The sequence below is a fragment of the Lactuca virosa genome, chromosome 4 (assembly GCF_052849685.1).
Source record: "Lactuca virosa cultivar CGN04683 chromosome 4, Lactuca_virosa_CGN04683_v6, whole genome shotgun sequence".
NCBI classification, from domain to species: Eukaryota; Viridiplantae; Streptophyta; class Magnoliopsida; order Asterales; family Asteraceae; genus Lactuca; species Lactuca virosa.
In genome coordinates, this window is record NC_136429.1 from 212,688,197 (window position 1) to 212,976,554 (window position 288,358).

At 39.1% G+C, this 288,358-nt stretch overlaps 1 protein-coding gene and 1 non-coding gene across 2 annotated transcripts; both read left to right on the forward strand.

The window, feature by feature from the left end:
• The first annotated feature begins 5,125 nt into the window (after positions 1 to 5,125).
• LOC145110512 (small nucleolar RNA R71) lies at positions 5,126 to 5,232 on the forward strand. The gene has a single exon (XR_013709890.1). It is a non-coding gene; the product is annotated as a small nucleolar RNA R71 (small nucleolar RNA).
• Positions 5,233 to 279,544: 274,312 nt separating this feature from the next.
• On the forward strand, positions 279,545 to 279,871 carry LOC145105571 (uncharacterized). The gene has a single exon (XM_079042654.1). The coding sequence runs from the start codon at positions 279,545 to 279,547 to the stop codon at positions 279,869 to 279,871; it is 327 nt and encodes a 108-aa protein (XP_078898780.1).
• The last annotated feature ends 8,487 nt before the right edge of the window (positions 279,872 to 288,358 follow it).

Below are 288,358 nucleotides of genomic sequence, written 5' to 3' on the forward strand. Positions count from 1 at the left end.
AACTAAAACTGTAAGCCCGAGAGCTTAGTGAGTTCCCCCAAAATACCGATACACATACAGTCCATATAAACATATCATAACAAACTGAAAAACATGTAATGGGTCCCCAGCCTTATAGACTGGATTACCCCTGAGCCCACAGTACGAGTCTCCCTTTAGCCCGTAACTGGAATGCTCCCGAGCCCACAATATGAGCCTCCCTTTAGCCTGTAACTGGAATGCTCCTAAGGTCTGTTGGCTACCGCACGGAGCAATACAACCTCAACCCATCCCACATAACATATAACATACCACATAACCACTGAGCATGCAATAATCATATAACATCGCAGGTAGTCCTACAGGTCTACCTAACTGACATAACTACTAGCATGCAACACTAACTTATACTCAACATCTAACACTGCTAGAATAACATATCCAATGGGCCGGCCTTGGTGCCTTAGACCCCTTAGTATAGTGAGGATAACTCACCTTGCAACTGTCGTCTGAAACTAGAAAGCTCAACTCCCGGATCACCAACACGAACTCCGCCTCCTATAGTTACCATAAAACCCTTTTTCATAAATATCCAAATTACCAGAATACCCTCAGAAGTCAACTGGTCAACTCTTGGTCAAAGTCAAAGTCCACAGTCAAAGTCAACAGTCCATGTTGACTCGACTCGTCGAGTGCAGTTCACCGACTCGTCGAGTCCTTCCTGAACTCGAGAAGTCGTGAAATCCTTGATTGGCTCTTCGAGTTCCCCTTTAACTCGCCAAGTTCATACGTGTCCAAGAATTAGGAAAAACCCTAGCCGACTCGCCGAGTCTTCGAACGATTCGCCGAGTTCAAGGCAATCTTCAACGGACTCGCCGAGTTTGTTCATCAACTCGACGAGTTCACGACCATCTTCATATGACTCGCCGAGTTGACTATGCAACTCACCGATTCCTTGCAGACCTTCATCCATGCAGACACTTTTTAAGCCATGCCAAGGTTCCAGATTACAGATCCAAGCTTCTAAGGCATGTTTAACATGTAAAGTTGCAAACTTTACACACATGCAAGGCCCTAAAGGCTCTAAATGACCAATCTGAGCTTCTAATGGAGCTTTACACCATAGGAGAGTCTCATCCTTGCAAAAGCTGGAAACTTTATGGACTTAGGACTCAAAAGAGGTTCAGATCTGAAGTTTCAACTTCAGATCTAGCTCTCATACCAAAATCCCTTCATGAATAACTAAAGAAAGCCCTAGTTTTCACATATGAATGATTCTAGAAGAAAAAGAGGTTAAGGTAACAGTTGGTTACCTCCAAAACGTGCCCAAACTGAAGTAGACTCTGGATCCACACGGAAATCTTGATGCTAGCCCCTTGATCTATAAGTTTCCTTCACAAAAGTCACTCCCCAAAGCTCCAAAACACTCTCCAAGCTCTCACTCACAACAATTAGGGTTTCTGGGTCTCAAGAGGGTGATAGAGGACAGTGGGAGGCGCTAATGGTCCAATATATAGGGTACAAAAACCCTGAAAATTAGGGTTTCCATTGCCAGCTCCTACTCGTCGAGTCCCATGCCGACTCGACGAGTCACTCATTAATTGACGTGTCTTGGCCCGCTGCTACTCGACGAGTCATAGCGCCAACTCGTCGAGTAGACCTTTAACGTGAAGTCTAAAAGGAAAAATATTAATAATACCTGACGGTTGGGATGTTACAAAATTCTTTGATTTCTATAATAGATTGATGTGCCTCGTTCTAACGACCTCTCGTCGTATTTTGCAACACTTAGACTCAGGTCTCTTATAGTCAAATTCCAGAATAGACTATACCTTCCTTCATGATCTAATGTGATTTAATCACATCCTAGCACGTAGCACTTCTAAATACAAGTTTCTTACTTTAACAAGGATCACAATCGCTTTGACTATCTATTACTTCAATCTTCTGGCTTAAGTCGGATGCTACATCAAACTTGGTTCTCTGAACCACGTAACATACTCATCTTAGTCAGACTCGATATGATATGACCTCTCAGGTCAGAATAATAATCATCTTCTCAATCATTACCGAAACAATGGTAACGACATACTCGAATAAAACAAAGTCAATTACTAGCTCCTTGGTAACCTTGTGACTTTCCCTGAACCAAGCGTGAGTCATGTGCTTCCGGTAGTATAGGCCTCTACTACCATTCACACTTACTCATACTCGTCCCAAGTATTGTCTCGCAGTTTCCCCAAGTCACCACACAAGTAAATCACACAACAGCTTAACACATCAGATAACAAAACAAAGGTTTTATATTATTTCCTGAAACGATTACATAGGTGTTCAAGTTCAACCTATACTATGCCTCTAATAGGCTACTGCATAACCCGATCTTTGGATGAGAAATCCTCACTAGTGATTTATATCTCCTTAATTTCTTAGTGTAATGTGACTTCATATCAACACCTGTGATGTAATTAAACTGAGTGGGTCAGGTTGGGAAACCTGGTGAGTACATAGGGTTTTCAACCCACAATAATATAATTATTAAGTTTAAACATCAAACAATCAACCCATTTACCCATCCCCATTATCTTCTTTACTCTTAAGGATCTACCCTAAGAATTCGCTATTCCTCGTTCATTCATTCCTAAGGATCATCCTAAGGAATGGGCACGAAATCCATCGTTGTCAGGGTTTTCTCTATAGGCACTAAGTCGCATAGTCGCCAGGATATAGGAACTAAGTCTCACAGTCGCCAGGGTTTAGGCACTAAGTCTCATAGTCGCTAGGGTTATCTCGTTTATCGACACTATCGTTTCCGAGAATCCACTCGCAATACGTGTCAATGGGTTTTTAGAGTACAACTGTTGAATACACAGTTCAAATACACCTACATGTTGCGAGCCTGCTAGTGTTCCACTGGACTGTCTAGAATAGTCCGTGGTTGTCATCCATACTCTGCTCAATGACGGGGCGAACACATGAGTAAAAGGCTTCTCTCATGGTTTACCTCTCACCCTTATCTCATGGTCTATATCACCTCTCATCATTTTGTTTTTGTCACACAACAACTATTTCATCTACCCGTGTTTTACCCAACACATTTGTAGATATAAAATACATATACAGTTTAAATCATTTAAAACATGTATAAAAATCTTTCACCCAGCATAGACGACAAGTATACAGACAATATGCACACATAGCATGTAATTTATATTAAATACTTCATATCTATGTGTAAGATGAAAGTAACTATGCACTCACCTGAAAGGTGGTGACTCTGCACTCGAACAACGCTTCGTTATCTCAAAATAATTTTCTCTCGACAAAACCTAGTATCAATACCACTAGGGTTTAGTCTAACGTTAATCGCGACTAATTAATAGTCTAGGTATTATTATTATTATATAAGCGTTAAACAACACTCTATATAACTCATAATAATACCCCAAAAAATTATTTTAAGGTCCTAATAATGTTACTATAATTAATTAGAAGCTATATTTAAAAATTGCATAGGCTTAGCTCACTTATAGCGGGTTTTATAGAAAATCGGGCTTCGCTTGGAACAGCGTTTCCGAACCGAAATACCCTTTTTCTCGGGACTCCGGGAGCCTCCGGGCTTCCTTTGGGTGCTAGGGGTTTTACCTAGGGTTTAGGGGGGGTTAGAACCCTTAGAGAGAGAAAGAAATTAGAGAGAGAAAAGATTTTTGGTGTGAGAAGTCGGAACACCTCGCAACCTATTTATAGGCGCCCGATCTCGGACTTACACTAGGCGTCGGACTCAGCTACGCTGGGCGTAGCTCGGATAAGGTTGCCAGCTTCGCACCAACTGGCTCGCACATTGGATGGATAGGACCGAAGTACGCTGGGCGTACTCGGCCTCGGACGCGGGGCGTAATTGCGAAGCTACGTGGCGTGATCCGAAGCGAGGACTGATCAGTGATGGATGGTCCAGATGTTGCCACGTCATCACCGTTTCGCAAATTCAAGTGCAATCTTTAAAAATTCGTAACTCTCGCGTACGAGCTCTGTTTTTGATGTTCTTTATATCCACACGTAGGCGGAAACGCACTCTACAACTTTCGTTTCGACTTCGTCGGCTAATTTCGACTTTATTTTAAATTTATATTTTTAACAGGCCGGGACAAGATTGGTCCGTTAAAAATTCATAACTTCTTCATCCGACGTCCGTTTTCGTCTGTCTTTTTATCGTTACGCTACTATTAACGAGATATTCGATTCTCGTTTAGCTTGTGTCGGCTAAAAATTGCTCGATCTAATATTCGAACTTCGGGTTGTACACCGCTAAGCCGAAACTTCGAAATATCATAACTTCCTCATACGAAGTTAGATTTGGGCGTTCTTTTTATGGACGCTCTCGGTTTAACATTTTCTACGGCTTTCGTTTAGATCATTAAGGCTAAAATTCGCTCTATCGTAAATTCACTATTTACGCTTCCCGGTGCCGTGCCGGTTTTGCAGTAAAACTTCGACGGGTCATAACTTCTTCGTGATAACTCGGATTTCGGCGTTCTTTATATGTACGGAACCCTTGAGACATATTATACAACTTGGTTAAGATTATTTATTCTAAATAATCTTTTGTCGAAAAGTCGTTTTCGACCCCTATTATCTCTAAACTGACTAGCCCGGATCTACGGGCGTTACACTAGATTCCATGGATCTAAACAAAATTGACTTTAGAGCGGTTATCTTTTCAGATTGGACTTGTTCTGTTTGGTAGAATGCATGCTTTAGTTGTTGATATTCCATTGTATCTCCACTTGTATAACATACTCGACCCCTCTGGTATTCACAATCCCTTGTATAATAGGGTCCCCCACAAGATTTGCATCTATCTTGTACCATATTAATTGATTCACCCATTTTTGTGATCTTATTTTTCATGGCGTTGAGTTTCGCCATTACCACCGTTAAGACTTTAGAAGCTCCATCTCCATTCGCTCTTCTTCTCGTGATATCTTCCCTTGGGTTGTAAAACTCCCTTCAATGCTTGGCGAATTCTTCAATTAAATCTTTGTTAGTGGCCATATCCTTCTTTTTCATGGGCCCTTGGGAATCTAAAAGTTGGCGGGTGCACACGTTGATTCCATCATAGAAAATTGAAATTTCTTGTTACACAATGAAATCATGTTGAGGGCAATTTCGTAACAATCTCTTGTAGCTCCCCCAAGCTTCGTATAGCGACTCCCCTTCCAATTGTTCGAAATTTTGGATATTTCTCTTAAGTTTTGCTACTTTAGAAGGAGGGTATATAGGTTAATGAATTCAGTCCTAAAATCTGCCCATGTCGTGATTGCTCCAAAGGGAAGTGACTTAAACCATTCTTCAGCTTCACCCTTCAGTGTGACCGGTAAAATTCATAGCATCACTGCATCTTTGCTCACGTTTGGAGCATTAAAATAATTTGGAATTTCCACCACCTCTTTTATGTGCTCGTAGGCGTCCTCACGGTCCTTCCCAAAGAATGGTAGATCTTTTAGCATACTAAGAATGTGTCCCGGAAGCTCAAACTTTGTCGTGGTTGGAATTTTTGGTGGAAGAAGAACCGACCCATTATCGTTTCTCATATGCCGATTATACTCTTCCATTGTCATGGTCATGATGTCCCCCATATTTCCTGCGAAAACAAAACTAGAAAAACACGCGTAAAAGGAACAAAAACTAAATAAACGAAAAACTGAAAAACATAATTCTCACGTCGTGACAATGAGACCGTCACGTCGTGAATTCTGCAAAAATAGAAAAATAAAAATAAGCATAAAATTAATGTTTTTGCAAGTTTTACCCCACAAAAAGAAACGATTAACCTAAAACAATTAAATTATAACTAACATAAGTTGTTCCCCAACAATGGCGCCAAAAACTTGATGTGCAGTTTGTAACGTCCCAAAAATAATGACATAAAAATTTCGTTCTTAAATTAATAAATCGTTAATACATATCATTTCCATAAAACCAAGGTAATCGAGATTTAGAAAAACATCCTCAAATCAGAGTAAATCATAGAATGCGGAAACATGTGGTGTGTGCCTTGCAACCATCCCGAGCTCTTCCATTTGAAAACTGAAGCACCTGAAACATAAACGGAAAACCGTAAGCACAAAACTTAGTGATTTCCCCAAGATAACTCATACCAAACATACATAAATCACATACTGGCCCCCTGCCCTCCATCGGGCCTCGCCCGGTCTCGAGTCCCACCCGGCATCGAGCCATGCTCGGTTTACAGATCTGTCAATCACTAGGCCCCACCTGCCATTGGGCCCCGCCTGATACACACATAATCATATAACCATATAATCATATAAACATATAAACTTACTAGCACATGAAATAATCACAAAGACTATAACACACCATAGGGTCATCGAGCCTCGTCCGGCATCAGGCCTCGCCTGGTAAGCATCAAAACAGTTACTAACAACCATCATGCAATATACTCATCAGGCCCCGCCTGACATCAGGCCTTTCTCGGTAAGCATATCATCTCATAATGCATGCAAGAGTTACGCAGACATCTAGGATTCTAATATGAAAACCATGGGCCAGCATTGGTGCCTTCGACCCTCTAAACCCAGTGAGGAGGCTCACCTCGCACTGCCAAATCACATAGACGATCCCTGGCTACTGGCTGATAGATCCTCGAACTATCAATATCAAAACAACATCTAATTAAAAATTGGGTTCCAATCCATAACCAAAAATCCATAATCGGGGTAAAAAGACCATTTTACCCCTAACCTAGCTTGGTCCAAGACCAAGGCCCAAACTTACCATCTGAAAATCCCCAAAGAAAAATAATCAACCAAGGCCCAATTATGGCCTAATTTTCCAAATTGGGCCCAAACCCCTTAAATGGGCCTTACCCTAAAGCCCAACCAATTTCTTAGTCCAAAACACTTGTACTCATATGGCCCAATAAGAACCCAAACACCCAAGCCCAAAAAGGAAGCCCAACCACGAAGCCCAAAAGCGAAAACCCTCCTGAATGAGTACGCGGGGCATACCCAGCTGTACCCTAAGCGTACATGCAATTTGGCTTGTAAGTTGCGCGTACGGACTTGTACGCCCAATGTACTCATCCATTATGCCAATTTTGACATTAAGCTCTTAATGCCTAAGTCCAGAAGTCCAAACTACAGATTTGAGTGCACACAAGTGTCTAGAACCATACAGTCACTGACTTGCTGACTTTGCATATGCCAAAAGAACCAATCATCAAGATAAAACATCATACTTTCACCAAATGGACACCAATTCATGCATGGGGGATTCAAAACCCTAAAGGAGACAACTTTATGCATCTAGAACCTTATAGAAACCAAGAGTGGCAACTCATAGCTCCTAAAGTGGTACCAAACCACTAGATCTCATTGTTGGGGCCAAAAAGAGACCAAAACTTACACAACATAGACCTAATCCAAAAATGAACAAGATCAAAGCTTTTTACCTCAAACAAGCTGGAAATGAAGCACATAATCCAGATCCACAAGCTCTTCCTTGATCCACAACCTTGCACAAAGCTCCATCTTCTTGGAAATGACCCAAAAACACCAAAATACACACCATAAGCTCAGAGTCACAACCATGGAGGCTAAAGGACGTTTTCTAGGGTTTTGGGGACTTGGAGGCTGGTAAAGAGGCCAGCCCTAAAGACTTAATGAGCTTATATAGGATATACATCCGAGAATTAGGGTTTTCCCTTTCCCCCTCGTACTCCTCGTACGCCCAACGTACTAGGTCTCGCAACCCTGATCTGAACCTTGCAGTACGCTAAGCGTACTCAACATTACGCGCAGTGTAATGCCCTTTGCATGAGTACGCCCCGCATACTCCGTAGGTACGCCCCACATGTTAGGGTTTCCCCATAAACCCTAACATATTCCGAAGACCATAACTTCTTCGTTACAATTCCTATTCTGACGATCCTTATATCCATAAAAAGTTAACGAGAAGCTCTACACTTCCATCAACTCGTACTTGCCTTACTAAATCCCGAGCAAAAATCCATTTTCCATAGAAGCTCGAGCTGACTAATTACCAAAATACCTTTTAACTCCCAAAACACAAACGAGCCCAAAACTCAATTCTTCAAGGGTCTTAAGCCTCCTAACACACAATCCCTGATCACCACCCCAAAATGGGAAATGATTCGAAACAGGGCGTTACAACTCACCCATACTTAAGTTAGATTTCGTCCTCGAAATGATTCCTTACCATTCCCGACATGCCAAACAACCTAAGCAACACGACCACAATCTCAAGCATACCCCAGCCTTCCCCAAGGCAATCGAAACCAACCCTCGCAGGTCTTTCCAACTCGAATATAAACAGATACTTTCTCCAACTGAAAGTAATCCCTTGCAACATAACTACATCTACTCAATCTGAAATCTGAAGCCTCGACATGGTTTGTCTCCCTGACAGACCGCCCACACTGAACCATTACTGAAATCATTTCACTTATCACCCAACTGACTACCCAACTTCTAATAACTTGAGGTTCCCGTTACAAAACATAATCACATACCAATTATCCGTGCAGAACACTTATACTTGACAGAAGGCTCAAATAAGCCTTCGAGTAAGAGACTCATCCCTACAACGGTTAGACTCAGACGAGAGGTGCGCAATAGGATCAAATTATTTACTATGAGATTATCCAACCCGGAAATCCCAACTGCAAGTGACCTAACATCTCCTCCGAATTGTCACACCCCAAAACCGGAATGGCGGAAACGTTCTGGGGTGGAGGACGTTATGTACAGTATTACAACAAAGCATAATAGTAAACAAGCAACAACATCCATTGCATTAATAGAATAATTTTAATACAAGCGTGTTCTCTATAGTAAGTAAGACACCAAAATGAATAACCAAAATAAAAGATGAGTCTTGTATGTGCTCCATCTTCTCAAAAGCTTCATCGGTACCTGTCTATTGATGACCTGAGAATACAAGTTAATTTGAAAAGAGTTTATCAGCATAAAGCTGGTGAGTTCATAAGTATTTAGTGACATTGCTTGTATGAAAATGTTTGTACCAACGTAGTGGAAATGTTCATAGCTTTTTGTAAATGTTTGTAAATACTTATGCTCCCTAGAAAATCCTATATTTTCTAGTGAAATGTAGTCTTCTACCAAGACCCGACTGTTTGTGTATTTGTTCCTTATGTAGTGTAAGAGTTTTTCCCCAGTGAAACTATCATTATGAAAATATAGTTTACTTAAAAGTGTATGTGACAGAATCACAAAGTAATGAAATACAGACTCCAGGTAGTACTAAATGTACAATACACCTCGGGGAGTCTAAAGTAGTAAAATGTAGACTCCAGGTGGTATTAAATGAACAATACGCCTCAAAAAGTCTGTTTTGCCTTTAATTCTTAATTGGTTAATTAAAGGTTTGAATGTGAACTCGTATGTAACCATGCTGATCGACGGCTGAATAACTGATGACCCTCCGGTGTCATATGTAGTGAGGTAACATTCTGTCACCCCTTGGCCTAGACGGCTGGGACTGTAGCTAGCAGTCGGGGTGTGGGGGTGTCTGTCCCGTATAGATCTATACACACAATGCCCGCTCTCCCTCCAGGAGACTCTGGTTACAAAGTGATACCACAATGAAGTGTCGTATCGAGAAGTAGTATGTCACATTCTATTTATAGTATTCAAAAGTTTTGTATAGTATGTCATAGTATAGTAATGTTTTCTCTGTACTAGTATATAGCATACTCTTTTGTGTAGTGTATAGTATGTTCCCTTGTATAGTGTATAGTATGTATTGTTTCTCAATGTAGTACTTATGTAGTGATTCGTAAATGTACTGACTCTTGTATGTATGGCTGCAGTAGTAATAGTGAATAGTAAACCCTTAGCTATACCTATTATAGTTAACTAGTAATGTTGGTTGTATGCCTTCGTTACACAAAGGTACTGAACTGAAGTGAAAGTTTTTATATCCAACATATATATATATATATATATATATATATATATATATATATATATATATATATATATATATATATATATATATATATATATATATATATATATATATATATATATATATCAGGATACCCTAAGTCCACAACCAAACAAGGATACCCTAAGTCCACAACCAAACAAGGAACCCTAAGTCCACAACCAAACAAGGAACAGGAAATAAGGTGAGCTATCACTCCTAAGTCCTTCAAGTCTTACTTATATAAGTATATTAGTGTAGATATGAGTTTGAAAATAATGTAAGTTTAAGAAGGTTTGAAAACAGTTTTTAGCATCTAAAATAATTTGAAAAAAAGGGTTTTGAAGTACCTGAAATCCATAAGTTTGATAGTAATTTGAAAGTAATAGAAAATCCTTTTGTTTGTTCTAAACATTTATCATATGCGATTAGAGCAATATCTAGAATGTTTCAACTTGCATCCCCCCCCCCATAAAAGCATTTAAAATCATTTAAAAGGTTGATTACGGGGTATGAACTCACCTGAAATGAGTGATGCGAAGGTAAGTCGGAAAAAGGATGCTAAGTGTTAAGTGAAGACTTGAGCACACACAGATCCTATTTAGCTTATAAAGGCACATATATGAATATAATTAGTGTTTACTCAACTAATCAGGTAAAGAATAACACTTTAAGGACTAAGAAATCCTTAAATGGAAGTGTTACAATCACTTAGGATTGCATAAAAGGGTTGTATAGCCACTTAAAGGAAGTTTTCGGTCCATGAAGGGTTTTCGGTCCATGAAGGTGACCGAAAACTCAAGATGGTTGGTGCATGTGGTGATTTTCAAGGGCTTTCAAACATGCATAGGGGTTCTAAGCTTTATCCAAAGCCTTAAGTGAGTTTTAAGGTCTTAAAGGCACCTTTCTTTAGGGTTTTCGGTCAAAGGAGATGCACTATTCCGAAAACTCCTTTTGTTCTTGGAAAATGACGATTTCCAGGCCTTAAACAAGAGTTTCAACTAGATAATATGTGCAAGAATGTAATACTTACGATATGGGAGAAAAGGAGGGTGTTTTCGGCCCAAAAACACTAGTGTGTGTTCTTGGTGTTCTTGGTGTTCTTGAAGAACATTTGAAGATCTAAGAAAAAGAGAAGATTTCATGGATGAAATCATGTATAACTACTAGATGAAGTATTGTATCAACAAATCAAGAGAAGAAGCACTTACATTTTTGGAAGATTTGGAAGAAGCTCTTATGATACTTGAGAGAGAAAGTGGGTGTTCTTGAGTTTGGAAGTAAGAAATGAGGAACGGAAGGCGTAAACTCATGCCTTAAGCATGAGTTCTCGGTCAAAGGGGTTTTCGGTCGAACCCCTCATGTTTGGCCGTAACACCTTATCAAGGTGTTATTTGGTTTATTTTGATCCCCAATAATTCTAAAAAAATACTTCCTTTCGTTTATTCTCTCAAAGAATAAATATTTAAAAATACCCAAACGGAGTTTAAACCGAGCTAAAATTAGCAGAAATGAATTTGACTTTTAATTTACGCATTTGACTGTAGAGTTCGTACAAATGAAAATTTCAGGTTGTCACATCATCCCCCCGTTAGAGGGAATTTCGTCCCGAAATTTGAGTTCAAGCAACTAAGTTATTACAAATAACTAAGTAAAAGGATGAGGATATTTAAGTTTCATTTGATCCTCGTGCTCCCAAGTGAACTCCGGTCCTCGCTTGGCGTTCCAGCGAACCTTCACGATTCGGATGCGGCTTTGTTTCGTTCGTTTGACCTCTCGGTCCATGATCTCTACAGGTTCTTCCACGAATTTGAGGCTCTCGTTGATCTTGATCTCATCGAGCGGGATTACAAGAGTCTCGTCGGATAGGCACTTTTTCAAGTTCGAGACGTGAAAGGTAGGATGTACGTTACTAAGCTCGTAGGGTAGATTGAGTTTGTAAGCTACGGGGCCGATTCTAGCGAGAATCTCGAAAGGCCCTATGTATCTTGGATTCAGCTTTCCACGCTTTTCGAAGCGTATCAAGCCCTTCCAGGGTAAGACTTTCAAGAGGACTCGGTCTCCCACCTGGAATTCCAAAGGTTTCCTCCGTTTGTCTGCGTAGCTTTTCTGTCGGTCTCTAGAGGCTTTCAATCGTTCACGAATTTGAACGATCTTCTCTGTCGTTTCCCGAATGATCTCCGGACCCGTGAGAGTGCTGTCAGGAACTCGTCCTTTAGCTAACTGGGTGTCACCCACCTCAACCCAGCACAAAGGGGATCTGCACTTCCGGCCATAGAGGGCTTAAAATGGAGCAGCCTTGATGCTCGTGTGATAACTGTTGTTGTAGGAAAATTCGACAAGGGGTAAGTGAGTATCCCATGTCTTCCCAAAGTCGATTAAACAGGCTCGCAACATATCTTCCAGGGTTTGGATAGTCCTCTCACTCTGTCCATCGGTCTGTGCATGGTAGGCTGTACTCACGTCCAGCCTCGTTCCTAGGGATCTTTGTAGTGACTGCCAGAACCTCGAAGTGAATCTACTATCCCTATCGGAGATAATAGATATAGGAACACCATGCAGTCGTATGATCTCCCTAATGTATGTTCTTGTGAGCTTCTCCATTTTGTCGGTCTCTTTGATGGGTAGGAAGTGCGCGGACTTAGTCAATCTGTCGACGATGACCCAAATGGTATCAAGCCCACCCGTTGTCTTGGGTAGCTTGGTTATGAAGTCCATAGTGATCAGCTCCCACTTCCATTTAGGTATCTCTGGTTGCTGAAGTAAACCTGATGGCTTCTGGTATTCGACCTTAACCTTTGCGCAAGTAAGGCATTTACTTACGAAGGTAGCAATTTTTGCTTTCATGTTAGGCCACCAGTATAGCTTTTTAAGATCCAGATACATCTTATCTGAACCCGGGTGGACGGAATATCGAGTGTTGTGCGCTTCCTTCATGACTAAGTCTCTGAAGCCACCGTGTCTTGGTGTCCAGATCCGATCCATGAGATATAAGGCTCCGTCACCCTTGACTTCCAAGTTCTTATCCATTCCTTGCAGGGATTCTCCCGCTACTTACTCAGGTTTTAAGGCTTCGAACTGAGCCTCCTTAATTTGTGCGGATAGATGCGAATGGATAGTCATAGTTAATCACTTGACTCTTCGTCCGGAATATTCTTTTCGACTTAGGGCGTCTGCTACCACGTTGGCTTTACCTGGATGATAACGAATTTCGCACTTGTAGTCATTGAGTAGCTCGACCCACCGTCGTTGTCTCATATTGAGCTCCTTCTGGTTGAATATGTGTTGTAGGCTTTTGTGGTCTGTAAAGATAGTGCTCTTCGTACCATACAGGTAGTGTCTCCAGATCTTCAGAGCAAACACAACTGCTCCTAATTCGAGGTCGTGAGTGGTGTAGTTGACCTCGTGTATCTTCAGCTGTCTTGAGGCGTAGGCGATGATCGTACCTCGTTGCATCAGAACACAGTCGAGCCCCTGGTTGGATGCATCGCAGTACACCACGAAGTCGTCTATCCCTTCCGGGAGGGATAGTATCGGTGCGGTGCATAAGGCTCGCTTCAGTGTTTGGAACGCCTTCTCTTGTTTCTCTTCCCAGTCGAAGGCCACGCCTTTCTGGGTCAATGTCGTAAGGGGTTTCGCAATTTGAGAGAAGTTCTGTATGAACCTGCGGTAGTAGCCAGCGAGGCCTAGAAATTGACGAATTTTCGTAGGCGTCTTTAGTGCTGACCAGTTCTCAATAGCTTTAATTTTGGATGGATCCACGTGGATTCCTTCTTCGCTAACCGCGTGTCCTAAGAATTCGACTCTTCGAATCCAAAATTCACATTTAGAGAACTTCGCATAGAGCTTCTCTGATCGTAAGGTTCCTAGGACTTGTCGTAAATGATCGCTATGCTCCTCCTTACTTCGAGAGTAGATAAGTATGTCATCGATGAAAACGATAACGAACTGATCCAAGTAAGGACGACATACCCTATTCATTAAGTCCATGAATACTGCGGGCGCATTGGTCAATCCGAATGGCATCACCCCGAACTCGTAGTATCCGTAACGAGTTTGGAAGGCTGTCTTCGGAACGTCCTCCTCAAGCACTCGTAACTGGTGATACCCGGATCTCAGGTCAATCTTGGAGAAGTAACTCGCCCCTTGCAGCTGGTCGAATAAATCGTCTATACGATGAAGTGGGTAACGATTTTTGATTGTAAGTTTGTTGAGTTCCCTGTAATCGATGCACATACGGAACGATCCGTCTTTCTTCTTCACAAACAAGACTGGTGCTCCCCAGGGTGAGAAGCTTGGTCTTATAAAGCCCTTGCTGAGTAGTTCCTTAAGTTGACCGAACAGTTCTTGCATCTCAGCAGGTGCTACACGATAGGGCGCTTTGGCTATGGGGGTAGCTCCTGGAACTAGGTCGATTCGGAACTCGACTTGACGTTGCGGGGGTAACCCTGGTAGTTCTTCCGGAAAGACGTCGGGGAAGTCGCGTACAACGGGGAGGTCTTTTAGGTCTTTGGTTTTCTGGTTCGCATCGACTACGTGTGCAAGGAATGAACGATATTCCTTACGCAAGTACTTCTGGGCTTGAATACTAGAGATGATACGAAGACTTGTACTGGGTTTGTCTCCATAGACTAACAAGGTTTCGTTATTCGGTAGGTTTAGGCGGATTGCCTTCTCGAAGCATAGAATATCAGTACGATGGAGACTCAACCAGTCCATGCCCACAATGACATCGAAGCTCTTGATTGATACTGGTATGAGGTTGATTGGAAATGAATGATTATCTAGCGTGAGGGTATAACCTATGTAAATCTCGTTAGAACTATCTGTCTTTCCGTTAGCCATTTCTACGACGAAGGTTTCTTTTAGTGCTTGCAGTGCTTGATTAAGTAAGTGTTTAAATTTTTGGTTTACGAAGCTCTTCTCTGCCCCACTCTCAAATAGGATACATGCATATGAGTTATCGAGAAGGAACGTACCCATGACTACTGTGGGGTCTGCCACGGCTTCATTGTGGCCAATAGCAAGTAGTCTTCTTGCTCCTCCGGCATTCCCAGCTTTCGGACAGTTTCTTTTGAAGTGCCCTGTCTCGCCGCACCCGTAGCAGGCTTGGCTCACTCCTACACCGGGAACCTGGGTGATGGGTTTGGGTGGTGTTCTGCAAAACCGGGCGGTATGGCCCTTCCTGTCGCAATTAGTGCAGTGCATTTCTCGGCAGGGGCCGTTATGATGGAAAGAGCACTTGGTGCACTTGGGTAGGGTCCCTGCATATGGTTTGGCTGGTACAGGGGCAGCAGGAGTAGTGGCAGCATGAACAGCCACCGTCTGTTGGTTCTTGGAAGAGGGTTGAGCTGATTTGCCCTTCTTTCGGTCCCAACGTTTCCTCTTGTTGTCAGCTGTTTTGGTTGGTGCGGGGGCAGTCATTGTAGTTGTTGTTGGAGTAGAAGGAACCTCATGATCGATGAGCCTTTGGGCCAATTCCTTGGCACTATCAAAGGTCGCAGGGTGTGATTCTAGAACGTTCCCTCGATATGGGGGTACCAGACCCCAGATGTATCTTTCAATTTTCTTGCTTTCGGTGGGGACCATGTTGGGACATAGAGTCACCAGGTCGCAGAACCTGGTTGTATAAGTCACTATGTCGGAACCCTTCATCTTGAGGTTCCACAGTTCCTCCTCGAGCTTCTGAATTTCGCCCCTCGTGCAGTACTCCCTTGTCATTAGGTCCTTCAGTGTATCCCAGCCCATGGCGTGAGCTGCTACCAGGGAGAGTGATTTGACATGGCCATTCCACCACGTTAGGGCCCTTTCGGTGAAGGTACAAGCAGCGAACTTTATCTTTCTTCCTTCAGGGCATGAGCACATCTCGAAGATTGCTTCTGTTCTTTCGATCCATTGGGACAGTGCAATGATCCCTCCGGTTCCGTTAAAGTACATTGGTTTGCAGCTGATGAAATCTTTATAGGTACACTCCCGTTTACGTGGGTGGATTTCACCATGGCTAGAGTTGGTGCCTGTTTCCAGCTCCACTTGCACCACCAGAGTTTATTTAGGCCATGGCTACGGTCACAGCTGCGGTCACAGCTGCTTGAAACATCACCGCATCGAACTGCGGAGAAGGTGGAGGTGGTGGAGTTTGATTCCCAGGCGTGTTTCGGGTCAGACGCTTTCGAGGCGGCATCCTTTACTGAAAGTTTATGAAGATGATGAAAATAGTAAGAATCAATTGCAAGAATGATGAGAGTGTTTCATGGACTAAATCGCATAGTCCAACTATTAGATAGAGACATATCAGTAGAGTAGGGAAACACAAGAGTAAGGACTTTCCAATAGATTAGATAACTACGAATATTACTGGTATTAGTGATGTAAAATGAGTTCGGGAAAAATGACCTAACAGTAGGTCTTACATCAAACCATAAGGGAAAATGTTGGCAGTATTAGAAGTCTAGTTAGAGTACTTTAAAAGTTTGGAAGGTTTTACAGACAAGTGCTCCATAGAGCACAGAAAAGAAAGGCTATTCCTTAACCAAAAGAGAAAGATGAGTCGACATCTTCTACCGGTGATGGGTATCCCTCGGGCGAATCCTCAGGTCTGCCAGTTGGCGTACAACTTCCTGAAGATGTCGCTCATGCGCCCTCTGACGCACTCGGAGTTCCATGACTTCGGCTCGGGATGCAGTTAGCTGTTGCTGCAGAGCCTCGTTGGTCCTCCTAGTTCTTTCCATAGCCTCTTCGAGTTGGCGAATGCGGACTGTGTTAAGGCCAGAGTTGGTGTCAACTTCCATTACTCGGTCGATGGCTACATGACCTTGCTCGACGTTCCGAGCAATCCTACGGACCATGATGGGTAGCACACGGTCAGCTGAGCCTCCCTTGCTTAGATTGTAAAAACTCCGGTCTCCATTGTAAGGTAAGGGCTGACCCTGCTCATCGCTCCAACGATTCAAGGTTGTTGCCAACACGGGAGTGGGACCTTGAAATGTCGGACGGGGGTTGAGGTTTGGGACTTGGCCTTCTTGGGGTAGGTTGTTCTGTATAGTAAGTAAGACACCAAAATGAATAACCAAAATAAAAGATGAGTCTTGTATGTGCTCCATCTTCTCAAAAGCTTCATCGGTACGTGTCTACTGATGACCTGAGAATACAAGTTAATTTGAAAAGAGTTTATCAGTATAAAGCTGGTGAGTTGATAAGTATTTAGTGTCATTGCTTGTTTGAAAATGTTTGTAACAATGTAGTGTAAATGTTCATAGCTGTTTGTAAATGTTTGTAAATACTTATGCTCCCTAGAAAATCCTATATTTTCTAGTGAAATGTAGTCTTCTACCAAGACCCGACTGTTTGTGTATTTGTTCCTTATGTAGTGTAAGAGTTTTTCCCCAGTGAAACTATAATTATGAAAATATAGTTTACTTAAACATGTATGTGACAGAATCACAAAGTAATGAAATACAGACTCCAGGTAGTACTAAATGTACAGTACACCTCGGGGAGTCTAAAGTAGTAAAATGTAGACTCCAGGTGGTATTAAATGAAAAATACGCCTCGAAAAGTCTGTTTTGCCTTTAATTCTTAATTGGTTAATTAAAGGTTTGAATGTGAACTCGTATGTAACCATGCTGATCGACGGCTGAATAACTGATGACCCTCCGGTGTCATATGTAGTGAGGTAACATTATGTCACCCCTCGGCCTAGACGGCTGCGACTGTAGCTAGCAGTCGGGGTGTGGGAGTGTCTATCCCGTATAGATCTATACACACAATGCCCACTCTCCCTCCAGGAGACTCTGGTTACAAAGTGATACCACAATGAAGTGTCGTATCGAGAAGTGGTATGTCACATTCTATTTATAGTATTCAAAAGTTTTGCATAGTATGTCATAGTATAGTAATGTTTTCTCTGTACTAGTGTATAGCATACTCTTTTGTGTAATGTATAGTATGTTACCTTGTATAGTGTATAGTATTGTATAGTGTATAGTATGTATTGTTTCTCAATATAGTACTTATGTACTGATTCTTGTATGTATCGCTGCAGTAGTAATAGTGAATAGTAAACCCTTAACTATACCTATTATAGTTAAATAGTAATGTTGTTTGTATGCCTTCATTACACAAAGGTACTAAACTGAAGTGAAAGTTTTCATATCCAACACACACACACACATATATATATATATATATATATATATATATATATATATATATATATATATATATATATGTATATATATATATATATATGTATATATATATATATATATATATATATATATATATATATATATATATATATATGATATATAACTAAGAGTCCAACGACATTCGGACAAATAACAGGATACCCTAAGTCCACAACCAAACAAGGAACAAGAAATAAGGTGAGCTATCAGTCCTAAGTCCTTCAAGTCTTACTTATATAAGTATATTAGTGTAGATATGAGTTTGAAAATAATGTAAGTTTAAGAAGGTTTGAAAACAATTTTTAGCATCTAAAATAATTTGAAAAAAAAGGGTTTTGAAGTACTTGAAATCCATAAGTTTGATAGTAATTTGAAAGTAATAGAAAATCCTTCTGTTTGTTCTAGACATTTATCATATGCGATTAGAGCAATATCTAGAATGTTTCAACTTGTATCCCCCCCCCTCCCCCCATAAAAGCATTTAAAATCATTTAAAAGGTTGATTACGGGGTATTAACTCACCTGAAATGAGTGATGCGAATGTAAGTCGGAAAAAGGATGCTAAGTGTCAAGTGAAGACTTGAGCACACACGGATCCTATTTAGCATATAAAGGCACATATATGAATATAATTAGTGTTTACTCAACTAATCAGGTAAAGAATAACACTTTAAGGACTAAGAAATCCTTAAATGGAAGTGTTACAATCACTTAGGATTGCATAAAAGGGTTGTATAGCCACTTAAAGGAAGTTTTCGGTCCATGAAGGGTTTTCGGTCCATGAAGGGTTTTCGGTCCATGAAGATGACCGAAAACTCAAGATGTTTGGTGTATGTGGTGCTTTTCAAGGGCTTTCAAACATGCATAGGGGTTCTAAGCTTTATCCAAAGCCTTAAGTGAGTTTTAAGGTCTTAAAGGCACCTTTCTTTAGGGTTTTCGGTCAAAGGAGATGCACTATACCGAAAACTCCTTTTGTTCTTGGAAAATGACGACTTCCGGGCCTTAAACAAGAGTTTCAACTAGATAATAAGTGCAGGAAAGTAATACTTACGATATGGGAGCAAAGGAGGGTGTTTTCGGCCCAAAAACACTAGTGTGTGTTCTTGGTGTTCTTGGTGTTCTTGAAGAACACTTGAAGATCTAAGAAAAAGAGAAGATTTCATGGATGAAATCATGTATAACTACTAGATGAAGTGTTGTATCAACAAATCAAGAGAAGAAACACTTACATTTTTGGAAGATTTGGAAGAAGCTCTTATGATACTTGAGAGAGAAAGTTGGTGTTCTTGAGTTTGGAAGTAAGAAATGAGGAAAGGAAGGTGTAAACTCATGCCTTAAGCATGAGTTCTCGGTCAAAGGGGTTTTCGGCCCAACCCCTCATGTTTGGCCGTAACACCTTATCAAGGTGTTATTTGTTTTATTTTGATCCCAAATAATTCTAAAAAAATACTTCCTTTCGTTTATTCTCTCAAAGAATAAATATTTAAAAATACCCAAACGGACTTTAAACCGAGCTAAAATTAGCAGAAATGAATTTGACTTTTAATTTACGCGTTTGACTGTAGAGTTCGTACAAATGAAAATTTTGGGTTGTCACACGAATACAAGCTACTCCACACACGTGTTCCAAATTAATTATTTTGTCTGGACTTATCTTGATGCCCTTCACAAATAGAACCAATCCAAGACACAATAACAAGATCTTGATCTATCATCAAAACTGAATCCATTCATTACCCTTGAACCCTTCGATTGATGCCCTCGGCATATAGATTCCCCAATCCTTATCCCTCTGAAAAGAAAATCCTACACAAGAGACTCGCGATTCCCAAATCGATATCTCACCCAAAAACCAACCCGATACTTAACTCATAACCCGAGATCCACATATTTGCTCTTGCATTACATCCAAAACCTTTTGGTTCACGACAACCCCTCACTAGACCGAAATAATAAGGTTCCCAAACCTTCGCCGAGACTACCAGTATCGCACCTGGTCCAACCACCAGGTTCCCAAGAGTCCAAATAACAAGGCTACCCAACCTATAAACCCCTCTGCGTCACACACTGAACATCCGCTAAATCTTGCCACTTAAGATCCAAAACTTTGACCCAACGGTCTCTACCAGGTCCCACCTGTATTGCCATAATCACACGGGCCTCACCCATCGGTCCCACCCAAACTATACCACGGAGCGGCCTCGCCTATGGGTCCCACCCATCTAGAGTTGCATAGGCCCTACTCCGCCTCGGACCCCAATGGTCCTTCACATAAAACAGAGAAATACTCCTCGACAAAATTCTTACCAGCGTGCCCAATGCACAAACTGATTCCCCCTTTACGCTCATGACCACCTCCAATGATAATCTACCTAGACCTGGTGAATGCTATGATCCCATCGCAGTCTTACAACACTTCAAACCAACAATGATTACCACTCATGGCCCTACAACACCCAAACCATCACGACCCCACTCAACCTGAGCCGGAACCTGCATCTGAATGCATCCAATCAGGTGTTCGGGTCATACTTTGAATTCAAAAGCCCTCAAATTGGACTCAACCACAAGCCTCCTATGCATAACAAAGGAGACAACGACCAACGGTTGGAAGTTTCCTAAACTCCCACTTACACATCCTCAGTCTCAATGGCCACTTGGGTTGTCTCTCCTCCTGGCCAGGATGTGAAACTTGCCCTACTTCACACCCTTCCTGCCTCCCAGACAACATGATCGATTCTCCCCAGTTGTATCCGATGACGCTCTCTCATCCCTTAAATCCTATGGGTCCCTCAACCCATCAACCTCATATAGCATGAACTGCCTACGACCTGCACTAATCAGTACTAACATTCCATTATTAGCCAAACTCAAAGATTGCCCAATTCCTGAAATCCTAAAGAATATTCTTGAATTCTTAACCAATCTGATAATCCAAATCACTTCCCATGATACCATACCAGCTCCTTGAGTTCTTATGCTAGCGACTAAAAACCACAACCCTTGTCATGCAATGACGAACATCCACTCCAATTTCCATTCTCAAAGAGTCACTAAACTCTAACCGACTACAATCCATGCGAAAAATACAATCCCCCTGACACATCCAAAGATCAAACAACTCACACAACTGACATCGCCATCTTCCTGCTACCGCTCCTCTCAAAACAACAGTAGGGTTTGAACCAAAAAGTTCTTCCGTAGACTACCGCCGATCATACCAGAATAGATGATAAAACAACTGAACCCTGACCAAAGATCTTCCAAACAACACCCCTGAATTGATCCCGAGAAAGACCCGGATTAACAATTAAACACGCTAAAACTCACTCAACAAGATACTGTTGGGTTTTATGTACTCTAACATTCCTATGTTGCACATACAACCCTAATGCTTTGGATCTAAGTTTTCTCTAATTATACATGCAATAAACATTTTCCAAAGCATGAAGCCTAAACTAGCATGCAAGGTGATATTTGAATCGTAAAAACTAGTTAGAATATTACCTTGTGTAGTAGCTTGAATAACTTAATTAGCCTCAAGAAAGCTTAGCACCAATAGTGTGATGCCTCAAATGGAATCATAAAACACCAAGAACAATTTAGGATGAATATGGAGAGGTTATGGAGACTAGAAATCAGATTCTACTCTTGGAATAACAAGTGGTAACCGATTTTAGCTTATCAATATATATATATATATATATATATATATATATATATATATATATGTAGAATATCAAAGGTCATGTGTAACCCTAATCCATACCCATTAGCCCATGACCCATCCATTTGATTTGGATAAATACTTCATGGATTAACCATAAGCCCATCACAAATCAAACCATGGATCTTTAAGCCCAACTCATATGTATCATTTTAATTAGTCTCTTTTGATCACTAAATTAATCCTTAAATTAACTCTTGATCAATAGTAATTAAATAATATGATTCCTCAATTAATATATCATACTTATAATATATTAATAAATCATAAATAACCTCTTACTCAAATATCCTTCCTAACATATTGCTTTGATGAATGCAACCCAAATGGACCATGCTACTATCGGGTTAAGTACATACCAATTATAGTTATGGGCTTACACACCTTTTCCAATAGTCTCCCACTTGGATAAGTCTAATAACTGTAATTGCCAATGTAACTTAAAATCCGATTAGCAATCGTAGCTCTCAAAAAGCCGCTTCTGAACTCTGACGCGTCCATTAGATAAGTGATCATATAATCTTCTGTTCTACAAGATATCGTGTGGAGAAAGACATGGAATTAAATTCATACTCATTGTCAAAAATTTTGTTTCCCAATTTCTGATTTGTTTGACATAGAAGTTAATTGAACACATCAATAGAGTTCCGACCGGGCCCGACACATAAGTCAAAACAAAATCATCGAGGAGCCCAAGATATCGCTTTTAATCCTCGTAGGATAAAAGGAACATATACACTTCGATTTATATGCTTGTACTAACTATTCATTGAATCATACATAAAAACACGTTTTATAACATCGAGTTACTGATACGGTTTCACACTATTAATGTACAATCAACAAATAATCGCCAACTCATATATCTTGGTTTGAAGATTATACAATATTATCGTCTCATAATCACCCGCGATAAATTCCATGAAGTGATATGTGAGCGTGGGTTTAGTCCAATACTCAAATCTTATTTCAAGAGCACTCATGAATGTTTGTAGCAATCGTTTTCTATGTTTAACTCCTTAGACAATCATACAAAAACCCATTAATGACAGTATTCTTTCATGACCTACTTCCAAAGTTTGATCGAATGTGGATAGTTTGAATAATCTTATTATTCTGGAAATCAAAACATGCAAAATGAAACAATAGTAAATAATTGACACAAGACAGTAACACTACTTATAAATAAAAACACCTTTTATTCAATCATCAAATGTCATATACATTTTGACTATTACAAGTTTCTAAAATTCTATCTAATCACTAATACTAATATCCTCCTTCAGCCCGACACTACTAGCGTGCTGCAAGTGCTTAACCCTACTCAGTCCTTTTGTAAGGGGATCTACGGAATTCTCTTCTGACGATACCCTCTTAACCACGAGGAATCCCTCTTCTACTTGATGTCTTATGAAGTGATATTTTATGTTGATGTGTCTTGATCTGCTATGATCTCTTGGTTCCTTGGATAAGGAAACTGCACTATCGCTATCACAGAAAATCTCAATGGGCTCCTTTATAGCTGGTACAACTCCAAGGTCTCTGATGAAGTTCTTCAGCCATATCACCTCCTTCGATGCTCCACTTGCTGCTATATACTCTGATTCGCACATTGAATCAGCCACAGTCTCCTATTTGGAACTTTTCCAAGGTATTGCTCCTCCATTTAGGGTAAATATCCAGCCCGACTAAGAGCAGAAATTATCTTTGTCAGTCTGAAAGCTGGCATCACTATACCCTACCACTCTTAAGTCATCACTACCACCAAGGGTAAGGATCCAGTCTGGCATTGCTTTGAATAGGTAATTCTCCTCTCTTGGAATCCTGCATGTTGAAACGTTTTAGTACTTTGTCCAAATAGGAACTTTGACTAAGTCCTATTAGTCTTTTACTCCTGTTTCTCAATATCCTTATCCCTAGAATGTAAGGAGCTTCTCTGAGGTCCTTCATAGCGAAACACTTCCCAAGTCAGGACTTAACCTCCTGCAAGGTTGGAATGTCGTTTCCTATGAGCAGTATGTCATCCACATACAACAAGAGAAAGCTAACTATATTCCCACTAGCTTTGACATACACACATGACTCATCCTCACTTCTCGAAAAGCCAAACTCTTTGAATTTCTCATCGAAACAAAGATTCCATCTGCGAGATGCTTGTTTTAATCCATAAATGGATTTCTCAAGCTTACACACTCTATTAGGATACTTTGTATCGACAAAACCCTCTGGCCGATTCATGTAAACATCCTCAGCCAACTTCCCATTAGTGAAAGCGGTTTAGACATCCATTTGCCATATTTCATAATCATGAAATGCAGCTATGGCTAGCATAACCCTTATAGATTTAATCTTAGCCACTGGTGAGAAGGTCTCATCATAGTCAACTCTAGGAGTTTGAGTAAAGCCCTTCGCAACTAACCGCGCCTTATAAGTGTGTACTTTCCCATCCATGTCGGTCTTCTTCTTCAAGATCCATTTGCACCCGACTGTCTTACGGCCTGGTACATTGTCAACCAAGTTCCACACTTGATTGTCACACATGGACTGAATCTCGTTGTCCTATGCCTCTTTCCATTTAGCAGACTCGGGGCCTGCCATGGCTTCCTTGTAGTTGTTAGGTTCATCCAAATTTACCAGTGTACTATCACTGATAAATGTATCACCCTCAGAAGTAATATGGAAACCATAAAACACAGGTGCCTGTCTAACTCTACCGGAACGTCTCAGAGGTAAGGACTCGTCAATCGGTTCAACTGGAGTTTCCTCCTCAGGTTGAGCGCTAGTGTTTGAGGTTCCTTCATCGCTTAACTCTTGAAGCTCTTCAAGGTCAATTTGCCTCCCACTGTCCCCTTGGCATCTGAGTTCTCTCTCGTGAAAGACTATTCTCCTCGCAACAAAGACAATATTGTCACTCGGTCTATAGCAGAGATATCCAAAGGATTTCAGTGGGTAGCCGATGAAAATACATCGCTCGCTACGAGGTTCGAGCTTGTCGTGAGTCTCTCGTCTTACGAAAGCATCACAACCCCAAACCTTGATGTGGTCTAACGAGGGAACCTTACTTGTCCACATCTCGTGAGGTGTTTTGGAAACCTTGTTAGTTTGGACTAGATTAAGGATATGGGCGGAAGTCTCTAAGGCATACCCCCAGAATGAAATAGGTAACGAAGCTCGACTCATCATAGAACAAACCATGTCTAGCAAGGTTCGATTGCGCCTCTCAGCCACACCATTAAGTTGTGGTGTTCTAGGTGGTGTCAATTGTGAAACAATTCCACATTCCTTAAGATAGTCATGTGTCACACCCCAAAACCGGAACGGCGGAATAGTTCGGGGGTGGAGGACGTCATGTTTAGAATCACGAGATATGTATATGGTAAGCAAGTAATGAACAACCATTTCATTTCGAAAGAAAATGTTTACAATGTGTGTGTTCACAAAACATAGAATTCATACACAAATAACAAAACAAGACTTGAAGCTATAATGCTTCATCTTCTGAATCCCCAGCACGAGCACCTGTCTAATAGTCTCCTGAGAATACAAGTTATTTGAAAGAGTTGGTCAGCAATTAAGCTGGTGAGTTCATAAGAGTTTAGTGATGTAAGTAAGTTGTAAAGTGTTGATGAAAATGTAGATGTAAAATGGTGTTGAAAATGTAGTTGTAACATGCAGTTGTAAAATGTCGTAAGTTGTAAGTTCTGTTTTGGAAAAGTTCGCCTATTCCTCTAGAAAATCATATACTTCCTACTTTGATGGAAGTTAAGTAAAATGATACTACAACCCATTCTATGGGTACTAAGTGGGTACAAGTTATATAAGACTCAGAGTAAACAAACAATCGATTGTGCGCATCTGCCCTAAGCTCACAACCGAACAAGGAACAAGAATTAAGGCGGATAGCACACATTCCATTGGTTGTTAGATCATCGTCATATATAACCCTGGTGTAATCACTTGTTACTCATGGAGTTAATTGTAATGTTTCCTTTATATCTAATGAAGAAGTTCTTTAAGAAAACCCTTATTTCTTATAATAAAATAGTGACCATAGTGACTAATTTTATAATAGCTTAGTTTATACTGCTATATATAATCTAATATCGGATAGAAAGTTAATTGAGCGAATCTTCCCTAATTCCACAACCAAACGAGGAACAGGAAGTAAGGCGGAAAGCACACATCCAACTACCTATTGGGTATTAGTTTTATACATAAACATGGTGTATAAACTAAGGTAGTATAGAGTTACTCATATAAGGTCTTTAAAATTATGCCGGTTTTAATAAAATGGATTAAACCCTTTACTGGGAAGTTTCTAGTTTTTGAATACAAAAGTACTGAAAGTATGTTTTGTACTAGAAAAACCGTGCTTTGACTCTGTATCCTATAGCCTGACCAATACCTGGTACCCTTATGATGACTCAATGTATACTAAACATACATATATATAGAATCGGGAAGAAAATAGATTGGGTGAATTCGTTCCATGCCCACAACCAAACAAGGAGCATGAAATGAAGCGGAGAGCACACATCCTATTACCTGTCGGACCCTATTGGTATATATATATCCTGTTATATATACATTAAGGAATCATAAGACTAGCATTATGGTCCTATCTTTTACTCGTCTCCTTCTACCAAGGCATCTTCTGTTATGTGCTAGACTCGACTGTTCCGTTTGTCGTTTGTAAGAATGTATTTTTTTCCCTAGTTTATAACTATCTTGACTCGAAAATAGTTTGGGTTGGACATTCAAGTGGTACCGTCACTTTATGAAAGAAAGGGAAGTGTAAGTACACAGTTGTCGTTTATAATGACATGCGGATGTACTAATAACCTAAAAACATATTTGTTTTATTACGGTTATAATGTGAAGGCTAGAACTCTTACTATACGCTCTCCCTGTCAGGAGATTAGGGAAACTAAACACGACCTCTGCAAATTCTTGCAAGCCATGTAATTCACATTAAAGTATATGATCATGTATACCCAATATAACTATCACCTTTTGTTTAAAACAATGAGTTAGTGATTCATTGGTATAATTAGATCTTGTATGTGTGTTCTCATGCTATAGCAACCTAACTTGTTTGTTTTGTACTGTATCTTGTACGTTCTGTTTGTTTCTAGTAATTGTGTGTTCTCTCTATATGGTATTGTTTGATTCTCTTCACTATCTGTTCTGTATGGTATTGACTCTTTGTGTGCTTCATTGTACTAGAAGTAATGAATAGCATTCTCCTAAACTATACCTATTATAGCTTACTAATGTTCTACTTGGACTGTTATTGGAAAGACTCGTTTATCTACTAAGTTATGTTTGTACTTTAAAAACAAAGTGTTGTATAACTAGAAAGTAACATAACTTTAAAAGAGTTTTGAAATGTTTTGACGACTTATAAATGACATAAGTAACATTTTGAAAGATGTTTATAACAAACATTTACACAATTATCATTGTGTTCAACTTGTATTCCCCCCCCCCCTTAAAACAGTTAAAAGATTCATTACGGGGTATGAACTCACCTGTAGTGAGTGGTTTGGATGAACGGATGGTATAGGATGCTAAGTGTCAATTGAAGACTTGAACACACACAAGGATCCTAGTTAACATATAATAACACATATATGTATCCAATTTGTCATTTAACAACTAATTAACCAAGTTAAGACATCCTAGGACATCAAAAACACTTGATTTAAGTGCTATAAGTACTAAGGATTGCATCTAAGGGTTGTAGGGCTTGGCTTTTAAGTTTAGGGTCCAAGGGTAAACTCTTTATGAGTTTACGGTTTTGGGACCAACTCCCTTGGAGTTTATGGTCGTAAACCCATGAGTTTACGGCCGTAAAATCATGGTACTTCTACCATTTTGTGTTTTGAAGTCCTAAAAGTCATAATGAAGCATCCTTACTTCAAGGCTAAGCCTTAGGAAGTGATTGTGGCAACATTTCACCCCTTTGTAGAGTTTACGGCCCATGGACCATTTCTCCATGCGTTTACGGCCGTAAACTCTAATGGTCCTTGATGTTTTCGATGTTAAAGGTCCTATACACTTCAAGGAGGTTCTCGGTCACTTGCCTTGCATCCTATAGGGTTTATGGCCCTAATGGACACCAAAAAGGGGTTTACGGTCTTGGGAGTTTACGGCCGTAAACTCCCTTTGATCTTGTGTTCTTGATGTTTCCAAGTCTCTAAGCATGGATAGTAACTAGATATGAAGTATAGGGAAGTGTACTTACGATCTAGAAGCTTGAAATGGTTGATATTGGCCAAGAACACTAGTGTGTGTTCTTGGTGAAACTTGAAGATCTAAGAAAACATGATTTTTATGGATGAATCATGAGGATGAAGCTAGTTAAGAAGGATTATCAACAAAGTAGAGAAAGAACACTTACGATTTTTGAAGATCAAGTATGAAGATCGGGATGATACTTGAGAGAAAACTCATGTGTTCTTGAAGGGAAAGTGAAAGAATGAAGAAAAGTGAAGGAAATGAACTTATATGGAGGATTTTACGGCCTACGTGAGTTTACGGCCGTAAACTCCATGTTTACGGTCGTAAACTCCATTTGATGGAGTTTAGGGCTTGATTCTTGTACTATGGCCTTTAGCAGATAAATTCCAACACTTATTCCTTAAGTGTACTAGGCTAAAACTCCTTAGAAAGTCCTTTAACCGGGCTAGAACTCAGAACTAATGAGTTTGACACTCATTTGAGTTGATTGACTGGGCTTTAAAAATCAAAATTTTTCCGGGTTGTCACATCATCCCCCGTTAGATGGATTTTCGTCCCGAAATTAGCTTTCTTAGCATTACTACTGGGGTTGCGCTCCTCTGATTGGCAGAATACCCACTCGTAGACTTGGCAACTTTGCCCTTCTATTTATGATAGGATTTGTACTTTGTCCATCTATCATTACCTCGTGTATACAAGTCGTATATAATTAGGGTTAGTAAGACGGTCGGATGTGCGACTCTGCCCCAGGTCCACAACCAAACAAGGAACAGGAGATAGGGCGGAAACACACATACTAAATCTGCGTAATCATAATCATATACTACCCTCGCGTATACACGGAATAGTAATAGGTGGGCTGTATTCGTCCTTAGCCTCTGTGCTCGAACTTGGTCTGCTGGACGAGTGGTGTTTCGTGACGGTCTGCAGACATCTGACGATAAGGCTTCGGAGGACAAAGTACTCTTCGCATGAGTACTTCGGGGGTTTAGAATACGAAAAATAAAACTGAGGTTTAGGTCGGACCTTCGATACGAATGACGAAAGTTTCGAGAACTTGCCGATCGAGGCGATAGAAACATATGAACTCAATATGGTGAGGACCACGCCAACTCATGACGAATGAAAGCAACGAACTCTTTACTGAACAAAGTTTTGGTCAAATGAAAGAAACGTCTGATATACGACAATGTATCCCTTATATGCTCGATACTGTACTCCTAGTATGTTCGACAATGTACTCTTTGTAAATGTTCCCGTGTTTCCTGTTTTCTTTTTGAAGTTAACACTCCTACGTATCGTACCTACTATGTGCGCATACATACAAACAAAAGTGCTCTATTAACTGGTGGAGATACTTTATATCAAATCCTCTTTGGTATCACTACAATCGCCTACCATATACAAGTTATGAATATTTAAGATGAACAAGGCAGTCGACTGAGTAACTCTACCTCAAATCCTCAACCAATTAAGGAATGGGGACCTAAGTGGAGTCACTCACTCTAAGTTTGCAACATCTTAGTTGTGCACAACCCTGATGTATATGGTAAGCCATAATAGCTTCTCTAAGGGATCTTTTAGTTCTCTTGAATACTGTGACCTATTTCAACATGTGAGTTGTTATAGTTACTTTTAAGAGTTATCCCCAAATTTTAATCTTATTATGAATATAAAATTAATTTTAAAAGTAATTACTATTTCGAAAACGTACCGCTACTCGTCGACGACTCCGGGGTAGATTCTCCTGCGGTGATCATCAGAATGCGTCCATCCGCGCCTGAGTTCCTTTTTATTGGGCAGTCCCTCTGAAAATGTCCAGCCTCACCACAGCCATAACAGGCTTGGTTTTCTTCAGTTCCGGGGACTTGGGAGATCGGTTGAGCCGGTGCCCTGCAGAAACGGACTGTGTGTCCCTTTCTGCGGCAGTTCAGACACTGCATTTCCCAGCATACTCCAGTGTGGTGAAAGTTGCACTTTCCACACTTCGGAAGGTTTCCAGCATATCGATTGGCAGGTGCAGAAGCAGTAGGCATCGTAGCGGCATACATAGTACTCACTCGTTGCTCTTGCGGGGTGTCTTGTGTTGTTCGCTTCTTCTTTCTCTTGTTCCCCGACTTCTGATTACAGCCCTCTTCCCTCGATGGCTCGGGAATAGGGACTTTTACACCATGGCGGACTGCATGGTCGATGAGTCGCTGAGCCAGGCGTTTAGCACTATCGAACGTGGCTGGGTTAGAAGACAACACATTTCCTTGGGTCGGAGCAGTCAGACCCCAAATGTATCTTTCTATCTTCTTGCTCTCCGAGGTAATCATCCCGGGGCATAGAGCTGCTAGCTCGCTTAACCGGTCGGTGTAGGTCACTATGTCAGAGCCGACCATAGTAAGACCCCACAGCTCTTGTTCTAGTTTTTGAATTTCGCCTAACGGGCAGTATTCCTCCCGCATTAACTCTTTTAGGTTTTCCCAACCTATTGAGTTAGCCACTGATAGAGTCAGTGATTTAACGTGGCTGTTCCACCATGTTAGGGCCTTGCCAGAGAAGGTGCAGGCAGCAAACTTCACTTTGCTTCCTTCTGGGCATAAACAGATTTCGAAGATCGACTCTGTTTTCTCGAACCATTGCATGAGGGTGATGACTCCTTCAGTCCCATTAAAGGACAATGGCTGGCATTTGGTGAAGTCCTTGTAGGAGAACTCTCTCGAGCGCCCGAGGACCTCACCTCGAGTAGAATCAGTAGGCGTTCCACCTCCATTGGTACTGATGGAGTGATATTGAGCCATGGCTGTTGCCACAGCCGCAGCCACTGTAGCGTTTATTGCTGCCATATCGATTTGCGAAGGAGGCGGTATTGGAGTTATCGGAGTAGTGCATCTGTTAGATCTGCGAGGAGGCATCTTTGCTAAAAGAATACAAAGATGAGACGGAATAAGTCTAAAGCAATGGACACAAGCCGAAAGCTGAAAAGACAAGGTTATCCTAGTTCTGGATGTCTCGGGTCCTGACTTCCACAGGGTTCTAGAAACAATTCATAAAAGAGTCTATACCTAATAAACTCTATGAATTTGAAATAACTATCCTCGAATGAATATATGTTTCCTGAATAACTGTTACCAGTTGCATGTAAGAAAATAATCTTAACATATAATGTGAGCAGTGTTTCCACTCGCTCATTAAATTAACCAGATTATTATTTATTAGTGTGACGTGTAAGACGTTTTGGTTACTTCGGCTGATCCTTCTTTGCAAACTTCTCATGAACTTGTTCTTGTTCCTCCTGGACTCTTCTGTTGTCTACTATGAGGAAGTGGTTACATCTATCTGGGCTTGTCGTGCGAGAATGAAAGTGACTAAAGAATCTATGAGCTTTAAGGTAACTTTATGGCGTGATCCTTACGGGGTCCTCCTATAATTGTACAATGTATACAAGTCTGTATATAATTGAAGATTAAATAGACTTTCGAATGAGTGATACTACTCCAAAACTACACCCTTAAGAGGAATGGATAGCGAAGCGTAGACCACAGATTCTAAGTCTATAAGATCTTGATTATATATATAACTTTAGGAATATACCTTGCAAGATTATAGACCTATCCGTAAGGGTCTTTTCAGTTATCACATGGTTATTTATATGGACTAAAATACTCCTATAGTATTCTAACGTAATGTACTTGTTTTGGTGCTCAGGTAAGTTTTAACACTGTTGCAAAACCACATCATTCCAAACACATGTCGGTCACATCTCGAACGAATATAGTTGATCAGGCTATATTGATCCTAGCTATGATTACATAACTGTTCAGGTTGACGACAGTGCCCAACCTTTAAATACTTTTAGTTTTGTTCTCCTCGTGACACTAGTTCTATTATGTACATGTATAAGCAAGTAGGTATATTTTTATAACCTATAGTTATATTCTAAAAAAATATCATTATCGAGAGCACTTAAGCCCCAATGTATTTATAGTTGTATATCTTTTATCGGTTGATATACTTAGTTCACTATAAACAATGCTCTGATACCAATCTGTCACACCCCAAAACCGGAACGGCGGAATCGTTCGGGGGTGGATGACGTCATGTTTAGTATCACGAGATATGTATATGGTAAGCAAGTAATGAACAACCATTTCATTTCGAAAGAAAGTGTTTACAATGTGTGTGTTCATAAAACATAGAATTCATACACAAATAACAAAACAAGACTTGAAGCTATAATGCTTCATCTTCTGAATCCCCAGCACGAGCACCTGTCTAATAGTCTCCTGAGAATACAAGTTATTTGAAAGAGTTGGTCAGCAATTAAGCTGGTGAGTTCGTAAGAGTTTAGTGATGTAAGTAAGTTGTAAAGTGTTGTTGAAAATGTAGATGTAAAATGTTGTTGAAAATGTAGTTGTAACATGCAGTTGTAAAATGTCGTAAGTTGTAAGTTCTGTTTTGGAAAAGTTCGCCTGTTCCTCTAGAAAATCATATATTTCCTACTTTGATGGAAGTTAAGTAAAATGACACTACAACCCATTCTATGGGTACTAAGTGGGTACAAGTTATATAAGACTCAGAGTAAACAAACAATCGATTGTGCGCATCTGCCCTAAGCTCACAACCGAACAAGGAACAGGAATTAAGGCGGATAGCACACATTCCATTGGTTGTTAGATCATCGTCATATATAACCCTGGTGTAATCACTTGTTACTCATGGAGTTAATTGTAATGTTTCCTTTATATCTAATGAAGAAGTTCTTTAAGAAAACCCTTATTTCTTATAATAAAATAGTGACCATATTGACTACTTTTATAATAGCTTAGTTTATACTGCTATATATAATCTAATATCGGATAGAAAGTTAATTGAGCGAATCTTCCCTAATTCCACAACCAAACGAGGAACAGGAAGTAAGGCGGAAAGCACACATCCAACTACCTATTGGGTATTAGTTTTATACATAAACATGGTGTATAAACTAAGGTATTATAGAGTTACTCATATAAGGTCTTTTAAATTATACCGGTTTAATAAAATGGATTAAACCCTTTACTGGGAAGTTTCTAGTTTTGAATACAAAAGTACTGAAAGTATGTTTTGTACTAGAAAAACCGTGCTTTGACTCCGTGTCCTATAACCTGACCCATACCTGGTACCCTTATGATGACTCAATGTATACTAAGCATACATATATATAGAATCGGGTAGAAAATAGATTGGGTGAATTCGTTCCATGCCCACAACCAAACAAGGAACAGGAAATGAAGCGGAGAGCACACATCCTATTACCTGTCGGACCCTATTGGTATATATATATATATCCTGTTATGTATACATTAAGGAATCATAAGACTAGCATTATGGTCCTATCTTTTACTCGTATCCTTCTACCAAGGGATCTTCTGTTATGTGCTAGACTCGACTGTTCCGTTTGTCGTTTGTAAGAATGTATATTTTTCCCTAGTTTATAACTATCTTGACTCGAAAATAGTTTGGGTTGGACTTTCAAGTGGTATCGTCACTTTATGAAAGAAAGGGAAGTGTAAGTACACAGTTGTTGTTTATAATGACATGCGGATGTACTAATAACCTAAACACATATTTGTTTTATTACGGTTATAATGTGAAGGCTAGAACCCTTACTATACGCTCTCCCTGTCAGGAGATTAGGGGAACTAAACACGACCTCTGCAAATTCTTGCAAGCCATGTAATTCACATTAAAGTATATGATCATGTATACCCAATATAACTATCACCTTTTGTTTAAAACAATGAGTTAGTGATTCATTGGTATAATTAGATCCCGTATGTGTGTTCTCATGCTATAGCAACCTAACTTGTTTGTTTTGTACTGTATCTTGTACGTTCTATTTGTTTGTAGTAATTGTGTGTTCTCTCTGTATGGTATTGTTTGATTCTCTTCACTATCTGTTCTGTATGGCATTGACTCTTTGTGTGCTTCATTGTACTAGAAGTAATGAATAGCATTCTCCTAAACTATACCTATTATAGCTTACTAATGTTCTACTTGGACTGTTACTGGAAAGACTCGTTTATCTACTAAGTTATGTTTGTACTTTAAAAACAAAGTGTTGTATAACTCGAAAGTAACATAACTTTAAAAGAGTTTTGAAATGTTTTGACGACTTATAAATGACATAAGTAACATTTTGAAAGATGTTTATAACAAACATTTACACAATTATCATTATGTTCAACTTGTATTCCCCCCCCCCCCTTAAAACAGTTAAAAGATTCATTACGGGGTATGAACTCGCCTGTAGTGAGTGGTTTTGATGAACGGACGGTATAGGATGCTAAGTCTCAAGTGAAGACTTGAACACACACAAGGGTCCTAGTTAACATATAATAACACATATATGTATCCAATTAGTCATTTAACAATTAATTAACCAAGTTAAGACATCCTAGGACATGAAAAACACTTGATTTAAGTGCTATAAGTACTAAGGATTGCATCTAAAAGTTGTAGGGCTTGGCTTTTGAGTTTAGGGTCCAAGGGTAAACTCTTTATGAGTTTACGGTTTTGGGACCAACTCCCTTGGAGTTTACGGTCGTAAACCCATGAGTTTACGGCCGTAAACTCATGGTACTTCTACCATTTTGTGTTTTGAAGTCCTAAAAGTCATAATGAAGCATCCTTACTTCAAGTCTAAGCCTTAGGAAGTGATTGTGGCAACATTTCACCCCTTTGTAGAGTTTACGGCCCATGGACCATTTCTCCATGAGTTTACGGCCATAAACTCTAATGGTCCTTGATGTTTTCGATGTTTAAGGTCCTATACACTTCAAGGAACGGTTTTGTATCACTTGCCTTGCATCCTATAGGGTTTATGGCCTTAATGGCCACCAAAAAGGGGTTTACGGTCTTAGGAGTTTACGGCCGTAAACTCCCTTTGATCTTATGTTCTTGATGTTTCCAAGTCTCTAAGCATGGATACTAACTAGATATGAAGTATAGGGAAGTGTACTTACGATCTAGAAGCTTGAAATGGTTGATATTGGCCAAGAACACTAGTGTGTGTTCTTGGTGTTCTTGGTGAAACTCGAAGATCTAAGAAAACATGATTTTTATGGATGAATCATGAGGATGAAGCTAGTTAAGAAGGATTATCAACAAAGTAGAGAAAGAACACTTACGATTTTTGAAGATCGAGCATGAAGATCGGGATGATACTTGAGAGAAAACTCATGTGTTCTTGAAGGGAAAGTGAAAGAATGAAGAAAAGTGAAGGAAATGAACTTATATGGAGGATTTTACGGCCTACATGAGTTTACGGCCGTAAACTCCATGTTTACGGTCGTAAACTCCATTTGATGGAGTTTAGGGCTTGATTATTGTATTGTGGCCTTTAGCAGATAAATTCCAACACTTATTCCTTAAGTGTACTTGGCTAAAACTCCTTAGAAAGACCTTTAACCGGGCTAGAACTCAGAACTAATGAGTTTGACACTCATTTGAGTTGATTGACTGGGCTTTAAAAATCAAAATTTTTCCGGGTTGTCACATCATGGAACTCGATACTAAGATACTATCCTCCTCGATCGGATCGAAGAATCTTTATCTTCCTGTCCAATGGATTCTACAATTCTTGCTTAAACTCTTTGAAATTTTCAAAAGATTATTACTTATTCTTGATTAAGTAGATATAGCCATATCTGCTGTAATCATCAGTAAAAGTCACATAGAAGCAGTTAACATCCCTTGTGGGGGTTCTGAAGGGTCCAGACACATCTGTGTGTACGAGATCCAACAGACCCTCACCTCTTGCACAAGTTCCAGTGAAGGGTGACTTGGTCATCTTTCCAAGCAAACAAGATTCACAAGTGTCATCCGAATTTAAGTCAAATGACTCCAAGACTCCATCTATTTGGAGTTGGGCTATGCGCTTCTTGTTAACATGTCCAAGACGACAATGCCATAAGCACGCTTTCTCCAAATCATTGGATGAATCGATATACAACACATTATTTCCTAAGTTATCTACAACCATCACAATTTAATATATGTCATTGCAAGGTAATGCTTCAAAATAAAATACACCATTGTAATAAGCATTAATACTACCAATTTCATTATTAAAAGAAAAGGTAAAACCTTGTTCATACAAACTGTGAAAAGAAATAATATTCCTCGCCATATTAGATGAGTAGCAACAATTATTCAAATCTAATTTTAAACCATTACTAAGCAATAAAGAAAAAACTCCAATCTTGGTGACAGGCGACTTTCCCCTATTCCCCATGATTAAGTTCATCTTCCCATTCTCCACATCCCTACTACTTTTTAGACCCTGCAAATCAGAACAAATGTGTAAGCCACATCCTGTATCAAGGACCCAAGAATTAGCATGTGATGAGTTATTAGATAGAATAGTGTAAATACCTGCAAAAGAGTTTTTGATCTTCCCATCCTTTATGTCCTGCAAGTATTTGGGGCAGCTTTGCTTCTAGTGCCCTTTATCATGACAATGGAAGCACTCGACTTCCTTTGGATTGGAAGAGGGTGTGACAGAACCAACTTTGGTTCCACTGGAAGAGGATCCAACATGGGACTTTCCCTTATGACTCTTGGAAGGAGTCTTCCTCTTCTTTCCCTTCCCATTTCCAATTTCCAAGACAGGGGCAGTTGCAGTAGGAGTAGGTACAACAGATTTGCCTTTCAAACTGCTTTCAGCAGTTCTCAAGAGACCTTGAAGCTTGCTTAGAGTCACCTCCTCTTTGTTCATATGATAAGTCATACAAAACTGATCATAACAAGGAGGTAAGGAGTGAAGGATAATGTCAATTGCCAATTCTTCATCGAAATTGACATTCAGCTTTAGTAAGCGGTCCACAAACCTTTGCAACTTTTGCAAGTGGGCCGTGATGGACTTTCCATCCTTCATTTTGGTCGTGATCATGGAGGCAATGATCTCATACCTATCCCGCTGAGCACTTTGATGGTACCTTTCCGTCAAGTCCTGGTGCATTTTATAAGACCAAAAGTCCTCATATGACTTTTGGAGCTCAGCAGTCATGGTAGCGATCAATATACACGACACTTTGGTCGTGTCCTTCTCATGAGTTTTGTACTCAGCAATCTGTTTGGGAGTAGCAGTAGTTTCATCAATCTCTTTAAGCTCTTTAGCAAGGACATATTCTTTGTCCTCATAACTAATTGCCATTCTGATGTTTCGAATCCAATCATTGAAGTTCGATCCATCGAAGATGACCCTCCCACATAAGTTCATTAGGGAGAAAGAGCCAAAAGGGATTGGGTTGGAAGCATTGTTTGAAGTAGACATCTGAAAAGAAAGACAAAGTTTAGATTACATAAGGATCCTTAATATAACACCCAAAATGGAATATTAAGGCTAGGACCAAACACAATATTTTACAATTCGGAAGAGGGATTCCGTAATCCAATTGCAAGATATTTGAAGGTAGGTAAATGACGATTTACCAATTTCCACCATGAAAAACGAAATTGAAGATTAGGTTTTAAATGAATTGAAATTCCTAGATTCTTTTGAGATTCATTGAACTTTTCAATGGCATGTTTAAATCTTGATTATGGCCTTCAAGTTTGTGACTAGGATACCAAGGATCACAAACAAGGTGTGAATAACTATGCAAATTAGCTTGGTACCCTCGATGTCACAAATCACCTAATCAATTTGCCGATTAACCACAAACGCTCCATTGATCCATGATTAACATCAATCTACCCTTTGCCACACATTGTCAGTCCTAAATTAGTGTGCCAGTTAACCACACACGCTCCACTAACGACTTAACAAGGTGCAAAGTGCAATTTCATGGAATAGCACCATTTTCACATTTTTCCTAAAGTAACTAAGATTGGGAATTTATAAAAGTTTAGTTACTTTAATAATTTTGGTTATACTTATTAATGAGAATTAATGTCCTATCCTACCCGTTCGGCTAACGACCCTCCACCAGTCAAGGAAGCGGTGGGTGAGAGTGGACACCCATTAAACCACCATTTTATAGGCAGTAACCTTATACCCCCTTATAGACCGGCTTCGTGAATGAGGCCTACTAACGGTAAGACTGACTTGTCTTATACACATATATAAGTATTTAAACTTTAATATTATAATAGTATAAGGGTTGAATTTTAAACTTTTAAAACTCTAGGGTTTGGAATTAAAGTTTCATTAATGTAACTTTTCAAGTTCCAAAACTTGAGGGCAAGTTTTGTAACTTGTCAAGACTTTTGAAATTCATAACTTATGAACTTTTATGTTCCATGAATGAGACCTTTCTAATTCCAAACTTGTGTACAAGTTATGAAACCTTCCAAGACTCTTAGAATTCTATAACTTACATTAGTTAATGGTTTCATAAATAAGGACTTTTCATATTCCATAACTTGAGGACAAGTTATGGAACTTTTTCAAGAACACATATGGATCAAATTAACTAGTCCAATTATGATATGATGATAATTTACCAATTTAACCTAATTTGATTCATATTCAAGATAGTTTCAAGTTTTACAAATAACTAGTATTTCACAAAAATCAAGTAGTTATCTTAGAATTTGACAAATATCATGTTATTGGATGGGGATTAACATTACCATATCATTAAAATCGAATTTTGTAAACCAAAACAGTTTGTGGTAATGTTCCTAATCCAAATCAGGCCAAAAACTCGAAGATTCTGCTCACAGACAGTTCAACTCGTCGAGTGCACTTATGAACTCGACAAGTTCAACATCATAAGGCACCTACTCGTCGAGTTCCTATATGGACTCGTCGAGTAGGCCGTGTCAGAATCCAGTTTTGCAGTTTTTTCAGCTTTGAAAATTACACAGTTGCATCAATACAATAGAAAACATCTTAGGCTCTGATACCACTGTTGGGTTTTATGTACTCTAACATTCCTATGGTGCACATACAACCCTAATGCTTTGGACCTAAGTTTTCTCTAATTATACATGCAATAAACATTTTCCAAAGCATGAAGCCTAAACTAGCATGCAAGGTAATATTTGAATCGTAAAAACTAGTTAGAATATTACCTTGTGTAGTAGCTTGAATAACGTGGCCTCAAGAAAGCTTGGCACCAATAGTGTGATTCCTTAAATAGAATCACAAAACACCAAGAACAATTTAGCATGAATATGGAGAGGTTATGGAGACTAGAAATCGGATTCTACTCTTGGAATAGCAAGTGGTAACTGATGTTAGCTTATCAATACATACATACATATACATACATACATATATATATATATATATATATATATATATATATATATATATATATATATATATATATGTAGAATATCAAAGGTCACGTGTAACCCTAATCCATACCCATTAGCCCATGACCCATCCATTTGGTTTGGATAAATACTTCATGGATTAACCATAAGCCCATCTGTTAGATGCCATTTTATGCATCTTATAGTGTAGTTTTCATTAGCATTTAGGATCATATTTTGTACATTTGCATGTAATTTATTTAAATAATGTTCAGCTCATGTATTTCGTTAGAATTCCCGTACTGCTCATGTTTTTATGTCAATTTCAGATAGTTCGAGTGGAGCATTGCTTTGGGAGCAGTTGGATGTGCGTTTGGAGCTTAAAATGGAGCTTGGAACTTATGGAGTATGTTGCGGAATGATTGGAAGATGCTTTGGTCAAGAAACATCCAATCGAATTGATCACACGAAGATAGAATTTGCAATCTAAAGTTAAAGGATGTTGCTGGCATCTTTGAGTCCCTGTCAGTATTTTGACCATATCTCGAGAACCGTAACTCCGATTGAGGCGATTCAAAATGATCTGAAAAGTAGACCAAATTTCGGACGTCTTAGGCACAACATGCGATCGCAGGTTTCCTTTATGCGATCACATGGGGCCTTTATGCGATCGCAGGTTAGGTCGCAACTTGGATTCGAGGTTTTTTAGTGCTAAAAATTCATCCGGAAGTGAAAAATGAAAACCTGCAATCGCAGGTTGTGTACATGCGATCGTAGGTTGGCCAAAAAGTGCCAAAATAGCATCCTACTTCATTAAAAAGGCCCGTGATGCGTTTTCTTCAAAACCTGCGATCGTAGGTTGTCTATATGCGATCACATGCACGTCGTTTTTGCTGTTGGACGTATAAATAAACCCTGGTAGCATTCCAGTAACCTAAGTTGGCGTTTCCAGAGGTACCAGACGACGAAAATACGATTTTGGAGGCGTTTCTTCTCTGATTTCAACGATTTCTGAAGATCTAAAGACTGTGGATCATCTCCTTCAAGTAGATTAGTAAGATTAGTTCTTTGATGTCTCTTTTTATTTGTTTTTATTAGATTTTAGTCATGTCTGGCTAAAACCTTAGTTTTCAGTTCTGCAAAGACAAGTACTTTTCATGTGATTGATCATCAGATCTGATTTTTGATTTGTGTTTCTATCTAGATTCTTCAGTTTTGTTCTTAATGAATGTTTGATTTTGATTCTTGTTATTCTGATCACCTAATCAGGGTTTAATCATCCCTGTTAATCAGTTATAGAATCCGTAATTGTTCTTATCAACTGGTAATAAGTAACAAGTAATATATCGGTTCCGTGTTTGGGATTTGATTTTATTATAAACTGTAAAAACCATATCTTTAAGCTTCTGAGCTTGTGAGAAGTATTGGGTATTGCTGGGAATTTTACAAAGAACTTAATGCAAATTTTCTGATCTTAATTAAGAGCTTGTTTGATTAGACAGTAAAACGTTAGGGTTAATTGAAGAGCTTGTTTTGATTAACTAGTTTAGGTAAAAGAGAAATTACTAGAGCTTGTTAGTTTTTTTCAGTACCAGCTTAGATAGAATGCATCTCAAATAATCAGGTATGGATCAGTTACATGATTAGGAAAGTCACAGCAGAACTGAAACCGTTTTTATTATTGATTTTCATTTAGTTTAATATCACTACATTTTTAGTTTTTAGTTTACAAATAAAACCCCCCTTTTATAATTTCTGTTTTGACTAGATGTGCCTGATGCAAAAAGGCATTGACTTTTAGGTTGTGTCCCTGAGGATTCGACCCTGCTTCCCTGTGCTTTATTTTTAGTGCAACCAGCAGTTATAATTTAGTTGTTTAATACGCGCGCGACAGCGTGTTAACAAAACAAATCAAACCATGGATCTTTAAGCCCAACTCATATGTATCATTTATTTAGTCTCTTTTGATCACTAAATTAATCCTTAAATTAATTCTTGATCAATACTAAATAAATAATACGATTCCTCAATTAATATATCATACTTATAATATATTAATAAATCATAAATAACCTCTTACTCAAATATCCTTCCTAACATATTGCTTTGATGAATGCAACCCAAATGGACCATGCTACTATCGGGTTAAGTACATACCAATTATAGTTATGGGCTTAGACACCTTTTCCAACAGATACGACCCTCTAAGGATACCTCGAAGACACCCGGCATGCAGAATGGCATATCACAATCCTTGATAATATAATCCAAACAATAGCAGAAAACCAACCCGAGATATGACTTACCCATCCCAAGCAAAATTTCAACGCGATACAGATTCCTGATAACAACCCAGAAGAAAACAGAAGATGACATTCCCGCAAAGGCACCTGAAGGAATCCTGACCTCCTCCTATTGAGTTACCCCGACCATCCTGAGGATATGGTGCACAACTCACCTCCAATAGCAAATGACGAGAACTAACAATAGGATCCTTCTTCATGAAGGGTTCTAGAGATTCACAAGCTTTTGGGCTCCAGATGAGCCGCCAACTGATCTACCACAATCCTGACCTAAAAGGCCCCAAGATGACCATCAAAGAGCTGCAAGATCCCTTCCATGGATGAACCAAAGAGCACCAAGGTCCAATCCGAAACACCGCGAGTAATCTCCGATGAGATGAACTCTCGTGACCGCACATCGACCGACTTAGTACCTGCTACTGAGCCGGAACCAGAATCTGAATCCCATTCCTGAGTGCTCAACACCATACCAAAAACAGCACGTAAAAGATCCGAATATACCCAAGAATTATCATCCCACATGCTTCTTATATTCTCCAAGACTCCCCCCGACTCGTGTATGGATCATGTGCTTTCAGTAGTACGGGCCTAATACTACCTTCCACATCTATCCATACTTTCCTCAAGAATCCTCTCGAATCCTCTAACTCACCTTCTCAAATCCATACACCAAACACTCGCTACCCAGCGCAACAAAACCCACCAAAGGAATCCCTAGGCTTTCCTAGGTTCCCGACCTTACCCTGCTCTCAGCTGCTGAAGAACTCCTCATAATATCAGTCACCCACCTCATGAATACAATCACATGCAACAAATCTTAGATAATCCTTCGAGTAACAGACTCATCCCTACAACGGTTGGACTCAGACAAGAGCTATGCAATAGGGTCAAATTCATCAATTTTAGATTATTCAACCCTTGTCACATGTGACTTGGCATATTCACTTAGTAGTTAACTCCCATCACCTAAGAGTTCCACAAAGCACAAATCAAGAAGCATTCGAGCAGTAGCACTCGGATTCTGCATACTACAACTCATACTAGGAGCTCCCACTCCCGCTACTAAATGCCTTACACATCCAAATCATACCCAAAACAGCATCCCATGCTTCCTAGGCTAACATGCATCACATATCAGGCCAACTTATCTCCGGCTAATCAAAACTAGCATGCAAGTCTACAAGCTTATACATTAGGAATACAAAGGCATCTCTCCTAGCATTCTATCATGCAAAAACTTAGCAGATCCTTAGCCCTAACTAGCATGCGATTCACATATTCATAAATCAAATAATACCAGATTACATGTATGGGTATTTTGGGAGAAACTTACTTGAGCTCGGTCAATTGCATGCAGCACACCCTTTCTTATTTTAGAAAATTCCTTTTCTAAAAATATATTTCTTTTTGACAAAATTTACCAAATCCTCAGTTTGACTTCAAACTGCTAGATTAGTGTCTAAGTCCATAACTATATTTGTATGTACTTGACCCGGTTGTGCATGGTCCTTTTGGGTTGCCTTCACCAAAGCAACTGGACATGATGATTTATGGAGAGGGAGAGGATATTATGATTTATTAATATATTATAAGAATAATATATTAAAAGAGAAATCATATTGTTCAATTAATATTGGTCAAGAATTAATTAAGAAATTAATTATGTTGCAAAAAGAGATTAATTAAATAAAGGGGACTGGAATTGCCAATTATAAGATAATTGATTTTGGGCTGTGAATCCTTATTGACATAAGGGAGGACGAAATTAGGGTGGAAGCCCACCTTGAAATCGTCCAAGCCTTCTTCCAGAAGGTTACTTGGACTGCTTAAGGCCTAAGCTATCCAATTAGGGTTTTGGCTGAAACCCTAGCAGCTCAAGTATATAAGGACCCCTAAGGCTTTAGTTTTCGGCTACCAGAAGAAACCCTAGAGTTCCTATAGCCGAAATTAAGCCTCCCTTCCCTCTCTTCTCAATCATCTTCTTGCATTGGTGTTTGTAAGCCATTAGAGGTATTACATTTGTGATACTAAGCTCTTGAAGTTGAATATTGTTGAAGATTCTTGCTACTATCAAAAGGGAATCATCTAACTTTGTATTAGATGTAGATTTCGATTTTTATAGTATGCTATATTAGGATTTACAAGCTTTGGATAATTTGCATGTACAATAGAGAAACCTAGATCCAAAGCTTTAAGGTTTTGCATGTACACATAGGATGTTCTTTTGCTCAAAACCCATCAGTGGTATCAGAGCCTTGCTTGGTTTCTATTGTATTTGATGCATTATGTGTTTGTTCTTTACTTGAAATCGATTTTCTGGCTTTCTTCCTGACAGACTTGTCAAGTCCCAAAGAGGACTTGCCGAGTCAGATGAACTCGACGAGTCCAAAAGGGGACTCGGCGAGTCGGGATGTGAAATAGAGGGAATTTCGGGATTTTTGCTTATTTTGACTTGGGATAATTACCATAAGTGTTTCTAATTAATAAAATCCGAATTTTATTTATTCTATATGATTATCTTTGTCAAAATAAAAGATTTTTGTCATTTATTTAGATAATTATTACCTTATTTGACAAATATTAATTATTTGAATTATTTGATCAATTATCTTGCATTCAATTGGATAAGGTCAAAATTAGATAATCACCAAATTAATTGTTTAAATTGTTTATTTGAATTTTGATCTAGATAGTTTTGAAATGTTTCAAAACTTGCCCTCAAGGTTTGAAATTTAAAGTTTTTGATAAAAGGTTAATTTTGAAATAATTAAATTCCAAACCCTAGAATTTTACAAGTTTAAAATTCAACCCAATACTATTATAATATTATAAGAATAACTATTATATATGTATAAGTTAAATGCTAGTCTTACCGTTAGTAGGCCTCATTCACGAAGTCGATCTATAAGGGGCGGGGGGGGTATAAGGTTATGGCCTATAAAATGGTCGTTTAATGGGTGTCCACTCTTACCCACCGCTTCCTTGATTGGTGGAGGGTCGTTAGCCGAACGGGTAGGATAGGGCAACCTAATTCCTCATTAAAAGTATAATGATTAATAAAGTAACTAAATGTTTTTATAAAATTCCCAATCTTAGTTACTTTAGGAAAAATGTGAATTTGATGTTATTCCATAGAATTACACTTTGTACCCTTGCTAAGACGTTAGTGGAGCGTGTGTGGTTAACCGGCACACTAATTTGGCTCTAAGTAAAGGTGACAAAGGGTGAATCGTTGTTTGTCATAGATCAATGGAGCGTGTGTGGCTAACCAGCACATTGATTAGGTGACTGTAACATCGAGGGCACCAAGTACATTCGCATGGTTATTCACACCCTGTTTGTGATCCTCGGTATCCCAGTCACAAACTTGAAGGGCATATCGAAATTTAAACATGTCATTGAAAAGTTCAATGAATCTCAAAAGATCTAGGAGTTTCAATACATTTAAAACTTAATCCTTTTGTTTTTCATGGTGGAAATTAGTGAATCGTCATTCACTTACCTTGAAATTATTTGCAATTTTAATTACGACATCCCTCTTTTAAGTTGTGAATAATGTTGTTGAATCCTAGCCCTAATTTCTCATTTGGGTGTTTAATTGGGGACTCTTATCTAATCAAACTTTGTCTCTTTTCTTTTTCAGATGTCAAACTCAAACAACGCTCAAGGCTCGAACTCTTCTGGCTCATTCTCACTCATGAATTTGTGTGGGAGGGTGATCTTCGATGGAAACAATTTTAATGATTGGATACGCAACATACGAATGGTTACCCGCTACGAGGACAAGGAGTATGTCCTCGACAAGGAGCTGAAGGAGGTGAACATTGAGACTGCTACTCCCGAGGAGATTGCTGCTTTTGAGGCCCATGAGCGAGATGCCACGAAAGTCCATTGCATCGTGCTCGCTACCATGACAACAGAACTCCAAAAGTCCTACGAGGACTTCTACCCCTACGAGATGCATCAAGATTTAATGGATACGTACCATCAAAGTGCGAGGCAGGAGAGGTACGAGATCATCACTTCGATGATCACGAACAAGATGAGAGAAGGAGAGTCTGTCACTGGTCATCTCCAAAAGATCTAAAGATATGTTGACCGCCTGCAGAAGTTAAATGTGGACTTCAGTAAGGAGCTGGCGATTGACATAATTCTTCACTCCTTACCTCCTTGCTACAACTAGTTCCGCATGACCTACCACATAAACAAAGAGGAGGTCACGTTGAGCAAGCTTCAAGGGTTGTTGAGGACTGCTGAGAGCAACCTCAAGGATAAATCTGTTGCATCAACTCCTACTGCTGCCCCCGTCTTGTCTATTGGGCATGGGAAGGGTAAGAAGAGGAAGGCTCCTTCCAAGAGCCACCATAAGGGAAAGTCCCATGATGACTCCTCTTCTAGTGGAACCAAGGTTGGTCCTGCTGCACCCACCTCCAACCCGAAGGATGCAAAGTGCTACTACTTCCATGAGAAGGGGCATTCGAAACGAAGCTGCCCAAAGTACTTGCAAGATATCAAGGATGGTAAGATCAAGCTGTCCTTCGTGGGTATTTACACTATTCAATCTAATAACTCATCGCATGCTATTTCTTGGGTACTTGATACATGATGTGGTTTTTGCATTTGTTTTGATTTGCAGGGCCTAAGAAGAAATAGGGATGTGGAGAATGGGAAGATAAACTTGATCATGGGAAACAGAAGATCGTCGCCTGTCACCAATATTGGAGTTTACTCTTGAGTGCTAAGTAGTGAGTTAGGACTAGAGTTGAATAATTGTTGTTATTCGCCAGAAATGGCAAGAAACATCATTTCTTTTCATGGTTTATATAAACAAGGATTTAGATTTTAGTTTGATAATGAAAAAGGTTCTATTAATGTTGTTCTTAATGGTGTTTTCTATTTTGAAGCATTGCCTTGTAATGGAATATATGAAATAGTGATGGTTGTAGACAATTTAGGAAATGATGTGTTGTGTATCGATTCTTCCAATAATTTGGATAAAGCATGCTTGTGGCATTGTCGTATTGGACATGTCAACAAGAAACACATAGTCCAACTCTAAAAGGATGGAGTCTTGGAGTCATTTGACCTTAGGGACGATGACGTGTACGAGTCTTGTTTACTTGGAAAGATGACCAAGTCACCCTTCGCTGGTACTTGTGAAAGGGGTGAGGGTTTATTGGATCTCAAACACACCGATGTGTGTGGGCCCTTTATATCCACCACAAGGGATACAAGCCGCTTCTATGTGACTTTCACCACTGATTATAGCAGATATGGGTATATCTACTTAAACAAACACAAGTTAGAAACCTTTGAAAAGTTCAAAGAGTTCAAGCAAGAAGTGGAGAATCAATTGGGAAGGAAAATCAAGATGCTTAAATCCGATCGAGGTGAAGAGTACATTAGTCTTGAATTCCACGACTATCTCAAGGAATGCGAAATCGTTTCGCAATTAACTCCACCTAGGACACCTCAGTTGAATGGTGTAGCTGAGAGGCGTAATCGAACCTTGCTCGACATGGTTCGTTCCATGATGAGTCGTGCTTTGTTACCTATCTCATTCTGGGGGTATGACTTAGAGATTGCCGCCCATATCCTTAACTTAGTCCCTACAAAGAAGGTTACCAAAACACCTCACGAGATGTGGAGAAGGAAAGCTCCCTCATTGGCACATATCAAGGTTTGGGGTTGCGAGGCTTTCGTAAGACGAGAGACTCACGACAAGCTCGAACCTCGTAGTGAGCAGTGTATTTTCATTGGCTACCCCCAGAAGTCCTTTGGTTATGTCTTTTATAGACCGAGTGACGATGTTGTCTTCGTTGCGAGAATAGGGGTTTTCCAAGAGCGAGAACTCATAAGCCAAGGAGATAGTGGGAGGCAAATAGATCTTAAAGAGCTTCAAGAATCGAACGATGAAGGAACCTCAAACACTGGCTCTCAAGTTGAGGAGGAAACTCCTGTTGAACCGATTGACGAGTCGTTACCTCTTAGACGATCTGAAAGAGTTAGCGTTCCACCCCAGTTTTATGGTTTCCATATTACTACTGAAGGGGATACGTTTATTAGTGATAGTACACTAGTAAATTTGGACGAACCTAACAGCTATAAGGAAGCCATGGCAGGCCCAGAGTCTGCAAAATGGAAAGAGGCTATGGACAGCGAGATTCAGTCCATGTATGACAACCAAGTTTGGAATTTGGATGACAATGTGTCAGGTCGTAAGACGGTCGGGTGCAAGTGGATCTTCAAGAAGAAGACCGACATGGATGGGAAAGTACACAGTTATAAGGCGCGATTTGTTGTGAAGGGCTTTATTCAAAATCCTGGAGTTGAATATGATGAGACCTTCTCACCGGTTGCGAAGATAAATTCTATTAGGGTGATGCTAGCTATTGCTGCATTTCATGACTATGAAATATGGAAAATGGATGTCAAAACTGCTTTCCTTAATGGGAAGTTGGCTGAGGATGTTTACATGAGTCATCCAGAGGGTTTTGTTGATTTGAAGCATCCTAATAAAGTGTGTAAGCTTGAGAAGTCCATTTATGGATTGAAACAAGCATCTCGTAGATGGAATCTTTGTCTCGACGAGAAAGTAAAACAGTTTGACTTCCTGCGAAGCGAGGATGAGTCATGTGTATATGTCAAAGCCAGTGGGAGTATAGTCAGCTCCCTCGTATTGTATGTCGATGACATACTACTCATAGGAAACGACATCCCAACCCTGCAGGAGGTTAAGTCCTAGCTTGGGAAGTGCTTCGCTATGAAGGACCTCGGAGAGGCTGCCTATATTTTGGGAATAAGGATAGTGAGAAACAGGAGTACAAGACTAATATGACTTAGTCAGAATACTTACTTGGACAAGGTACTAAATCGTTTTATTATGGAGAATTCTAAGAAAAGGGAGTTACTGGTCCAAAGCAATACCAAATTGAGTAAGACTCAAAGTCCGAATACCGAGGCCGAGATAGCAGAAATGAGTCGAGTACCTTACGCTTCCGCAGTTGGCTCGATCATGTATGTTATGACTTGTACTCGCCCTGATGTGGCCTTCGCTTTGAGCATGGTCAGCAGATATCAAGGGAACCCTGGTAGAGCACATTGGACCGCAGTCAAGAATATTCTTAAGTACCTTCGGAGGGCCAAGGAATGCTTTCTAGTCCTCGATGGGAGTGATGACTTAAGGGTGAGAGCGTATAGTGACGCCAGTTTTCAGACAGACCGATATAATTATCGATCTCAGTCAGGCTGGGTCTTTACGCTAAATGGAGGAGCAGTAACTTGGAAAAGTTCCAAGCAGGAGACCGTAGCTGATTCAACGTGTGAATCAGAGTACATAGCAGCGAGCGAAGCGTCAAAGGAGGTGATATGGTTGAAGAACTTCATCGGAGACCTTGGAGTTGTTCCAGCCATAAAGGAGCCTATGGAAATTTTCTGTTATAACGAAGGCGCGGTTGCCTTGACCAAGGAAACGAGGGATCATGACAGATCCCGACATATCGACAGGAAATATCATTTTATTAGACATCGGGTGGAAGAAGGACTCCTCTTAGTGAAGAGGGTATCGTCATAGGATAACCCAGCAGATCCCCTTACGAAGGGACTGAGTAGGGTTAAGCACTTACAACACTCTAGGAGTATTGGGCTGAAGGATGATATTAGTTTAGATTAGATAGTTTCGAAACGTGTAATAGATAAATTGTAATTAATATTTGATGAATAAATAAAGGAGTATTATTTATAAGTAAAGTTACTGTCTTGTGTTAATTATTTACCTATTGTTTCAATTTGTATGTTTTGACTTCCTGAATAATAAGATTGTTCGAACAGTCCACAGTCGCTTATACTTTGGAAGTAGGTATAAAAGAAGACTGTCATGAATTGGTTTGTAGACAGTCTAAAGTGTATTAGACATATCAAATGTTTGCTGCAACGTTCATGAGTGCTTATGAATAAGATTTGAGCTTTGGATTAGACCCACGCTTGCTGGCATCACTTCATGGAATTTATCACGAGTGATCGCAAGATGATAATATCTTATAGTCTTTGAACCTAGATATATGGTTTATTGTTTGCAAGTTGGTTGTGCATTGATAATGCGTAAACGCATCAGTAACTTGATGTTATAAAACTCATCGTTGTGCATGATTCGATGAGTGAATAGTAAATGCATATAAGTCGAAGTTTATCTGTTCCTTTTATTCTAAGAGGGTAAAAGCGATATCTGGGCCCCTCGATGATTTGGTTTGACTTATGTGTCGGCCCCGGTCAGGACTGAATTGATGTGTTCAATAAAGTTCTATGTCAGACAAATCAGAGATAGAGAAACTAACTGTTGGATAATAAGTATGACTATGTTCCATGTAATTGTCCGCACGATATCTAGAACAGGGGACTGTACGATCCCTTATCTAAAGGACAGGTTATTGATAAGATCAGAGTTTGACAGCGGCTTTCGAGAGCTACGATTTCTAATCGGATCCTGAAGTCATACTTCCATTTATATTTATTAGACTTATCCAAGTGGGAGACTGTTGGATTAGTGTCTAAGTCCATAACTATATTTGGTATGTACTTGACCCGGTTGTGCATGGTCCTTTTGGGTTGCCTTCACCAAAGCAACTGGACAAGATGATTTATGGAGAGAGAGGATATTATGATTTATTAATATATTATAAGAATAATATATTAAAAGAGAAATCACATTGTTTAATTAGTATTGGTCAAGAATTAATTAAGAAATTAATTTTGTGGCTAAAAGAGATTAATTAAATAAAGGGGACTTGAATTGCCAATTATAAGATAATTGATTTTGGCTGTGAATCGTTATGGACATAAGGGAGGACGAAATTAGGGTGGAAGCCCACCTTGAAATCGTCCAAGCCTTATTCCAGAAGGTTCCTTGGGCTGCTTAAGGCCTAAGCTATCCAATTAGGGTTTTGGCTGAAAGCCTAGCAGCTCAAGTATATAAGGACCCCTAAGGCTTCAGTTTTCGGCTACCAGAAGAAACCCTAAAGTTCCTATAGCCGATTTTAAGCCTCCCTTCCCTCTCTTCTCAATCATCTTCTTACCTTGGTGTTTGTAAGCCATTAGAGGTATTACATTTGTGATACTAAGCTCTTGAAGTTGAAGATTGTTGAAGATTCTTGCTACTATCAAAAGGTAATCATCTACCCTTGTATTAGATGTAGATTTCGATTTTTATAGTATGCTAGATTAGGGTTTACAAGCTTTGGATAATTTGCATGTACAATAGAGAAACATAGATCCAAAGCTTTAGGGTTTTGCATGTGCACATAGGATGTTCTTTTGCTCAAAACCCATCACAAGCACATTCGAGAGCGTGCTCGAATCCCTCAAACCAAGGCTCTGATACCAACGTGTAGTGTCCCAAAAATAATGACATAAAATTTTTGTTTCTAAATTAATAAATCGTTAATACATATCATTTCCATAAAACCAAGGTAATAGAGATTTAGCAAAACATCCTCAAATCAAAGTAAATCATAGAATGCAGAAACATGTGGTGTGTGCCCTGCAACCATCCCGAGCTCTTCCATTTGAAACCGAAGCACCTGAAACATAATCTGAAACCGTAAGCACAAAGCTTAGTGAGTTCCGCAACATACCTCATACCAAACATACATAGATCACATACTGGGCCCCCACCCTCCCTCGGGCCTCGCCCGGTCTTGAGTCCCACCTGGGCTCGGACTCCACCCGGCACCGGGCCCCGCCGAACATCGATCCTCACTCGGTTTACAGATCTGTCAATCACCAGGCCCCGACTGATACACACATAATCATATAACCATATAATCATATAAACATATAACCTTAATAGCACATGCAATAATCACAAAGACTATAGCATACCATAGGGGCATCGAGCCTTGCCCGGTAAGCATAAAAACAGGTACTAACAACCATCATGCAATATACTCTTCAGGCCTCACCTGGCATCGTGCCTTGCCCAGTAAGCATACCATCTCATAACGCATGCAAGAGTTACGCAGACATACAACATTCTAATATGAAAACCATGGGCCAGCATTGGTGCCTTTGACCCTCTAAACCTGGTGAGGAGACTCACCTCGCACTGTCGAATCACATAGACGATCCGTGGCTGTTGGCTGAGAGATCCTCGAACTGTCAATATTAAAACAACACCCAATTAACAATTGGTTTCCAATCCATAACCATAAATCCATACTCGGGGTAAAAAGACCATTTTACCCCTAACCTAGCTTGGTCCAAGACCAAGGCCCAAACTCACCATCTGAAAAGCCCAAAAGACAAATAATCAACCAAGGCCCAATTATAGCCTAATTTTCCAATTGGGCCCAAACCCATTACATAGGCCTTACCCTAAAGCCCAACCAATTTCCTAGTCCAAAACACTTATACTTAGATGGCCCAATAAGAACCCAAACACCTAAGCCCAAAAAGGAAGCCCAACCACGAAGCCCAAAAGAGAAAAACCTCCTGACTAAGTACATGAGGCGTACCCAGCTGTACGCTAAGCGAACATGAAATTTGGCTTGTACGTTGTGTGTACCGACTTGTACACCCAGCGTACTCATCCATTAAGCCAATTTCGACATTAAGCTCTTAATGCCTAAGTCCAGAAGTCCAAAACACAGATCTGAGTGCACACAAGTGTCTAGAACCATAAAGTCACTGACTTAGTGACTTTGCATGCACCAAAAGAACCAATCTTCAAGATAAAGCATCATACTTTCACCAAATGGACACCAATTCATGCATGGGGGATTCCAAACCCTAAAGGAGACAACTTTATGCATCTAGAACCTTAGAAACACCAAGAGTGGGAACTCATAGCTCCTAAAGTGGTACCAAACCACTAGATCTTATTCTTGGGGCCAAAAGGGACCAAAACTTACACAACATAGATCTAAGCCAACAATGAACAAGATCAAAGATTTTTACCTCAAACAAGCTGGAAATGAAGTATATAATCCAGATCCACAAGCCCTTCCTTGATCCACAACCTTGCACTAAGCTCCATCTTCTTGGAAATGACCCAAAAACACCAAAATGCACACCATTAGCTCAAAATCACAACCATAGAGGCTAAAGGATGTTTCCTAGGGTTTTGGGGACTTAGAGGCTGGTAAAGCAGCCAACCCTAAAGACTTAATGAGCTTATATAGGATACACATCCGATAATTAGGGTTTTCCCTTTCCCCCTCGTACGCGCAGCATACGAGGTCTTGCAACCCCGATCTGACCCTCACAGTACGCTAAGCGTACTCAACATTATGCGCAACGTAATGCCCTTCACATGATTACTCCCCGCGTACTCCCTATGTATGCCCCGCGTACTAGGGTTTCCCCACAAACCCTAACATATTCCGAAGACCATAAAGTCTTCGTTACAATTCCAATTCCGACGATACTTATATCCATAAAAAGGTAACGAGAAGCTCTATACCATCAACTCGTACCTACCTTCCCAAATCCCGAACAAACATCCATTTTCCATAGAAGCCAGAGTTGACAAATTACCGAAATACCCTTTGACTACCAAAACACAAACCGAATACCCGAATCATTCAAAATACATCATCCACCTCGAAATGAGCCTGAAACTCAATTCTTCAAGGGTCCTAAGCTTTCTAAAACAATCCCTGATCACCACCCTAAAATGGGAATTGATTTGAAACAGGGCGTTACAACAATTTATATACTACCCGTTTTAAATTTGTAAACCTACCCTACATAACTAACTGATTGAACTTAGGCAGTGTACCTGGTCAATTTATAGAATAGTTTAGGTAAGTCGAGTGTCGAACTCAGGGAACAGTATTTAGCTAATAATATAACTACTGGAAATTATTCTAAAACAAGAACTAAAATGGGGGGTTTTTCTCTGATTTTTCAAGTTCGGATTAACTTAATTACTTAATCACTTACTAAAGTAAACAACTAGAAATATGATTTTAAATCAAGAAGAATAAATACTTTCGTTTAGCTTCGAATCCCTCCTTTTCCTATGATTAATTTCAAGACAATGAACTAATTCCATTAGTTACCAAATAAAAGTCACTAGTCATCATGGTCAGACTAAATAGCGTAAGTCGATTCAATAACTTTAACCCCAATGATCATGAAAGGTAAGAAAACTAAATTGATTTTAAAGATAATTTGGACTCTAAATGATAAAATCTATGGACTACTATTCTATGGTCAAGTCTAGTAATTAAGAACATATTATGGTTAAATACTGCTCTCTAACACAATTAAGCAACTACTTATCACCTATACTAGGATATGGTCAATCTCTAGCTCTAGCAATTTAATGGTCATAAACAACTAGGTAAACCAAGTTCATGCAATAAACTGCAGTTTAACTACACAAAGCTTGAGGCAAGGCGAATAAGATAGAAACTTTAACAAGCTAGGTTTAGATTTATCAAACAATATTTAAAGCAAAAACCAACTTCATAGATCCATTAATTATGAAATCAGCACATAGTATTTGGGAGCTCGCATAATCTAAATGAAAATAAGGATTATTAGCCCATGATTAAATCAGAAAAACGCATAAACACAAGGAAAACTAAGCTAAACATGATTAAAACTAAATCAAACCAAATGATCTATGCGAATTCTTGCTCCAAACTCGTAATTTCTTAATCTCCAATCTTCTCATGCCTTTTAAGGGTTTTTGGAGGGTTTTTTTTTGTAAATAGTCGTACCATTTGGCCTCTCTTTTCTTCTTTTGACCTAATGATTAGAATATATATACTTTCCAAACTCTAGTTGCAACGGCGTGGGAAATAGGCGTCACGTTGTGGAGGTGGGATTCGTTGTCGCAAACGAACTCGTAGACCGACACGGGGAGTTTTCAGAGATTTTTTATTCGTCACGTCGTGACAATTCCCTTGTTACAACGTGCACATTTGGCACAAAAACGAAAAATGTCCGAAATTTTGTCTAGTTTCCAGAATTTTTTGATTCTCGACAATCGAAGTTATGAGTAATGAGATATGGCCAAAATACTCATGAGGGGTCAAGTTCTCCAACAACATCATTTTTGTATCTTTTTTAGCTCCAACCCTTCCAGTATCCAACTTTTGTCGTTTTCAGTTCTTTTCTTTAAGAATGTCCGTTTTTGGCTGCAAAATACAATTTAAACATCATAAGTACCAAATATTTGTGCAATTTACCAAAATATAGCTTTAATGTATTAAACTAATGCCTAGAAATATGTATAAATATGAAAATATCAACTTTTCAGCCGACGTGGCTAGAAAACTTTCTAATGCAGCCATCTTGCCATTCAGGCTCTATATTCCCTTTATAGTTCTTGGGGATTGGGTTTTCATAATGGCTTTGATTTTGTCCAGATTGGGCCTGACCCCAATTAGTGTGATGACATACCACAAGAACTTCCCTTATTCGGCTCCAAAGATACATTTATTTTGGTTCGACTTCATGTTTGTTTCTTTTAGTCTATCTAATGTTTCTTGGACATTGTTAATGAATGTTTGGTCATCTTTTCTTTTTATAACTAGATCATCAACATAGACTTCTATGTTCCCCCTATTTGATATTTGAATATATTGTCTATCAGTCTTTGATAAGCGACTTCATAATTTCTCAAACTGAAAGGCATTTTGGAGTAACAGATGATACCTTTTTCAGTGTGTAACGTTGTCTTATCCTTGTCTTCTTTGGCAATCTTGATTTTGTGGTACGCCTTGTATGCATCCAGGAACGACTTCCATCTGAACCCTTCCAGTGATTCCACATTTTCTTCTATCTTGGGTAACATATAGTTGTCCTTTGGACAAGCTTCATTGAGGTATGTGAAGTCTACGTATATTTGTAATGTCCCATCCCTCTTCTTTACCATGAATAGGTTTGCCATCCATGTAGGGAACGTTGTCTTTCTAAGTACTCTGACATTCACCAGTTCATCTACTTCTTTATTAACTACTGCATTTATTTTCGGGCCATCAACCTTTTCTTTTGGGTGATTAGTGTTCTTCCTTCTGCTATTCTCATCCTATGCTCTATTAACACTCTAGGGACCATCCATGTTTTCTGGCTTGCAGAAAAATACTCCTATCTTTTCCTTTGATAATCCTATTAATTTTTATTTCAGATGAGATGGGAGTCTTTCCCATTCTTATAGGTTGTGTTGGGTACTATTCGTGTGTAACCACTTTTATATGTTCTTTTTGACTTTTTCATCAGACTCTTTTTTCTCTCTCCATTACAATGCAACGCTGCATTGGTGTAGGGTGGCTTATGATTGTAATTATTCGTCCTTCATATGTCATTTTGAGAACTTTGTGAACTGTGGACGTCACTCCTTGTAGCTGCCATATACATGTTCTTCCTAAGATTATGTTGTATGTGGAGCGAGAACTTATTATCAGGATCTTGGCTAATATTGTTTTCTGTAGAGGGATGAAAGCATCTTCAAAGGATATAGGTAAAGAAAAGATTCATATTGGCCATACCGCCTGACCTTTGAACCAATAGACGGTCAATTTCGGGGGTCAGATATGCTCTTTTAATGTTTCTGGCAATTTATCAAAGCATTCTTCATACAAAATGTTAGCCGAACTACTAGTATCGACGAACACCCTGTGAATTAGGGTACCCATATCCTTCCGCAAATAATTAGTGGTTGTCCCCTCGGTACAACTTTATGAAGGGGCCACCATCCATGAATTCTACATTGTTTCGCCTTGTTTTTTAGTGAATTCTTCTTGTTGGTTCGTCGTATATACCCCTTATCAAGAGTATATCCGGCCATTGGTTTCTTTTTTGTTTTGACTCTTTTCAGCTAGATTATTCGTGCCGTTCTTTGTCTTTTTTGAATCGTTCATAATTGTCAGTCGAGTGTCCCTAACACTTGTGAAATTCGTAGTACTATTTTGGATCTTTGGGGTACCTTCGTTTGGCCCATTCTTTGGTGGGGCTACTTTTCATCTTTTCATTTGCCGTGTATATCTCTGAACTATGTTTTGGGGTTCTTTTGAAATGTTTTCTGCTCAACCAAGATTTAAATGAGTTTTGAGGTGAATTGAAGATTCTTTTTTCTTCACTGTGGGGCCCTTGGCTGTGTCTTCTTTGGTCTAGTAGGGTTTTTTTTCAAAACCTACGATTTATATCCGGATGAATCGATTCACCTTTTTAGTAGTTCTTCTGTGTTTTTGAATTCTCTGCCATGTAGTTATAAAAATAGCGGCCCGTTTCAAAGTCCTTATGTGAATTTCGTATTAATCATGGGGTCGTCTCTGCTCGGACCTCGTGTACATATTTCAGTGAACCTTTCCAGGTATGCACCGTTGGATTCTCCTTCGCGTTGTCAACATGAAAATATGGGTTATGCCTCTTTTTGGAAGTTTCTCTTTCGTATGAAGCTAGTTGTGAACTTCTTACATAAATCTTCATAATTGGAGATGGTCTTGGGAGGGAGGCTTTCTAACTAATACCTTGCTGACCCTTCCAAAGTTCCAGTGAAGAATATGCACTAAAGGTTTTGGTTCATGGGGATAGTCCGAATTGCCCATGTGAAGCTGGATACGTGATCGTCGAGATCTGTTGCTCCATTGTATCTACTTACAATCCGCCTCTTCACTCTATTTGGTATACGTGTTTTCTTGATTTCATCGAAGAACGACGACTTAAAGTTTAGAGACTTGAATTATTTATGATAATTTGGGAACTCTTCGTCTGATGAGTCGACTTGAACTTGTTTCTTCTTCTGCATTGCATGCTTTTTTTACGGGTGATACCTCTGTCTCTCTATCAAATTTTCTTTCTTTTGGTTCGAGCACTCTTTTTCTCTTTCTTCAGAAGTGTCAGAGTCGTTGGTGTGTATGGATATTTGTTCTTCGTCTTCTTCCAACGATGCACTCTTCTCAGCCTTTATTTGGAGATACTTATCGATGTTGGTTTCAATGTTCTTGGGAATCGGTTGTACACTCCCAGCCACTAAGGTTTGCTTTTATCTGATGGGGATGTTTTCGGTGGGGGTGAGTATGGATCCATCCATCACTTTAAGTAAGAGGTCCAGCGGATGGCAACAAATGTTGCACCCGAGCTTCTCAGGCTGACGATGATCTTCAGAGCACAAAACGGCTACTCTAATCCCAATACTTTGGCTGCAATACAAAAAGGGTTAGAGTGACCTCGGATAAGCGTCCAAGACCTCTCTGATGGTAAAATGAGTAGGTTGTTTGTGATTAAGAACTAAGTTGTGAGTTTAGAATGAATGGGGATTAATTTAGAGTGACCTCCACTACGCATAATATTCCTTTGGTTTCTCTTTATAGTGGGTGCTTAGGAAATAGTATAGTGATATGTTCGATGGACTACATCGAGCCGTCAACTGTACTTCCCGCTCATCCCTTCTGCCTACAACCAATTAAGTCTGGGCTTACACCTAGGGGTCGACGTCAGGTAATAAGCCATATCCAGACGTATTCCGACTCCAAGCTCTGTATTGGGACTGGACTCTCTCTTTGATCCGATTTTTCGGGACATAGGTCATATATATATATATATATATATATATATATATATATATATATATATATATATATATATATATATATATATATATATATATATATATATATTAAGAACTCAAAGATTTGTGAAAACCCGATTATTATATATATATATATATATATATATATATATATATATATATATATATATATATATATATATATATATATATATAATAATCGGGTTTTCACAAATCTTTGAGTTCTTAATATATATATATATATATATATATATATATATATATATATATATATATATATATATTAAGAACTCAAAGATTTGTGAAAACCCGATTATTTTTTTTTCAAAAATTAATTTGCAGTAACTTGGGACATCTTTTTTCAAAAAAAAAAACAATTTTTTTTATGAATTATTAAGTTGCTCATTAATCCCTTAAAACGCTGAAAATATCTAAAAAAAATGGATTTTGAAATGTGCATATAAGCATATTTTCATGTCTTTATCATATTATTTATACTAGTTGTGAGATCCATATATTAAATGAGTTAATTAAAATATTTTTTTAATATAAAGGTAAAAATATTTTAGAACTTTGAATTTATAAGAAAATAAGAAAAATAATGAATTATTATAATAGAAGTGTTTTTATCTTTTAAATTTAAACAAATAATTTAAATAAACAAAAAAAACTAATGAGATTTAGTTTTCGAAAATTTGAAATTAAAAAGTAAATTCATTAAGGAAATTGATATCCAATTATTACTATATTTATTACAATTATTATATTAAAGTATAATGTGGAATTTAATAAAACAGAAAAACTAATAAAATGACATGTGGAAAAAAATAATTCAAATTAACCACAAAATGACATTTGACAAATTGAATAAGAGTGTGACAAGTGGCAAAAAAAACCTCCATTTATTAAAAATTAGTTGTGAGACCCATGTATTATATGTGTTAATTTTAAAAAAAAAACTAAATATAAATATCAAAATAGTTAAGAACTTTGAATTTATAAGAAAATAAGAAAAATAATGAATTATTATAATGGAAATGTTTTTTATCTTTTAAATTTAAACAAATAATTTAAATAAATAAAAAAACTAATGAGCTTTAATTTTGGAAAATTTGAAATTAAAAGGTAAGTTTATTAATGATATTGATATCAATTTATTACTATATTTATTACAATTATTACATTAAAATATTATGTGAAATTTAATAATATAGAAAAACTAATAAAATGACATGTGGAAAAAAAAAAATTTTCAAAATAACATTTGACAAATTGAATGAAAGTAAGACAAATGACAAAAAGAATCTTCATTTGTTAGAGAACATGATTTTGTTATATTCTATCAAAAGAGTATTTCCAATTAATTAACTAAATTAATTGATATTCATGTCAAATTCAAGTAATCAAATTGTTTTATATGTTAGATAATAAGCTTTTTCTATGTACTTTCCTTTTAACTTCAAATGATCTTTTATTGAATATCATAATCTTTTTATTAAATAATTACTATTTTAGTTCATATTCAAAAATTAACATCGACTCTTGTAAGGGTAAAAACAATAAAATTAAATAGCTTCTATTTAGATAATTGAAAAACTATAAATTTGTCAACTACGTCGATCGGTTAAGTTCGACTACTACAAATGTTTTTAGCACTACTGACAACGACATATTACTTTCTTGACCTTTTTTTTTTCTTTTTTATTAATTATATATTTCACAAAAGAAATTACTTCCTCGTCAAAATTTAATCCACAAAAATAAAACATGATATGTTTATTTTAATGTAGATTCAAATAACCACATATACTACGTCCATGGGTATACAAATTTTTTTTAGCTTCAAACATTAATATGGATACTATAGACTGTAACATGATGACAGTATTAAATAGTTTCTATCCAATATTTGGATAGTAGAAAACCATAAATTTGGCTAATACATCGATTGGTAAAATCATTTCTACTTCAAATGTATTTAACAACGGTGACAAAATTATGTTCGTATAAAATATCGTTCGTATCTTAAAACCATTTTACATATTAATTTGAATTAACCATTATAAATTTATTGAAAAACATATAAGTTTATAAAATAACGAATGTTTGCAAATATATGATTAATGATTACGTTCTTTAAGTATAAATATTGTTTAGTTTGTTAACCGTGGATTCCACGGTTTATCAACTAGTTGTTTATATATAACATATTATATATATATATATATATATATATATATATATATATATATATATATATATATATATATTTGCATGTATACATGTATACGCCTATTAAAAACGGAAAATTAAACCAAATATTGCACCAAAGACGAAATGTGTCAAAATTAGCAACGGATCAATATAGCACACAAGGTTGAGAACAATTTTTAATTTATTCGCTCTTTAACTAGTTTCTTGAATATAATTGTTTGTCACTCATAGTCATTTTTTTTGGATTACCGCGCTTTTGTAAAATAAGAGCATTTATGTGGTTCAGTGAAGAAGTTAGCTACGTCCATATCGTACTGCCAAGTCAATCATTTTGATCTCGGATTATGGTTTTACAGATGAACGGAGATACATTTATCTTTGATTATCTTCACATTCCACTTATTACCATGTTATTTCATAATCCCCATAAACCCTTGTTTCTTTTATTACTTTCACATTTCTTATCAGAAACTATAATGGATTTGTGGATAAACATACATGAAGTATGGTAACCTTTGAAAGAAAAAAATAAATTCTAATATTAAATACCAAACAAAATAAGACTACATATCTTGCATCAAACACGTTGGATCTAGACAAGGAAATGAAGGTAACATCGATCGATCTTATCATTCTTTACTTTTTGCTATTTTAAAGCAATTTACTTTAGTTTCACACTGCTTTTTAAAGGGAGCTAAATGGCAAACACATATATTCTATTAAAAGAAAAAGTAGAAAAGAACGGCATAAAGGTTTTTAATTCCACCCAATTACCATTTCCCTCACGAGTCTCTTCAATCAACTGCAATTTTATTACATGTAAATCCGTATTTGATTCAAACAAAATCTGTAGTAAAATTTCAACTTTGATCGTAGGCATATTCAATGGTAAATAGATACCATGTCCCAAAAATATTATTATCTTATCATTCAATTAACACTTTCTTGACAAAATTCTGTGGTATGCATTTTTTTTTTTGGAGTTTTTAGTCAAAACTACAATTTTTTTTGAATTGGTGGTATTTTTGAGGTAGTTTGCTTGTGATTTTGGTCATTCAGTAAACTGAAAAGACTAAATTGCCCTTATTATATTTATTTTCCATTTTCTTTTTTTCCAATAAGTTTTTATATATAAAAAAATAAAAATAAGGGCCCACATACCTCTCTCTCTCTCTCTCACTAAAACCAAAAATAGTTTGTAAAAAAGCAGAATATTGAATTTGAATCGATATCAAACCAAAACTGAATCTGAAATCAAGTTATCTGAAATCAATTTTTCCAAATCGAGGCTCAAATTAGTCGACATCAAGAACACTTTCAAACAAACCCAGTAACAACAATCGAGATCAACCACGATCTCAGTCAATGAAATCTCAACCATAGAATGTTGGACACTGATATGAATTAGAGCAGATTAACTCTCTCTCTTGTCGACTTTCACCTCCCAGCCAAAAGCTTAACACCAAATTTTCCTTAAAGATTTTAGTTCGAGGGTCTGAAAATCATATCAAATATAGCCACAAACAGGAAATACATTAACCAAATCGAATCACCCATCTGAAATACATTAAAAGAACTGGGTTAACAAAGATCAGAGACATAAAGATGAGCAAATTAACATAGATGAAAGAGGGAAGGACATGGAGCCTTCGGTGGTGTTAGATCGGTTGTAAAACCAGATCCATGGAAATCAATGGAAATCAGAACCTTCATCATCTTCTTCTCCGTTTCTCAACTGTTGATCTGAACCTGGCAAGTATCGATGAGTGGTGGTGAAGGCCGGTGAATGGGAATGTGGAACGGTTTCTGCTCCGATTTTCTTCTAAGGATAAAAGATGAATACGGTGGTGGTGACTCCTATGAACTTCATCTCCCCATATAGATCCAGAAATCCAGAAATCAAACGGTTTTTGCTCCGATTTTCTCTAGATTTTTCTTTCCCTTTCATTATTGATGATTTAGATTTTGGGTGAAGAATAGAACCAAGCATGAACGATGATGTGTTTCCAGATTTGTTAAAGTGTGTTTCTTGGTTTTGATAGAGTAGTTTTTTTTATTTGATTTCATTATCCGAGAAAGAGAGAGAGAGAGAGAGAGAGAGAGAGAGAGAGAATGGGTTGTGGGCCCCATTATATTATTAATATAAATTAAATAAAAAACATTAAACAATAAATCAAGATGGCTGTTGAAGCAAAGTTCAATTAGGATTGATAGATTCTATGCAGACAAACAATTAAGAACGTAATTATGAACACAAGAATGGATTTGAATGTGTCGTATGATTAATGCTTTAACACCTCAAAAGAGCTCGATTAAGAACTTCGACTGTAGAGGTGTTTAGGGTTACAAAACAATAACGATAATAATCACCAACGTTAACCTTTTAATGCATACATGCATGCATTATTTATAGTCTAACCCTACTAGCTAATCACGGATGGATAGGCCCAATCCGGATACAAAACACAAGCCCATGACGCAACACAATTAGACCCAACAATCTCCCCCTTTGCGTCAATGGAGCCGAAAGCTCACTTAGGTTGAGCTGCAGAAGACTTCTTTATTGTTTTGAACACCTTCGGTATGATGGCCAATAGATGATGACGAAACATTATGTACCACTGAAGCATGTCTGTGAAGTTCTTCTTGTCTGTTTCTGAGTTCTACTTGCACCGATGAATAATGTTGATAATGTGCTCCAAGCAGTCTGTTGAAAACAGATGTTTATCAACAAGAGCGAATAAAAATCTGTGTGCTTCGCCTTTTGTAAACATCACAGTAAGATGTGTAGAATCAATTAGGCCCATCTTCATCTTATTCACATCTCCGGGTTTCGGTGTTGGCTTGATAGTCGGTTTCTTGTTCATTACTTTCGCTATCTCCTGATCCATAGCAGCAACCTCATGGATGTAAGAAGCCAACATCCTCTTCAAGTGATCCAGTATCGGCTCATATTCCTTCGGATTGGTGAGCAGAATGTTAAACAATAGGATCGAGTCATGAGGATTTAGATTTGGAAGGTCTGCCAGGGAAATAATCGACACCGAGTTTGCTGATCCTCGTGTGATTTTAAAATTAACATTTATGAACTTCCCAGCAGGCGTAGCTTTTAGTACCTTGACAGTAACTATCTTCTGTGCGCTCCATGTCAAGTACTGCGGTTAACCATACTTCAAATAAAAGTCAATAAGCTCACGATCAACTTTCGGATGAGGAAAAGGAACTTCAGCAGTCGAATCAAAAGAATGAAACGTGAATGCCTTTCGTGTTATCGGCATGTCGAACTGTGAGTCCTTAGAATTGTCACAATCAAACGAAGCGACAGGTTCCAACCAGTAAACACTTTGAAACTCTATAGCTTGATTGATAAGTGCCTCTTTTGTCTACAGGGGAAACAAGGCTTTCTTGCAGTTTAAGGCTTCTTCTTCTTCCTTGTTCCTCCTTTCCCTCTCCTCTGCTTCCTTTGCAATCCTCAAGGTTTCATCCAACTCTTTATCCCTCTTCTTTCGTTTAAGGGCCTCAGCAATAGTCTCATCAGATTCGTCATTACTGTCATCATCAACCTCCTTCTGCTTGGCTTGAGAACCAGAACCCGAAGCTTCATTACCCTTCGGTTCGGTTGTAACTTTGACTTTCGGTTGAGCAGATTCGGTTTCAGTTTTCACAGGAACCTTCAGTTGAGCACCTTCTCCCCCTTATTTTGGAGGTATGAATCTCTCCGAAACACCCTTCATTTCATGTAACAACCCAAGGGCAGGAAGAAGTTTTGTAGTTAGATGATTCCTTATGGTCAAAGTAAGGATAGGATCATGAGCACTAAGAATGTTGGTCAGCATACCCTTGACATCCCCTGCACAGCTTCGAAAAACAGCTCTCTCCGTCTTCAACAAAGTAATTTCCTTTTCAGCTTGAGCGAGCTGAACCTTCTGAAGTTCAATTGTGGATGCTTGTCGGGCAAGATCTTCCTTCAGAGCACTTTCTTTTGCTAAATCAGCGTGAAGAGATTCCAGCCGAGAAGACACAGAGCTGATAAGTGAAGTGTTCTCTGCTTGGATGGAAGAACGAACATCCTCAAACTTTGTGTGCTCCTCTTGAAGGGACTTGGAAAATGAATCCACAGATGCTTGCACCTTGGCTGCAGTTGTATCAGTATGCCCTTTAAGTGACTCGAGAAAGATCTGAGTAGTATGAACAATATCAGCAACATCATCAGTGGCCTTTTTGCAAGAAGAAGTAGAGTCATTAACAGCCTTAGTGGATTTGTCAATGGAGTCAGTGTATTGCTCAAGAGCTGTGTCCAAAAAGGCTTTGAGCACAACACCACTGTAGGACTTGTTTTCATCAAGCAATTTATCCAGTTTCTCATTAATGCTCTGCAAGTGTTGGCGTGTGACTGGAGCATCATCATCCTCATCGGTAGGAATCCGATAGGGACTGTAGTATGTAGAATCAAACTCATCATTAGCACCACCGAGAGTGGCACCGGAATCGGTTGAAGGTGAGGGTGAAAGTGGTGTGGAAGTAAATGGAGGTTCTATTTCAGTAGTCGCCCCCGTATCAGATACGTTGACTCTTACTGTCGGTTCAGGGATTGTAGTGGAAGTTGATTGGGAAATAATAGGAGGTGGTAAGGGAGTTGTAGAAATAGGAATAAAATGAACTGGTGGTGGTGTTGATAGAGAAGGTGTTGTTGGAGATGTGGTAGGTGGTGGAATAGGAGCAACCGAAACTGGAACTGTCTGTTTTGGTGATGGAGGTGGTGTTGGAAGTTTGTTATGAAGAGATTCGGTTTGAGTAGGAGATCGGGGAGGAGTGTTACCTCTCAGTGATTCATGATGAATTTCCTCTTCTTCATCCTCCTCATCATGTTCTGAACTGGGAGGAGTGGGACTCTTGGACCTCTTCGCCATCTTCTTAATCTTCTTTGGTTTAGAAGAATCCCCTTTCGCAGACTTTCGCTTCTTGGACTTGGCAGACTTAGATTTATCATCCTCTGTTGTCTCTTTCTTGGTAGTAGCCCGTTTCCCTCAGTTCCCAGGCTTGTCCACATCATCCAAGGCATCCTGCTGTTCGGGAGATAAGACTCTCGGTTACTTGGGAGGAAGTTTGCAATAATCAGCCATGAGTTTACTCTCGGCTGTGACACATCTGTACATTGTCTCTGGTATAGAGCCATTGTGAGGGAACTTTTTAGGATCGGAAATTATGATTTTCTTGGTGTGAAACGTAGCAATAGACGCGACTAGGGCATCCTTCATTACCGGAATATCCAAAGAATTAATCGCCCTTCGTGTAATGAGAGTCCATAATCGACCACACGAAATTTCCGAATTCCTCGTAGAAGTGTTGAGGCTTTGCACCACTTGGGACCAGATAATCGACCCATAGTCGAGATTGATACCATTGTAAAGACCGTATAGAAGGGTTAGAAAACCCTTGCTGGTGCCATCAGATCCACCACTCCTCTCCGCCAAACTCTTGATGAGGAGAGTTAGCAACCCATTCCATTGGGGTGGTAAGCAAGACTTCTTAACCTTCGTAACCGTGGTAAGCACGTCAGTATAGCCCATCTCGTAAAGCATCGAGAACAGTTGGGTAGTGGTGATGAAGTCTGGCGAGATTACAGACGAATCTACAACAAGTTGCAACTGGGAACATAATTTCACTTTTGAAATAGAAGCCTTATGAGAATGGATTTGGAAGTAGATTCTCTCCTTGTTCTTGTCATATGAGGCAGTAGAGTAAACCTGTGATAGGAGTGACATAGGGACGGCTTCCACCTGTGTTAGAGCTAGAACCAGTGGTCAATACTTCAAACACTCAACCACCTGTAGCATATATGAATCGTACAGAAAAGGATTGAGTTCAATAATCATGTTCTGATTTGGCTTGATCGAAAGCAATGTGGACGAAGCAGTTTAATCATGAGCCGATGAAGAAGTCGCCATTATTGATTGAAGGAAGAAGATGAACAGTTTCAAATTGCCTTGTAATTTGAGAGAATTTGTTGCTGGTAAAAGACAAATAAGATTAGAAACCCTTTATATACCGTTGCCAAGAGAGAGAAAGAATCGTCATCATAATAATGAGATCACTGAAACATCTCCTTTAAAAGCGCGATGTGACAGGTTGGTTTCTCCCAGGTATACGTCAGCACGCGTGGTTTTAGTAACCGTTCAAATTCACGCGCTTAAAATCTTATCCTCAATTCGTCCTTTGAAATTCAGCTTCGCTCCAAGATTTAGGATAACCCCTGTTGCTCCAAAAGATAAACAAAAATCGAACCAACAGCAACCAGAATGTTGGAAAATAAAAATTTTCGTGCAATAGTGTGACAAAAGAAAAAGAAATAAAGAAAAATGTGTATTGGATGTGAGTGATGTCTATTAGAAGACAGAAAGCAGGTGATTCCGGGCAAGAATCGCTTCCTTCAAAGTCAGGAGAGACTTGAAGTGCTTGTGTGGTATCCCGAGAAAATACGATCAACTGCTTGTAGAGAAACATTGCAAGGCTTCCTTTTAATTTATAGGCTTAGGGTGGCTTATCTTCAACCGAACATCGATTCTTAACATAAGACCGAACGTCGGAAAAAGTACTTGTGAGACCGATGTGGTCTGTTGAACAAGTAGGTTGGATATAAGATTTAGTGACTATACAAGTGATGGAAATCTCAAAAACAAAAATAAAGTGGATCTTTTTGGGAAGAAAAGCCTTGGTGTTAGACAATTTCATAAAAGATCACTCAAAAATAAAAATGAGATTTCATTAGGTAACCAGTAAGATCTTGAATATAATAATTCACCGTCAATTCATTGTGGGTGTTGTATTGTGGGTTTCACTCAGCACGTGGTGTACGTATCTAAGATCACAAACACAGATTTTATGCAACCATAAACCTCAGTGGTAAAGACCGAGAGTGTCAAGGATTACAGTGGTGAACCGAAAGTTGATGGAGAATATAAGGAGGGTGGCTAAAGAACCGAAAGTACCTTCTGCTATAAAGACATGACTAAGCAGAAAAACTCTTAACTCAATTGAGAAGAGTAAGGTAGCTCTTGACTTGAGTTGATTTAACAGCCTGATTGGGAAGAAACGATAGGTATAGATCGAATCATTAAGGCCTTACTCTAAGTCGTAGAGTTTTTGGTCAACATACAGCAGCATGCTTCTAGGGACCCTTAACTAGTTCAGATGGAAATGATCATACCTGCCTTAGCTCCAAATTCTGTTGTACTGGTATACTTGTGACCTAATTAAAAGAACAAGCAAACAAACACACCACACAAACAAAGCAAACAAACAAACCAAACAAAGAAAAAAAATATTTTTGAAGTTTTGAGATTTTCTGAAAAATAATAAAAACAGAAAAAGAAAATATTTTTGGATTTTTGAAGTTTTCTGAAAAATAATAAAAACAGAAAGAGAAAAATAAAGTAGCACAAAACACTCTTAAAAGAAAAAAATTAAAATAATAAACAAAATGTACAACCGAAACCTTATCTTAAAGAAATGAAGCGAAATAAGCCGAACGTTCGGTTCATTTCGGTTCCTTAAAATTCTAGAGCCGAAATAGACCGAGCGTTCGGTTCATTTCGGTTCCCGAAAATTATGGAGCCGAAATAGACCGAGCGTTCGGTTCATTTCGGTTCCTTAAAATTCCAGAGCCGAAATAGACCGAGCGTTCGCTCTATTTCGCTTGTCTAATTTTTAGTAAGATATTTGAGAATTCGGTACCGACTCTGCTTCCATCATTCCCAATCCTTGTAAAATTTTATTGAAACTCGCTTCAGGTAAGGTTTTAGTGAATATGTCAGCCAGTTGATCAGAGGACCGAACGAAATGTACTTCCACGTTCCCATCTTCTACGTGGTCCTTGATGAAATGATATCTAAGTGCAATATGCTTAGTCTTAGAGTGTTGCACTGGATTGTGACAAATCCTTATTGCACTTTCTGAGTCACAATAGAGAGGAATCTTTTTCATACTTAGCCCATAATCTCTTAGTTGACTTTGAATCCATATTACTTGAGAGGTACAAGATGCTGCAGCTATATACTCAGCTTCGGCTGTTGAAAGTGACACGCAGGTTTGCTTCTTGGACTGCCAGCTAACAAGTTTACCGTCAAGAAATTGGCATCCACCTGTAGTGCTCTTTCGGTCGAGACCACATCCTCCAAGATCAGCATCAGAAAAATCTTGAATGAAGAATCCAGATCTAGCAGGGTACCAGAGACCGAGAGATGAGGTTCGCTTCTGGTAACTGAAAATATTTTTCACCGCCACCATGTGAGGTTCTCTTGGATTAGCTTGAAACCTGGCACAATAACAAACAGAAAACATAATGTCCGGTCTACTAGCTGTTAGATACATAAGGGACCCTATCATTTGTCGATATAGTGTTATGTCAACAACAGGTTTTTCCAGAGAAGGTGTTAACTTAGTGCCAAACGCCATAGGAACCTTCACTTTTGAATCTCCCGTCATACCAAATTTTGTCAGCAAGTTCTTTGTGTATGCCTCCTGGTTGATAAAGATACCTTCTAGTCCCTGTCTAATATTTAAACCAAGGAAAAAATTAATCGGACCCATTGCGCTCATTTCAAATTTAGTCTCCATCAACTTCCTGAATTCAACCGTTAAGTTAGGATTCGTGGAGCCGAAGATGATGTCATCGACATAAATTTGAACTATCATTAGATGTTCGCCTTCTTTCTTTCGGAAGAAGGTTGGGTCAACCGAACCTTGCTTAAATTTCGACATTTTCAGAAAGCGAGTTAAAGTTTCATACCAGGCCCTCGATGCTTGCTTCAAACCATATACAGCTTTCTCCAGCACATAGCAATGATCAGGGAATTTCTCATTCACGAACCTGGGAGGTTGCTCAACATACACTGTTTCTTCTAGTTCTCCATTCAAGAAAGCGCATTTTACATCCATTTGGAAAACTTCGAAGTTTTTATGAGCAACATATGCCAGGAAGATTCTAACTGATTCCAAGCTAGCTACTGGAGCAAAGGTTTCCTCATAATCTATCCCTTCCTCTTGGCAATATCCTTTAACTACCAACTGAGCCTTGTTTCTAATAACGTTCCCTTCTTTGTCCAATTTATTCCTAAAGACCCATTTCAAGCCAACCACTGAAGCATCCTTTGGTGTGGGAATCAGCCTCCAAACTCGATTTCGTTCGAACTCATGAAGCTCATCTTGCATTGCTTGAACCCAATCAGAATGATCAAGTGCAACATTAACTGTTTTTTGTTCGACTTTGGAGACAAACGGATTAAACATACATAATTCAACTTTAGAGAATAATGCAGTTTGTTTCGCTTTCAATTGAGAACGAGTGAGAACTTTCTCAGATGATTCACCAATGATTTGTGCTTTGGGATGATCCTTGGTCCATTTCACTAATGGAGGATAATTTGGGTCAGAGGTTGGATCCAACTCTGCATTTACTTCCTCTTCAAGTTCTGATTGATCACCTTCGTCAGTTGTATTCTCTTTCTCCCCCTTGACTGGCGAAGTGTAACCTGTGTCAGGGCCAGAGTTCTCATCCTTTGTGGACGTCGGATTCTCCCCCTCGATTGGACTATTATTGGGTGGGTTTGGAGCTGTATGCTCCCCCTCGCCTGGACCTTTATGAGTTGGGGATGGATTAGGATTCTCCCCCTCGAAAGACATTTCGGTTGTCTTTGGTGCTGATGAACTCTCCCCCTTGAACATTGAGCCGTTGTTTGGAGTGTCAGTTGAGGGTTGACCACCTGTCGGTTTAGGAGGTTCACTTTCCATTTCTTTGGCAGCTTCATATATGATCTTTTTGAGATTGTCAATTTTGTTGTCTGCTGCTTTCGCCTCTGAGTGTGCTGCTTTCTCTGGTCCATCAAATAACCGAATGTACTCATCAAACAAGTTGGATGTTGGAACCGAGACTTGTCCTGATTCAGGAAATATTTCACCTAAGGCACTTTCACTCCTTTGAACTTTCTTCATGTAATTATCGTCAAAGGTTACATAATATGTTTCTTCAATTCGTTTGGAGCGTTTGTTCAAAACTCTGTGTGCTTTTGAAGTGAGTGAATAACCAAGAAAAATTCCCTCATCAGCTTTGACGTCAAACTTGTTTCGGTTCTCCTTTGAATTAAAGATGAAACATCTTGAACCGAACACGTGAAAAAATTTGACGTTGGGCTTTCGATTGTTTAAGATCTCATATGGAGTGATTGAGAATCTTTTGTTGAGCAGAGATCGGTTCTGAGTGTAGCACGCGGTTGCAACTGCATCAGCCCAAAAGTATAGTGGAAGAGAGGCGAAGCTGAGCATAGTTCTGGCTGCTTCACATAAAGAACGGTTTCGTCTTTCAACAATCCCATTCTGTTGTGGAGTATAAGGGGCTGAAAAGTTGTGAGATATCCCCTTGTCTGCCAGAAAATCCTCAAAATCTTTATTCTTGAATTCCAACCCATTGTCGCTTCTGATATTCCTCACTGTCTTTCGCAACTGTACTTCCACTTGCTTGATGAACGTCTTCAGCTTGGGAGTTGCATCTGATTTCTGTTTAAGAAAGAAAACCCAGGTGAAGCGAGAAAAATCATCTACTATGACAAGAATGAACTTACTACCACCGAAGCTTTCGATAGCCGAAGGTCCACATAAGTCAACGTGCAGAAGTTCAAGAGCTTCAACAATCTTTGTATTGATGGCTCTTTCTGCTTTGTTTGCCCATCTCACACGCTGCACACAGATGTTCCTTGTCAAACTTGAGAAGAGGAAGGCCTCGAACGTGATCACCAAGCACCAACTTATTAATGTCTTTGAAGTTCAGGTGCGATAGACGTCGATGCCACAACCAGCTTTCATCAGTGTTTGCCTTTGATAGTAGACATATTGCTAGTTTTCCTCGAATTGGGTTGTGATTTAAAGGATACATCTCTCCCTTGCGTTCAGACTTCAACATAACCTTTTTGGATTGCTTCTCAATTATTTCAGAGCCCTCATCATCAAATAAAACCTTCAAACCTGTTCCCACAACTAATTGTGACACACTGATGAGGTTATGCTGCAATCCTTCCACATACGCAACTTTTCGAATCGAGAAGTCTCCGTTGGTTATCATACCATATCCTTTGATTGTTCCATACGAGTTATTGCCATACTTCACACATCCACCATCCTTTAGGGACCGAAACTCCCTCAGCTCTTCCTTCCTTCCTGTCATGTGACGCGAGCAGCCACTGTCTATATACCATTCATCATCGAACTGCTCGTCACTGATCACCTGCAAATTCAAGCAGATTTAGGAACCAAAAGTGTCTTGGGTCCTGGTGAGTTTTTCACAGAAAAAGGAATTGCGGTAGAAACATCAACCAAATATGTTCGTTTTACTAGAGTGGTTTGATATTTTCTTTTGATGGTATACACCTTGATTTTAGTTTTATCTTGTTTAAACTTTGGTGTATTAGATGGTGTGTTGTTAGATGGTTTTGATGTTTTCTTTTGAATCCTAGGGTTAGCTGACTTTTTCTTATTATTGAACTCAGAATTAAGCTTTCCCTTGCCTTTGATATCCTTTATTGAATTTAATTTGCTTTGTGAGTTGGAAGGACCGAAACTAGACTTAGGACCGAAACTTGTCTTAGGACCGAAACTTGACTTTCGGTTCTGAGTGCCGTTGTTGGGACCGAAAGTAGATGTTCGGTTGTTAGCCTTGACGTTTGGACCGAAACTAGACGTTCGGTTCTGCGCGCTAGTTTTGGAACCGAAAGTAGATGTTCGGTTCTGAGATTTGGAATAGTAGGAATTTGGACTGAAATTTTCTTTTCCTTTCGGTTTTTCCTTTCCTTTATCAATTGATTCTTTCTTTGGAGGAACGTAGTTGGGATTTTGAGATTGCCAATGACGTTTTCGCTCATTCAGATTCTTCATGTATCTTTGATTTCTTAAGCGTTTCTGTTCAGCTAACTCCTTCTGCGATTTGTGGATATTGAAGCTAGCCTTTGGCTTCTCTTTTTGAGTTTCGGTTGTCTTAGTTGGAACATCCGGTTCTTTCATTGGTTCTTCAGGGATTTCTTTAGTTCCACTTGTGCTTGGTTTGTCGAAACTCGAGGGTTTGTTGATGGGTTCAGCAACGTATCTTCCTTTAACCCTCCATGAAGTTTGCTCAGATAAGCCTACGGTTTCGCGCGTTGTCAATAGGGGCTGACCAGAAGTAATCGTCACACCCTTCAGCGTTGTCTTTGTCGACCAGGATTTTTAACTCTGCCGTTTGTTTTGTAGTGACCCCAATAACTGCATAGACCTGATTCGGCACTGTTTGAACTTTTTGATAGACCGTAGCTTTTTCTTTGAGTTTCTGTGGCTTTTCTTTTGACAGGCGAGCGAATTCAACCGAATTTTCAGATATGAGGGGTTTCTCATTTTCGGTTTCGCTCTTCATAAACTCAGAGCAATCAACTACGTCTTCCACTGAGATTTCGCTCATCTCACTTTCCTCATCAAATTCAGACGTATTATCTAAGTTCATTTTATTTTCAGAAATTAATTTGGCGTTTGAAGAGTCAAAAGATTGAATAGTTTCAGACTTAATTTTTAACCTATCATTTTCATCCAAAAGATTTTTAAGCATACATTTATGTTCCTTAGAGTCAATGAAGGTCTCTATCTTGTCCAGTCCAATTTTGTAAGACATGGATGTCTCTTCTGAGGACACTATTGATTCACACTCAGCGATGACCTCATCCTCCTTAAATTCAAGGAAGGGCAAGATCATCTTGTGAATCTTCTTCCCTATCTCACAACTTAAATGCAATTGAGCAATATTAGTATATAAGCGCTTAGCAATCAAACAAAAAATATTACTTTGTTTTAAAAACTTTAGATTGTCTCTTTGCAAATAAATGCTTTCATCCCTAGCTCTATTTAATTCCGCCTCCTTCAGCTCAATCCACATCCTTCTCTCCTCACTTTTTGAAGACACCCTGCTGAGTTGGTCAGTTAGGTTAGAATTCGCTAAGCGAGTTTGCATGAGACTACCACTTAAGTTAGAAAATTTAAATTTTAATTCTTTTAATTCTTCCTCATAATTTATTACTAGAACTTTAAGTGATTCAAGGATGGATTGTACCTTTTTGATCAGCCGATCGCAGTCGTTGATTTTCTCACTCACGGGCTTGGCTGCAAAACATTTGTCCTCAATCAGGTTCGGTTCCTCACTTGCACTTTCGGTTGATGCACCAGCTGTGACCATCAAACATCTTCCAGCCGAACCTACATCCTTTGCCACATAAGCTCTTCCATGAGTGGGCTTTCTCACCTCTTCATCTTCAGAATCGGTTGACCAAACTTCAACGCCACCGAACTCATCTTCATCTGCATTCTCCTGCACAAACAAGGCATTCATAGAACTGTTAGTCATCTTCTTTTTCTTGATCTCTTCCAACTTGCGCATGTAGTACGCCTCATCATCTTCACCATCTCTTTTCTCAGCCATTTTCCTCAGCATGCAATCTTTGGCAAAGTGGTTCTTGCCGTGACAGTAATTGCAGTCGAACCCAGAGTCTCCTGCAAGCTTGCTCTCCTTCTTTTCTTCATCCTTTTGAGAAGAATTTTTTGCTTCATCCTTCACCTTCTCAGAACTGTAACTTCCCTGCCAGTTTCGGTTCTTATTGACAGGAAATTTTCTTCGTGCAAACTTCTTTGGATTGGTGATCATCATAGCATATTCCTCGTTTGTAAGGTCACACTCAGACATATCAGACTCTTCTTCTTCTTTTGCAATGCATTTTCCTTTTGAGACAAGGGCCAGCGATCCCACACCAGAAACTACCTTCGCTTCTTTGGTTACTACACTCTCATGGGACTTAAGTATTCCCACAAGTTTCGCTAGTGAGTAAGATTTAAACTGTTCATGTGCTTTCACGGTTGAAACCACAGCCATCCATTCTGGTCTCAGACCGTTCATGAAGGTCACATTCTGCTCGATCAACTTTCTTTCTATTCCATGCTTGATCGTCTTACTTAGGAGATGATTGAACCGATCGAAAGTTTGTATGAGTTTTTCTTCTGGTCTCTGTTCGAAAACTCCAAATTCTGACAGCAGCAAGGTTTGAATGGAGTGTTCTAGATCTTCATCGGTTGAGTAAAGTTCTTTCAACCTATCCCAGATTTCTTTGGCCGTCGTGCATGAACCAACCAACCGAAAAGTGTCAGATTGCAAGGCGAATCTGATCATTCTCATGGCCTTCACATTACACAGCAACTTGTCGTTCTCATCCTGTGGCATCTTCTCTACATCCGCCACCAGTTTGTTATATTCCTTTTGGGACTTAACTGTTGTGTTCCTTCCTGAGTGAACAAACGGCCCAAGCGTGATGGCTTCCCAGATGAGATAGCCATTGTCTTCAGATCCAACCACGTAATCTTCAAAGTGATGCGCCCATACTTCATAGTCTTGAGTGTAAAGAATGGGAATCCTGGTAGTGGATCCAATGCTGTTTGAGATGTTGATGGGATTTGTTTGCGAATCTTCGTGAGACATGGTGAGCTGCTAGAATTAGACCTGTAAACTTGAGATAGGGTTTTATCAGAAACAGAGTTGTCGTCGATATGAAGAAGACGGCTTCTATTTATACGATAAAAACGGAAACCCTAAAGAATTCTGAATACAGAAGGAATGTGTATTGATCACACAGTCTCCTGCTCTGATACCAATTGTTGAAGCAAAGTTCAATTAGGATCGATAGATTCTATGCAGACAAACAATTAAGAACGTAATTATGAACACAAGAATGGCTTTGAATATGTCGTATGATTAATGCTTTAACACCTCAGAAGAGCTCGATTAAGAACTTCGACTGTAGAGGTGTTTAGGGTTACAAAACAATAACGATAATAATCACCAACGTTAACCTTTTAATGCATACATGCATGCATTATTTATAGTCTAACCCTACTAGCTAATCGTTGATGGACAAGCCCAATCCGGATACAAAACACAAGCCCATGACGCAATACAATCAGACCCAACAATGGCAGTTTAGTCATTTCAATTTTCGGAGGGACCATTTTCACATACAAACTAGTCCAAAAGGACCACGAAGCCAAAAAGTATTGATTTGGACTAAAACCCTAAAAAAATGCATACTAGAGGAACCATTTTTGCAATTTTGGCTTCAATTAATTTTAACCTCTAATTAAATGACCGCTTCTATCTGGAGATGAGTATCGGTCCAGACCAGAACTAAACCAGACCAAGAACCGAAGAACCGGGAACCGATTTAGTGGGAAATGGAGATATGGAAACTGGACCAAATACCTCGGTTCCGGTTCCGGTTTTGGTTATGTTAGGAATAATATCCTAGATGATCGATTAGATTCGAGAACAGGTAAAAGAAGAACACAATAAAGATTCAAGAATGTCGAATGATTAAACGTCACGCCTCAGAAGAAATCTATGAATAATTGCTACTGTAGAGGCGTGATTAGGGTTACAAAGTAAAAGATAAGAGTTGACTAAAATACGATGCATGCATGCACCTTAAATACTCTAACCCTAGAATTAATAACGAGTGGACAAACCTAAATCGATAATACAAAAGACTAACTCAGAAGGCCCAATGACGCAACATCTAATACCTAAAAATCTCCCCTTTGCGTCAATTGAGGCACGAAACCATTAACTTTGGATTCGCTTCTGCACTTCATACACCTTTGGAATGATAGCCAAAATTGCTTGGCGAATATCAATGTATCATAGAACCATATCAGAGAAGCACTTGAGGTCGTCTTTGCTGTTGCCTTTGAACTTGCCCACCTCGTCCAAAATTTACTCAAGGAAGGATGTGGTATAAAGATGCTTATCAGAAAGAAAAAAGCATCCTTTGCGAAAGTCTGCTCCAGTTCGTTCCCTAGCAGAGTAAACCACGAACCATTCTCCAGTATAAATCTTCCCCTGCTTCATCTTTTCAAAATCCTTAGGAGTTTCCTTGCGAACAGCAGAAGGCTTCTTTCGCAGGACAGCAGCCACTTCAACATCCATCTCCCCAATCTCCTGAACATAGGACTTTATCATTTGCTTGAGATGAGACATGACAGGTTCGTATTTTTCTTTGTCCTTCAGCAACATGTTGTAAAGAACGAACCAGTCGTAGGGGTTAAGGCATGGTAGATCTGCAAGAGTAAACTCGTAGCATTGGTTGGTTGAACCTCTTTCCACTTTGAACTCTGCATTTGGAAAGCTATCAGTCTCTATCGGACCTGTAACTTTCACAGCGGTAATTTTGCTCAACGACCAGGTTTCGTATTGTGGCTTCATATGCTTCAGATAAAACGAGAATAACATATGATCAGCCCCACTGTCTGAGAATGGAGCGTTTGCCACTTTAACAAAAGAACGGAACCTGAAGGCTTTTGGAGTAATTGGCAAATCCAGTTGCGAGTCTCGTGTATTCCAAAGATCAAACGAAATTACTGGCTCTAACCAATATTGGCTTGGAAGATCAACATCATCACGCTGGATTCGCTTTAAGGTCCATTTGGGGGACAAGAGCTTTTTGCTCTGAAGAGTAGCCTGTGCCTCTTTCTCAACCCTTTCTTTTTCTTCAGCCTCACAGATAATTCGTTGGTGCTCATCCAGTTCAGCTTCACGAACTTTTCGCCTTTTAAGTTATTCTTCATCAGGCACTTCTTCTTCTTCATTATCAAGAATTGGGTCATCACAGAACAATTTTTCCTTGCCCTTGGGTTCTTTCTTGGCAACGGGCTTGACAACGGGGTTGACAGAAGCTTTGGGTTCTTCTTTTCGTGATCCATTAGCCACACCTTCTCCCTCTTGTTTCGGATGAAAGGATTGATCAGAAACACCTTCAAGGCGGTGAAGCATTGCAAAGACTGGCCTTAACTTTTCTGCCAGATGCTTACACATTGTGATGATGATCATGGAGTCCCTGGTCTCAATGATATATGAGAGCATGCCAGTAACATCAGTTATACAGCTTCGCATGACTGCCCTCTCAGATAACAGATCATTGACCTGCTTCTCCGAAGCTTCCAGTTTAGTACTTAACACCTTGGCTTCTTCTGACTTGAGTGCGAGGGAGTGCTTGAGGTTACTCTCCTTTATCAATTCGTCTTTAAGCTATGAAAGCTGAGACGAGATAGTGGCTTGAAATGATTCATGGTCAGTTTTCAGACCAATGCGAATCTCTTGCAGCTTCGTCTTCTCAGTTTTAAAGAGAGAGTCCAGACTCTTCATTGCTTCATTTGCTGAGGTGGATTTGGAGTTGAAAGTAGTTTGAAAATTTTCCATGAAAGCATTAGTTTCTTCAATTAGTTTATCGACTTTTTCGGTTGTGGACTTGCAAACTTCAGCAGAATCAGCGACAACCTTGTTCATCTTGTCGGCATTGGCTGTATGCTCCTTTGAAATTCCTTCAAAGAGTGAATCTACTATTGCTTTAGCATATGCATCAGAAGAGGAAGCCTTGGTAGAGAGAAGTAATTTATCGATCTTTTCATGAAGGGACTGAAGTTGCCCTTTCGAAACCTGCACCTCACCTTCACTTTCAGTCCGGATTTGGAAGGGACTGTAAGTAAAACCCCCAAGATCTTCGTCTTCTTCATCACCAAAAACCATGTCTGGGTCATCACGTTTAATAAGGGAAATAGGAGGTGAAATATGGGTGGAGAAACCTGAAGTTTGAGCCCCCGTATCAGATACGTTGACTGAAACAAAAGGTGCGGTTGAGGTAGTAGGAGGTACTGTTGAATCAGTGAATAGTAGGATGGAGAGAGGAATGCTGGTTTGTTGTTTAGAAGAAACAGGTGGAGGGCATGGGGGAATGATTATTGGGATAGAAGTGGTTTTAGGTGAAGGAGGAGGAGAAGGAACAGAATCAGTGAAAGGTTGAGTTACCACTGGATTGGATGTGTCTTTTGTGTTCTGAACGAGTTCCTATTCGTTATGAGCTGTGTCATCCTCCTCGTTGCAAACTTGATTCTCCTCCTTGGTGCGAGTATCAGACTGTGTATCAGACCCTGAACCTTCACTGCCACTTGGTGTTGGGGTCTTTCGCTTGCGAGCAAGCTGCTTTCGCTTCTGGGGATTTGCTCTAGAAGGAGCAGCTTTCACATTTCGCTTCTTTGGAGTGACAGCCGGATCAGATGGACCCTCTTTCGCTTGCTTTTGCTTACCTCTCTTTTTTACTTTGTCAGCTTCATCAATAGACAAATGCATCTCAGGAGTAATGGTGCGAGCTCCTGAAGATGGAAGCTTTTTGTATTCCTCCAATATCTTGTTGGCAGTTGGAACACAACGAAACATGGTCTTCGGAATTGAACCAACAAAGGGAAACTTCGAGATGTTAGTGATGATGATCTTGGTGGTGTGAAAAGTAGCAATCGAGGTCATCAGGGAATCTTTCATGAGGGGAACTTGGTGTTTTTCTATTGCCCTTTGAACAAAAATGGTCCAAAAACGAGCACAGGAAATCTCACTGTGTCGTGTCGTGGAGTGAGAACTTTGCACCAGTTGAGATCATAGAACTATGCCATAATCAAGGTTGATTCCGTGGTAAAGACAATACATCATAGTCATGAACTGCTTACTTGCACAGTTTGAACCTGTGACTCTTTCAGAAAAGGCTTTGAAGAGAACAGTGAACAAACTATTCCATTGAGGAGGCAGGTTGGGTTTTCTGAACTTGGAGATCGAAGGAATGAGATCTTTATACCCCATCTCATAGAACATCTCGAAAATAGCTGTAACAGAGATCGAATCTGGATTCACCATGGAGTCATCGTAGGCAAGCCTTAGCAAAGAACAAAACCTGGACTTGGTGATAGAGGTTTTCTTGTCAGACATCTCGAAGGTGATGCGTTCTTCTTCCTTGATGTACAATGCTGAGGAATAACCCTTCGAGAGTAGAGACATTGGGACGTACTCAACCTTAGTTAAGGCAATGACCAGAGGGGAATACTTCAGGCATTCAATGATGGGTAACATGAAAGAATCGTACTTGAATGACGTCAAGTCAAGAATCAGGTTTTGATTCTGTTTGATTGCAAGCAATGATGAGTGAGTAGTCTGATCTTGAACGGATGAAGAAATAGCCATTGTTGCAGGTTGATGAAGAAGAAGAACAGTAGAGAGAAATCGCCCTTAGGGTTCTTGAGAGAATTTGATAGTGGTAAATGTAATTCTGTGAATGAAAAACCCTTTTATACGATTACGCAGGAGAGAGAATTTGAATCGTCGATTGAGTGATTTCCATTGAAACGACGCCTGAAAAAGCGGGATTTGACAACTATAACACCTAAAAAGGTGTCAGGCGGCGTGATAAGTGGAAGCGTTTCAAATTCCACGTGCCTAAATTTCAAATGTTTATCCACCAACAGCCGCGTCATCATTATCTTGTTTTCATCCTTTCAAACTGCATTCGTTGCAATAAATATCCATACAACCGTTCACATTTTAGATACAGAGCAACTTGTGTGTATATCATTGAATCTGCGAAACTGAAAATGCCATAAGTACCACAAGTAAGACTGTAGGAATATCAAAGAGATCTTCGTGCGAGAGCGTCCCAAAGAAAAAGAAATAAAGCAAGATTTATCTGTGGGATTTTAGTGATGTCTTAAAAGACACGAAACTATAGATCCCGGGCAACGATCTCTTCCTTCAAAATCAAGAGAGACTAAGAAGTGTTTGTGTGGTTTCCCATTGAAATACAATCAAATGTTTGACAAGAAACATTGAAAGGCATCTTTTAAATAGGCTTATTGGGTGGCTAAGTCTCCAACCAAACAACGAACTTGACATAAGAACGAATGTTGGATGAAGTACTCGTGTGACCAGTGTAGTCAGTTGAACGAGTAGGTGAGGAATTTTTTTAGTGACAAGATTAAGTTTTTGAAATCCCAAAAAAATTAAAACTGGATCTTATGGGAAGAAGTATCTTGGAACCAGAACACTTCATAAAGATTTCGCAAAAGAAAAAGAGATTCCTTGATCATTAACACAGATATTGTGCAAATATTGTGCAACCATAAACCTCAGTGGTATAGCTGAGAGTCTCAAGGGTTACATTGATGAGGATGAAGGCAATGGAGAAATGTGAAGAGGGTTCCAGAGAAGTAAATGTACCTCTGCTAACCGAAAGTGACTAATCAGATAACTCTTAACTCAAAGCGAGAAGAGTAAGGTAGCTAATGACTAATGTAAATTTATCAGCCTGTTTGGGAAGAAACAAATGGTAGATTCGATTCATTAGGGCTTCACATCGAGTAAATCGAGGCTTTGGACAACATACATCAGCATGCTTCTAGGGACACTTAGCTAATACATAGATAAAGAAAGTGATACCCGCCCTTTCGCACGAGTCTGTGCCTCCATGATCTTCTTAAGATATTTTTGGTGTTTTTGAAATTTGTGAAAATAAAAGAAATAAAAATAAACACAAATAATATATTTTTTGTATTTTGAGATTTTCTGAAAAAGAAATAAAAACAGGACAAAAAGTTTTTGAATTCTGAATACAATAGAATATTGTACAAAGAAAATAAATTAACATCAAACAAAACAAAAAAAGTAAATTTTTTTTTGATGATGCGAATTAGGGCGAACGTTCGTGCCAATTCGTGTCCCGAAAAAAATCGGAAATGATTTAGGATGAGCGTTCGTGCCAATTCGCGTGACAAAAATAGAATTGAAAGCAAGCAAAAATTATTTGAGGCGAATTAATGTGAACGTTCGTGCCAATTCGATTCCCGAAAAAATCAGAAAAAATTAAAGCGAGCGCTCGTGCCAATTCGCGTCATAGGAACAGAAACGAAAGGATAACATATATTTTTGGATTTTTCAAACAAAAGATTTTTGAAGCTTTGAAATATTATACATAAAGTACAAAAAGGATATTGGTTAAACCGAACCATGAATGAAAAGTGGACAACAAGTCTCTGCAAACATTTGCATCGATTCAGGTCAACAACTTTACTAAAGCGAAGGTGGTTTCGGTACAGATTCAGCTTCCATCATTCCTAAGCCTTGAATAATTATGTTGAAGGTTGTTTCAGGTAAGGCCTTGGTAAATATGTCAGCCAACTGCGAATAGCACTTTCAGTGCTATGTTGCTGTCTTCTACATGATCCTTGATGAAATGATACATGTATGTGTTTTGTCTTTGAGTGTTGCACTGGGTTGTGACATATGTGAATAGCACTTTCAGAGTTACAATAAAGTGGGATTTGTTTCATGCTTAAGCCATAGTCACGAAGCTGACTTTGAATCCAGATGACTTGAGATGTACATGAAGCAGCAACTATATATTCAACTTCAACTGTTGATAAGGAGACACACGTTTGCTTCTTGGACTGCCAACTGACAAGTTTGCCATCGAGAAATTGACATCCTCCAGTTGTGCTTTTTCTATCTAATCCACATCCTCCAAGATCAGCATCCGAAAAAGCTTGAACGAAGAAGCCAAATCTCGCAGGATACTATATGCCAAGAGATGAAGTTCATTTCAAGTATTTGAAGAAATTATTGACAGTCACCATATGAGGTTCGCGGGGATTTGCTTGGAACCTAGCACAATAACAAACGGAAAACATAATATCTGGTCTACTAGCAGTTAGATACATTAATGATCCTATCAATTGACGATAAAGGGTCATATCAGCATCTGGTTTCTCCAGAGATGGTGTCAGTTTCGTTCCGAATGCCATTGGAACCTTCGCTTTGGAGTCTCCCTCCATGCCAAACTTAGGCAGTAAGGTCTTCGTGTATGCTTCCTGATTTATGAAAATGCCTTCTGGTCCCTGTCTTATATTCAATCCAAGGAAAAAGTTAATTGGACCCATGGAACTCATCTCAAATTTAGTTTCCATCAACTTTCAGAATTCAGCTGTTAAGCTAGGATTCGTAGAACCGAAGATGATGTCATCAACATAAATTTGGATGATCATTAAGTGGTCACCCTCTTTCTTGCGAAAGAATGTTGGGTCAACTGAACCCTGTTTAAATTTAGACATTTTAAGAAAGCGAGTGAGAGTTTCATACCAGGCTCTCGGAGCTTGCTTCAGACCATAGACTACCTTATCCAAGATATAGTAGTGATTAGGATACTTCTCATTAACGAACCCAGGTGGTTGTTCCACATATACTGTCTCTTCTAATTATGCGTTTAAGAACGCACACTTAACATCCATCTGAAACACCTCAAAGTTCTTGTGTGCTACGTATGCCAGGAAGATGCGAACAGATTCCAATCTTGCTACAGGTGCGAAAGTTTCTTCTTAGTCGATGCCTTCTTCCTGACAATATCCCTTAACGACGAGTCTCACCTTGTTTCTTATGACATTCCCTTCTTTATCCATTTTGTTGCGAAATACCCATTTTAAACCAACAACTGATGCATCTGGTGGAGTTGGAATTAGCCTCCAAACTTTATTTCGTTCAAACTCATTGAGTTTGTCTTGCATTGCTTGCACCCAATCAGAATGATCAAGAGCATTGTTGACAGTTTTAGGTTCTACCTTGGAAACAAATGAGTTAAACATACAATATTCTACTTGAGAAAATAATGCAGTTTGTTTCGCTTTTTTCTGAGATCTCGTAAGGACTAGTGCAGAAGATTCACCGATTACTTGGGTTTTGGGGTGATCTCTGGTCCATTTGGCTAGTGGAGGATAGTTTGGATCATAAGAGGGATCCAATTCAGCATTCACTTCTTTGAATTCGGATTGAACATCTGAATCGTCATTTGCATCCTTATTCTCCCCCTCGAATGACGAGTGGTCCTCTTCTTCAGGATTTGAATTATCTCCTGTGAATGGAGGTTCATTAGACACTGTGGGAAGTGAGTCATTCGAATCAGAGGGTGGATCTAGAGAAAGAGACGAAGTATAACCCTCCCCCTGTGATGGAATGTTTGTTTCTTGTGGAGTTGGTTGCTCCCCCTGAGGATGTGCATTGGAGTCAGAATTCTCCCCCTGGAATGTAGTGCTCGTGTCTTGAGGCATATTCATAGTTGATGGCTGATTGTGCATATCTTTAGCAGCGTCATTAATTATCTTCTTCAGTTCGTCCCCTTTGTTGTTAGCTGCTTTAGCTTCAGATGTGACATCATTTTCTGGGTCATCAAAAAGTACCATGAATTCATCATATAGATTGGAGATTTGTATAGTGGTTGGACTTGGCTTAGGAAAGATTTCCTCCGATTGATTCTCTTGAATCCTCTTCAAGTAGTTGTCATCGAACGTGACATAGTAGGTTTCTTCCATCTTCTTTGAGCGTTTATTGAGAACCCTATATGCCTTGGGTGTCAGCGAATATCCTAAAAATATAACCTCATCACCTTTCACGTCGAATTTGTTTCGTTGTTCCTTGGAATTGAAGATGAAACACCTGGAACCAAATACATGGAAAAACTTGATATTAGGTTTGCGATTTTTTAATATTTCATAGGGAGTAACAGAAAATCGCTTATTCAGAATGGATTTGTTTTGAGTGAAACAAGCAGTCGCAATTGCATCCGCCCAGAAGTATAGAGGCAGACATGCGAACGTGAGCATGGTTCGTGCAGCTTCGCACAAAGAGTGGTTTCGTCTTTCAACTACACCATTCTGTTGTGGAGTGTATGAAGCAGAGAAGTTATGTGAGACTCCCTTCTCAGCAAGAAATTCTTCAAAAGCTTGGTTCTTGAAGTCTATCCCATTGTTGCTGCGAACATTGCGAACCAGCTTTCGTAGTTGAAGCTCTATTTGCTTTATAAAAGTCGTGAGCTTCAGAGTTGCTTCAGATTTCTATTTAAGAAAAAACACCCAAGTGAAACGAGAAAAATCATCAACAATAACAAGAATATACTTACTACCACCAACACTTTCGATTGCAAAAGGTCCACAAAGATCGATGTGTAGAAGTTCCAAAGGTTCTATGATTTTCGTGTTTACTAGTGTTTGATGACTTTTTCTGCTTTGCTTCCCCATTTCTCATGCATCACACAAATGATCCTTATCAAACTTTAAGAGAGGAAGCCCTCGTACATGATCACCAAGAATAAGGTTGTTGATATCTTTGAAGTTGAGGTGCGAAAGTCTTCTATGCCATATCCAGCTGTCATCAGAGTGAGCTTTTGTGAGCAGGCATATGGCAGGCTTCCCTCGTATCGGTTTCAGATTCAGAGGATACATTTCTCCTTTTCGCTCCGACTTTAAGAGAACTGCTTTCGTTTTCTTTTCAACTATTTCAGATCCTTCATCATCAAAAGATACTTTCAAACCTATCCCTACAACTAATTGTGAAACACCAATTAGGTTGTGTTGTAAGACTTCTACGTATGCCACCTTACGAATCAAAAAATCTTCGTTCATTATCATCCCATAGCCTTTTATCTTTCCAAATGAATTGTTCCCATACTTTACATTTCCACCATCTTTGAGAGATCGAAAATCTCGCAGTTCCTCCTTCCTCCTAGTCATCTGACGCGAGCAGCCACTGTCAATGTACCATTCGGTGTCAAACTGCTCGTCACGAATAACCTGCAAAATTAACCAGATTTAGGAACCCAAAGTTGCTTGGGTCCTTGTGAGCCTTTTACAAAATGAGGAAAAGTAATTGCAAGATCAACCATATAAGTTCGTTTGATTAAAGTGGTTTCATCTTTATTACTTATTGTGAAAACTTTTACTCTATTTTCTTTAATTTTAGTTTCTTTTGCATCAGATTGTTTTCGTTTGTTTTTGGTTTGGTTCTTGACGAATTCTTTCTCAACTATCTTTGAATTAGAAGTCGATTTCTTGGTTTGAACATAAGAATCCGAAACTAACTTTCCTTTTCCCTTGACGTCTTTGAGAGAAGCCTTCGAGGGTTGAGAAGGGTAAGATTTTGATTTCCCATAGGGCTTCTTTGTTGAAGAGGATTTTGGTGCAAAGTTCCTAGATGGTTTCTGTGGATTGCAGGAATGACAGTGCGAACATTGACTAGGATTCGCATGCGAACGTGCTTTCGCATTCTGATTGGAAGATTTTTCTCTGCGAACGTAGTTGGAATTTTGGGATTGCCAAAATTTCTTCCTTTCATTAAGATTCCTATGATATCTCCGATTTCTTTGTCGTTTTTGTTTTGCAAGTTGCTCAGTGGATTTGTGAACATTCACCTTGGGTTTTGTTTTTCTTGCATGAGTTTCGTTCTTCACTGACTGAGATTCATTTGGACTTTCTTTTGTTCCATTTGAAATTCCTTTCTCATAACCTAAAAGATTGTTTAGCGGTTCAACCATATATCTTCCTTTCACTCTCAATGAGGTTCGTTCAGACAAACCCTTTGTTTCGTATGCATTGTCGATAGGAGCGGACCAGAAGAACTCGTCACAGCCATCTTTGTTGTCTTCATTGACAATGGACGTTAGTTCAACATTTTGGTTTTTATCAAGTCCTTTGGTAGAAAACACTTGATTTGGGACAGTTTGTACCTTGGGAAAAACCGTTCCTTTGGCTTTTAAATCTTTAGGTATGTTTTGAGAGATACGTGCGAACTGAACTGAATTTTCAGAAATCAAAGGTTTCGCACTTTCGTTTTCATTTTCCTGCACAATCAAAGCACTGTCCTCATCGAATTCAGATGTACTTTTGACATTTATCTTATTTTCTGAACTTAATTTGGTACTCAATGAATCGAATTTCTGTATAGTATCAGATTTGATTTGATTTTTATCATTTTCATCCAAAAGCTGTTTTAACATATATTTGTGGTCTCTAGACTTAATATATGATTCAATTCGTTCAAGTCCCACTCTGTAAGCATCAGAAGTCTCATCAGACGAGACAATGAATTCGCATTTATAGCAGTCGGCGCCTATTTCATCTTCGTTTAATTCGAGGAATGGTAAGATCGTCTTGTGGATTTTCTTACCAATCTCACAATCAAGTTGCAACTGAGTAATGTTAAAGTAAAGCCTTTTAGCAATTAAACAAATTGTGTCGTTGCAAATAAATTAACTGATGCCTAGACCTAGATAGATCCGACTCAATCTTCTCAATCCACATTCGCCTCTCATCGCTTTTCGATGAAACCCTGCTGATTTGATCAGTTAGGTTAGAGTTTGTCAAACGAGTCCTTTTTAAACTATCGCTAATGTTTGAAAAGGTGAATTTTAGATCATTTAATTCAGTTTCGTATCTAGACACATGTATTTTGAGTGATTCGAGAATTAGGTTTACCTTGTTAATCAGCTGTTCACATTCGTTGATTGGTTCACCCACTGGTTTCGCAGTGAAAATGCTATCCTCCCTTCTCTCACTTCAAACACCTTCCTGCGAACCTCGAAGTTTCCTATTTTGCAACGAATGCCCTGCCATGTGTGGGCTTGCAAACCTCTTCATCTTCCGATTCAGTCGACCAGACTTCAACTCCTCCAAACTCATTCTCAGCCACATTTTCCTGCACAATCAAAGCAGGCATAGAGTTATCATTACCCTTTTTCTTCTTAATCTTCTCCAGCTTTCGCATGTGGTAGGACTCATCATCTTCTCCTTATCTCTTCTCATTTAGCCTTCTTAGCATGCAATCCTTGGCTAGATGATTTTTTCCATGACAATAGTTGCAGTCATAGCCAGAGTCTCCCATAACCTTTTTCTCCTTCTTTTCTTCCTCCTTTTGAGAAGCGCTTTTGTTCTCATCTCTCACCTTTTCATAGCTGTAGCTGGCCTGCCAGTTTCGGTTCTTGTTTGATGGAAATTTCTTTCTTGTGAACTGCTTGGGATTAGAGCACATTAAAGCATACTCCTCACTTGTGAGATCACATTCAGATTGATCAGAATCAGGCTCTTCCTCTGCAACAGTCTTGCCCTTCGCGACAAGAGCTAGAGACCCCATACTGGAAACAACCTTCGCTTCTTTCGACACTTCACTTTCATGTGCCTTAAGAACCCCAATGAGCTTGGCTAAAGTGTAGTTTTTGAACTTTTCATGTGCTTTGATGGTAGAAACCACTGCCATCCACTCATATCTAAGTCCATTCATGAAAGTGACCTTTTGTTCGATCAACTCTCGTCCAATACCATGCTTCGTCATCTTGCTAAGAAGATGATTGTAGCGATTGAATGTTTGGCTCAGATTTTCTTCTAGCTTCTGAGCAAAAGCACCAAACTCCGAAAGCAGGAGTGTTTGTGTAGAGTGCTCAAGATCTGCGTCAGTGGAGTAAAGATATTTGAGCCTATCCCAGATTTCTTTCACAGTGACACACGAACTAACTAGACGAAAACTATCGGCCTGCAAAGCAAATCTTATGATTCTCATTTCCTTGATATTGCTAATCAGTTTATCTCTCTCGTCTTGAGGAACCTCTTTCACGTCAAGAAGCAGTTGGTTGTATTCCTTCTGAGTTCTGATGATCCTTATGGTTTCTGTGTGAGCAAATGGACCTATAGAGCTTCCCATATCAAATAGCCATTGTCGTCTGAACCGAGAACATAATCTTCGAAATGGAGCACCCAAACTTCATATTCATGAGGGAAGAGAATTGGGATCCTTTTTGTTGATCCAATACTACTCGAGATATTGATGGAGTTGATGTTGGAATCATCTTGTTGCATGATGAAGTTTTCTTTAATAACTGTAAAAAATTCAGACGTGTAAACCTGGATTGTTTGCAGGGTAATATCAAGATCCCTTTAAGCCGTCAATGTGACAATGAAGACGACTGAACTAGATCATGTATTAACGGAAACCATAAAACTCTGTAAACAGAAGAGATGCGTATAGACTACATAATCTCCTGCTTTGATACAAATTGTTAGGAATAATATCCTAGATGATTGATTAGATTCAAGAACAGGTAAAAGAAGAACACAATAAAGATTCAAGAATGTCGAATGATTAAACGTCATGCCTCAGAAGAACTCTATGAAGAATTGCTACTATAGATGCGTGATTAGGGTTACAAAGTAAAAGATAAGAGTTGACTAAAATACGATGCATGCATGCACCTTAAATACTCTAACCCTAGAATTAATAACGAGTGGACAAGCCCAGCTCGATAATACAAAAGACTAACTTAGAAGGCCCAATGACGCAACATCTAATACCCAATAGGTTCTACAAGTAAGTGTGCTCTTTAGGATGTGTTCTATTTCGGATCCTATCCGATTCGGACCGAGAACCAAAGAATTGAGAACCGATTTAATGGGGAATGAAGAACTGAGAACCGGACCGAATACTCAGGTTTCAGTTCGGGGGTTTTTTGGTCATGTTCCACTAGGTCAAATGCTAATCCTTACAATGGTAATAAAGAATATATCAACTTTAAGTACACAGACCATTACCCCTTAAATTGTATGATACCCGAGCGTCCTCTATACGGAATCCACTTTTGGATAATGAGCGTACTCTATACGACATCCGGTTACGGATATTGTTGAAGGACATCAAGAAAAAACAAACTAATGTTATGTCCCGTATATCTCTATTTTAGGGACATAGGATATTACCATATTAAAATTACTTGTGACTAATATTCCAGGAAGTAATACTCTAAGTTGGGGTTACTCCAATATTTAATCTCTATCAAGTACATGTGGATGTTATTTGCATCTCTATGCCATATCAATCACCATGAATAATCTATTAATATCCCACATCAATCTTAATTCATTGCTTTCTTTCTTAAAGTATAACCGGTTGTGGAAATTCTAAATTTTCATTCAAGGAGTATAAACATGCTAATTAGAAAACATAGATGAATCAATGATAACAATTTCTGAGTAACATATATATTAAGATCACCACTTAATAATGCTTACACCATTTGTTATTTCATATTGCATCATTTTAAAACAACAAATCAACTAATAATTTAAACTAGGCTACTTACATGGCTAATTCCTATAGCCCTAGAGTGAGAGTCATGCTTCATGACAGACAACGACTTGGTGAATGGATCAACCATCTTCTCATCTGAATATACTTTTGTAAATAATGCTAAGTCAATGTAACAGCTCGATCCAGGTATTTTCCATTTATTCCATTAATATGAAATTTGTTTGCAAAATTGGTCCCTTGGCTCTCAAAGTAAAAACGCGTGGGTGGTTAAATATGTTGGGCATACGCTTTTGTACGCAGGGCGTATGTGGCAAAAAAAACCCAAACCCTAATTTTTAGGGTTTGGTGCCTATTTAAGGACCATTAACTCATTGAGACCCCTTCATTCAACAACCTCCATCCCTCTTTTCTTCCCAATCAAACTCTAATCTTTTTTTGTTGTGTTTTGAGCTCATTTTGGTGTTTGGTGTCCACTTTGGAAGGAAGGAAGCCACTGGAAAGAAAGGAAGGAGCTCTAAGCTTTATAGATATGAGTTTTACACTTCTTGAGCAACCCATAGGAGGTATAAAGTTATGAACTTGACGATTATCCCTCTAGATTTTGCTAGTTTTAGAAGTAATGTGCTTTTAGTCCCATATTCTTGGTCCATGTGAGTATGGACTATTCTAGACCAAATGAGTTGTCCTTCTGGACGTTTTGGAGTGTTTAGAGTTATAAAAATGGGATCTTGGTCCTTCTTTTCCTTCCATGCAAAGATTATGATGTTTTAATGGATTAATAAGTTAGGATTTTAAGATTTGGACACTTTTTAGCCATGTAAAGTCATAAAGTTGGAAAATTTATGACTTAGGATGTTATTTGGGACTAGAACTGAGTTTTAGATGAAAGAAATTTAGGGATTAAGCACTTAACAAGAAAGATTGAATCTTGGCCGAGTACGCTGGGCGTACTTCTAAGTATGCAACGCGTACTCCTTTGAGGCCTCGTTTTTGGATAATGAGTACGCCATGCGTATAAGCTGAGCACGTAGAACATACTTAGTATGGAGTTGACTTTTTTACTTTTGACCAAGTTTGACATAGGGGTATTTTGGGTATTTTGAGCAGCAGTCTGAGATTTGGCCGCTTTTTGATGTATAGGTGACCTATAGAGTTGGTATTTGGAGCAACATGTTGTTCAACTATTTAGTCAGACTGTGAGGTGAGTTTTCCTTACTATACTTGTGGCTCGAAGACACCAATGTATTTCCACTAGGTTATGTATCTTGGTATATAGGATGTTGTGATGACGTAGTGATCTGTTAGATTTGTATCTGATGGGTTTTATACAAACAATCCTATGTGTGCATGCAACTCTATATTGGATCTATGTTTTCTCTATTAGACATACAAGCATTGAACACAAAATAGAAAACCCTAATGTGCATCTAATATTTGAAATCTAGATAAGAGAGATTAGAAGATATACCTTTTGTTGCTATATAGTAATAACAACCAATTCTTGAAGATCCTTTGCTTTTAAGAACAAGTACCACAAGTATAGTACCTCTAATGGCTCACAAACACACTAGGGCAAGATGATGAATATGAGAGAGAGGAGAGAGGAGTGACTTTCTAAAAAATTCAGCTCTTCTATGGTTTTCAAAGGGGTGGTCGAATTCAAGAGCCAAGGGGCTCTATTTATACTTGAGGCTAGCTAGGGTTTTAAGGTGGAAACCCTAATTCCTTAGCTTAGGGCCTAAGCAAGTCCATAGACCTCTTCCTTAGGGCTTGGACGAGAATCTCTAGAACCTTCTAGCGATTTTCGGCCCTCCCTAATAAGGGTGATCCAATGGCCCAAAACCTCAACTATTAAATATTTACAAAACAGCCCCTGTACTTTCAATCCGTTCCTTTAATCCCAAAATTAATTCCAAATTAATTTCTGATTAAATAGGTATTGACAATATGATTTCTAATTAATATATTATTCTTATAATATATTAATAAATCATATTTATGCACCAATTTATTATTCTAGATAATAAAATTAGCCTCTCTGTGCAATAGTCATCCTGTCTAGTTGCCAGTGTGAAGGTAACCCAAAAGGACCATGCTACTATCAAATCAAGTTCATACAAATTATAGTTATGGGCTTATACACCTAATCCAACAGTCTCCCACTTGGATAAGTCTAATAACTATAACTGCAAGTATGACTTCAGAATCTGATTAGCAATCGTAGCTCTCAAAAGTCGTTGTCGAACTCTGACCTAGTCAATGACATGTCCTTTAGATAATGGATCATATAATCCTCCGTCCTGCAAGATATTATGTGGATAAAGACATGGAACAGAATAATTATCAGTTCAGTCCTGACTGGGCCCGACACATAAGTCAACACAAAATCATTGAGGGCCCAAGATATCGCTTTTCCCATTCGGGAAAAAGGAACAGATAAACTTTGACTTATATACTTGTGCTATTACTCATCAAATCATACACAACAACACATTTTATAACATCAAGTTACTGATGCGTTTACGTATTATCAATGCACAACCAACTGGTAAACAAGAACTCATATATCTCGGTTTAAAGATTATACGATATTATCGTCTCATAATTACTCGTGATAAATTCCATGAAGTAATTCAAATGAGCGTAGGTTTAATCGAATACTCAAATCCTATTTCAGAAGTACTCATGAACGTTGCAGCAAACATTTGCTACATCTAAGCACTTAGACAATCTACAAGCCAATTCATGACAGTCTTACCTCATTACTCACTTCCAAAGTATGATCGCCTGTGGTTAATTTTAATAATCCAATTATTCAGGAAGTAAAACATGCAAAAGTGAAACACAAAATAAACAATTGACAAAAGATATTAAACTTTACTCATAAGTAAATCTTCCATTACTTAATCATCAAATGTCAAATACATTTATAATGTTACAAGTTTCTAAAATATCTATCTAATCACTAAAACTAATATCGTCCTTCAGGGCAATGCTCCTCACATGCTGAACGTGCTTGATCCTACTCAGACCCTTTGTGAGGGGATCTGTAGGATTCTCTTCTGACAATACCCTCTTGACGACGAGGAGTCCTTCTTCTACCCGATTCCTAATGAAGTGGTATTTTCTGTCGATGTGTCTGGATTTACCATGATCCCTTGGTTGCTTGGTTAAAGCAACCGCTCCTTCATTATCGCAGAAAATCTCCATTGGCTCCTTTATGGATGGTACAACTCCAAGGTCTCCAATGAATTCTTCAACCATATAGCCTCCTTCGACGCTTCGCTCGCAGCTATGTACTCTCATTCGCACGTTGAATCAGCCACGGTCTCCTGCTTGGAACTTTTTGAAGTATTGCTCTGGATAGGTAGCTCCCCTTTCTTGGTATTCTCCATGCTAAAAAGTTTTAGCACCTTGTCCAAGTAAGAACTTTGACTAAGTCCAATTAGTCTTCTACTCCTATTTCTCATGATCCTTATCCCCAGAATATAAGAAGCCTCTCCTATATCCTTCATAGCGAAACACTTTCCAAGCCAGGACTTAACCTCCTGTAAGGTTGGAACGTCGTTTCCTATGAGCAGTATGTCATCGACATACAATACTAGAAAGCTAACTATACTCCCGCTAGCTTTGACATATACATAGGACTCATCCTCACTCCTAGAGAAACCAAACTCTTTGACTTTCTCATCGAAGCAAAGATTCCATATACGAGATGCTTGCTTCGATCCATAAATGGATTTCTCAAGCTTGCACACTCTATTGGGGTATTTACCATCCACAAAACCTTCTGGCTGACACATGTAAACATCTTTAGCCAGCTTTCCATTAAGGAAAGCGGTTTTGACATCCATCTGCCAGATTTCATAATCATGAAATGCAGCGATGACTATCATAACGCTAATAGACTTGATCTTGGCCACTGGTGAGAACGTCTCATCATAGTCAACCCCCGGGGTTTGAGTAAAGCCCTTCGCAACCAGCCGTGCCCTTAACGTGCGTACCTTTCCATCCACGTGTTGGGTTATGAGCATTCTAACACTCCTAAGTGTACATGCAACCCTAAATACCTTGGATCTATGTTTTCTATATTATACATACAATTATGAACATCCAAGGTATTATCCTAATCTAGCATACAAAATAATAAATATAACAAGATAGAATACATACCTCTTTGATGTAGAATGTCTTCATGAAGCTTGAGTGCCTAGTGCCCCAAGTGTGACACCTCAAATGGTTCACACAACACCAAATACACTTGGAATAACTTGAGAGAAACTTGAACACTCCTTGAAATCGTCTAGCCCTCACACTCACACATTAGTGCAGATTTCTTGAGCCATGGGATTCTTTTATATGGTGGCTATTAGGGTTACACCATGTAACTCATAACTTTACCCATTCCTTATGCTCCATGGATTTTAACCTCCATGGAGTATCCATGGGTCACCCCATGGACTTAGTCCAACATAAGGAATCTTGGATCACAAGCCCACATATATAAGAATGAATGATTTACACAATCAACCCATATATTTAATTAGTCTCCTTTTGATCACTTAATTAATTCCAAATTAATTCTTGATCAATACTAATTAAATAACCTTATTAATATATTAGAACTTATAATATATTAACCAACCTTAAGTGTTATTTCTCTCATTATAGTCTATCCAAATGCATGATGCCATGCAACCCAAATGGACCATGCCGGGTCGGGTCAAGTCTTACCAATTATAGTTATGGACTTAGACATTAATCCAACAGTCTCCCACTTGGATAAGTCTAAAACTATTATTGCGTATGACTTCAGGAACCGATCAGCAATCGTAGCTCTCATAAGCTTCTGTCGAACTCTGACCTTGTCGATGAACTCTGACCTTTGTCAATGACTTGTCCATTAGATAAGGGATCATATATTCCTCCATTCTAGATATCATATGGACTGAGACATGGTATTCTCTCTGTCCATTTGTTGTTTCCCGATTTCCGATTCATGATGACTGACTGATTGAACAAATCAAATCAGTCCTGGCTTGGCCAAGCACTCACATGTATCATCTTTAAATCATCGAGGGGCCCACATATATCGCTTTTATCCCGAAGGTAAAAGGAATGGATAAACTTCGACTCATATGGCTTGTTCTACTACTTGTTGAATCATACACAAAGGCACGTTTTATAACATCGAGTTACCAATGCGTTTTCATGCAATCAATGTATAACCAACTCATAGTAACAACTCATATCTCTAGGTTTGAAGAATATAAGATATTATCGTCTCATGATCACTCGTGATAAAATCCATGAAGTGATTCAAATGAGCGCGGGTTGAATCCAATACTCAGAACTTATGAGCACTCATGAGTGTTGTAGCACCACTTTGTCCACCAACTTGGACCTCTACAAACCAACCCATGACAGTCTTGATTCATATCTACTTCCAACATATGACCGACTGTGGATGGTTTGAATAACTTAATCATTCAGGAAGAGCGACTTAGTTATTCTAGAAGTCAAAACATGCAAAGTGAAACACAAGAATAAATGAATCAAATATGGTATCAAAACCTATGAATATAAATAAACACTTTTATTTATCACCATACTGATTACTCATTATTCATTGTTTCGGTTTTATCAACTTTATACTTGAATTTAAAACAATAGTTGTCCCATGCTCCAAGCATGTACACTATGTTTTCTAAACACTAGTCATGCCATACACCAAGTATGCATACTATGTTTGTCTATGATCTTTACTTTGTAAAATAGATCAATTGAACATCACTCCAATGATCCTCTTTTCACAGTCCCAAATCCTTACTGCAAATGCAAGAATTCCAAATTCATGCCATTTACTGAAATCTGTTAGATTCTAAACTTATATGCATTGATCCTCTTAATGATTATGCACAAAGTCAGAAAGACTTGACAATAATCATTACAGAGCATTCCAAAGGAGATCAGCTCCTTGGAAACATCCTTCTTTCATTAAGTTTCCTAATCTTACACAGATTGAATAATTTCTAACTTTGAAACATTTCCATATTCCATTTTGACTATCACTTCTGAACAAGAGTTGCCTCCTTACAGATTATGTCAATATGGTCCTTCCAGAATTAACATTATACTTCCAACTGTCCTTGAGCAACCAGTATTTGGTAAACCTTAGATTGTCCTCGACAATTGCTTAATCATTTTAGTCATATCCAATTCTAGACCTTTTCCCTTCATAATGCCCCAGACATTTGGAAAATTTTAGAAAGGATGAATATAGCACATGTAATCGATCCTATATCCGAAGCATATGGGACACGATTCATGATGTCTCACATAAAGACTAAACCAGTCTTTTGCTATAATATTTCCATTTCAATTTGCCAAGTTCTCAAAATTCAGATTATGAAAAGGGATGCCGTAATCATAATCGAATTTTAGAACGCAAATAATGGACCCATATATAGAATTTCCTTATGTTGAGCCATTCCAACATGAAATTCATATATATATCCTTCATTAAATACGATTAAAATCTCAATCTAAGCTTTTAGAATTGAAATGAAGTATAATTTCCTCTCCCTTAATTATAGCAAAACAACTTTTTCAACCCCTACAACCTCACGAATTGAAACTTTTGTTTTCTATAATTAACATTGCTAACTTGCAACCTTTGTCATAATTATCATGCTCCCACTAACATGATTATTATTAGCATAACACTTATGCTCCCACTAGCTTTGACATGTACTCAGAAATCAGCTGACTTTCTTACCAAAGTTCAGATTTCTGATACTAGATTGTTTTGATAAAACTTTATCAAAATCATACACCTCTCTTAGATAGCTCACATGTGTGTCTAAACAATTTTAGAACTATGAAAAGGGATGTCGTAATCATAGACTCAATTGTTTAGACCTTTGCCACTTCTCACAAGTCCATGTTAGAGTGCCGGTAAACCACACACGCTCCACTAACGACTTTGAGAATGCAAATATCACAATTGCTATCTAGCTAAAATCTACTTAGTGAAAGTGTTTCCTCACCATCATTTTCATGAATCGGAGAGAAACCTTATGACACTTAGATTTAATAGTGTATGTGTTCTTATCCATGTGAATTTGTCAAAACCATAATCACAAGACAAGGTTAGTGACAAATCCAAACTCATATTGATTAAACTTGTGCAATCTTAAATTCTTGCCATTTGGCAGCTCAGGTGCCTGCCATTGCTTCCAAGTAGTTATGCAACCAATGGAGAACTCTCAGAACTCCTATGCAAAGCCAACTTGAATAGGCACAAAAATTTCAACACGATAGGTTATAAACCTCAAGTCGTGTGCTAGTGAAGGACTTTAGGTGTTATTCTTGATTAAGTCTTGAAACTTTCAAGAGCTTTAAGACTCCCACTGTCCTCTTGACATATAAGACTCCCTTGTCGAATATTCAAGAGATAGTGCGGATTCTTTATCAAGACTAACACTTTACACAATTGGCCTAAGTTGGTCTCTGTTTTATCCAAAACATCACAACTTACCAATTTCAAATGTACAAGAGTAGATAACCTTTTACTCTTACATTTGACTAGTGTTAACAAACCCTCTTTAAGATATGTCACTCAAGTTACAATCTTGGAGTATGACTCTAAGAATTGTTTTGGAACGAAGTATGACTCATCTTTTTGATTTAACCATTTCAACAATTCATGACTCCTCTTCTTGACTTTAGAGGACCAATTGTGATATGGTATCTTAATCATTAAGATGATCATAAACATGATACTAAAGTACTCTCCCATCTTTTCAGATTTGAGAAACTTTTATCTTTCTGGCATACTTTGATTCTTCTTATTCGTTCTGTCTCACATTGAAACTTCTCCAATGCTACAGACTTATACTTAAACTTATAAGTATAACCATATTTACTGAACTTAAGAAAATCATGACGAATAGTCTTCTTGATCTTTTGTGGTGGACTTGACCAGTGCACAAGAATGTGTACTCGATCCCTTAGTTCTTTCCTTATTCACATAAGGAATTAGTCTTAATTTTCCAAGCTGAAAGTTCTCATTCATCATACTATACAACTTGCATGATTCCAAGTTTCGGTCCAATTGAACCTTGGGTGATGAGAATCTTTCCTTATTTGGTAATATTAGACACTACCACAACCGAAAGAATCAAATCCATTTTTCCAATATTTCTATCACTGGAATCTTATAAGCAACAACTTTTCAAAAATGCCATTGTAAGGATACTTAAAATAAATAAAATCAAAACTTTTTTTCTTTTATTTTAAAACTTTGCGGAAAAACTTATCCTTACAATCCATATGAAAACCTTGTTGTTATCTATTCCTAAGCAATATAAATATCATAACTCTTAAGTAATAGCCCAAAATTCTGATCACCGAACCATGCGATTGAAATCCATCTTCGCGATCAGAATCAGCATGTACTTAATAGAGTTAGACAATGGACTTTACCTGAAGTAGAGCCAAACTTATTGACTTTAACATCCTTAGGTAAATTTGGCAGCTTCGTAACCAATGCCCCTTCCTTTGGCAATAGTTACCTATGGATCCTTGATAATGGGACTATCTCAGACTTCACCTCTCTCTTTACCATTGGGTCAACAGAGTTGACTATGGCCGATCCCTTTCCATTGGGAAGAGAGAGCTTTACTGGATATCCAATGGCATCATTGTCAATGTCCATAGCGTTTTAGGAAGTTGATCTTAGCAAATAGATAAGATCATTAATGGTATTGTCTTAGTCTGTTTCATAGGATTCCCAAAAGAACTCACTATGTGACTTAGAAGGTAGTTGAGCCACCAACTTTCTCAAGACTTTGACACCCAACTCTCCCGGCTTGTCAATATGTGACTACATCTCCAAGATGTGATCACACCTAGACCTTGCCTTGCCAATAGGGCTTGAGTGACCTTAAACTTTTTAGGAACTTGTGGGTTAGGGAGAATAATTGGAGGAGGTGAAAGAAGTATGATATCCATGGGACATCATCTTCATTTAGGAAAGCTTGTTTCAAGAGATTTGGGAAGATCATAAATGTCTAGACCAGACATCTTTTTGGGAGATATTCAAGATAGTTGATTTAAAGTCCTTAATATGACACCCAATATGAAATATTAAGGCTAGGACCCAACAAACTATTTTATAACTTAGAAGGGGGATGCCGTAATCCAAGATATAAAATATTTGAAGGTAGGTGAATGACGATTCACCAATTTCCACCATGAAAAACGAAATAATTTATTAGGTTTTAATTGGATTTGAAAGTCCTAGATCTTTGAGATTCATTGAACTGTTCAAAGGCATGTTTCAATCTCGAGTGTGCCCTTCAGGTTTCGTGACTGGGATGCCGAGGATCACAAAACAAGGTGTGAATAACCATGCAAATATACTTGGTACCCTTAATATTTACCCCTTAATCAGTGTGCCGGTTAACCACACACGCTCCACCGATACTATGATAAATATTAAGTTACCCTTTGCCTACCTTGTTAGGTCTAGGTTAGTGTGCCGGTTAACCACACACGCTCCACTAACGACTTAAGCAAAGTGCAAAGTGTAATTTCATGGGTTAGCACCAAATTCACATTTTCCTAAGTAACTAAGATTGGGTATTAATAAGAGTTTAGTTACTTAGTATTTATCATTAATACTTTTAATGAAAGGAGAATTATAGTCCTTGTCCTACCCGTTTGGCTAACGACACTCCACCAGTCAAGGAAGCGGTGGGTGAGAGTGGACACCCATTAAACTGCCATTTTATAGGCAGTAACCTTATACCCCCCTTATAGACCGGCTTCTTGAATGAGGCCTACTAACGGTAAGACTGACTTTACTCTTATACATATATATAAATATTATTAACTTATAATATTAAAAATATAAGGGTTGAATTTTAACTTTTAAAATTCTAAGGGCTAACTTGGAATTAAAGTATTCATAAGTGAAAACTTTTCAAGTTCCATAACTTATGAGTTTAAAGTAGTTTTAATTAAAAAAAAAACTTTTCAAGTTCCATAACTTGAGGACAAGTTATGGAAGACTTTAAACTAATTAATAAAAAAAATAACCTTTTTTTTATTGTAACTTATGGAACTAATTAAGGTTACACTTTTTTTTTAATTTAATGAAGAGACTCTTGAACCTCCATAACTTGAGGACAAGTTATGGAGTCATAAAACCATTTAATTAGAACTAGACTCTTCATTTTGTAACCTTTGCCAACTTTTATGAGTTTTATGATTCTTAAATGTGACTTTTCATATAACTTGAGGACAAGTTACGAAAACACACTTTGGAATCAACTCTTAGATTAAAATGGATTGAAAACAACTATTTCACATAACTTTTCTATTAATCTAAGAACCTCATAAGAACAAGATAATTCAAATCATCAATCTTCAAGAAATTAGCATGAACATACAAACTAATACAAATCTTGAAATTATGACAATTATCTTAGAAATTGGATTAGCATGAACATTACCACATCAAAAACAAGTTTATAAGTCCAAAAACATCTTAGGTTAATGTTCCTAGTCCAATTCCAACGAAAACAATCGAATATCTGCATCCAACTCGATTTTTCAGCTACTTTTGCAAGTATAACAAGAAAACAAGCATATGCTCTGATACCACTGTTGGGTTATGAGCATTCTAACACTCCTAAGTGTACATGCAACCCTAAATACCTTGGATCTATGTTTTCTCTATTATACATACAATTATGAACATCCAAGGTATTATCCTAATCTAGCATACAAAATAATAAATATAACAAGATAGAATACATACCTCTTTGATGTAGAATGTCTTCATGAAGCTTGAGTGCCTAGTGCCCCAAGTGTGACACCTCAAATGGTTCACACAACACCAAATACACTTGGAATAACTTGAGAGAAACTTGAACACTCCTTGAAATCGTCTAGCCCTCACACTCACACATTAGTGCACGATTTCTTGAGCCATGGGATTCTTTTATATGGTGGCTATTAGGGTTACACCATGTAACTTATAACTTTACCCATTCCTTATGCTCCATGGATTTTAACCTCCATGGAGTATCCATGGGTCACCCCATGGACTTAGTCCAACATAAGGAATCTTGGATCACAAGCCCACATATATAAGAATGAATGATTTACACAATCGACCCATATATTTAATTAGTCTCCTTTTGATCACTTAATTAATTCCAAATTAATTCTTGATCAATACTAATTAAATAACCTTATTAATATATTAGAACTTATAATATATTAACCAACCTTAAGTGTTATTTCTCTCATTATAGTCTATCCAAATGCATGATGCCATGCAACCCAAATGGACCATGCCGGGTCGGGTCAAGTCTTACCAATTATAGTTATGGACTTAGACATTAATCCAACACCACGTCGGTCTTCTTCTTGAAGATCCATTTGCACCCAACTGTCTTTCGACTTAGTACATTGTCAACCAAGTTCCAAACTTGATTGTCATACATGGACTGGATCTTGCTGTCTATTGCCTCTTTCAACTTGGTAGGCTCAGGGCCCGCCATGGCTTCCTTGTAGTTAGAAGGTTCATCCAAATTTACCAGTGTACTATCACTGATAAACGTATCACCATCCATAGTAATATGAAAACCATAAAACTCTGGTGCCAATCTAACTCGAGTGGAACGTCTAAGAGGCAACGACTCGTCAATTGGTTCAACATGAATCTCTTCCTCAGGTTGAGTGCTAGTGTTTGAGGTTCCTTCACCGCTAGATTCTTGAATTTCTTCAAGATCAATTGTACTCCCACTGTCCTCTTGGCATATGAGTTCCCTCTCGCGGAAAACTCCTCTTCTTGCTACGAAGACCACGTTATCACTAGGTCTGTAGAATAGATATCCAAAGGATTTCTGTGGGTAGCCGATGAAAATACATCGCTTACTTTGAGGTTCAAGCTTTTCGTGAGTCTCTCGTCTTACGAAAGCTTCACGACCCCAAACCTTCATATGTGCCAACAAGGGAACCTTCCCTGTCCACATCTCGTGAGGTATTTTGGCAACCTTCTTTGTTGGGACTAGATTAAGGATATGGGCGGCAGTCTCTAAGGCATACCCCCATAATGAGATTGGTAGTGATGCTCGACTCATCATGGAACGAACCATGTCCAACAAGGTTCGATTGTGCCTCTCCGCCACACCATTAAGTTGTGGTGTCCAGGGAGGTGTTAATTGTGAAGCAATTCCACATTCCTAAAGATATTTGTGGAACTCGATACTAAGATACTCACCACCTCTATTAGATCTGAGCATCTTTATCTTCCCGCCCAATTGATTCTCCACTTCTTGTTTAAACTCTTTAAACTTTTCAAAGGTTTCTGACTTATGCTTGATTAAGTAGATATATCCATATCTGCTATAATCATCAGTAAAAGTCACATACAAGCGATTTGCATCCCTTGTGGTGGATCTTAAGGGCCCACACACATCTGTGTGTATGAGATCTAACAATCCCTCACCTCTTTCACAAGTACCAGTGAAAGCTGATTTAGTCATCTTCCCAAGTAAACAAGACTCGAACGTGTTATCTGACCTAAGGTTAAATGACTCCAACGCTCCATCCTTTTGGATTAGGGCAATGCGCACCTTGTTGACATGCCCAAGACGATAATGCCACAAGCATGCATTATCTAATTCATTAGATGAATCAATATGCAACACATTATTTCCTAAGTTCTCTACAACCATCACAGTTTCATATACACCATTACATGTCAATGCTTCAAAATAAAAAATACCATTATAATAAGCATTAATAGAACCACTTTCATTATTAAATGAATATCTAAAACCTTGTCTGTACAAACCATGGAAAGAAATAATATTCCTCGTCATCTCTGACGAGTAGCAACAATCATTTAAATATAAACCTAACCCACTACTAAGCACTAAAGAGTAAACTTTGATCTTGGTAACAGGATACGACTTCCTATTGCCCATTATCAGGTTCATCTTCCCATGCTCCACATCCCTACTTCTTCTTAGCCACTGCAAATCAGAACAAATGTGAAAACCACATCCTGTATCAAGGACCCAAGAACTAGCATGTGATGAGGTTTTATATAGAAATAGTATAATTACCTGCAAAGGTGGGCTTTATCTTCCCATCCTTGATGTCCACCAAGTACTTTGGGCGGCTTCTCTTCCAATGCCCCTTGTCTTGGCAATAGAAGCACGTTGCTTCTTTTGGATCAGAAGAAGGAAGGGCAAAACCGGTTTTTCCTTTGGATCCACTTGAAGAAGATCCATCATGGGACTTTCCCTTCTACTTCTTAGAGGGAGCATTCCTCTTTTTCCCTTTGCCTTGTCTAATAGCCAGGACTGGGGCAGCAGCAGTAGGAGTGGATACAACAACGTTTCCTTTTAATCCACTTTCAGCAGTTCTTAACAAATCTTGAAGTTTGATCAAGGTGACTTCCTCCTTGCTAAGATGACAAGTCATGTTAAACTGATCATAGCATGGAGGTAAAGAGTGTAGGATTATGTCTATAGCCAGCTCTTCATCAAAGTTGACATTCAACTTGAGCAAACGATCTACATACCTCTACATTCTTTGGAGGTGGGTCGTGATGGACTCTCCATCTTTTATTTTGGTTGTTATGAATTGCTTGACTATTTCGTACCTTTCTTGATGTGCTCTTTGATGGTACTTTTCCATCAAGTCTTGGCACATCTCATAGGGCCAATAGTCTCCATAGAACCGCTGAAGCTCAGGAGTCATAGTGGCCACCATAATGCACGACACATTGGTCGCTTCTTTGCATTTGGCCCTTTACTCTTCCATTTCTTTGGGAGTAGCAATAGTTTCATTTATCTCGGCGAGTTCCTTGTCGAGAATATGTTCCTTATCCTCATAACGTAGGGCTATTATGATGTTCCTGATCCAATCATTGAAACTGGATCCATCAAAAGTGATCCTCCCACAAATGTTCAGGAACGAGAGTGGGTTCGAGGAGTTGTTGTTGGAGGTGGAGCCAGAAGCGTTGTTTGGGCCAGACATCTGAAAGGTAAGAAAGACAAGTTTTTGATTAGATAGGAAATCCTTAATATAACACCCGAATGAAATATTAAGGCTAGGACCCAACACAATAATTCACATTTCAGAAAAGGGATGCCGTAATCCAATTGTAAATTATTTTGTAACGCACGTGTTTCTGGGTAAGCATTAAAGACGATGCAATAGTCTAGTTCAACTATTGGAACGTGTTTTGAAGTAATAAGAATGAATTATGTGAATTTATGTGCCTTATATTTAGTTATGATAATATAATAAATTAAGGATAAAAATAAGCGTCGAAAGTAAAATGTTAGATAAAGCCGATATCTATGAAGAAAGTTGTAGTGTCGAAACAAGGATTTCGGAGATATAAAGAATACCGAAATCCGAGTTATAACGAAGAAGTTATGACCTGTCGAAGTTTCGCGACAGAACCGACAAAACGTTGTGTGACGTAAAAAGTGAATTTAGAATAAAGTGCTTTTTAGCCTTAGCGATCTAAATGAAAGTCGTGGTATACGTTAAACCGAGAGCGTGCATAAAAAGAATTCCAAATCTGACTTCGTATGAGGAAGTTATGAATTTTCTAAGATTTTGTATAACAATATGTAGCCCGAAATTCGAATTATAGATCGAGCGATTTTTAGCCGACACAACCTAAACGAGAATTGAAGATCTCGTCGATAGTAGTTTAACGGTAAAAAGACAGACGAAAACAGACGTCAAATGAAGACATTATGAATTTTTAACAGACTTTTCCTGTCCCGGCCTGTTAAAAATATAACTTAAAAATAAAGTCAAAATTAGCCGACGAAGTCTAAACGAAAGTTGTAGAGTATAATTTCACCTACGCGTGGATATAAAGAACGTCAAAAACGGAGCAAGTATGTGAAATATATGAATTTTGAAGTTTCAGGCACAAACTTCGAGACTGGAAGTACGCCCAGCGTACTTATGTGTACACGGTCCGTAATTGGCCACGTCACCCTTACCCTTGCATGCAACACGTATCTCGCACACTTGACACATCCGGAGCCACATATCACGGTACGCCCAACGTACGAGTGTACGTCCATCGTAGAAGCTTGCAAGGCAGTACCCCCCGCGTACCAGGAAGTTACACCCAGCGTAATGCCAGGCTTCGGCCACTATAAATAGCATGCGAGACCATCCGATTTTTGTTTACAAATTTTATACCTTTTCACCTTATACTTTCTTTTAAGATGCAATAAATAACCCAATCCTAGAATACCATCCTAGCATCATTAGAAAGCCCCGGAGAGCCCGAGGACCCCGAGAAAAAGAGTTTTCGAGTCGAAACTCTGCCCGCGTGAAGCCCGGTTTTTGAGAAAACTTCCCGGTTTCATCGAAAAAGATTGTTTTAAGAGACGAAGTGCTGTCCAATCATCGTTAAATCAGGTGAGTGTATAGTCACTTTCATCTTACACATAGATATGAAGTATTTTATATAAAATACGTTCTATGTGTATATATGTTGTTTGTTTATTTGAGATGGATGTTGAATGAATGTTTTATACATATTTAGAATGATTTAAACTGTATATATGTTATTTTTTTATCTACAAATATGTTGGGTGTAACATGGGTAGATGAAATAGTTGATGTATGATGAAATAAAATGATGAGAGGTCTCGATGTTGACGATGTTCCAGTCATCTAGCAGAATATAGATGTTGACCACAGACTTTTCTAGACAGTCTAGTGGAACATTAACATGCTCGTAACCTTTAGGTGTTTTTGAACTATGTATTCATTAGGTGTTTTTGAACTATGTGTTCATCAGGTATTTTTGAACTATGTGTTCATTAGGTATTTTTGAACTATGTGTTCATTAGGAATTTTTGAACTGAGTGTTCACTAGGTTTTTTTGAACTAGGTGTTCATTAAGTATTTTTGAACGGAGTGTTCACCAGGTATTTTGATTTAAGTGTTCACCAGTTGTAATCTAAATATCCTGGGAGCTGCGCCTAATGGATAATATTGGCAGTTGTGCCTAATAGATACAACATAATCATGGCAACCGCGCCTAAAGGATAATATCGACAATTGCGCCTAATAGAGAACGTCACAATCCCGACAGCTGCGCCTAGATGATAATATTGGCAGCCGCGCCTAAAAGATAACATTGGCAGCTGCACCTAATAGATAATATTGGCAGCTGCGCCTGGTTGAGAACAACACAATCCTGGCAGCTGCGCCTAAAGGATAACATTGGTAGTTGTGCCTAATAGAGAACATTGGCAGCTGTGCTATTGGCAACGATGGACTTTGTGCCTATTCCTTAGGATAATCCTTTGGAATGCATGAGTGAATGATAAAGGATTCTTAGGGTGGAACCTTAGAAACTACAGAAGTATCCCTTAAGCAGTGTTGTTAGCCCGATGATGATCCTTAAGCTAGGTCCCTTTTATTAGATGTTTAGGGACATAAAGTGAGGATAACGGGAACGGGTAATCAGGGTTATTGTTGATTGATGAAATTAATAAATTTATTGTTAGTTGATGAAATTAATAACTTTATTGTTGGTTGATGAAAATTAATAAATTTATTTATTGTGGGTTGAAAACCCTATATGCTCACCAGGCTCCCAAGCCTGACCCACTCAGCTTTTTATATTACAGGTAGTGGAATAAGAGCATAGTTCGATGATGACGAGGGATTTTGGATTGTAGGCCAGTAGATGTAAATAATTGTTGTAAGGCCTATATCGTACTGTTTACGCTTTTGGTCTGTACAGGAACATGACATCCCGAGGTTTTGTAATATAATGAAAATACATTTCTTTAAGAAATGCTTTGATAAATTTTTATCATATTTTGTTTTGGGGACAAATTCTGCAACACCTTTTGAAAGACGAAATTTAAAGCATAAACAAAATCGGTCTTTTCTGGCCGTGAAAATGGGGATGTCACATATTTAAAGGTAGGTAAATGCCGATTTACCAATTCCACCACGAAAAACGAAATTTAAATAAACTAGGTTTTATTAAAATGAAATTCCTAGATCTTTTGAGATTCATTGAACTTTTCAGTGGCATGTTTAATCTCGATTATGCCCTTCAAGTTTTTGACTGGGATACCGAGGATCACAAACAAGGTGTGAATAACCATGCAAATTAGCTTGGTACTCTCGATGTCATTTACCACCTAATCAATGTGCTGGTTAACCATACACGCTCCATTGATTTATGATAATTTACGAGTTACCCATTCCCACATTTTCTTAGTCCAAATTAGTGTGCCGGTTAACCACACATGTTCCACTAATGACTTGACAAAGTGCAATGTGCAATTTCATGGATTAGCATCAAATTCACATTTTCCTAAAGTAACTAAGATTGGGAATTTATAAAAACATTTAGTTACTTTATATTTATTATTATACTTATTAATGAGAGAATTAATGTCCTATCCTACCCGTTCGGCTAACGACCCTCCACTAGTCAAGAGCGCGATGGGTAAGAGTGTATACCGAATGGCGGTAATTTTGTAGGCCGCTTTCTTAAACATCCCTTATAGACCAACTTCGTGAATGAGGCCTACTAACGGTAAGACTGACTTTGTTTTATACATATATAATATTATACTTTTAGTTATATATATATATATATATATATATATATATATATATATATATATATATATATATATATATATATATATATATATATATGTATATATATATTGTAAGTCCCGAATTCTAAGATCCAAATCAGTGATCAAATGATATTGCAATCAATCAGAGTGTAGAAGGAGTAGAAGACAAATTAACCCAAGCATGCCCACATTTATATCATATAAACGTCAAATACACCTTGGAAAACACACACATACATCACCCTAATACAGACACATACACCTACTATTTATAGCACACCGAGTAGTACACGAGTGTACAGCCGCATACGCGTGTACGGCCGTACACAGGGTGTACGGCCGTACACACATGTCCGGACGTACACAGGCATAAAAAGGTTACAATCACCAAACCAAAGCCCAATACCCTATCAAGACTTATATAGATGGATGCCAAGCCCAAACCACAATATTAGGACCTATCAATCTCCCCCTTGGTTTGTGGATAACATAAGCTCAGTCTTTCTCAATGATTAGTACATCAGATCCCTCCATGGCCCCATACCACATCTGCTCCTTAATGATCTCCGCAACCATTCTAGTGAAATCCTTCGCGACAGGTTCAAAGATCTCCTCGGCAACCCGGATTTGATGAAGAGCCAATTGATGAATATCCCACTTTCCAAATTGAAGAAGATCCTTCTTGTCAAACAAACGAAAACAGCCATCTGGGAATTTGATGACAGCAGAAGCTGTGGCTTCATCAAATACCCAGTAGAGCATGTTCTTTAAAGAACCATCATAGAATTTTTGGAAGATAGGGATCTGTTTCACTTGATTAGTGGCTGGCCACATCACTGTTTGGATAGGTTTACCAGTCAATGGTTTAAGAACGTCAGGGTGGCTCTTGAGCAAAGATTCAACAGTGTTCATACTTGGAAATCCCCTTTTTACTTGATCTTCCAGGAAATGCTTGAATTTAGTCGCTTGAGGAACATTTCATGGATTGAGAAAGGGAGCATCAACAAGTTCAGACAAGTCAACTCTCATAAAAGAGTTGAAATCATGAATGCTCTTGTAATACTCCACATTGGCACTTTTCCGCTTCACAAGCCATAATTTTAATTCATCATGATATCCCCATGACACAATTCCAGATCTATCTCCATATGTGCCAGTGATTTGGGGTCGGCCTCCACGAACATTTTGATTTGAGTTCCTCTTGAATAAATACTTTTGCTTATTAGAGGATGACACAACTTTGGCAAGTTTTAAAGTAACGATGTGAGGAGCTTGAGCTGGTTCTTTCTCAAATCGATCAACCACTCTTGTGGTTCTGGGAGAAGGCTGAACAACCGGATTTTCATGAGGAGAAGACTCGTCTTGAGCACTGGGAGGATCTTCAATACCGTGAGGCTGTTGAAATAAAGATTGGAAATTATCACCAAAAGCTTCAAATAACTTGTTCTTCAAGCTGAAATAAAAAGCAGTCACAGATCCAAGATTGGTTTTCAACTCAGAAATCTGTTTAGACTTCAGTGCATTGTCGGCTTCTAGCTAAGCGATCCTGATATCATGCTTTCCAAGTAAAATGTCCTTCTCAATATTTTGCTGTTTTAGAATGCCACTTTCTTCTTTAGACATGACACACCAGAATGATCATCCTTTGAACGACCTTCCTCGATAGATATACCTTTTCCACGAGAGGAAGGTCCTGGACTAAGTTGAGCCAAGTGCCTTGCTAGCCTGATGGAGGCTTCATCAAGCGAAGGCCTTGTGGGGGAGTATTCTGGAGCAGCTGAAGAACCTCCAGTTTCATTTAAAGAGATTGGGTCTTGAAGGGTTGGTTAAGGTGGTGCAGTAACTGTTGTGGTGGTGATTGTGGATGAAACTAGGGGTGCTTGATCTTGAATGAACGTACCCTGCCTCGGATCTAGACGTCTTCTTTTTACAGGAGGCAGAGAGGTCTGTGTCTATGGAGAATTACTAGAAGATGGCACAAATGAAGGAATAGCTGTATCAGAGGGAGGAATCTCTGAAACAACATCCTTATGGCTTGAAGTTTCTACCATCGAACTTGAAGCAGGAGGCATTGTTTCAAGAATGTTTTCAGCAACCCTAGTCTCTGTTGTTGTTTGAGCAACTTCATTGACATTGAAAAAGAACCTATCAAGGAATTCTGAACTTGGACCTAGGCCGTCATGATCAAGATCAAGATTTAGTGGGATTTCGTCATTGTCAAAGCTAGAGAAATCCATGTGTTGGAGAAAATCATCATCACCATCATTTTCTTCATCATCACCCTCTTCATTAAAATTGTTCTGAAGCTCCATATTTCGCAGTTGGTCATGTTCTTCTGCCATGATTGTGACAGGGGAAACACGACCTTCCTCGTTTTCATGTTCAGAAGCCGAGATAACAATCTCCTCGGTTTCCGTGGGGCTAGAAAGAGCATCGGATTCAGATTGTTCACTCTCTTCAGCAAAAATTCCAAACTTGATCAGTGGATATTTCCCTTCAAAATTAACCTTTCCTGGTCGATTTTGCTTCATCAGACCAAAAGCACTTGAGACAATAGACTTGAGATCCAGAGTCTCTCCTTCTCTTTCGATATTAGCGTGCATGACATTGAAGATCAGTTGGAGGAATATTAGGTACATGAAGAACTTATCCCTCTTGTTTCCTTCAATGTTCAAAATAATCTCATGCAGAATAAACTTTGAGAAACTGAACTCAAATCCATAAGCTAAGGCAGCAATTGCACCGGTGTTAACCAGAGATATTTCATTAGCTCCTGATTTCCGGCCAGAGATACAACTCACAAACACATGAGCTAAATATTTCCAGCACGGAGGCAATAGCTTCTTGAGAGTGGGGGGGGGGGGAAAGTTCCTTCATAACCCATTTGGTTCAGAATCTCTTGAGCCCTGTCTATATCAATCTCCTTTGGGAATTCAGGCTTATCACCGGTCTGCCAAGTTTCTCGAATAATTTGCTCGGTAACCAAAATTTTCTTTCCACGCACAGAAGCCTCCAGATATTTTGTACCCTCATTATCCTTCATTACAACTGCGTTGCTCCAGAATGCCTTAATCAATTTTTGATAAATTACCGGACAGGTGGTGAGAGCAGAGAACAGACAACATCTTCTTAGGCCATCTACTATGAATTGAAACTCAGAGTGAGCCTCTGGAGGATCAGTAAGGTAAATAGCCAAGTTGTGAACTTTAGCGAAATCAAGATCTGCCATGTTGACCTGAGAAAAACACACAAGAAAAAAAAATTCATCAATAAACATAAAGTGCTTTTCCCAATAAACCATTAAATCAAGTTGCTCACTGGTTAAATTTCAATATTTTAAAGGGAAAATTGGAGTGTGCAACCATACACAAAAGTCCAGCCGTACACAGGATGTGAGGTCGTACACGGAGTGTAAGGCCGTACACGGGTGTGCAACCGTACACGGAGTGTGAGGCCGTACACGGGTGTGCGACCATACACCGAGTGTGAGGCCGTATACGGGTGTGTGGCCGTACACGCTCCAATATTGCCGAAAATCGATTTTCTTTCAATAAACCGTGGATTCTCAGTCGCTTTAGCTTAAGAACACCATTACAAGGATCGATTAGATGAAACTTACACAAACCAACAGTCAATTTCAAGGAAAATCGAGTTTTTGAAGATTCAAGAGAGAGAGAGAGAGAGAGAGTTTCGGGTGTGCGACCATACTCAAAAACTGAAGAGTGGAAGTGAGTTCGACCACCCCCACTTTATATACTCCCCCTGGAAAATGGGCTGCAACCCAAATGAACTCAAGCCCAACACCCCAATAGACTTTAAAAATGATGCATTTCAAGGACTTAAAAAAAATAAAATAAGATAAAATAAAATAAAATAAAATTTAAAAATTTTAAACTAAACTAAACTATATTTTTTCTAATTTTCTGATTTTCTTAGCAAAATAAAATAATAAAAAATAAAATAAACTTTAAAATTAAAATTGAAATTGAAATGAATCAACACTAATTTCTCATTTACCAATGCTGATAATATTTTTGTGATATTGGGATCAAAGTTGTTAGACAGCCTTAATCCGCTTATCGGTATTTCTACCTTCATGTCCATGTGTGGTCGATCGCCGGTATTGTGGTCCACTTAAGCACGAAAAATTATGACAAATTTTTTGGACATGCTATAAGTGACAAAACATTTTGATCTTGTGATCCTAGATAAACTTCCTAAGGACCATTCAGCTGACAACGACCAAGGATATTGTTGTTCAACTAAACTGAGTAGCGAGATCTACAAACAACCTATAAATGTTCAATTTTAGTTGTACTAGAACGTGTTTCCCGCTTCCTGACATACCCCAACAATCAAGGACTTCCAGAATACTCCTTACTTCAGATGAGCAGATAATTATTAAGGAAGGAGTCAGATTTGGATTGCATATGTTGTGCACTCAGGTCGGATCTCTTCCAATCACGCAGAGAGTGAAAAATATGACTAACTAGAGTTTAGAGGGATTTATAAGTAGAAGGTTACATATGCTGTGTACCAGGTCGGATTGCCAATCACGCAAAGGAGACATCATATGGCTAACAGGTAGTAAGAATAGCATAGAAGAAGATGCAGAGAGACAGAGTTGCATATGTTGTGGTCCAGGTCGGATCTTTCGTTCACACAGAGGAGGTAACATATGACTGCCAGTAAGAAAGAAAGAAAATAACTTTCTACAGACCTAATTTATCTGAATTCCCCAGTTGCCCCATCAATACCGGAATTAAGGATAAAATCCGCACATCGAGGAAAAGTTAATCCACAAATCTAGATATAGATCATTTAATGTATCCGCAGATTCCCATGTATATCTCTCTGCTCAACCTACCCAAGCGTTGTATTGTCAACCTAAATGGAACTATCTAGGTCAAGATTTGTCAGGTCTCTAAATTCCTTAAATTCATCTGATCTTAGTCAAGTCCATTTTAAAACTTTCGTGCCTACCAGCGCATCGAACACAGAGCTTAGACAATTCCACTTTGGTACCTTACACAGATTCAGATTGGCTGTTATCGCATGATTATTTCACTTCCCTACACATCACCTACAAACAAAAACTATTAGCAACATGATTTTTTTTGATTTTTTGATTTTCTAATGTTTTTGGTTTTTTTTTTTTGAAATTTCAAATTTTTGTTTGGTTTTTGTTTATTTCTCCCCCTAAATTTGTGCATGGGTGAGAATGAAATTAAAATGCACAAATTTAAACTAACCGAAAGCAAAAATTAGTCCTCAAAACGTATCATTTTCAAAAAACTCACAAGCACATCGAATCGAGCTTTGTTGAACGGCTTTGTGAACAGATCCGCCACATTATTAGCAGTGGGAACCTGTTCCAGCCGAATGAGCGAACGCTCATAGCAATCTCTGATGAAATGAATTTTGATGTCAATGTGCTTGGTTTTTGAATGCTGGACTAGATTTTTAGCAATCTGAATTGCAGCCTCATTATCACAAAAGATAGGGGTTTCTAGATAGTTCAAACCGTAATCCAACAACTGATGTTGGATCCATATAACTTGAGAACAACAAGCAAAGGCAGGAACATATTCCGCTTCTGCTGTTGAGGTTGAGACGGTGTGCTGTTTCTTGCACTGCCACGACACCAGACGATCACCGAGAAATTGACACTCTCCTGAAGTTGATTTCCTGTCAAGCTCACAGCCTCCATAATTACTGTCAGCAAAAGCATATAAATCAAATTTAGAATTTTTCGGATACCAAAGACCCAATTTAGGGTTTCCTTTGAGATACCGAAAGATCCTTTTGACAATAGTAAGATGTGAAAGTTTAGGATTGGCCTGATATCGAGCACATTGACAAACTACAAACATGATGTCTGGTTTGCTCGCAGTTAGATACATCAACGATCCGATCATCGATCTGTAGTCGGTCTGATCTACGGGTTTGCCATCAGTATCTAGAGTCAGCAAGGGTCTTTCAGCCATCGATGTCATTGCAGGTTTAGGGTCTCGGAACCCGAACTTCTCCAGCATATCGTCCACATACTTGGCTTAATGGGGCAGGATTCCGGTTGACTTCTTTTGGACCTGAAGCCCCAAGAACATTGTCATTTCATCCAACGAACTCATCTCAAACCTCTTTTTCATGACGCCTTCAAACTTTTTGCATAGCTGCGGACTTGTAGACCCGAAGATAGTGTCGTCAACATAGATCTGAACTAGAATCTGATAATTAGCCACATGCTTGATGAACAAGGTTTGATTGATAGTGCCACGAGAATATCCATGCTCGAGCAAGTGCTTTGTGAGAGTTGCATACCACGCTCGAGGAGCTTGATGTAACCCATACAACACCTTTTCCAACTTGTAGACATGATTGGGAAACTTCGAGTTAACAAACCCAGGGGGTTGATTAACGTAGATTTCTTCCTTCACCTTACCATACAAGAAGGCTGTCTTGACATCCATCTGGTAAACAGTGAAGTTCATGTAGGAAGCGTATGCAAGGAAAATACAGATAACCTCCAAGCGAGCCACCGGAGCATAAACCTCAGTGTAGTCAAGACCCTCGATCTGTCTAAACCCACAGACCACCAATCTTGCCTTATTGCGCACTATGTCTCCGGAATCATCCTGCTTATTGCGATATACCCAACGTGTGTCAAGAGACTTTTTGCCCTTAGGCAGTTCAACCAGCTTCCAAACCCCGAGATTTTCAAATTGATTTAACTCTTCGTGCATAGCATCTACCCAGTTGGGCTCATTCACAGCCATTTCAACATTCTTTGGCTCAATTCGAGAGATAAAGCAAGAATAGAGACATGTATTAACATCTCCATTCTGACTACTTGTTCTAACACCATCACCCAGCTGGCCAATGACATTTTCGATCGGATGATCGCGTTGAATACGAGAAGGTAGTTCGTGGTTGATGTCATTGAGTGAAACGGGAAGATTTTGAATGTTGATAACTCCATCATTTGCCGAATGATCCACTTCAGATGAACCTGTCTCGTTAGAAGGATCTGCCACAAACTCATTAGAAATTTTCTCAGGAAAGAGAAGTTCCATAAAAGTTTGAGTAACAACGGAAGCATCTCTGGACATGAACTCTCTTTCAACAGGAGTAAAAGGTGTGGCATCAGCATCTGGAGCATGATGTTGACTTGGAGATTCTGGACAAGTAATTGGAACATATGACTCCACTGAAGGAATCGCAGAAGACACTATCGGCGGTCTGTAAACAACTTCTTCGTCTTCGTCTTCAGGTACAGTCTTCGAACCAGAAGTAGAACCAGATAAACTATTTGAACACACATTGAATGATTTGAACAAAGTTGTGTAATCAAACAGCGAGTCAGGACCGACTCTAGCATCCGTTTCATTCTCTTGCAACCAGCGCACATCGAAGGATTCTACGATTTGCTTTGTTCTTTTGTTGTAGACCTTGTACACAGTGCGAGCAGTATACCCCACAAAATAGCAATCATCAGCTTTGGCATTGAACTTCGGGTTGGACTCCAGGTGAAGAAGGGTACAAGGATAGCCAAATACGTGGAAGTGGCTGACAGATGGCTTGTGACCATATAGAATTTCGTACGGAGTTTTCATCTGAGCTTTGTTGATCAGACCACGATTTTGAACATAACATGCTGTGTTGATCGCCTCAGCCAAGAAGAAAACTGGCAACTTTGAGTCACACAGCATCGTCCTTGCAGCGTCTTGCAATGTTCGATTCCTCCGCTCAGCAACACCGTTTTGTTGAGGCGTGCGAACGGAACTATATTGACGCACAATTCCCTTTTCTGCGCAAAAGTGATCAAAAACAGCATTCTTGAATTCTGTTCCATTATCAATTCGAAGCACCTTCACCCGGTTATTTGTTTGGTTCTCTATCATTACGATGAATTTCTTGATCAGATCAGATACCCCAGCTTTGTTGGATAAGAAGAAAACCCACGTGAAACACGAGAAGTCATCAATCACAACTAGACAGTATGAATTTCTATTGATGCTTAGGACATTGACCGGACCAAATAAATCCATGTGCAATAATTGGAGCACCTGGCTGATTGAATTGACCTGTTTTGGCAGGTGTGGTTTCCTGTGATGCTTTCCCTGGGCACATGACACACACTTTTCAAATGTTATGAAGTCTCTGACAGGTAGGCCTCGCACCATTTCATTTTTAGCAAGACGATTCAGATTCTTAGCGTTCGCATGACCGAGTCGTCGGTGCCACAGCATAGCATTTTGTTCTGAGACTTTTGAAAAGAGGCAAGTGACTTGTTCATGAATGTTTCTATTCATGTCGATGATGTATGCATTTCCATCTCGCTTTGATTTAACAGGAATCTACTCATCCGGGATGACAATTCCTGGCTTCAGAATCAGACATTCATTATCAGTGAAGTGAGTTGAATAACCCTTGTCAAAAATCTGTGAGACGCTCAACAGGCTATGCTTTAACTCGGGAGCATAATTTACGTTCTCGAAACTCAGCACTCTATTTGACACAGTTCCTTTTTGAGTAATTTTTCCGCCTTCTCCGCCCGCAAAGGAAACGAATCCCCCATTACAAGTCTGAATGTCGTTCAACTGGGAGATGTCTCTTGTCATATGCCGGGAACAGCCGTTGTCGACATACCAAGGTCTGACGACATTCCTCCGCAACTGTCCCTGCAAAATGAGCGGGATCATTTAGATTTGGGGACCCATGTCATTACTTTCCTGGGTTGACCCTCTACAATCACAGATTTATCTTTTGAACCTTTTGATTTTGAATCATCGTTGGAAACACTTTCAGGGGATGACGATGATTGGTTGGAAGTTAATTTAGGCACCCACTAGTATTTAGGTTTTTAAAAAATCACGGGTGTTTTTGAAACATTTTTCCTTCCAGTTTGCTTTGGGCATTCGAATTTTCTACCAAAAGTGGTTGAAGATCCAGAGCTGGTCTTTGACGAAACCGACCTCGGCTTAGCCTTGTTCGATTTTGGCAAACTATTTGTGACTTTATTATTGAAAACCTGTTTGTTCTTTTGAAAAACTGCCCTTTCCTTGTTTTGATTAGCCTTCCAATCATCATCTCGAGGGCGAGATCTCAAGGACTTTCTAGTTAAAGACCTTCCTCGAGACTCGTTCTCTCCTCTTTGAGACGAAAAATGCACAAATGCCCTATTAGGACAGTTTCGAGCGATATGACCGACAATACCACAATTGAAAGAAATTTGCTTATTTTCACTAAATTTGGTGCTTCCGTTTTCAGATTTCATGCTCTTATGGACCTTTCTAACCTTTACACATGTGCAATTAGAATGTGTGACAGATGTAGAGGGTGTGGATGTGTTAGCACCAGATTCAGTGGATTTTACAAAAACAACACTAGAAACATCAGAAACATTTAAGTTTGACATCACTTTTTCACAAGTAAAAACATCAGGTTTAACATCAGACACAAACTCATCACAAATGGGTACACCAAACTTAGACACTAAGTTATTAGACTCAAACTTCTCATCCCCTTGCTTTCCTTGGTTTACTGACACATCTGCATTTGAAGTAGAAATGTTAGTATCCAAAACCCTAGCACTAGGTCCTGTAGCCTGTTCAACAACAGGTTTGCCAAAAACCATATAAGGTTCTCTGTCGATCTCTTATTTTGTTAAAGGAGTAACATAATATGAATGATTAAAAGGAGGAGGGACACTCTCATATCCTATACCTACTTGTTTTTGGTCTCTCCACTTTATTTGAAGTTCAACTATTTTAGCAACTCTGTCACTTGACACATCAAATTTTTTGAAATTAAAATCAGCATTTGCAAAACGAGTTCTCAATGTGTCAAGTTCAGCAGTTACAGTGTCAAAATCTTTCTTAAGATATTTATAATGGATACATTTATCACTATACTCTGCTTGTAATTTTTTATAGTCTTTTGTCTTGGCCTCTAATTGATCTTTTAAGGGTTTCTGGACTTTCCTAAGTTGATATCCGTCATATTTTAATTTTTCTATCTCTCTACACATTGAATCGACCTGTGCACGTAAAAAATTAATTGTTTCGATGCAAGATTGAGAGCAAGTGATTTCACTGACCTCCGACTTTGTAGACTCTGGCGTTGTTTGAGCCATGAATGCAAACTGCAATTCCATCATTTCTGCTTCTGGGTCTGTTTCAACTTCTTCTTCAGCAACATCATTGATCTGGGCGAAATGACCATTTTCAGGTCCTGAGATGTTCATGGCCTGAATTTGATCCTCCCAGTCAAATGACTGAGCCACTACAGCTAGATTTGCAGTCTGGTTGTTGATGGTACCTCCTCTGCTGCTAATCACTGGCAGCATAGTTCTTTCATTGTTTTCCCTTCTGTCAGGCTTTGGACAATCTCTGGCGAAATGACCTGGTTCATGGCAATTGAAGCAACGAAGTATGCCTTTATTGAATCCAGCCTTCTTCTCAGCATTCATTCCCCAATTATTCTTGCCCGTCTTTTTGGAGAACTGTTTGGCTCTGAACACTGCCATGGCAATTTGCCAAGTAATATCCATCTCCTCAAGATCTTTAGGATGAATTTGGTCCAAGTCGGCAAAAGATAGTTGAGGAGGCAATTCGCCTACCAAGAGAGCATTGTAGTAGTTAACAAGAACAGTAGCAAGAGCTAGATTCTCATCATTTTCTTTGGAAGACGTAACTTGAGTAGGTGCCTTTGAGGATGAAGCAACTTGTGGATAAGAAACTGGAGATTGAACGTTTTGCATGGTTGGATTGACATATGTTGAAGGTTGGGAAGCAATAAAGGGCTGAACTTGAGGAGTGGCGAAGGATGAAAAAGCATTGTTGGATTGAATTCCGAGATTAACAGTTGAATATGAATTGACATGATTGATCTCTCTCTGCTTGTCATCCATATCACAAGCCTTCATAATTGCCATTGTCTCGGCTAGGCTCAAAGGATTGAGATCTTTAGTTTTCTTAATCACGGACACATTCATGTCCCATGATTTTGGCAAGGAATTCAGCAACTTTTTGTTGATTTCAGATCTAGTAACTAGGATACCTGCAGAGCTCATCTTAGTAGTAAGAGTGATGAACCTCTGCAATTGAGTTTCAAGAAATTCTCCCAAGACGTAACTGAACATGTTGAAGTTCTGCCTTAGCATGTCTTACCGGCTTTGTTTCATATCTTCATTCCCTTCATAAACTTTAATTAAAGCTTCCCATAAGGCTTTAGCAGAAGTGTACTCTCGAAAACCCTGAGCAATTTCCGGAGACAAGGCCATGGTAAGGGTAGCAAGTGCCTTTTCTTGCTGTTCAAGCTTCTCAAATTCCTCATCAGTATAATCCTCAATATCCTTTTCAACAATTGAGCCATTTGGAAGTGTTGTAGTGAGATTGACAGGTCCTTTTAAGATGCACCTCCAAATCATGAAGCCCTTCATTTTTATATATTTTTCCATACGGTATTTCCATTCAGGAAAACCTTCAGCAGACAATAAACGTGGAATGCGAGTGGTTGTACCCATTACTGAGTCAAGTTCATGATGTGTTGCAAAGTTTTGTGAGTCCATTTTGTTTTATGTTTTTGGCTTTTCAGAAATGAACAGATACACCTTCAACTATATACTCACAAAAATCCAAATTGACACTGATTTGGCTCTGATACCAATTGTAAGTCCCGAATTCTAAGATCCAAATCAGTGCTCAAATGATATTGCAATCAATCAGAGCGTAGAAGGAATAGAAGAAGAATTAACCCAAGCATACACACATTTATGTCATATAAACGTCAAATACACCTTGGAAAACACACACATACGTCACCCTAATACAGACACAGACACCTACTATTTATAGCACACCCAGCAGTACACGAGTGTACAGCCGCACACGCGTGTACGGCGTACACACATGTCCGGCCATACACAGGCATACAAAGGTTAGAAACCCCAAACCAAACCCCAATACCCTATCAAGACTTATACAGATGGATGCCTAGCCCAAACCACAATATTAGGACCTATCATATATATATATATATATATATATATATATATATATATATATATATATATATATATATATATATATATATAGTATGAGGGTGTATTTTAAAATTGTCAAAATACTAGGGTTTTTAATCAAATTTAAAATTTTCGAAATTAATACATTTTAATTTAAAATCTTAAATATTAAAAACCTTGATTTAATAATTATCCAAAATTAAAAAATTAATTTAAATTATTAAATCTCATAGGATTATCCATTAAATTAAATAAATAATTTAACCTAATCCCTTTATCCCCTAGATTTCGAAATTTTGGGAAGGGATATTTCAAAATCAACAATTATCCATTTAAACAATTAAAAGATAATACTTACCCAAAACCCTAGATATTCGAAATCTAATCTTGGGGAAGGCATTTTTCAAAAATTCTTGGGTCCGGAAACCCTAAAAATCAAGAAAATGGAGGCGAAAGGAACGGGTTCAAAAACCCTAATCAATTTTCGAAACTAGGGTTTAGAAACCCTAATTTTTTTTAAAAAAATCCAAGCCCTAGGGTTTAATTGCCATACTCCCTAATTTGTCAAGTTCAATCTATTATATCAAATATAATTGGAAACAAAACCAAAAGCTCTGATACCACTGATGGGTTTTATACAAACAATCATATGTGTGAATGCAACACTAGATTGGATCTATGTTTTCTCTATTAGACATACAAGCATTGATCACAAAATAGAAAACCCTAATGTGCATCTAATATTCGAAATCTACATAAAATAGATTAGAACACATACCTTTTGTTGCTATAGAGTAATAACAACCAATTCTTGAAGATCATTTGCTTTTGAGAACAAGTACCACAAGTGTAGTACCTCTAATGACTCACAAACACACTAGGGCAAGAGGATGAATATGAGAGAGAGGAGAGAGGAGTGACTTGCTCAAAAATTCAACTCTTCTAGGGTTTTCAAAGGGGTAGTCGAATTCAAGAGCCAAGGGGCTCTATTTATACTTGAGGCTAGCTAGGGCTTTAAGGTGGAAACCCTAATTCCTTAGCTTAGGGCGTAAACAAGTCCATTGACCCCTTCCTTAGGGCTTGGACGAAAATTTCTAGAACCTTATATGGATTTTCGCTCCTCCCTAATAAGGGTGATCGAATGGCCCAAAACCTCAACTATCAAATATTTATAAAACAGCCCCTGCACTTTCAGTCTGTTCCTTTAATCCCAAATTTAATTCCAAATTAATTTCTGATTAAATACTTATTAACAATATGATTTCTAATTAATATATTATTCTTATAATATATTAATAAATCATATTTATGTGCCAACTTATTATTCTAGATAATAAAATCAGCCTCTCTCTCCAATAGTCATCCTGTCTAGTTGCGAGTGTGAATGCAACCCAAAAGGACCATGCTACTATCAAATCAAGTACATACCAATTATAGTTATGGGCTTAGACACCTAATCCAATAGTATTGTGATATATAGGACATTGTTATGTTGTAGTGACCTGTTAGATCTGTATCCTGGTATATAGGAGGTTTCTATGTGGTAGTGATCTGTTGATCTGACCGTTATTTGTTGTCTGGTTATATATTTATCTGTTGCATATGTCGACATAATATAATTTTGGGTTGTGGCTTTATTGCTATGTGTATGATCCAACAAACCAGGTTAATCCAGCCTGATGGCTGTGGACCCGAGGGTATTCCAGTCCGATGACTGATTTGTTGGATTAGTGTCTAAGCCCATAACTATTTTGGTATGTACTTGACCCGATGGTGCATGGTCCTTTTGGGTTGCCTTCCCCAAAGCAACTTGATAGGATGAATTAGGGAGAGAGAGGATTAATTATGATTTATTAATATATTATATGAATAATATATTAAAGGAGAAATCATATTGTTTAATTAATATTGGTCAATAATTAATTAAGAATTAATTTTGTGGCTAAAAGAGATTAATTAAACTTAAGGGACTAGAACTGTCAGTTGTGTGATAGTTGAATATTGGGCTATTGGACTCCTTATTAGAGGAGTTGATGAATTCTATGGGGAAACCCATTAGAAATCGTCCAAGGCTTCTAAAGGAGGAGTCCATGGGTTGCTTAGGGCCTAAGCAGTCAAATTAGGGTTTCCTTGTTAGATAACCCTAATAGCCTCACTATTTAAGCACCCCTAGGGCACCAAAAACGTGGCTATCTTATTCCTTAGGGTTTCTAGATGTTTTTGAGTGCCTCTCCTCTTCTCCTTCTTCATCCTCTTGCTCTTGGTGTTTGTGAGCCATTAGAGGAGTGACATTTGTGACTCTAAGCTTTTCAGAAGCCAATTACAACAAGGAATAGATTGTTATTGCTACATAACAATCAAGGTAAGATCTAAACCCTATTCTTATGTTTATATTGATTATCGCATGGTAGATCTAGGGTTTATGGCTTTGGATGATTATTGCATGTTCATAAGACAAACTATATCCAAAGCTTTAGGGTTTGCATGTACACCATAGGAATGTTGTAGTGCTCAAAACCCATCAGTGGTATTAGAGCCTAGGGCTGTTTGTTAATGAATTTGATGCTATTTTGATCGTTTATTGCTTAAAAAATCGAAATTTTTTTGGTTCTGACTGCATGACTCGCCGAGTCACTTGGTGAACTCGCCGAGTCGGCTGTACTCGACGAGTCCAGGCCTGACTCGACGAGCCAAAGGGTCTGACAGCTTATTTTCACGATTTTCTTGCTGTTTCGGCTTGGGATACTTACCATAAACGTTTTTAATTAGTAAAATCCGATTTTTATTGATTTTGGGCGAATATGCTTGCCAAAATAGTAGATAATTACCAATTAATCAATTATTTGTTGCCTTATAAGATAATGTTAAATTATTTTAGTTATTTGGTGAATTATCTTGCAAATAATTGGACTAGGTCGAAATTAGATAACCAAATTAATTGTTAATTGCCTTATTTGAATTGTTGATCTAGAATGTTCTTGATAAAGTTTGGAAAAGTTTCAATTTTCTCCCTTTAGGTTTCATAGTTTTTAATTTCAACTTTAAAAGTTTTAGTTTTGAAATTTAAATAGTTAAACCTTAATATTTTGAAAGGTTTCAAAACTTGCCCTCAAGTTTTGGAATTAAAATTTTTTGATTAAAAGTTTAATTTTTTAAATTTTAAATTCTAAAACCCTAGTTTTGAAAAAGTTCAAATTACACCCTTATGGTTTTATTAAGTTAATTAATAGTATAATTAAAAGAGAGTTAATAAATCCATAATGATATGGTTTATATTTATTTAAATTAAAAGTGTAATTTATAAAATTAAACCACATAGTATTTTAAAAGTGTAAAATACACCCTATACTATATATAACATCAAAAGTCTAATATTATATATGTATAACTTAAACTGCTAGTATTACCGTTAGTAGGCCTCATTCACGAAGCTGGTCTATAAGGGGTGTTTAAGGAAATTGCCTATAAAATGGCGATTGAATGGGTATCCACTCTTACCCACCGCACTCTTGACTAGTGGAGGGTCGTTAGCCGAATGGGTAGGATAGGGCAAACCCCTCTCCTCATTAAAAGTAGAATGAATAAAGTAACTAAATGTTTTACTAAAATCCCAAATCTTAGTTACTTTAGGAAAAAGTGAAATCGATGCAATTCCATGGAATTACACTTTGTACCCTTGTCGAGACAATTAGTGGAGCGTGTGTGGTTGACCGACACACTAAGTTGGGTTTGGCATTGGTAGCGAAGGATGACTCGATGTTTGTCATAGATCGATGGAGCGTGTGTGGTTAACCGACACGTCGATTAGGTGATTGTAACATTGAGGGCACCATGTACATTCGCATGGTTATTCACACCTTATTTGTGATCCTAGGGATCCCAGTCACAAATGAAGGGCATAATCGAGATTAAACATGACATTGAAAAGTTCAATGAATCTCAAAAGATCTAGGAGTTTCAATTCATTTGAAACATAACCTTCTTTTCGTTTTTCATGGTGGAAATTGGTAAATCGTCATTTACCTACCTTCAAATGTTCTGTGAGTTGTATTACGGCATCCCTCTTCCAATTTGTAGGATATTGTGTTGGCTCCTAGCCTTAATGTCTCATTTGGGTGTTTTATTAAGGACTCAACCAACTAAACTTGAATTTTCTCCCGTTTTATAGATGTCAAAGTCTGACAACTATGGTCTTCCTAAATCCATTGGAAAAAAGTTTTCCATGTGAAGATGATGTTCCACGATTGTATTATGGATATGGAAATCATGCTTCATTTCCTCCACCTCCTCCAATAATTCTCCCTGACCCACGTGTTCGAAGACTTGAAAAGTTCAAGGTCATTCAAGCCCTATTGGCAAAAGACATGAAAATGGATAGTCTATATGTGCTCATGTCTTAGATAAAAGATTACATAGTGATAGATTGGGATTGTTAGGTGTCGATGTTTAAAGTAAGTTGGCTGTTGACTTGGTTCTTAAGTCACTTCCAGAATGATATGGTAAGAGAGTACTATATGATGGACCGCGACATGACCCTTATTGATTTGACTTATTTGCTTATTGCTGCTAAATCAGAAATGATTTGGCGCATCAGTCAGCAAATTTTTCTGGTAAATCAATATCCCAACCTTCTATAGGCAATGGCAACATTGGATGTCCAGAAAAGTTTTCTCTACGCAACAAAAAAAACTGAGTCTGAGATAGTCTCGTGTACCATTCCATAAGAATCCATGTGTTTCTACTGCCAAAAGAAGGGGCATTGGTTACGAAGCTGCCCTGACTACCTGAGAGATCTAAGAGATGGGAGAGCCAAGATGTATGACTCTGCATCAGGTAGAATCCACTATCTAACTCGATTAAGTTGCTGTTTGGAGATTCTTAATACATGATGTGATAAGATTACATTTCGATGTTTTTGAAGGATCAAAGAAAGGAAAGGAAGATTAAAAGGAAAGAAGTGAGCTAAATCTGATCATGAAGAAGTGGATCTTGATCGCATGATTCAAAGATCAGATTATTTTAGCTACTACTTTAGAGTTAGGATAGATTGCTAAATAATATTTGCGTAGTTTCTCATTTGTAATCGTGTTGTAAGGACAATATTTTTCCGCAATAAAATAAATTTTGATTTATCTTATTTATGTTTCCTTGCAATGGATTTTATCAAAATTTGTGTTTGAATGGTTCTATTGTTAGCAATATTGTGAATGGATTTGATTATTAGTTATGTTATTTGTGGAAATGTCATAAATTTACCAAATGAGGAAAGTTTCTTATCACCCAAGTTTCAATTGGACAGAAACTTGGAATCATGCAACTGGTATTGTGTGATGAATGAAAACCTTCGTATTTGGGAAATTGAAACTAATTCTTTGTTCACATAAGTATGTGAGTCAAGTGAAGGACTAGGAGATCTGGTACACAATGTTGTGCACTGGTCAAGTCCACCACAAAGAACGATAAGTTTATTCGTCATGATTTACTAAAAGTCTAGTAACCTGATTATGCTTACAAGATTAAGTGTAATTCTGAATCATTGAAAAGTTTCAATGAATAGCAGAACGAATAAGAAGAATCAATTAGGCAGAAAGATAAAAGTTTCTCCAATCTATGAAGAAGGGAGAGTAATTTTGTATCGTGTTTTATGATCGTCGTGGTTATTGTAGGAACCATATTACAATTCATCCTCTAAGGATACCTTAGTGCACTAGTTTGGCTAAGAAGAGGAATGGTAAATTGTAGAAATGGTTAAGTCAATAAGATGTATCGTACTTCGTTCCAATATCAAGTCTTAGAGGCATACTCCAAGACTGTGAATTGATTGACATAATCTTAAGTAGAAATGTTCTACATGTGCACATTTTGGTAAGTTGTGATGTCTTGGATAAGACAAAGACCAGCTAATACCAAATTGTGTGTAGGTTTGTCTTGATAAAGACATACATTGACTCTTGAATATTTGTTTTGTCAAGAAATGTTTCTCGACAAGAGAATCTTATATGTCAAGAGGTCAGTGGGAGTCTAAAGATCTTGGAAAGTTTCAAGAACAAATCAAGAAGTAAACCTCTTAAACACTAGCACATGACTTGAGGATTGTAACCTATCGTGTTGACAAAATTTTATTTCTGTGCCAATCCAGTTGAGTGATTATGCATATGAGTTCTACGAGTTCTCAATTGAATGCATAAGGGCAAACACCTTTATCAATGAAAGTACATTGACTGGCATAGGTGAGCTGCTAAACAACTTGGAAGCAATGGTGGGACCCTTGATGGCACGAAATTAAGAATGAACAAGTTCTATCCATAAGAGGTTGAATTTGTCACAAACATTATCTTGCGATTATGCTTATGACAAATTTGCATGGATAGGAACACATGCACCATAAAATCTAAGTGTCATAAGGTTTCTCTCCTTCATGAAAATGATTGTGAGGAAACGCTTTCACTAAGAGATATTTTAAGGAGATAGCGATTATGTAAATTGCATTCTCAAATTCGATTATGATTACGGCATCCCTTTTCATAGTTCGAATTGTGAGATTTGACAATTAGTTTGAACAATCGAGACTTATTGCTATAAGTTCTGGAATTGTTTAGACACACATGTGAGCTGTCTAAAGTATGGTGTATGAGTTTGAGATGCTTAGATAAAAGCTTATCAAAGCATATCGTATTAGAAACAATGAACTTTGGAAGTCAATAAGTATTGTTTTCTAGAAGTTTAGCTGGTTTCTGAATACGTGTCAAAGCTAGTGGGAGCATAATTGTTATGCTAGTATGGATATAATCATCATGTTAGTGGGAGCATGATTATTATTGCAAGTTAGCAATATTAATTATAGAAAACAAATGTTTCACTTCGCAAAGTTGCATAGGTTGAAAAGTTGTTTTGCTATAATTAAGGGAGAGAATGTTATACTTCGTTTCAAATCTAAAGGTTTAGATCGAGAAATTTTACTCAAATTTAGTCAAAAAGATATATGGATGTTATGTTGAAAGGATTCAACGTAACAGAATTCTATATATGGAAATATTTGTTGCGTTATCACACTCGATTATGATTACGACATCCCTTTTCATAGTTCGAATCGTGAGAACATGGAAAATAGAAATATTATAGCAAAAGACTGGTAAGTATCATGTCATTGTAATATTCGACTGTTCTAAATCTTTCCGAATGCCTAGGGCATTAAGAGGGAAAGAGGACTAGAATCGGATTTGACTGAATTAGTTAAACAATTGTCAAGGATAATATAAAGTTCGTCAAGGATTGGTCGCTTGTGAACAGTTGGAAGTATAGTAATGGAAGGACCATATTGACATTATTATTATTAGATATATAATAAGTTATCATATGGAAAATATGGAAATGTTTCCTTATTGGGAGTTGGACGTTAAGAGTTTATGTGTAGATTAGAAAAACTTTTATGCAAGAAGGATGTTCAAAGGAATGTACTTTGAATGTGAGACTTCATGTCTATGGAATTGTCTTGTAACAATCTCCAATAGAGCATTTTGTAATTTCATTGGCCGAGTCTTGGTAACTTTTATGCCATGACATTACGAAAGGACTGTTGCATAAAGTGTTAGAATCTAACATATTCTATAAGTGGCAAGAATTTGGTATTCTTACACTTGTGGTAAAGATTGGGAATTGTAAAATGAGTGTGATTGAAAATGTTATTCAATTATACTATTTCACAGAGCAAGGACCATAAGTAAACATAGTGTGCATGCTAAGAGCATGGGACAATTGTCGTTATAATTCAAGTAAGAAGTTGATTACCCGAAACAACAAATAATGAGTAATCAATATGGTGATTAAATAAAAATGTTTTATTTATACTCAAAAGTTTCGGGCCATATAAAATTAGTATTATTCTTGTGTTTCAATTTGCATGTTTTGACTTCCTAAATAATTGAGTTATTTGAGAACAATCGAATTATTTGAACGTTCCACAGTCGCTCATACTTTCGGAGTAGATATGAAAGAAGATTGTCATGAATTGGTGTGTAGATTGTCTAAAGTGTATTAGACATAGAAAAAGTTTGCTACAACGTTCATGAGTGCTTACGAATATGACTTGAGCATTGGATTAAACCCACGCTCACTTGGATCGCTTCATGGATTTTATCACGAGTGATTAGTAAGACGATAATATCTTATATTCTTGAAACCGAGATGTGTGAGTTGTATCTTGCGAATCGGTTACACATTGATAATATGTAAACACACCAGTAACTTGGTGTTATAAAACGTATTGTTGTGTGTGATTCGGTGAGTGAGTACAAGCAATCATTGAGTCGAAGTTTATCCGTTCCTTTTACCCAAAGTAGGATAAAAGCGATATATGTGGGCCCCTCGATGATTTAGTGATGACAAAGGAAAATGCTCGGCCTGGCCAGGACTGATTTGATTTGTTCAATTAGTCAGTTGTCATAAATCAGAAATCGGGAAACAACACATAGACTGAGAGAATGATTTCAATCCATGTCTCACGTCTATACGATATCTAGAATGGTGGAATATATGATTCCTTTTCTAAAGGACGCGTATCTGATAAGATCAGAGTTGACAGCGGCTTTTGAAAGCTACAATTACGGATCAGGATCTGAAGTCATATGCAGAATAGTTAGTAGACTTATCCAAGTGGGAGACTGTTGGATTAGTGTCTAAGCCCATAACTATTTTGGTATGTACTTGACCCGATGGTGCATGGTCCTTTTGGGTTGCCTTCACCAAAGCAACTTGATAGGATGAATTGTGGAGAGAGAGGATTATTATGATTTATTAATATATTATATGAATAATATATTAAAGGAGAAATCATATTTTTTAATTAATATTGGTCAATAATTAATTAAGAATTAATTTTGTGGCTAAAAGAGATGAATTAAACTTAAGGGACTAGAACTATCAATTGTGTGATAGTTGAATATTGGGCTATTGGACTCCTTATTAGAGGAGTGGACGAATTCTATGGGGAAACCCATTAGAAATCATCCAAGGCTTCTAAAGGAGGAGTCCATGGGTTGCTTAGGGCCTAAGCAGTCAAATTAGGGTTTCCTTGTTAGATAACCCTAATAGCCTCACTATTTAAGCACCCCTAGGGCACCAAAAACGTGGCTATCTTATTCCTTAGGGTTTCTAGATGTTTTTGAGTGCCTCTCCTCTTCTCTTTCTTCTTCCTCTTCCTCTTGGTTTTTGTGAGCCATTAGAGGAGTGACATTTGTGACTCTAAGCTTTTCAGAAGCCAATTACAACAAGGAATAGATTGTTATTGCTACATAACAATCAAGGTAAGATCTAAACCCTATTCTAATGTTTATATTGATTATCACATGCTAGATCTAGGGTTTATGGCTTTGGATGATTATTGCATGTTCATAAGACAAACTAGATCCAAAGCTTTAGGGTTTGCATGTACACCATAGGAATGTTGTAGTGCTCAAAACCCATCATGATTGGACCCGTTTCAAATTGGCATTCCAGTTTGATAACTGATTGGGCTAAGGCATTATAGTTTAACTAATTGGGTCGGGGGTAATCCAACTCGATGGTTGTGGACCCGAGGGTATTCCACTTCGATGACTGATTGGACCCAACATGCATGATTGTATATGTTCTGTTGTGTGCGGTACATTAGGGGAACCCACTAAGATTTGGCTTACCGTTTAACTTTTATGTTTCAAGCACTTCAGATTATTGGGGGAAAGCTAAGGCGTGATCATGCACATCCTACTTATTTTATAATATTTAATTTTGGGATACTCTGATTCACGATTATTACTTTTGGGAACTATGTGTCACACTCTCTGTCTGGTGGCAGAAACACCGAGTGACTCGACTTTTGGAACTATTGGCTTTACGGAAGAGACCTTCATGTTGAGTTTTCCATCTCCTTTGATAGTCTGATAGTTGTTTATACTCTATGATTAGTCTTTTAGGTCTGTAGGTTGACCTAGGAATACATGTGATTTTGAGTAGGGGTGGCAAATCGGGTCATCGTGTCGTGTTTTTGTCCGATACGACACGACATGACTGTTGGATAAGGTGTCTAAGTCCATAACTATTTCTGGTATGTACTTGACCTGGTCTGGCATGGTCCATTTGGGTTGCATGGCATCATGCATTTGGATAGACTAAAATGAGAGAAATAACACTTAAGGTTTGTTAATATATTATAAGTTCTAATATATTAAAAATATTATTTAATTAGTATTGATCAAGAATTAATTTGGAATTAATTAAGTGATCAAAAGGAGACTAATTAAATATATGGGTTGATTGTGTAAATCATCCATACTTATATAGTGGGCTAATGCTTCATGGATTATCAAGTTGGGCTAAAACCCATGGGATGCTCCATGGTGTTTATTGAAACCATGGGTCATGGAAGTGAAAAGTTATGAAAGCTAGGGTTTACATGGTGTAACCCTAATTGTAACACACTATATAAGCTTCATGTTCTTCACCAAAATCGGCCACTAAGATATACAAGTGAGGGCTAGCCGATTTCTAAGTGTTCTTCATTTCTCTCTAAGTTATTCCAAGTGCATTTGGTGTTGTGTGAGACATTTGAGGCATCACACTTGAGGTGCTAGGATCACAAGGTTTTTCAAGGAATCCAAACTACTACAAGGTATGTTTTCTTGCTTAATTTTATGTTGAAAAGTTCCCCATGTATGCTAGATAGGATATAAACCTTGGAAATCAAATTTGCACGTATCATAGTAAAACATAGATCCAAGGTTTCTAGGGTTGCATGTACACCTTAGGAGTGTTAGAATGCTCAAAACCTTACAGTGGTATCAGAGACTAGGCATGTTTGCTTGATATTTGATGCAAAATTGTGAAAAAAGCTGAAAATCTTGCTGTCTGGACAGTGGACTCGCCGAGTCCATGGGGGGACTCGACAATTCCAAGCACGAATTCAGCCTACTCGTCGAGTAGGTTCATGCACTCGACGAGTAGGAGCCTCTGATTGCAGATTTTCGACTTTTGCTGCTGGAAATAGACTAGAAACATTACCCTAAACTGTTTTGGTGTTATAAAATTTGTTTTAGATGGTGTAATGGTCATGCTAATCCATTTTCAATGGTTATTATCAAAATTTCAAGTTTTATATGGTTTATTTATGATTCTTGAAATTGTTGATATGAACATTCATGAACTTATGAGTTTAGAAGATCATAGGAATTATTTGTAACTTGCTTGTTAGTTTAATTCTTGATCATTATGTGTTTTAATGGAATCCATAATTTGTCCTCAAGTTATGGATTACCAAAAGTCATTCCTTTAAAGTCCATTATTAAACACATAGGTTACATAAAATGAAAAGTCTCTCATTTTATTAATCCATTAACTCATCAGTTATGAAAGATGAAAAGCTTTGAAAGTTACAAAACTTGCCCTCAAGTTTTGGAACATGTAAAGTCTCTTTAAAAACATTAGTTCCAACCCCTAGAATTTTAAAAGTTAAAATTCAACCCTTATACTTTATGTTATTATAAGTTTAATAATAATTATATATGTATAAGAACAAGTCGTTTTACCATTAGTAGGCCTCATTCATGAAGCCGATCTATTAGGGGGGTATAAGGTTGTTGCCAATAAAATGGCAGCTTAAGGGTGTCCACTCTCACCCACCGCTTCCTAGACTGGTGGAGGGTTGTTAGCCGAATGGGTAGGACAAGGACCTCTAAATCTTCATTAAAAGTATGATGAAAAATAAAGTAACTAAATGTTTTTATAAATTCCTAATCTTAGTTACTTTAGGAAAATGTGAATAAGGCGCTAACCCATGAAATTACATTTTACACTTTGATTAAGTCGTTAGTGGAGCGTGTGCGGTTAACCGGCACACTAACCTGCACTTAACAAGGTAGGCAAAGGGTAACTTAATATTTATCATAGTATCGATGGAGCACGTGTGGTTAACCAGCACATCGATTGAGGGGCAAATATTGAGGGTACCAAGTAATTTGCATGGTTACTTCACACCTTGTTTTGTGATCCTCGGCATCCCAGTCACAATATCTGAAGGGCGCACTCGAGATTGAAACATGCCATTGAAAAGTTCAATGAATCTCAAAGAATCTAGGAGTTTCAAAAACCAATTAAAACCTAATAATTTATTTCGTTTTTCATGGTGGAAATTGGTGAATCGTCATTCACCTACCTTCAAATATTTTATAGCTTGGATTACAGCATCCCTCTTGTAAGTTATAAAATATTGTGTTGGGTCCTAGCCTTAATATTACATTTGGGTGTTTTATTAAGGACTATCTTTATATCTAATCTAAACTTGTCTTTCTTCTTTTCAGATGTCTTCCAACAATGCTGCTTCTGGCTCAAACCCTACTGACTCCTTCTCTCTCATGAACCTTTGTGGGAGAGTCATATTTGATGGATCCAACTTTATGGATTGGATCAAGAACATCAGAATGGTCACTCGGTATGAGGACAAGGAATATGTCCTCGACAAGGAGCTTAAAGAACTCGAGCCGTCTGCTACTCCTGAGGAGGTCGCTGAATATTAGGCCCATGAAAGTGATGCTACTAAAGTAGCATGCATCATGTTGGCTACTATGACAGCCGAGCTCCAAAAGTCCTATGAGGACTAATATCCTTTTGAGATGCACCAGCATTTGACGGACTGCTACTATCAGAGTGCTAGTCAAGAGCGATATGAGATCATCTCCTCCATGATAACAACCAGGATGAAGGATGGTGAACCCATCATGGGCCACATGCAGAAAATGCAAAGGTATGTGGACCGTTTGCTGAAACTGAATGTGAACTTCCCAGAGGAGTTGGCAATTGATATCATTTTGCACTCTCTACCTTCGTGTTATGATTAATTTCGCATGGTATAACACATGAACAAGGAGGAAGTTACACTCAGCAAACTTCAAGGACTTCTGAAGACCGCTAAAAGTGGTCTTAAAGGTAAGTCGGTTGTTACTAATCCTACTCCTACCGCGGCCCCTGTGTTGGCAATCGGGCAAGGAAAAGGAAAGAAGAGGAAGAGCCCTTCGAAGGGTACCAAGGGAAAGTCCCTTGATGGCTCCTATTCAAGTGGAACCAAGAAAGGTTTCGTCACTCCTTCTTCTAACCCTAAAGAGGCTGAATGCTTCTATTGTCATGAAAAGTCGCACTGGAAGCGAAACTGCCCAAAGTACCAGCAAGATGTTAAGGATGGGAAAGTAAAACCCAACCATGCAAGTATTTACACTATATTGTCTAATAACTCACCCTATTCTAATTCTTGGGTCCTTGATACAGGTTGTGGTATTTACATATGTTGTGATTTGCAGGGACTAAGAAGAAGTGAGAATGTGGAGCATGGGAAGATAAACTTGATAATGGGAAATAGGAACGTTACACCTGTCACCAAGATTGGAGTTTATTTTTTATTGCTAAGTAGTGGGTTAACATTAGATTTGAATAAATGTTGTTATTCGCCTGAAATGAAAAGAAATATTATTTCCTTTGATGGTTTGTACAAACAAGGTTTTACCTTTTCATTTGATTATGATAGTGGTGGTATTAATGCTTTCTTTAATAATGTTCTTTATTTTAAAGCATTACCTTGTGATGGTGTGTATGAAACTGTGTCGGTTGTAGATAACCTAGGAAATAATGTATTGTGTATCGATTCTTCCACTAGTTTGGATAAAGCATCATTATGGCATTTTTGTCTTGGACATGTAAGCAAGAAACGCATAGGCCAACTCCAAAAAGATGGAGTCTTGGAGTCATTTGACCTAAAATCAGATGATAGTTTTGAATCTTGTTTGCTTGGGAAAATGACAAAGTCACCCTTCATTGGTACTTATGGAAGTGGTGAGGGTTTGTTGGACCTCATACATACTGATGTGTGTGGAGCTTTGAGAACCGCCACAAGAGATTCTAACCGCTTCTATGTTACTTTTACTGATGATTTTAGTAGATATGGATATGTCTACTTAATCAATCATAAGTCAGAGACCTTTGAAAGATTCAAAGAGTTCAAACAGGAAGTGGAGAATCAGTTGGGCAGGAACATTAGGATGCTTCGATCCAATCGAGGTGGTAAGTATCTTAGTACATAGTTCCTTGACAATCTTAAGGAATGTGGGATTATCTCACAATTGACACATCCCAGGACACCGCAGTTGAATGGTGTGGCTGAGAAGCGCAATCGAACCTTGTTGGATATGGTTCGTTCCATGATGAGTCGAGCTGCGCTACCAATCTCATTCTGGCGGTATGCCTTAGAGACTGCCGCCCATATCCTTAATCTAGTCCCTACAAAGAAGGTTGCCAAAACACCTCATGAAATGTGGACCAGAAAAGTCCCAATCTGGACCACATCAAGATTTGGGGTTGCGAGGCTTTTGTGAGGCGTGACTATCACGATAAGCTCGAACCTCGAAGTGAGAGGTGTATTTTCATCGGCTACCCACAGAGATCTTTTGGTTACCTATTCTACAGACCTAGTGATAATGTGGTCTTTGTAGCAAGGAGAGGAGTATTTCGAGAGAGATAATTCATAAGTCACGGAAACAGTGGGAGGCAAATTGACCTTGAAGAGGAACCTCAAAACCTAGCAATCAACCTGAGGAGGAAACTCCTGTTGATCCGACAGAAGAGTCTGTACCTCTAAGGCGTTCCACAAGAGTTAGTAATGCACCTGAGCATTGCTATGGTTTCCATATTACTGCAGAAGGTGATACACTTATCAGTGATAGCACACTGGTAAGTCTGGATGAACCTAACAGCTACATGGAAGCCATGGCAGGCCCTGAGGCTGCAAAATGGAAAGAGGCTATGGACAGCGAGATACAATCCATGTATGACAATCAAGTTTGGAACTTGGTTGACAATGTACCAGGTCGTAAGACAGTTGGGTGCAAGTGGATCTTCAAGAAGAAGACCGACATAGATGGTAATGTACACACTTATAAGGCGCGACTGGTTTCAAAGGGCTTTTCTCAAACTCCGGGAGTTGATTATGATGAGACCTTTTCACGAGTAGCAAAGATTAAGTCTATTAGGGTTATGCTAGCCATTAGTGCATTTCATTACTATGAAATATGGCAAATGGATGTCAAAACCGCTTTCCTTAATGGAAAGTTGGCTGAGGATGTTTACATGAGTCAGTCAGAGGGTTTTGTCAGTGCAGAGTACCCTAATAGAGTGTGTAAGCTTGAGAAATCCATCTATGGATTGAAACAAGCACCTCGCAGATGGAATCTTTGTTTCGATGAGAAATTCAAAGAGTTTGGCTTTTCGAGGAGTGAAGATGAGTCCTGTGTATATGTCAAGGCTAGTGGGAGTATAGTTCGCTTTTTGGTATTGTATGTGGATGACATACTACTCATAGGAAATGACATCCCAACTCTGCAGGAAGTTAAGTCCTGGCTTGGGAAGTGTTTCGCTAAGAAGGACCTTGGAGAAGCTGCCAATATCCTAGGGATAAGGATTCTGAGAGACAGGAGTAAAAGACAAATTGGACTTAGTCAGTGTACCTACTTGGATAAGGTGCTGAATAGGTTCAGCATGCAGAATTACAAGAAAGGAGAGTTACCAATCCAGAGTAACGCCAGACTTAGTAAGACTCAGAGCCCGAGTACAGAGGCTGAGATAGCTGAGATGAGTCGAGTACCTTATGCTTACGTTGTAGGCTCGATCATGTATGCGATGACTTGTACTCGTCCTGATGTGGCCTTTGCATTGAGCATGGTCAGCAGATATCAGGGGAACCCTAGCCAGGCTCACTGGACTGCGGTAAAGAACATTCTCAAGTACATGTGGAGGACTAAGGACTGGGTTCTTATCCTCGGTGGGAGTTATGACTTGAGAGTATTGGGGTATAGTGATGTGAGCTTTCATACTGATAGGGATAATTTCCGCTCTCAGTCAGGCATGGTCTTTACCTTAAACGGAGGAGCAATTTCTTGGAAAAGTTCCAAATAGGAGACAGTGGCTGATTCAACTAGCGAATCAGAGTATATAGCGGCAAGCGAGGCAGCAAAGGAGGCTATATGGATAAAGAACTTCATTGGAGACCTTGGGGTTGTACCAGCTATAAAGGAGCCTATGGAGATTTTCTGTGATAGTGAAAGTGCAGTTTCCTTAGCCAAGGAACCAAGGGATCACGGGAGATCCAGACACATTGACAGAAAATACCATTTCATCAGACATCGAATAGAAGGACTCCTCGTGGAAAAGAGGGTATCATCGGATGAGAACCTGGAAGATCCCCTCACGAAGGGACTGAGCAGGGTTAAGCATCTCCAGCATGCGAGGTGCATAGGGCTGAAGGATGATATTAGTTTTAATAGTTAGATAGCTTTGAAATGTCTAAAGTGTAATTGGCATTTGATAATGAATAAAAGTTGTGTTTATTTATGAGTAAAGTGTTGCTATCTTTTGTCAATCGTTTACTATCGTTTCATTTTGCATGTTTTGACTTCCAGAATAATTATGTTGTTGTATTTCATATTATTCAAATTCTCCACAGTCGGTCATATGTTGGAAGTAGATATGAATCAAGACTGTCATGGGTTGGCTTGTAGATGTCCAAGGTACTGGACGTAGCAAAGTGTTGCTACAACACTCATGAATGCTCATAAGTTCTGAGTATTGGATTCAACCCACGCTCGCTGGTATCACTTCTTGGAATCTATTTCGAGTGATCGCGAGACAGTAATGTCATATAAGTCTTCAAACCTAGAGATATGACTTGTTGCCTATGAGTTGGTTATGCATTGATTGTACGAAAACGCATTGGTAACTCGATGTTATAAAACATGCCTTTGTGTATGATTCAGCAAGTAGTAGAACAAGCATATGAGTCGAAGTTTATATGTTCCTTCTTGGATTAGAAGCGATATCTGCGCCCCTCGATGACTTTGTGTTGAACCATGTACCGGGCCCGGTCAGAACTAAATTGATTTGTTCGATTAAGTTCATTGTCAAACAAATCGGAAATCGGGAAACAAACTGCTGGACAATAAGTAAGACATTGTTCCATGTATTTGTCCGGCTGATATCTAGAGCAGAGGATTATATGATCACTTATCTTAAATGGCGTATCATCATTATCTCAGTTCTGAGAGACCTTGAAAGAGCTACGATTGCTAATCGGTTCCTGAAGTCATACTTGCAGTTATAGTTATTAGACTCATCCAAGTGGGAGACTGTTGGATAAGGTGTCTAAGTCCATAACTATTTATGGTATGTACTTGACCCGATTTGGCATGGTCCATTTGGGTTGCATGGAATCATGCATTTGGATAGACTAAAATGAGAGAAATAAAACTTAAGGTTGATTAATATATTATACGTTCTAATATATTAATAATATTATTTAATTAGTATTGATGAAGAATTAATTTGGAATTAATTAAGTGATCAAAAGGAGACTAATTAAGTATATGGGTTGATTGTGTAAATCATCCATACTTATATAGTGGGCTAATGCTTCATGGATTATCAAGTTGGGCTAACACCCATGGGATGCTCCATGGTGTTTATTGAACCCATGGGTCATGGAAATGAAAAGTCATGACAATTAGGGTTTACATGGTGTAACCCTAATTGTAACACACTATATAAGCTTCATGCTCTTCACCAAAATTGGCCACTAAGATATACAAGTGAGGGATAGCCGATTTCTAAGTGTTCTTCATTTCTCTCTAAGTTATTCCAAGTGCATTTGGTGTTGTGTGAGACATTTGAGGCATCACACTTGAGGTGCTAGGCTCACAAGGTTTTTCAAGGAATCCAAACTACTACAAGGTATGTTTTCTTGCTTACTTTTATGTTGAAAAGTTTCCCATGTATGCTAGATAGGATATAAACCTTGGAAATCAAATTGACATGTAGCATAGTAAAACATAGATCCAAGGTTTCTAGGGTTGCATGTACACCTTAGGAGTGTTAGAATGCTCAAAACCCTACAATCACAAGGTTTTATGTAACACAAACACGACACGACATGATCTCAGGTTTTTTTTAACTAACACGAAAATGAAACGATTAAAAAATGACAAACACGACATGACACGAAAAAGATAACATGAAATAAGAATTAATGTATTTAATTAATATTTATTCATACAGAACACGAAAAACACGACAGAAAATTGTTAAATCATGTCAATTTCGTGCCAAATTTTGAACACGAACACAAAATGACACGACTTCGTGTGTTTTACACTTGACACGAACACGACACAAACATAAATTCGAATTTCAGTGTCGCCTCAATTTCGTTTCGTGTTGTGTATTTTTGTCTTGTTGTGTCATCAATTGCCACCCCTAATTTTGAGAGGGTCAACATAATGTTGGTGAGTTCACAGGTTTGGTAAGTGTGAAAATACTTTGTTGATGTTCTTAAGTTAGCACTCGTTATACCCTCAACCTAGGTTAGTATGTTAGCGTACTTTCTAGTGTTCTGGTAGTAGGATTCAGATAGTTTAGTGACTAGATTTCAATCATGATTTGGGTAGAAAATGTATATTTTACTTGTTACCTTATCTCAAGGTTAATGTGTTTTGATAATATTCTCCTAATATTTTCTTTATATTGTGTTGTAGGCACTGCTTCTCAAGGCGCTCCTCGAGAATAATGGATGTTGTATTCGAACTCGTTTCCTCGAGTTTATGTGAACTATCACAACATATGATAGTTTAGTTTTAGTTTGATCTAAACTCGCTGTAACGCCTTGTTTCGAATCGTTTCACATTGCGGGGTGGTGAGCAATGAGTGGGTATTAGCAGAATTAGGACCCTTGAAAAATTTATATTTGGGCTCATGTGGAGGTGGATGATGTAATTTGGATGATTCGGGTGTTCATTTGTGTTTTGGAGCCAAAGGGTATTTTGGTAATATGTCAGCTCCGGCTTTTATGGAAATTGGATGTTGTTCATGAAATTTTAAGGCAAGTATGAGTTGATTAAAGTGTAGAGCTTCACGTTACCTTTTCATGGATATATGGATCGTCATAATTGGATTTATAACGAATAAGTTATGGCCTTCGGAATATGTTCGGGTTTGAGGGGAAACCCTAGTCTGTGGGGCGTACCTAGGGAGTACGCGGGGTGTACTGATGCGAAGGGCAGTATATGGGGCATAATGTGGTGTACGCTTAGCGTACATCGAAGATTGGATTAGGGTGCGAGCCCTCGTACGCCGGGCGTACTAGGAGTACATGGGGCGTATGAGGGGGTAGGTGAAAACCCTAATTTAGGGTGAGGCAACCTATATAAGCACATTAAGTCTTTAGGGTTAGCCTCTTTACCAGATTCCAAGTCCCCAAAACCCTAGAAATCGTCCCTTAGCATCCATGGTGGTGTTTTTGAGCTCGTTGTGTGCATCTCCGTGTGTTTTGGTTCATATTAAAGAAGATGGAGTTTGGTGCAAGGTTGTGGATCAAGGAAGAGCTTGTAGATCTTGACTCTCTACTTCATTTCCAGCTTGTTTGTAGTAAAAATATATGAACTTGTTCATTAATGGCTTAGATCTATTATGTATGAGTTTTGGTTCCTTTTTGGCCCCAAGAATGAGATCTAGTGGTTTGGTACCACTCCCGGAGCTATAAGTTGCCACTCTTGGTGTTTCTAAGGTTCTAGATTCATAAAGTTGTCTCCTTTAGGGTGTTGAATCCCCCATGTATGAGATTGTGTCCATCTGGTGAAAGTATAATCCTATATCTTGAAGTTGGGTTCTTTTGGGGCATGCAAAGTCCCCAAGTGAGTGACTTTATAGTTCTAGACACTTGTTTGGACTCAAATCTGTGGTTTGGACTTCTGGACTTAAACATTAAGATCTTAATGAAGAGTTGGGATTAATGGATGAGTACGTTGGGCGTACAAGTCTGTACGCGCAACGTACAAGAGAAATAGCGTGTACGGTTAGCGTACAGCTGAGTACGACCGACGTACTCAGTCAGGTGGGATTTTGCAAGACCGAAACGGCGGAAACGTTCGGGGGTGGAGGAGGTCATGTTTAGTATCACAAGATATGTATATAATAAGCAAGTAATGAACAACCATTTCATTTAGAAAGAAAGTGTTTACAATGTGTGTGTTCACAAAACATAGAATTCATAAGAAAATAACAAAACAAGACTTGAAGCTATAATGCTCCATCTTCTGAATTCCCAGCACGAGTACCTGTCTATTAGTCTCCTGAGAATACAAGTTATTTGAAAGAGTTGATCAGCAATTAAGCTGATGAGTTCATAAGATTTTAGTGATGTAAGTACGTTGTAGAAAGTTATTGAAAAATGTAGTAAGTTGTAGTAAGTTCTGTTTAGAAAGGTTTGCCTGTTCCTCCAGAAAATCCTATATTTCCTGCTTTGATGAAAGATAAGTAAAAATGACTCTACAGTCCTTTCTATGAGTATTAAATGGATACAAGTTATATAAAGCCCAGAGTAAACAAACAATGGGTTGTATGTATCTGCCTTAAGCCCACAACCAAAAAAGGAACATGGAATGAGGCGGAAGGCACACAGTCCATTGGTTGTTTGATCATCGTTGTATATAACCCTGGCGTATTAACTTGGTACTCACGGAGTTAATTGTAATAGTTCCTTTATATTTAATGAAAAGATTCTTTAAGAAAATCCTTACTTCTTATAATAAACAGGAAGTAAGGCGGAAAGCACACATCCAACTATCTGTTGGGTATTAATGATATATAACCATGATGTATAAACTAAGGTATTATAGAGTTAATCACCTAAAGTCCTTTATGTTTATACTGGTTTAATAAAATGGATTAAACCCTTTACTGGGAAGTTTCTAGTTTTGTTTACCAAAAGTTCTGATTTGGAAAGTATGTTTTGTACTAGAAAACTGTACATTGACTTTGTGTCCTATGACTTGACCCATACCTAGTACTCTTATGATGACTTAATGTATACTGAACATATATATATCTAAAATCGGATAGATAATAGATTGGGTGAATCTGTTCCAAGCCCACAACCAAACAAGGAACAGGAAGTGAAGTGGAGAGCACACATCCTATTATCTGTCGGATGCTATTGTTATATATATATATATATATATATATATATATATATATATATATATATATATATATATATATATATATATCCTTTGATGTATACATTAAGGAATCATAAGGTTAGCATTATGGTCCCTTTCTACTGAATGTACTAGACTCGACTGTTCTGTTGTCGTTTGTAAAATGTAAGTTTTCCCGAGTTTATAACTATCTTAACTCGAAAATAGTTTGCATTTGACTTTCAAGTGGAACTGTCACTTTATGAAAGTAATGGGAATTAAGGTCATAATGTGAAGGCTAGTAACCCTATTATACGCTCTCCCTGTCTGGAGATTAAGGGAACCAAACGCGACTGTTTAGCAAACCAGTTGCTACGCTGTGTAATTCACATTAAAGTTTTATGATCATGTATACCCAATATAACTATCACCTTTTGTTTAGAACAATGAGTTAGTGATTCATTGGTATAATTAGATCCTATAGTAGTTCCATGCTATAGCAACTTAATTTGTTTGTTCTGTATGGTATTGTTTGTTTCTCATCATAGTATGTTTGTTCTGTTATCATGTATTGTATCTAGTATGAACTGAATCTCTAAACTATACCCATTATATTTTACTAATGTTTTACTTGAACTGTTGTTGAAAAGACTCATTGATCTACTAAGTTATGCTTGTACTTTGAAAACGGAGTTTGATTAAACTATAAAGTAACATGACTTTAAAAGAGTTTTTGAAATGTTTTGATCACTTATAAAAGACATAAGCAACATTTTGAAAGATGTTTATAACAAACAATTACACAATTATCATTGTGTTCAACTTGTATTCCCCCCCTTAAAAGCATTTAAAACAGTTAAAAGATTCATTACGGGGTATGAACTCACCTGATGTGGGTGATTCAAACCGGTATGCGTGTAAGGATGAGAAGTTCCACAAATGAAGTCCCGAGACACAATAAGTCGATATAGAGGCTTGAAAGGGTTGATTTTGGCCAAGAACACTAGTGTGTGTTCTTGGTGTTCGTGGTGTTTCTTGAAGATACTTTTGAAGATCTAAGATGAAAAGTTGGATGGTACTTGAGAGAGAAATGGGGTGTTCTTGAGGTGGAAGTGAGATAATGAAGGAAGTTGCAGAATATGAGTCTATAAGGGGGAGTTTACGGCCCACCTTGAGTTTATGGCCGTAAACTCAAGTGTTGTGGCCGTGAACTCTCAATAAGAAGGTTAAGGCTTGATTTCTTGGACAGTGTCACTAGCAGGTACATTCTAACACTCATTCCTTAAGTGTTCTAGGCTTAAAACTCCTTAGAATGACCTTTAATCGGGATAGAACTCATTACCAATGAGTCTGACACTCAGTTGAGTTGAATGACTGGGCTTTAAAATTAGCTTTTTTAGCAGTACTACTGGGGTTGCGCTCCTCTGATTGGCAGAATACCTACTCGTAGACCTGACAACTTTGCCCTGGTGTTCATGATAGGATTCGTACTTGGTCTATCTATCATTACCTCGTGTATACAAGTCGTATGTAATTAGGATTAGTAAGACGGTCGGATCTGCGACTCTGCCCCAGGTCCACAACCAAACAAGGAACATGAGATAGGGCGGAAACACACATACTAAATCTGCGTAATCATAATCATATACCACCCTCGCGTATACACTGAATAGTGATAGGTGGGCTGTATTCGTCCATAGCCTCTCTTGCTCGAACTTTGCCTGTTGGCCGAGTGGTATTTCGTGATGGTCTGCGGACATATGACGATAAGGCTTCGGAGGACAAAGTACTCTTCGCACGAGTACTTCAGGGTTTAGAATACGAAACATAAAACTGAGGTTTTGGTCGGACTGTCGATACGAATGACGAAAGTTTCGAGAACTTGACGATCGAGGCGATAGAAACATAAGAACTTAGTATGGTGAGGACCATGCCCATTCATGACGAATGATAGTAACGGACTCTTTACTGAACAAAGTTTTGGCCAATTTTGAAAGAAACGTCTGTTATACGATGATGTATCCCAATTGTGTTCGATAATGTACTCCTAGTGTGTTCGACAATGTACTCTTTGTAAATGATTCAGGGCTTTCTGTTTTCCCTTTGATGTTAACACTCCTACGTATCGTACCGCTATGTGCGCATACATACAAATGAAAGTGATTTGATAACTGGTGATGATACTTTATATCATGATCCTCCTTGGTACCACTACGATCGCCTGTCATATACAAGTTATGAATATTTAAGATGAATAAGACAGTCAACTGAGTAACTCTGCCTCAAATCCACAACCAAACAAGGAACAGGAATTAAGGCGGAGTCACTCACTCTATGTCTGCAATATCTTAGTTATGCACAACCCTGATGTATATGCAAAGCAATCATAGCTTCTCTAAACAGATCTTTTAGTTCTCTTGGATACTGTGATCTATTTCAATTTGTGAGTTATTATAATTACTTTTTAAGTGTTTTCCCCCCAGTTTTAATCTTATATGAATATAAATTAATTTTTCAACGTAATTCCTATTTCGAAAACGTACCGTTGCTCGTCGACGACTTCGGGGTAGATTCTCCTGCGGTGATCATCAGAATGCGTCCATCCGCTCCTGAGTTCTTTGTTATCGGGCAGTCCCTTTGATAGTGTCCAGTCTCACCACATCCATAACAGGCTTGGTTTTCTTCAGCCTTGGGGACTTGGGAGATCGGTTGAGCCGGTGCCCTGTAGAAACGGACTGTGTGTCCTTTTCTGTGGCAGTTCAGACACTGCATTTCCCGGCATACTCCAGTGTGGTGATTGTTGCACTTTCCACACTTTGGGAGTGTTCCAGCATATCGACTGGCAGGTGCTGTAGCAGCAGGTGTTGTAGCAACGTACATAGTACTCGCTTGTTGCTCTTGCGGGGTGTCCTGTGTTGTTTTCTTCTTCTTCCTCTTGTTTCCCAACTTTTGATTATAGTCGTTTCCCTTTGATAGCTCGGGAACAAGGACTTCTACACCATGGCGGACTCCATGGTCAATGAGTCGCTGGGCCAGGCGTTTGGCGCTACCAAATGTGGCACGATTAGAAGACAACACATCTCATTGGGTCAGCGCAGTCAGACCCCAGATGTATCATTCTATCTTCTTGCTCTCCGGGGTAACCATCCCGGGGCATAATGCTGCGAGGTCACAAAACCTGTCAGTGTAGGCCACTATGTCTGAGCTGACCATCTTGAGCTCCCATAGTTCTTGTTCTACCTTTTGTACTTCGCCTCTCGGGCAGTACTCTTCTAGCATTAACTCTTTTAGGTTTTCCCAACCTATTGAGTTAGCCAATCATAGGGTCAGTGACTTAACATGGCTGTTCCACCATGTTAGGGCCTTGTTGGAGAAGGTGCAGGCAGCAAACTTCACTTTGCTCCCTTCTGGGCACGAACAAATTTCGAAGACCGAATCTGTTTTCTCGAACCATCGCATCAGAGCGATGACTCCACCTTTTCCATTAAAGGAAAGGGGTTTGCAGTTGGTGAAGTCCTTGCAGGAGCACTCTCTCGAGCGCATAGGGACCTCACTTTGAGTAGAATGAACAGGTGTTCCACCTCCGCTGGAACTGGTAGGGTGATATTGAGCCATGGTTGTTGCCACAACCGCAGCTACTGCAACATTTATAGTTGCCGCATCGATTTGTGGAGAAGGTATTGGAGTTATCGGAGTAGTGCGTCTGTTTGATCTGCGAGGAGACATCTTTGCTAAAAGAATACAAAGATGAGACATAATAAGTCTAAAGCAATGGACACAAGCCGAAAGCTGAAAAGACAAGGTTATCCTAGTTCTGGGTGTATCGGATCCTAACTTCCACAGGGTTCTAGAAACAATTCATAAAAGAGTCTATACCTAATAAACTCTATGAATTTGAAATGGCTATCCTCGAATGAATATCTGTTACCTGAATAACTGTTACCGGCTGCATGTAAGAAAATAATCCTAACACATAATATGAGCAGTGTTTCCACTCGCTCATTAAGTTAACAAGATTATTACTTATTTGTGTGACGGGTAAGACGTTTTAGTTATTTCTGTTGATCCCTCTTTGAAAGCTCCTCATGAACTTGCTCTTGTTTCCTCCTGACTCTTCTGTTGTCTACTATGAGGAAGTGCTTACATCTATCTGGGCTTGTCATGCGAGAATGGAAGTGACTAAAGAATTTATGAGGTTTAGGGTAACTTTATGGGGTGATCCTTACAGAGTCCTTCTATAATTGTACAATGTATACAAGTTGTATATAATTCAAGATTAAATAGACCTTCGAATAAGTGATCCTACGCCAAAACCACAACCAAACAAGGAACAGGTAGTGAAGCGTAGATCACAAATTCTAAGTCTATAAAATCTCAATTATATATAACCTTGGGAGTATACATTGCAAGGTTATAGACCTATCCGTAAGGGTCTTTTAAGTTATCACATAAGTTGTTTAGATGGTCTAAAATAGTCCTATAGTATTTTAACGTAATGAACTTGGTATGTTTTAAACTTGTTATCGCGTTATGGTGTCATAGAATACTTCTATAGTATTCTAACTCTAATGTACTTGATCTAGTTTTCTCTTGACTGGTGTTTAGGTAAGTTTTAAGACCGTTGCAACACCACATCACTCCCAAACTCATGTCGGTCGGATCTCGAATGAATATAGTTGATCAGGCTATATTGATTCTAGCTATGATTACATAATTGTTCAGGTTTGACGATAGTGTTCAACCTTTAAATACTTTAGTTCTGTTCTTCTTGTGATACTTGGTCTACATGTATAAGCAAGTAGGTATATTTTTATAACTTATCGTTATACTCTTAAAATATATCAATATCTAGAGCACTTAAGCCCCATTGTATTTATAGTTGTATATCTTTTATCGGTTGATATACTTAGTTCACTATAAACAATGCTCTGATACCAATCTGTCACACCCCAAAACCGGAACGGCGGAAACGTTCGGGGGTGGAGGACGTCATGTTTAATATCACAAGATATGTATATAATAAGCAAGTAATGAACAACCATTTCATTTAGAATGAAAGTGTTTACAATGTGTGTGTTCTCAAAACATAGAATTCATAAGCAAATAACAAAACAAGACTTGAAGCTATAATGCTCCATCTTCTGAATTCCCAGCACGAGTACCTGTCTATTAGTCTCCTGAGAATACAAGTTATTTGAAAGAGTTGATCAGCAATTAAGCTGGTGAGTTCATAAGATTTTAGTAATGTAAGTACGTTGTAGAAAGTTGTTGAAAATGTAGTAAGTTGTAGTAAGTTCTGTTTAGAAAGGTTTGCCTGTTCCTCCAGAAAATCTTATATTTCCTGCTTTGATGAAAGATAAGTAAAAATGACTCTACAGTCCTTTCTATGAGTATTAAATGGATACAAGTTATATAAAACCCAGAGTAAACAAACAATGGGTTGTATGTATCTGCCTAACCAAACAAGGAACAGGGAATGAGGCGGAAGGCACACAATCCATTTGTTGTTTGATCATCGTTGTATATAACCCTGGCGTATTCACTTGGTACTCACGGAGTTAACTGTAATAGTTCCTTTATATTTAATGAAAACATTCTTTAAGAAAACCCTTATTTCTTATAATAAAATGGTGACCACAGTGATTACTTCTATAATAATGTAGTTATACTGGCTATATATGATCTAATATCGAATAGATAGTTTATTGGGTGAATCTGCTCTAAGCCCACAACCAAACAAGGAACAGGAAGTAAGGCGGAAAGCACACATCCAACTATCTGTTGGGTATTAATGATATATAACCATGATGTATAAACTAAGGTATTATAGAGTTAATCACCTAAAGTCCTTTAAGTTTATACTGGTTTAATAAAATGGATTAAACCCTTTACTGGGAAGTTTCTAGTTTTGTTTACGAAAAGTTCTGATTTGGAAAGTATGTTTAGTACTAGAAAACTGTGCATTGACTTTGTGTCCTATGACTTGACCCGTACCTGGTACTCTTATGATGACTTAATGTATACTGAACATATATATATATATATATATATATATATATATCTAAAATCGGATAGATAATAGATTGGGTGAATCTGTTCCAAGCCCACAACCAAACAAGGAACAGGAAGTGAAGCGGAGAGCACACATCCTATTATCTGTCGGATCCTATTGTTATATATATATCCTTTGATGTATACATTAAGGAATCATAAGGTTAGCATTATGGTCCCTTTCTACTGAATGTACTAGACTCGACTGTTCTGTTGTCGTTTATAAAATGTAAGTTTTCCCTAGTTTATAACTATCTTAGCTCGAAAATAGTTTGCAATTGACTTTCAAGTGGAACTGTCACTTTATGAAAGTAATGGGAATTAAGGTCATAATGTGAAGGCTAGTACCCCTACTATACGCTCTCCCTGTCTGGAGATTAAGGGAACGAAACGCGACTGTTTAGCAAACCAGTTGCTACGCTGTGTAATTCACATTAAAGTTTTATGATCATGTATACCCAATATAACTATCACCTTTTGTTTAGAATAATGAGTTAGTGATTCATTGGTATAATTAGATCCTGTAGTAGTTCCATGCTATACCAACTTAATTTGTTTGTTCTGTATGGTATTGTTTGTTTCTCATCATAGTATGTTCGTTTTGTTATCATGTATTGTATCTAGTATGAACTGAATCTCTAAACTATACCCATTATAGTTTACTAATGTTTTACTTGAACTGTTGTTGAAAAGACTCATTTATCTACTAAGTGATGCTTGTACTTTGAAAATGGAGTTTGATTAAACTATAAAGTAACATGACTTTAAAAGAGTTTTTGAAATGTTTTGATCACTTATAAAAGACATAAGCAACATTTTGAAAGATGTTTATAACAAACAATTACACAATTATCATTGTGTTCAACTTGTATTCCCCCCTTAAAAGCATTTAAAACAGTTAAAAGATTCATTACGGGGTAGGAACTCACCTGATGTGGGTGATTCAAACGGGTATGCATGTAAGGATGAGAAGTTCCACGAATGAAGTCCCGAGACATAATAAGTCGATATGGAGGCTTGAAAGGGTTGATTTTGGCCAAGAACACTAGTGCGCGTTCTTGGTGTTTCTTGAAGATACTTTTGAAGATGTAAGATGAAAAGTTGGATGATACTTGAGAGAGAAATGGGTGTTCTTGAGGTGGAAGTGAGATAATGAAGGAAGTAGAAGAATATGAGCCTATAAGGGGGGAGTTTACGGCCGTAAACTCAAGTGTTGTGGCCGTGAACTCTCAATAAGAAGCTTAAGGCTTGATTTCTTGGACAGTGTCTCTAGCAGGTACATTCTAACACTCATTCCTTAAGTGTTCTAGGCTTAAAACTCCTTAGAATGACCTTTAACCGGGCTAGAACTCATTACCAATGAGTCTGACACTCAGTTGAGTTGATTGACTGGGCTTTAAAAGTAAAAAAAATAAATTCCGGGTTGTCACATCTTTGGGAACTCACTAAGCTTTGTGCTTACGGTTTTCAGTTTATGTTTCAGGTACTTCGGTTTTCAAATGGAAGAGCTCGAGATGCTTGTAGAGCACACACCACATGTTTCTGCATTCTGTGATTTACTCTGATTTGATGATGTTTTGCTAAATCTTCATTACCTTGGTTTAATGGAAATGATATGCATTAACAATTTATTAATCTAAAAACGAAAATTTTATGTCATTATTTTTGGGACGTTACAAGTTGGTAATAGAGCCTTGGTTTGAGGGATTCAGACATACTCTTGGGTGTGTCCGAACTCAAATTGAGGATTTGGTAAAGTTTTTCAAAAATGAAAGAAAAATGATTTATAAAGGAAAAAAAAGTTTTCTAATAAAAAAACGGTGTGGTGCATGCAATCGACCGAGCTCAAGTAAGTTTCTACCAAAATACCCATACATGTTATCTGGTATAATTTGATTTTTGAATCTGTGAATCGATAGTTAGGGATAAGGATCTGATCAGTTTTTGCATGATAGAATGCTAGGAGAGATGCCTTGTATGCTTATTGATTGAGCTTGTAGACTTGCATGCTAGTTTTAATTAGCCAGTGATAGGTTGGCCTGATATGTAATGTCTTATAGCCTAGGAAGCATGGGATGCTAAATTGGGTATAATTTGTATGCGTAAGGCAATCAGTAGCAGGATTGGGAGTTCCTAGTATGAGTTGTAGTATGTGGGATTTGATGCTCGTGATTATTCTATGGATTGGAGTGCTACTGGACGAATGCTGCTTGATTTGTGCTTTGTGGAACTCTTAGGTGATGAGAGTTAGCTACTAAGTGAATATGTCAAGTAACATGTGACAAGGTTTGAATAATCTCAGAGTGATGGATTTGAGCCTATTGCCCAGCTCTTGTTCGAGTCCAACCGTTGAAGGGATGCGTCTGTTACCCGATGGATTATCTAAGCTTTGTTGCATGTGATTGTATTCATGAGGTGGGTGAGTGGCATTATGGGGAGTTCTTTAGCAGCTGATGGTAGGGTGAGGTTGGGAACCTCGGAAAGGCTAGGGATTGCTTAAGTGGGTTTTGTTGTTCTGGTTAGCGAGTTTTGGTGTATGGATTTGAGAAGGTGACTTAGAGGATTCAGGAGGATTCTTGAGGTAAATATGGATAGGTGTGGAAGGTAGTGTTGGGCCCATACTGCTGAAAGCACAGGATCCATACTCAAATTGGGGAGAGTCTTAGAGAATCTAGGAAGTTGTGGGATGAGGATTCTTGGGTATATTCGGATCTTCTGCATGTTGTTTTTGGTATGGTGTTGAGCACTCAGGAATGGGGTTCAGATTCTGGTTCCGGCACAGGAGCAGGTACTGAGCCTATCGATGCGCGGACGCTGGAGTTCATCTCATCAGAGATTACTCGTGGTATTTTGGAATGGAACTCGATAGTATTTGGTTCAGTCAAGGAAGGGATTTTGGAGCTCTTGGATGGTCATCTCGGGGCCTTTCGGGCCGAGGTTGTAGTAGGGCAGTTGGCGGCTCATATGGAGCCCAAAGATTGTGGATCCCTAGAATCCTTCGGGAAGGAGGATCCTATTGTTATTTCTTGTCATTTGGGATCAGAGGGGAGTTTTGCATCACGTCCTCAGGATTGTCGGGGTAACTCGGGAGGAGGAGGTCAGGATTCCTTCAGATGCTTTTATGGGTATGTTATCTTCTGTTTTCTTCTGGATTGTTACCAGGAATTTGTATTGCGTTGGAATTTTGCTTGGGTTTGGGTAAGTTATTGTTGGATTAGATGTCTAAGCCCATAACTATTATTGGTATGTACTCGACACGAGAGTAGCATGGTCCATTTGGGTTGCACTTCACCAGAACAATTTGTATGGATAGTCTTTTGAGAATAGTATGTCTATGGTTTATTAATATATTATAAGTTATAATAAATTGATATGAAATCATATTATTTAATTAGTATTGGTCAAGAATTAATTTGGAATTAATTATGTGATCAAAAGGAGACTAATTAAATATGGACTCTTATATATATATATATATATATATATATATATATATATATATATATATATATATATATATATATATATATATATATATATATATATATATATATATAGAATGGGCCAATAATTATTTAGGATGGGCTAAGCTTGCATGGATAGTCCATGGAGCTTTTAACCCATGGATCCTATGTAAATGAAAGGTCATGGGTATTAGGGTTTACATGGATGTAACCCTAATCCACCATACTATATAAAGAGGTCCTTCGCACTTGAAATTGGCACTAGAGTCTGAAGAAAGAGGGCATAGCCGATTTTGAACAATTGTATACTATTGTCTCAAGCTTTCCAAGTTGTTTTGGTGATTTCTGATTCCATTTGAGGCTTCCATATTATTGGGTAAGCTCTTAAAGGTTCAAGACTTCAAGCTCCATCAAAAGGTATGTCATCTAACTAGACTCTTGTAGTATAGTTGCTCCATAATATGCTAGTTAGGATGATGCTTTGGAATTTTTTATATTTGCATGTATAATAGTGAAACCATAGATCAAAGGCACATTGGGTTGCATGCACACCATAGGAGTGTTAGATTGCTTAAAATCCATCAGTGGTATCAGAGCCTAGGCTTGGTTTTCAGTTATACTTGATGCAATTGCTGAAAAAATCGAAAATCTGGCTTTCTAGACAGTGGACTCGTCGAGTCCAAGAGGAAATTCATTCTACTCATCGAGTAGGTTCATACAATCGACGAGTAGGAGGCCCCGAGTGCAGATTTTCAACTTTTAAGGCTGGAATTGGACTAGAATCATTATCCTAAGCTGTTTTTGAACTTATAAACCTGTTTTTGATGTGGTAATGATCATTCTAATCCAATTCAAAATATAATTATCAAAAGTTTCATGGTTTGTATTAGTTTAATGGTTAGATTAATTACATGAAAATTGTTTCATTTGAATTGTCTTGTTCATATGAGTTTAATCTAGATCATAGTTTTTCTTGACATGTTTATTTTTTTATTAGATGATCTAAATGGCATTTAATGGATTCCATAACTTGTCCTCAAGTTATGGAAAACCAAAAGTCTTTCTTGTTAATGAGTCTTTAAAAGTCATGAGTTATGGTTTTGAAGAGTTTTTTTTCCCATAAATTGTTTTATGACTTCCATAACTTGTCCTCAAGTTATGGATTTCCAAGAGTCTTGCCATTAAAAGCCATATTAAACTCATATGTTATAGATCCCAAAAGTTTTTTTTGAATTGTTCAAAACTTGCCCTTAAGTTTTGGAATTTGTAAAGTTACACTTTTGAATACTTTAGTTCCATACCCTAGAATTTTAAATAATTTAAAGTTCAACCCTTATACTATTATAATATTATAGGTTTAATATTATATGTATAAGAGTAAAAGTCAATCTTACCATTACTAGGCCTCATTCACGAAGTCGGTCTATAAGGGGGGTATAAGGTTACTGCTTATAAGATGGCAGTTTAATGGGTGTCCACTCTCACCCACCGCTTCCTTGACTGGTAGAGGGTCGTTAGCCGAACGGGTAGGACAGGATTCTAATTCTCCCTTCATTAAAAGTATAATGATAAATATAAAGTAACTAAACACTTATAAATTCCCAATCTTAGTTAATTTAGGAAAAATGAGAATTTGGTGCTAACCCATGAAATTACACTTTGTACCTTACTAAGTCGTTGGTGGAGCGTGTGTGGTTAACTGGCACACTAACATGGACTGGTAAGAGTGGCAAAGGCTAACTTAATGTTCATCATATATTGGTGGAGCGCATGTGGTTAACTAGCACATCAATTAGCTGATAACAATTAAGGGTACAAAGTTAATTTGCATGGTTATTCACACCTTGTTTGTGATCCTCGACATCCCAGTCACAAAGTTGAGAGGGCACAATCGAGATTTAAACATGCCATTGAAAAGTTCATTGGATCTTAAAAGATCTAGGAGTTTCAATCCAATAAAAACCTAATACCTATTTCGTTTTTCATGGTGGAAATTGGTGAATCGTCATTTGCCTACCTTCAAATATTTTATAGCTTGGATTACGGCATCCCTCTTCCAAGTTATAAAATATTGTGTTGGGTCCTAGCCTTAATATTTCAGATTGGGTGTTATATTAAGGACTTAAATCAACTAACTTGAATTTCTCCCATTGTAGATGTCTAGATCAGACAACTATGGTCTTCCGAAATCCCTTGGAAAAAGCTTTCCTAATGAAGATGATGTCCCACGATTGGATCATGGAAATCATACTTCTCTTCCTCCACCTCCTCCATTAATTCTCCTTGATCTACAAGCTCGAAGACTTGAAAGGTTCAAGATCACTCAATCCCTATTGGATAGTAAACACAAAGATGGAAAGCCTATATGTGCTCATGTATTGGACATGAAGTTGCATATTGACAGGCTAAGGATGTTGGGTGTCGTCTTCCCAAGGAAGTTGGCTATTGACTGGGTCCTTCAGTCACTTCCCGAGTCATATAGTGAGTTCGTTAAAGACTACTATGTGACAGATCACGATATGACCCTAATTGATCTTACCTATTTGCTAATTGTTGCCGAATCAGCAATGATTTGGCACCACGGTCAAGCAAATCTGATTGGAAGGTCTACATACCAAGTTGACATGGACATCCCAGAAAAGATTCCTTCCCCTAAAGGAAAGGAATTGGGCATGGTAAAAAGTTTTGATCGTAAGAGAAAGGCCAAATATGAGACTGCTCCATGTGAGCCTGTGTGTTTCTATTTGCAAAGACAGGGACATTGGAATCGAAGCTGCCCAGAATACATGAGAAGTTTAATCAGAATGTATAGTTCTGCTTCAGGTAAGTCTACTATCTAACTCTGTTAAGTTTCTAATTGTTGATCCTTAATACATGATGTGACTAGGTTGCATTTTGATGTTTGGCAGAATCAAGCAAAGGGAAGGAAGCTTAAAAGAAGAGTCTGCTGAATCTGATCGCGAAGATGGATTTCAATCGCATGGTTCGAAGATCGGATTTTTGAGCTACTGCTTGAGAGTTATGATAGATTGCTAGGAAATATGTAATAGCATAGTTTTTCACTTATAATTGCATTGTAAGGAAAAGTTTTTCCGCATTTTATAAATAAATAAAATTTTGTTTTTGTTTTATTTTATATCTCCTTGCAATGACATTTATGAAAAATTGATGTTTGTATGTTTCTAGCAATATTGAAAATATGAATTTGATTCTTTCACTTGTGGTAGTGTCTAAATTTACCAAATAAGGAAAGATTCTCATCACTCAAGTTTCAATTGGACCGAAACTTGGAATCATGCAAGTTGTATTGTATGATGAATGAGAATTTTCATCTTTGGAACATTAAGACTAATTCCTTGTTCACATGTATATGTGAGTCAAGTGAAGGACTAAGGGATCGAGTATACATTCTTGTGCACCGGTCAAGTCCACCACAAAGATCGATAAGACTATTCATCATGATTTACTAAATTTTAGTAAATATGGTTATACTTAAAAGTTTAAGTATAATTCTGAAGCATTGGAAAAGTTTTAATGTATGGAAGAACGAATGAGAAGAATCAAATTAGGCAGAAAGATAAAAGTTTCTCAAATCTGAAAAGATGGGAGAGTACTTTAGTATCATGATCATCTTAATGATTATGAAAACATATCGTAATTGATCCTTTAACGACATCTTAGTGCATTCTTATGGCTAAGAAGAGGAGTCATGAATTGTTGAAGTGGTTAAATCAAGAAGATGAGTCATACTTCGTTCCAAAACAATTCTTAGAGTGATGCTCCAAGATTGTAACCTTGAGTGACATAAAGAAAGGTTTATAACACTTGTCAAATGTAGAGTAAAATGTCTTCTACTCTTGTACATTTGAAATTGGCAAGTTGTGATGTCTTGGATAAGATAAAGATCAAATGTGACCAATTCTGTGAAGTGTTTGTCTTGATAAGAATCCGCACTATCTCTTGAATATTTTTTTGTCAAGGAATGTTCTTGGCAAGAGAGTCTTATATGTCAAGAGGACAGTGGGAGTCTTAAAAGATCCTGAAAGAGTTTCGAGAACTAATCAAGAATAAAACAAGTACTTCATCACTAGCACACGACTTCAGGTTTATAACCTATCGTGCTGACATAATTCTTGTTTCTATGCACATTCCGGTTAAAGTTGACTATGCATGTGAGTTTTATGAGTTCTCAATTGCTTGCATAACAATTTGGAAGACATGGTAGGCCCTTGTGCTGCCAGGTGGCAATAAATTAAGATTGAACAAGTTTAGCCCATATGAGTTTGAATTTGTCACTAAACTTGTCTTGTGATTATGGTTTTGATAAATTCATATGGATAGGAACACATACACCATAAAAATCTAAGTGTCATAAGGTTTCTCTCCGATTCATAAAAATGATGGTGAGGAAACGCTTTCGCTAAATAGATTTTAAGTAGATAGAAATTGTGATATTTGCGTTCTCAAGGTCGTTAATGGAGCGTGTGTAACGCCCGGGTTTCGGGGCTAAGCATTAATAGATGATGTAATAGTCTAGGTCAACTATTGTAACTCTTTTTGAAGTAATAAAAATGAATTATTTGAGTATTATGTGAATTATGTGAATTTATGTGCTTTATACTTAATTATAAAGGTATAATTAATAAAGAATAAAAATAAGCGTCAAAATTAAAGTGTGTGATAAACCCGATATCTTTACATAAAGTGGTGGTGGTCGAAACAAGGATTCTGGGGATATAAAGAACGCCCAAATCTAACTTCGTATGAGGAAGTTATGATTTTTCTAAGATTTGACATAGCAGTGCACGACCCGAAACTCGAATTTTAGTTCGAGCGGTTTTTGGCTTACGCGACCTAAATGAGAGTTGAAGAACTCATTAATAGGAACTCAACGACAAAAAGAGAGACAAAAACGGAGTTCGTTTGTAAAAGTTATGAATTTTACGCGGACATTTAACTGTGTAATCACCTTCTACTGTTAAATTTAAGATCGGTCGAGAATTAGCCGACATAGTAAAAAGGAAAGTTGTAGATTTTATTTTTACCAACGTGTGGATATAAATAACGTCAAAAACGGAGCTCGTATGCGAAAGTTATGGACGAAGCTTAGTTACTACTTTTCGAGTGCGACGAATTCGATACAATTTTGTAAATCCGAGATAGAATGAGAATTAGCCAACGGGGTCTAAATAAAAGTTGTAGTAATCGTAAATACCAACGCATGGATATAAATAACGTCGGAAACGGAGCTCGTATGCGAAAGATATGGACGAAGCTTAGTCGCTACTCTTCATGCGCGATAAATACGATACAGTTTTTGTAAATCTGAGATAGAAGGAGAATTAGCCGACGGGGTCTAAATGAAAGTTGTATTACATGTAAATACCAACGCGTGGATATAAAGAACGTAGAAAACGGAGCTCGTACGCGGAAGATACGAACGAAACTTAGGGGCTACTTTATTATAAAATCCCTATAAATAAAGGGTGAACTCTTCATATTTTCTTCATACCATAAGCCTTTCTTTCTCTCTCTAACTTCTCTCTAGCCTCCCTAAACCCCTCCCAAATCTAGGGAACCTCCCTAGCACGAGAAGGAAACCCCAGAGCGCTCGACGGCTCCGAGAAGAAAAGCTTTCGGCTCGGAAACGCTGCTCCAGCGAAGCCTGGTTTTTAATAAAAACCCGCTGTTTTGTCGAGGAAAATTGTTTTAAGAGTAACGAAGCATTGTCCGAGTGCAGAGTCACCACCTTTTCAGGTGAGTGCATAGTCACTTTCATCTTACACATAGATATGAAGTATTTAATATAAATTACATGCTATGTGTGCATATTGTCTGAATACTTGTTGTCTATGCTGATGAAAGATTTTTATACATGTTTTAATTGATTTAAACTGTATATGTATTTTATATCTACATAATGTTGGGGTAAAACATGGGTAGATGTAACAGACGATGTGTGATAAAATGATGAGAGGCCTCGATGTTGTTGTTGTTGATTCTGTCATCTAGCGGAGTATGGATGACAACCACGGACTCTTCTAGGTAGTCCAGTGGAACGCTAGCAGGCTTGCAACCTGTAGGTGTTTTTGAACGATGTGTTCACCGGTGTACTGCATCCCCCTCATGGTTGCTTTTAGGACATTTATTGCTGAGGACCCCCTTAGCAGTAGTGTCCATCCTGATGATGATCCTTAGGCTAGGTCCCTTATGATAGGTGTTTAGGGACGTAAAGTGAGGATAACGGGAACGGGTAATCGGGTTATTGTTGGTTGATGAAATTAATAAACTTATTTATTGTGGGTTGAAAACCCTATGTGCTCACCAGGCTCCCAAGCCTGACCCACTTAGTTTCTTGTATTACAGGTAGTGGTGCACGAGCATAGATATGATGTTTGGGATGAGAGATTACGGATATAGGCCTGTAGATATGAATAAATGTAGTAAGGCTTATATTGTACTGTTTATGCTTTTGATCTGTATCGAACATGACATCCCAAGGTTTTTAATGAAATACATTTCTACAGAAATGCTTTGATAAATCTTTATCATATTTTATTTTGGGAACAAATTCCGCAACACTTTTATTTAAAATATTACTCTGATTTTTAAACAAAGCATACAAAAAATCGGTCTTTTCTGGCCGTGACAATGGGGATGTCACAGCGTGTGTTGTTAACCGGCACACTAACATGGACTTGTGAGAAATGGCAAAGGTCTAAACAATTGAGACTATGATTAGGGCATCCCTTTTCATAGTTCTAAAATTGTTTAGACACACATGTGAGCTATCTAAGAAAAGGTGTATGATTTTGATAAAGTCTTATCAAAGCGTCTCGTATCAGAAATCTGAATTTTGCTAAGTCAATAAAGTATTGATGTCTAGAAGTCCAGCTGATTTCTAAATACATGTCAGAGCTAATGGGAGTATAAGTGTTATGCTAATAATAATTATCATGTTAGTGGGAGCATGATTATTATGTTTTGTATTGCAAGTTAGCAATGTTAAATATAGAAAACAAAAGTTTCAATTCGTGAAGTTGCAGGGGTTGAAAAAGTTGTTTTGCTATAATTAAGGGAGAGGAATTCATACTTCATTTCAAATCTAAAAGCTTAGATTGTGAGATTTTAATCAAATTTAGTCATGATTACATTATTTGCATTCTAAATTTCGATTATGATTACGACATCCCTTTTCATAATTCGAATTACGAGAACATGGCAAATTATAAGAAATACTGTAGCAAAAGACTGCTCATTAAGAGGGGAAAAGGAAGAGAACCGGACATGACTGAAATGATTAAGAAATTGTCGAGGACAATCTGAGGATTACCAAAGATTGGTTGCTCATGGAAAATTGGAAGTATGGTGTAAATTTTTGGAAGGACCATATTGACATATTCTGAAAAGAGGCAACTCTTGTTTAGAAGTGATAGTCAAAATGGGAATATGGAAATGTCTCCATAGGTGGAAGTTATTCAATCTGTGTAAGATTAGAAAACTTAATGCAATAAGGATGTTCAAAGGAATATACTTTGAATGTGAGACTTCGTTTCCATGGAATACTTTTTAATGTTTGTTGCCAAGTCTTTGTGACTTTTGTGCATAGTAATTACAAGAGGACCAATGCATATGAGTTTATAATCTAACAGATTACAGTAAATGACAAGAATTTGATATTCTTACATTTACGGTAAGGATTTGGAATTGTGAAATGAGCATCATTGGAATCATGTTCAATTGGTCTATTTTACAAAGTAAGGATCATACACAAACATAATGTGCATACTTGGAGTATGCCATAACTATTGTTTAGAAAACATAGTGTGCATGCTTGGAGCATGGGACAACTAAAAGGTGTAATCAATATGGTGATAAATAAAAGGTGTTTTATTTATATTCATAAGTTCTGAGACCATATTGGATTCGCTTATTGTTGTGTTTCACTTTGCATGTTTTGAATTACCGAATAACTAGGTTATTCAAACTCTCCACAGTCAATTATACTTTGGAAGTAGGTATGAATCAAGACTGTCATGAATTGAGCTTGTATATGTCAAAAGTGTTTAGAGATAGAAAAAGTTGCTGCAACATTCATGAGTGCTCCTAGAATGAGATTCGAGTATTGGATTAAACCCACGCTCATTTGACTAACTTCATGGATTTTATCACGAGTGATCATGAGACGATAATATCTTATATTCTTCAAACAGAGACGTGTGAGTTGTAGTTGCATGTTGGTTGCATATTGACATATGTAAACGCAACCAGTAACTTGGTTGTTATAAAACATATCATTGTGTGTGATTCGTTGAGTAAGTACAAGCGGACATTTGGGTCGAAGTTTATCCATTCCTTTTACCCTTGGAGGGATAAAAGCGATATCTGTAGGCCCCTCGATGATTTAGTGATGACACCCCTAAGTGCTTGGCCAAGCCTGGACTGATTTGATTTGTTCAATTACTTAGTCGTCATAAATCGGATATCGGGAAACAACAAATGGACAAAGAGAATGATTATAATCCATGTCTCAGTCCATATGATATCTAGAATGGAGGAATATATGATCCCTTATCTAATGGACACGTCATTTGACTAGGTCAGAGTTCGACAGCGGCTTTAAGAGATACAATTGCTAGTCGGGATCTTGGAGTCATACTTGAATAATAGTTTTAGACTTATCCAAGTGGGAGACTGTTGGATAAGATGTCTAAGCCCATAACTATAATTTGGAATTAATTCTGTGATCAAAAGGAGACTAATTAAATATGGACTCTTATATATATATATATATATATATATATATATATATATATATATATATATATATATATATATATATATATATATATATATATATATATATATATATATATATATATAGAATCGGCCAATAATTATTTAGGATGGGATAAGCTTGTATGGATAGTCCATCGAGCTTTTAACCCATGGATCCTATGTAAATGAAAGGTCATGGGTATTAGGGTTTACATGGATGTAACCCTAATCCACCATACTATATAAAGAGGTCCTTGGCACTTGAAATTGGCACTAGAGTGTGAAGAAAGAGGGCATAGCCGATTTTGAAAAAGTGTCTACTATTCTCTCAAGCTTTCCAAGTTGTTTTGGTGATTTGTGATTCCATTTGAGGCTTCCATACTATTGGGGCTAAGCTCTTAAAGGTTCAAGACATCAAGCTCCATCAGAAAGCATGTCATCTAACTAGACTCTTGTAGTATAGTTGCTCCATAATATGCTAGTTAGCATGATGCTTTGGAATTTTGTATATTTGCATGAATAATATTGAAAACATAGATCCAAGGCACATAGGGTTGCATGCAGACCATATCAGTATTAGATTGTTGAAAACCCATCAGTTATATCTTGGGTTGGTTCTTTGCTATTGTCTAGGTTATCAAGGATTGTTATATGACATTGTTTATGCCGAGAGTCTTTAATGATTGTTTAGAGGGTCGTATCTTGTTGAGCGGGTTTCAGCGTGTTCAATTGTTGATCTAGGTCTTTGTCGGGATCAATTCAGGGGTGTTGCTTGGAAGATCGTTGGTCAGGGTTCAGCGATTTTATCATCCGTTCTGGTATGATTGGTGGTTGCCTATGGAACAACTTTTGGGTTCAAGCACTACAGTTTCTAGGAGAGGAGCGGTAGCAGGAAGATGGTGGTATCAGTTGCATGAGTTGTTTGGTCATTGGAAATGTCAGGGGAGTTTTATATCCGCATGGGTTATAGACGGTTAGAATTCTATGATTCTTTAAGAATGGAAGTTGGGGTGAAGATTCATCAGTTCAGGGAAAGGGTTATGGTTTTTAGTCGCCATCATAAGAACTCAAGGAATTGGTAAGGTATCATGGGAGGTGATTTGGATTATCAGATTGGTTAAGATTTCAAGAGTATTCTTCAGGATTTCAGAAGTTGGGCGATCATTGGGTTTGGCTAGTAATGGAATGCTAGTATTAATTAGCATAGGTCATAGGCGGTTCATGCTATATGAGGTTGATGGGTTGGGAATCCATCGGATTTAATAGGTGAGAAAGCTTCGTCGAATCAAAGTGGGGGAGAATCGATCAGGATTTCCGGGAGTTAGGAAGGGTGTGGAAACTAGGGCAAGTTTCATATCATGGCCAGGAGGAGAGATCACCCAAGTGGCCGTTTAGATTGAGGTTATGTAAGTGGGAGTTCATGAAACTTCCAACCGTTGGTTGGCGCCTTCTTTTTTTATGCATGGCAGGCTTGGGGTTGAGTCCAGGTTGAGGGCTTTGGAATTCGAAGTATGACCCGAACACCTGATTGGATGCAGTTGGATGCAGGTTTCGGCTCAGGATGAGTCGGGCTGGGATGGTTTGGGTGTGGTAACGCCATGGGTGGTAACCATGGTTGGTTAGAAGTGTTGTAAGACTGCGATGAGATTGAAGCATTCACTAGTTCGAGGTAGACTATCGTTGGAGGTGGTCATGAGCGTAAATGGGGAATAATATCGTGCTTTTAGCACCCCGGTCAAGATTGTCAAGGAGTAATTCTCTGTTTAGGTTGAGGACCATTGGGGTCCGAGGCGGAGTCAGGCCTATGTAGCCCTAGATGGGCGAGACCCGTCAGCGAGGCCGCTCCGTGATATAGCTAGGTGGGACCCGTGGGTGAGGACTGTATGATTATGGAAATACAGGTGGGACCTGGTAGAGACCGTTGGGTCAAGGTTTTGGATCTTGAGTTGTAGGCATACGTGGGTGGTCAGTGTGTGACGAAGAGGGGTTTTTAGGCTCGGTAGCCTTGCTATTTGGACTCTTCGGAACCTGGTGGTTGGACCATGTGCGAGACTGGTAATCTCAACGATGGTTTGGGAACCTTTATATCTTCGTATAGTGAGGGTTTGTCGTGAATCAGAAGGTTTTGGGTGAAAAGAAAGTGCATATTTGTGGATCTCGGGTTATGAGTTAAGTATCGGGTTGGGTTTTGAATGAGATCTCGAGTTGGGAATTGTGAGTGTTTATGTGTGCAGGATTTTCTTTTCAGTGGGATAAGAATTGGGTTATCTATATGAGAAGGGCATCAATCGAAGGGTTCAAGGGTGAGGAATGGATTTAGTTTTGAAGATAGATGAAGCCTTTGTGATTGTGTCTGGATTGGTTCTATTTGTGAAGGACATCAAGATAAGTCAAGGCGGTATTATTGATTTGGAACTCGTGTGTGGAGTCGCTTGTTATCGGAGATTATGTTAGGTTACTTGCAGTTTGGATTAGAAAATCTCAGAGTAAATGATTTTACCCTGTTGCACAGCTCTCGTCTGAGTCTAACCATTGCAGGGATAATTCTTCTACTCGAAGGATTATCTGAGCCGTCTGTCAAGTATAAGTGTTCTGCATCAATATTTGGTATGTGATTCTGTTTTCTAGTGGGAACCTCAAGTTATCTGAAGTTGAGTAGTCAGTTGGGAGATAAGTGGAATGGATTTAGCAATGGTTCAATATGGGCGGTTTGTCAGGGAGTTAGACCATCTCGAGACTTCAAACTTTAGATTGAGTAGGTGTGGTTATTTTGCAACAGATTATTGTCGGGTGGAGAAAGTATTCGTTCATCTTCGGGTTGGAGAGCCCGGCTAGGGTTGGTTTCGATTTCCTTGGGAAGGCTGTGGTATGCTCGGGGTCGTGGCCGTGTTGCTCAGGTTGTTTGGTGTGTCGGGGATGGTAAGGAATGATTTCGAGGATGAAATCTAATTTAAGCAGGGGGAGAGTTGTAACTCCCTGTTTAGAATTGTTTTCCATTGTGGGGTGGAGATCAAGGAGTGGGTATTAGCAGACTTATGACCCTTGAAGAATTTAGATTTGGGCTCATGTGGAGGTGGATGATGTAATTTGGATGATCCGGGTGTCCGGTTTATGTTTTGGAGCCAAAGGGTATTTTGGTAAGATGTCATCTCGACATTTTACGGAAATTGGATGTTGTTCAGGAAATTGTAAGGCATGTATGAGGTCATTAAAGTGTAGAGCTTATCGTTACCTTTTCATGGATATATGGATCTTCGGAATCAGTTTTATAATGAAGAAGTTATGGCCTTCGAAATATGTTAGGGTTTGAGGGGAAACCCTAGTACACGGGGTGTACCTAGGGAGTACACGGGGCGTACTGATGCGGGGCATACGACAGGGTAAGTAAAAACCTTAATTTAGGGTGAGGTACCCTATATAAGCACATTAATTCTTTAGGGTTGGAGTCTTTACTAGCCTCCAATTCCACAAAACCCTAGAAATCATCCCTTAGCCTCCATGGTGGTGTTTTTGAGCTCATTGTGTGCATTTTGGTGTGTTTTGGTTCATATTCAAGAAGATGGAGTTTGGTGCAAGGTTGTGGATCAAGGAAGATCTTGTGGATCCTGATTCTCTATTTTATTTTAAGCTTGTTTGAGGTAAAAAGCTATGAACTTGTTCATTAATGGCTTATATCTACTATGTATGAGTTTTGGTTCCTTTTTGGCCCCAAGAATGAGATCTAGTGGTTTGGTACCACTCCAGGAGCTATGAGTTGCCACTCTTGGTGTTTCTGAGGTTCTAGATTCATAAACTTGTCTCCTTTAGGGTGTGGAATCCCCCATGTATGAGATTGTGTCCATTTGGTGAAATTATAATGCTATATATTGAAGTTGGGTTCTTTTGGGGCATGCAAAGTCCCCAAGTCAGTGACTTTATGGTTCTAGACACTTGTTTGGACTCAGATCTGTGGTTTGGACTTCTGGACTTAAGCATTAAGAGCTTAATAAAGAGTTGGGCTTAATGCATGAGTACATTGGGCATACAAGTCTGTACGCGCAGTGTACAAGCCAAATAGCGTGTACGCTTAACATACAACTGAGTACGCCCCGCATACTCAGTGAGGTGGAATTTTGCATATTTGGCTTCGAGTTTGGGCTTTCTTTTGGGTGTGGGTGTTTGAGTTCTTAATGGGCCATCTAAGTACAAGTGTTTTGGACTAGGAAAAATGATTTGACTTTAGGGTAAGGCCCATGTAAGGGGTTTGGGCCTAATTTGGAAAATTGGGCCATATTTGGGCCTTGGTTGATTAATTGGCTTTTGGGCCTTTCAAATTGTGAGTTTGGGCCTTAGTCTTGGACCAAGCTAGATTAGGGGTAAAATGATATTTTTACCTTGAGTATGGATTTATAGTTATGGATTGGGACCCAAGTGTTAATTGGGTGTTGTTTTGATATTGATAGTTCGGGGATCTGTCAGCCAGCAGCCATGGATTTTTTGTATGATTTGACAGTGCGATGTGAATCTCCTCACTATGATTAGCGGGTCAAAGGCACCAATTCCGGCCCATGGTTTATTATGTTAGGATGCTAGATGTCAGCATGACTCTTGCATGTGTAAGTATTGGTATGTATGCCGAGCGGGGCTCAATGTCGGGCAGAAACCGACGACTGTATTGTATGCTATTGTCTTTGTGATCATCGCATGTGTTAGTAGGATTATGTGTTTGTATGTTGGGCGGGTCCCATGGCATTTGGTGTAAGGCCTTGGACGGTTTCCATGGTATTTGGTGTAAGGCCTTGGAGGGTTTCCATGTTATCCTAGTATATTTGCATGTTTAGTTTGTATGATATTTGCTTGGTAGTGAAGACCATGTGGGGGTTCCCATAGATGGAAGACCATCTGGGGGTTCCCATGGCAGGAAGTTAAGACCAAGTGGGGGTTCCAGTGGCACTAGGTGTAAGACCGTGGAGGGTTTGCATGGCTTCCCTATCTGTTTGTATGCATGGATTATGTTGTTTATGTAGATTTTATAGCTAATATGATTATGTGATTGTGTGGATTGTGTGGGGTATGCTTTGGGGAACTCACTAGGCATTAGCTTACACTTTGTGGATTTTTTTCAGGTACATCTGAGCCTAAGGGCAAGGGCAAGGCTTGATGACGCGACATGCACACTACCTCAGGCGTTTTTATGGGACACTCTGATATTTGAAAGAAGTTTGTTGTTGTATGAATTTGAAAACAATTGTTTTTGATATTTTATGGATAATTGGAAATGTTATGATAATTTAAAAATGAAAATTTTCTTTTAAAAATTTGGTCTTTACAAGTTGGTATCAGAGCCTTGGTTTCAGGGATTCGGGCACACTCTCGGGTGTGTCAGGACTCAAACTAAGGAAATGGTAAAAATTGTTTTCAAAAATAAAAGTTAAAAAGTTTTTAAGAATGGAAAAGAGGAGAGTGCGATGCGCGTGATCGGCTGCGCCAAGTACGTTCCCCAATATGTTAGCCATGTTATCTTTGTGATCATCGCATCTGTTGGTAGGATTATGTGTTTGTATGTTGGGCGGGGCCCGTTCCTTTTTTGTGGGCGGGGCGCGTACCTCAGTGGGTAGGGCCTGATATGCGAGTATGGGCGGGGCCCGTATCTCAGTAATCGGGGCCCGATATGCGAGTGTGGGCAGGGCCCGTTACACTCATTGGGGCAAGGCCCATATGTGCTTAGATTTGTATGGTATAATGTATCTTGGGGAACTCACTAAGAATTGTGCTTACGGTTTTCAGTTTATGTTTCAGGTACTTCAGTTTTCAAATGGAAGAGGTCGGGATGATTGCAGATCACACACCACATGTTTCCGCATTCTGTGATTTACTCTGATTTGATGATGTTTTGCTAAATCTTGATGTAACACTCGTTCGAGGTATCATCTAATTTTTTCCAAGTTTTAGGGTTTTATGCTAGGACTCGACGAGTTAGGGTGCTCCAACTCGTCGAGTAGAGATCATTTATGAGGACGCGGGATTTAGATCCAACTCGACGAGTAGGAAGGCCCCGACTCGACGAGTAGGCACTGTAAAGGAAAACCCTAATTTTTAGGGTTTGCACCCTATAAAAAGAACTTAATCTGCCTCTTGTGGCCTCCTTTACGACTTCATTACCCAGAGAAGAAACCCTAGCCTTTCTTTGCTGCTTCCTTGTTCTTGAGAGGCTAAGAGAGTGTTTTTGGTGCAACTTGTTGAAGAAATTTGAAGGTTAAGAAGCTTGGAACGGGAAGCAGGTTGTAGATCCAACATCTACATCGTTTGGGATTTTGGTTGTATGGACCCTGAAGGAACTCAACGAGTTACTGGATGCACTCGACGAGTTGAGGTAAACATGGACTGTTGACCTTGACTTTGACCAAGGTTCACCAGGGTTGAAATTGAGGGTATTTATGGTATTTAGGGATTGTGACAAGTTAATCACATGATGCTTATAGGCAGTTGATTTGGAGTTGTGCGTTGGACTTATCGGATCTTATCTTGTCAGTTCAGCATTCACGAGAGGTGAGTCTTCTCACCATACCAATGGGTCTAAGGCAGCAAGGCCGACCCATTTTATGATATGTGGATTGTCGATGGATTATGCGTTATGTTGGTATGACATTTGCATGGAAGACCCCGGGGGTTCCCGTGGTAGTAGATTGAGACCATGCGGGGGTTCCCATGGCATTTGGTGTAAGGCCTTGGAGGGTTTCCATGGCATCCTAGTATATTTGCATGTTTAGTTTGGATGATATTTGCTTGGTAGTGAAGACCATGTGGTGGTTCCCATGGCAGTTAGTGAAGACCATGTGGGGGTTCCCATGGCAGCAAGACCATGTCGGGGTTCCCATGGCAGGAAGTTAAGACCACGTAGGGGTTCCAGTGGCACTAGGTGTAAGACCCTATAGGGTTTGCATGGCCTATGTGGTTTATGTAGATTTCATAGCTAATATGATTATCTGATTATGTGGATTGTGTGGGGTATGCTCTGGGGAACTCACTAAGCATTAGCTTATAGTTTGTGGATTTGTTTCAGGTACATCTGAGCCTAAGGGCAAGGGCAAGGCTTGATGACGCGACATGCACTCTCTCTCAGGCGTTTTTATGGGACACTCTGATATTTGAAATAAAGTTTGTTGATGTATGAATTTGAAAACAATTGTTTTTGAGATTTTATGGATAATTGGAAATGTTATGATAATTTAAAAACGAAAATTTTCTTTTAAAAATTTGGTCTTTACAAGTTGGTATCAGAGCCTTGGTTTGAGGGATTCGGGTACACTCTCGGGTGTGTCAGGACTGAAACTAAGGAAATGGTAAAAATTGTTTTAAAAAATAAAAGTTAAAAACTTTTTAAGAATGGAAAAGAGGAGAGTGCGATGTGCATGATCGGCCGTGCCAAGTAAGTTCCCCAATATATTTTCCATGTTATACTTATATTTGAGTTATGATAATGGTATGGATCTTGATATGTGTATGCTTTTAAAATTGTATATGGTTAGGAGCTTATAGCCTTAGAATGATTGATTTGGCCTTATTTCATGTTCCTTGTCTGGTTGTGATCCTAGGGTAGAATCTATTATTCAAAAGTCTATTTAATCCTTTTTCGGTGTATAATTTGCATGCACAAAGGCAACCTGTTATGATTGAGTTCTGATTTTATATGGATGGAGGAAATCTTAGGTTGGCCTAGGATTTAAGCTATGTGGTAGCCTATGGGATATGATTTATTTTGTGACGAATTAGAGTTATCAGGTAGAGATTTGGGGAAGGTACAAGTAGGTGTGGAAGGTAGTATTGAGCCCGTACTATTGAAAGCACAAGACGTGTACCCGAACCAATGTTAGATCTAGAAGCTCTAAGGAGGACCGGTGTGGGAGGATCCCCTCTATGGGCATCCTGATCATTATGTTTTGTGGTATTGCAGTACAGTATGGTGGTTACACGACATGGAGCTACGGGATCAGGATCAGGATACGGATCTGGGTCGGCGACGGTACCGAGCCCATTGATGAGAGGCTGCGCGAGCTCATTGCAGCCGAGGTGGTGAGGGGCATCCTTGATGCTACCCCAGTGATTTTTGGGACGGTCAAGGAGGGTATGATGGAGATCATTGTGACAACCGTCAAATTCAAGTCAAAGTCAAAGTCAATAAGTCAAAGTCAAACCGGTCAAACTTAATTAGTACTTGTATGCTAAAAGTTATTCTATGTATAAAAATGTGCATTTGTATGTCAAGAATTCAAGTGTCTCGATGAATCTATGTGTTTAGACATGTAAAAACCCTAAAAAGGGAGTTAAACGCATCAAAACACGAATAAGGACCCTCTCGGGGACTTAAAACAATCATAAACGAAGCATAACGGGGTTCACGAACCTTGCATTACGAGATTATACGATAATAATGGCTAAGATGAAATCTCTCCAAGTATGTGAAATCTCTCCCAAATTTCTCCAAGTATGTGAACTCTCTCCCAAATCACTCCAAGTATGTGAAATCTGTCCAAGTATGTGAAATCTCTCCCAAATCTCTCTCAAAATCTCTCTCAACTTTTTATAGTCATCCCGACCCTTAACTTGGCCAAAAAACCGCTTGAAACGGAGAGTTATATCGAAAAACAGCTAATTAGGGCCGAAACCCTTCTTAGGAACCGAAATCCTTCTTAGGAACCAAACCACTTAGAAACCGAACCTCTTAGGAGCTGAACCCTCCTATTAGAGTCGAACTTGTCAGAAGCGAACTTGTCAGAACCGAACCCACCTTCTCGGACCGAAGCTCAGTAGACCGAACATGCATGCAGCCGAACCGAGCCCTCATACAACCGAAATAGACCGAGGGCTCGGTCTATTTCGCTTCCATAGCCATTTCGGACCGAGCTTTGCACCTTCGGTTCCCCCTTCGTACCTCCGGTCCCTTCTTCCTTCTCTCAGTTACTTTCGCCTCCTAAGCCCGTTTTTGACTTTTCTGACGGGATTTTTTCACCAAATTCATATATTTACCATTTTTAACCCCCAAAACTCATATTTTATTTATTTTTCAAGGATTATTAATTAAAAATCATTATTTTATAATAAGAGGAGTATTTTACCCCACAAGTGGGTCAAGTGTGCCCACTTGCCTCCATGTGTCATCCTCTCATTAGCCAACCTTATCCACATCACACAAACCAAGGCAAACATCACTTCAAACTTACAAGTTGCTCCAGCAACCTTCAATATATATAGAAATCCCTGGAGGATTTCTTGGCTTACTTGATCATTTCAAACACTTACACTTCTCAAAACACCAAAAGAGCCTCATTTTCTCTCTACTTCCCACCACTTTGTGAAAGTGTTCTTGAGCTACTACTACACTTTTTGGTAAGTATTCCATCTAAACTCCAGTGTTAACCCATAATTTCGTAACACTCTTTGATCATCGAATCATATCTTAACACCAAAAATCGTTCTTAGGATTATCCAAGCTTTCACGTGTTCATGAAGTGTTCTTGCCTTAATACTACTTGTCTTCAACCTTCCATTCTTCAAGAAATCACTCAAGGTGAGTTCATACCCCTACATTTTCAAGTTTGTTTTAGTTTTCAGGGGGGGAATACAAGTTAAAACACCAAAACATACTTAAAACTTAACTTAACAGCTTACAACAGAAAAGTTGTGACCTGTTCACGAACTGTTTTACCCAACTTAAACTTAATATTTTACAAAACTGTTTAATATGAAAATATTTCCGGTTTAAAAGTTTAAAATGACTACTTTCACCTCTCCATACGATTTTTATACAATTTATGGTGATTTTTACAAAACTGCCTATCACTGCAGCCTCAATGTTGGACCAGGTTGTGAAGATGAACATCTTCACCCTGGTTTGAGACCACCAAAAATTATAGGAAAATTTATGGATACAGCAGACTCTTTTTCCAAATAGTCAGAGTTTACGGATTCAGTTTTCGACTTACGATGATTTTTCTATAAATATTCTAAAATAGTTAAAATTAAGGGGTGTATGATTTACACTTAGTATTTTAAATGTCATTTTATGGAAATACAAAGGCATGCATAACAAGGTTTCATTCAAACACACAACACTTTTGATAAACTATAATAGGTATAGTTTGAGCACTTCGTTTGATAAGGAAAACAATAACTCAATCGACTTACAAAACAAGTATTTCATTACACATTACGTGAAACGTTAATAAATAAATTTGTGAGACATTCTCCTTCGGGGTACTCTTAAGTACCACGGTAAAGTCCTGTAGTTATAATCAGAATCTCCTGGAGGGAGAGCATGATAGTTGTGTATAAATCTATATTGGGTCTGACAAACCCGCACCTAAGCTGCTTGCAACAGCTAGACCGGCAGGTATGTGGTGACAAGTGTCATAACATTCCGACGCCTGAAGAACGTCGAATACGAGGTGTTCGAGTTTTAGCATGGTTATAACAACTCACATGAGAAATTAATAAAACACTCAGTTCACGGGAATTTAAGGAGTTTTATTTAAATATAAAAGCACACACATGAGTATGATGATTTACTTACATGAACTAAGTCTTGGTTCCGTTAAGACTACAACAAACCTTTTAGAAAATATTGGATTTTCTGGAAACAAACTTGTAACAAACAAAAAGGAACACCATTCATTTTTCATTCTTAAATTTGCTTATGAACTCAACAGCTTTATGCTAATACTCTTTCAAAACAACTTGTATTCTCAGGTAATCTGTAAAACAGTTAATCCCAAGATTTCTGAAGTCAAGACGCTAAGGCGTAGATTCTTTTGCTATATTTTGACATCATATGTAATTTATTTGGAAACATATACTCTTGAAACGATGTAACCTTTTAAATTATATTTATGATGGTTGTGTTTACTTTCTTCACTATGGTTATGATACTGAGCATGACGTCCTCCGCCCCCGAACGTTTCTGCCGTTCTGGTTTGGGGGTGTGACAGAGTGGTATCAGAGCTTTGTTTATAGTGAACTAAGTATATCGAACCATGCAAGATACACAAACTATAAATACAACGGGACAAAATTCTCTGACGTAGCTTTTCAAAAATACTTTAAAATAAAAAAATTGATATTTTTATAAAAGTATTCTCACAATCGCACATACTAATTCAGTATCATAATGGCAATAACATGAAAGTATCAAGACAAGTTGAACACCATGATTCAGCTTCGGAGTATGTAGTCAGATCTTGGATGAATATAGCCTGATCAACTATATTTAGCCAAGGTAGGACCAATGTATGCCGAACAAGGATCATGATGAGCAACAAGTCTTCAACTTACCAAAAACTTCGAAAATCAAACATAAAAATACTATAGAAGTAATTTAACTCAAAAACCGTAATAAGCACATTATAAATTGCGATAACTAACTTCTTTCTCAAAAGTTTTCGCGATATCCTTCTTATCCCTATTCTCGAACAGGCGCAATGGCAGAATTTCACTTACCAGGTGATCCCTACTTTCCCAACCAAGGGAATGACGGTTGTATTGTGGAAGACCCAGAGGAAGAACCCGAAGAAGAGCCCATGGAGGATAAGGAACCCATGGAAGAGGAAGAATCCGTAGAAGGTGAAGAAGAAGAAGACTCAGATGGAACCGACTCTGAACTCGAAGTTTACAATCCACACCCTGCCCATATTCCTCCGCAACACTTCCAGGGCCCGACGCCCCAATGGGCCGAAACTATACATCGATGGAGCCGAGAGCAAGGTCAACGGCATCCCTAAGGCATGCAACGAGGTTTCTACGTGTCACACGCCACGAAGAACAAACAAGAGTTAACACCCGACATCTCATGGAAGTTGGTGCCACCAACCAAGTCAACTCCGTTCGCATTCGCCGGTTGGATGACGACCACGATCGGACTCGAGACCGCACCGAGCTTCTTCGACGAGAAATGGCTACAACCCGAACTAAAGTGTAAGAACTCCGAGAACACCGAGCCACTCTTGAAGGACGTCTGGCAGAAGCAGAGCGCCAAGCGGCGGAATCCAGAACTGAAATGAGGAACTTCGTGTCTATACTTCGTGAACCTCAGAGCTTCAACCACCGCAAGTAGTGTTGCACTGCTCGCTCTAGTTTAATCTAGTTTTGCGGATAAATATTACTATTAGTTTCTAGTATTTTATGTCTGATCTCGCGATTTAAGTGTTTACACTTCCGGGATCAGTTAGGCGGTCAAACTTTCCCATGCATTGATGTAGCATAGACCCCTGGTCGGGTCAAATTTTCCCCAATATTGTATACTAAGTTATATCACTAAAATTGACACGCTATTTGCTTTACTACATCAAAATCATAACATGAGCTATTTTCAGATTAAATTTACTGGTGTCCGATTTATGATAGTTTGGTGTATAAATCAAAGTTATATATATGATTAAGACTATGTCGACCTAGAAATGGTGATTCCGCCTTGGATCCTGTTCCTTGTTTGGTTGTGGGCCCAGGGCAGACCCATTAGATTCGAAAGTTTATTTAGTCCTAATTATATATAAACATTATACCTCGAACGATCTATGAATGGGCCCGGTATGGATTCTATTAACATACATTTCATGTGAATCAAAGCTATCAGCATTTATAAAGTCTATATTTCATTATCTATAGACCTCTAGTATGAATGGATTCATACAAAAATCTTTACAAGTCGGAATCATGATGCCTATAAAGAACTAATAATGTTTAGTTTTAACTCTCGACTTGTGAGTATTATCAAAGACTTATTGTCCTTTCATTCTTGATATGGCAGAAAATGCCACCTCGTAGAAACCCTAGACACGGCGGCGCCGCAGGAGCTCCACCACCCCCTCAGTTCGACCCAATTATGTTCCAGGAGGCCGTAACAGCCGCAGTAGCAGCCGCAATATCCCAAATCAGCACCAACAATGTGGGTGGTGCGGGTAATGGAGCCACGAATTCTAACCACGGGGACAGCCAGGGACAGTCGAGAGAGTGTACCTATAAAGACTTTACAAATGCCAAACCCAAAACCTTCAATGGAAGCGGAGGAGTGATAGCATTGCTAAAATGGTTCGAGAAAACCGAATCCATTTTCGAAATATGTGCATGCCCAGAAGCAAGCAAGGTCAAATTCGTTGCATCTACCTTCTCTGAAAGGGCCTTAACCTGGTGGAATGGCCACATCAAGGCATTGACACTTTCGGTGGCTAATTCAATACCATGGGAAGACCTGAAATCGATGTTGATGAAGGAGTACTGCCCAAGGGGCGAGATACAGAAGCTGGAAGAGGAACTTTGGGGTCTCAAAATGACGGGCTCTGACATCCTGTCATATACCTTGAGGTTCAGCGATCTAGCCATGCTGTGTCCTGGAATGGTTCCGTCGGAAAGCAAAAAGGTGGAAAGATACATATGGGGACTATCTTCCCAACTTCAAGGAAATGTATTGGCCTCAAAGCCAACTGCCTTTGACAGTGCCAATGAACTGGCACGGCAACTCATCGATCACAAAGCCAGCCATAACACTGTGACAACCACCACCGAGCAAGCAAAAGGGGGGAGCAACAAAAGAAAGTTATGTAAGAAGAAGAAGGGTCAACCTGCTCAAGACCCTGCCAAGAAACAACAAGTGGTTGCTGTGCACGCTGCCACAAGCACTACCAACCCAACTTCGATAAGGCAATACGCCCGGAACCTACCCAAGTGCAGCTATCTCCACAATGGTGCATGCCGTGAAATGCATTGCACCAACTGTAACAAAAAGGGGCACACCGCCCGGTTTTGTAGAACTCTGGCCCAACCGAACGCACAAGCTGCCAACGCCGGAGGCAGCCGAACCTGCTATGGATGTGGAGAAGCAGACACTTCAAGCGTAACTTCCCAAAGGCAAGAAACCCCAACCCCGACAAAGTGGGCATAGTTTTGGCGATAGGTCATGAGGAAGACGTCGCAGATCCAACTGTGGTTACCGGTACATTCCTCCTCAACAATACATACGCATGCATTCTTTTCGATAGTAGCACGGAGAAAAGCTTCGTGAGCCACCAATTTAAACGCTTCCTTAATCAAACACCACAAACACTAAAAGACACATTCACCGTAGAAATGGCTAACGGAAAACAGAGAACACTAACGACATTTACACTGGGTGTACCCTCACCTTAAACAATCACTCGTTCCAAATCGACCTTATGCCGGTCACCATAAAAAGTTTTGATGTTATCATTGGCACGGATTGGTTATGCCCTCACCATGCTGAAATCCTATGCCACGAAAAGGCCGTTCGCCTTAATCTGCCGAGTGGCGAAACTCTAGTTCTCTATGGCGACAAACCTGGTTCAAACTTTCAGATCATCTCTTGTGTCAAGGCTCAAAGTATCTCCGCAAGGAGTACCACGCCTTCCTAGACCACGTCGTAGACAAGGAACAAGGAGTGAAAGACATTAAGGACATTCCAGAGGTCTGTAATTTCCCCGATGTATTCCCGAAAGACCTTCCAGGAGTGCCCCCTCCTCGACAAGTCGAATTCCGAATCGAATTAATTCCTGGAGCTACCCCCGTAGCCAAGTCGCCATATCGCCTAGCCCCGATCGAAATGAAGGAACTGTCCAGTCAACTGAACGAACTGCTGAGCAAAGGTTTCATTAGACCAAGCTTCTCGCCTTGGGGAGCACCGGTTTTGTTCGTCAAGAAGAAGGACAGACCGTTCCGCATGTGCATTGAGTACCGTGAATTAAACAAACTCAAAATTAAAAACCGATACCCTTTGCCTCGAATCGATGACCTCTTCGACCAGCTTCAAGGGGCAAGTTTGTTCTCGAAGATTGACCTTAGATCTAGGTACCATCAACTACGAGTTCAAGAGGAGGATATTCCCAAGACAGCTTTCAGAACGCGCTATGGTCACTACGAATTTGTAGTGATGCCTTTCGGCTTAACAAATACACCCGCAACGTTTATGGACCTGATGAATTGGGTGTGTCGACCTTACTTAGACAAGTTCGTGATTTTTTTCATCGATGATATACTTGTCTACTCCCGAAGTAAGGAAGAACACAGCCATCATTTACGTCGAGTCCTAGAGACGTTGAGGGCGGAGAAATTGTACGCAAAGTTCTCAAAATGTGAGTTCTGGATTCGAGAGGTGAATATCCTCGGACATGTAGTCAGCAAGGAAGGAATCCATGTGGACCCTTCAAAGATCAAGGCGATTGAAAGCTGGGCAGCACCAAGAACACCCACGGAGATCCGACAATTTTTAGGACTTGCCGGTTACTATTGAAGATTGATTCAGAACTTCTCCAAAATCGCAAAACCACTCACCACCTTGACTCAAAAAGGAGTGACTTTCGTCTGGGGGGATAAGCAAGAGGCTGCGTTCCAAACACTGAAACGAACTTTGTGCAGTGCTCCGATCTTGTCCTTACCAGATGGAACCGAAGACTTTCTGGTTTATTGTGATGCGTCAAACCAAGGTCTAGGATGTGTGTTAATGCAATGAGGAAAGGTGATTGCCTACGCCTCAAGACAACTAGAGACACACGAGGTAAACTACACGACACACGATCTCGAATTAGGAGCAGTAGTTTTTGCCCTAAAAATCTAGAGACATTACCTCTACGGCACTAAGTGCACCATCTTCACCAACCACAAAAGCCTTCAACATATTCTCAATAAAAAAGAACTCAACATGAGAGAAAGACGATGGGTGGAATTACTAAGCGATTACGAATGTGAGATTCGTTATCACCCCGGAAAAGCCAACTTGGTTGCAGACGCCTTAAGCATAAAAGAATACTCGGGCCGCCGAGTCAAGGTGTTAACCATGACCATCCATTGCCACCTGTCCGCACAAATCAAAGAGGCACAGGAAGAAGCCTTAAAACCAGAGAACGTGGCAGGTGAAGCATTGAGAGGAATGGACAAAAATCTTGAAGTCAGGGATGACGGAGTTCGTTGTCTCATGAATCGGATATGGACACCAAAATTTGGTGGATTCAGGGATGTTGTCCTGAACGAAGCTCATAAAACTCGCTACTCCGTGCATCCCGGCTCAGACAAGATGTACTTAGACCTCAAGAAGTTGTATTGGTGGCCGAACATGAAATCCGAAATAGCTACCTTTGTGGGCAAGTGCCCGACTTGCGCCAAAGTTAAGGTAGAATATCAAAGGCCCTCGGGACTACTTCAACATCCAGAGATACCTGAGTGGAAGTGGGAGCGGATTACGATGTATTTCATTACCAAGTTGCCTAAGACCACGGGTGGACTTGACACCATTTGGGTAATCATCGACAGATTAACCAAATCCGCACACTTCCTACCAATAAAAGAGACAGACAAAATGGAGAAACTGACAAGGATCTACATTAAAGAAATAGAGCGCCTTCACGGAGTACCGATATCCATTATCTCCGATCGAGATAGTAGGTTCACGTCACGATTAAGGCAGTCGCTACAGAAGTCTATGGGAACTAGGCTGGACATGAGTACAGCCTACCACCCACAGACTGACGGCCAGAGTGAAAGAACCATTCAGACGTTAGAGGACATACTAAGAGCTTGTGTGATAGAGTTTGGTATAGCTTGGGATACTCATTTACCTCTTGTTGAGTTTTCCTACAATAATAGTTATCACACTAGCATCAAAGTTGCTCCGTTCGAATCCCTCTATGGTCGTAAATGCAGATCACCCCTGTGCTGGGCTGAGGTGGGCAATACGCAACTAGCAAAAGGGCAAATCCCTAACAGCGCACTCACTGGCCCGGAGATCATAAGGGAAACAACCGAAAAGATCGTCCAAATTCGAGAACGAATGAAGGCTTCGCAAGACCGACAAAAGAGCTACGCGAATAAGAGACAAAAACCTTTGGAGTTCCAAGTTGGGGATCGAGTACTTCTGAAAGTATCACCTTAGAAGGGACTAATACGTTTTGGAAAACATGGAAAATTAAATCCAAGGTATATCGGACCATTCGAAATCCTCGCCTGTTGAGACCCATTTTTATCACGAACGGTGTGTGCGGAAGAAGGATATCTCGAGATTAATCGTGTTTTTGTAAGTATGAACACGAAGAACATATTATGAGTTCGTTGAAGAAGACTAAGAACAAGAGAGAATAATATTCATATTGCATGAAGAACATGGTGGGATAGAAACTCTCCCTGGGTGGGAGAACCCACCACTTCTCTCTCTAGGATTACATTGTAAGAAAAGTAATCTCTAAGAAAAGTAAAATGAGCTAGCTAAAAAGTAAGATATGACTAACTCTCCCTTTATATAGGAGGGAGAGTATTTACACCATAAATACAATAAAGGGAAAATACAACCTAATAAACACTCATTATTTGTGGAGCATTTCCATGCACCAACATTCTCTCCCTAAATGCTTACAAATGATGAGAGATCCAATAAGTGATACAAAGCTATAATACAGTAATCCGACTAGCAAGTGTGGTAATAAAATGAAATCAAGTGCTGAAATGTCTCTGAAACTCTGAAGTGTCTGTGAAGTCTGAAACTGGCCATGAATCTCTAACAATGAAGGTCTTCGGCTTCAAAGCACAACCAATGAAGCAGAAAAAATATAAGATCCAAATCTTCAAACCAATCATAATCACCCGAAGAAGGAGGTCACCATGAGCAAGTAGAAGATCCAATAAAAGAAACACTTCGGCTTCAAAAGTCTGAAAAACATCTCGAGTTCTCGAATCATAATACACCAAAATTCTTTAAAGAATAACCTGCTAAAAATGTGAAGCATCCATAAAATGACGTCCGGATAAAAATAATGTGAATCCAAAAACATCGTCTAGCAATGCCGAAAATTTGATCCAAGGACCAAAAATAAGTGTCACGTCACATTGCCAAAATAATCATCGTCTTCAACATATCACAAATCCAAACTCGTGAAAACATAAGATCTGAACCGAATGCGAACACAAAATCATGCTGTGGTAGAGTCCGAATAATAAATAATCTGAATCGGAAAACATTGAGTAATGCCAAAAATTTGATCCGTAAAGACCAAAAAGAAGTGCCACATCGCATCACTAAATAAATAATCGTCTTCAAAAGTCTTCAAAAATCCAAACTCAAACAATCATAATAACCAAATCCGGATGATATTCTCTTCCTATTTTTGATAACCAATGACCGGATATCAAAAATCAACAAATCATCGGATGGAGAGTGTCGGATACCAAGAACTAATAGAGAAGCTCTCCCTAGATGTATGAAGGGTCTCGATAAGAAACGAAACAGAGTAAAAGAGATACTCTTGCGGTCATGAGAAAGCGGGTGACATAGTTGCTGAAGCTGTGCTGAGAATAATCTGTTGTGCCAAAAATATATCCAAATATCCAAACTGCGGTGCCGGAAAACTTGAAGTGGTCTTCAATAGAAAGTAAAGTCCACATGCTCAAGATACATGATTCGTCAACCAAAAATCAAGAGCGACAAGTCATAAAATCCCATAATGTGAAGAATGTGAAACAACTTTGTTGATCAATCGTCGTTGCGGTGCAAGCATCACAAAAATAATATGAAGTCCGACTGCGGTAGGAATATTCTTGCAATAATAATAACCGGCATGAAATGAACCAATGTGACAATCCAAGGTTCGGTTGTGGCAAAAATTGGTATTAAAAAAAAAATTGGTGAAAAAAAAAATTGGTTTTAATAAAAAAAAAATTGGTGTTAAAAACAAATAATTAGCTGAATAAAAAAAAATTTGGCTGAAAAAAAAATTAATTAAAAAAAATAATGCAGAAAAAAAAATATGAATAAAAAAAATAAAGTCTTGAAAAAAGAGGGTTTTTAAAAAAAAGAAGGGGGAAAAAGGAGGGGAGGGGAGGAAAAAGTAGGAGGAAAGGAGGAGGGGAGAAGGAGGAGGGAGGGGCTGAAGGAAGAAGGAACGAGGAGGGGAAGGAGGCTGAAGGAGAAGGAGGGGAGGGGCTGAAGTCAGGAGGGTTGTGGGTGTATGGTGGTTGCGGTAGGAGGTGATTGCGGGTGGAGGTGATTGTGGATCAGAGGGGAAGGTGGGGGTCTTGGGTGCGGACAAGGGAGCTGAGCTGCTGATGGGGTATAGCTGGCTGCAGTAGCTGAGGAGCAACTAGACTGCGGTGCGAAGTAGCGGTAGGCGCGAGCAGACAATGCGGTCTAGATGGCTGCGGATGAAGCGAAGGCTATTGTTGTCCGAACCGGAGAAGGAGCACTACGGTCCGACCTGGGAAGGATGGTTGCGGTGCATCAGCAGTCATCCGAGGTTGCGGATAGGACCTAAGAGGACCTCGGATCAAGGCTAAGAAGTGGCTGTGGGTAGGCTTCTAAGGGGACTCCGGTAGGCAGTTTTTGGCTGCGGTTCGGGGGTCCGGAAAGGGCTGAACAGGTGACGAAAAATGCTATTTTTTCATGAAAAATGGTACCGCAAAGACCATTTATTCATATTTTAATAAATGAATCTTTTTATAAAGCATGCTAAGTCAAAGGTGGGTCTTGGGAAGGCAAAAAGAGGAGTGTGCAGGGGTTTTTTAGGGACAAAAGGTGATGGAATTGGACAATGTCACATGTTTTTTTGTCTTTTTGAGGGAGCAAATAGTGGAATACTCTTTACCCAAAAGAGTAACAAGGACAATTGACTTTTTGCAAACAAATAATACATCCAAATTTCTTCAAATCAAAGATCCACAACAACAATTTAAAATTGAGAGATATGAAGATAATACCTCTTATGATGAGAAAAAGTGATGGGAAAAAGTCTTCAAAAGAAATTCTCCACTTTCTTCATGAATAATAAGCCCATTAATCTTTGTGTCTTCACATCCAAGAAAAAGAACCTCCTAGAGAACATCTTCAACATTTTTTAAGAGACCACAAAATTAATTCTTCTCCCACTTTTTTCTTCATTTCTTCAACAGCAACAAAATAATAACTTTTAAGAACATCTTCTTCCAGCAATAAATAGAACGAGCAGCAGCAGCAACAATTTATTTTACTAAGATAGAATCACCCAGAAAATAGAACTATGAATGAACTTTATAAAAAAAAATTCGGTAAGAAACCCGAAATTTTTTTCTTGCAGAAACACGGAAAAATCACAAGATAATCACCGAACGGGAGTCGTTCCCTTGAACTAATCATGAGATCTTCAAGGTACGACTCTGATACCAATTGTAGAGACCCATTTTTATAACAAACGATGAGTGCGGAAGAAAGATATCTCGAGATTAATCGTGTTTTTGGAAGTATGAACACGAAGAACATATTATGAGTTCATAAGAAAAGACAAAGAACAAGAGAGAATAATCATAATATTGCATGAAGAACATGGTGGAAGAGAAACTCTCCCTGGGTGGGAGAACCCACCACTTTTCTCTCTCTCTAGATTACATTGTTAGAAAAGTAATCTCTAAGAAAAGTAAAATGAGCTAGCCAAAAAGTAAGATATGACAAACTCTCCCTTTATATAGGAGGGAGAGTATTTACACCATAAATACATAAAGGGAAAATACAACCTAATAAACACTCATTATTTGTGGAGCATTTCCATGCACCAACATCGCCAGGATTGGCCCGGTGGCATACAAGCTACAATTACCACAGGAAGTCAATCACGTTCATCCTACCTTTCATGTGTCAAAACTGAAGAAATGTTTGTCTGATGAGACGCTCGTCATTCCCTTGGAAGAAATTGAGATCAATGAGAACCTCCACTTCGTAGAGGAACATGTTGAAATCATGGACCGGGAGGTTAAATCGACGAAACAAAGCCGCATTCCCATCGTAAAGGTCCGGTGGAACGCCAAGCGAGGATCAGAATTTACTTGGGAACGTGAGGACCAAATGAAACAAAAGTACCCACATCTATTCCGCAACCCTTGAAGTCCCACTCAAAACGCAAATTTCGGGACGAAATTCCTTCTAACGAGGGGATAATGTGACAACCGTCAAATTCAAGTCAAAGTCAAAGTCAATAAGTCAAAGTCAAACCGGTCAAACTTAATTAGTACTTGTATGCTAAAAGTTATTCTATGTATAAAAATGTGCACTTGTATGTCAAGAAATCAAATGTCTCGATGAATCTATGTGTTTAGACATGTAAAAACCCTAAAAAGGGAGTTAAACGCATCAAAACACGAATAAGGACCCTTTCGGGGACTTAAAACAATCATAAACGAAGCATAACGGGGTTCACGAACCTTGCATTACGAGATTATACGATAATAATGTTGGGTTTTGAGCATTCTAACACTCCTATGGTGTACATGCAACCCTATAAACCTTGGATCTATGTTTTCTCCATTATACATGAAAATATTAACTATTCCAAGGTTTCATCCTAACTAGCATATTATGAAGCACCTATACTACAAAGTTCTAGTTAGATGACATACCTTTTGATGTAGCTTGATGTCTTCAAGCTTTAAGAGCTTAGCCCCAATAGTGTGGAAGCCTCAAATGGAATCATAAATCACCAAAACACCTTGGAAGAACTTGAGAGAATATGTATGCACACTAAAATCGGCCCACTCTTATTTTCACACACTTGTGCCAATTTTGTGAGCCAAGGACCCCTTTATATATTATGGAGGATTAGGGTTACATCAATGTAAACCCTAATACCCATGACCTTTCATTTACATAGGATCCATGGGTTAAAAGCTCCATGGACCATCCATGAAAGCTTAGCCCAACCTAAATGAACTTGGCCCATTCCATATATATAAGAGTCCATATTTAATTAGTTCTTTTTGATCACTTAATTAATTCTAAATTAACTCTTGATCAATACTAATTAAATAATATGATTCCATATTAATATATTAGAACTTATAATATATTAATATAAATCATAAATATACTATTCTCAAAAGACTATCCATATAAATTGTGCCGGTGAAGTGCAACCCAAATGGACCATGCCGGGTCGGGTCAAGTACATACCAAATATAGTTATGGACTTAGACATTAATCCAACAGTCTCCCACTTGGATAAGTCTAAAACTATTATTGAGTATGACTTTAAAACCTAACTGGAAATCGTAGCTCTTAAAGCCGCTGTCGAACTCTGACCTTGTCAATGACTTGTCCATTAGATAAGGGATCATATATTCCTCCATTCTAGATATCATATGGACTGAGACATGGATTATAATCATTCTCTCTGTCCATTTATTGTTTCCCGATTTTCGATTTATGATGACTGACTGATTGAACAAATCAAATCAGTCCTGGCTTGGCCAAGCACTCACATGTGTCATCGCTAAATCATCGAGGGGCCCACAGATATCGCTTTTATCCCGAAGGTAAAAGGAATGGATAAACTTCGACTCATATGGCTTGTTCTACTACTTGTTGAATCATACACAAAGGCACGTTTTATAACATCGAGTTACCAAATGCGTTTTCGTGCAATCAATGTATAACCAACTCATAGTAACAACTCATATCTCTAAGTTTGAAGAATATAAGATATTATCGTCTCATGATCACTCATGATAAAATCCATGAAGTGATTCAAATGAGCGCAGGTTGAATCCAATACTCAGAACTTATGAGCACTCATGAGTGTTGTAGCACCACTTTGTCCACCAACTTGGACCTCTACAAACCAACCCATGACAGTCTTGATTCATATCTACTTCCAACATATGACCGACTGTGGATGGTTTGAATAACTTAATCATTCAGGAAGAGCGACTTAGTTATTCTGGAAGTCAAAACATGCAAAGCGAAACACAAGAATAAATGAATCAAATATGGTATCAAACCCTATGAATATAAATAAACACTTTTATTTATCACCATACTGATTACTCATTATTCATTGTTTCGGTTTTATCAACTTTATACTTGAATTAAAAACACTAGTTGTCCCATGCTCCAAGCATGTACACTATGTTTTTCTTAAACAATAGCTTTGCCATACACCAAGTATGCACTCTATGTTTGTCTATGATCCTTACTTTGTGAAATAAACCAATTGAACATAATTTCAATGATTCTAATTTCACACTCCCAAATCCTTATCGAAAAATGTGAGAATTTTAAATTCCTATCATTTATCGAAATCTGTTTAGATTATAAACTTATATGCACTGACCCTCCTGTAATGAATATGTACAAAGTCACAAATACTTGTCAACAGTCATTATAAGGTATTCCAATGGAGATCAACTCCATGGAAACTAAGTCTCATATTCAAAGTACATTGCTTTGGACATGCTTCTTGCATTAAGTTTTCTAATCTTACACAGATAACTTCCACCTATGGAGACAACTCCATATTCTCATTTTGACTATCACTTCTGAATAAGAGATGCCTCTTTTCAGAATATGTCAATATGGTCCTTCAAAAATTAGCACTATACTTCCAACTGTCCCTAAGCAACCAATCTTTGGTAAACCTCAGATTTTCCTCGACAATTGCTTAATCATTTTAGTCATATCCAATTCTAGACCTTTTCCCTTCTTAATGCCTCTGGGCATTTGGAAAAATTTAGAAATGACAAATATTATAGCACATGCAATCGATCCCGTACCCAAAGCAAATGGTACACGATTCATGATGTCTCACATAAAGACATGATTCTAGACCAGTCTTTTGCTACAATATTTTTATTTGCCATGTTTTCAAAATTTGACAATGAAGAGGGATGCCGTAATCATAATCAAATTTTGAGAACGCAATATATAGAATTTCCTTAAGTTGAACCAATCCAACATGAAATTCATATATATATTCTTGACTAAAGATGATTAAGGTCTCAATCTAAGCCTTTAGAACTGAAATGAAGTATATCCTCTCCCTTAATTATAGCAAAACAACTTTTTCAATCCCTGCAGCCTCACGAATTGAAACTTTTGTTTTCTATAATTAACATTGCTAACTTGCAACACTAACAATAATTATCATGCTCCCACTAACATGATGATTATTAGCATAACACTTATGCTCCCACTAGCTTTGACATGTACTCAGAAATCAACTAGACTTCTAAAAATCAATACTTTATTGACTTTCTTACCAAAGTTCAAATTTCTGATACGAGATGCTTTGATAAAACTTTATCAAAATCATACACCTTTCCTTAGATAGCATGCATGCGTGTCTAAACAATTTCAGAACTATCAAAAGGGATGTCGTAATCATAGTCTCAATTGTTTAGACCTTTTGCCATCTGCTTCAAATCTACTTGGTGGAAGTGTTTCTTCACCATCATTTTCATGAATCGGAGAGAACCCTTATGACCCTTAGATTTTATGGTGTATGTGTTCTTATCCATGTGAATCGTCAAAACCATAGTCACAAGACAAGGATAATGACAAATCCAAACTCATATGGACTGAACTTATGCAATCTTAACTTCTTGCCACCTGGCAGTACAGGGCCTGCCATTGCTTCCAAGTTGTTATGCAACCAATTGAGAACTTTCAGAACTCCTATGCAAAGCCAACTTTGACTGGAATGGGCACAGAATATGTCAACACGATAGGTTATAAACCGCAAGTCGTGTGCTAGTGAAGAACCTCAGGTTTTATTCTTGATTAGTTCTTGAAATTCTTTTTAGGATCTTTAAGCTCCCACTATCCTCTTGACATATAAGACTATCTTGCCAAATATTCAAGAGATAGTGCGGATTCTTTATCAAGACAAACACTTCACACAATTGGCCTTAGTTGGTCTTTGTTTTATCCAAAACATCACAACTTACCAATTTCAAATGTACAAGAGTAGGACACTTTTACTCTTACATTTGACAAGTGTTTTAAACCTTTCTTTAAGATATGTCACTCAAGTTACAATCTTGGAGTATGACTCTAAGAATTGTTTTAGAACGAAGTATGACTCATCTTCCTGATCTAACCATTTCAACAATTCATGACTCCTCTTCTTAGTCATAAGAATGCACTAAGATGACCTTTAGAGGACTAATTGTGATATGATTTCTAAATCATTAAGATGATCACAAACATGATACTAAAGTACTCTCCCATCTTTTCAGATTTGAGAAACTTTTATCTTTCTGCCTAATTTGATTCTTCCCATTCGTTCTGCCATACATTGAGACTTTTCCAATGTTTCAGAATTATACTTAAACTTGTAAGTATAACCATATTTACTAAACTTTAGTAAATCAAATAGTCTTAACGAGCTTTGTGGTGGACATGACCAGTGCACAAGAATGTGTACTCGATCCCTTTAGTCTTTCACTTGACTCACACATCCATGTGAACAAGTAATTAGTCTTGATTTTCCAATGCTTGAAAGTTCTCCTTCATCATACTATTCAACTTGCATGATTCCAAGTTTCGGTCCAATTGAAACTTGGGGATGAGGAACTTTCCTGATTTGGTAAATTCAGACACTACCACAAATGAAAGAATCAAATCCATTTTCCAATATTGCTGTCAGTGGAATCATATAAGCAACAATTTTCCACAAATGCCATTGTAAGGATACTTCAAATAAATAAAATTAAATAATTTTCTTTTATTTTAAAACTTTGCGGAAAAACTTATCCTTACAATCCACATGGACAATTGTTGTTATCTATTCCTTAGCAATATATCATAACTTCTTAAGCAACTGCTCAAAATTCTGATGCGATCGAAATCCACCTTCGCGATCAGAATCAGCATATACTTCCTTTAAGATTTCTCTCTATTCTTTGATTCTTAAAACATCAACATGTGACCCAGTCACATCATGTAATGAGGATCTCAGAATAGAACTTAACAGAGTTAGATAATAGGCTCTACCTGATGTAGAGTCAAACTTATTGACTTTAACATCCTTAGGTAAATTTGGCAGCTTTGCAATCAACGCCCCTTCCTTTGGCAAAATAAACATATGGACCCTTTGGTAATGGGACTATCTCAGACTTAGCCTTTCTCTTTACCATTTGGTCAACCGGGTTGACTATGGCCAATCCCTTTCCATTGGGAAGAGAATGCTTTTTCTGGATTTCCAGTGTCACCATTGTCACTGTCCATAAGGTTTTTGGGAATTTGATCTTCTAATCAAATTTGCTTTATTATCGTTCCAAATCATTGCTGATTCAGCAGCACTAAACAAATAGATATGATCATTAAGGTTCATGTCATAGTCTGTTTCATAGTAGTCCCAAAGGAACTCACTATGTGACTTAGAAAGTGATTGAACATCCAACTTTCTCAAGACTTTGACACCCAACTCTCCCGGCTTGTCAATATGTGACCTCATCTCTAAGATGTGATCACACATAGACCTTGCTTGCCATTAGGGCTTGAGTGACCTTGAACTTGTGGGTTAGGGAGAATAATTGGAGGAGGTAGAGGAAGAGAAGTTTAACTTCCATGAGCCAAACTTGGGAAGTCATATTCATTAGGAAAGCTTGGTTTGGGAAGATCATTGTTGTCTAAACCAGACATCGACAATGGGAGAAATTCACGTAAAGTTGATTTAAGTCCTTAATATAACACCCAATATGATATATTAAGGCTACGACCCAACAAACTATTTTATAACTTGGAAGAGGGATGCCGTAATCCAAGCTATAAAATATTTGAAGGTAGGTGAATGACGATTCACCAATTTCCACCAAGATAAACGAAATGTATTATTAGGTTTTAATTGGTTTTGAAACTCCTAGATTCTTTTGAGATTCATTGAACTTTTTCAATGGCATGTTTCAATCTCGAGTGTGCCCTTCAGGTTTTGTGACTGGGATGCCGAGGATCACAAAACAAGGTGTGAAGTAACCATGCAAATATATTTGGTACCCTTAATATTTACCCCTCAATCGATGTGCCGGTTAACCACACGAGCTCGACCGATATTATAATAAATATTAAGTTACTCTTTGCCTACTTTGTTAAATCCAGGTTACTGTGCCGGTTAACCACACACGCTCCACTAACGGTTTAAACAAAGTGCAAAGTGTAATTTCATGGATTAGCACCTTATTCACATTTTCCTAAGTAACTAAGATTGAGAATTTATAAAAAGTTTAGTTACTTTGTATTTATCATTAATACTTTTAATGAAGGGAGAATTATAGTCCTTGTCCTACCTGTTCGGCTAACGACCCTCCACCAGTCAAGGAAGCGGTGGGTGAGAGTGGACACCCATTAAACTGCCATTTTATAGGCAGTAACCTTATACCCCCCTTATAGACCGGCTTCGTGAATGAGGCCTACTAATGTTAAGACGACTTGCTCTTATACATATAATATATTAAACTTTTAATATTATAATAGTATAAGGGTGTATTTTAGACATTTAAAATACTTGGTGGTTTAATCTATTAATTAAACTATACTCTTAATTTAATTAAATTTAAACCATGTCATTATGGAATTATTAATTCTCTTTTAATTAAACACTTTAATTATCTATTAATAAAGTCCATAAGACTTAATTGAATTATTCAATAAAACATCATAATTCCAATTATTAAATTCAAAATTAACACCATTTAATTAATTGTTTAAGTTATGAACCCAAGAGTTTTAGAATTCAATTCTTTTTTTTTATCATAAAAAAACTTTTTCCAAATTCCAAAACTTAAGGGCAAGTTTTGTAACTCTTGAAAGCTTTTGGATTCCATAACTTATGGAGTTAAATACTTGTTTTATGATGAAACTTTTCATGTTCCATAACTTAAGAACAAGTTATGGAATTCTTTAAAACATTAAGACCAAGTTTTGTAACTCCATAAAAAACTTTGAATCAATTTTTTTTTAAAACCTTTTCATATTCATAACTTATGGAGGTTTCAAAAAACTTTTTAGATCAAACTTTTAAAACTAATAAAATAATCATATCATTTTATCTTTTACTAAATTTGACCTAATTCAACTCATATAGCAAATGATTCAAATTTTACAAATAATTAGTTTTTCACAAAAACAAGTAATTATCTTAAAATTTGACAAACGTCATGTTTTTTTTCCTTTTTTTTCCAACTTTGAAAATAAAACATTTGCATCAATATAACAAAAAACAACCCATGGCTCTGATACCACTGTTGGGTTTTGAGCATTCTAACACTCCTATGGTGTACATGCAACCCTATAAACCTTGGATCTATGTTTTCTCTATTATACATTAAAATATTAACTATTCCAAGGTTTCATCCTAACTAGCATATTATGAAGCACCTATACTACAAAGTTCTAGTTAGATGACATAGCTTTTGATGTAGCTTGATGTCTTCAAGCTTTAAGAGCTTAGCCCCAATAGTGTGGAAGCCTCAAATGGAATCATAAATCACCAAAACACCTTGGAAGAACTTGAGAGAATATGTATGCACACTAAAATCGGCCCACTCTTATTTTCACACACTTGTGCCAATTTTGTGAGCCAAGGACCCCTTTATATATTATGGAGGATTAGGGTTACATCAATGTAAACCCTAATACCCATGACCTTTCATTTACATAGGATCCATGGGTTAAAAGCTCCATGGACCATCCATGAAAGCTTAGCCCAACCTAAATGAACTTGGCCCATTCCATATATATAAGAGTCCATATTTAATTAGTTCTTTTTTATCACTTAATTAATTCTAAATTAATTCTTGATCAATACTAATTAAATAATATGATTCCATATTAATATATTAGAACTTATAATATATTAATATAAATCATAAATATACTATTCTCAAAAGACTATCCATATAAATTGTGCCGGTGAAGTGCAACCCAAATGGACCATGCCGGGTCGGGTCAAGTACATACCAAATATAGTTATGGACTTAGACATTAATCCAACAAATAATGGCTAAGATGAAATCTCTCCAAGTATGTGAAATCTCTCCCAAATCTCTCCAAGTATGTGAAATCTCTCCAAGTATGTGAAATCTCTCCAATTATGTGAAATCTCTCCCAAATCTCTCCAAGTATTTGAAATCTCTCCAAATATGTGAAATCTCTCCCAAATCTCTCCAAGTATGTGAAATCTCTTCCAAATCTCTCTCAAAATCTCTCTCAACTTTTTAGAGTTATCCCGATCCTTAACTTGGCCAAAAAAACCGCTTGAAACGGAGAGTTATATCGAAAAACAACTAATTAGGGCCGAAACCCTTCTTAGGAACCGAAACCCTTCTTAGGAACCGAACCTCTTAGTAGCCGAACCCTCCTATTAGAGCCGAACTTGTCAGAAGCGAACTTGTCAGAACCGAACCCACCTTCTCGGACCGAAGCTCAGTAGACTGAACATGCATGCAGCTGAACCGAGCCCTGATACAACCGAAATAGACCGAGGGGTCAGTCTATTTCGCTTCCATAGCTATTTCGGACCGAGCTTCACACCTTCGGTTCCCCCTTCGCACCTTCGGTCCCTTCTTCCTTCTCTCGGTTCCTTCTCCCCTCCTCTTGGTTCTCACCTTATAAGAGCCAAACCTCGCAGGTTCGGTCCATAATGTCCGGTTTTCGACTACTTTCGCCTCCTAAGCCCGTTTTTGACGGGATTTTTTTCACCAAATTCATATTTTTACCATTTTTAACCCCAAAACTCATATTTTATTTATTTTTCAAGGATTATTAATTAAAAATCATTATTTTATAATAAGAGGAGTATTCTACCCCACAAGTGGGTCAAATGTGCCCACTTGCCTCCATGTGTCATCCTCTCATTAGCCAACCTTATCCACATCACACAAACCAAGTCAAACATCACTTCAAACTTACAAGTTGCTCCAACAACCTTCAATATATATAGAAATCCCTGGAGGATTTCTTGGCTTACTTGATTATTTCAAACACTTACACTTCTCAAAACACCAAAAGAGCCTCATTTTCTCTCTACTTCCCACCACTTTGTGAAAGTGTTCTTGAGCTACTACTGCACTTTTTGGTAAGTATTCCATCTAAACTCCAATGTTACTCCATAATTTCGTAACACTCTTTGATCATCGACTCATATCTTAAGACCAAAAATCATTCTTAGGATCATCCAAGCTTTCACGTGTTCATCAAGTGTTCTTGACTTAATACTCCTTGTCATCAACCTTCCATTCTTCAATAAATCACTCAAGGTGAGTTCATACCCCTACATTTTCAAGTTTTCTTTAGTTTTCACTGGGGGGAATACAAGTTAAAACACCAAAACATACTTAAAACTTAACTTAACAGCTTACAACAAAAAAGTTGTGACCTGTTCACGAACTGTTTTACCCAACTTCAACTTAATATTTTTCAAAACTGTTCAATACTAAAATAGTTCAGGTTTATACCTTTAAAATGACTACTTGTACATCTCCATACGATTTTTCTACAATTTATGGTGATTTTTACAAAACTGCCTATCACTGCAGCCTCAAAGTTGGACCAGGTTGTGTAGATGAACATCTTCACCCTGGTTTGAGACCACCAAAAATTATAGGAAAATTTATGGATACAGTCGACTCTTTTTCCAAATACTTAGAGTTTACGGATTCAGTTTTTGACTTACGATGATTTTTCTATAAATATTCTAAAACAGTGACAGTTAAGGGTAAAACTGTCAAATACATGTTTAAGAGTTATTCACACCTTGTAACATGCTAAGCAAGGTGTGTATGATTTACACTTAGCATTTTAAATGTGATTTTCTGGAAATACAAAGGCATGCATAACAAGGTTTCATTCAAACACACAACACTTTTGATAAACTATAATACGTATAGTTTGAGCACTTTGTTTGACAAGGAAAACAATAACTCAATCGACTTACAAAACAAGTATTTCATTACACATTACGTGAACTTGTTAATAAATAAATTTGTGAGACAATCTCCTTCGGGGTACTCTTAAGTACCACGGTAAAGTCCTGTAGTTATAATCAGAATCTCCTGGAGGGAGAGCGTGATAGTTGTGTATAGATCTATATTGGGTCTGACAAACCCGCACCTAAGCTGCTTGCAATAGCTAGACCGGCAGGTCTGTGGTGACAAGTGTCATAACATTCCGATGCCTGAAGAACGTCGAATACGAGGTCTTCGAGTTTTAGCATGGTTATAACAACTCACATGAGAAATTAACAAAACACTCAGTTCACAGGAATTGAAGGAGTTTTATTTAAATATAAAACCACACACATGAGTATGATGATTTACTTACATGAACTAAGTCTTGGTTCCGTTAAGACTACAACAAACCTTTTAGAAAATACTGGAATTTCTGGAAACAAACTTGTAACAAACAAAAAGGAACACTATTCATTTTTTCATTCTTAAATTTGCTTATGAACTCACCAGCTTTATGCTGATACTCTTTCAAAACAACTTGTATTCTCAGGTAATCAGTAAAACAGGTAATCCCAAGATTTCTGAAGTCAAGAAGCTAAGGCGTAGATTCTTTTGCTATATTTTGACATCATATGTAATTTATTTGGAAACATATACTCTTGAAACGATGTAACCTTTTAAATTATATTTATGATGGTTGTGTTTACTTTCTTCACTATGGTTATGATACTGAGCATGACGTCCTCCGCCCCCAACATTTCCGCCGTTCTGGTTTGGGGCTGTGACAATCATGGAGGAGAGGCTTAGGGAATTCAGAGCCGAGATTGCTGCAGGCCAGGTCGGGGACCGAACTGCCTCGTTCTGGGAGTTCAAGGCGTACGGGGCGCCAGGGTTTTTCGGGGCCAGGGACCCCATTGTTAGCTGGCGCTGGGTGGAGGACATAGAGAACGCCCAACGCACGTGTTCTTGACCTGATGCGGCACAGGTGAGTTTTGCTTCTTGTATGCTGAGATATCGAGCCCGAGACTGGTTGGGAGAGGTGACTAGCCTGGTAGGGCAGCCGGTGTGGCTGAGATGACATGGGCCGAGTTTGTCAGGCGATTTGATCTGGAGTTTGCACCAGCTATTGCGGTGCAACAGTTGGTGAGGGAGTTTCAGGAGCTCCAACAGCCCACAAAGTTTGTGGCAGAGATCACCGCTAAGTTTCGGGAACGAGCATTGTTGATCCCATAGTATGCTACAGATGAGGACATGAGGAGGACGAGGTATCATTCCATGTTGAGGGATGATATCCGGGAGTTTGTGATCTTCACAGGGTGAAAAACCCGAAATGAGATGGTGGAGAAGGCCCGTGAGTGGGAGCTGGAGCTGGACTTCCACACCAAGCGGAATCTCGAGCAGGCATAGACAGCAGTAGGTCATGGCCGGTGTGCCAAGTGTGGGAGATCTTATGGTGGAGTTTGTCGGGGGATGGGCCTGGTATGTTATACGTGTGGTCAGCCGGGCCACGTGAGCAAGGATTTCCCTAAGAAGGGCTTGATTTGTTTCCACTGCAACCAGACTGGCCATAAAAATGTCAATTGGCCGGGGTTGCAAGGAGGGGGAGGAGCTGTGGCGGCGCCTGCGCCCGCCACAATGAGGATCACCTATGGCCGCCCTGCTAAGGCGGATGCTCATGCGGTGAAGAGCCGTGAATTTCAGTTGACGACTGACGAGGCTCGGGCAGCGCCAGACGTTGTGGCTGGGACCTTTTTGGTCAATTGTATGTCGGCTCACATATTATTCAATTCAGATGCCACCCGATCATTTGTATCTCTTGCACTTAGCAAGAAGTTTCGGGATGCGCCGGGGACTTTGGATTCCCCGCTTGAGGTTGAGATTGCAGACGACCGCACCGTGAGTACTGCGAGGGTGTATCGGGACTGTGTCTTGAATGTGCGTGTGTCACTACTAGCAAATTAGGGTTAAGTTTTTGGTCCTTCTACAAGACAAATTCCTCCATGTAACCTTGCAACATCCCATTTAGTGAAATTCAAACTACAATGCTATTTAAGTTCATACGTTCATACATTGTGATTCAAGTCGAAACAACCGCGTATAAGCCCAAAAACTCGATCCAATAGCTAAGTCCAAATAATTTTGGGCCTTAGCCCAAGAATTCTCGGCCCAAAACCCCTATTGGACAAACAGATCTTCATTGGGCCCTGTTGGGCCAATAACTTCTTCACTTGGTTTTATTGGGCCGAAAACCTTTCTTTGGGCCCTGATGGGCCGAAAAATTCTATTGGTCTTTACATTGGGCCGAAAACCCTTCATTGGGCCTTACTGGGCCGAAAGCTTTTTCTTTAGGCCTTATTGGGTCGAGAACTTCCCTTTGGGCCTCTTTGGGCCAAAAACCTTTTTCTTAGGCCCTAAATGCACTGAAAACTGCTATTGGGCCGAATTTTTTTATTGGGCCAAGCCAAAAATTGAAACTCACTCTTTTAGGCCACCCCTTGGGCCGAGAACCCTCTTGGGTCGGTTGGCTTAAGCAAAATATAAAAAAGAAGGGAAAAAGAATGGGATAAAAGAGTTGCCACCTCACTATGGACTCCCATGCAACCAAGCTTTGGACTATCAAGTATCCAAGCATATATCCCATCAAGACTTAGGAAACTCAACTCTCCTCCCCTCTATCTCTTAGGATCGGCCAAACTATCCCCCCTCCAACACTTCCCATTTTCATTTTCCCTCTCTAAGTCACAAGAAACATCCTCCTCCTTCTCTCAAAAATCTCGAGTTCATCATCATCAAAAAATCGATTCTAGGCTTCTTGGTAAGTCCATGTTAAACTCAAAGTGTTTTATTTCATGTTTATGCTAAAAACATTCCATTTACACACTCATTTTGTTGTGTCTTAAGCCCTTAGAACACCATTTTCGAGTGACATCTCCAAGACAAGCTAGGCTCAATGTTTCCTTTTTCCTCTTCTTCTACATCTCGAAGATCCTCAAGGTGAGCTTCATACCCCACTATTTTTCATGTTTTTCATACTCTTTGGGGGGAGGGGGGGAGGGGGTAATACAAGTCAAATCTCGTTTAACCAATGGATAATTGCATGTACCGCTGTGTAATGTGTTCAACATTTGGGTATTTGCATGAACATGGAGTTTATCTTATACAACTTCATAAAAATCATGAGAAATATGTTTGTCAACATATATTTTCCATGAAAAATTGTGGATATGGGTTATACTCTCAAAAATAGCAAAAATGAGTGTTGGTTTCAAACATGTATAACTTAAACTTAAACATCAGCTTTCAACAAAAACGTTATGGTCTATTTACAGACTGTTTTGACCATCTTAAACTTAATATTTTACAAACTGTTTAATATGAAAATCTTTCAGGTTTATACCTTTCTAAGGACTACTCGCACACGTTCATACGATTTTTCTACAAATTTTGGCGATTTTTACAAAAGTGCCTATCATTTCAGAAATGATTTTGGACCAGTCTGTGAAGATGAACATTTCACACTGTTTTTAGGCCATTAAAAATTATAATAAAAATTATGAACAAATTAGACTCATTTTCCAAACATTCAGATTTTACGGATCCAAATGTCGACTTAAGATTATTTTTCTATAATTTTTCTAATAACAGGGACAGAAAAGTCAAAAACTAGAAATTGTCTTTATCATACTAAAAGTTCTTATACTTGTGTTAGATGTAAGTTTATATGGTATATACTTTTAAAACATCTATACATGCTAACATATATATATATATATATATATATATATATATATATATATATATATATATATATATATATATATATATATGATTAAATAAATTGTCTTGACAAACAAACATAATAAACTATAATCGGTATAGTTCGGAGGTCACAAACGACTCTTTCAAAGGATGGATAATTATTTAAAGGTATAATTATCTTATTATGTAAGTAAAGGGGAGTCATAGTTCAAGTAAATCTGTTAAGGCTCTTGTGAGACTTTCCTTCGCCGTACCTACCTAGCATACACCGTAAGTCCTTTAGTTATAACCAGAGTCTCCTGGAGGGAGAGTGAGGTAATTGTGTATAGATCTATACGGGATTGACACCCCCACACCTGAGCTGTTTGCTACAGCTAGACGAGGCTAGTCTAGGGTGACAAATATCTTACCGAAACCGACGCCTGCAGAACGTCATGACAGACATTTTAGTTGTATCAAGCATGGTTATAGTGACTCACATAGGGAATAACAATACGATTTTCGTTTACAGGAAGCTTACACTTCATCGGTTTTATTAAACTATATAGCTTCAAATCATTTGCAAGGATTTAGACTATTACACTTCCAGTCTTAGTGTTTAAGACTACATTCTTTCTTACATTAGAAAATATTGGATTTTCTGGGAACGTTCAGTTTACTTTTTCAAACAAAAGATAACAAAGGATGTGCATGCATATATCCATAGTTTTGGAACGAGACTAACAAATCATCTTCATAGAAAATATCGGATTTTCTGAACGAACTACGAGAACTATTCTAAACAAGTGCAAAAACCATTTTTATACAAAAATGCTTATGAACTCACCAACTTTTTAGTTGACGCTTTTCAAAACGACTTGTATTCTCAGGGATCCAGTAACAGGTAATCAGCTCTGCTATGAGGTCAAGTGGTGCAACCTTATGAAATTTTACTTTTGTGTAACTGATTGAACAAGTGATTGAACAAGTGCAATATGTAAACAATGTAAGTATGTATTTTCAATGTATCTCACTTGTAATGCTATGTTTCATTCATATTCAATTGTTATGGTAATATACAATGATGTCATCCGCCCCCAGACGTTACCGCCATCCTGGTTTGGGGGTACGACGGCTTGGGAAGGTTTCGTGTTGATTTAGTCCCGATACCATTCGAGGGTTGAAGGTGATTATCGGGATGGACTGGTTGGGGGCCAATGGGGCCATGTTCGATTGCGAGCGCCATTTGGTGAGGATTCGAACCCCAATTGGGGGAGAACTGGTTATTCATGGAGAGAGGGCCTCGTAGGGGCCAAACCTCTGTTCAGCTGCGAGGACTAGGAGATTTCTACAGCAACGTTGTACGAGATTTATGGCATATATCTCGGATACGAGGGTTGAGACCCCAATAGATTTGGGCAGTGTACCGGTTTTACAGGAGTTTCGGGACGTCTTTCCTGAGGAGTTACCTGGAGTGCCTCCGGAGAGGAAAGTGGAGTTCCGCATTGATTTGGTGTCGGGTGCCGCTCTGATAGCCAAGGCACTATACCGGCTAGCTCCGCCCGAGATGCAGGAGCTGGCTATGCATTTTCAGGAGCTTTTAGACCGAGGGTTTATCTGTCCAAGCAGTTCCCAGTGGGGAGCTTCGATCCTGTTCGTGAAAAAGAAGGATGGGTCCCACAGGATGTGCATTGATTATCGAGACCTGAACAAACTAACAGTGAAAAACCGTTATCCGCTACCGAGGATCGACGATTTGTTTGATCAGCTGCAGGATACGTCTTGGTTTTCCAAGATTGATCTTCGGTCAGGATACCATCAGATGAGGATTCGGGATGAGTATATACCGAAGACAACTTTCAGGACCCGGTACGGGCACTATGAGTTTGTGGTGATGCCATTCGGGCTCACCAATGCCCCAGCAGTGTTCATGGATCTCATGAACATAGTGTATAGCCCGATGCTGGATCGGTCGGTGATCGTTTTTATTGAGGATATACTGGTCTATTATAAGAACAAGGAGCAGCATGAGTAACATCTGAGGGAGGTATTGGAAACATTAAGAATGGAAAGGTTGTCTGCCAAGTTCTTAAAGTGTGATTTTTGGTTGCGTGAGGTGAAGTTTTTGCGGCAAATCATCAACCAGGAGGGCATTTCAGTTGACCTGGCCAAGGTTGAGGTTGTAATGCATTGGGAAGTACCAAAAAACGCATCTGAGATTCGTAGCTTCTTGGGCCTAGCAGGGTACTATCGGAGATTCATCCAGGATTTCTACAAGATCGACGTGCCTTTGACCCGCTTGACCAAGAATAATGTGACATTTCGATGGAGAACAGATCAACAGTTGGCTTTTGAGACCCTGAGACATAGGTTATGTGAGGCTCTGATTCTAGTACTACCTGAGGGGCTGGATGACTTGGTAGTGTACTGTGATGCATCGATCTCAGGGTTAGGCGCGATACTGATGCAGAGGGGGCATGTGATTTCTTACGCCTCGAGGCAGTTGAAGTCTCACGAGGCGAACTACCCCACTCACGACCTGGAATTAGGGGCAGTGGTGTTTTCCCTCAAAATTTAGAGACACTACTTGTATGGAGTACGGTGCACTATTTATACTGATCATAAGAGTTTGAAGTATTTGATGGATCAACAGAACCTCAACATGCAACAGAGGAGGTGGTTAGATGTGTTGAAAGATTATGACTGTGAGATCTTATACCATCCAGGGAAGAACATAGTGGTGGCCGATGCTTTGAGCCGCAAGGCGGAACTTCCCCGATTGGGAACGTTTTCTTGAGGATGACGGCGATCTCTCCATTTTTTGATTTCATCAAACAAGATCAGGTTGAAGGTGTGAAGAAAGAGAATTGAAAGATAGAGCGGGTTTGGGGTCAGTATCCCATGTTTGTTCCGGATAGCCGAGGTCTTCTGACATAGTTTGGCCGGGTGTGGGTACCGGTGACTAGAGGAGTGAGACAGAAGATATTGGAGGAGGCACATAAGTCCAAGTTCTCTATACATCCGAGGGCTACAAAAATGTATAGAGATATGAGACTGATCTATTGGTGGCCCTGTATGTAGCGGGAGATCGCTTGGTTCGTGGAGCGGTGCTTGACCTGCAGGAAGGACAAGGCCAAACATCAGCGGCCGCATGGAAAGGTTCAGCCGCTACCCATTCCTATGTGGAAGTGGGAGGACATCACTATGGACTTCATCACGAAGTTACCGAGGACAGCGAGGGGCGTGGATGCCATATGGGTGATTGTGGAAAGGTTGACGAAGAGTGCCCACTTCATTCCGATCTCCGAGAGAATCTCTGCTGAGAAATTGACGGATATTTACATGCGAGAGGTGGTGGTTAGGCACAGGGTGCCAGTATTTGTAGTCTCTGACCGGGATGTCCGGTTTACATCCAGATTCTGGAAGAAGTTCCATGAGGAACTGGGCACTCAGTTACATTTTAGCACGCCATACCACCCCCAGACAGATGGCCAAAGCGAAAGGACGATCCAGACACTCGAGGATATGCTTCGGGCATGCGTGTTCGATTTTGGAGGTAGTTGGGATACATACCTCCCATTGGCAGAGTTTCATACAACAATAGTTACCATGCCAGTATCGACCGATCTCCGTTTGAGATGTTGTAGGGTCGGAGATGTAGGATCCCGGTTTGTTGGGGCGAGGTTGGACACCGAGTCATGGGGAGCACTGAGGTAGTGCTCAAAAGTACTGGGCTGATTCAGAAGGTGCGTGACCGGTTGCGAGTCGCACAGAGCCATCATAAAAGTTATGATGACCGACGGCGATCGGACCTTGAGTTCCAGGTGGAGGACTTTGTGTTACTGAAAGTGTACCCATGGAAGTGAGTCATCAGGTTCTGGAAGAGGGGCAAGCTAGGACCCCGATATATCCATTTAAGATTTCGGCCCGAGTGGGCAAGGTGGCTTACTGCTTGGATCTGTCGGACGAGCTTAGCCAGATACACAACACATTCCCTGTGTCTCAGCTCCGGAAGTGTGTCACAGACGAGGCCACAGTAGTTTCTCTGGATGACATTCAGGTGGACGAAATCCTGAACTACATTCAGACGCCCGTTGCGATTTTGGATAGGAAGACCAAGGTTCTTTGGAACAAGGAAGTGAAGCTAGTAAAGGTGCAATGGCAGCACCAAAGGGGCTCCGAATGGACATAGGAGCCAGAAGAGGAGATGCGAGATCACTATCCGGACTTGTTTGCGTCAGCAGACTTCAAGGACGAAGTCTAGTTCAAGTGGGGGAGATTTGGAACACCTGCTCCAGGTATCATCTAATTTTTTCCAAGTTTTAGGGTTTCATGACAGGACTCGACGAGCTGGGGAGCTCCAACTCGTCGAGTAGAGATCATTTATGAGGACGCGAGATTTAGATCCTACTCGACGAGTTCGAAGGCCCTGACTCGACGAGTAGGCGTTGTAAAGGAAAACCCTAATTTTTAGGGTTTGCACCCTATATAAACGACTTAATCTGCCTCTTGTGGCCTCCCTTACCACTTCATTACCCAGAGAAGAAACACTAGTGGTTCTTTGTTGCTTCCTTGTGCTTGAGAGGCTAAGAGAGTGTTTTTGGTGCAACTTGTTGAAGAAGTTTGAAGGTTGAGAAGCTTGGAATGGGAAGGAGCTTTTAGATCCAACATCTATATCGTTTGGGCTTCCATTTGAAGGTAACAACCTGTTACCTTGGTAATTCTAGCATTAGATCCACTTTTTCTTAGGTTTAAGGCTATTTTTAGTACATTTGTAGATTATTTCGGGTATTTGGCATGATCTGAAGTTGTAGCTTCAGATCTAGACTCCTCTAAGCCCTTAGACTTATAAAGTCACTAAATTTATCAAGCATTGGTCCTCCTTTTAGGCTTAAACCCCTCCCTTAGCTTGGTTTTGACATTTAAGAGCTTGCATGGACGTAAAGTTTGCAACTTTACGTGGAAACCATGCCCTAGGAGGCTAGATCTGCAATTTGGAGCTTTGGGGTAGCTTAAAAACGTCTGAACAGAAAAAGGAATGAAGGGACTCATCGATTTGTTTAGCCAACTTGAAGGAACTCGAGGAGTTACTCAGGTGAAGGATTAGGGTTTTTGGTCTGCATTAGTTTTCGGTGAAGGTTGGGTTTACCCGTTTTCGAGATTCTGAGTGAGTTCAGTGAAGGATTAGGGTTTTTGGTCTGCATGAGTTTTCGGTCTTCTGGACATTGAAGGAACTCGACGAGTTACTCAGGTGACTCGGCGAGTTGACTCGGGATTTCGGTTGTATGGACTCTGAAGGAACTCGACGAGTTGTTGGATGCACTCGACGAGTTGAGGTCAACATGGACTGTTGACCTTGACTTTGACAAAGGTTGACTAGTGTTGACTTTGAGGGTATTTATGGTATTTTGGGATTGTGACAAGTTAATCACATGATGCTTATACGCAGTTGATTTGAAGTTGTGCGTTGGACTCATCAGATCTTATCTCGTCAGTTCAACATTCATGAGAGGTGAGTCTTCTCATCATACCAATGGGTCTAAGGCACCATGGCCAGCCCATTTAATGATATGTGGATTGTCAATGGATTATGCGTTATGTTGGTATGACATTTCCATGGAAAACCCCGGGCGGTTCCCGTGGTAGTAGATTGAGACTATGTAGGGGTTCCCATGACATTTGGTGTAAGGCCTTGGAGGGTTTCCATGGCATCCTATTATATTTGCATGTTTAGTTTGTATGATATTTGCTTGGTAATGAAGACCATGTGGGGGTTCCCATGTCAGGAAGCCCGTGTGGGGGTTCCTATGGTAGGAAGTTAAGACCACGTGGGGGTTCCAGTGACACTAGGTGTAAGACCCTCGAGGGTTTGCATGGCTTCCCTATCTGTTTGTATGCATGGCTTATGTGGTTTATGTAGCTTTTATAGCTAATATTATTATGTGATTATGTGGATTGTGTGGGGTATGCTCTAGGGAACTCACTAAGCATTAGCTTACAGTTTGTGGATTTGTTTCAGGTACATCTGAGCCTAAGGGAAAGCGCAAGGCTTGATTACGCGGCATGCACTTTCTCTCAGGCGTTTTTATGGGACACTCTGATATTTGAAATAAAGTTTGTTGATGTATGAATTTGAAAACAATTGTTTTTGAGATTTTATAGAGAACTGGAAATGTTTTGATAATTTAAAAATGAAAATTATCTTTTGAAATTTTGGTTGTTACACTTGACTACCTTGGTTTTATGGAAATGATATGTATTGACTATTTATTAATCTAAAAAAGAAAATTTTATGTCATTATTTTTGGGACGTTACACTCGCTTCCCCGAGTTTGTGTGTACTATCACTACTTAATTAATTCTTATTAGTAGTTTATTATAACTAGTTTTAGCTTGACATAGTTAAGATGAGTTCCTATAATCGAGCTATGACTATTGATACCGAAATTCCATGACGCTTCATCACACATCGTTGTGTTTAGAAAGTTATGCATGCTTCGACTTACCGTCAGGTTATAGCTAGAAACCCCTGGTGGGAGTGTCAATGTCGTACAGATCTATACATATCTCTCTCGCTCACTTAAAAATCAACCATTTTAGGCCGGGTGCTAGTTGAAAATCTATCTACATGTTAATGAATTGTGTCTCATAAAACACTTGTCATGGGGGTATAATTATCTGGACAGGGTAACAGTGGGTACTAAGCTTATCCAAAGAGTGGCTATAATAACGAGTTTCATCGTTTCCTGGAAACTGGCTAGCGTGACTGCTACGTATGATCTTATCTATCATAGCGGTTCAGCATAACAACTAGGCATACTAGTAGCTAAAGAGTTTGGACAAAGTAACCACCAGGCCTAATATCATCCTAATGCTATGGGTATAATTATCTAACTATAACTATTGATAACTATGTAAATTTGAATTTTAGACATGTATTCCTCCCCCCCACTCCCTAAAAGAGTTGAAAATGGGGTCGTGAAACTCACCTGTGAGTTGTGAAATGATTGATTTAGAGCAGGAGATCTACAAGTCCGACACTGGAGAGACGTTCGGAGTCATTGGCACATATTTCAAGAGAGAAGAAGAGAGAGAGAGAGAGAGAGAGAGAGAGAGAGAGAGAGAAAGAAAGAGAGAGAGGGAAAGAGAGAGAGAGGTGTGTTGAGTTGTGATAAAGGATCAGCCGAGACTTGTTATTTATAGGGTTTTTTAGCTGCAAGCCGCGCAAATGCACATGAAGCGTATGATACTTCCATGTGTCCTCATCTCAACGTGCCATGTTATCCCATATCTCGACGTATCAAGTGTCAGGTGTAATTTTATATGTACGACAAACATTTATCTACTATAAATGTCATATCTCGCTCATATTGTGTCATATTCTTGTGAAATTTATATTTCTAGAATTACGGTAGCGTGTAGAATCTAAATATGTTAGTCTGCTCGTAAAGTGACGCAACTTTTTGCGCACTTATTTATGAGCCTATGGTTTGCCGTTAATAAGAGTGATCGTTGAAATTTTTTGGCATTTACAAGATTGTATTATCGTGTTTTGACATTGGTTATCGATGGAAGGTGGGGTATATTTTCAGGGTTGTCACATCTTCCCCTGTTGAAGGAAATTCCGTCCCCAAAATTCAACTCGTAGTGCCTGACCCGGATGTACTATTTGGGAGAATTTGAGTGAATTTGGATTTTTATCTCTTGTAATTATATCATAATTATATATAATTACATAGTGTTTCTTTATAGTAATAACTAAGTATTATGCTTTATGTTTACAGTTTAGTTTAACAGAGAGTAATCGACTCTCTAGGGTTCACCTTTGAAGTGAAGTTTAGCACCGATTTTATTTTTGCTATGAGAGATAGTGAGAGTGTCATCAGGAAAATACTTACCAAAACATAGAGTGGTAGTGATGTTAGTAAAGTACATACTGGAATATAGAGTGGTAGTGACATCAGTCAAGTATTTACTGGAACATAGAGTGGTAGTGACATCAGTCATGTACTTACTGGAACATAGAGTGGTAGTGACATCAGTTAAGTACTTACTGGAACATAAAGTGGTAGTGACATCAATCAAGTACTTATTGGAATATAGAGTGGTAGTGAGATCAGTCAAGTACTTACTAGAACATAGAGTGGTAGTGACATCAGTCAAGTACTTACTGGAACATAGAGTCAGAAGATATTGAATCCTTATGATATTTCGAAGGGGTTCCGAAACGATTCATTCTAGAATTCCTGAAGGATTCATAATTTTACTACTAGTTCTACTTATTGTTACCTAGTAATTCGGGGAAGACTGTTACATGCTGCTAACATTAAATAGTTTTCGACCATGTGATTTATCCCTATTACGATTGGACTCAGACGAGAGCTATGCAACAGAGCTAAGTCACATTTTCTAAAACTATCTAATTCTATAATCATGCAATGTAAGTATCCTCCTAATAATTAACAACATGTGTTCCTTAATTTTTCTCAGTTTTTATGTTTTAACGAGTGTTTAAATCTAGTGTTCACAAAACTATATCCTCATTTTAGCTTTTGGAAATTATTCCTAGGGTGTAGCCTTATAGAAGTATTCTCTTCTTAAGGTTTGTTTTTGCAATGAGGTTGGGATCCGTTTTAAGTTCTGTCGGGTATTTGTTGATTAGTGAAGGGTTACGAAGTAGTTGGAAATGTATTCCTACCTCTATTTTACAATAAGAGGAAATCCATTTTGTTTCACATTAAGAGGAAATCCATTCCTATTTTTTTTACACTAAGAGAAAATCCATTCCTAATTGGTTTTACACTAAGAGGAAATCCATTCCTATTTTGTTTTATACTAAGAGGAAATCTATTCCTATTTGTTTTACACTAAGAGGAAATACATTCCTATTTGTTTTTACACTAAGAAGAAATCCAAGGTTTCTACCAAGTTAAGGTTCCCTTGGACCTCTACTTTTGTGTTTCGCGATCTCGTCGTTTCTATCTTAGGAGTGTTTACGTGTTTACTATTAGTTATTGTTTTCGATTTGTTTTATGCTAGACACAGTGGTTCTCCCTATCAGCTTATCTTATGGTAATGTTACTTTCGAACACTTGGCCTGCCTTAGTTGGCACTTGTAGAGTTTCTCAAGGTTTTACTCCTAACTAACTGGTGGGACTTCTTTTCAGATGTTGGGGATCTACTTAACCAAGCAGTTGGTCGTGAACCTCATAGTTTTGCATTATCTTGAATGACTGAGCCTAATATATTTCATGACTAAGTCTACGGGTAGTAGTTTGTCTATCACGAGAGTCAGATTCCTATGATTCTTGGGTGTATGTGTTGGATAAGGTGTCTAAGTCTGTAACTATATTTGGTATGAACTTGACCCGACTTGGCATGGTCCATTTGGGTTACACTTCACCTAACAATTTGTATGGATATACATTTGAGAATAAGATGTTTATGATCTGTTAATATATTATAAGATATAATATATTAATATGAAGTCATGTTATTTAGTTAGTGTTGATTAAGAATTGATTTTGCAAATAAATTTAAAGATCAAAAAGAGCCTAATTAAATATGGACTCTTACATATATATGGATTGGGCTAAGATTTATTTAGGATGGGCTAAGAGTATATAGAAGTCCATGGATAGTCCATGGAGCTTTTAACCCATGGATCCTAGGTAAATGAAGAGTCATGGGTATTAGGGTGTAACCCTAATCCTCCATACTATACAAAGAGGGCCTTGGTTCTAGAATTGGCACTAGTGAGTGTGAAAAACAAAGAGTGGGCCAATTTTAGAGAGCATCATATTCTCTCAAGTATTTCCAAGTTGTTTTGGGTGATTTGTGACACCACTTGAGGCATCCACACTATTGGTGCTAGGCTCTAAAACTCTAAGCAATCAACCACAAAAGAAAGGTATGTTATTCTACTTAAAGTTTTGTATTACAAGTACCCCATAACATGCTAGTTAGGTTGTAAACCTTGGAAATCAAATTTGCATGTATTTTAGAGAAAACATAGATCCAAGGTTTTTAGCGTTGCATGTACACCATAGGAGTGTTAGAATGCTCAAAACCCAACAGTGGTATCAGAGCCATGGGGGGACTCGACGAGTCCATGTGATAATTCATCCTACTCGTCGAGTAGGTTCTTGTACTCGATGAGTAGGAGCCCCTGAATGCAGATTTTCGAGTTTTGCTGCTGGAAATGGACTAGAAACATTACCCTAAACTGTTTTGGTGTTTTAAAACTTGTTTTAGTTGGTGTAATGCTTATGATAGTCCATTTACAATGGCTAATATCAAAATTCCATGGTTTATATGTGTTAATATGATTCTTAAAATTTTGATATGAATGTTTATGTTCTTATGAGGTATGGTTAGATCATAGGAATTATTTGCTGAATTGTTTGATGATTGATTCTTGATCTTAATGCCTAATGATGGAGTCCATAACTTGTACTCAAGTTATGGATAACCAAAAGTCACTTCTTTAAAATTGTCATTAAAGAATAAGAGGTTACATAAAGTGAAGAGTTTTCACTTTAATGGACCATTAAACTCATAAGTTATGAAATGAAAAGTCTTGAATAGTTTCAATACTTGCCCTCAAGTTTGGAATGTGTAAAGACTCACACATTAATACTTTAAATTCCAAATTGAACCTTTGTTTTTTAAAAGTTTAAAATTCAATCGTTATACTTCTATAATGTTAAAAGTTTAATTATTATATATATGTATAATAATAAGTCGGTCTTACCGTTAGTAGGCCTCATTCATGAAGCCGGTCTATAAGGGGGTATAAGGTTAATGGGTGTCCACTCTCACCCACCGCTTCCTTGACTGGTGTAGGGTCGTTAACCGACGGGGTAGGATAGGACCTTAATCCTCATTAAAAGTATATTGAAATTATAAAGTAACTAAACCTTTATTAATTCACAATCTTAGTTACTTTAGGAAATGTGAATTCGGTGCTAACCCATGAAATTACACTTTGTACCTTACAAAGTCATTAGTGGAGCGTGTGTGGTTAACCGACACACTAACAAGGACTAGTAAGAGTGGCAAAGGATAACTTGATTTTATCATAGATCGGTGGAGCGCGTGTGCTTAACCGACACATCGATTAGGTGATAAAGTTGAGGGTACCAAGTCAATTTTCATGGTTATTCACACTTTGTTTGTGATCCTCGGCATCTGAGTCACAAACTTGAGAGGGCACAATCGAGATTCAAACATGCCATTGAAAGTTCAATGTATCTGAAAAGATCTAGGAGTTTCAAATCCAAATTAAAAACTTAACAATCTTTTTGTTTTATGGTGCAAATTGATAAATCGTCATTTACCTGCCTTCAACTATTTTATAACTTGGATTACGACATCCCTCTTCCAGTTATAAATAGGTTGTTGGGTCCTAGCCTTCATATTTAATTTGGGTGACTTATTAAGGACTCTTTATCTAATAAAACTTGTCTTTCTTTCTTTCAGATGTCTTCCAACACTGCTACTGGCTCAAACCCTACAGGCTCCTTTTCCCTAATAAACTTGTGTGGGAAAGTCACTTTTGATGGTTCCAATTTCAATGAACGGAGAAGGAACATCAGAATGATTACTCGCTATGAGGGGAAGGAGTATGTCCTTGACAGAGAACTGAAGGCTGTTGATGAGTCGACTGCTACTCCTGAGGAGGTTGCTGAGTACATTACCCATGAGAAAGATGCCACTAAGGTGTCTTGCATCATGTTGGCTACAATGATAGCAGAACTCCATAAATCCTATGAAGATTTCTACCCTTTTGAGATGCACTAGGATCTGATGGATAGGTACCATCAGAGTGCTCGTCAGGAGAGGCATGAAATCATTTCCACCATGATAATATTTAGGATGAAGGAGGGAGAATCCCTCACCGGTCACTTGCATAAAATGCAAAGGTTCGTGGACCGATTATTGAAGCTTAATGTGGACTTCCCTGAGGACATGGCGATTGACATCATTCTTCATTCCTTACCTCCAAGTTATGATCAGTTTCGCATGACTTATCATATGAACAAGGAGGAAGTCACACTCAGCAAGCTTCAAGGACTTTTAAGGACCGCTGAAAGTGGCCTTAAAAGTACATCAGTTGTTACTCCTACTCCTACTACTGCCCCTGTTCTGGCAATTGGGCAAGGAAAGGGGAAGAAGAGGAAGACCCCTTCGAAGGGTACCAAGGGAAATCTCCTTGATGGATCCTCTTCAAGTGGAACCAAGAAAGGTTCCATTCCTCCTTCTTCAAACCCTAAAGAAGCACAATGCTTCTACTGCCAGGAAAAGGGGCACTGGAAGCGAAGCTGCCCTAAATACTTGCAGGATGTAAGGGATGGGAAAGTTAAACCCACCCATGCTGGTAATTATACTATATTGTCTAATAACTCATTGCGTTCTAACTCTTGGGTACTTGATACAGGATGTGGTATTCATATTTGTACTGATTTGCAGGGCCTAAGAAGAAGTGAAGAAGTGGAGCACGGGAAGATAAACTTAATCATAGGCAATAGGAAAGCATCATCTGTGACCAAGATTGGAGTTTATTCTTTATTGCTTAATAATAGGTTAACTTTAGATTTGAATAAATGTTGTTACTCGTCAGAAATGGCGAGAAATATTATTTCCTTTCATAGTTTGTACAAGCAAGGATTCACATTTTCATTTGATAATAAAATTGGTGCTATTGATGCCTTTTATAATAATGTGTTTTATTTTAAAGCATTACCTTGTGATGGTGTATATGAAGCTGTGATGTAACACCCCGTTTATTTATTAGATAAATAAATAAATTAATGAACGAATAGTAGCCCTAAAATAAATAATTATATATCAAAGGATGGTCTCGAGGGGCTAATTGTCATAATTTTAGAAGTCGGGGGTTAAAAGTGTAAGTTTTGGATTGGTTTCGTAAATAATTATGAAGGCAGGGGCTATTGGGTAATTATTGGGACATAATATGAAGAGATGTTGGAAGCTAAGGGCTAAATGGTAAATTTTGGATTCAATTTGTAAAGAGTTTTGAAGGCAGGGGTTAAAAGAGTAAAATTTGAATTTAGATTGTAAAGATTAGAGATGGGAGGGGCTGGAAGTGTCAATCCTCATGAAGTTTGTATGGGACACGGGTATTAAACCCGTTACCTTCTCCATGCCAAACCCGAAACCTAGTTGCTATGTTTCAGCCGCCATGTGAAACCTCCAGCTGCCACTCCCACTTACTCGACCTCCGGCGCCGCACCAGCACCTCCGTTGAGGTCGTCAACCACCTGCTATCACCACAGCGCTGCCGCCAGAAGTCTTGGGCCGTCGAAAACAAACCTTTAAGCTGTAAATGGAGTCTGCTGCCACTGCTTCTCTGTCATCTCCTTCCTCTGCCGCTGTTGTCGTCTACAGACGAATGACATATGTCATCGGCGCTACTCCGATCGTTCTTCGTCACCTCCTGCCCAAAAGACACCGACGAAGTCGCTGAAGCTGGTTCCTCCGTCACCGGCCTCCTCCTCCATGTCCGAGGTGTTGCTGCGTGGTGGGTGCTCGTTCTTCGTGTGTGTGTGTGAATCGTTGCTGCAATCATGTTTGTAGGTGTGTTTGTTGGCTGGCCGGATGTTGAAGAGAGCCACCATGGCAGCCAACCATGGTGGTTGTCGCCATTTGTTTTCTGCTACCTTTGACCACCGTGTGTGGGGTGACTGTGGGTATAAATTGGTGCGTGCATGTTCATTTCAGTGGAGATGTGTTGGGTGTTTTGTTAGCCGAAATTCACGGGAAAAAGCCGAGGACCACCACTGCCACCACCGTGAGGTGGTGGCTGCCGCCATGCACCACCGTGTTTATGTGTGTGTGTTAGTAGGTGTGTGTGTTTATTTGAGATTTAGCATTGTAAAGTGTAATTACAAATTGGAATAATGAAAGGAAACTAAAAACCACCACCGTGAGGTGGTGGCTGCCGTCTCCTACCGCCACCAGCCGCCGTGTCGGGTGGTGGTGTGCTTTGATGATGTTTTGACTCGTTTGGATGTTTGGACAAGGGACTAAGAAAGCCTAATAGGCCCAATGAGGCTTAGTGGGCTTAATAAACCCTAATGGGCCCAATGAAGCTTAATGGACCTAAAAGCCCAAACAGATGACTAATGGGCCTAGTGAAACCCTAACGAGTCTAATGAACCTTAATTGATCAAAAGACATATCAATTGGGCCTATTGGGCTAAGATGGGGTTGGAAACCCTAATTAGGGTTTAGAAAATCCTAATATTGGGTTTATGGGCTTGGCCTTATTGGGACCCACTTTTGGGCCATTGGAATGGGATTGTGTGATTAAGCCCAATCACACCATATGACTTATTTAGAAGAATGATGGCCTTAATGGATTATGTCCTTAATGGATTAAGTCTTTAATGGGTTAAGTGAGAAACACTTAACCCTAATCGTCATTTTATGTGAAAACCCTAATTTCACTTGGGTTTGTTGTTGGGCCTCTTTATTGGGCCTTGATGATTGGGTTATTAATAGGCCATCCAAAGTCAAGCAATTGGACTAGAACAATTTAATGGGCCTAGGGTAAGGCCCATATAAGGGGTTTGGGCCCAATTTGGAAATTTGGGCCATAGATGGACCACAGTTTGGGCCTTAATGATTATATGATGTTGGGCCTTAGAATAAGACCATGTATAGGCTTGGGCCTAATTTGGAAAATTGGGCCATATGTTGGGCTTTGATTCCTAGTCGACTTTGGGCCTATGGATTGGGCCTTGGGCTTGAATAAGCCAAGCTTGGGGTAATGTAGTAATTATCCAAAGTATGTACTCATGGTTATGTAGTGGAACCCAATTATTAATTGGGTGTTATTTTGGTGTTGACAGTTCGAGAATCTATCATCCAGCAGCTGCGGTTGAGTCTGCGGGACTTCAGCAGTGTGGGATTGTGTCTACGGGACTTCAACAGTGTGAGGTGAGTTACCTTCCAGTAGCGGTGGGTCTACGGCCACAATGTCGGCCCACTAGTAGGAGTTGTATGTTAGATGATTGTCTTTGTGATATTCATCTAGGTTTGCTGCTACCTGATGTGTTTATGTGCTAGCATGATATGTTATATGTCACACCCCAAAACCGGAACGGCGGAAACGTTCCGGGGCGGAGGACGTTATGTTTAGTATCACAAGACATGAATCATAGTAAGCAAGTAATGAACAACCATTTCATTAGAAAGAAAGTGTTTACAAAGTGTGTGTTCACAAAACATAGAATACATAAGCAAATAACAAAACAAGACTTGAAGCTATTATGCTCCATCTTCCGAATTCCCAACACGAGTACCTGTCTACTAGACTCCTGAGAATACAAGTTATTTGAAAGAGTTGATCAGCAATTAAGATGGTGAGTTCATAAGATTTTAGTGATGTAAGTAAGTTGTAGAAAGTTGTTGAAAAATGTAGTTGAAAGGTAGTAAGTTGTAAGTTCTGTTTAGAAAAGTCCGCGTGTTCCTCTAGAAAATCCTATATTTCCTACTATGATGAAAGATGCGTAAAAATGATTCTACAATCCTTTCTATGAGTACTAAATGGATACAAGTTATATAAAACTCAGAGTAAACAAACAATCGAGTGTGCGCATCTGCCCTAAGCCCACAACCAAACAAGGAACAGGAAGTAAGGCGGATAGCACACATCCCATTGTTTGTTAGGTCATTGTTGTATATAACCCTGGCGTATTCACTTGTTACTCATCGAGTTAATTGTATTAGTTCCTTTATATTTAATGAAAAGATTATTTAAGAAAACCCTTATTTCTTATAATAAATGGTGACCATAGTGATTACTTCTATAATCACTTAGTTTATACTGTCTATATATGATCTAATATTGAATAGATAGTTAATTGGGTGAATCTGCCCTAAGCCCACAACCAAACAAGGAACAGGAAGTAAGGCGGAAAGCACACATCCAACTACCTATTGGGTATTAATGATATATAACCATGATGTATAAACTAAGGTATTATAGAGTCAATCACCTAAAGTCCTTTAAGTTTATACTGGTTTAATAAAATGGATTAAACCCTTTACTGGAAAGTTTCTATTTTTGAATACCAAAAGTTCTGATTTGGAAAGTATGTTTTGTACTAGAAAACTGTGCATTGACTTTGTGTCCTATGACTTGACCCATACCTGGTACCCTTATGATGAATTAATGTATACTAAACATATTAATATATCTAAAATCGAATAGATAATAGATTGGGTGAATCCGTTCGAAGCCCACAACCAAACAAGGAACAAGAAGTGAAGCGGAGAACACACATCCTATTATCTGTCGGATCCTATTGTTATATATATATCCTTTGATGTATACATTAAGGAATCATAAGGTTAGCATTATGGCCCCTTTCTACTGAATGTACTAGACTCGACTATTCTGTTTGTCGTTTGTAAAATGTAAGTTTTCCCTAGTTTATAACTATCTTAACTCGAAAATAGTTTGCATTCGACTTTCAAGTGGTAATGTCACTTTATGAAAGTAATGGGAAATGTAAGTACACAGTCGTCGTTTAAATTGACATACGGATGTACTGATGACCTTAAAACATGTTTGTTTTATAATGGTCATAATGTGAAGGCTAGAACCCCTACTATACGCTCTCCTTGTCTAGAGATTAAGGGAACCAAACGCGACCTCTGCAATCAATTGCAAGCCGTGTAATTCACATTAAAGTTATATGATCATGTATACCCAATATAACTATCACCTTTTGTTTAGAACAATGAGTTAGTGATTCATTGGTATAATTAGATCCTGTAGTAGTTCCATGTTATAGCAACTTAATATGTTTGTTCATTGTGTTCAACTTGTATTCCCCCCCTTAAAAGCATTTAAAATAGTTAAAATATTCATTACGGGGTATGAACTCACCTGATGTGGGTGATTCAACGAATACGCATGTAAGGATGAGAAGTTCCACGAATGAAGTCCCGAGACGCAATAAGTCCTAAATGACATATATTGGCATGAATATAGTGTTTATAAGCAACTATATGAAAGGAAACACCTTCCGGGACTAGGAAACACTTTGACCAAGTGTTGGAATCACATGTGATTCTTCAAAGGAAAGTGGAATGGTACTACCATGAGTTTACTACCATGGGTTTACGGCCAAAAGGAGTTTACGGCCGTAAACTCATGGTCAAACATGCATAAGTGTTTGTTTGAAGGCTAGGGAAGCTTGAGGGACTTTTGCTCTACACAAGGATGAGAAAGACCAACTCAATGGAGGCTTTTGATGAGTTTACAGCCCAAAGCAGTTTACAGCTATAAAATCATGGTCATTATGCATTTGAGAGTAGTTTAAGGTCCTATTTCCATCAAGGAAGGGTTCTAGGTCACAAGCTTTGCATCTAGGAGGGTTTATAGCCAAAATGTCACCCTTAAAGGGGTTTACGGCCATGGGAGATGGCTTGGCCGTAAACTCCTTTTGTTCTTGTGTTTTTGAAGTTTTCAAGGCTCTAAGCATGAGTCCTAACTAGATATCAAGTGTAGGGAAGAGTACTTACGATATAGAGGCTTGAAATGGTGATTAAGGTCCAAGAACACTAGTGTGTGTTCTTGGTGTTCTTAGTGAAACTTGAAGATCTAGCAAATGGAATGATTTCATGGATGGAATAATTAGATGATACTAGATTAGGAGATGTATCAACAAATCAAGGAAGAACACTTACAACTTTCGATGATCTAGGATGAAAATCGGGATGATATTTGAGAGAGAAATCAAGTTTCTTGAGGTGGAAATGAGATAATGAATGAAAAGTGAAGGAAATGAGTCTTTAAGGGGGAGTTTACGGCCCACCTTGAGTTTACGGCCGTTAACTCAAATGTTGTGGCCGTGAACTCTTTTTGAAGAGGTTAAAGTTTGATTTGTTGAACAGTGTCTCTAGCAGGTACATTCTAACACTCATTCCTTAAGTGTACTAGGCTCAAAACTCCTTAGAATGACCTTTAAGTAGGCTAGAACTCATGACCAATGAGTCTGACACTCAGTTGAGTTGACTGACTGAGCTTTTAAAGCAAAAAAATTTCGGGTTGTCACATTATATGTGATAGTGGTAGTAGGAGGGGAATAGACCCCAAGTTCGGTTGTTAGGACCGAAGGGTAGCTCGGGCACCCCAGATATGCCTGACAGTATGTTTATGCTATGATATTATGTGGTAGTAGTAGGAGGTGAAATAGTCCTCGTATCTCGGTCGTAAGGACCGAAGGGTAGGTCGGGCACCCCGTATATGACTGACGATATGATTTTGTAATGATATGTGTGGTAGTAGTAGTAGGGGTGAAATAGTCCCCGGAGTTCGGTTGTTAGGACCGACGGGTAGGTTAGCACCCCAAAATGGCTTGACACGGGTAGGTCAGCACCCCAGAATGGCTTGACACGGGTAGGTCGGCACCCCAGAATGGCCGGACCGGGTAGGTCTGGCACCCCAGAATTGCCCGGCAGTATGTATGTTATGTGATTGTATGGTATGTGGTATGATGGGGGAACTCACTAAGATTCGTGCTTACGGTTTACAGTTTTGGTTTCAGATACTCGTTTTCAAAGGAAAAGAGCCGGCTTGATTGCAGCGCATCACACTATGTTTTCCGCACATGAGATCTTTATGATTTCACTCTGATATGGTTTTATGATAATATGTTTTGATTATTGACACTTGGGTTTTGACATGAAATATTAATATGAATGATTTTATGCTGATGGTTTTATATAATAACTTAATTAAAACGAAATTTTTGCTAATTTTGGGATGTTACAAGTTGGTATCAGAGCCTTGGTTTGAGGGATTCGGGAACACTATCGGGTGTGTTTGAACTCAAACTAAGGACTTGGTATGAAAATTTTCAAAAGTAAAACCATTTTATAAAAAGGAGGTTGAAAAGAATTTGAAAAGCGAAAAGAACTTTGAAAAGAACAAGGTGTGTGATGCGTGCAATCAGCCGAGCTCAAGTATGTTTTCCCCAAGATACCCATACATGTTATGTTATGATATTATATGGTTATGAGAACTCAATGCTAGATTAGGGCTGAGGATCTAGGAGGATGCCTTATATGACTATTGTATGTGCTTGTAGACTTTCATGCTAGTACTGATCAGTCAGTGATAGGATAGCCTGTTTAGGTTATACCTGATTGTATGAGCCTTTGAATTGCATGTATAGATTCCTGATTATAGGATATAATGATTTTATTGGAATATGATGGTTAGATTTTCCATTGTCTGAATGTTGTTTGCTTTGTGCTTTGTGGGACTCTTAGTAATGCGAGCTAACTATTAAGTGAATATGCTAAGTCACATGGGATACAAGCCGTATAATCTCAGAGTGATAGATCTAACCCTATTGCACAGCTCTTGTCTGAGTCCAACCATTCTAGGGATGGGTCTATTACTCGAAGGATTATCTGACCTCTGTTGCATGTGGCTATATTCATGAGGCAGCTAGTTGACATTACTAGGAATCTTTCAGCAGCTGAGAACAGGGTGAGTTCGGGAACCTAGGAAAGCCTAGGATATGTTTTAGAGGGTTAGTAGTGAGGCTCAGTGAGACTTAGGTGTACCAGTTTGAGGAAGTGACTTCGAGGATTCGGGAGGATTGCTGAGGAAAGTATGGATAGGTGCGAAAGGTAGTATTGGGCCCATACGACTAAAAGCACAGGATCCATACTCGAATCGCTGAAAGTCTTGGAGAATCTGAGAAGCTTCACGGAAGAGTTTGTGACCTAGTTTGGGGACAGAGGATGTTCCAGTTGTTGCAGCTTAGCCATGGGCAAGCGAGCTAGTGAGCGTGATAGGGTGTCAGACCCTGAAGGATATGATTTCCAAGAAGTTACAGATGCGAGGTCGATTTGGAGCACTTTGAGAAGAGAGGTTCGCGTCAGGTGCGTATAGTAGAGGGTCCCGGGATGAGACCCATGACTTCTAATCATCGGGTGAAAGGCCAGCAGGGCCGGAGTCAGTGAAACACATACGGGAAAGTACACAAGGGAGTTTGTCACTCCAAGGGTTTAGGCTGCTACAGGTGTGGCAGGGTTAATCATGTCATCTGAAGGTGATCAGTATTCCTTCAGATGTTGTGGGTATGTCATCTTCTACTACTTACAGAGGGATGATGGGAATATGTATTGCTTTGGAATTGTGAGTGAGTTTGGATAGGTCAGATCTCGGGTCGGTTTTCTGCTAGTGTCTGGGTTATCAAGGATCATATATGCCATCCTGCATGTCGAAAAGTTATTGATGAACCTATAGAGGGACGCATCTTGCGGAGTGGGTTCCGCGTGTACCGTTATCATTCCGGATCTTTGTCGGGATCTGTGCAATAGTATTATTTAGAGGTTACTCGGTCAGTAGTAGAGCGATAGTTCTCCAGTGAAGTCAGCATTCAATGATTCTATCATGGTTCAGGTATGGTTGACAATTGTCTATGGATGAACTTTGAAGTTCAAGGCACTACCGTTGCTAGGGGAGGGCTGGTAGCATGAAGATAGTGGAGTCAGTTGTGAGTGTTAGACGCATGGGTGGTTGGTCATCGGATGTTCAAGAGAATTCCATTCTCGCATGGTTTCTGTTCAGTCACAGTTCAATAGCGCTGCGAGATTGAGAGTGGGAACGAGGATTCGTCAGCCAGAGTGAAGATTGAGACCTTCAATTGACAGCATGGGAGATTGATTGAGGTGTCAGATTGGACCAGATTTCAAGAGTACTCTTCAAGATTTCAGAGGATGAGCTATCTTAAGGTTTGATTGGTGATGGATCGCTAGCACTGGTAAGTACATGTTATCGTCAGTGGACTATTAGGAAGTAAGAAGGATTGGGTATCCTTCAATTGTCGTGTACAGTGAAGACTTAGTCGAATCTAAGTGGGGGAGAGACTTTTCGTAAAGTTCTCCGAATGTGAGTTCTGGTTGCGCGAGGTGCAATCTCTTGGGCACCTTGTCAACCAGAAGGGCATTCTTGTCGATCCGGCCAAGATAGAGGTTGTGATGCAGGGGGAGATTCCGAGGTCTCCAACTGAGATTCGGAGTTTCCTTGGTTTAGCGGGTTATTATCGGTGATTTATATGGGACTTCTCTGAGATTGCGGTTCCTTTGACCCGACTGACCAAGAAGTCGGTGGCCCTTCGCTGGGGGCCTGAGCAGCAGGCAGCCTTCGAGGCTCTTAGACAGCGGTTGTGCGAGGCACCGATTCTCACCCTGCCAGATGGTGTAGATGATTTCGTGGTTTACTGTGACGCTTTGGTCATGGGCATGGGTGCGGTACTGATACAGTGGGGTCACGTGATAGCAGGTTTTGGGAACCAGGGTAGAACTCCAGTTAGGACTCAAGTTCATATGAGGGTTAGGTCGAGCGCGTGTTCGACCCGGATTGGAAAGTGTTGTAAGACTACGGGGGTAGTCGTAGCATTCACTAATAGTCAGATAGTATGGAAAGTGTTGTAAGACTACGGGGGTAGGCGTAGCATTCACTAGCAGTCAGTTAGTATGGAAAGTGTTGTAAGACTATGGGGGTAGCCGTGGCATTCACTAGTGGTCAATTAGCATGGGAAGTGTTGTAAGACTACGGGGGTAGCTGTAGCATTCACTAGCGATCAGGTAGTATGGAAAGCGTTGTAAGTCTGCGGGTATAGCCGTAGCATTCACTAGCAGCCAGATACTGTTAGAGTGTTGTAAGTCTGCGGGTGTAGCCGTAGCATTCGCTAGCAGTCAGATAGTATTAGAGTGTTGAGTGTTGTAAGTCTGCGGGTGTAGCTGTAGCATTCACTAGCAGCCTGATAGTGATAGAGTGTTGTAAGTCTGCGGGTGTAGCCGTAGCATTCACTAGGTTGGTATATAGCTTGAGCGCGTGGTTCGGACGCGGAAGGAATAGTAGTACCCACCAGTTTGGGTGTAGCAGTGAGGATATCGAAATCCATGGATTGGATTCGGAATTACCCAGATGGATTAGATCTGGTTGAGCCAGTGACGAGACTGTAGGAACGCCCTACAGTTAGGAGAACAGGGAAATAGTGGATTATGTACGGACATTTGGATATTAGGATACCTATGGTCGGGTAGCAATCATTTTATTCTTGGATTCGGTAACGTCGGGATTCGACACTCGGACCCGATCGGTTGGATCAGAAGGTTGTTAGAACTACAGTGGTAACTAGTTCCAGAGAAGGATTTCGTTCGGAAGTCGTGTAGAGCGACTGTGTATGAGTCTTTTGGCTCTGTAGTCGGGTTGGAACCTGATATTTCAGTTGGCTGATGGATAAATTGAGACCAGGAAGGTCTCAATAGATTTTGGGAAGTAACTATGTAGCAGCATACTGCTTCAGGCAGTTCAGTGTTCGAGAAGTTTCAGCGTTTGGGCAGTGTTAGCATTTGTGCTACAGGTTGCGAGTATGGACGGAATAGCTAGATGATTTGAGGAGTGACAATTCACTCATAGCAGGATTATCTGAGCCTTGGCCAGGTACAAGTGATCTGCAAAGATAATTAGGTCCGTGATCCTGTTTTATAGTGGGAACCTTGAGTTATCAGAAGTTAAGCATTTAGTTGAGGGATAAACAGACTAGATTCAACAATGATGCTTCAGTAAGAGTGGTCTGTCAGGGATTCAGACCATCTCGAGACAGCAGATTTCAGACAGAGTACATGTGACCTTGTTGCGAGGAATTCATTCACCTGCAGATGAAGGGCTTTACGAAGGCTAGGGTGTGCCCATGATGGTGACCATGTTACTTGCGTGGTTTGGTGCATAAGAAATGGTAAGGAATGATTTCGAGGACGAAATCTAATTTAAGTGGGGGAGAGTTGTAACACCCCGTTTATTTATTAGATTAATAAATAAATTAATGAACGAATAGTAGCTCTAAAATAAATAATTATATATCAAAGGATGGTCTCGAGGGGCTAATTGTCATAATTTTAGAAGTCGGGGGTTAAAAGTGTAAGTTTCAGATTGGTTTCGTAAATAATTATGAAGGCAGTGACTATTGGGTAATTATTGGGACTTAATATGAAGAGATGTTGGAAGCTAAGGGCTAAATGGTAAATTTTGGATTCAATTTGTAAAGAGTTTTAAAGGCAGGGGTTAAAAGAGTAAAATTTGGATTTGGATTGTAAAGATTAGAGATGGGGGGGGGGGGCTGGAAGTGTCAATCCTCATGAAGTTTGTATGGGACATGGGTATTAAACCCGTTACCTTCTCCATGCCAAACCCTAAACCTAGTTGCTATGTTTCAGCCGCCATGTGAAACCTCCAGCCGCCACACCCACTTACTCGACCTCCGGCGCCGCACCAGCACCTCCCTTGAGGTCGTCAACCACCTGATACCGCCACAACCCTGCCGCCAGACGTCTTGGGCCGCCGAGAACAAACCTTTAAGCTGTAAACAGAGTCCGCTGCCACCGGTTCTCTGTCATCTCCTTCCTCTGCCGCTGTCGTCTTCTAAAGACGAACTACATCTGTCACCGGCGCTACTCCGATCGTTCTTCGCCACCACCTGCCCAGCAGACACCGACGAAGTCGCTGAAGCTGGTTCCTCCGTCACCGACCTCCTCCTCCATGTCTGAGGTGTTGCTGCGTGGTGGGTGCTCATTCTTTGCGTGTGTGTGTGTGAATCGTTGCTGCAATGATGTTTGTATGTGCGTTTGTTGGCTGGCCGAACGTTGAAGAGAGCCACCATGGCAGCCAACCATAGTGGTTGTCGCCATTTGTTTTCTGCTACCTTTGACCACCGTGTGTGGGGTGGCTGTGGGTATAAATTGGTGTGTGCATGTTCATTTCAGTGGAGATGTGTTGGGTGTTTTGTTAGCCGGAATTCATGGGAAAAAGCCGAGGACCACCACTGCCACCACCGTAAGGTGGTGGCTGCCGCCATGCACCACCGTGTTTATATGTGTGTGTTAGTTGGTGTGTGTGTTTATTTGAGATTTAGCATTGTAAAGTGTAATTACAAATTGGAATAATGAAAGGAAACTGAAAACCACCACCGTGAGGTGGTGGCTGCCGCCACCAGCCGCCGTGTCGGGTGGCGGTGTGCTTTGATGGTGTTTTGACTCGTTTGGATGTTTGGACAAGGAACTAAGAAACCCCAATGGGCCCAATGAGGCTTAATGGGCTTAATAAACCCTAATGGGCCCAATGAAGCTTAATGGACCTAAAAGCCCCAACAGATAACTAATGGGCCTAGTGAAACCTTAAAGAGTCTAATGAACCTTAATTGATCAAAAGACATATCAATTGGGCCTGTTGGGCTAAGATGGGGTTGGAAACCCTAATTAGGGTTTAGAAAACCCTAATATTGGGTATATGGGCTTGGTCTTATTGGGACCCATTTTTGGGCCATTGGAGTGGGATTGTGTGATTAAGCCCTATCACACCATATGACTTCTTTAGAAGAATGATGGACTTAATGTATTAAGTCCTTAATGGATTAAGTCTTTAATGGGTTAAGTGAGAAACACTTAACCCTAATCGTCATTTTATGTGAAAACCCTAATTTCACTTGGGTTTTGTTGGGCCTCTTTATTGGGCCTTGATGATTGGGTTATTAATGGGCCATCCAAAGTCAAGCAATTGGACTAGAACAATTTAATTGTAAGGCCCATGTAAGGGGTTTGGGCCCAATTTGGAAAGTTGGACCATAGTTTCGGCCTTAATGATTATATGATGATGGGCCTTAGAATAAGACCATGTATAGGCTTGGTCCCAATTTGGAAAATTGGGCCATATGTTGGGCTTTGATTCCTAGTCGACATTGGGCCTATGGATTGGGCCTTGGGCTTGAATAAGCCAAGCTTGGGGTAATGTAGTAATTATCCAAAATATGTACTCATGGTTATGTAGTGGAACCCAGTTATTAATTGGGTGTTCTTTTGGTGTTGACAGTTCGGGAATCTATCATCCAACAGCTGGGGTTGAGTCTGCGGGACTTCAGCAGTGTGGGATTGTGTCTACGGGACTTCTGCAGTGTGAGGTGAGTTACCTTCCAGTAGCGGTGGGTCTACAGCCACAATGTCGGCCGACTAGTAGGAGTTGTATGTTAGATGATTGTCTTTGTGATATTCATCTAGGTTTGCTACTACCTTATATGTTTATGTGTAAGCATGATATGTTATATGTGATAGTGGTAGTAGGAGGGGAATAGTCCCCAAGTTCGGTTGTTAGGAACGAAGGGTAGGTCGGGCACCCCAGATATGCCTGACAGTATTTTTATGCTATGATATTATGTGGTAGTAGTAGGAGGTGAAATAGTCCTCGTATCTCGGTCGTAAGGACCGAAGGGTAGGTCGGGCACCCCAGATATGACTGACAATATGATTATGTTATGATATGTGTGGTAGTAGTAGTAGGGGGTGAAATAGTCTCCGGAGTTCGGTTGTTAGGACCGACGGGTAGGTCAGCACCCCAGAATGGCTTGACACGGGTAGGTCAGCACCCCAGAATGGCTTGACACGGGTAGGTCAGCACCCCATAATGGCTTGAAACAGGTAGGTCGGCACCCCAGAATGGGCGGACCGGGTAGGTCGGGCACCCCAGAATTGCCCGGCAGTATGTATGTTATGTGATTGTATGGTATGTGGTATGATGGTGGGACTCACTAAGCTTCGTGCTTACGGTTTACAATTTGGGTTTCAGGTACTCGTTTTCAAAGGAAAGGAGCCGGCTTGATCGCAGCGCATCACACTATGTTTTCTGCACATGAGATCTTTGGGATTACACTCTGATATGGTTTTATGATAATATGTTTTGATTATTGACACTTGGGTTTTGACATGAGATATTAATATGAATGTATTTATGTTGATGGTTTTATATAATAACTTAATTAAAACGAAATTTTTGGTCTTGAATTTTGAGATGTTACATGTGAATGTTGTAGATACTCTAGGAAATAATGTATTGTGTATTGATTCTTCAAATAGTCTAGATAAAGCATCCTTGTGGCATTGTCGTTTTGGACATGTTAACAAGAAGCGCATAGGCCAACTCCAAAAGGCTGGAGTTTTGGAATCATTTGACCTAAATTCGGATGATAGTTGCGTGTCTTGTTTACTTGGAAAAATGACAAAGTCACCCTTCACTGGTTCATGTGAGAGGGGTGAAGGTTTGTTGGACCTCATACACACAGATGTGTGTAGACCCTTCAAAACCGCCACTAGGGACGTTAATCGCTACTATATGACTTTTACTGATGATTATAGTAGATATGGATATATCTACTTAATCAATTATAAGTCAGAAACCTTTGAAAAGTTAAAAGAGTTCAAGCAGGAAGTGGAGAATCAACTGGGCAGGAACATCAAGATGCTCCGATCCGTTCGGGGAGGACAGTATCTTAGTATTGAGTTCCTTGACTATCTTAAGGAATGTGGGATTGTCTCACAATTAACACCTCCTAGGACACCACAACTGAATAGTGTGGCTGAGAGGCGCAATCGAACCTTGATGGACATGGTTCGTTCCATGATGAGTCGAGCTTCGTTACCAATCTCATTCTGGGGGTATGCCTTAGAGGCTGCTACCCATATCCTTAATCTAGTCCCTACCAAAAAGGCTGCCAAAACACCTCACGAGATGTGGACTGGGAATGTTCCTAATTTAGACCACATCAAGATTTGGGGTTTCAAAGCTTTCGTGAGGCGCGAGTCTCACGACAAGCTCGAACCTCAAAGTGAGAGGTGTATTTTCATCGGCTACCCACAGAAATCCTTTGGTTACCTCTTCTACAGACCAGTGAGAATGTGGTCTTTGTAGCTAGAAGATGAGTCTTTCGTGAGAGAGAGTTCATATGCCAAGGAAACAGTGGGAGGCAAATTGACCTTGAAGAAATTCAAGACTCAAGTGGTGAAGGAACCTAAAACCCTAATAATCAACCTGAGGAGGAAACTCCAGTTGATCCGACTGACGAACCAATACCTATGAGGCGTTCCACGAGAGTTAGGAATGCACCAGAGCATTATTATGTTTCCATATTACTGCGGAAGGTCATGCGCTTATCAGTGATAGTACACTGGTAAGGGTGGACGAACCTAACAGCTACACGGAAGCCATGGCAGACCCTGACGCTGCTAAATGGAAAGAGGCTATGGACAACGAGATACAATCCATGTATGACAATCAAGTTTGGAACTTGGTTGACAATGTACCAGGTCGGAAGACAGTTGGGTGCAAATGGATCTTCAAGAAGAAGACCAACATGGATGGTAATGTACACACATATAAGGCGCGACTGGTTGCAAAGGGCTTTTCTCAAACTCCGAGAGTTGATTATGATGGGACCTTTTCACCAGTAGCAAAGATTAAGTCTATTAGGGTTATGCTAGCCATTGCTGCATTTCATGATTATGAAATATGGCAAATGGATGTCAAAACCGCTTTCCTTAATGGAAAGTTGGCTGAGGATGTTTACATGAATCAGCCAGAGGGTTTTGTCAATGCTAAATACCCTAATAGGGTGTGTAAGCTTGAGAAATCCATCTATGGATTGAAACAAGAACCTCGCAGATGGAATCTTTGCTTCGATGAGAAAGTCAAAGAGTTTGGCTTTTCGAGGAGCGAGAATGAGTCCTGTGTATATGTTAGGGCTAGTGGGAGTATAGTTATCTTTTTGGTATTGTATGTGGATGACATACTACTCATAGGAAATGACATCCCAACTCTGGAGGAGGTTAAGTCCTGGCTTGGGAAGTGTTTCGCTATGACGGACCTTGGAGAAGCGTCCTATATCCTGGGGATAAGGATATTGAGAGACAGGAGTAAAAGACTAATTGGACTTAGTCAGAGTACCTACATGGATAAAGTGTTGAAGAGGTTCAACATGGAGAATTCCAAGAAAGGGGAGTTACCGATAAAGTGTTGAAGAGTTCGAGTACAGAGGCTGAGATAGCTGAGATGAGTCGATTACCATATGCTTCTGCTGTTGGCTCGATCATGTATGCTATGGCTTGTACTCGTCCTGATGTGGCCTTTGCTTTGAGCATGGTCAGCAGATATCAAGGGAACCCTGGCAAAGCACACTGGACTGCGGTAAAGAACATTCTCAAGTACCTACGGAGGACTAAGGACTGGGTTCTTACCCTTGGTGGGAGTGATGACTTGAAAGTGGTTGGGTATAGTGATGCTAGTTTTCAGAGTGACAAGGATAATTTCCTCTCTCAGTCAGGCTGGGTCTTTACCTTAAATAGAGGAGCAATTACTTGGAAAAGTTCCAAGCAGGAGACAGTAGCTGATTCTACTTGTGAATCAGAGTACATAGCAGCTAGTAAAGCGGAAAAAGAGGCGATATGGCTGAAGAACTTCGTTGGAGACCTTGGAGTTGTACCAGCTATACAGGAGCCTATGGAGATATTCTGTGACAGCAATAGTGCGGTTGCCTTAGCCAAGGAATCAAGAGATCATGGCAGATCCAGACACATTGACAGAAAATATCGCTTCATAAGACACAAGATATAAGAAGGACTCCTCGTGGCAAAGAGGGTATCGTCAGAAGAGAATCCTGCAGATCCCCTCACACGGGACTGACTAGGGTTAGGTATTTGTAGCATGTAAGAAGCATCGAGCTGAGGGATGATATTAGTTTAATAATTAGATTTCTGAAACTTGTAAAATGTAATTGACATTTGATGATTAAATAAAAGTTGATATTTATTTACGAGTAAAGTGTTACTATCCTATGTTAATCGTTTACTATGGTTTAAATTTTTTATGTTTTGACTTCCTGAATAATTATATTATTCAAAACTCTCCACAGTTGGTCATACGTTGGAAGTAGGTATTGAATTAAGACTGTCATGAATTTGGCTTGTATGATTTGTCTAAGGTGCATTAGACATTGCAATGGTTGCTACAACATTCATGAGTACTCATAAGGTCTGATGTAACACCCCAAGTCCAGGTATTTCTTGTGAACCTTAGTCTATTGAGTATTGTTTCTTTTGGCCCTTGGTAGAGAAAAAGTGACTAATGAGTACGCGAGGCGTACTAGAGTGTACACTCAGCGTACTCATGTGCGTGCTTTGGACGCGGAGGCCACCTAGTACGCTGGGCGTACTAGGCCCAGAATGTAACCCTAATTTGGGGTGAGTCCCCTATATAAGGAATATGATGGCCTCATTTCTGGCCACCATCCCCAGAGAGAAAACCCTAAGAGTGCCCTAACCTCTGTCCTAGAGCTTGTGTGTGAGTGTTTGAGCCTTGAGAGAGTGTTTGTATGGTTTTGAAGAGAAGAGAAGGTCATGAAGAAGGAGGAGTTGGAGTCCAAGCTTCTAGATATGAGCAAATCTGAGTGGATAGCTTCACATAGAGGTATAAAGCTTCAAGCTATCGCACTACTTCGTTTTGTGCATTTCATGGAGTATCTTAGGGTTTTGTCCCAAAAGATGGAGACTTTATGTGATAATGAGCTCCAAGGACCTTGATCTACCCATTTTCAGTGTATTTTGTGGACTTGAGTGATAAAAATCCAATCTTGGACGTTAGGAGTAAGCCATGCATGAGATATGAGCTTCATGAGGCAAGATGGTGGATGTTTTGAGTGTTAATGACCAAATCAGCCATGCAAAGGCTTAAAGTCACTGCCTTTATGGATTAAGAGGCATTAGAGAGTCCATATCTGAGATATGAGCCTATGCCTTAACTGATTAAGACCAAAAATGTGAGAACAGTGGAACTGGGGCGTACGCTGGGCGTAAACCCCGTACGCGCGGCGTAGGGGTCGAGCATCCCCGATGCCTGCATGGCAGCCGAGTACGCGCAGCGTACTCCCTGCCGTTGACTTTTGGTGACTTTTAGGGTTTGGTCAAAAGTGTGGACTATTAAGCCTATGGAGGGGTAAAATGGTCTTTTCACCCTCCTGTGAGTGTAAAAGACTTAGTCTAGTTTTTGAGAGCCAATATTGATTAGGGATAATTCATATGTGCTAGGCGGAGGCTAGACTGGTGGGCAGAGTTCGAGGTTCCGAGTGCGAGGTTTTCTTTTGCTAGCTTATGAGGTGAGTCTTCTCACTAAACTTAGCTTGAGTGGTAGTTTTACGTGTGACCAGAGGGTCTTATGTGAATAAGTTGTATATTGAGTTATCCTGCTATTTGTTTGTGATATGTTTACTGTGTATTATATTGAGATGCTGAGCTGAGGGACCGGAGGGTCCCACTGAGACACATTGACCGGAGGGTCTTATTGAGTTATAGCCTCGAGTGGCTGATGTGCTGTGTGTGGTATCTTGGGGAACTCACTAAGCTTTATGCTTACCGTGTTATGTGTTATGTGTTTCAGCTAGTTCCGAGGATCTCGACAAGGCACCGGCATGATTTGTACACACTGGCGGAGATTGTTTTCATGATTCTGGGATTGTGTTTTACTTGTTGACATTGAGACATATGTGATTTTGAGAATTATGAAATGAGTTTTGTTGTGTTTGAAAATGAAAAATTTGTTTGAAAATTTACATCGTTACATCTGAGTATTGGATTAAACCCATACTAACTTGTATCACTTCATGGAATTTATCTCGAGTGATCGTGAGACAGTAATATCATATATATCTTCAAACCTAGAGATATGAGTTTTTGACTATCAGTTGGTTTTCCATTAATTGTACGAAAACACATCAGTAACATGATATCATAAAACGTGCTTTTGTGCATAATTCAACTAGTAGTTAGTACAAGCATATGAGTCAAAGTTTACCTGTTCCTTCTAGCAATAGAAGCGATATATGGGCCCCTCGATGATTTGGTTTTGGCTTATGTGTCGGGCCCGATCAGAACATAATTGATGTGTTCAATTTAGTTCTACGTCAAACAAATCAGAGATCAAGAAACAACTGTTGGACAATAAGTATAACATTGTTCCATGTATTTGTCCGGCTGATATCTTATCGTAGTATTTCAAAGTTCTTCAACTCAGGTGAGTTTCGCCTCATTGTACCGTAGGTCGAAGGCACCAATGCCAACCCATTAGTCTTGATTATCTTTTAGTAGAGGTATGCCATAGGGACTATATATAGTAATGTAGGATAGATTGAGGACTCTTGATCTACTCTTTCTTTCTTGTTCCTTTTTTGGTTATGGATTACAGTAGGATCACCTGTCTGGCTGTTTATCTCACCTCTGAGTATATACAGTTATGTAATCCCTGGTTGTTGCTATTTCTTATGTTGTTGTGATGTAGGGATCTGTTAGATTTATATCCTGGTATATAGGATGTTGCTATGCTATAATAATTTGTTAGATACCCATCCTGCTATATAGGATGTTGCTATGTTATAGTGATCTGTTAGATCTATATCCTCGTATATAAGATGTCCCTATGCGGTAGTGGTCTGTAGATCTATATGTTTACATGTACTTGTTGGTTATCATCTAATGGAGTTCCCTAGGGACTGTATGTGGTCATGTAGTATAACGTGAGAACGCTTGATCTAGGATTGCTTTCCTGTTCCTTGTTTAGTCGTGGCTCTAGAGTAGGATCATCTGTTCGGGTGGCTATCTCACCTCTGGTTACTTATGGTTACGCACTTCATGGAGGTTAGCTGGTAGCGGGATAATGTGCGGTGTAAGAACTAGTAGGAAGTAGTGAGTAGGATCATCTGTTCGGGTGGCTATCTCACCTCTGGTTACTTATGGTTACGCACTTCCTTATTTGTTTACATGTCGACATATGGTGGTAGTGGGTTGAGGCGGTCCTGCTATGTGCTGTAGGCCACGATACTCGGTACGGGCCAGCTGTAACTCATAGGCATGGAGTCTTAGGATGAGAAGATGGGTGAGGCGATAGACTAATAGACCCCAGGCATTCCGATACATTGATTATGGGCCATTATACATGCTTGTACGTTTATCGTAAGGGGTATCTTGGGGGAAAATCACTAAGCTTTGTAATTACCCAATTGTTTATTACTTCAGGTATCATCGGGTATCATGTGAAGGTGAAGGCGTAACTATACACATTCATCAGCAGCAATGCGGATTCCGCGCTTTAATATTACTCTGATTTTAATAAATGTATTTTAGAATAAATGGTTTTCTTAATATGGATTTATAATTCGGAAGTTTTATGTCAATAAAAATGAACACTTTTGGTTGTGAAAATGAGACATTACAAGTTGGTATCAAAGCCCTGGTTTGAGCGAATTGGAGGGACACTTGTGTGAATCCAGTCTCAAACTTGGATCCGAGAGATTTAGCAAAATGTTTTTTTTGAAAAAAAAGAATTTATAATAAAAGGGTTGGGTTAGGGACATGGGCTTGATCTCTTGTCATGTTCTTGTTTGATTGTTGGCTCGGGATCGGGAACATGGACCTTGACTTAGCTTTGGTTTTTTAGGAAGATACGGTGTGTACAGTCAGTTAGAGCCCGAATAGGAGAGTGGTTCCCAAAATACCCATACTTATTATATGCTAGTAATAATCTAGGGTTCTTATAGGAACCGTTGGATAGAGGTTCCTGATTCGGTGATGCCTTATGATATAAAGTATTGCTTGTTATATGTTACTTGATTGTGTGATTACTACGTGTATGTTGATTAGTTATATATGGTCGGGATTGAATAGCCTTAAAATGATCGACTTAGTCTTACTTCATGTTCCTTGTTTGGTTGTGGATTTAGAGTAGAGTTGATTATTCGACAGTCTATCTGACCCCGTATTGTGTACAACAAGCATACACAAAAGCAACTAGTGGTGTGGGAGCGAGGGTAATCCTAGGAAGAGTGCCTAGGAAGTTAGTTGAAGCTCGTAGGAGAAGTAGGTGTTAGCACACCTAGGGGTGGTCTAGTACAGTCACTTAGGACCTTGGGATGAATTCTGAATCGACTACGGATAGGTGTGGAAGGTAGTATGGGCCCATACTACTGAAAGCACAAGATATATATGAGATTCAAGAGGAGTTTAGAGGTTACCAAGAAACTAATAGGAGTGTGGCCTGGTCTGTTGAGTACTGTGTTTTTATGTATAATATTTCCTTGGTGTATTTTAGTATGGCGGCTATTGAAGGTTCAGGATTAGGACCTGACAACACTTGGAGAGCAGGTACGAGTGAGGTGGAGATCGATGGGATCATTGTTGCAGGAGTGGATGAGGCGATTAGGGAGGCGACACTAGAGTTGTTTGGGTTGGTTAATAGCAAATTGATCGAGGAGTTTGATCGTCTCTATGCTGCCATCAAGCAGATAGCTTCTGTCGTAGCCACAACAGTCGTCACCATTGCATGATCTCAGAGAGGTGAGGCGATGCTATACTGGGAGTTCAATTGTATGAAGCCTCTGCAGTTCAGAAGCGACACGGACCCGATCATCGCTTCAAGGTGGATATATGATGTGGAGGGATGTTTGTTCACGTGTTCATCTCTCGAGGGACAAAAGGTGAAGTTTGCATTGAATCTTCTTCGCTGGGGTGCGAAGGAATGGTGAAAGTTTGTGACCCAGGGCTTTTCACAAGCTGCAGTGATTGGGTAGCAGTTTCTGGACATGTTCTGATTAGAGTATATTCCTCTTATGGAACAGGAGCGATTGACTCATAAGTACCTGGATCTGAGATAGACGACCGAGTCGGTAACGAAGATCACCAAGTTGTTCGCTGAGAGGGGTTTGTGTAATCCTGAGTTTATCGCTTCATAACAGGCTCAGATGACTTGGTACTTGAGCATGGTCAAGACGGATAATTGACAGTTTTGTCTACCTAGCGATATAGTACCCTCGATGAGCTTCAGGATCTCGCGAGGAGGCGATATAGTACCCTCGATGAGCTTCATGCCCAGCCTGCAGTGAAGCAGTTCAAGTCCGCCAACCGGAGTTCAGGATCAGTTGAGGGGAGGTGTAGATCCTTTTTATGTCACACGTGTGGCGAGGAGGGCCATTTTGTTAGAGATTGAAGGCGTAGTGTGCGAGTTCGTTTCCATTGTGGCCAGGAAGGCTACATCAGAGCTCGTTGTCCTTTTCTTATTTTCGGTGGGGTGTTGGATCCTACACCGCTAGCTTGGCAGTTACCCGACGATCATCATGGGACAACCGGAGTCCGGGGATTGAGATTTGAGTTGGCATTTCTTCTATCTAGCAATTCTTTTGGTATTTTTATCCATCTGTAATTCCTGTTGTGTTTCAAAACTCAGTTGTAATCTTGGATGATCAGTTGAATGGAATTATCTTATTTAGCCATGTTTAAATTGATTTCTTGTTATGAATGGATTAATTATATCTGTCCTTGGTTGTATGAACATTGAATTTTATGAATGTTGTGAGGATTCAGATACTCCTATGTGTCAGGGTATCGGTGGTTGGGATCAAGTGGTGGAGTTCAAGTTAGTCTGGGTTTCGAAGGACTATGAAGTTCTCAGAATCTAGCATATATCAAGTGGGGGAGAGTGAAACCTCGTAGCATGAAGACCTTGTGCCAAGGTTCAGTTCTCAATCAAACTTCCCCAAGTTTAATACTTCCACGTAAATCATGAATCTTCTGATTTCATGTCACGATCATCGTCAACTGTTGGATTTCCCTTCGAGTCGTATTTATTTTAGTTGTGATAGCATCATATGTAGGGCGTTATTATGCTTTATACTCTAGGGTGTTAGGAGCCCAGGTTGAGGGATGTGATGAGGGCTTCCTTATCTGTTACTGGTTTGATTGAGGCTTCGAGGTCCGAGTCATGACCCGAAGACCAGGTAGGATCAATTAAATCTTGTTGAGTCGAGTGTTGTTGTCGATTAGTGGATCAGGGGTGAGCCTGAGTGTTGCCAGTAGATAGCTAAACCGGGTTGTCGGAACCAAGTAGGAGCATGGTCTAGTTATGTATACGATCATTTAGATTCCTTTTGTGGGTGCATTTTCATGCGAGGTAGTATAGCGGCAGTTGGCCGAGTAGATCTAGGACCGATCAAATCTATGGATTTCGGTCAACATAATTGATAAGAAAAGGATGGTTTAGCCTTGCCTCCTGGTTTCTGTAAGGAGTTCTCATTGATGTGTCAGTGTGTGAGGTTGGAAGCTATGATGTGGGATACAGTTCCTAATTCGGATGTTGATGAGCGATGCAAGGCAGGGAGACCTTGGTCGGGTTAGGATGGAAATCTTGGGTAGCATGCGTGTCAATGGAGTGGTTCAGTTTCCTGAAGGTTGTCCACGATTTCGGGACCTAAAAGTCTTGGAATAAAAAATGAATTATTCTCTTGTGGATTATCGATGTTGTGGGGAATTGTCTATCGTCAGGTTGCTTTTTTCTTTTAAGGTCTATAGAGGTATCGGGAGGTAATCGATCATGATGAGGTGTTGCAATAATTGTCCCTCGGATCACTAGAGTCTCTACTAAAATTAGCTTATGATCCTAGATTTAGTTCTTGAGTGTGATCGGTATGAGTCATGGCATTCAAGTGATCTTAGACTATGTTAGAGGAGTCGGGCATGAAGGACCTCAAGGGTTACTTCTAGAATAGGAGAGAGAAGTGATTTCGAGGACACAATCGAATTTAAGTGGGGGAGAATTGTCATACCTGGTTTCCAGATCGGATATATTTAGGGCTTCAAGGAGTCAAATGCATGGTTTTTGGGTAAAACCAAGGCTCACGACAGGACCATAGAAGGGTCACGAAATGAGGAGTGATTAAATGAAGATGTTGACTTATGTTGAGCTCACGATTTGAGCAATAAGCGCTTATGACATGAGATGTGCTACAGTCGAAGCCCATGATCTTTTAAAGTTTCCTTCGTATTTAAACCCCATAAACTTCATTTTAGGGTTCCAAAACAGCCTCTTTCATCCCTAAGTTCAGTAAAACCCTAACCTTAGCCTCTCTTTATCATTCTTGAGTTTTTGGTGGAGTTTTGGTGGTTTGGAGAAGAAGAGATCACCATGGAAGCATAGATTCAACTTGGAAGTTCCATTTGCGACCTCTAGCAACACCTCTGGACCATTATGAGTAACCAAGATCCAAGCTTAATGTTTACTTGTTACTAGATCTAAGGTTTTATGCATATTTATCCATAACTTTAAGAATTAGAGTGTTGGGACTCCATAAATTTGGCAACTTTATGGTCCTTAGGGTTCCTTGGTGCTTGTATGTTACGGATTTGAGCTTTAGAGGATGTTTGAGTTCATTCAAGAGAATTTATCTCCTTTTTGTTCATGAATGACCTAGGTTGAGCTAAAGTCTTGTACTGGACATACGAGACCCTAAAACATCAATTTTTATGATCCTAGGAGTGTTAGGAAGCCTCCTGGAAAAGATGGATTAATGGCTTAATGGATTAAGAAGTTTTTGGATCAAAATCGCATTCAGACTAATCTCACGATGTGAGGATATGCCTGTCACGTCGTGAGGATTGTGAGACCCAATTATTTTGTCTTGTATTGGCTCACAATGTGAGCCATAGATGGTTACGCCGTGAGGGTCTGTTGAGTGTTGACTTTCTATGATCGTTGACCGTTGACTTTTTTACGAAGTTTGACTTTGGGTCAAACTTGAGGATTTTGGGATGTTGATTAAGATTCTATATGGTTATGGTGTTAGTGATTCGCGGGTGCAAGTAGTGCTGAAAAGGGATCATATCGTAGTGTTTTTAGGGTTCTTCGATTCAGTTGAGTTTTGCCTCATTGTTTTGTGGGTCGAAGGCACCAATGTTGGCCCACTAGTTTTGGTTATCTTTTAGTAGAGGGATGTCATAGGGACTGTATATAGTCATGTAGTATAGACTGAGGACTCTTGATCTAGGACTTCTTGCTTGTTCCTTGTTTGGTTGTGGTTTTAGAGTAGGATCACCTGTTCGGGTGTCTATCTCACTTTTGAGTATATATGGTTATGTATTCCATGGATGTTGGTATTTCGTATGTTGCTATGTTGTAGGGATCTTTTAGATCTATATCCTGGTATATACGATGTTGCTATGCTATAGTGATCTGTTAGATCTGTATCCTAGTATATAGAGGATGTTTCTATGCTATAGAGGCAGGTTGAGTTCAGGATCGCTTTGGTCTCCGGTGCGACCCCGATTGCTAAGGCTCCATACTGATTATAACCACCAGATATTCAGGAGTTTCCCTCTCAGCTTCAGGAGCTATTGGGCAAGTAGTTTATCAGACCAAGCAGTTCGCCTAAGGGAGCACCGACCTTGTTTGTGAACAAAAATCATGGGTTTCATCACATGTGTATTTATTATCGGGAGTTGAACAAGTTTACGGTGAAGAACCGCTATCCACTTCCACGTATTGATGACCTCTTCGATCGGTTTTGGGGTGCATCTTCGTTATCCAAGATCGATTTGAGGTTAGGGTATCATCCGATGAGGGTTAAAGAGGAGGACGTGGAGAAGACAACATTTCAGATTTGTTATGGTGATTACGAGTTTGTGATGATGCCATTTACGTTCACCAATGCGCCTACGACATTTACATATCTGATGAATCGAGTGTGCATGTCGATTCTCGATCGATCAGTTATTGTGCTCAAGGCAAAGGAGCAGCATGAGGATCACCTTCGAGAGCTTCTGGAAGGTATGAGGTGGGAACAACTATATGCCAAGTGTGACTTTTCGTTTCGAGAGGTCCAGTTCATAGGACACCTCGTTAACCATAATGGGATTTTGGTCGACCCACCGAAGATTGAGGTCGTTATGTAGTGGGAGGTCCTGAAGTTTCTTTTCGAGATCAGGAGTTTTCTGGGATTAGCAGGGTATTATCAGATATTCATTCTAGATTTATCCAAGGTTGATGTACCCCTCACTTGTCTGATGAGGAAGGGTGTGGATTTTCATTGGCGGACTGAGCAGCAGGCTGTATTCGAGATACTTAGACAGAAGTTATGTGAGGCTCCAGTGTTGACTCTCCCTGAGGGTGTTGAGGATTTTTTTGTGTATTGTGATGTATCTGTCACTGATGCGGGGCAATACTGATGCAGAGAGGGCGAGTGATTGCTTATGCTTCTAGGCAATTGAAACCGCATGAGGTTCGGTATCCGACGCATGATTTGGAGTTAGGGGCGGTGGTATTTTCCCTCAAGATTTGGCATCATTATCGGTATGGGGTCCAGTGTACCATCCACATGGATCACAAGAGTTTGAAATATCTCTTGGATTAGCCGAATCTGAACATGAGACAACATAGACGGCTTGATGTGCTTAATGATTATGAATATGAGATTTTTACCACATGGGGAAAGCGATTGTGGTCGGTGATGCTTGGAGCCGCAAGTTAGCTAGTTCTTATGTTGGGAGCTCATGTATGAGGATTTCGATTGATTCGCCACTTCTGGATTTGATATTGGAGGCTCAGGATGAGGGAGTCAAGAAGGAGAATTAGAAGCAGGAGCGAATAAGGGGTGAGATCGACAAGTTTTCTACCGATAGCCGTGGATTATTGACCCGGTGCGGTCGGGTTTGGGTACCATATTCTGGCGGGATCAGATAGATTGTGCTTGAGCAGGCACATAAGTCTAAATTTCCGATACACCCTGGAGCCACCAAGATGTATCAGGATTTGAGGATTAGTTACTGGTGGTCGTGCATGAAGAGGGAGATAGCTTGGTATGTTAAGAGGTGCTTGACCTCCCAGATGGTCAAAGCCGAGTACCAGAGGCCGCATGGGAAGCTTCAGCCTATGGAGGTTCCCATGTGGAAATGGGAACATATCACCATGAAATTCTTTACCAAATTACATCGGATGGCTAAGGGATTTCGTGCGATTTAGGTTATAATGGATCGTCTGACAAAGAGTACCCACTTTATTGCTATCCAGGAGAGCTCTTCGGCTGAGAAATTGATCGATGTTTATGTGCGCGAGATCGTCGCCCAACATGGTGTTCCTATTTCTATTGTATCAGATCGAGGTGTCCAGTTCACTTCTCGATTTTGGTAGAGGTTCCACGAGGAACTAGGTAGGAGGTTGCGCTTTAGCACTGCTTATCATCCGCAGACTGACAGCCAGAGCGAGCAAACCATTCAGACAATTGAGGATTCGTTGAGAGCTTATGTTATAGATTTCGGTGGGAGTTTGGACTCCTACCTTCACTTTGTTGAGTTTTCATAAAACAACAACTATCACTCCAGTATCGGTGCACCGCCTTTTGAGCTTCTTCATAGGAGGAGGTTTTGTACCCTAGTATGTTGGGGAGAGGTCGGTCACAGGGTTATGGGAAGGACCGTGGTAGTCCTTCAGACGACACAACTTATTCAACAGATCAGATAGAGGTTACAGACAGCTCAGAGTCAGCAGAAGAGTTATGCCAACAAATTTCGATATGAGTTGGAGTTCCAGGTCGGCAATATGGTTTTACTGAAGGTATCACCTTGCAAGGGTGTAATACGCTTCAGGAGGAGGGGAAAGTTGGGGCCACGGTATATTGGACCATTTCGAGTGATTTCCAGGGTAGGCAGTGTTGCCTATCGACTAGATCTGCCTAAGGAGCTCAATCAGATTCACAACACGTTTCATGTCTCTTGGCTTTGGAAGTGTGTAGGTGATGATTCAACAATGGTTCCTTCAGATAATATCCAGGTTGATGATCGCCTGAACTATGTTAAGAGACTAGTGGAAATTTTGGATAGGAAGACGAAGGCCTTGCACAACAAGGCGGTATCTTTGGTTAAGGTCCAGTGGCAGCATCAGAATGGTTCCAAATGGACTGGGGAACCCGAGGCAGAGATGTGAGAGCACTACCCTGAGTTATTCACACCACCGGACTTCGAGGAAGAAGTATGATTCAAGTAGGGGAGAATTGTAACATGATGGGCGTATGATTTTTTATGTAGGGATTACGTGGAAAAACCAAAACACTATTTTTTAGGGTTTAGACCCTATTTAAGCATTATTAACTCTTTGAGACCGCTTCATTCATCATCCTCCATCCCCTTTTTCATCCCAATCAAAGCTTAATATCCATTTGTGGTGTTTTGAGAAAATTTTGGTGTTTGTTGTCCACTTTGGAACGAAGGAAGCCATTAGAAAGCAAGGAAAGAGCTCCAAGCTTTGTAGATTTGAGTTTTATACGTCTTGAGCAACCTCCAGGAGGTATAAAGTTCTGAACTTGATGATTATCTCTCTAGATCCATGTAACGCCCCGACTCTCAGGTATAAACTTTCAGTCTTATATTTCCAATTTTTTAAGGTCGACTCGACGAGTTGGATACCCCTGACTCGTCGAGTAGGCACGGTTCTGGTCGCGGGTTTTAAGTGGCCAACTCGACGAGTTGGAGCTGGAGGATGAAACCCTAATTTTCGGGGCTTTGCACCCTATTTAAAGGGTCATTAATCCCCCTTAGCCTCCCTTACAACCCCTTTGAGACCAGAAACCCTAAATCGCCGGTTTTCTCTCTTTTTGTGTGATATTAAGCCTTGTGGTGAATTGTGGAAGGAAGATCTTGAAGTACTCAAGCTTTGAACAAGAGGAAGGTTGTAGATCCGAGTTCTTCTTCATCTTTGCACCGTTTTTGAGGTAACAAGTTGTTACCTTGACCTTCTTCTATCTAGATCTATGCATGTATGAGATTAGGGCCACTTTGGCAATGTTGATATGTTATTTTGGGTATTAGGCGTGATCTAAAGTTGCAACTTCATATCTAGGCTTATCTTGGTCTCTAAGATCATAAAGTTTCAACCTTTAGTGAGTTAATACCTTCTTCATCCCTTAGAACCTCTCTTTAGCTTGATTTGATCCATTATCACCTTGCATATACGTAAAGTTTGCAACTTTACGTAAGAAGTATGCCTTAAGAGCTTAGATCCGCATTATGGAGCTTTTAAGTGGCTTAAAAATCATCTGGATGGAGAAAGGACTAAAGGGACTCGACGAGTTGAATGGCCAACTCGCCGAGTCTGATGAAGATTGTCGTGCAAGGATTTCTGCATGGACTCGACGAGTCAATAGAGTGACTCGGCGAGTCAGCTAGGGTTTTCCCGACATTTGGACATACATGAACTCGGCGAGTTGCTGGGAAACTCGATGAGTCAACCAGGGATTTCACGACTTCTTGAGTTCAGGAAGGGCTCGACCAGTCAGTGAACTGCACTCGATGAGTCGGGTCAACATGGATTGTTGACCTTGACCGTTGACCTTGACTTTGACCAAGGATTGACTAGTTGACTTCTGGAGTACTTTGGTAATTGGAAATTTATGGAAATGATTTTATGGTAAATATAGGTGGTGGAGTTCGTGACCGTGGTTCGAGAGTTTGAGTTTATCACTTCGATTCGTCAATTGAGAGGTGAGTTATCCTCACTATACGAAAGGGTCTAAGGCACCAAGGCCGGCATATTGGATTTGATATCCCAGTAGTTGATTACGTGTTGAGTATGAGATGACTGTGCATGCTAGTTTGCTATGCCAGTTAGGTAGATCTATAGGACTACATGTGTTACTGTATGATTATCCGTATGTGTAATTATATGTATATGTAGACATGTTGTGTGGGTAGGGTTGAGGTTTCACTGTCTCGTGCAGTGACCAACAAACCTTGGAGTATGCCAGATATGAGCTGAGGGCCGGGAAGGAATACCATACTCATACTGAGGACTCATTAGTATACCAGATACGAGCTGAGGACTAAGTTGTTGGATATAGTGTCTAAGTCCATAACTTTATTTGGTATGTACTTGACCCGACCTGACATGGTCCATTTGGGTTGCACGGCATTGCAATACTTGGATAGACAAAATGAGAGAAAGTACACTTGTGATTATTAATATATTATAAGTTCTAATATATTAATAATAGTATTATTTAATTAGTATTGATCAAGTATTAATCTAGTACTAATTTGGTGATCAAAGTGAGACTAATTAAATATATAGGGTTGATTATGACAATCATCAATTCTTTTATGGTGGATTAATGATCCATGGTTTATGGGTTTGGTTATAACCATATGGAGCTCCATGGATAGTCCATGGGAGTTACAAACCCATAGGTCATGAGGAATGAAGAGTCATGACAATTAGGGTTTACATTTGTAACTCCTAATTATGACACACTATAAAAGAAACCCTATAGCGTGCAAAATGGGCACTAGAGTATTCTTGTGAGGGCATAGCCGATTTTCAAGTGTAGAAGTATTGTCTCTAGTTATTCCAAGGTTGTAGTGTTGTGTGAAGCATTTGAGGCACAACATTTGGGGTGCTAGGCTCACAAAGTCTTGAAGGAATCCAAGCAACAACAAGGTATGTATTTCTACTAGTTTTTATGTTTTATATATTCCCCATGCCATGCTAGTTAGGAAATAACCTTGAAAAAGAAATTTGCATGTATATAGAGAAAACATAGATTCAAGGTTATTAGGGTTGCATGTACACTTAGGAAGTGTTAGAATGCTCAAAACCCATCAGTGGTATCAGAGACTAGGATTGTTTTCTGTATACTTGATGCAAAACTGCTTAAAAATCGAAAATTATGCACTCTGACGACTGCACTCGCCGAGTTCATGGGGAGGACTCGCCGAGTCCATGAACAAATTCATCCTACTCGACGAGTAGAATAATGCACTCGACGAGTAGGAGCGTGTTGGGCAGTTTTTTCGAGTTTTGTTGCTGAAAATGGATTAAGATCATTATCCCAATCTGTTTTGGACTTGTAAAATCTGTTTTTCAAAATGATAATGATTATGTTAACCCATTTTACATGACTTTTATCAATTTTCAAGTATTGTATATGTTTATATGATTTTCTTGAAATTGCTTGACATGAATTTGTGTTCATATGAATTTAGAAGATCATAGGAATTATGTGTAACCTCCATGTGTGTTTAATTCATGATCTTAATGGAAATGATGGTGTCCATAACTTGTCCTCAAGTTATGGACAACCAAAAGTCACTTCTTTAAATTGTGATTAAAGAACTAAAGAGGTTTCATAAAATGAAGAGTCTTCATTTTATGAACCATTAAAAACTCATAAGTTACAAATTGAAGAGACTTGGAATAGTTTCAAATCTTGCCCTCAAGTTTTGGAATTTGAAAAGTCTTACACTTTAATACTTTAATGCCAAATTGAACCTTAGATTTTTAAAAAGTTTAAAAATCAACACTTATACTATTATTATAATTTTATTATATAGATATGTATAAGAATATGTCATTCTTACCGTTAGTAGGCCTCATTCACGAAGCCGGTCTATAAGGGGGCTATAAGGTTGTTGCTTATAAAATGGTGACTTAATGGGTGTCCACTCTCACCCACCGCTTCCTTGATCGGTGGAGGGTCGTTAGCCGAACGGGTAGGATACGATTTTAAATACTCATTAAAAGTATAATGAATTATAAAGTAACTATACATTATAAATTCTCAATCTTAGTTACTTTAGGAAAATGTGAAATTGGTGCTAGCCCATAAAATTACACTTTGTACCTTACCAAGTCGTTAGTGGAGCGTGTGTGGTTAACCGGCACACTAACATGGACTAGTAAGTGTGGCAAAGGGTAACTTGACTTTATTATAGATCGGTGGAGCGTGTGTGGTTAACCGGCACATCGATTAGGTAATATTGTTGAGGGTACCAAGTCAATTTGTATGGTTATTCACACCTTGTTTGTGATCCTCGGCATCCCAGTCACAAACTTGAGAGGGCACAATCGAGATTCAAACATGCCATTGAAAGTTCAATGTATCTCAAAAGATCTAGGAGTTTCAAATCCAATTAAAAACTTAATTATATTTCGTTTTTATGGTGGAAATTGGTAAATCATCATTTACCTACCTTCAACTATTTTATAATTTGGATTACGGCATCCCTCTTCCAGTTATAAATAGGTTGTTGGGTCCTAGCCTTAATATTTCATATTGGGTGTTATATTAAGGACTTTAAATCAACTAACTTGAATTTCTCCCATTATAGATGTCTAGTTTAGACAGCTATGGTCTTCCCAAATCTTTAGGAACAAGCTTCCTAATGAAGATGATATCCCAAATGGCAACCAAGGTGAAAGATCAATCCCTTTGTTGTGCATTAGTGGGACTGGAAATCATACTTCACTTCCTCCACCTCCTCCAATAAATCTCCTTATCCCACAAGTTTCAAGACCTGATAAGTTCTAAGTCACTCAATCCCTATTGGCAAACAAAGTCTATATGTGCTTAGGTCTTGGAGATTAAGTCCCATATTGACAAGCCGGGAGAGCCGGGTGTCGAAGTATCGAGGTAGTTGGCTGTTGACTTGGTTCTTCAGTCACTCCCTGATGACAGATCACGACATGACCCTTAATGATCTTACATATTTGCTTGATGATGCTGAATCAGCAATGATTTGGAGCATTGGTAAAGCAAAATTTAATTGGAAGATCAACTTCCCAAACTTCCATGGATATTGACAATGGTAACATTGGAGGTCCAGAAAACTTTTTCTTCCCAATTGAAAGGGATTGGCCATAGTCAACTCGGTTGACCAAATGGTAAAGAGAAAGGCTAAGTCTGTGTATCGTTTCCAAAGAGTCCATACGTTTCTGTTGCCAAAGGAAGGGCATTGGTTGCGAAGCTGCCAAATTTACCTAAAAGTCGATAAGGATAGTAAAGTCAAATGTTTGACTCTGCTTTAGGTAAAGTCCATTGTCTAACTTTATTAAGTTTCTATTCTGAGATTCTTATTGCATGATATGACTCGGTCACATATTGATGTTTTAAGAATCAAAGAAGAGTGAATAAACTTAAAGGAAGTATATGTTGATTCTGATCGTGAAGATGGATTTCGATCGCATGGTTCGGTGATCAGAATTTTGAGTTGTTACTTAAAAGTTATGATATATTTTTTAGGAATAGATAACAAGAAGTTTTCCATATGGATTGTAAGGATAAGTTTTCCGCAAAGTTTTAAAAATAAAAGAAAATGGTTTTGATTTTATTTTAAGTATCCTTACAATGGCATTTGTGAAAAAGGTTGTTGCTTATATGTTTCCATTGATAAGCAATATGGGTAAATGGATTTGATTCTTTCATTAGTGGTAGTGTCATAATTTACCAAATAAGGAAAGATTCTCATCACCCAAGTTTCAATTGGATAGAAACTTGGAATCATGCAAGTTGTATTGTGTGATGAATGAGAATTTTCATCTTTGGTAAATTAAGACTAATTCCTTGTTCACATTCGCATGTGAGTCAAGCGAAGGACTAAAGGATCGGGTACATTAAGTTGTGCACCAGTCAGGTCCACCACAAAGGTAGATAAGATTATTCGTTATGATTTACTAAACTTTAGTAAATATGGTTATGCTTACGAGTTTAAGTGTAATTCTGAAACATTGGAAAAGTTTCAATGTATGGCAGAATGAATAAGAAGAATCAAATAACCCAGAAAGATAAAAGTTTCTCCAATCTGAAAGAGATGGGAGAGTACTTGTGTATTTTGTTTTATGATTATCTTAGTGATTATGGAACCATATCACAATTGATCCTCTAAGGACACCTTAGTGTGTTTGTTGCCTGAGGAGAGGAATCGTGAATTGTTGAAATGGTTAAATCAAAAGATAATTCATACTTCGTTCCAAAAACAAATCCTGGAGTAATACTCCAAGATTGTAACTTGAGTGACATAGTCTTTAGAAGGTTCATAACACTTATCAAATGTAGAGTAAGATGTTTCCTATTCTTGTACATTTGAGATTGGTAAGTTGTGATGTTTTGGATAAAACAAAGGCCAGCTAAGACCAATAGTGAGAAGTGTTGAACTTGATAAGAATCCGCACTAGCTTTTGCATATTTGTATTGTCAAGAAATGGTTCTTGACAAAGAGAAGTCTTATATGTCAAGAGGACAGTGGGAGTCTAAAAGATTCTGAAATAGTTTCAAAAACTAATCAAGAGTTTTGTTAATCACTATCCCACGACTTGAGGTTTGTAACCTATCGTGTTGACATATTCTTATTTCTGTGTCTATTCAAGTTAAAAGTTGATAATGCTTGTGAGTTCTATGAGTTCTCAATTGTTTGCATAACAACCTGGAAGCAATGGTGGGCATTGTGCTACCAGGTGGCAAGAAATTAAGATTGAACAAGTTCAGTCTATATGAGTTTGGATTTGTCACTAACCTTGTCTTGTGATTATGGTTATGACAAATTCACATGGATAGGAACACATACACCATAAAAATCTAAGTGTCATAAGTTTTCTCTTCGATTCATGAAAATGATGGTAAGGAAACTCTTTCACTAAGTAGATTTTGAGTAGATAGCAATTGTGAGTATGACAAAAGGTCTAAACATTATGATTACGACATCCCTCTTCATAATTGTTTAGACACACAAGTGAGCTATCTAAGGAAAGGTGTATGGTTTTGATAAAGTCTTATCAAAGAAATTGTGTATCAGAAATCTGAACTTTGGTAGAAAAGTCAATAAAGTGTTGGTTTCTAAAAGTCCAGCTGATCTCTGGATACATGTCAAAGCTAGTGGGAGCATAAATGTTATGCTAGTAAGATAATAATCATTATGCTAGTGGGAGGATGATGTTAATTATAGAAAACAAAAGTTTCAATTCGCCTTGAAAAAGTTGTTTTGCTATAATTAAAGGAGAGGATTTTGTACTTCACTCCAATTCTACAAGCTTAGATTGAGAATTTAATCTACTTTAGTCAAGAATACATATGAATGTTATGCTGGAATGGTTCAACATAAGGAAATTCTATATATGTTGCGTTCTCAAAATTCGATTATGATTACGGCATCCCTCTTCATAGTTCGAATTATGAAAACATGGCAAATAAAGAAATTTTATAGCATAAATCATGTCCCATATGCTTTGGGTATAGGTTTGATTACGTGTGCTATAATATTCATCCATTCTAAATTTTCCAAATGCCTAGGGCATTAAGATGGAAAAAGGAATAGAACTGGAAATGACTAAAATGATTAAGCAAAGTTGTCGAGGACAATCTGAGGTTTACCAAAGATTGGTTGCTCATGGACAATTAGAAGTATAGAGTAAGGACCGTATTGACATATTTTGAAAAGAGGCAACTCTTGTTCATAAGTGATGGTCAAAATGGTAATATGGAATTGTCTCCATAGGTGGAAGTTATTCTTTGAATCTGTGTAAGATTAAAGAACTTAATGCTAAGAAGGATGTTCAAAGGAATGTACTTTGAATTTGAGACTTCATTTCCATGGAATTGTTTTCCATTGGAATACTTTGTAATGTCTGTTGCCAAGTCTTTGTGACTTCTGTGTATAGTCATTACAAGGGGATCATTACATATAAGTTTAGAATCTAACAGATTATAGTAAATGGCAAGAGTTTGGTATTCTTGCATTTACAACGAGGATTGGAATTGTGAAATGAGCATCATTGGAATATTGTCAATTGATCTATACGTAAACATAGTATGCATACTTGGAGTATGGCATAATTGTTTTTTGGAAAAACATAGTGTACATGCTTGGAGCATGGGACAACTAATGTTTTAATTCAAGCATAAAGTTGATTAATCGAAACATAAATAATGAGTAATCAATATGGTGCTTAAATAAAAGGTGTTTTTATTTACACTCAAAGTGTTGGGGCCATATAAGATTAGTATTATTCTTGTGTTTCACTTTGCATGTTTTGACTTCCAGAATAATTATGTTATGGTATATATCATATTATTCAAACCATCCACAGTCAGTCATATGTTGGAAGTACATATGAATCAAGACTGTCATGAATTTGGCTTGTATGATTTGTCTAAAGTGCTTTAGACAATGCGATGGTTGCTACAACATTCATGAGTACTCATAAGGGCTGAGTATTGGATTCAACCCACGCTCACTTGCATCACTTCATGGAATTTATCTCGAGTGATCGTGAGACGGTAATATCATATAAATCTTCAAACCTAGAGATATGAGTTGTTGACTATGAGTTGGTTATTCATTGATTGTACGAAAACGCATTGGTAACTCGATGTTATAAAACGTGCCTTTGTGAATATTTCAACAAGTAGTTAGTACAAGCATATCAGTCGAAGTTTATCTGTTCCTTCTAGAAATATAAGCGATATCTGGGCCCCTCGATGATTTGGTTTTGACTTATGTACCGGGCCCGGTCAGAACCTAATTGATGTGTTCAATTTAGTTCTATGTCGAAACAAATCAGAGATCGAGAAACAAATGCTGGATAATAAGTAAGACCATGTTCCATGTGTTTGTCCGGCTGATATCATGAGAACAGAGGATAATATGATCACTTATCTTAAATGGCGTATCATCATCATCTCAGTTCCGAGAGACTTTGAAAGAGCTACGATTGCTAGTCGGATTTTGAAGTCATATTTGCAAATGTAGTTATTAGACTTATCCAAGTGGGAGACTGTTGGATATAGTGTCTAAGTCCATAACTTTATTTGGTATGTACTTGACCCGACCCGGCATGGTCCATTTGGGTTGCATGGCATTGCAATACTTAGATAGACAAAATGAGAGAAAGTACACTTGTGATTATTAATATATTATAAGTTCTAATATATTAATAATAGTATTATTTAATTAGTATTGATCAAGTATTAATCTAGTATTAATTTGGTGATCAAAGTGAGACTAATTAAATATATAGGGTTGATTATGACAATCATCAATTCTTTTATGGTGGATTAATGATCCATGGTTTATGGGTTTGGTTATAACCATATGGAGCTCCATGGATAGTCCATGGGAGTTACAAACCCATGGGTCATGAGGAATGAAGAGTCATGACAATCAGGGTTTACATTTGTAACTCCTAATTATGACACACTATAAAAGAAACCCTATAGCATGCAAAATAGGCACTAGAGTATTCTTGTGAGGGCATAGCCAATTTTGAAGTGTAGAAGTATTCTCTCTAGTTATTCCAAGGTTGTAGTGTTGTGTGAAGCATTTGAGGCACAACATTTGGGGTGCTAGGCTCACAAAGTCTTGAAGGAATCCAAGCAACAACAAGGTATGTATTTCTACTAGTTTTTATGTTTTATATATTCCCCATGCCATGCTAGTTAGGAAATAACCTTGAAAAAGAAATTAGCATGTATATAGAGAAAACATAGATTCAAGGTTATTAGGGTTGCATGTACACTTAGGAAGTGTTAGAATGCTCAAAACCCATCATAAGTGGTATGCCATACTCGTACTCAGGGAAAGTCAGTTATGTTTAAGTTGTAGGACTGAAGGGGGCAAGCCAGTCATAAGTTGTGGGCTCGAAAGCAAACCAGACTTATGTTGTGGGCTCCGAGGCAAGCCAGATGTGAGCTGTGGGCCTGGAAGGCAAGGGAGACTCACACTGTGGGCCCAGGGGGTAATCCAGTCTGTAGAGATGTGGACCCATTACATGCTGTTATTATGTGTATTGTTTGTTATGTATCGAAATATTGGGGGAACTCACTAAGCTTCGGGCTTACAGTTTTAGTTTTGGTTTCAGGTACCTCAGATGATCGCGGGAAGGCAAAGGGATGATCGTAGAGCTCCTCCCATTTTATGACTATTTTTCTGGGATACTCTTGAAAACAAATTGTAATAACTGTTGGTTTTTAAATGTTTTAAAAAGTTTAAATTTGGCTTGATTTTTATGGATGTTACAAGTTGGTATTAGAGCCTTCGTTTGAGTGAATTGGAGGAACACTCGTGTGAATCCAGTCTCAAAGTAAGGAAAATATTTTCAAAAATGATTTTTAAAATGGTTTTCAAAATAAGAAAAGAGGATGGAGAGGGTACGATCAGCCGGAGCCAGAAAGTAGACCCCAAAATACCATGCAATTATTTTATTAGGTGATACGATAAAACATCATGCTAGTACTAGGCTAGGGATCTTTAGGAATTGAATGATAAAATTGCCTGATTGTATGATTCCTGATTGCCTAGAGTTTTTCCTTATATGAAATTGACATCATTACTGTAGTTGCTTAGTGTATGCATCACGGCTGTACATAATTAAGATCTTATTGTTGGGTTTTGAGCATTCTAGCACTCCTATGGTGTACATGCAACCCTATAAACCTTGGATCTATGTTTTCTCTATTATACATGCAAATATTAACTATTCCAAGGTTTCATCCTAACTAGCATATTATGAAGCACCTATACTACAAAGTTCTAGTTAGATGACATACCTTTTGATGTAGCTTGATGTCTTCAAGCTATAAGAGCTTAGCCCCAATAGTCTGGAAGCCTCAAATGGAATCACAAATCACCAAAACACCTTGGAAGAACTTGAGAGAATATGTATGCACACTAAAATCGGCCCACTCTTATTTTCACACACTTGTGCCAATTTTGTGAGCCAAGGACCCCTTTATATATTATGGAGGCTTAGGGGTACATCGATGTAAACCCTAATACCCATGACCTTTCATTTACATAGGATCCATGGGTTAAAAGCTCCATGGACCATCCATGAAAGCTTAGCCCAACCTAAATGAACTTGGCTCATTCCATATATATATAAGAGTCCATATTTAATTAGTTCTTTTTTATCACTTAATTAATTCTAAATTAATTCTTGATCAATACTAATTAAATAATATGATTCCATATTAATATATTAGAACTTATAATACATTAATATAAATCATAAATATACTATTCTCAAAAGACTATCCATATAAATTGTGCCGGTGAAGTGCAACCCAAATGGACCATGCTGGGTCGGGTCAAGTACATACCAAATATAGTTATGGACTTAGACATTAATCCAACAGTCTCCCACTTGGATAAGTCTAAAACTATTATTGAGTATGATTTCAAAACCTAACTGGCAATCGTAGCTCTTAAAGCCGCTGTCGAACTCTGACCTTGTCAATGACTTGTCCATTAGATAAGGGATCATATATTCCTCCATTCTAGATATCATATGGACTGAGACATGGATTATAATCATTCTCTCTGTCTATTTGTTGTTTCCCGATTTTCGATTTATGATGACTGACTGATTGAACAAATCAAATCAGTCCTGGCTTGGCCAAGCACTCACATGTGTCATCGCTAAATCATCGAGGGGCCCACATATATCGCTTTTATCCCGAAGGTAAAAGGAATGGATAAACTTCGACTCATATGGCTTGTTCTACTACTTGTTGAATCATACACAAAGGCACGTTTTATAACATCGAGTTACCAAATGCGTTTTCGTGCAATCAATGTATAACCAACTCATAGTAACAACTCATATCTCTAGGTTTGAAGAATATAAGATATTATCGTCTCATGATCACTCGTGATAAAATCCATGAAGTGATTCAAATGAGCGCGGATTGAATCCAATACTCAGAACTTATGAGCACTCATGAGCGTTGTAGCACCACTTTGTCCACCAACTTGGACCTCTACAAACAAACCCATGACAGTCTTGACTCATATCTACTTCCAACATATGACCGACTGTGGATGGTTTGAATAACTTAATCATTCAGGAAGAGCGACTTAGTTATTCTGGAAGTCAAAACATGCAAAGTGAAACACAAGAATAAATGAATCAAATATGGTATCAAACCCTATGAATATAAATAAACACTTTTATTTATCACCACACTGATTACTCATTATTCATTGTTTCGGTTTTATCAACTTTATACTTGAATTAAAAACACTAGTTGTCCCATGCTCCAAGCATGTACATTATGTTTTTCTTAAACAATAGCTTTGCCATACACCAAGTATGCACTCTATGTTTGTCTATGATCCTTACTTTGTGAAATAAACCAATTGAACATAATTTCAATGATTCTAATTTCACACTCCCAAATCCTTATCGAAAAATGTGAGAATTTCAATTTCCTATCATTTATCGAAATCTGTTTAGATTTTAAACTTATATGCACTGACCCTCCTGTAATAAATATGTACAAAGTCACAAATACTTGTCAACAGTCATTATAAGGTATTGCAATGGAGATCAACTCCATGGAAACTAAGTCTCATATTCAAAGTACATTGCTTTGGACATGCTTCTTGCATTAAGTTTTCTAATCTTACACAAATAACTTCCACCTATGGAGACAACTCTATATCCTCATTTTGACTATCACTTCTGAATAAGAGATGCCTCTTTTCAGAATATGTCAATATGGTCTTTCCAAAATTAACAGTATACTTCCAACTGTCCTTGAGCAACCAATCTTTGGTAAACCTCAGATTGTTCTCTACAATTGCTTAATCATTTTAGTCATATCCAATTCTAGACCTTTTCCCTTCTTAATGCCTCTGGGCATTTGGAAAAATTTAGAAATGACAAATATTATAGTACATGCAATCGATCCTGTACCCAAAGCAAATGGTACACGATTCATGATGTCTCACATAAAGACATGATTCTAGACCAGTCTTTTGCTACAATATTTTTATTTGCCATGTTTTCAAAATTTGACTATGAAGAGGGATGTCGTAATCATAATCGAATTTTGAGAATGCAATATATAGAATTTCCTTAAGTTGAACCAATCCAACATGAAATTCATATATATATTCTTGACTAAAGATGATTAAGGTCTCAATCTAAGCCTTTAGAACTGAAATGAAGTATATCCTCTCCCTTAATTATAGCAAAACAACTTTTTCAATCCCTACAGCCTCACGAATTGAAACTTTTGTTTTCTATAATTAACATTTCTAACTTGCAACACTAACAATAATTATCATGCTCCCACTAACATGATGATTATTAGCATAACACTTATGCTCCCACTAGCTTTGACATGTACTCAGAAATCAGCTGGACTTCTAGAAATCAATACTTTATTGACTTTCTTACCAAAGTTCAGATTTCTGATACGAGATGCTTTGATAAAACTTTCTCAAAATCATACACCTTTCCTTAGATAGCATGCATGTGTGTCTAAACAATTTCAGAACTATGAAAAGGGATGCCGTAATCAAAGTCTCAATTGTTTAGACCTTTTGCCATCTGCTTCAAATCTACTTGGTGGAAGTGTTTCCTCACCATCATTTTCATGAATCGGAGAGAAACGTTATGACCCTTAGATTTTATGGTGTATGTGTTCTTATCCATGTGAATCGTCAAAACCATAGTCACAAGACAAGGATAATGATAAATCCAAACTCATACGGACTGAACTTATGCAATCTTAACTTCTTGCCACCTGGCAGTACAGGGCCTGCCATTGCTTCCAAGTTGTTATGCAACCAATTGAGAACTTTCAGAACTCCTATGCAAATCCAACTTTAACTGGAATGGGCACAGAATATGTCAACACGATAGGTTATAAACCTCAAGTCGTGTGCTAGTGAAGAACCTCAGGTTTTATTCTTGATTAGTTCTTGAAATTCTTTTTAGGATCTTTAAGACTCCCACTATCCTCTTGACATATAAGACTATCTTGCCAAATATTCAAGAGATAGTGCGGATTCTTTATCAAGACAAATACTTCACACAATTGGCCTTAGTTGGTCTTTGTTTTATCCAAAACATCACAACTTACCAATTTCAAATGTACAAGAGTAGGACACTTTTACTCTTACATTTGACAAGTGTTTTAAACCTTTCTTTAAGATATGTCACTCAAGTTACAATCTTGGAGTATGAGTCTAAGAATTGTTTTGGAACGAATTATGACTCATCTTCCTGATCTAACCATTTCAACAATTCATGACTCCTCTTCTTAGTCATAAGAATGCACTAAGATGACATTTAGACGACTAATTGTGATATGATTTCTAAATCATTAAGATGATCACAAACATGATACTAAAGTACTCTCCCATCTTTTCAGATTTGAGAAACTTTTATCTTTCTGCCTAATTTGATTCTTCCCATTCGTTCTGCCATACATTGAGACTTTTCCAATGTTTCAGAATTATACTTAAACTTGTAAGTATAACCATATTTACTAAACTTTAGTAAATCAAACAGTCTTAACGAGCTTTGTGGTGGACATGACCAGTGCACAAGAATGTGTACTCGATCCTTTTAGTCCTTCACTTGACTCACACATCTATGTGAACAAGTAATTAGTCTTGATTTTCCAATGCTTGAAAGTTCTCATTCATCATACTATTCAACTTGCATGATTCCAAGTTTCGGTCCAATTGAAACTTGGGTGATGAGGAACTTTCCTGATTTGGTAAATTTAGACACTACCACAAATGAAAGAATCAAATCCATTTTCCAATATTGCTGTCAGTGGAATCATATAAGCAACAATTTTCCACAAATGCCATTGTAAGGATACTTCAAATAAATAAAATTAAACAATTTTCTTTTATTTTAAAACTTTGCAGAAACCTTATCCTTACAATCCACATGAAAAATTGTTGTTATCTATTCCTTAGCAATATATCATAACTTCTTAAGCAACTGCTCAAAATTCTGATGCGATCGAAATCCACCTTCGCGATCAGAATCAGCATATACTTCCTTTAAGATTTCTCTCTATTCTTTGATTCTTAAAACATCAACATGTGACCCAGTCACATCATGTAATGAGGATCTCAGAATAGAACTTAACAGAGTTACATAATGGGCTCTACCTGATGTAGAGTCAAACTTATTGACTTTAACATCCTTAGGTAAATTTGGCAGCTTTACAATCAACGCCCCTTCCTTTGGCAAAATAAACATATCGACCCTTTGGTAATGGGACTATCTCAGACTTAGCCTTTCTCTTTACCATTTGGTCAACCGGGTTGACTATGGCCAATCCCTTTCCATTGGGAAGAGAATGCTTTTTCTGGATTTCCATTGTCACCATTGTCCTTGTCCATAAAGTTTTTGGGAAGTTGATCTTCTAATCAAATTTGCTTTACTATCGTTCCAAATCATTGCTGATTCAGCAGCACCAAGCAAATAGATATGATCATTAAGGTTCATGTCATAGTTTGTTTCATAGTAGTCCCAAAGGAACTCACTATGTGACTTAGAAAGTGATTGAACATCCAACTTTCTCAAGACTTTGACACCCAACTCTCCCGGCTTGTCAATATGTGACTTCATCTCTAAGATGTGATCACACATAGACCTTGCTTGCCATTAGGGCTTGAGTGACCTTGAACTTGTGGGTTAGGGAGAATAATTGGAGGAAGTGGAGGAAGAGAAGTATGACTTCCATGAGCCAAACTCAGGAAGTCATATTCATTAGGAAAGCTTGGTTTGGGAAGATCATTGTTGTCTAAACCAGACATCAACAATGGGAGAAATTCACGTAAAGTTGATTTAAGTCCTTAATATAACACCCAATATGATATATAAAGGCTAGGACCCAACAAACTATTTTATAACTTGGAAGAGGGATGCTGTAATCCAAGCTATAAAATATTTGAAGGTAGGTGAATGACGATTCACCAATTTCCACCAAGATAAACGAAATATATTATTAGGTTTTAATTGGTTTTGAAACTCCTACATTCTTTTGAGATTCATTGAACTTTTCAATGGCATGTTTCAATCTCGAGTGTGCCCTTCAGGTTTTGTGACTGGGATGCCCAGGATCACAAAACAAGGTGTGAAGTAACCATGCAAATATACTTGGTACCCTTAATATTTACCCCTCAATCGATGTGCCGGTTAACCACACACGCTCCAACGATACTATGATAAACATTAAGTTACCCTTTGCCTACCTTGTTAAGTCCAGGTTAGTGTGCCGATTAACCACACACGCTCCACTAACAGCTTAAACAAAGTGCAAAGTGTAATTTCATGGATTAGCACCTTATTCACATTTTCCTAAGTAACTAAGATTGGGAATTTATAAGTGTTTAGTTACTTAGTATTTATAGTCCTTGTCCTACCTGTTCGGCTAACGACCCTCCACCGGTCAAGGAAGCGGTGAGTGAGAGTGGACACCCATTAAACTGTCATTTTATAGGCAGTAACCTTATACCCCCCTTATAGACCGGCTTCGTGAATGAGGCCTACTAATGGTAAGACGACTTGCTCTTATACATATAATATATTAAACTTTTAATATTATAATAGTATAAGGGTGTATTTTAGACATTTAAAATACTTGGTGGTTTAATCTATTAATTAAACTAGACTTTTAATTTAATTAAACTCAAACGATATATTTATGGATTAATAATACTCTTTTAATTAAACGCTTTAATTAACTATTAATAAAGTCCATAAGAGTTAATTTGAACTATTCCACAAAACATCATAATTGCAATTATTAAACTCAAAATTAAAACCATTTAATTAATTGTTTAAGTTATGAACCCAAGAGTTTTAGAATTCAATTCTTTTTTTCATAAAAAACTTTTCTCAAATTCCAAAACTTGAGGGCAAGTTTTGTAATTCTTGAAAACCTTTGGATTCCATAACTTATGGAATTAATGGTGTTTTATGATGAAACTTTCCATGTTCCATAACTTAAGAACAAGTTATGGAATTCTTTAAAACATTAACACCAAATTTTGTAACTCCATAAAAACTTTGAATCAAATTTTTTTTTTTAAAAAAACTTTCATATCCATAACTTATGGAAGTTTCAAAAACCCTTAAGATCACAACTTTAAAAAAAACTTTTGAGCTCCAAAATTTTATGACAAAATATGTAACTCCTTACAAACATTTAGATCAAACTTTTAAAACTAATAAAATAATCATATCATTTTATCTTTTACTAAATTTGACCTAATTCAACTCATATAACAAATGATTCAAATTTTACAAATAATTCGTTTTTCACAAAACAAGTAATAATCTTAAAATTTGACAAACGTCATGTTTTTTTTTTTCTTTTTTTTTCAACTTGAAAATAAAACATTTGCATCAATATAACAGAAAACAACCTGGCTTTGATACCACTGTTGGGTTTTGAGCATTCTAACACTCCTATGGTGTACATGCAACCCTATAAACCTTGGATCTATGTTTTCTCTATTATACATGCAAATATTAACTATTCCAAGGTTTCATCCTAACTAGCATATTATGAAGTACCTACACTACAAAGTTCTAGTTAGATGACATACCTTTTGATGTAGCTTGATGTCTTCAAGCTTTAAGAGCTTAGCCCCAATAGTGTGGAAGCCTCAAATGGAATCACAAATCACCAAAACACCTTGGAAGAACTTGAGAGAATATGTATGCACACTAAAATCGGCCCACTCTTATTTTCACACACTTGTGCCAATTTTTTGAGCCAAGAAGGACCCCTTTATATATTATGGAGGATTAGGGTTACATCCATATAAACCCTAATACCCATGACCTTTCATTTACATAGGATCCATGGGTTAAAAGCTCCATGGACCATCCAGGAAAGCTTAGCCCAACCTAAATGAACTTGGCCCATTCCATATATATAAGAGTCCATATTTAATTAGTTCTTTTTGATCACTTAATTAATTCTAAATTAATTCTTGATCAATACTAATTAAATAATATGATTCCATATTAATATATTAAAACTTATAATATATTAATATAAATCATAAATATACTATTCTCAAAAGACTATCCATATAAATTGTGCCGGTGAAGTGCAACCCAAATGGACCATGCCGGGTCGGGTCAAGTACATACCAAATATAGTTATGGACTTAGACATTAATCCAACACTTATATCCTGAGAATGTTTGGTTTGGCCTTATTTTCTATTCTTGTTTGATGAAGGGTTTATGGTAGGATTATGTATTCGAAATTCTATAGGGTCCAGCGTTATGTATGACTAGCTTACACTAGTGATGCAGGGTTTGTGGAAGTTTCATGGATGGTTGAGTTCTGCGAGGTCAGTAGACCAGTCATGAGATACTTATCTTTCCTCTAGGAGTGAGGATTGAGCGATCACCATGCATATGGTTGTTGTTAGGGTGTTGTCATGATACTTGAGACAAATATGGGTAGGTATGGAAGGTAGTATGGGCCCATACTACTGAAAGCACAAGACCCATACGCGTAGGAAGGAAGTCACAATCCCTAGGGTTTATTTGGGAGTTGATTCCTTGTTATTTATGTGAATTATCTGATATCTTCTTGGTGTATTTTCAGTATGGTGGTTACGAAGCGTTTTGTGACCGGATCCGGGTCGGGATCAGGGCATGGTGATCAGGGTGCTCCGACATAGCCCGAGGTTATCGGCCAGGGTGGGCCAGCGTTGATAGACGATCATGTCAATGACATCATCTGCGAGGAGGTGGTCGGGATTGTCTGGGGTCAGATTTTGGAGATGTTTGGGTCTATTAAGACCGCTATGATGGAGTATGTTGACGACATATATGCATCCCTAGCTGAGACGGCTGTCGCAGCAGCTACAGCAGTTGTAACAATGACAGGGGGAGGAGCTGGCAGAGCTTTTCAGTACCAGGAATTCAAGAACACGATGCCCCCGACATTTGATTGTACTCAGGATCCGATCAGAGCCATGAGGTGGCTGTCTAACATGGAAGGCTGTTTATTCACGTGCTCATGTCCTACTGACTAGAAGGTTAGATGTGCCCTGAACCTGCAGAGGTCCGACACAAAGGACTGGTGGAGACTGGTGACGGGGTCTTATTCGGATGATCAGAGAGTTGTTGTTACTTGGGAGCGGTTCATGGATATGTTCCGCACTCGCTATATTCCACGGGTCGAGCGGGAGCGTCTAGCTCAGGAGTTTTGGAGTTGTGGCAGGAGGGTGAGACCGTGACTGAGATCACCCGTATGTTCACAGAGAGGGTGACGTTTTGCCTGGAGTTTGCTTCCGAGCAGGCTTAGATGACACGATATCTGACCATGCTCAAGACTGATATCCGACAGTTTGTTGCTACCCAAGGATGTGACACTTTGATGGATTTACAGGAGGCCTCCAGGCGGCATGAGCTGGAGATTGAGTTACATTTACGAGAGCAGAGGCGGGCCCCGACGCAGTCACAGCCTGCGCTGAAGCGGTCCAAGACCAATGATACGAGGAGCGGGGGTCAGCGTGGCCGCACTTGTGGAAAGTGTGGAAAGGGTCATTCTGGAGTTTTTCGATCAGGTAGTAGGTTCCACAAGTTTGGTAAGGAGGGGCATTATGTGAAGAATTGTCTCCATCCCGCCCCAGTTCCAAGTGTGAGGTTATGTTACCACTGTGAGCAGATTGGCGATGTGAAGGCCAACTACCTGTTGCTCGCCGCTAAGCCAGTGCAGGCCCCCGCACGAGCTACACTGAGGATCACTGATGGGGGTCAGGGTCGAGCAGCACCCCCGAGGGCCTAGGGACGCGCCTTCCAGCTTACAGCCGAGGAGGCCAGAACAGCACCTGATGTGGTTGCTGGTATGTTTCTATCCCTTATCTTACTGGATTATATATGTTTTATGCTTATATGTTTGTACCTGTGATTAGGTACGTTTTTAGTGAACTCCCTACCTGCTTTGGTATTATTTGACTCGGGGGCAAGTCGGTCGTTTGTTTCTCAGAATTTTAGTAGGGAGTTCCGGTTGCCAGTGGGATAGTTAGAGTGTCCGTTGCGAGTCTCCATCGCCAACGAACACAGAGTTTCTGCTTCCTCAGTCTATCGGGGTTGCGCATTGGAGATTTTTGGAGTATCTTTTCCGATAGACCTTATTCCGATTCCCATGGGGGATGTATGTGTGATTGTGGGTATGGACTGGCTTAGTCTCTTTGGAGCTATGATCGATTGTGAGGGTCAGCGAGTGGTGGTTCGAACCCCAAGTGGGGGAGAACTGATTGTCTATGGCGAGGGTACCAGATTGGGATCAGGGTTTTGTTTAGCTGCCAGGGCTCGACAGTACATTCAGCACGGGTGTGCGGGTTATCTAGACTACGTGCTAGATACGCGGGCCAGAGATAAGGTTTTAGTTTCAGAGGTTTCGGTGGTCAGGGAGTTTGCTGATATGTTTCCTGAAGAGTTAGCCGGAGTGCCTCCAGAGAGGCAGGTCGAGTTTAGGATCGACCTAGTGTCAGGTGCGGCCCCTATCGCCAAGGCACCGTACCGGTTGGCATCACCAGAGATGCAGGAGCTCTCATCACATTCGTCCGAGCAGTTCCCCGTGGGGAGCACCGATACTCTCGTCAAGAAAAAGGATGGTTCACACCAGATGTGCATTGATTACCGAGAGTTGAACAAGTTAACTGTGAAAAACCGTTATCTGCTCCTGAGGATAGATGATCTTTTCGATCAGTTTCAGGGAGCATCTTGGTTCTCCAAGATAGACCTGAGGTTCGGGTACCATCAGGTCAGGGTCAGAGAGGAGGACGTGGAGAAGACTGCGTTCCGAACTCGTTATGGAAATTACGAGTTCGTGGTGATGTCGTTTGGGCTCTCCAACGAGCCAGCAGTGTTTATGGACTTGATGAATCGGGTCTGCAGACCGACGCTCGATCGCTCGGTCATAGTATTCATCGACGATATCTTGGTGTATTCCAAGACCCAAGAGTAGCATGAGGAGCATCTGCGGGAGTTATTGGGAGTTCTGAGGCGAGAAAGGGTTTATGTCAAGTTCTCGAAATGTGAGTTTTGGTTACGAGAGGTCCAGCTCCTGGGACACCTCGTTAACCAAGAGGGGGTTTTGGTCGATCCGGCCAAAAACGAGGCGGTTATGCAGTGGGAGGTTCCGAAATCTCCCCCATACATCAGGAGCTTTATGGGATTGGCGGGGTACCACCGGAGATTTATACAAGATTTCTCCAAGATTATTGTACCTCTCACTCGTCTGACGAGGAAGGGGGTGGATTTCTGGTAGGGCCCCGAGCAGCAGAGGGCATTGGAGACCCTCCGACAGCGACTATTCGAGGCTCTGGTATTGACTCTCTCGGAGGAGTGGAGGATTTTGTGGTATTCTGTGATGCATCCATCACGGGACTGGGAGCAGTCCTAATGCAGAGAGGACGGGTGATAGCCTATGCATCGCGGTAGTTGAAGCTGCATGAGACGAGATACCCTACTCGTGATCTGGAGTTGGGAGCGGTGGTATTCGCTCTCAATATTTGGATAGATTACCTCTATGGGGTCCGCTATACCATCTACACGGACCACAAGAGCCCGAGACACATCATGGATCAGCCGAACCTGAACATGAGACAGTGCACATGGCTAGATGTAGTCAAGGACTATGATTGTGAGATAATTTACCACCCAGGTAAAGCGAATGTGGTTGCAGACGCTTTGAGCCGCAATTCAGCTGGATCTTCTACTCTAGTGATGTGCATGAGGATTTTAGTGGATTCTCCACTTGTGGGCTTGATCAGGGAAGCCTAGGCAGAGGGTATGTGTCAAGAGAATTGGAAGCTTGAGAGGATTAGGGGTGAGAACACCCGGTTTGTTCAGGATTGCCGGGGATTACTGACCCGTTGCGGTCGGGTCTGGGTTCTGATGTCTGGTGAGGTCAGGAAGACTATATTGGAGGAGGCTCATAAGTTTCACTTCTCTATTCACCCGGGGGCTACCAAGATGTACCGGGACTTGCGATTGAGTTACTGGTGGCCTTGCATGAAGCGAGAAATCGCTTGGTATGTCGAGAGGTGCTTGACGTGTAGGATGGTCAAGGCCGAGCACCAGAGGCCGCATCGAAAGCGGCAGCCTCTGGAGATTCCCATGTGGAAATGGGAGCAGATTACAATGAACTTCATCACCAAGGTACCGAGAACGGCAAAGGGGTTCGACACTATTTAGGTCATCGTGGATCGATTCACCAAGAGTGCTCATTTTCTGCCCATTCGGGAGAGGTCATCGGCCGAGAAGCTGGCCGATGTGTATATACGTGATATTGTCGCTCGTCATGGGGTTCCGGTCTCTATCATCTCAGACCGTGATGTTCGGTTTACCTCCCGCTTCTGGCAAACGTTCCACGAGGAGCTGGGCATGCGACTGCATTTTAGCACAGCATATCATCCGTAGACCGACGGGCAGAGCGAGCAGACTATACAGACCCTCGACGACATGTTGAGGGCTTGTGTCATCGATTTTGGTGGGAGCTAGGATTCCCACCTACCTCTTGTAGAGTTCGCCTACAACAACAACTATCATTCCAGTATTGGTGCCCCACTGTTTGAGCTATTGTATGGGCGGATATGCCGCACCCCAGTCTATTGGTGTGAGGTGGGTCACAGGGTGATGGGTCGGACCGAGGTAGTCCTGCAGACTAATGATATGATTCAGCAGATTAGGCAGCAGCTGCAGACCACATAGAGTCGGCAGAAGAGTAGGCAGACAGGCGTCCATCCGAACTGGAGTTTCAGGTTGGTGATATGGTACTCCTGAAGGTCTCACCCTAGAAGGGTGTGATCCGCTTCAGGAAGAACGAGAAATTGGGTCCCCGATACATTGGGCCATTCAGGATCATTGCCATGGTTGGCAAGGTGGCATATAGACTCGAGTTACCAGAGGAGCTTAGTTAGATCCACAGTACTTTCCACGTTTCACAGCAACGAAAGTGTGTTCTAGATGAGGAGGGGGTGGTGTCATTAGACGATATTCAGGTCGATGAGCGTCTGAATTACGTCGAGAGATTGGTAGCCGTTCCGGAAAGGAAAGTGAGGGTTCTACGGAACAAGGAAGTACCTTTGGTGAATGTACAATGGGAGCACCGGAGGGGATCCGAGTGGACTTGGGAGCCGGAGGCTGAGATGCGGGAGCATTATCCAAAGTTGTTCACCACAGCAGACTTCGAGGACGAAGTCTAGTTCAAGTGGGGGAGAATTGTAACGCCCCGACTCTCAGGTATAAACTTTTAGTCTTATATTTCCAATTTTTTATGGTCGACTCGACGAGTTGGATGCCCTGACTCGTCGAGTAGGCACGGTTCTGGTCGCGGGTTTGAAGTGGCCAACTCGGCGAGTCGGAGGACAAAATCGACGAGTTGGAGGTGGAGGATGAAACCCTAATTTCCGAGCTTTTGCACCCTATTTAAAGGGTCATTAACCCCACATATCCTCCCTTACAACCCCTTTAAGTCCAAAAACCCTAAATCGCTGTTTTTCTCTCTTTTTGTGTGATATTATGCCTTGTGGTGAATTGTGGAAGGAAGATCTTGAAGTACTCAAGCTTGGAACAAGAGGAAGGGTATAGATCCAATTTCTTCTTCATCTTAGCATCGGTTTTGAGGTAACAAGTTGTTAACTTGTACTTCTTCTATCTAGATCTATACATGTATGAGATTAGAGCCACTTTGGCAATGTTGATATGTTATTTTGGGTATTAGGTGTGATATGAAGTTGTAACTTCAGATCTAGGCTTATCTTGGTCTGTACGATCATAGAGTTTCAGTATTTAGTGAGTTAATACCTTCTTCATCCCTTAGAACCTCTCTTTAGCTTGATTTGGGCCATTATCACCTTTCATGTACGTAAAGTTTGCAAGTTTACGCAAGAATTATGCCTTAAGAGCTTAGATCTGCATTGTGGAGCTTTTAAGTGGATTAAAAATCGTCTGGATGGAGAAAGTACTGAAGGGACTAGACGAGTTGCATGGCCAACTCGGCGAGTCCGATGGAGATTGTCGTGTAAGGATTTCTGCATGGACTCGGTGAGTCAATAGAGTGACTCGGCGAGTCAGATAAGGTTTTACCGACATTTGGACATGCATGAACTCGACGAGTTGCAGGGAAACTCGACGAGTCAACCAGGGATTTCACGACTTCTCCGGTTCAGGAAGGGCTCGACGAGTCGGGTCAACATGGACTGTTGACCTTGACCGTTGACCTTCACTTTGACCAAGGATTGACTAGTTGACTTCTGGAGTATTTTGGTAAATTGGAAATTTATGGAAATGATTTAATGGAAAATATAGGTGGTGGAGTTCATGGTCGTGGTTCGAGAGTTTAAGTTTATCACTTCGATTCATCAGTTGAGAGGTGAGTTATCCTCAATATACTAAGGGGTCTAAGGCTCCAAGGCTGGCCCATTGGATTTGATATCCTAGTAGTTGATTACGTGTTGAGTATAAGATGATTATGCATGCTAGTTTGCTATGCCAGTTAGGTAGATCTGTAGGACTACATGTGTTACTGTTTGATTACCTGTATGTGCAATTAGCTGTATATGTAGACATGTTGTGTGGGTAGGGTTGAGGTTGCACTGTCTCGTGAAGTGACCAACAAACCCTGGAGTATGCCATATATGAGTTGAGGGCCTGGATGGCATACCAGACTCATACCGAGGACTCATTAGCATATCAGATACGAGCTGAGGACCAAGTGGTATGCCAGACTCGCACGCAGGGCAAGTCAGTTATGTTTCAGTTGTAGGAATGAAGGGGGAAAGCTAGTCATAAGCTGTAGGCTCAAAAGCAAACCAGATTTATGTTGTAGGGTCGGAGGCAAGCTGGATGTGAGCTATGGGCCCGGAAGGCAAGCCAGACTCACACTGTGGGCCCAAGGGGTAATCCAGTCTGTAGAGTTGTAGAGCTATTACATGTTGTTATTATGTGTATTGTTTGTTATGTATCAGTATATTGGGGAAACTCACTAAGCTTCGGGCTTACAGTTTCAGTTTTGGCTTCAGGTACCTCAGATGATCGCGGGAAGGCAAAGGCGTGATCGTACAGCTCCTCACATTTTATGATAATGTTTCTAGGATACTCTGATATGGAACTATTTTGAAAACAAATTGTAATAACTGTTGGTTTTTAAATGTTTTAAAATATTTATATTTGGCTTGATTTTTATGGATGTTACAATCCAACTAGTTTGAGAAGTTATGTGTTTTTAGTCCCATATTCTTGGTACATGTGAGTATGGACTACTCTAGACCAAATGAGTTGTCCTTCTGGAGGTTTTGGAGTGTTTAGAGTTGTAAAAATAGGATGTCCTTCTTTTCCTTCCATGCAAATATTATGATGTATTAACGGATTAATAAGTTAGGGTATTAAAATTTGGACACTCAAAGTCATAAAGTTGGAAACTTTATGACTTAGGATGTTATTTGGGACAAGAACTGAGTTTTGGATGAAAGGACTTTAGGGATTAAGCACATAACAATAAAAATGAATCTAGGCCGAGTATGTTGGGCGTACTTCTGAGTATGCAGCACGTACTCCTTTGAGGCCCTGTTTTTGGATAATGAGTACGCCATGCGTACATGCTGAGTACGCAACACGTATTCAGTCTAGAGTTGACTTTTTGAATTTTGATCAAGTTTGACCACGGGGTATTTATAACATCCGAGATTTACCAGGTATTAATATTAATTATCTTATTGAGTAATGGGTTAGTTTGATGTGGGCCAGGACCATTGGGCTTCATGATTGGGCCGAGAAGGACATTACGTGGGGCGCACCATGCCATGTATGCGCAACCTACTCAAGAGAATTGGTCAGGGAGGCCATGCACGTATGCCCAGCGTACCAAAGGGTACGCACAGGGTACGCGCGCAGGTCCTAAACCCTAAATTTTAGGGTTTAATCCCAATATAAAGGACATTATGCCTTTGGAGTAGTCTCCCTATCACCCTTAAGCAGCCACCTCGAAAACCCTAACCCACTCTTGTATATTTTTGCCATTTGAGAGCTTCTTTGTGTGATTTTGGTGTTCTTAGAAGAAAAGGAGGTTGAGGAAGAGGCAAGGATTCAAGAGGAGCTTGTAGATCCAAAAGATTGACATCATTTTTGACTCTTTTGAGGTATCAACTTCTAAACTTGACCATTGCATGCTGAGATTTGTTTATAAGAGTATTTAATGTCACTTTTGGACTCCATTGTTGAGGTTGCTTGCATCTTGTTAGCTTCAGACCAAAAGAGCTGTCCTTTTGAGCTCTTAGAGGCATTTAGAATCATAAATATCAGACCTTGATGGTTAAGCCACAACCATGCAAGTGTTTGATGGTCTTAAAGCTTGTTAAAGGACCAAAATCATGTTTTGAACCTCAACCATGCATGCAAGCACATAAAGTTTGTGACTTTATGGATTAGGAGGTCTTAAATTACTTGGATCTACATTCAGGACGTGAAGACTTAATGGATTAAGTCACAAATGAAGTCCCAAGAAAGCTGGCCAGTACGCTAAGCGTACACCCTCGTACGCTGTGCGTACTTGGTTAACTCCCCATTTACGGTCAAGGCCAACATACGTTCGGCGTATGTGCCAGGTACGCCGTGTGTATGCGTGCAAAGTGGCTACATTGGGCTTTTGGGCCTTAGAGGGCTGGGCCTGGACTATTGGGCCCGTGGCCCACTGTGGAGTATAGTTTTGGGCATGGGAATTTGGAATTAGAAGTATTGGGCCTTTTGGGCCATATTGGGCCATTCGAGATTATTCTTTTTGGGCTAAGGATTTATTGGACTTGTTAAAAGGCCCATTCGAAGAGTTGGGCCCAATTTAGAAAATCGGGCCATTAGTGGGCCTTACGGAGCCTTTGATGGGCCATGGGTGCACTGGGTTTAATAAGTTAGAATTGGGCCTAAGAATGGTTCAAGTTAGGCCAAGGGGGTAAAATGGTCATTATACCCTAAGTAGTGTTATAGATTCTGATTGAGTGTTATTATGATTATGATAGCCGGGAGTCATCGGAGTAGCTGTTAGAGGTTACTCCCCGTGAGATTCGACACTCAGCTTTACGAGGTGAGTTACCTTCCTATAGAGGTGGGTCTAAGGCCACAATGCCGGCCCACCAGTTGGAGTTCTTTGTTAGACGATTGTATTTGTGATAATTGCCTGGTATGTCAATATCTGATATGCTTTATGTGCTAGGATGATATGATATATGTGGTAGTGGTAGTAGGGGTAAAATAGTCCCCGATTACCGGCTGAAAGATACCGAAGGGGAGGTCAGCTCCCGGTTACGGGTTGAAAGATATGGAAGGGAAGTCCAGCTTACAGTTATGCAGTCGGATACCGGTTGAAAGATACCGAGGGATAGGTAGTATATGTTTATGGTATGTGGTATGATGGGGGAACTCACTAAGTTTCGTGCTTATAGTTTTCAGTTTTGTTTCAGGTAGCTCTTCAGCGAAGGGGAAGGAGCCGGCACGGTAGCAGCGCATCGCACACATATGATTTCCGCATTTTGAGGTCCATGGGATTGTACTATGACATTATTACTATCTTGATGATATAGTTTGAGACACGTAACTATGTTTTATGAAATAATATGAATCAATGATGTTTTTCAGTAAATTTTTTTACAAGTCACTTAATTAAAAATGAAATTTTTTGGTCTTGAAATTTGGGATGTTACACGTTGGTATCAGAGCCTTGGTTTGAGGGATTCAGATGCACCTTCAGGAGTGTCTGGACTCAAATCGAGGGTTTTAAAGATTTTTGCAAGAAAATAATTTTTCTAAAAATTTAAAATAAAGGCGTTTTGAGAAAGAACAAGGTGTGTGATGCGTGCAACCGACCGAGCTCAAGTAAGTTTTCCCCAAGATACCCATACATGTTATGTTATGATGTGATATCACTATGAGAACTATATGCTACATTAGGGCTAAGGATCTAGGAATGATGCCTGATATCTCTGTTGTCCTTGTATGAGAACTGCATGCTAGATTAGGGCTAAGAATCTAGGAAGATGCCTTATGTGCCAACTATATGTGCTTATTGAGTCATATGCTAGAACTGATTAATCAGTAATATGATGACCTGAATAGGATATGCTTGATATGGTTACTCAATGCTTGAATGCTGCTTGCTTTGTGCTTTTAGGAGTTCTAGTTATCTTTAGCTAACTAGTAAACGAATACGTTAAGTTACATATTGCGAGGACTAAATCATTTCAGAATGTTAGGTCTAGCCCTATTGCGCAGCTCTTGTTTGAGTCCAACCGTTGTAGGGTAAGACCTCTAATTCGAAGAATTATCTGGTCTTAGTGATATGTAATGGTATTCGCAAACTAGTTAGGTAAGGGTGGCAGGAATTCATTATGCGGCTGATGGGAGAGAGTAGGTTGGAGGGTTACCCTAGGGTAAGCCTAGGATGAGATTAGTACAGTGAGCAGTAGTAGTGAGATGGATTTGGTGAAGTCAAGGCAATCCTTGAGGAAAGTACGGATAGATGTGGAAGGTAGTATGGGCCCGTACTACTGAAAGCAGAGGATCCGTACTCGAGTCAAGGAGGGTTGAGATAGAACTCAGGAACTTGTAGTATGTGAGACCTTCTGAGGTTATGTATGACCCTGATAATTATGTGTTTTGTTTCAGAATGGTGATGATTACGCGACACGGAGGAGGAGGTTCAGGGTAAGGATCAAGTTCAGGATCAGGTTCGGGATCAGGTGCCGAGCCAGTTGATGAGGGACTACATGAGTTCATTGCTTCTGAGATCACTAGAGGCATTTTTGAGTCGACCCCGGTGATTTTCGGGTCGATCAAGGAAGGGATTATTAAGATGATGAAGGATCGGCTCAGGGAATTTCGGAGTGACATGGCTGCCACTCAAACAGGGACACAAACACTCTCCTTCAACGGGATGAAGGACCCCATTGTTTCCAGGAGATGGATTACAGACATGGAGTCTGCTCAGTTGACTAGCTTCTGACCTGAGGGGTCGAATGTTCGGTGTGCTGCTGGATGTTTGAGGGAGAGGGTTAGAGATTGGTGGGAGTCAGTTGGTGATTTTTTGGGAGCCTCAGCCTTTGAGGCTATGACCTGGTCAGACTTTGTGACCAGGTTTAGGGTTGAGTCTGCGCCAGCTGTGGAGCTTCAGCAGCTGGCCAGGGAGTTTCTTGACATGAAGCAGACTACTAAGACGGTGGTGGAGATTACCGCCAAGTTTCGGGAGAGAGCCTTATTGGTGCCTCAATATGCAGGAGATGAGGAGATCCGGAAGACCCGCTATCATGACATGTTGAGGGCAAACATTCCAGAGCACGTCAGCTACTCAGCATGCCCGACCATTGACTCTATGATTACCAGGGAGAGGGAGAGAGAGATTGACTTGGAGCACCTCAGGAAGAGGAAGGTAGACACGGAGCAGTTTACTGGGCTTCGGGGAAGAAGCCCAAGGGATTCGACTCTAGGTCGGAGGGACAGCAGGGCCTGAGCCGCTGTGGGAAATGCGGCAGGTCACATGAGGGGGTTTGCCACACTGGGTCGGGATCAGGCTGCTACAAGTGCGGCAACACTGGGCACTTTGGCAGGGATTGTACTGTCCCTACCCCCACCATTCAGAAATCAGACCTGATTTGCTTTCATTGCAATCAGAAGGGCCATAAAAAGGCCCACTGTCCGAGATTGACAGTAGCGGAGCCAGTGGCGGCGCTAGCTCCGAAGACCATGTGGATTACTGATGGCCGGCATTGCAAGTCAGAGGCTCCAGTGGTGAGGAGTCGAGCCTTCCAGTTGACTACCGAGGAGGCACGCGCCGCACCCGATGTGGTGACAGGTATGATTTCTTCTCCCTAGCTTTTATTATATGTTGTTTATGACATTTATGTGCCATGTTATGTGTTTTAGTTAGGTTCGTTCTATGTGAACGGTATTCCAGTTCAGGTGTTGTTTGATTCGAGTGCTACCCTATCATTTGTATCTCTTGCACTTAGCAAGAGGTTCCCTGAGTCTTCGAGCATGTTGGATTGCCATCTAGAGGTCGATATTGCTGACGACCGATCGGTTTGAGCATCAGAGGTTTTCAGAGATTGTGTTTTCGGGCTGTTCGAGGAGTGCTACCTGGTAGACTTGGTTCCCAAAACATTGTGTGGGAACAAGGTCATCATCGGTATGGACTGGCTGAGCCCTAATGGGGTTGTGCTTGACTATGCGCAGAATTTGGTACGCATGAGGACCTTAAGTGGCGGAGAGCTGGTGATTCAGAGCGAGAGGGCACAGCACATACCAACTTATTCTCAGCAGCGAGGGCTAGGCGATACCTTCAGCAGGGTTGCGCCAGATATGTCGCCTACATCATGGATACCCGGGAGGAGGGCAAGGCGACTGTGAGTGATGTGCCAGTGGTGCGAGAGTACTCGGATGTGTTTCCAGAGGATCTGCCTAGGATACCTCCGGAGAGACAGGTGGAGTTTAGGATCGACCTGGTCCCTGGTGCGACTCCGATAGCCAAGGCACCGTATCGGTTGGCTCCTGCCGAGATGCAGGAGTTGTCTACATAGCTGCAGGAGCTGTTAGACAAGGGATTCATCAGACCGAGCAGTTCACCCTGGGGAGCCCCGATTCTATTTGTGAAATAGAAGGACGGGTCGCATCGGATGTGTATAGATTACCGGGAGCTGAACAAGGTAATGGTGAAGAATCGTCACCCACTCCTGATGATTGATGATCTCTTCGACCAGCTACAGGGGGCATCTTGGTTTTCTAAGATAGATTTACGTTTAGGTTACCATCAGATGAGGGTCAGAGACGAGGATGTACAGAATATTGTGTTCCATACTCGCTATGGCGACTACGAGTTCGTGGTAATGCCCTTTGGGCACACCAATGCTCATGTCGTGTTCATGGATCTCATGAACTGCGTATGCAGACTGATGCTGGATCAGTCTGTGATAGTTTTCATCGGTGACATCTTGGTTTACTCCAAGAAGCAGGAGCACCATGAGGAGCACTTGCGGGAGGTGTTGGATACCCTGAGGAGGGAGAGCTTGTATGCCAAGTTCTCTAAGTGCGATTTTTGGTTGTGCGAGGTGTAGTTTCTGGGGCACCTTGTCAACCAGAATGGGATTTTGGTCGATGCGGCCAAAGTAGAGGTCGTGATGAGATGGGAGGTTCTGAAGTCTCCATCTGAGATTCGGAGTTTCCTGGGATTGACGGGCTATTACCGAAGATTCATTCAAGATTTCTCCAAGATAGTCATACCCTTGAACCGACTGACGAAGAAAGCCGTTGTATTTCGCCGCGGGCCTGAGCAGCAGGCAACGTTTGAGACATTAAGACAGAGACTATGCGAGGCGCCAATCCTCGCCCTTCAAGAGGGCGTGGAGGATTTTCTAGTATACTGTGATGCGTCCATTTCACGTTTGGGCACAGTATTGATGCAGAGAGGGCATGTCCTTGCCTACGCCTCGAGACAGCTGAAGCCTCACGAGGCAAACTACCCAACACATGATTTGGAGTTGGGGGCGGTCGTCTTCTCCCTCAATATTTGGCGACATTACCTCTATGGGGTCCGTTGTACGATTTACACGGATCACAAGAGTCTGAGGTACCTCATAGATCAGCCGAATTTGAACATGAGGCGGTGTCGGTGGCTAGACGTGGTGAAGGATTACGACTGTGAGATCCTCTACCACCCGGGGAAGACCAATGTTGTGGCTAATGCTCTTAGCCGCAAGGCAGCCCAGATCAGAGACATTTTCTTGCGGATGACAGTATTGACTCCACTGTTGGAGCAGATCCGAGAGGCCCAGCAGGAGGCTATGAAGGAGGAACATCGGAAGAGCGAGCGTATTGTGGGTCAGGTTGCCTCCTTCGACTATGATAACTTAGGGTTGTTGATAATACACCGCAGGGTGTGGGTTCCATATCATGGAGGTGTGCGCCAGGTTCTGATGGAGGAGGCACACAAATTCCAATTTTCCATTCATCCCGGGGCGACGAAGATGTACAGAGATCTTCGTCCTGATTACTGGTGGCTCTGCATGAAGCGGGATATAGTCTGGTATGTCGAGAGATGCCTGACCTGCAGGAATGTCAAGGCCGACCACCAGAGGCCTCATGGAAAGATGCAACCGTTAGATGTCCATATGTTGAAATGGGAAGATATTACTATGGATTTCATCACAAAGCTTCCCAGGAACGCACGACGAGTGGATTCGATTTGGGTCACTGTGGATCGGTTGACCAAGAGTGCGCACTTTATACCGATCCAGGAGAGCATCTCGGCCGAGAAGTTGGCCGATATCTACATCCGGAAGGTAGTAGCTCGACACGGAGTGCCAGTTTCCATGATTTCTAACCGAGACGTGCGATTCACTTCCAGATTCTGGAAGAAGTTTCACGACGAGTTGGGTAGTGATCTGCACTTCAGCACCGATTTTCACCCATAGACTGATGGTCAGAGCAAGCGGACTATCCAAACCTTGGATGATATGCTACGGGCGTGTGTCTTGGATTTCGGTGGTAGCTGGGATACCTATCTTCCATTAGTTGTGTTCTCCTACAACAACAGCTATCACGTGAGTATTGATCGTCCTCCCTTCGATATGTCGTATGGGAGGAAGTGTAGGACCCCGATATGCTAGGGAGTGGTTGGGCAGAGGGTCATGAGGAGTACCGAAGTGGTACTCAAGACGACGGAGAGGATCCAGCAGGTCCGGAGCAGGCGTCAGATTGCCCAGGGCCGACAAGCACCGTTCAGACCTGGAATTCCAGGTCGGGGATATGGTTCTCCTGAAGGTGTCACCATGGAAAGGTGTCATCCGATTCAGGAAGCGGGGCAAGTTGGGCCCTAGGTACATCGGTCCCTTTAGAGTTGCAGCCCGAGTGGGAAAGGTGGCATACAGGATGGATATGTCAGCCGAGCTTAGCCAGATTCACAGTACCTTCAACGTCTCCCAGCTGCGGAAGTGCCTGGTAGACGACTCTGCGGTGGTGCCTCTCGAGGATATTCAGGTGGATGACAGCCTGAACTACATCAAGCGACCGATAGCCATTCTAGATAGGAAGACGAAGGCGCTGAGGAATAAGGAAGTAGAGCTGGTGAAGGTGCAATGGCAGCACCGCAAGGGTTCGGAATAGACGTGGGAGCCAGAAGATGAGATGAGGGAGCACTAGCTTGAGTTATTTCCAGCAACAGCAACGGACTTCGAGGACGAAGTCTAATTCAAGTGGGGGAGATTTGTAACATCCGTGATTTACTAGGTATTAATATTAATTATCTTATTGAGTAGTGATTTAATTTGATGTGGGCCAGGATCGTTGGCCTTCAAGATTGGGCCGAGAAGGACATTACACAGGGCGTAACATGCCAGGTACGCGCAACGTACTCAAGAGAGTTGGTCAGGGAGGCCGTGCACGTACGACCAGCGTACCAAAGAGTATGCGCAATGTACGCGCGCAAGTCCTAAACCCTAAATTTTAGGGGTGGATCCCTATATAAAGGACATTGCGCCTTTGGACCAGCCACCCTATCACCCTTAAGCAGCCACCTTGAAAACCCTAACCCACTCTTGTGTATTTTTGCCATTTTAGAGCTTCTTTGTGTGATTTAGGTGTTCTTAGAAGAAAAGGAGGTTGAGGAAGAGGCAAGGATTCAAGAGGAGCTTGTAGACCCAGAAGATTAACATCATTTCTGACTCTTTTGAGGCATCAAGTTGCAAACTTGACCATTGCATGCTTAGATTTGTTTATAGGAGTGTTTAATGTCACTTTTGGACTACATTGTTGAGGTTGCTTGGATCTTGTTAGCTTCAGACCAAAAGAGATGTCCTTTTGAGCTCTTAGAGGCATTTAGAGTCATAAAAATCGGACCTTGATGGTTAAGCCACACCTATGCAAGTGTTTGATGGTATTAAATGTTGGGTTTTGAGCATTCTAACACTCCTATGGTGTACATGCAACCCTAGAAACCTTGGATCTATGTTTTCTCTAAATACATGCAAATTTGATTTTCCAAGGTTTACTTCCTATCTAGAATGTTATGGGGAACTTGTAATACAAAATTCAAGTAGAATAACATACCTTTTAGAAGCTTGGATTCCTTGATGACTTTGTGAGCCTAGCACCCTAAATGTGATGCCTCAAATGCTTCACACAACACCAAAATTCTTGGAATAACCTTGAGAGAAGTTAACTATACTCAAAATTCGACTAGCCCTCTTACTTGCTTTGTAGTAGTGCCCATTTTGCAGGACAAGCAGTCTTTATATAGTTGTGACACAATTAGGGTTACACCATGTAAACCCTAATTGTCATGGCCTTCCATATTCCATGATCCATGGGTTTGTAACTCCCATGGACTATCCATGGAGCACCTTATGGGTTTTAACCCAATCCATACAAACCATGGATCATTAGCCCACTATACAAGAATAGATTATTTACATAATCAACCCCATATATTTAATTAGTCTCTTTTTGATCACTTAATTAATTCAAGATTAATTATTTGATCAATACTAATTAAATAATATTATTAATATATTAGTACTTATAATATATTGATAAACCTTAAGTGTCCTTTCTCTCATTTTGGTCTATCCAAGTATTTCAATGCCATGCAACCCAAATGGACCATGTCGCGTCGGGTCAAGTACATACCAAATATAGTTATGGACATAGACACTATATCCAACAATCTCCCACTTGGATAAGTCTAATAACTATAGTTGCAAATATGACTTCAGAATCTGACTAACAATCGTAGCTTTTTCAAAGTCTCTTGGAACTAAGATGATGATGATGATACGCCATTTAAGAGAAGTGATCATATAATCCTCTGCTCTCAAGATATCAGCCGGACAAATTCATGCAACAATGTGGTACTTATTGTCCAGCAGTCGTTTCTCGATCTCTGATCTGTTTGACATAGAACTAAATTGAACACATCAATTAGGTTCTGACCGGGCCCGGTACATAGGTCAAAACAAAATCATCGAGCGGCCCAGATATCGCTTCTAATTCTAGAAGGAACAGATAAACTTCGACTCATATGCTTGTACTGACTACTTATTGAATTATGCACAAAAGCAGGTTTTATAACATCGAGTTACCAAAGAGTTTTCGTACAATCCATGTATAACCAATTTATAGTCAACAACTCATATCTCTAGGTTTGAAGATTTATATGATATTACCGTCTCACGATCACTCGAGATAAATTCCATGAAGTGATACAAGTGAGCGTGGGTTGAGTCCAATACTCAGAACTTATGAGCACTCATGAATGTTGCAGCAACCATTGCTATGTCTAATACACCTTAGACAGTCTACAAACCCAATTCATGACAGTCTTAATTCAATACCTACTTCCAAAGTATGACTGACTGTGGAGAGTTTGGATAATATAATTATCCTGGAAGTCAAAACATGCAAAACTGAAACAATAGTAAACGATTAACATAAGATAGTAACACTTTACTCATAAATAAACAACAACTTTTATTTAATCATCAAATGTCAATTACATTTTACTAGTTTCAAAACTATCTAATTATTAAAACTAATATCATCCTTCAGCCTGATGCGCCTCGCATGTTGTAAATGCTTAACCCTAGTCAGTCCCTTCGTGATGGGATCTGTTGGGTTCTCATCTGATGATACCCTCTTAGCCACGAGGAGTCCTTCTTCTATACGATGTCTAATGAAATGGTATTTTCTGTCAATGTGTCTGGATCTCTCATGATCCCTTGGTTCCTTAGCTAAGGCAACCGCACTTTCACTGTCACAGAAAATTTCCATTGGCTCTTTTATAGCTGGTACAACTCCAAGGTCTCCAATGTAGTTCTTTAGCCATATTGCCTCCTTTGCTGCCTCGCTTGCTGCTATATACTCGGATTTGCACGTTGAATTAGCTACCGTCTCCTGCTTGGAACTTTTCCAAGTAATTGCTCCTCCATTTAGGATAAAGACCCAGCCTGACTGAGAGAGGAAGTTATCCCTATCAGTCTGAAATCTAGCATCGCTATATCCTACCACTATCAAGTCATCACTGCCACCAAGGGTAAGGACCCAGTCCTTAGTCCTTGCCAGATACTTGAGAATGTTCTTTACCGCAGTCCAGTGAGCCTTGCCAGGGTTCCTTTGATATCTACTGACCATGCTCAAGGCAAATGCCATATCAGGGCGAGTACAAGTCATAGCATACATGATTGAGCCCACATCGGAAGCATATGGTACATGACTCATCTCAGCTATCTCAGCCTCTGTACTCGGACTCTGAGTCTTACTCAGTTTGACGTTACTCTGGATTGCTAATTCCCCTTTCTTGGAATCCTATATACTGAACCTCTTTAGTACCTTATCCAAGTAAGTACTCTGACTAAGTCCAATTAGTCTTTTACTCCTTTCTCTCAATATCCTTATCCCTAGGATATAGGCAGCTTCCCCAAGGTCCTTCATAGCGAAACACTTCCCAAGCCAGGACTTAACCTCCTGCAAGGTTGTGATGTCATTTCCTATGAGTAGTATGTCATCTACATACAACACTAGGAAGCTAATTATACTCCCACTAGTCCTAACATATACACAGGACTCGTCCTCACTCCTCGAAAAGCCAAACTCTTTGACTTTCTCATCGAAGCAAAGATTCCATCTGCGAGGTGCTTGTTTCAATCCATAGATGGATTTCTCAAGCTTACACACCTTATTAGGGTACTCTGTGCTGACAAAACCCTCTGGCTGACTCATGTAAACATCCTCAGCCAACTTTCCATTAAGGAAAGCGGTTTTGACATCCATTTTCCATAATTCATAGTCATGAAATGCAGCAATGGCTAACATAACCCTAATAGACTTAATCTTTGCTACTGGTGAAAAGGTCTCATCATAATCAACTCCCGGAGTTTGACAATAGCCCTTTGCAACCAGTCGCGCCTTATAAGTGTGTACATTACCATCCATGTCGGTCTTCTTCTTGAAGATCCATTTGCACCCGACCTGTCTTACGACCTGGTACATTGTCAACCAAGTTCCAAACTTGATTGTCATACATGGACTGTATCTCGCTATCCATAGCCTCTTTCCATTTAGCCGCCTCAGGGCCTGCAATGGCTTCCGTGTAGCTGTTAGGTTCATCCAGACCTACCAGTGTACTATCACTGATAAGTGTATCACCTTCTGTAGTAATATGGAAACCATAGTAATGCTCAGGTGCATTCCTAACTCTCGTGGAACGCTTCAGAGGTATGGGCTCATCATTCGGATCAACAGGAGTTTCCTCCTCAGGTTGATTACTAGTGTTTGAGGTTCCTTCACCACTTGACTCTTGAATTTCTTCAAGGTCAATTTGCCTCCCACTGTTTCCTTGGCTTATGAACTCTCTCTCACGAAAGACTCCTCTTCTAGCTACAAAGACCACATTCTCACTAGGTCTATAGAAGAGGTAAACAAAGGATCTTTGTGGGTAGCCGATGAAAATACACCTCTCACTTCGAGGTTCGAGCTTATCATGAGACTCACGACTCACGAATTCCTCGCAACCCCAAATCTTGATGTGGTCCAAATTGGGAACTTTCCCAATCCACATCTCATGAGGTGTTTTGGCAACCTTTTTAGTAGGGACTAGATTCAGGATATGGGCGGCAGTCTCTAAGGCATACCCCCATAATGAGATTGGTAATGAAGCTCGACTCATCATGGAACGAACCATGTCCAATAAGGTTCGATTGCGACTCTCAGCTACACCATTCAGTTGTGGTGTTCTAGGAGGTGTCAATTATGAGACAATCCCACATTCCTTATGATAGTCAAGGAACTCGATACTAAGATACTCTCCTCCCCTATAAGATCGGAGCATCTTGATGTTCCTTCCCAGTTGATTATCCACTTCCTTCTTAAACTCTTTGAATTTCTGAAAGGTCCTTGACTTATGCTTGATTAAATAGATATATCCATATCTACTATAATCATCAATAAAAGTCACATAATACCGATTAGCATCTCTTGTGGCGATTTTGAAGGGTCCACACACATCATTGTGTATGAGGTCCAACAAACCCTCACCCCTCTCACAAGTACCAGTGAACGGTGACTTTGTCATTTTTCCAAGTAAACAAGACTCGCAACTATCATCCGACTTTAGGTTAAATGATTCCAAAACTCCAGCCTTTTGGAGCTGGCCTATGCGATTCTTGTTGACATGTCCAAGACGACAATGCCACAAGGATGCTTTGTCTATGCTATTTGAAGAATCAATACACAACACATTATTTCCAAGATTATCTACAACATTCATAGCTTCATATACACCATCACAAGGTAATGCTTTCAAGTAAAATACATCATTGTAATAAACATTAATAGCACCATTATCATTATCAAATGAAAAGGAAAACCCTTGTTTGTACAAGCCATGAAAGAAAATAATATTTCTCGCCATTTCAGACGAGTAACAACATTTATTCAAATCTAACATTAACCCATTATTAAGCAATAAAGAATAAACTCCTATCTTGGTAACAGGTGATGCTTTCCTATTCCCCATGATTAAGTTTATCTTCCCGTGCTCCACTTTCTCAGTTCTTTTTAGGCCCTACAAATCAGTACAAATATGAATACCACAACCTGTATCAAGAACCCAAGAGTTAGTTTTCAATGAGTTATTAGACAATATAGTGTAAATACCTGCATGGGTGGGTTTAACTTTCCCATCCTTTACATCCTGCAAGTATTTGGGGCAGCTTCGCTTCCAGTGCCCCTTTTCCTGGCAGTAGAAGCATTGAGCTTCCTTTGGGTTTGAAGAAGGAGGAATGGAACCTTTCTTGGTTCCACTTGAAGAAGAGCCATCAAGAGACTTTCCCTTGGTACCCTTCGAAGGGGTCTTTCTCTTCTTCCCCTTTCCCTGCCCAATTCCAAGACAGGAGCAGTAGTAGGAGTAGGAGTAACAGCTGATTTAAGGCCACTTTCAGCGGTCCTTAAAAGTCCTTGAAGCTTACTTAGTGTTACTTCCTCCTTGTTCATATTATAAGTCATACGAAACTAATCATAACTTGGAGGTAGGGAATGGAGAATGATGTCAATCGCCATGTCCTCAGGAAAGTCCACATTAAGCTTCAATAACCGGTCCACGAACCTTTGCATTTTCTGCAAGTGACCGGTGAGGGATTCTCCCTCTTTCATCCTAGCTGTTATCATGGAGGAAATGATTTCATACCTCTCATGACGAGCACTCTGATGGTACCTATCCATCAGATCCAGGTGCATCTCAAAAGGGCAGAAATCTTTATAGGATTTCTGGAGTTCTGCTGTCATTGTGGCCAACATGATGCAAGACACCTTAGTGGCATCTTTCTCATGGGTAGTATACTCAGCAATCTCCTCAGGAGTAGCATTTGACTCATCGATAACCTTTAGCTCCTTATCGAGGACATACTCTTTGCCCTCATAGCGAGTAATCATTTTGATGTTCCTAATCCATTTATTGAAATTTGAACCATCAAAAATGATTTTCCCACACAAGTTCATTAGGGAAAAGGAGCCTGTACGGTTTGAGCCAGTAGCAGTGTTGGAAGACATCTAAAAAGAAAGAAAGACAAGTTTTATTAGATAAAGATTCCTTAATAAGTCACCCAAATGAAGTATTAAGGCTAGGACCCAACAAACTATTTATAGTTGGAAGAGGGATACCGTAATCCAAGCTATAAAATATTTGAAGGTAGGTAAATGACGATTTACCAATTTCCACCACGAAAACGAAATAGATTATTAAGTTTTATTGGATTTGAAATTCCTAGATCTTTTGAGATACATTGAACTTTCAATGGCATGTTTGAATCTCGATTGTGCCCTCTCAAGTTTGTGAGTGGGATGCCGAGGTTCACAAACTAGGTGTAAATAACCATGCAAATTGACTTGGTACCCTTAACCTTTTATCACCTAATCGATGTGCCGGTTTACCACACGCGCTCCACCGATCTATGATAAAATTAGGTTACCCTTTTTCACTCTTACTAGTCCTTGTTAGTGTGTCGGTTAACCACACGCGCTCCACTAAAGACTTAGTATGGTACAAAGTGTAATCTCATGGGTTAGCACCTATTTTACATTTTCCTAAAGTAACTAAGATTAGGAATTATTAAAGTGTAGTTACTTTATAATTTCATTATACTTTTAATGAAGATTTAAAGTCCTTGTCCTACCCGTTCGACTAACGACCCTCCACCAGGCAAGGAAGCGGTGGGTGAGAGTGGACAACCATTAAGCTGCCATTTTATGGGCAACAACCTTATACCCCCCTTATAGACCGACTTCGTGAATGAGGCCTACTAATGGTAAGATTGAGTTATTCTTATACATATCTATATATTTAAACTTTTTATATAATAATAGTATAAGGGTTGAATTTTAAACTTTTAAAATTCTAAGGTTCAATTTGGAAATTAAAATATTAGGGTGTAAGACTTTACAAATTCCAAAACTTGAGGGCAAGTATTGAAACTATTCAAGACCTTTCATTTCATAACTTATGAGCTTAATGGTTCATTAAAATGAAGACTCTTCATTTTTATGTAACCTCTTATTCTTTAATGACACTTTTAAAGAAGTGACTTTTGGTTATCCATAACTTGAGGACAAGTTATTGCATCTTAAAACTCATAAGAACATGAACATTCATATCAAAATTTCAAGAATCATATTAACACATATAAAACATGGAATTTTGATATTAGCCAGTGTAAATGGATTAGCATAAGAAATACACCATCTAAAACAAGTTTTAAAACACCAAAACAGTTTAGGGTAATGTTTCTAGTCCATTTCCAGCAGCAAAACTTGAAAATCTGCATTCAGGGGCTCCTACTCATCGAGTGCAAGAACCTACTCGATGAGTAGGATGAATTTCCTCATGGACTCGTCGAGTCCCCCCCCCCCCCCATGGACTCGGCGAGTTCATGCAGCAGAGTCCAGTTTTTTTGAGCTTTTTCAACAAGTTTGCATCAAGTATCAAGAAAACAAGCCTAGGCTCTGATACCACTGTTGGGTTTTGAGTATTCTAACACTCCTATGGTGTACATGCAACCCTAGAAACCTTGGATCTATGTTTTCTCTAAATACATGAAAACTTGATTTTCCAAGGTTTACTTCCTATCTAGCATGTTATGGGGAACTTGTAATACAAAATTCAAGTAGAATAACATACCTTTTAGAAGCTTGGATTCGTTGATGACTTTGTGAGCCTAGCACCCCAAATGTGATGCCTCAAATGCTTCACACAACACCACAATTCTTGGAATAACCTTGAGAGAAGTTCACTATACTCAAAATTCGGCTAGCCCTCTTACCTTCTTTGTAGTAGTGCCCATTTTGCTAGACAAGGAGTCCTTATATAGTTTTGACACAATTAGGGTTACACCATGTAAACCCTAATTGTCATGGCTTTCCATATTCCATGATCTATGGGTTTGTAACTCCCATGGACTATCCATAGAGCACCTTATTGGTTCTAACCCAATCCATACAAACCATGGATCATTAGCCCACTATACAAGAATAGATTATTTACATAATCAACCCCATATATTTAATTAGTCTCTTTTTGATCACTTAATTAATTCAAGATTAATTCTTTGATGAATACTAATTAAATAATATTATTAATATATTAGTACTTATAATGGACCATGCCGGGTCGGGTCAAGTACATACCAAATATAGTTATGGACTTAGACACTATATCCAACATTAAAGCTTGTTAAAGGACAAATATCATGTTTTGAACCTCAACCATGCATGCAAGCACATAAAGTTTACGACTTTATGGATTAGGAGGTCTTAAAGGACCTGGATCTACAATCTGGACGTGAAGACTTAACGGATTAAGTCACAAATAAAGTCCCAAGAAAGATGTCTAGTTCGCTAAGCATACACCCTGGTACGCTGCACGTACTGGGTCAACTCCCCGTTTGCGGTCAAGGCCAGCATACGTTGGGCGTACGTGCCAGGTACGCCGCGCGTATGAATATAGAGTGGCTACATTGGGCTTTTGGGCCTTAGAGGGCTGGGCCTGGACTATTGGGCCCCATGGCCCACTGTGGAGTATAGTTCTGGGCCTGGGAATTTGGAATTAGAAGTATTGGGCCTTTTGGGCCATATTGGGCCACTCGAGATTATTCATTTTGGGCTAAGGATTTACTAGACTTGTTAAAAGGCCCATTTGAAGAGTTGGGCCCAATTTAGAAAATTGGGCCATTAGTGAGCCTTTGATGGGCCATGGGTGCACTGGGTTTAATAAGTTAGAATTGGGCCTTAGGAATGGTTCAAGTTAGGCCAAGGGGCTAAAATGGTCATTTTACCCTAAGTAGTGTTATAGATTCTGATTGAGTGTTATTATGATTATGATAGTCGGGAGTCATCGGAGCAGCTGTTAGAGGTTACTTCCCATGAGATTCGACACTCAGCTTTACGAGGTGAGTTACCTACCAGTAGAGGTTTTTCTAAGGCCACAATGTCGGCCCACCAGTAGGAGTTCTTTGTTAGACGATTGTCTTTGTGATAATTATATGGTATGTCACTATCTGATATGCTTTATGTGCTAGGATGCTATGATATATGTGTTAGTGGTAGTAGGGGTGAAATAGTACCCGGTTACCGGTTGAAAGATACCGAAGGGGAGGTCAGCTCCCGGTTACCGATTGAAAGATACCGAAGGGAAGTCCAGCTTCTGGTTATGCCAGTCAGATACCGGTTGAAAGATATCGAGGGATAGGCAGTATATATTTATGGTATGTGGTTTGATGGGGTAATCAATAAGCTTCGTGCTTATAGTTTTCATTTTTGTTTCAGGTACCTCTTCAGCGAAGGATAAGGAGCCGACACGGTAGCCGAGCATCGCACACATATGATTTCTGCATTTTGAGATCCATGGGATTGTACTCTGACATTATTACTATATTGATGATATAGTTTGAGACACGTAACTACGTTTTATGAAATAATATGAATCAATGATGTTTTTCAATAAAATGTTTTACAAGTCACTTAATTAAAAATGGAATTTTTGGTCTTGAAATTTGGGATGTTACAGTATTTTGTTTATTTTGAGCTGTAGCATGAGATTTGGTCACTGTTTAATGTATAGGTGACATGTAGAGTTGGTATTAGGAGCAGCGTGAACTATTTTGTTTGACTGTGAGGTGAGTTTTCCTCATTATACTTCTGGGCCGAAGGCACTAATGTCGCCCGTAGGTTATGTATCGTGGTATATAGGATGTTGTTATGCTGTAGTGATCTATTAGATCTGTATCGTGATATATAGTACGTTGTTGTGCTTTAGTGATCTGTTAGATCTGTATCCTGGTATATAGGATGTTGCTATATGTAACATCCATCAAATTTTGGTCAACAAAAGTCAACTGAAGCGTAAATTAGGTTAAAATAGTGAAATGAAATTTTCATAACCTACCTAATGTATTATATATTATAATACTACATATGCCATTTTGAATCAAATATCGAATAAACGATTTAATTGCGATCAATAGACTACGATAGCGTAGAGATTCGATAAAGCACACAAATATTATCTTCAATTGGGTAATATTCATAACACAAGGTATACATGTTCAAATATCCATAAACATGTAAAACGTAATATGACCTAGTAATTAGTTTGATACTCTTGTTATTATTCCGAAAAAGATCACGAGAAAACGAAAGTTATCGCGTTTTAACGGTTATAAGGTTTTAATATTATTGTTAATAATATTAAATAACATTATTTTTTTTCTTATTTATTAAACCTTACAAATGACTCAAATCTCACCAAACTTTTACAAAAATGCCAAACTTTTATAAAAAAAAGGACTAGGTTTTTATAAAAACCATAAGAAGACAAATCATGTCTCCTCTCTTCCAACAATCTCCTAACATCCAACATCATCATAACCATCTTTATGTATTATAATCAAATGAAATCCTACATATGTTATTATAATATAAAGAAGACCATACTTTGAATATTATATTCCAAAGACCTTAACCCTAAATTTTATATTCAAAAGAATACAAAGTGCTAGTTCCTCATGCAAACCAACCCCTTTCTCTCCCTCCATTTCTTTAAAACTCGGCCAAGAGGCCTCTCAGCCCAACATTTCATCTTCAATCTCACTATTCATCCTCTCTACTCTCTCCAAGAACACTCTAGTTGGTTCAAGGCTTTTTTTAAGTGTTTAACAAGGATTTTTGGTAAGTTTCCTTCCATATTTTCGAGTTCTACCACCCATTCATCATCATCATTGGTTATCTTATTCATAATCTTGATCCAAAAACCCTAGGTAAGATCTTGAAGTTCAAGAAGGTATTTTCTTCCAAGACTTGATTCTTACCTCATCTTCTCATCATCTAGTAAGGAAATCATAAGAGGTGAGTTCATACCCCCTTTCTACTAGTTTTCACTCATTTTACACTTTTGGGGGAGGTTACATGCCACGCAAACAAAATACAATTTGGATAATGACTTTACACAAAGGTCCTAGATGTAATATATGTTGGATAAGACTTTTAACCTTTCGGTAATACTACATCATGCATGTTTATGTTCTAGTTATGAAAATATATACATATATTCATATTTTCAAAGGAAGCACACAAGTTTCGTTCCTTCATATGCACCAGTTTCTATTACTAGATCTATTGTATGGTGGACCATACCTTTATCCATTGGATAATATTTTTAACAAAAAGTCTAGTTTTAAAAGATTAAAAGTTTGTGTTTACACATTGGATAAAACCATTAGCCCTTGGATAATACCATTATCCATTGGGTAATACTATTACACACTAGGTAACCAGAACACATTTGGAACAATACACTGAACATGGAAAAGATTTGATTTCATTTACAACTAAAATATCGTACTTTCAACGGGTTATATGAGACATTTCTTCAACCATTACGCTAAGTCCCGACCTTATAATCGTTAAATCTTAAATAAGCGGGAGAGTTGTGTATAGATCTATATAAGATTGACAACCCCCGCCTATGGTTGCTTGCTCCAATCACGACCGACGGGTCAAGGGTGACAATTGTCTTAACATTTTCAAGACGGGTCACACAAGGAAAAACATCAAATTTTTCTACAACCAAACTCTTATGATCTCACCAAATTTATGTTGACTTTTAAAATGGCATGTAATCTTAGGAAACAATTATGCTCGGATCAGTGGAGCTACTTTTGAAAACAAGACACCAAATATCATTACGGAAACTACTTTGTTTGATAACATGCAAATCTTGTAATGTATTTTGATATTAACTAATATTTGGGTCATATAACTGATATAAACATAAGGTATGATGGTTGTTTATGTACTTGTGTTTCAATGTATTCAATTATTGTGATACTGTGTTCTCGTTCCACCCTCGGACGTTTCCGCCATCTGGTTTGGGGGTGTGACTGATTGGTATCAGAGAAATTGTCTATAGCGAACTAAGTATATTATTCCATGTAAGAAATACAACTATAGATATGGGGACTAATACCTCTGGATAAAAATTCTAACTTACAATTGTACTTTAGGATATAATAATGATATTATATAAAAGTATACATATACACCGAAAGGCAGTGCCTCAAAAAAACAAACCAAGAACATCAGAGTTTGGGTTGGACACTATGAATAGACTTAGTCTAACCTGTTGTCAAATCATGGGCAGACGTAGCCTGATCAATTACACCTAACTAGGGCTTGACCGACTTGTAACTAAGTGTGGGCATAGTAGACGACAATATAAAACTCAAGTAATATACATAACAATTAATACTTAATAATGTTAGGACGAAAAACGAGATGATGAATGCGGAATCTGAAGAACAATCATGAATCTGTCAAAGTTTTTGTATATCGTTGATATGGAAATTGGACATACAGAGAACTTTATGAGGAAAAAACTTACCTAACAAGATAATCTAATGACTATATATAGGGAAAATAAAACATATACCAAAAATACAGAACCCTAAAAAGTCTTCAATAATTAACAAAAATGCCAAATCAGTTTCAAGATCTCAAATACTCAACAATCTCCCCCTAGATGTTGAAACTGATGAAGATCATGATTTCCAATCTTCTTGGCATTACTCCCCCTAAATTATGAGACTCATCAGAACATGGGGTCTTCAAAGAGAGAGAATCAAATATCATCTTCCAAATGCGAATTACCCCTTGAATAATCAACAAATACCATGGAGAGAATCTGGAAAGTCAAGAAGAATCACCAACAACCTACTATATCACAAAGAGCAAGTTCACGAATAACCTACTTTGTCACAAAGAGCAAGTTCGCTAATATGGATCTTCAAAACCCATCAGATTTGAACAAATGAAATAAATTCTTTTTGGATTTTTGGTATTTTGAGGTTTAGACAAAATGAAAAGAATAAGAAACAAATATTAGAAGGGTTTGGAATAAATTAGACCAAGAAAAAGATAAGATATAAAAATATTTTGGGTAGAAAGGGTAAAAAATGATAAACCCATAAAATTGTAAAAAACTTTGGATCTGGGGTTAAATCTGTCAAGTTGTATAAACTCTGGGGACTGAAATGTTAAAATTATCCATCTTCTTCATTTGATCGGAATGAGACACTCTCTTTGACTTTGTAAAGTCAAAATCAGAAACTCTTTTAAAAAAATTCCGATTTCGGTTTTTGGTATTGCAATTCCGATGACCAGAAACGTCCGAAGGCGACACCAACGCCTATTTCCGTTTCCAAAATCCGATCTTGAACCCAGATAAGTTCCGATTGAGAAACAAATTCCAATTGCGATTTTTGATGTTCCGATAATCTTATTCCGAAATCAAAGATTGTTTTTGATTCCAAAATCAATAAATCTGATTTCAATTTCGTTCTGACACAAGAAAAATTCCTATTTTAGAAAACAAGCTAATTAAATCGATTGTGAAACCAAACAATCAGAAAGCTCCGATCCTTAGTTCTGATTTTCAAAAACTCCAATCGCCATTAAAAGTTCCTATTTCAATCTCATTCATTCGTTTCAGAAATATAAACTCGAATCCAATCTGTGAGATCAAATCATTTGCGAGATCAGTACAAAGACAGAGTTTCTATTCGAATTACTGTTCCAACCCGCGTTTAGTAATCCTGAACTCCGATCTCTTCCGATCTTCTGAATTGATCGAAATATGAACAGGAATTTTCGAACACACATATAATTCCGATCGGGGAGGAAGGATCGGTCAGGGCACTTGCAATCGGCTTTATACTGTTAGACTCTGTTATCAAATAATAGTTAGTTGAAGGGTATTATTATACTTTTGTGTAGAAGTTTGTTAGATCTGTTTGTTAGAGACAGTTAATTATGAGTCAGTGTATATAGTTTAGTTAGATGATTGTAATGAGATTGATTCGAACATCATTGAATATCATCTTCTCTTTCATCTTCCTTTTCTCAAAGTTTCTTCAATAATGAAAGATAACACGGTATCAGACTGAATTCGATCCTTATTTTTCTTCTGTTCTTTTTCAATGGCGGATTCTTCTTCTTCTTCCAACACAATCGATGCATCCAGTCCCTTTTTCATCGAATCTTTAGATAATCCATGCTCCATACTTGTATCCAATGTCTTCAATGGTTTAGGATTCAATTCATGGAAGAGATTCATGACGATTGCACTTTCTGCAAACAATAAACTCAGATTTGTGGATGTTACTCTTGTTCAAGCAAATTCCAATTATCCTACTTATTCTTCTTGGCATCGTGCCAATTCCATGGTCATCAGCTGGATTTTAAATTTTGTTTCAAAGAAAATAGCAGATAGCGTTCTTTTCTTCTCCACTGCATCTGAAATCTAGAATGAATTACATCAACTATATGAGCAATCTGATGGTGCTGTCATTTATCAGATGCAACAACAGTTATATACTAATTTTCACAAGGTGCTGATGATTTTATTTCATATTTCACTAAATTCACCAAGATCTGGGATGAAATTTGCATCATTCAATAAATTCCTAATTGTACTTGTTGAGCTGCTACTACAATCAACAAGTTCTTTGAAGATCAACGACTTATTCAACTACTTATGGGATTAAACGAGTCTTATAAGATTATCAAGGGACAAATATTAATGATGAAGCCTTTGCCTACTGTTTCAACTGCTTACTCCCTGATTGTTCAAGAAGAAAGACAAAGAGGAATTAATCTTCCTTCATCCATTGCCATTGATTCTCTTGCTATGCAGATTTCATCTGATTCATAGAATCTGTCCAAGAAATTAACTTGTAATCACTGTAAAAAGCCAGGTTACACAAAAGCTCAATGCTACAGGCTCAATGGATTTCCTGTAAACTTCAGGTTTACTAAAACTAAGAAGGAAGAGCCAAAATCTACAGTTCAGAATGTGGTTCATACTTCATCTCCAATGATATCTCAGGATCAATATCAACAGTTGCTTCAACTTCTTGAAAGCAATTCCATTGCTTCTACATCCTCCATAATCCCTTTTGGTTCATCTCTTACTGATGGAGCTATGCAACCTGAAAGTACAAGATTTGATTTTAAACACTTTGCTGCGAATGTTTACAAATCATCAGATCTATTACAACCACATTTATCTTGGATAGTAGATTCTGGAGCAACTGATCACATTTGTTCCAATAAATCTCTTTTCTTATCATTGTCTACACTTTCACAGACTCAATTCATTGGTCTTCCTAATGGCAATGATACCACTGTTTCTTTTGTTGGTAATGTGCCATTACATGAATCTCTTGTTCTTAAAAACGTTTTATATGTTCCTTCTTTCAAATATAATCTTGTTTCTATCCCCAAGATTACTTCTCAATATCAAAATTTTGCCATCTTTACTAATAATAATTGTCTGTTGCAGGATCCTTTAGTAAAGAATAAAGTTGCACTTCGCTCTTTTGGCAAAAGAATCATTGATCTATATGTTTTTCATCATCATGTAATCCAAAAGAGTCTTTCCTTTTGTTTTTCTGTATTACATTCTATGAATAATTCTTGTTTCAATGTAATGAATTGTCATCTTCTACTATGAAATGGCGTAGAAGATTTGGTCACATTTCGATTAACAAGTTACAATTGCTTTCTCTTGTTAATAAATATGATAATTCATTGATTGAGTTTTGTGACATTTTTTCAAATCTAAACAACACCGAAATCCTTTTTCTAAAAGCATTTCTGTCACTGATAATTCTTTTGATCTTGTTCATGTTTTGGGGACCTTACAAACATTTATCTCATGATGGTTTCAAGTACTTTCTTACCATTGTAGATAATCATAGTCGGCATACATGGGTCCATATGCTTTCACATAAGAGTTATGCTCTTATCTTGATCAAAAATTTTGTTGCTTATGCTAAAAATTAGTTTCACAGAACTGTCAAAATCATTAGAGCGGATAATGCTTTTAAGCTTGGATCAAGTCATGAAGGAACTACATATTTTCAATCCATGGGCATACTTCACCAAAAGTCTACCCCTCACACCCCTCAATAGAATGACCTTGTTGAAAGAAAACATAGGCACATTTTAGAATTTGCATGATCTCTATACTTTCAATCTGGTTTTTGGAATCAATGTGTCAGGACTACTGTTCATCTTATCAACAGAATCCCGACAAAAATTCTTCACAATGCCACTCCTTATGAAGTTCTAATGGGACAGAAACCAAATTTTTCACATTTGCAGGTGTTTGGATGTTTATGCTTTGTTGTTACATCACCTGTTGGATGTGATAAGTTCATGTCTAGATCTCATCCATGTGTTCTTATTGGGTATCCTAATGGTCAAAAAGCTTATAAAGTACTGAATCTTGTCAATAAACATATCCATGTTTCAAGAGATGTTATTTTCTTTGAGGATTTATTTCCTCTTCATTCAATGATTAAACATCCTATACATTCATCCTTTTCTCATCTTCCAACAAATTGAACTGATCTTATTGAAAATTCCCATCATACCCCTGAACCTTCTTTTGAACATTCACATACCAATGATCACATTCCTTCTCCAATTCCAACTCGAAGGTCTACCAGAATATTCCAACAAATTCAACTGATCTTATTGAAAATTCCCATCATACCCCTGAACCTTCTTTTGAACATTCACATACAAATGATCACATTCCTTCTCCAATTCCAACTCGAAGGTCTACCAGAATATATCAACCAGCAATAAGACTTCAAGATTACATATGCAATCATGTTGGATCTGATCATATTTGTTATCATACTATCACCAATCTGTGTATACCAGATGAAAATTTTACTTCACCAACAAGACATAACATCAATCGTTCTTTTGCATTTCATTCAAAATTACATGTTCCTGAACCAACCTTTTAGTATCAAGCTAAATGTAATAAAGATTGGGAAGCAGAAATGTACAAGGAACTTCAAGCGCTTGTATCAAACAACACATAGGATATTGTTAAACTTCCTAAAGGCAAGAAACCCATTTACATGTATATGTGTTTACAAAGTAAAATAGAAGGCAGATGGCTCAATTGAAAGGCATAAGGCCCGCTTCGTTGCCAAGGGATTCACTCAAAAGGAAGGAATAGATTATCATGATACTTTCTCTCCAGTTGTCAAGTTCAATATTGTAAGATGTATCGTATCATAGGATGTAAAGAAAGGGTGGACCATTCAACAATTAGATGTGAATAATGCTTTTCTTCATGATGTATTACATGAAGAAGTTTACATGAAGATTCCTCCTGGTTTTCAAGTTGATTCTCCTCATCTTGTTTGTCGACTTAAAAAGTCATTGTATGGCTTAAAACAAGCATCAAGTAAGTGGTACTCTAAAATTTCTTATGCTCTCAAGGTTCAAGGTTATACAAACTCTCATAATGATTATTCTCTTTTTCTAAAGAAAACCAAAGATTCCATAGTCATTGTTGCTGTATATGTTGATGACATACTTGTTACTGGAGATAATCTTGAAGAAATCACAAAGTTAAAAACTTTTCTTGATGATAAGTTCAAAATCAAGGATTTGGGACAGATCAACTTCTTTCTTGGTCTTGAATTTACAACTGTCTCAAATGGCATGATTGTACACCAAATCAAATTCATAAGGGAGTTGTTAGCTTTATACTCAATCAAAGATGACACTTCTGTTTCTTCTCCATTACCAGCCAAAGTTCATCTTCTTCCTAAAATGCCTAATCCCCTCAAAGATCCTACTGAGTACAGAAAATTAAGTGGAAAACATAATTTTCTTCTTCATACAAGACCTGACTTGGCTTACTCGGTTCAATATTTGAGTCAATTCAATCAACAGCCATCCCAAGAACATTTTGATGTTGCTATGTGTAGTGAATTATGAACATTGGTTTGGCATGCGGAATTAAAGAACACACAATGAACACGGTGATTTTGTTTAAGAGATGCATTCGATTATGTAAGGTGTTACAAAAAAGGATCTAGATATAAATCTACATAATTAACACACACTAACACTCTCAATTTTACATCTCTCAAGCACACCTCGATAAGTGGTATGAACCCACCTTATATAGAGTTGTTTACATGTCTCTCTCTCACTCTCTATCTCATGTCATAAGGATAATGCACCACATGCAAGTGGGTCTACAAAAGTCAACCCATTTACAAAGCCATACATGGATAACTTTGCACCTAACATTCTCCCCCTCAAAGTTAGGAATGGATGACCCACTTCAAATCTTCCAAAATCGAGCAACTACGCGATCCGAGCCTCAAGCGTGACACATGTTGAGATGAACTTCAAATATTAAATTTTCCCATGATTCTTCAATTTGGGTTCTTGGATGTGCGACCATACACACTGAGCATCAACAAATGATCACGAGCTTCTCAAACTCCAAATAATCACCCTATAGTTGAGCATAAAAACACACCCCGGAAATCTTCAATTAATTCAAACCCATCTCGAACCAAAATCACTTCCGAATCTCCAATTGCATCATTTCATAAACTTCAAAAATTCAAGGTCACTTCGATCTTCAAGTTCGCGTAATATGAAAAATTCAACTTCGAATTTCCATATAAATTTCTCCCCCTTTTTATAATGGAAATTTGATTGTAAAACCATCAAGGAAAGAGAACGTGCTCTATTAGGAATTTTTCTTGCCAAAACTCCCCCTTAACATGTGGCATAAACTTTTTGCTTCAATCCGGAAAATGCAAAAAATCTTCAATTTTTAGCTTCGTTCACGGACCGCCTTTGACAAAATTTCTCAAAATTGGGTAGAAATTGTCAATTTCAAAATTCTGCAGTGCCCCGGTGCGCCCAAAACAGCCAAAAATGCGAAACTCTCCCCCTTTTTCGAAACTGGGTAGAAAGCGTCAATTCACATTAACTGCAGGGGCCTGAAATAAAAATTCTGCAATTTCTCAGCTTTATGAAGCTATTTTCGAAAGTGGGTATAAACAACCAAACTTTCGAAACTTCGGGGACCCTTTTCGAAAATTCTGCTTTTGACCAAAAATGTCGAAAATTACCCCAACTGTCGAAATTGGACCATTTGTGCCACTTCGTTAAAAATGCAGGGACCAAAATCGAAAATGATTGTTTTCTTCCCCAATCTAACGAAATTAAATGCAGATAACGAAACTTCATCTTCATTTCGTTAATCAGGTAACGAAGATTGTTTTCACAGCACAATACCATTTTAACGAAAATTTTTCATATCAACCGATTAACAAAAACGAAGCATGTCGAATGCTTAATCATGAACAGTAACCTCTTAATCATTCAACTTCGCTTTTTGTCCAACAACAACTTAATCATCACAAAATCTATACATTCGTTCTTTAGCCCCAACTCAGTTCCAAAACCTTCGATTCGTTATTTCCCCAATTCGTTTCGTTAACAGACAACATGTTTTGCTTTTTCATCTTCATGCCTTAATAACGAAAATTTTCTTCTCATTTCGTTATCAAAACTTTCGTTAATCCCTTAATCTCCAAAACCTTCGAAAATATCATCAAAATCTTCGTTATCGTCAAACCCAAATTTTCGATACTTTGAAAAAATTCTTTTCTACTTCCAGTCACGAACGTTTTCATTAGACCATCGATAACGAAAATTTTGAGATTCCAAAATCAAATTCCCAATCATACTAAACATTACAGACTTCGTTTTCGCTTTTCATTCATCACGCTTCGCTTTTATGTAACCCAACACTAATTCGATTATCAAACAACCTTCCATTGAAAACGAATCCAACATCCATCGACACCACCGACTGATTTCATAGCCTTCACAATCAAGATTTCTAAAATTAATGAATCAAAAACGAACCCATCACACAATCAATTCCAACACCGTCTGTAACGAAACCTTCTTTTTCATTCAATCCACCGACTCCATATGTTTCAATTTCAAATCATCAACATACTTTTTCTTCACAATTGAAATTGACATTCGCTTTTTGGTATTAACTCGAAATAGATTCAAGTCTCAGTTTGTATTCATAGTCTCAACTCTAATATTGCTTTCCTGTTGGATTTCTCAAACAAATCAAACATAGAACAACAAACTAGAAGTCGATTCCAGATTCATCAAGAATCTGATTTTGAATTTGGTGTTGACTGGACGTTTTTCTAAACGACTTCAATTAAATACAACTCCAAGAACATTCTATTTGAACAGTAAACATTCATCATCGATTGAGAAGAGAAAAAAATTTAGAAAACGAGATGAAGAACTCAAGAACATCTGATCATGAAGAACCATGAGTCAATGGTACAAGAACAAGTTGTGTGTGTACAAGTCAAAATGATGAACAACAATTGACATTTCAATCAAATTAATAGATTTGTGGACTTACACACAAAAGGAATGATAACTGGATTGGAAATGAGATAGTGGGCTCAATCATGTTGTGAATAGTAACGAACTTGAAATCTGGATCAATTGCTTTTGTGAACAGTAACATATTATGTTCATTTGGGCTCGAATTAAATTAGACTTTGAAGAATATTATATGAACAAATTTTGGAATGATGTACAGTAACGAGATTTTTTTTTCTTAGGCTTGATCTTTTAACAAAAAATTAATTGGATCATCAATGGGGTAAAAACGGATTAGATCCAACGAAACAAACCGATCAAAATTCAAAAAACATAACGCTCGATTCAATGAGATTAAGAGAGATCATAGAGAGAGACGCACCAAAAATGCTCCAACTGTGACAAATTTTGCCAAACCGAGAATCGTTCTTCAAAAAATGATGTTGATCTTCGAATACCCGCTCTGATACCAAATGTAGTGAATTATGAACATTGGTTTGGCATGCGGAATTAAATAACACACAATGAACACGGCGATTTCGGTGTTTAAGAGATACATTCGATTATGTAAGGTGTTACAAAAAAGGATCGATCTAAATATACATAATTAACACACACTAACACTCTCAATTTTACATCTCTCAAGTACACCTCGATAATTGGTATGAACCCACCTTATATAGAGGTGTTTACATATCTCTCTCTCACTCTCTATCTCATGTCATAAGGCTAATGCACCACATGCATGTGGGTCTACAAAAGTCAACCCATTTACAAAGCCATACATGGATAACTTTGCACCTAACATTACGAGAATTAAGAACACCGAGAGTAAATAAGATCTGGTTTCAGCTCAATTATGTTTCACGATTACAAAGAGAGATTAGATAAGACAGACTCCCAAAACTCTTATCTAACTCTAAGTAATATTTCCTATTTATAGGAAAACAGTAAAGCATACAAAAAATACTAAGGCTAGCATTTGGCTTCGACAAAAAGGTGCCTTAGCAAATACATAATGAAAGTAACGAAAGCATCTATTACATAGACTTCGACATATTACAACGTATTTTTGTCCTTACAATCTCCTCCTTTGTAATAATGTCGAACTTCTCAATTGGTGAGAATCTGTGCAACAAAATGCATCATTCTGCGAATCTCCGAATACAAACTCATAACCTTCTTTAGCTCTGCTTTATCACCATCATTGTTCTGTTTACAGTTATTCATACGAAACATGAAGTTCGTATATTGAGTTGTACTATAGCTTTCCACTTCATTTACTTGAAACATAAATCTTTTAGCTTTCCCATTCTTATCTTTTCCTGCAAAGACAAATCCAAAAGGATTTAAACAAATCTCCCCATCAACATATTTCTTCAATTCAGCTTGTGACTTCGACACTTCCATAGCCACTTTTACTTCCTACCCAAGTGCACTTGACAATTCAACATCAGTCAAGGCTAGACAATCATAGTAATTCTCTATGAAAATTTTGATATGACCAAGACCAAGTCTCAAAATTTCCTTATCAGTTCCTTGAAGTTGTGAAGCATCCATGTCTTTAAAAATTAGAGCAACTTGAATAAGATCATTCAAGTTCATGAGAAGGAAATATGCAATTGAGAAACCACATGCAACCTTGTTTGCTCTAACAACATGATAACGAAAGCTTTGTATCATGTTCTCAAACATAACGTCTTTTGTAATACTCATCACCCTTGTGATCTTGATGAGTGACCAAACTTCATCTTGTTCCTTTCCAACAACAGCATGAAACTTAATTTTCATATGAAGAAATTCATCTTCATTCTTGAACTTCTCTATCACCTTATACTGAGATGTTATGAACATCATTTCGTTAACAGGAAAATCAAGTTGATTCATATCAGAATTTTCGATAGAATAACTCTTTCGTGGTTTCTTCTGGAATGCATACATTTGATTGTATGACACTCTGGCTTTGATGTTTTCGTAACTATGCAACTTCTTAGGATCTCCCTTATCCATGTGTGGTGGATCATTCTCACGAAGCCTCATTATGCTTTGAATTTGTCTCTGTTTCTCCATTTCAGCTTCTACCTCAGCCTTCTTCTCTTCTTTTGATTTTTCAATCACAATTACTTTCCCTTTATCGTTTTCAGCTTCAGAAATCTTTGGCTTTGAAGAACTTGAACTCCCTCCTTCAGTTGTTGAACCAAACACAATTCCTTTCATTATAGGTTTTGTTGTGGTTTTGATGGCTTGTATTGTATTGACTTTCGAAACTATTGGAGTGATAATTTGAGTTGACACTACCTTTGTTGAAACTTGAGTAGGTATCACTTTTTCGACAGTTGTGGACTTATCATTGCCTTCTTTCAAAAACTTCGAAGTTTTTCCTACTTGAGCTTTCTTCTCTTTTTCTCCCCCTTGCACCTCTGTGACAACAGGTGGGGCACCAGTAGGTAACATACTGCCAAACTTCGAAATTGGAGCAACAACTTTCTGAATATCTTGATCCAAACTGTGTAACTTCTGAGTTAAAAACT

Bases quoted from the DNA above. Each gene is read 5' to 3' on its own strand.
- LOC145105571 (XM_079042654.1), top strand. From the start codon at position 279,545: ATGGCGGATTCTTCTTCTTCTTCCAACACAATCGATGCATCCAGTCCC.